Source organism: Artibeus jamaicensis, unplaced genomic scaffold (assembly GCF_021234435.1).
Source record: "Artibeus jamaicensis isolate MK-2021 breed Jamaican fruit bat unplaced genomic scaffold, CSHL_Jam_final contig_548, whole genome shotgun sequence".
In the NCBI taxonomy this organism is placed as follows: Eukaryota; Metazoa; Chordata; class Mammalia; order Chiroptera; family Phyllostomidae; genus Artibeus; species Artibeus jamaicensis.
The window spans coordinates 3,674,875-3,963,232 of NW_026521883.1; the positions used below are offsets into that span (position 1 = coordinate 3,674,875).

Sequence of the window (288,358 nt, forward strand, 5' to 3'; positions counted from 1 at the left end):
GACCATCGTGCTAATGCATGTGCCCAACGTTCCCCAAATTATCTTCCTGTTAGAACTACGTGGAGATCTTCAAAAAGTACCGATGTCTGTGTATGTGTCCCATGCCCTTGGACTGCAGTTTAATTCACCTGAAATGTAGCTTGGGCTTTGCAGTTTTTAGGAGATCTGCGGGTTATTCTATATACAGATAACTTTGGAGACTGCTGATATCAACACCTTCTCATCTCCCTTTCTCTTCTACTCATCCTAGAAGATGTGGTTACTCATCCAAACTATCCCTTCCACCTGCATATTCCCCTGTACCCTTGGGTCAGCCTCCTCCCCCAGGAAACCTCAAACCTGTGTCCATACATTTTCCCACTGTTCTTAAATACTGGCCACCAAGTGTTGCTGGAGAAAACCTCCTGGCCTTATCATCCTGTGACTCATCCTAGATGTGCTCATTTATTGATCTTCTAATTTATCTTTTGTTTTCTCCAGTCTCCCTCCTGGATAATCCCAACGAGTCACCATTCTAATCCCCCTGCTTGAACACTTCAGATGACCTCATCTTGTATTTCATCAAATAAAATTGATTCCACCAGGCACAGTCTTTTTCAGTTTTATACTCCCCCCAAAAAACCAAGTTTATGTGTATCTGCACCCTTTCCTCCTTTTATCCTTTCATCTCAGAGGGTGATGTATTTCCCCCAGTTCAAGGTCAATGCCTCCATCCTCCCACATGAATCGCCACACTTGGCTGGCACTTAGCATGATGAATTATGGGTTCTTTCCATACACCTTCAACCCTCCTCTCTCAGCTGGCTCTGCTGCAATGCTTCATCCCTCTAGACACTGACTCTTCCTCCTCCCCTGTTGCTCCCGTACACAACCACAGCTTCCATTTGTCAGCTCTTGCTCTCACTGATGGCTGGGTCAGGAGTAGGAGTAAATTCTTCCAGATGCCAACTAAAAAGATTTTTGAATTTGGGATTCAGAATTCTTTTTTTTTTTCTTTTTCCTTTCTCTTTCCTTTCTTTTTTTACTTCTTCCTGCATGAAAAGGGACTCTGCATGCATTGTGCATCCTGAACGTCTCTTTATTCTCAGAACCTGAATTCTCTGCTCGGTAATTGTTGGACACTAATGAAAACCTGCCTCAGAATCTTAACGCGTTGCATCAATGATAATTTGCTGCCACCGTGTACTTACTACTCAACAAAAGGCTGGCACATAGTTCCTGTCAGCACAATGAAGAACTAACAAACCCAAATCCAACAACTCATTGGGGAAAACAGCTGCTGGGGGATTTAAGGATCTCCTAGTCACTTGGTGACAAGTCCAACCTGCAGAGGGGTGGAAATGAAGAAAAATGACGAGAACTCACAGGAAGCACCGTACAGGAAGGAAGTCAACAAGGCAGACAGAAGAGTGCCTGTGCAGTTTTGTTTGTTCAACTAAGACAATTAAATAAAGCGTGGTCTAGGAAGTATGCTTACATTTGTACTGTGGCCCAGGTGTCAGGTTGGGTGTCCCCAGTGCGAGGTGTTATGTGGTAGATTTCATTCATCGTGGCTTTGAAAAACCTTAACACCAATTTGTAACAGAGTACTACTGCTGCTTCCATTCAAAATACACAGTAGGTCAGGAGAACTAACAGGAGAAGGTTTGTACTAATTTTCCTCATAACATACATTTAGTACAATTTAAATGTTATATTTATATAAAATAATATATTATGCATAACCAATGTTAAATGCGTCTTTATAAAATTTCTTATATTGACAGTATAAAAATAGTTGATCTCAAGTATCAAAAGCGTGATACTTAGAAAAAATTGCTGGCCCTGGCCAGTAGTTCAGTTGGTTAGGGCATCATCCCAATACACCAAGGTTGCAGGTTCAGTCCCTAGTGAGGGCACATACGAGTAGCAACCAATGAATGCATAAATAGATAGAGCAACAAATCAATTCTCTCTTTCTCTCTCAAATCAATCAATAAAAATTCTATAAAAAAGAGAAAAATTGCTAAATTGGACCTTATCAAAATTAAATAAACTTTGTGCCTCAAAGACGCCATTTAAAAAAGAAAAGATAATCTTCTGGTCAAGCCGGAGATGTAGGTAGGCGTGATTTGCTTCATTGCACAACCATAAGAAGGAACACAACTAACTTAAATACAAAAAATACTCAGAACTGCCAGAAAAATACACAGAATTGTATGGAAGTCTGACAACCAAGGATTTAAAGAAGCCATACTCATCCAGATGGGTAGGAGGGGCAGATATGGGAAGTCCAGGCAGAGCGGACGCAGTGTGGCAGCGGCCAGCACAACGGGTGGTTATACATTTATGTTTGGTGGATAAAAATCAGGGGGACACCTTGTGAGCAAGTGATCACAGGCCCAGGCCAGACTGTGCAGCCCAGGGTTCCAGCATCAGGAAAAATAAAGCCTTATAACTTCTGACTGTAAACCCAGTGGGGATTGGGATGGTGAAAGAAATTGCCTATTTCTCAGATGAGCCCCAACATACACAAACCCACCCACTTTGGGAACCACGACAGGAAAGCAACTGAAGGGGAGCCAGTCACATAAGGAGGTGGGTGAAGTGGCTGGAAAATAAGCAAGTGCTAGGCAAGCCCTGAGAAGTCAGCCAGAAGTAGCACCGTCCTCTCATTGACCCCTCCCCCACAATGGAGCCACAAAGTGGCAAAGCAGATTGCTCTGCCCTGGCAAATATCCAAGTCTCCACTCCATATGACTTAACAGGTGTGCTAAGACAGGAAATCAAAGTGGCTCTACCTAGTACACAGACACAGGGAGGTTGTCAAAATGAGGAGACAAAGAAATATGGCTCAAATGAAGGAACAGAACAGAACCCCAGAAAAAGAACTATGCAATGTGGAGATGGCCAGCCTATCAGATGCAGAGTTCAAAACAGTGGTGGTCAGAATGCTCAAAGATCTCACTGACTACAGCAAAAGCATAAGGGGAGAAATGAAGGCTATACTAAGGGAAATAAAGAAAACTCCACAGCAAACCAACAGTGAGGGGAAGGAAGCCGAGAGTAAAATCAACAATTTGGAACATAAGGAAGAAATAAACATTTGACCAGAACAAAATGAAAAACAAGAATTCAAAAAGATAAGGAGAGTTTAAGAAGACTCCGTGACAACTTCAAGAGGTCCAACATTCTCATCATAGGGGTGCCAGAAGGAGAATAGGAAGAATAAGAAATTGAAAGCTTATTTGAAAAAATAATGAAAGAGAACTTCCCTAATTTGGTGAAGGAAATAGATACACAAGTCCAGGAAGCACAGAGTCCCAAACAAGTCGGACCCAGAGAGCACCACATCAAGACACATCATAATTAAAATAACAAAGGTTAAAGATAAAGAGAGAATCTTAAAAGCAGTAAGAGAAAGGTAGAGAGTTACCTACAAAGGTTAGTTTCCATTAAGACTATCAGTGGATTTCTCAAAAGAAACTTTGCAGGCAAGGAAGGACTGGGAAGAAGTATACAAAGTGATGAAAAGCAAGGACCTACAACCCAGATTACTATACCCAGCAAAGCTATCATTTAGAATGGAAGGGCAGATAAAGTGCTTCCCAGACAAGGTAAAGCTAAAGGAGTTCATCATCACCAGGCCCTTATTACATGAAATGCTAAAGGGACTTATCTAGGAAAAAGAAGAAGGTCAAAGCTGTGAACATTAAAATGACAAGAAATTTACAACTATCACAACTGAATCTAAAAAACAAAGGAAACAACTAGAACAGGAATAGAATCATGAATATAGAGATCATTGTGGAGGGTTACCAGCTGGGAGGGAGAAGGGGGACAAAGGGGAAAAAGATATAGGGATAGAAGTATAACTTGGTAGGTACAAAATAGACAGGGGGATGTTAAGAATGGTGTAGGCAATGGAGCAGCCAAAGAACTTATATGCATGACCCATGGACATGAGATAAAGGGGGAATCACTGGAGAGAATAGGGGTACTTGGAAGAGGGGGGCAAAGGGTGAAAATTGGGACAACTGTAATAGCATAATCAATAAAATATACTTTAAAAATGAAAAGATAAGCCATAGACTGGAAGAAAATACTTACAAAACAACCTTTATTTACAATTGTGAGATAATAGAAAGTAACATTGGTCACTGCCCCTAGGTCCTGACACAGCCGGAGCTCCTGAAACCCTTGTAATTTCCTGGGACCATCTTTTGTTCTAATGAGATGGCTCCTGGTGGCTCCAGGATGACTCCTGGATGGGGCTGCTCACCTGAAGTCAAAGCCATGATTAGAAACTCGGAATTTCCAGCCTCCCCCTGATTCTCTTGAGAAGGGAGAAGGGCTGAAAAAGGAATTAATGATCTGTCACTCCTATGCGGTGAAACCTCCATAAAACCCCAGAGGTGTGGGATGCACAGAGCATACAGATTGGCAAACACATCTGCACCAGGAGGTTGATACGCCCCAAACTCACGGGGGCAGAAATGCCTGCACTGGGGACCCACCCAGACCTCACCCTGTATATCCCTTCACCAGGCTGGTTCATCTGTATCTTTTATCATATCTTTTCATAAACTGTTAATTATAAGTGAGTGTTCCCCTGAGTTCTATTTTTCACTCTAGCAAATTAGTCTAACCTGAGAAGAAGGCGGCAGGAAGCTCTGATTTGTGGAAGTCGTGGGTAACCTGGGACCTGCTATTTGCAGTTGGCCTCTGAAGTAGGTAGGGAAGGGTCTTGTGGGACTGAGCCCTTACCCTGTGGAATCTGATACTATCTTAGGTAGAAAGTGTCAGAACTGGGTTGAACTGTAGGGCTCCCAGCTCCGGTTACTTATTGTTGTTGGCGGTGGGTGGGAGAAACCTCTATGCACTTGGTAACCAGAAGTATCAGAACTAAAGTGTTTTGTGCCGGCAGTAAAAGAAACACACAGGATATAGACCGAACTGAAGTTTTTCCTTACAACAGGGAAAAAGACTTTTTAAAAATTTCAGTAATATATAAAAACCTCTTAAAATTCAGTAAGGAGATAACCCAATACTTTTAAATGGGCAAAAGATTTGAGGAGACATTTCACCAAAGAAGATATATGAATGGAAATGACAACACGTAAAGTTATTCAACATCGTTGGCCATCAGACTGATGAGAGACCATCCCACGCCCATCAGAATGACTATACTCAAAACAGACAGAGAATATCTCACGTTTGCAAGGCAGGGAAAATTTAGAGCCTTTGTGCATTGCTGGAGGAATGTGAAGTGCTACAGCCACGTCGGAAGAGTTTGGCAGTTTCTTAAACATAAACTTACCATATGATCCAGCAATTCCCCTCCTAGGAATCTTTACAAGAGAAACAAAAATGTATGTATGTCCTCATGAAGATGCGGATATGAGTGCTCAGAAGAGCATTATTCATAATAGCTCAAACTGGAAACTTTTCAAATACCCATCATCTGGTGAGTAGATAAAATACAGTGAATCTAAACAACAGAATAATATTCAACAATTAAAGTGAAAGCACTACTGATTCATGCTGCAACATGGATGAACCCCCAAAACGTTATCCTAAATGAAGGAAGGCGGGTGCAGAAAACTGTATGTTGTATGTCTGATTATACTTAAATGTAGAAAGTCAAATTTAGAGAAATGGTTGCCAATGGCTGGGGGTGAGGTCTGTGATTAACTGTATATGGGCGTGAGGAAAATTTGAGGTAAAGAAGAAAACCGAATATTTTTATTATAACTTGATCAAACTATTAAAAAGATTACAGTTCGTAGTTCTTGATGTTACCAGTGAACCAAATTTCCATTTTTAATTGCTAGAAATAAAATGTGAGTAAAGACTTTCAGCCCTGGCTGGTGTGGCTCAGTGGATTGAGTGCTGGGCTGCGAACCAAAAGGTCTTTGGTTTGATTCCCTGTCACTACACCAGCCTGGGTTGCAGGCCAGGTCCCCAGTAGGGGGCCCATGGGAGGCAACCAATTGATGTTCTCACGGGGTTCCCTCTCTTTTTCTAAGACTAAATACATAAAATCTTTTTTTTAAGACTTTCAAATATGATATAAGAAATAACCACCCATCCCCCAAACCCAGGCCCAGTCATTTACTACACGGACGGAAAAGGCTGCAGGAAGCTTCAAGGAGTTCGTGAAGATGATCAAACCTGTGTTTGACCAGTTTGACATAAGAAGCTGGCATTGACACCCCGTCCGCATTCCCCTATCCTCACTTCCCCTTACACAGGAGAGAAAAGCCAGAGGCCTGGGCAATCCACAAGCTGGATCATTACTTTGAATAGCGAGGTAGCTAATTCATTTCCTGACAGACCCCAGTTATTTTCACCACCATCATATATGATCCATCGTTAAACTTGTTTTGTTCAAACAACATGGAGCAAACTCACCTGTGGTATTTTCTCACCTGGGATTGTACTAAAAGGTGTGACTGAAGCACCAGGACCAGCTACAATATTTACTGAGCATCTTTCAAGCATCAGGCACTTAGGCTCATGAGCCAGGCAACAAGGTTGATGCAGCCTCTACACTCAAGGAATTTGTAGGCTGGCCGGGAAAGAAAGACAAGAAATGGTTGTTGGTAAACAGGACATGGTAAAAAGCATTGTAAAATCCAGTTGAAAACCTCAACATGTAAGACAAGGGAATTGAGCTACAGTATGATTTGAGTCCCTTCCAGTGTGACTATTCTATCATTTTTAAGAGAAAAATCTGGATAGTTTGTACATAGGCTACATCTGGCTAACTTAGGGGTTTGCTATCTTTCTGTGGCAAGCACTTATTGAGTGATTTTTTTGGTCTTTTCTTAAATTGCATGAGTTACAAAATTGTTTCATTTCTAAGCCAAGAGCTCATCATAAAGCTGTGCCAAGCATGTGTGTGTGCGTGCAGCTGCAAATATTATTTCTCTTTTCTTTCTGATGCACTCAGTTCTGCAAAATGATAATGTTAATATTATGAGAAGTAGTCTCTCTATTATGATCATTGGAAAGGGCACAAGGCAAATTTCCCAGTGCTGTGCAAGAGCACATAAGCTGACCTTGGCCTACCAAATCAAGCAGAGATCCTTGGCAACTGGTGCTAGGTGCTGCACTCAAGTTCCCAAATAAATCCCAGATCTGTTAAGTGAAGGCCATATGTCCTGACACTCTTGGTCCACATCCATGCTGGAGGATGTGGTCTCATTAGTGATTCCTTTCCTATTGGAAAACCATCCCAACTTTAGAATAGACATGTGAATTGCACATGTTAGTGATAGCAGCCAAAATTTTTGCAAATTTGCATTCAGTTTATATACTGTGCCAATAGTTTGTAAAATATTCAGGAACTGATGGAGATAGGAGTCATTTTTTAACAGAGGGTCAGCATTGAGGTTGGGGTCTGAAGTGATGCAAATTAAAATAATGACTTCCCCATGTGCTCTCTCATTCCCATCTCACTGTATTTATAGGCCTCCATAGACGACATCCTACCTAGGATGTCATCCTTGCTGAAGGAATCCTTTGTGTGCATGAACACTCCCGGGGCTGAGGCTCCATAAGCACATTCTACTTTTTCTTTTGCACCTGCGCCAGCCCGAGTGTACGTCCAGAAATGGGACTTTCCTGCTTCCAAGGCATAAGTCATATTTAGCCACAATCTGGCCCTGCTTCCTGGAATGCCACACCCATTACTCATGTTCCAAATTACATTATGACCTATTATTTAATCAGAAGCATTATCCTGACTCCAGTTTAGCAGCCTTGTCTTGAAATGCAATACAATGCAGGAAATTATAATGTTATCATAAATGATGCTTACCCAACTACTTAACTCTGGAGACAAATAAATCACATTAGACCTTATTTCATGTGACATACCAAAATAAATACAAAGGGATAAAAGCCTTAAACATAACAATCTATCAAAACATAAAAATATTAGAAAAAAAGCTAAATATTTGTCTAAGTTCTGGATTGAAGAGCTGTTTCTAAGGTTACAGTCAATTGAGGAAATCTTAAAGGAAAATATTTAATTGACTACATAAACAACAAAATCTATATATAAATAAAATTATTAGTAAAGTCAAAGAGTAAACAATAAGCTAAGGTAAAATGTTTGTGAAAATACCAGTAAAAGTTATTCTGATTTTGAGAACTTATTTAAATCAATAAGAAAAACAGCAACACTTCTATGATATTAATGTCCCAAAGGCACAGACAAACAATTTATAAAAGAAGCCAGTTTATAAATATTGAAGGCTTGAACCTCGTTAACAATGAAAGTAATAAAAAGATGTCGGGTCTTTTTTTTTTTTTTTTAAAGATTTGACAGTCTGATAGACAATAGTGCCCCAAGGCTGGGGGAGAGTACAGCGAGAGATGCCTTCTCATGTGTCATAGAGGGACAACTTGGTAAAACCTTTCTGAAAGGCATTTTGACAATATATATTAACTGCTTTTAAATAGTCATCTTTTGACAAATTAATTCAACTACTAGGATTTTTAAAAGATTTTATTTATTTAATTTTAGAGAGAGGGGAAGGGAGGGAGAAGTAGAAGGAGACAAACATTGAACTGCGAGAGAAGCATCAATCAGTTGCCTCTTGTAGGCGCCCCTACCAGGGGATCGAACTGGCAATTCAGGCAGGTGCCCTGACTGGGAATCAAACCTGTGACGTTTTGCTTTGCAGAACAACGCCCAACCAACTGAGCCACACTGGTCAGGAATGACTACCAGGAATTTATATCATGAAGCACACACAAATGTATGTATAAAATGTCATGTTTACAATAATTTCTAACAATTTCTTTAAGTAGTCTTTAAGACTAACATTAGCGAAGTAGCTAAGTAAATTATGGAGCAACCATGGAATGGACTATTTTATGAAGTCATTAAAAATATTTGAGAAGTATTTCATATGACACAGGAAAATGTGTCTAATTTCATAATGACTAAAGGAATCTGCAACAGTATAAAATGTAGTTAAGCCCTGGCTGGTGTAGCTCAGTGGATTGAGCACGGGCCTGCAAACCAGAAAATCGAGGTTCGATTCCCGGTCAGAGCACATGCCTGGGTTGCAGGCCGGTTCCCTGCAGGCCAGTTCCCAGCAGGGGATGCACAGGAGGCAACCATACATTGATGTTTCTCTCCCTCTCTTCTTCCCTTCCCTTCTAAAGATAAATAAATAAAATCTTAAAAAAAAACTTAAGTAATTTTCAGATAAATAAATTTTTAAAAAATGTAGTTAAGCCATGGGAAAATTCACTTTTAGAACGTGTAGTAAAACATGTGAAATGTTAATAACTATAGGGCTATTATAGATCATTATTTATTCTTTATACTTTCTGTACTTATAACATTCTCTTCCAAGGTAGGCATCTGTTTGTAATAAGAAGCAAAAACACTTTTATGATACTATGAATATTTAACAATATGAAAAATTATGGTTTTCAATATTCTATGAAATGACCACCTCAAATTAAAAAGCTTTTGTACAGTAAAACAACTAATCGACCATGTGGAAAGGCAACCTACAGAATGGGAAAAAATATTTCCAAACCATATATCTGATAAGGAGTTAATATCTAAACTATACAAGAAAGTCATACCACTTAATTGCAAAACAAACAAACAAATAATCTGATTTAAAAAAATGGGCAGAGGACCTGACGAGACATTTTTCCAAAGAAGACATGCAAATGGTGAACAGGGACATGAAAAGGCACTCAACATCACCATGCATCAGGGAAATGCAATCAAAACCACAATGAGATACCATCCTACACCTGTTAGAATGGTTAGTTTCAAAAAGACAAGACATAAGTGCTGATGAGGATGTAGAGGAAAGGGAACCCCTGCACACTGTTGGTGGGAATGTCAATCAGTCCAGTCATTACACAAAACAATGTGGAGACTCCTCAAAAATTAAAAATAGAACTGCCATATGACCCAGCAATTCTACTTCTGGGTGCTTATCCAAAGGAAATTAAATCACTATTTTAAAGAGATACCTGCACCTCCATGTTCTTTATATTTATAATAAACAATGTGTGGAAACAATCTAAGTGTCTGTTGACAGCTGAATGGATAAAGGCAATGTGATAGATACGTAATACAATGAAATATCACTCAGCCATGAAAGAGAAGGAAACTCTGCCTTTGGCAACAACATGGGTGGACCTTGAGGATGTTATGCTAAGTGAAAATGAGTCAAACAGAGAAAGACATGTACTGTGTGATCTCATTTTTATGTAGAATCTAAAAAAGCCCAACTCATAGAAACAGACAGTAGAATGAATGGCTGGGGCTTGGGGAAATGGGAGGTGTTAGTCAAAGGGCACAAACTTCCAGTGAGAAGATAGATGAGTTCTGGGGACTTAATGCACAGCATGGTGACCATAGTTAACAAATCTGTGTTACGTACCAAAGTTCCTAAGAGAGGAGATCTTAAATGTTCTCAGCACACACAAGAAGAGTTCATTGTGATGGAGGTGGTAATTAACCTTATTATGGTAGTCATTTTTGCAGTATATACATAGCAAATCATCATGTTGTACACCTTAAACTTACACAAAGTTACATGTCAATCATATTTCAATAAAGTTAGAAAAACATTAAACAATGTGAAAAATTATGATATTCTTGGTGGAAAAACAGTATTCACATTACAAGCACAATGTGATTATGCTTAGGTAAAAGTAAATCTTATCCATGGAAGTGAAGATAGGAAAATATACCCAAATGTGAATATAAGATGGTTGGGTGGTGGGACTATAGGTGGCTTTTTTATCTTCGATGTAGATAAAAATATATTAGTGAATTCTTCTAGTATAAAATGTCAGCCATTTGTCAAATAATTCATGCAATAAATATTGATGTTTGTAATCACATGTGCCAGGTCCTGTGTACGCTTGTTGCTGGAGATTCCAAAGATTGCTAAGGCAGAATCCTTGCCCTGGAGGAAACCATAGTCTAGCGTAGATAATGAAGAGGAAACATATAATTAAAATATCGAATCACAAGCTCAGTAACAGAAGACGAGGCTAAGTGCTCTTGGTGCTATTTAGTCCCAGAGGCAGGGCAACTAATTCAGGCTGGTTTAGAGGGGAAGAGGCAGAAGGGGTGTGTTTCGCATGAGGGACACCCACACCCAATAATGACATGCTGTGAAGAGAGCTTTGAAGGCAGGGTGAAGGATGACCCATATTCAGGTGGCAATATCTTAATAAAGGTGACTATTTCATGAAATGCACATACACAGGAATGATTCTAGGGTGATTTGGATTAGAGATCTGGTGTCCTTTAAAAAGACAAATCCTGTTGGGGGACAGAGGTCATCTCCAGTCTTGGCTGTGCTGAGTTCAGTGTACCTGTGGGCTATCCCAGGGGAGACATGATACAGGAGTTTGGGAGAGAGATGGAGCCTGGAGACCGAAGCAGACGTTTTAGTTGTGAGTTCAGGTGAAGGATCCAGAGAAGACATAGAGAATGAGAAATAGAGCCAAGGGCCTGGGACAGGGCTCAGAGGAAAACAAACATTTAAAGAGGCACCTGAGAAGAATCTCTCAAGGAACAAAAGTCAGGAGAGCGAGGTCCAGAAGCGGAGGGAGAGAGGACTGCGATGAATGGTGCTGAGTACTGCGGAGAGTGCCGGAGAGTGAGAGCTGAGTCAGGCTTTCTATCCAATCTGTGTATGACGGGAAAGCGAGGTAGAAGAGAAGCTGGAGATGGGGGAGAAGGTGGGAATGGGGGAGGCTGGGTAGCGCAAAGTTACGATCCATTGTTAAGGTCCAGGAGTGTGTTACTAAAGTCAAGAGGAAACCCACATGTGTCAGAGGTTGGGGTAACGGTATAAAGGTAAGTAAGATACATGTACATTCCCTGCCCTTCCTGAAAGTAAAATGTTATGGGAGACAGGCAACACCCAAATGACTAGCTAAAAAAATAGCTCCTTTTCTTAAACTTCTTCCAAACTGAACTCATGCTCATAGGCTGTGGCATGCCCATTGGATGGCTGCAGCAATAGGTGGCTGGCCATCTGAAACGTGAGCCGGGAGCCTCCGCAGCTCAGATACCGTCATTGCCGAAGAGGGCCTTATCCGCTGTTCCATCCACTCACACTCAGCTGCTCTGCCGCCAGACCCATTAGATGCTCCCTATTCTCGGCTTCCCTGGACCCCTGCCAGGATCGTATTGTCATCCCAGAGCCTCTGATACATTTCTCTGTCTTCCTAACAGGAAAGCAGTATCCATTTAAAGGACAAGTAGACACAGATCTGCTCACTTCAGGGGTGCAGGCCAAGACTCGGGAAGCTAGCCTGGGACCGAAACAAGCCCAGTGACCCAGCCCAGTGATGGGGAGGGCAGGTAGACCCCATGCGGGGAAGGGCGTGGCGGGAAGCCATGAGGCCCATTCTATCGTTCATAGTTGTTTACATACCTCTCTTGGTCCTGACATTGTGTTGTGGTTCCTAGGGTGAATCTCGCCTGCCCCTGTAAACAGTGGACCCTTGTAAGACAGGGTGGTTGAATCTGCTTTTCCATCTGTGCCGCGGATTCCAGCACACAATGCTTTATACACCCTGAGCCCTTTCCCTTTCCTCCTGCTTTGAATCCAGACATGATGTGTGCAAGTTGAGTGGTCATTTCAGGACCAAGGAGTGACAAACGGGAGGGAAAGGTCAAGCACATCACCAAGTTTGTAACCATGACATCGTGAAGCTGCTAGATCAATGCAGGTAGCCAGCTAATGTAACATCTTATCTTATAAGAGAAAAATAACTTTTGGCCTAAGCCTCTTGTGAGCTGGGTTCTTTGTTTCCTGCAAGTAAATATAATTTACCCAACAATGATTCCCTCTCTTCTTCTCTAGAAGAACCCCGACTTTATTCAGTTATCCATCCTTCCCCCACATCCCCAGCAAGGTGTCTTGGGAGATGTTGGTTTCCTCTGCAGTTCTGGGGTGGCACGGAATGGGCGAGTGTAGTCCCATTACCTGTGCCAGTGTCGAGTTAGGCTGATGTCTGTTGGGGCTCCTGGGGGCATTCCCCTTGATGTAGCAGTAGGAAATGTCTGCCTTTCTCTCCTTCCTACAAATATTGTGTCCACGTTTGGTACTGGAACTGTTGCAGCCACCGTGTTACTCTGCTGAGGACGTTGCCAACACAAAACAGGGGGGTAAGGAGGAGAAACACAGCCTGGCTCCTTGCAGACACTGCTGCTCCTGGACCCACCCACAGGCTGCCTGAGCCTCCACTTCCCGCACTGCCACACAGAAATGCCTTTAGTCTTAAAGCAGTTTAAGTCGGGGGTTTTGTTACTTGCCTGTGAAAGCATCTTTACAGATACTAAGTGTATTTAAATTTTTTTTTTAATTTCTTTTTTTAGAGGGTGAAGGGAGAGAGAAAGAGAGAGAGAGAAACATCTATGTGTGGTTGCCCCTTGAGCATCCCCTACCAGGAACCTGGCCCGCAACAAGGCAAGTGCCCTGACCAGGAATTGAACCAGCAACGCTTTGGTTCACAGGCCAAAACCCAATCCACTGAGCCACACCAGCCAGGGCATGGGTATTTTTAAAAGTTTGATTGTGATTATCTAAATCAGTTTTTTAAAGGAAAAGATAAATCTTGCATCAGCTTGCACATTTGGCATTTTCAAATGCTGACTATTATTCTTTCCTACCTCTTATAGGCAGAAGCTTTAGATTCAGAAAATGGGTTAGCTTAAAATGTGTGCTGAAGCAAATGTTAATTTTGTCCTAATCAACCTGAACCAGGAAGAAGAATGCTCTGATTTATTCAACCTGTGTTCCTCAATCAGGTAGAGAAAATGAACCAATAATAACAGACTGTCTTGTCTCGGATAGGGCCGTAGGGGGAATGAGCCGCTGAGAATGAACTCACACTTCTGTTCAGGCCTGAAGAAGAGAGGCCAGTGATTCTTTGACATCAGCACTGGGGCTGCTGCAGCTGGCCTTTCCCTGGTGCCCGACCCTCTCCCAAACCCCTCTGGGACCATAAAGATGGGGACTCCTGAGAATGAGCTGTGGCTGGTGTGATTAATAATAACTAATTAATTAATGCTAATAATTAATACTGTATCTTGGAGTCATTTCATCCCAAAGAGAGGAATGCCTTAACACCTGCCAGGTTCCTATGCTGGCGCAATGCCTAGCACATCAAAGGCACCCGAATATGCGTTTAATGGATAAATGGTGGGCATCAGGCAAGTGGTACCATTTTCATATCTTTTCACCCCCACCATCTTTAGCTCAATAAATTGTCTCCTTTTTATTGTCCAAGTGTCCACTGCTGAATTTAGCTAAACTGTGGGGGTGGTTTGGAGACCCCTAGGGCAGCCTGGTAGGGTGGCAGGGCAACCTTGGCCCCAGGGGTGGAGCCACAGGCCCATCCTGATCCACAGATTATTCCCAGGATTGAAACCTAGTGGCATGTTCCTTACTGGATTTGAACACTATTTAGGACCTGTGACTCCCTTCTACCTTCAATGTCTTCCCTAATAGCAATGTCTGTAGCCATTACCCTCCGCCTGTCCCACCACTCTATTTTGGAAGCAGTATCTTTTCTAGTTTCACAGGTCCACATGGAGAGACATTTTATGCCAGGAAGGATCAGACCCAGAGTCCCCCCCAGCACTGGTTTAGATTGTATAGATGATGAAATATGGGACTTTTGAGCTGATAAAATTTAGATGAGATTTGGTCTTGAACTAATGCTCCAGTTGCTTGAGACTTCTGTGCATGTCAGTATGTGGTAGGCACATTTCACAGGTGGGAGGCACGTGGATCTTTGGGAGCCAGAGGGGGAATCGCAGTAGGTAAATATGCTCCCCCAAAGATATCCACATCCTAATTCCTGAAGCTGGCTAATTTTACTTCATTTGAAATTTGGGTCTTTGCATATGTGATGAAGTTAGGGCTACTGAAGTGGAAAGAGTATCTTGGATTATCTAGGCAAGCCCTATATCCAACTATAAATGTCTTTATAAGAGAGAGGAAGACTATGATTGCATATGGAAAACGAGGAGGCAGTGTGAGTACAGAGGCAGAGACTGGAGTGAATGTCACTGGAGTGACATTCCTCGGCCCCAAGTCGAGGAATGCCAGCAGTCCCTGAAGCTGTCAGGGGCAAGAAACCAACTCTCCTCTAGAATGTCTGGGTGACACACAGCCCTGCTGATGTCTTGATTTTGGCCTCGTCATACTGATTTCAGACATGTGGCCTCCAGATCTGTTTGAGAATAAATGTCTGTCGGTTTATGCCATCTAGTGTGTGGTCAGGAGCCACAGGAGATGAATTCGGGTGATCAGGGACGTTCCTTTTCACACAGTCGTACTTGAGAAGAAACCTAAGTGAGGAAGGGAGCCACAGTGCTCTCTGGGGCGGGGTTGGGGGGGGGGTGTGTTCTCGGAGGAGAGGTTAGCAAGTGCCCAAAAAGGACTATGCTTGGAGTAGTTAAGGAATAGCAAAGCAAACAGTGTGAATGATCAGAGTAAGAAAAGAGAAGGTTGGTAGCAGATGAAATCAGAGAGCTGAGGGCAAAGTCCTCCCAGACTGTGGGAGGCCCTGGGGAACTGTGGGCAGAGGAGAAACGTGATCTGACTGTGTAAGAATCCTTTCTGGTACTGTGTTGAGAAAAGACTATAAGGCACCAGGGTGGAAGCACAGAGGCTAGTTAAGAGGCTCTTGCTGATTAATGTCCAGGAATGAGAGAACAGTGACTTGAACAGGGAGAGAAAACAGTGGGAGTGGGAAGAAGTAATCAGGATTAGGGACTGTTTAAAAGATTTAGGATTTGCTGGTGGATTGTAGGTAAAGTTTGAGAAAAGAGGAGTCAGGAAAGACCTTGGCCTGAGCAACTAAAAGAAGAGAGTTGCCATTTCTTGAAATGTCAAGACTGCAAGAAGAGTACATTTTTGGGGTGAGACACGAAGACTCTAGTTCTGGAAATGTAAAGTCAGAGATGCCTATTTAGATAGTCAAGACATTTAGTGAGCAGCTTATTATCTAAGCCTGAACTTCAGGGGAGACTTCTAGCCTGGAGATACAAATTTGCAAGTCTTGAACAACAGAGAGATGGTATTTAACACCTTGGGATTTAGTGAGATCAGCTAAGTAGTAGATGTAGGTAGAGAGGAGAAGACGTCCAGGAATTTAACCCTAAGCCTTCTCTCACGTGACTAGGGCTCTGTGCTGTCAGGTGGGGCACCTGCATGTTCCACGTGGCCTCCCTCTAGGACATGTCTCCTCCTTTAGTCTCCTTCTTTCCAGCAGGACACTCTGCACTTCTGTACTTCAGAAACCAAGAGTACTTAGGACTTTAATTAGATTTAGTTTTAAATCCTAGCTGTAGAAATCTTCTTTTCCTCTCTTTCTCTCTCTACACACACACACACACACACACACACACACACACACACACACACACACAGAGATATCAAGACCTAGCCTTTTCCCTGCGTGATCAGCAATCCTTGAGGCAAGAGACAATAGCCCCGACCTGGACCTAATTGTCACGTGGTTGGACCTATGGTTGTCTAAAGATAACATCCTGACCTAAATTATGTTTTAGTTCCTGAGCCCTAAAGAAGAATGACTCCCTGGCTACTTTCCCATGAAACCGGACTGAGGGATGCAGGAACAGACCTCAGCGCTGTCCTCTAGACCTAAAGAAATGATTCATCCTCGTTACCTGACCTCTGACCAGTCAGCTTCCAGCAGGACTCTGAACCCCTAACACAGCGTCTTGTGATTTGCCCTATATAATCTGTAACCTACCTGCCATCAGGGAGTTTGAGCTTTTGAGTGTCAGCTTCCTATTCACCTGGGTGGCACCATTCATAATAAAATAGCCCATATTTCAACACTGCAATTCTCTGTGTTTAGTGTTTGGCTCTGGTAGCACCAAACTACCAGAGCCAGACTGGTAGTGGACAGACTTTCTGTTCTGTAGCACTTCCTTGCTCTGATTTCTCACGGAGAAAGGCGGACACTATGGTGCCTCTTAAAACTCAGGCCTAGAGCCCTGGCTGGTGTAGCTCAGTGGATTGAGAGCGGCCTGCGAACCAGACAATCGAGGTTCGATTCCCAGTCAGGGCACATACCTGGGTTGCAGGCCGGTTCCCTGCAGGCCAGTTCCCAGCAGGGGACGCATGAAAGGCAACCATACATTGATGTTTCTCTCCCTCTCTCCTTCCCTTCCCCTCTAAAGATAAATAAATAAAAATCTTTAAAAAAAAAAAAAAAACCAAACTCAGGCCTGTATCCTCCATCCTCCTGCACACTTCTGCATATCCCATAGGGTCGGAACAAGTCACAGAGCCAGCCCAGATATATTCCTCAAAGAGTGGCAAAGAACCTGTTGAACCTGTTGCCATCTTCGATTCTCGGTGCCACGGCATTCCCTGTACCTCCATTTTTTCAAACATTATTGGGCGGTAGAGGCATAAACCCTACATCATGGGGCTGTTGTGAGAATTCAGTAAGTGAATACGAAGCGCTGAAATGGTGCCTGGCTTTAGTAAGTGCGTCACCAATGTCACCTATCATTAGTATTTGGTGGATCTAGTGCCTAGTTGGTGCAGAACACAGAGGGGTCAGCCTGGGCCTCGAGTTTAGGCTCCGGGCAGCAGGTGTTAGAGGAAGCGAGACGTCCACTCCCTAAGGAGTCGGCCTCACATCAAAGCACCTCACCTGAGTGGGTGACACGAGGGATATTTTAGCAGAGGGTGTCTTCTTCGTCAGTTTCAGAAAGTGCCTCCCCTAAGACAGAACCGCTATTTCTGTAAAGTTGCAATTCCACATCCTATTTGCTAAAAGGTAATCTCAAAAATCACCTGAAGTTAGGTCTCTCCTGAATTTTTTGTGCTTCAACTTGGTCCTATCAAGCCTGGAACCCCCCAGTCCTTAAGCACCCTTCCTTACAAGGGCACTTTTCAGAGTCCAAGGCAAGGTCTACTGTGTAAGTTTTCTGCAGGATTCTAGATGTTGGCAGTTCCACTCATGGCACACAGGACACAGCCCTGAGCAGCCGTGACTTACGGCAGCAGAGTCTGGGCAGGAAATGCAGCGGCTCCTGGTACACACAACAGAACGCAAAGCCCTGAGCACACAGGGCCTGTGGCGAGGCGGGCGTGGGCAGAGCTGCAGGAATGAGCTGGGGGCCGAGGGCAGACCTCTGGGGATATTGCTGCTCTCTCTCTCTCTATTCATCATAGGCTGTGGCTGAGTCTTATTTTTCCAGTTCCATTCTTACACAAACAGGTTAATCATTGCTTTCACTAAGAGAGAGAGGAAAGAAAAAAATGATTTAAATTCACTCAGAGGCTACGAGTAATCATACTATTGCATTAGTTCAGATGTTACTTCAGGGCAAGGGTTCTAGTAGTCTGCTATAATTCATCTGAACATTCTGTAATAAGCCTCCCTGCCATTATTTATTATTTTTTTACAGCACAAAATATTCCAAGTGTAGTTTGAAAGATAAAAGCAGTATGTAGAGCTGATGCCTAAAATTCTGAAATAAACATGTGGTCTTATTGTCTTCAAGTAATATTTTCGTAGTATCAAGTACAGATACAGCTCTACACTAGGCACTGAGGAATGGGGGTGAGAGAGAGGAAGAGAGAATCAGATGTTTATTGAGCCCATTTGCTGGTCAAAGTGCCTTGACAATATTGGATTCAAAGAGGCTCTGAAAGTCACAGTCTGTCCTCAATGGCTTATAATACAGATGTGGAGATGACACAGACATAAATGGGTGACATTTTCATTTTACCCATATTCTCTTCCAGCTTTACTGATAAGTAATGAACAAACAAAAGTTGTATATATTTAAGGTGCACAATGCAATGTTTGACTTACATATACATTGTGACATGGTTATCCCAGTCAAGCTAATTAACATATTCATCACCTCACATACTTACTAAGGGAGGGGGTAAGAACAAGTAACATTTGCTGTCATAGCAAATTTCCAGTGTACAATACAGTATTATTCATTATCCTCACCCTGCTGTACACTGGACCTCCAGGACTTACTTGTCCTGTGTATGTGAAACGTGTACCCTTTGGCCAACGTTTGCTTCTTTTCTCCACCCTTTGCCCCTGCAAACCACCATTCCATTCTCTGCTGCTAAGAGTGAAACTTCGGAAGATGCTAGTTGTGACATGCAGTGTGTCTAGGCCTGGCTTATTTCACTTAGCATTATGTCCCCACCTTTATCCATGTTGTCACAAGTGACAAGATCTCCTTCTTTTTAAAGGCTGAATAATATTCACTATGTGTTTATGTGTGTGTGTTACATTTTCTTTACCCATTCATTTGATAATGGACACTTAGATTGTTCCTGTATCTTGACTGTGATGAATAATGTTGCAATGAAGTTGCTGGACCTTACAGTAGTTCTATTTTTTAAAATATTTTATTTATTTATTTTTAGAGGGGGGAAGGGAGGGAGAAAGAGAGGAAGAGAAACATCAGTGCGTGGTTGCCTCTCACGTGGCCCCCACTGGGGACCTGGCCGGAAATCCAAGCATGTGCATTGACCAAGAATCAAACCAGCAACCCTTTAATTTGCAGCCCAGGCTCAATCCACTGAGCTACACCAGCCAGGGCTCTATTTTTAATTTTTTGAGGAACTCCATGTTGTCTTTTCACAATGGCTATACCAATTTACATTCCCACAACGGTTCTCTTTCCTTCACACCCTCCACATGTATCTTTTGTCTTGTTCATAACAGCCATCCTAACAGTTATGAGGTGTTATCTCATTGTAGTTTTAATTTGCATTTTCCTGGTGATTCGTTCAGTACCTTTCATATATCTGGTGTTTATTTGTATGCTTTCTTTTGAGAAACATCTATTCATGTCCTTTAACCATTTCTAATATTTGTTTTCTTATTTTGAGTTATTTAAGTTTCTTACATATTTTGGATATTAACTCCTTATCGAATATATGATTTGCAACACTTACTCCTAGTCTATACATTTTATTTTTACTGCGTTGATTGCTCCCTTTGCTGTGAAGAAGCTTTTTGGTTTGATGCAATCCCATCTGTCTATTTTTACTTTAATTGCTTGTGCTTTTGTGGTCACATCCAGACCAATGTCAGGAAGCTTTTTCCCTGTGTTTTCTCCTAGTAGTTTTATGGGTTTAAGTCTTATGTTTCAGTCTTTAATCTGCTTGAATTGATTTTTGTATATGGTGCAAGATAAGGGTTTAATTTTATTCTTCTACATACAGAAACCCAGTTTTTCCAGTAGCATCTATTGGAGAGAACATTCTTTCCCAAATGCGAGTTCTTGGCACCTGTCCAAGACCAGCTGACTATATATGCATGGATTTAGTTCTAGGCTCTCTACTCTGTTCTATTGGTCTAAATACCTGCTTTCCTGCCGGCACTGTACTGTTCTAATTACTATAACTTTGAGTATACTTTGAAACTAGGCAGTATGATGCCCCCTGCTTCGCTCTTCTTAGTCAAGTTTGCTTTGGCTTAAGATAACATACTAAATGTTAAGAAATGCTTTGAGGCTAAGTGAGTGTTTGGACTATAACTGTCGGCTCCCGTTGCCATGGAAGCCTTTCCCGAGCAGCAGTGTCTCAGGTTATGAATATAATCTAGAGGTTAATGAGCACAGGCTCAGCAGCCAGACTGAGGTTCTGGCTCTACTGTGTGCCAGCTGTGTGACTCTGGCAAGCCACTTTACCCCTCGGTGCCTTGGTTTCTTCATCTGTAAAATGGACATGAGTTACGTCTCCTTCTCACACAGTGGTTATAAAAGTTACATAAAGATAAAATACTTAGATTAACCACATCATTAGTGTCATCCCAGTGCTGGACATTAACATTTTTATTGTTTTTATGAGCAGAGAGGAAGGAGGAGCAACAAAATTAAAGGCCTCTGGTAGGAGATGATACAAGCCATCTTTTACAGGACAAGCGTGATTAGCATAGGGTTGTCACGGTCTCTCCCCGTCTCCATCCTTTTGCCTAACTTGGCTCTTGGAGCCTGAGTGTGTGGGGGAAGTAGGGTAAATGGAGGGGGGGCACAGGATGCACTGTACTCAGTCTCTTGTACTCCCTCTGACATTCTTCAAGAGGTTCCAGTGGGGTTTGAATTTCTTTTTAATTAACCCTGTCCCCTAACTTTTCTTTATTTAAATGTGGAATGGGGGCAGAGACTTGCAAGAGGGACTTCTGATTATTTCCCTCTAATCTGGAGTGGATTAGAGGGAAATAACAGCCACCTCTGAACCCTCAAGGGACTTTGTCTGAACCAAGTGTTTGTTTTTGTTTTAACTCTCGACATGGTCTGTACCACAGTGTGTTCACATTGCACATCTCATCATCTAATGTGCCCCTGAAAACACATCAAGATAAAGACTGGGCCTCACTCACCGTGTATTCTGACCACAGGGCTTCGCACAGGGCAGTCTGCACCGATTATTGCTGAAATAAAGGAAAGGGCGTTTTCTAGGGTCAGTGATAAACCCAACCTTAACTAGTCTTAAGAAGTTTACAGTTCCCTCTTGAACAGGATTTCTGTTCCTTTCAGAAACTGGATGGGCATCTTCAATATGAAGGTGCAATGTGGTTTCAGATACTGGCATCGGGCAGATTTGAGAGACCTCGGCCCGCTCTGGGCTGGCCCTGGCGGCTCCACGCCGGTTTTCTCCTGAGGTGCAGCGCTTTGTTAAGAATGAGCTGGAGCTGGGACTGCAATACTGTGAAAGTAATTGGCTTCCGAGTCTGATAGCTGTGAGCATAATTTGAAGGCTGGAATAGATATTTTGAGATAAATTGCACTTTCAGCCTATGCTGCTAAGAAACCCCTTCACAGCACAGTATTAAAAAAGCAACTCATCCATACTGCAGTTTAGAAAATATCATAGGACCAGAAAATACCCAGATAAGTTTTGAATTTGTTATCTTTTCCAGTGTTATCATTGTATAAGAAATTCTTGTCATTCAAAATGGAAGTTTAGAGAAGTAGTTTTATAGCATTTAATTCCCTCCTTCCCACAACCCCCCAGGCCAGAGGGGATTAATACCTGGGAAGGCAGGTTTCAGTGGGGCCAAGAAGGGCTCCAGGGAAAGAGAGACAAGGTTGTCCTGTGGAGAAAGCATGGATGGTTTGTTAAATGCCGTTCAAAGCCAGAGACTGCAAAACACTGGTTTCAATCCTGTTAGAGACATTTTCCCCATTTGTTTTTACTTCTACTTTTTACTGAAAAATGACATATATTTAGTGAAGTGCACTAATCTTAAGTGTAAAGCTTGATGACTTTTACAAGGGCATCTATCCGTATGATATCGCATCCACATGCAAAACATTTCTAGATGACACGTGGGTTGCCACCACATTCTGGTCCCTTCTCTACAAGTCCTGGCTCATATTCACTCCATCTCATTGCTCAGAACTGGGTCACACACTCACCCCTGAGCTAATCACTGTGGCCAGAGAACAGGTATGACACTGATTGGCTTAAGCCAGAGTCCCCTAGAGCTGAAGATTAAGGCGTTTAGCTAAATAAGTATTTACAAATATGGGTGAATTTCCCAAAGGAAGATCAAGTGACAATGCTCCACAGAGTCCTAATGGCTAACATTTAATACCATTAAGGCAGTACCCCCAAGGATGTCAAAGACCCATTTCCCATAGCTGGTCACAGCCTTCTGCTCAGGGGAGGTTCTTCCAGCTAGTCTGACCTAAACACCAAAACTGGCTCACGATGTTTACTTTCTTATTTTCTTTCCCCTTATCTCACTGATAGGGGAATGGAGGCTGCTTGGGGACATAAATATGCATATATTTAACTTTAGTAGATAAGGCCAAACAGGTTTCCAAAATGTTTGTGCCAATTTACACACCCATCAGTAATGTAAAAGATTCTATTTTATCCACATTATCACCAACATTAGATATTTTCCATCTTTTTCTTTTTAGCCACATTGGTGGGTGCATAGTGGTATTAGAATATGGTTTCAACCTGCACTTTGCTTATGACGAATGCAACTGAACAGCACTTCATATTTTGCATGGCCATTTGGATATCATCTTTTTTGAGATATAACGTATCTCTCTCTTTCTTTCTTTAATCTTATGGTGTTTTCTTTCCTATTTTTTTTTCATCTCCCTTGCTGTGTAAAGACTTCCTCCTTCCATTGACATGACCCCTGGGGAGTCTTTGTAACATTTGAATTTTTAGGGTAACACTCCGTCATTTTACTTTGGCACTTGTACCAAATTACCCTTTGTTCCTCTTTTTAATGAGGATTATTTTATTTAATGATCAGTTGTTATGGCACTAAAAATATTAAACGAAGGACTCCATTTCTTCAGAAATGTTCAATGTAGAAGTATAATCCACTAGGCAATGCAAGTCTGCGCAAATTGTTTACTGACAGGTATTTCACCTTTAGACCAAGCCAGAGAGAAATTTTATTACTTTCATTTGATTAATTTGAAATGTGACTAAAATGTATATCAATGCTTATTACTAAAAGGTATATAAGATTATAAAATGCATACGTGATTACAAAATACAAGCTTACTTTCTTACTCAGAAACATCACCTAGAATTATTTCTATGAAGCTTTTACAATGTGGTCTGAATCCATAAATATATTCATTAAAAACAAATATGTAGCCCTGGCTGGAGTAGCTCAGTGGATTGAGGGCGGGCCTGGGAACCAAAGGATCATGGTTCAATTCCCAGTCAGGGCACATGCCTGGGTTGCAGGCCAGTTCCCATCAGGAGACATGTGAGAGGCAACCACACATTGATATTAGAGAAAAAAACATGTAGATGAATATGTAGATATGTAGAGCATATTTCAGTTAAAATTCCACATCCATGTTACATTCAATTTCTATAAAAACTTTTTGCACACAATTTTTACTCATATTTTTTAACAGTCTCAAGATATTTTGCATGGGTTTTAATCAAGAAAGTTAGGTTGCCATTGTTCTGATGCCAGTATCCACATTTTCTGCACTAGGATAATATGCTCTGCCTGCACCCCCATTTTGCATTCTGTGGGAATTGTACAACCAATACAACCAATACAACCAATTAGGCATTCCTAATTTCACATGGACTTATCTTAGAAAATCCATCATAGAGTGCCTAGAAATAAACACACACATATGTGGTCAATTTATGACAAAGGAGTGAAGAATATACAATGAGAAAACCATCCATTCAACAAATGGTATTGGAAAACCAGACAGCCACATTCAAAAGAATCACACTGGCCTTGTATCTTTCACCATCAATAAGAATCAACTGCAAATGGATTGAACACTTGAACATAAGACCTGAAACATAAACCCCCAGAAGAAAGCATAGGGATCAAACTTCTTGACATGGTCTCAGCAATAATCTTTTTGGATTTGGCACCAAAAGAAAAGGCAATAAAAGCAAAAATAACACACATGGGAGTACATCAAACTAAAAAGTTTCTGTACAGCAAGGGAAAACCATCAACAAGATGAGAAGGCAACCTAGGAAATGGTAGAAAATATTTGCAAATAATATATCTAAAAAGGTGTTAATATCCTAAACATATGTGATAACTCATAAACTAAATAGAAAAAATCTGATTTAAAAATGAGCAGAGGCTCTGGCTGGTGTAGCTCAGTGGATTGAGCGCAGGCCTGTGAACCAAAGGGTCACTGGTTCGATTCCCAGTCAGGGCACATGTCTGGGTTGCAGGCCAGGTCCCCAGTGGGGGCCGCATGAGTGGCAACCACACATTGACATTTCTCTCCCTCTCTTTCTTCCTCCTTTCCCCTCTCTCTAAAAATAAAATATTTAAAAAAATAATAAAAATGAGCAGAGGATCTGAATAGACATGTTTCTTGAAGAAGACGGACAAATAGCCAAATGATGCATGAAAAGATGCCTAACATTGTTAATCCTCAGGAAAATGCAAATCAGAGCCACAGTGAAATCACCTCACACCCGTTAGAATGGCTGTCACCCAATGACAGTGCAGAATAAGTGTTGGTGAAGGTGTGGAGAAAAGGAAACCCTTGTACCTTTTTGGTGGGAATGAAAATCGATGTAACCACTATAAAAAACAGTATGAAAATTCCTCAAACATTAAAAACAGAACTATCCCATGATCCAGCAATCCACTTCTGGGGCTATACTTGAAGAAAATGAAATCAGTATGTCAAGGAGATACCAGCATCACCATGTCCACAGCAGTGTTATTTAAAGTAACCAAGATGTGAAAACTACCTGAGTTTTATTGACAGAAAAATGGATTTAAACATGTGAGATCTAAAGATACACATATTCATATATACCTGATGAAATATAGTTCAGCCATAAAAAGAAGGAAATTCTGCCATTTGCAATGACATGGATGGTCAGACAGAGAAAAAAATTACATAATCTCACTTGTATGTGGAATTTAAACAAAACAAAACAAAATCCCAACTCACAGAAAGAGAATAGGCTGGTGGTCGCTGTAGGTTGGGGGCAAAGAGGGTGATGATGGTGGAAGGTATAACCTTCCAGTCGCAAGACAAAGAGATTCAGGGGAAGTGACATACAGCCTGGTGACTGTGTTCTACTGTATTGTATATTTTCAAGTTGCTAAGGGAATAAATCTTGAATGTTCTCATCATAAGAAAAGTTAATTTTGCAACTATGGGTGGTGATGAACGTTAACTGTACTTAGTGTGGTAATCATTTTGTAATATAGACACATACCAAATCATTATGCTGTACACTTAAAACTAATACAATGTTATATGCTAACTATATCTAAATTTTAAAAATATCAAAGAAAATCCTTCAACTGAAACATGCCAGGTTTTTAAATTCTGTTAGATTGTCTTTACTGTTCTTTAGTTTTTACTGCACTGAACACAATTCCTTTGTCACTACAGTCACGGAAAAAAGGGGTCACAGCTGCTCTTCTCCCCTGTTCACGTTAGAGTCCGGCAGGAAAACCACAGGCCAAAGGCCAAAATCGCAAAAATTTTCAATTAACTAATCATTGCTGCCATGTTTCCTTCCATTTAAAATATCTTTGCCTCATTATCTCTGGTGGATTTTCAAACCCTTAGGTCACTAAAGTCTGCTTTTGAGACCAAGACTATTCCTCCCCCGAAAGTCAGGGGAAATATAAAAAAATGAAATTAGTGATTAAGGATATAAGTTAATTAATACAATCATTTTGGCTTAATTATTTAAAGTCCAGTTTTTCTTTTCCTTCAGGACACCTGGAGATACACCATCCCCCCGCTGTCACAATTATACTGTGATCTGTCATTTCTCATTGCTGCATTTACGGCGCATACATACACAAGGAGATCTGCACAAAAATTATTATGCGAGGATGCATACACACAACTTGAAAGGAAAGAGGTTTTTTTACACTTGAAGTATCTGGGCTGACAGCCTTGCCTGTGTTTGGTTTGTAGAGCTGAGTATGTCCGAGAGAGTGGGGAGGAGGTGTTTGTAGCGCAGGGCTCGTTCCTCAAGCCGGGAGTGACTCTCTGGACTCAGGCACCAAGTTTATTCGAACCGATGCTGCCTGAGGACTCTCCTGCGGACCCTCCTCTGGCTTCCCCTACTACGCCTTCTGAAAGGTCCATCTTTCAAACAGAGCTGTGGCAAGATATGGGACTTAGCATCATAATTTACCATATTTTGCTGTGTACAATGCACACCCACATTTTTGTGCGCATTATACACAGGATTATTAGACACAGTATTATAGCCATGGCATGTAACCATCATACCCGTGTATAATGCACACTCTTATTTTTCCTTCAAAAATTTGGGTAAAACAGTACACATTATACACGGCAAAATACGGTATATGTTTCTCCTCTGCCCCCCCGACAGCTGCCGTGGGTCTTCCCTGCTGGATCCCCTTCCTCACAGCCTCTAGATACCGGGAGGCCTGGAATTCTGGTCTGTTTCCTCATCTGTCTGCATTCATTCCCTAGGGGATCTCTACCCGTCTCATGAATTAAATAAATGTGCTTGTTGGTAACTCCTAAATGTATATCTCCTTTCTTCTCTTCTTCCTAAGATGCTGAGTTCACTTTTCCAACTGACTATATAATATCTTAAATTAAAGTTTCAGGAAGGCTGTTCAACTGAACATATCTAAAACCAACATCTATATTTTTCCACCCAAATAAATTGTAACATTTTCTCTCTTGGGTCAGTAAGTGGCTCCACCGTCAATCCAATAGCTCAGGTCCGAATTCTTACTGTAATCTTTTGCTCCTTCTTCTCAACTGTTCCATCTGATTCAAACTGCAGGTGTTAGCACTTTTATCTTCAAAACACCTCCCGAAGCCTACCACTTCTCCCCTCCTCCTTCACTCTGACAATCGTCCCCTGTCACCACCAGCTCTTTCCTGCCACAGCCTCCGAACTCTCCTCTCTACAGTCTGATCTCCACAGGGTTCCCAAGATCGACTGTTAAAAATATTAATCATATCTCATCACCTCTGTTCTCATACCTCTAAGTGCTTCTCATATCATTTCCAGAATAAGGCTCAAAGCGTTTGTCACAACCAGGGGTCCCGCAAGGCTGCGTGTGATCTGCATCTGGCTGCCACTCTCATCTCCTCTCTCTCTGTTTTTTGTCCCTGTACCCCCGCTGTACCCACACTGGGCTTCTGCTCGTTCCTTACACACACCCAGCATTCCCTCCTCGAAGTCCTGAAACCTGAACATGCCTTCCACAGTTTTCACATGGCTCATTCCCTCACTGTGCCCAGGCCGCTGGTCACCAGCCATCTTCTCCAAAAGGCCTCGTCTCACTACTCGCGTCCAATCTCACCCTCCCCACAGCACAGCAGGTTGCAACATATGCAATTGCTGCTTTGGTAGGTCAACAATGGTAGACAATTATCAGTTTTAATTAGTTCCACACATGCATACGTGACATTGTGCTTACCTGTCATCCTTTACATACTTATGGGTTTATTGGTTTGTTATGGGTTGTACTGTCTGTCACCCCCAGATGACCCTGCAAGTATCCGCAGGGCAGCAGCCTGTACTGTTCATCTCTGGACAGTTCCTGAAACAGAGGCATCCCTAGGTCACGTGCTGTCACTTTTCCATCCTTTGCCTCGCCCTCTGATAAATGAAGCTCCTTGCACTGCTCTCTGTGTGGCTGCCCTGCATTTCTGTAGCCCAGTCCCTTCCACTCCTTACCAAGAGCTGTGCTCTGTGTCCTCAGAACTTTAGTTTTGAGATCCTGTGGTCCCTTATATTGGTTTCCTTTTCAGATTGTTTATAGGATTAGACTATAATTTCCTCTGAACGTCTGAAAGCTGCGCACACACTCACATTTAGGACCCACTCAGGCTCTGCAGAATGCTGCTTCTTTGTCATTTTAATCCCCCATATGATGGACGCTCCCAGATGCCCAGCCATTGGGTCCCCACACTTTTGCTTTAATAGCCAGTTTTTCCTGGAAGGTCAGAATTAAAACTAGGAGAGGGGTTCCTTTTATTTCTTCCTCTTCCTCTGCATAATGAAATTATCAGCAAGACAAGGTAAAAGATATATTATACGTTCTGCTTTTATTGTATGTTCTCCATCCAAACTCAGAGGGCCACTGAGTTTGCCGTAATACAATGACTTGCAAATATGTCAATTCTGTGACCTTTTCAGGAATATAAGCATCAAACCCTCATCTTACTTAGCTGAGGATGTTAGATTTGCTTATGTTATGACAGGTGCTTTCCAAACCCTTTAACAGGGGATGGAAACTTCAGCTATCAAGATGACAGTATTTAGGACTCTCCCCAAGAAAAGCATCAAAGACTGGAACTTGAGTTCTCAGTTCTAGTTGATTCAAAGTCTTGTTTGAGTGCCCGTGTTCAAGAAAAACAATCTAGTGACAGCGTTAAAGGCGGTAAGGCAGACAGTTCGGAACCACTGCGAAGGCCTGGGAACTGCAGGGTGGAGTTGGTCTGTGGGGAACAGAGCAGATTCAGCACGGACACGGGGGATGTGTAGCCAAGGACCAGGGTGGGGGGTCAGCAGGTGCAAACTTACTAAGAGGAAACATCAGGTGTAAGGGGCTGGGGGCAGGGGGTTCTGGCTAAACCCACCTAAGCAGATTCTTGCTGAAGGCAGGCCAGCGTGCTCAAACATCACCTGGGGGACAGAAGAGAAGGGACTTGATCAGATACTGAGGGTGAGGGTTAAACCGACTTAGCATGGTTCTCGCTGAAACTGGATTTTACAAGGCAGTGCACAGATGGACCCAGGAGAAGACTCTGGAGCTTGAGTAGAGTTTGGTCAAGCAGAGTCTTTGTCAGCAAGTTGTGAACAAAGTGGGGGAACCGCACAGAGTGGGAATCGGAGGTCTGGACTTGGAGGCAGACAGACTCATTTTTTAATCTTACTGCTCCTGTGTGTATGAGTCAGAAGCCAAACCAGTAATTTTAACAGAAAGCAATTAAATAGAGGGAATTGCAGTGTGTGTATTAGGACCAAAAAAGGTAAAAAAGGGTCACTGGGGGCACCAGGGAGATGGGAACTTTGGGAAGCAGCTACTGCCCCCGGGGCCAGTGGAGACAAAGACCAGAGGACAAGCTCAGAACGTGGACGTTCCGAGTGGGGCTTTTACACCTGGGACCCAGAGCTGTGGGCAGGGGGTGCTGGTCCACTGGCACTTGTACGTCGGAGGGGTCAGTTCTGGAATGAGGGAAATGACTGCTACTGAGGTGAAACAGTGTGACAGGGGTAATGGTGACAGTGTCAGGAAGCAAACAGGACAAGACATCTGACCTGGCCTTATCTGTCCAGCACACCAACAAAGACCCACTGACAAAGCAGAAATGTAGTTTGCACGCCCCAGTCTTAGAGGCACAGAGCAGGGCGTCATAGAAGAGCAGTTTCGAAACAGAAAGAAATTGCGTAATAACTAGTATAGTGGCCTTTCATGAATTACTTACCCTTTCTAAGCCTCAATGGCTCTGCCTGTGTAATGGGGAGAGGAGCTTCCTTTAAGGTTCTGGTGAGGCTTACATGAGTGGTGAATAGAGACTGCTGTTCCCTAAATTTCCTGACAGCAGCTTCAGATCTGCCTCTGTCCCGGTACCTCACTCAGCTCACTCCGCAGCCAGAGCGTGACAAGGAAAGGGAGAAGGGAAAAGCAGAGAAGAAAGATGAGAGAAAGGAGAAGGGGGAGGGGAGAACTGAAGGAGTGTGAGAGGTGCCCTGGGCACATGTAGCCGCTTCTAAGGGGAGACTTTTCGTTACCAGGGAGAAGGGCCAAAGTCCTGTGGACCATCCCTGGTCTCCATGGGAGGGCTTTTCCCACTTTAAACAAACTGCACGCTCCAAGTACTTTTTTTTGTTTTGTTTTAAAATAACCATTTTAATATAGTTCTTCCTTCCAATACATAGCATATTTTCCTTTGCTTTCATTCTCATATTAACCCTTTTGAGATTAACCCTCTTTATTTTATCGTGGTTTAGTAAACAAATGCATCTTCCAAAATTTTTCAGAGTTTCAAAATTGCTGTGTGTTTGTGTGTACTTTATGGTGTAAAGAATGAATTAAAAATGTAAAGTACTGGCTTAACATTTAAGGATATTGTGAATGGAAGTAAATTTGGTCAGCATGTTCTCATTTTTCTGTTCAGGAGAGAAATGAATGGTGATATTAAAAATCTTGAATAATTTCTGAAGCATATCACTTTCTCATTATTTTGTATCAAATACTTTTAAAATAAAGCTCCCTAAAAATGCACAGTATTTTATAGTTTACAAAATGCTAACGCACTCATTATTAATATTCACCTATATTTTAAAGTAGCAGTTAATATTGTTACTATTTTTATTTTACTATTTAATATACTAGAAAATGAAAGTTAAATAAGGTTAAAGGATCTGCTCACAACTGATCATCTAGAAGACAGGGGGCAAACACAAGGACCGTGGGTGGAACCCAGCCCTCCCCCTTGTTTTATCCAGCCTGGCACCTTGTTTCTACCCAGCGGCAGCGCTGAGCTCCTTGCCCCTAGTTAAGGAGCAGTTACATTTACACAGTCCTAACATAACATTTGGCCCTTTGAAGGCAATCGTGAGGCTGATGTGGCCTCCAGTGAAAATGACTTTGACACTCCTGATCTAGATTCATACGAATGCTAATTCAGGTCTCTATTTCACCTTCTCGTGTCATAATTTCATGTTCTTTTCCACTTTCTGACTCCTTATGGGGTAGGCTGGTTCTAAAATGGTTCCCAATGATTGATTCCTGATGTTTGGTATTTACACTGTTGTGTAATTTCTTCTGCTGCTTTGTGGACCACCTCTAGTGACTTGCTTCTAGTGAATAGAATATAGTAAAAGTGACAGGTCATTTCTGAGATAAGGCTATACAGATCCACTCTGTCTGTACTTTGAATGACTCCTAGTGGTTGTCAACGTTTTTGCAAAATAAAGGGAACTGATAAATGTAATGGTGATCATTCGCTAAAGCGTGAGGGCTCAGCGGCTCAGCAAAAGGCGACAGCAGGGGGTCTGGAAGAGTTAGACCACCTTCATCCTGCCTTCTCCTTTAACTGGTTTCCCCCTTTTTCATCTGCTGTGTCTGTAGCAGCTGTTCCGACTGTGTAATTAAGTCATTTCTAAGTGAGCCACGCAGCTGGGTCAGCACTGTATGTTCTAGTGATCACTGGCTGCCGGGATGAAACTTAAAGGAATATTCTGAGTAGTTAGCGAACTAATGGGACCCCATTTCAAGGAAGCCAGCAACCGAGATATTATATAGGTTCATCAACAATTTCAAGGAGGATTAAAAATTCAGAGCCAGCCTGATATCGCCAAACATATTTCTTTGACTGCTGATGTGAAAAATAAGTAAGACTAAGTTTAGTCCAAGAAATTGAAACTATACTGTCCACACCATGCTGAGTGGTGCCTTTAAGCCTCATTTCCTTCCCAGATAATAAACATAAATTTCCTGCAATGCAAAAACAGTTACTTTCTGGAAGTGTAAATTGAAATACTCTGGCTGTATAAACGTAAGAATTTAGTTCTGCAGGGGGAAGAAATCTTAATTAAATGGCTGCTTTGCAGTAAGGAATAGTCACAAAGCTTTCTTCATCATGTTTGCCTTGGTGCCAGCTATATTCGCTTTAATGATCTAACTTCTATTTTTCTTATTTAATACGTGACCTTAGATTAGCTTTCCCAACAAGTTCATTTCCAAAAATTTAATGAAGTCAAGATAAGTACACATGGTAGATATTAGGGTTTCTGCTTACAGCCACCAATTCCTCACAGTCCTGGAGTCTACTTTCTGTTTGGAGAGGAGATGAGATTTACCAGAAAAACTACATTTTCTTTTTATACTAAACAGCTATGTCTTCCATATTAAAAAATCACTTAACTATCAAAATGAGTAAATTTTACACAAAATCAGTTTTTTTAAACTTTCCATAATAAAAACTTGAACAAAAGTAATACATTTTATACATCAGAATCAAAACTTAGGGATTTAAAAGCTGATGTGTAGTAACCCAGTCTTCTCAGGGAGTGATGGAACAGGGTCTTAAGCATTTATTGAAGGCAGAAACAGAAGTAAAACTTAGTTTTTAATATATTTTAAGGGTTATACTCACCCTTTACTATATCAGGCTTCATCTGGAAAGAACAGAGGATTTTGGGTCAAAATCCTTGGTTTGTTGTTCTACCATTTCCAAAGAAGATGGAATAACAGGGACTGGGTTTATAAGTCCTGCCTAAAACAACCAAAGACCTAGAAAAAATGAGACAGTGGTTTTCAAAATATGAACATTAGGAAACTAAGGACTAATGATAAATAGTAAAAAAAAAGTGAGTGAGTCTTACAGTCTGTATACAGTCAATGAAATCCTAAATAAAATCTCAAAGTCTTTGTTTTTATAAATTGAAAATCAGTTTCTAAAATTGGTATGGAAATGCAAAGGACCAAAAATAGTTAAAACAATTTTGAAAAAGAACAAAACTGGAGGGTTTAAACAACCTGATTTCAATACTCATTGTAAAACCATAGTAATCAGGCAATGCAGCATTGGCATGAAGATAGCACACAGATCCACGTAACAGAAGAGATGATAGAATTACAGTTGCATAGATCTGGCCAATTGACATTCAACAAAGGCACAAAGGAAATTCAATGGAGAAAGAACAATCTTTTCAACAAATGGCGCGATATCCATTTGCAAAAAAGCAAGGAGAAAAACAGGTTAAAGAATAAAATCTTCAATACATAGATCACATCATTTTTGTTTTATATATATATATATATATATATATATATATGCAAAATGATTATAGACCTAAAAGTAAAACCCCAAACTATAAAGCCTCTAGAACCTTTCTGACCTTGGATTAGGCAGACTTCTTAGCTAAAAATCATGATCTACAGAAAAAGAAGTTGGGGGGGGGGTGTGGAGAGGAAAAGAGCAAGAAGAAGAAGAGGAAGAGAGAGAAGAAGAACAAAGAAAATTTTGATAAATTGGGCTTCCTCAAAATTTAAAACTTCTTTAAAACACATTAAGAGAATGAAAAGACAATTGAGAAAATATTTGAAAAATCATATAACTGATATTCATATCCAAAAATATATAAAGAACTGACAAAAATTAACAATAAGCAAACAACCTGATTTTTAAAATTAGCCATTAGCCATTAAGGGAACGCACCTTGAAACCACAATGAGATAGTATTACATACCCATGCGAATGTATAAATCGAAAAGACCGCCCATCTTGGCAAGGATGTGGAGAAACCGGAACTCTCATACACAGCTGTTATGTGAAATGCATGAGCACTTTGGGGGAGAGTTTTGCTGTTTCTAAAATAATTTAAACACATATCCTATCTTATACCTCTGATATTCCATTTCTAGGTATTTATCTAAAAAAAAAAAAGAAAGCCCATGAGCATTATGAGACTTGCATATCAATGTCCACAGCAGCTTTATTCATAATAGCTCCAAAATAGGAATAACTCAAATGTCCATCACCAGGGGATTAATTGTGGCATATCCATATGAAAGAATATTGCTCTAGAATAAAAGAGAAGGAACTGATACAGCAACATGAAGGAATCTGAAGATAAATATGCTGAATGGACAAAGCCAGACCAAAAAGATCGCACACTATATGTTTTCATTTGTACAAAATCGTATAAAATCACAGGAAACCTATAAAGGACACACGGACAAAATCAGGGAGGGGTGGAAGCAAGGGAGGGAGATGGGGATGGTTGGGGTAGAGGGGCAGTAGTGGGGGGGTAAATGCAGACAACTGCGATTGAACAACAATAAAATAATTAAAAAATTAACTTAAAATGGTATAAAATTAAAGTTATAGTCACAGAAAGCAGATCAGTGTCTGTATGGGGTGGCAGTGTGTGGGTGGAGAGAAAGCTGGGGGCAGGGAAGGCAGAAGGACCCCCAAGGGGACTGAGGAAATTTATGGGGATAATGGATGTGCCATTGTATTTTTTCCAGGTAATAGTTACTTATTCCTGGCCCAGATGAGATGCAAATGAGGAGGCTCCCAGCTCTGCTCTAGACGAGGGACCTCAATTCTGCCTGCCCCACCAGCCAGAGAGGAAACGCCAGGCCGCCTGGGCAGCCCTCAAAGCCCACCCCATCATGGCCACACTGCTGCCACTCACTGCATGGTCACCGAGCTCTTATATTAGTCGTTTACTGAGCACCTACTATGTGCCAGGCACTGTACACTTTACTGAACCATGGCAAAAAACAACCTTCTCAGAAAGAGATTCTTATTGTCCCATTGTATGATGTAAAACAGAAGCCACCAAGCTCAACAAACACAAATGTGATTCTGTTGGAGGCAAGACCAGTGAAGCCAGGCTAGACCTTGTTGCGGCAGCTTCAGTTTTTGAGTTCTGGCTAAGAAAGAATTCAAAGCCAAGACTCGAACTATATGAGAAAGTTTATTAGAAGGTCACAGAGGTAGAAGAAGTGAGCTGTTGAAGAAATGGGCTCAGGAAACAAGTTTAGAGGCCAAAAGGAAGGCCCTTGGATCTTAGGAGAAAGAGAGAGGCAAGAAAAACACACCTGGGAAAAAGGAGGAGGTGGGGGGAAGTGCAGGTGTGCTCCAGAGAGAGCCACACTCGTTCATGATCGTGATTGTAGTGATGGTGTCATGTTACACATGTCAAAACGTATCAGATTTTACTTTATGTGGTCTATTGTGTGTCAATCATACTTCAAAAAAGTTATTTTTAAAAAGGCCTGTGTTCAAGTCATCGTTGTAGGATCTTGAACAAGACTCTTAACCTCTCTGTACCTGAGTTCTCTCAGGGATCAAACAGCGACAATCACAATCAACATGTCACAAGGCGGCGCATCAGGTGAGACCCGGCAGCGACAGCCCTCTGGGAGGTACCGCATCAGGTGCAGGTAGGGCACCTTGTCCTCCCTGGGAAGGACTTCATGTCCCTCAGACAGGGCTCTCTCTAGGTTGTATCTTTTATCTTCAGAAATCAAAGGGCATGCTTTTTGAAGCCTGGGCACTTTAATCTTTTAAAATGCCTTTATAAGCAAAGTCGGATGAGGAAAAAATGGGAACACAGGGAATTACAAAGCAACAACACAGCACCTGTAGCTTTGCTGAGTGCTCGGGTGCAAACGGCTTGCCCGACCATCAAGTGACACAAGAAATTCAAGCCATCTGGCCTGCATGTGTACCCCCTATATACACACGCACACACTCAGGTGATAAAACATTATAAAATACATGGGTTTTAACAAAGAAAGACTGTATGCTTTCAAGTCAGATCTCGGATCTGACCCCGACTCATCATCACTCACTGGGTCTGTGACCATGGGCAGCCCACTCATCGGTGCTGAGCCTCGGTTTCTTCAGTTGTAGAACCACTGCCCAGTAGATTGGCTATGAAGAAGGAGCTGAAGAAACGTGAAAAGTACCTTGGACAGCACCTGGCACAAGGAAAGCTCAGTTTCCCTAAGGTAGCCTACTGCTACCTTGTAGTATCACTTGGGTAGGCACCTCCTGGCCCCAGGCCAATGCCCCTTCTACTGTATTCTGTTGCTAGCTCACCCATCTGTGGCAGAAGGGTGATTAGGCACCAGGTGTCGTAGCTCTCATTCTGTTGTTCTTGCCACTGTACAAGGCCTTTTGTTTTTAAGCCACTATAAATCAGAACTCATTAACTAGGGGAAAAGGGCACCTAGAGATGAAATCATCATACTGGTGAGAGACCAGAAAAAAATCCCTTTGGACTGTAACCCAATGTTATTAATTACTAGTTTAGCCCCTGGTGTCTTCCCACGGTGCATTGTCTAATTGCAACTGCCCCTGAACCAGAAGCCTTTCTAGGGCTTTACACTGAGTTACCCTGGTGGCTGGACTGGGCAGGATGCCATGGGTGCATAACTGTTGCAGTGGCAGCTATTAACCACGAGATGGCACACAACTCTTTTATTTTAGAAGAGAAACCCTAGCAAGGCAGTGGCAGTCTGAAAGCAGGCATGTTTCACATCAGATGAAAAGTACCTTCATGTTTTAAGAGTTGTCTTCCTCACTCTTAATCTGGTAAGAAAAAGACAAAGATTATGAAAGGACATTCCGTTGCGGCTCAGGAGATAGTGGGAGAAGGGGAGACTATTGTGGGGAGAATCTGGAGAATAGGTTACAAGTCCTAAGACTTGCCTTTTTGGTGTTTGTACTTGGCCTTGGTGCCTCCCCCTGTGGTCATATTCTTGTCAGAGTTCGTAAGGTTAAAATGGACTAGGCAAGCAGTCTCTGTTCCCAATCCTGGGTTTATTTGAACCTTAACTAAGCATTAAAAACTCCAATTTCCTCCTATAAAGATGTGAGAGTAATTCCATAACTCTTTTCTCATAACGGTGAGGGCACATTTTTCCCATTTTCCTCACGATCTCTGCTCCTATGTGTTCACCTCGGACGTTGTCATTGTTGCTGTTATACCCATGGAGGAATGTAGGAGTGGGTTTCAATCTCCATTTCACTTCAGACACACCCGTGCCGGGCTGCAGGCGCCCTGCCGGTTCTCAGGGCCAGGGTTCCATCAGTCCCTCTGCACACGGGGTGATCGTCTTCTCCTCACGTCCTTCCTCTCGTATACAAACTGAACAGCTTATGAAAGGCACATTGTGGAACCTAATGCATTTGTAATGCCTCCTCCGTAGCTCATACACCTCACTTTGTAAACAAGAGGATATCTTGATTGCCAAAGGTAATCAGAAGCCCTGCACTTGCCCTGGCTGGTGTGGCTCAGTGGATTGAGTGCCAGCCTGTGAACCAAAGGGTCACTGATTCAATTCCCAGTCAGGGCTCATGCCTGGGTTGCGGGCCAGGTCCCCAGTAGGAACACACAATAGACAATCACACATTGATGTTTCCCTCTCTCCTTCCCTTCCCCTCTCTAAAAATAAAGAAATAAAAAATCTTAAAAAAAAAAGAAGCCCTGTACTTTTTGCCATCATTTGCCATCATCACCTCTCCTATTAAGTCTTGAGGAAATGTGGTACAGAGACATAGGCAAACAACTGCAATATAAACCCGAGGGGGTGAGGAAGGAGGTTTAGAGATGATTCCCAGAGAATGAGTCGGGGTTAGCTCAGCCATCGGGGGTTGAGGAAAGGCATTCTCCTTGGACCGCACTGCGCCTGAGGGGTGGAAGGGAGGCAGAGCAAAATGCAGGCAACACCCGAGGCAGTTCCGTTGTGCCAGAGAGTGAGATGCAGCGAGTCCTCGAGAAAACAGCCCCTGCACTAGGCAGCTGCCAGTCCCAGGGCCCTCGTGTGCCGTGTTAGAACGCTGGGGCTCCTGTCCGAGTGGTGGACAACCACAGAAGAGTGGGATGAAGACGGTTCACATTGTAAAAAGAACCACGAAAGTGAGTGGCATTTTTAGGAAGGATATTCCTGTATGTCGGGAAATTAGCTCGGAGGTGGTTACAGTAATTCAGGCAAGAAGTGATGATGGCTTGACCAGGACAGTGACAAAGATCCAGAGAGGAGTACGTACAAGGCTCACTGAAGAGAACTTATTAACTGATTTCGAGGGGTCAAGGGTGACTCCTAACTTCCTAGCTTGTGTGGTAGGAGACGGTGGCATCAGAAGGAGGAGTGGATTTGGAAGGAAGGTGATAAAAATCGGATGTTGAGTCTGAACTGCTCAGAGGACATCCAGGTGGAGATGACCAGCGGTAGACACACACAGCCGAAGCTAGGGGGCATCTAGGCCAGCAGTGTTTATGTGGGAGACAGCCACCCACAGGTGCAGTCACAACCTGGAGAGTGCGTGGTGGGGTGGAGACCCCTGGTGTGGGGACTGGACGGGGCCAACCTGGATGGAGGGTAGAGGAAGTTTTCGTTTTGCTGTGTTTTATTTGTCTGCAGGTTTGTTTAGGAAAGAAGAGGCTGAGGAGAAAGAAGGAGTAGCAGCTGAGAACTAGAAGGTCCAGGAGAAGAGCAGTGAGTGGACGTGGCCCCGAGGGCTGGAGAAGTGTGGAGTGATGCATGAGCTTTGACAAGGGGTGTGTGCCTTATCTTCTGAGACGGGAGGGAAGGGAGGGGAAGTGGGCAGAGATAATTCGTAAGTGAGAGGGTGAGAAGCTGACTCTGAACAAGAGACCAGCAAAAACAAGATTAGAGGTGGAAGACTGTGGAGTCAGGGTCACCCGGTGGAGGGAGCATGGACTCTGGATCCCAGGCTGACCCCGTTCCAGTAGGAGCTCCATCACTTACCAGCAATTTGACCTTGGCACACTCTGACCTCCCTAAGGACTCAATTTTCTTGTTTACAAAATGGGCAATAATAGGACCTCCCCGATCATAGAATTATTGTGAGGATTATGTATGCTTCTATACACTCTACGAATGAAAGTGATGATCATGATCATGCAGCAAATTAAAAAGCTACGCATGCCACATAGATTTATAGCCTAAGTAGTTTGATCATTTTTGTTTTCAATGTCTTTTCCACCGCTTCCCACAAGACTGACAATAACCTGAGGGCAGGAGCCACAGGTCTTGCTTTTCTGTGCCTTCCCCGGCATCCAGCACAACGCCTGCCTCAGGGAGGGCTCCTGGAAAGGGTGTCCAGGGACCGAGTAGGTGGACTGCACCCCCGTCAGCCCGACAGCAGTACAGGCTCCTGACTCTCAGGCGGCACTTCCCTTCCCCCTCCCCGTCTCTCCTGTCAAGCTCTCCCTTCTCTGTTTGTCACCCTGTGACACTAACTAATCTTTCTTTGTGGCAAAAGAATAATAACTTCCTGATTTTGGTGCCACATGGGCATACATCACTTCGTTGCACTTCACTTTATTGCGTCTCACGGATGTTGTTGGGCTTTTTTTAAAAAAAACAGATGTTGGGTTTTTACAAATTGGAGTCAAAACACCCCACCAGCAAAGAGATACAACTGTCTATTGTGATATTCGCTTTACTGTGGTGGTCTGGAAAGGAACCCTCTGTATCTCTGAGGTATATCTGTATTTCAGTTCTGGGAATACAGAATATATTATTATTCATCAGTAAAGTCAAGTGATCTGTTTCAGTTGGTTATAAATTCCCAAGAATTAAAAGGGAAAAAAATTAGGATGTTATATTACTGGGAGACATCTTTAAATGACCTGTTTCTATGACCACTTGCATCCTGGCAGGGACTGAGCTGCAGGAAGTCGAGCAGCTAGCATCCCTACGTGGAGACCCAGACCCAGAGGGGCAGAGAAAGGGCTGCAGCAGCAGGGCAGCCCGCTCATTCCAGCCCCAGGTGTGCCAGCGGGGGAGGGGGGGAGGGCACAGCAGGGCTGGATCTAGACTAATGAGCAAAGGCGTCAATCAGCGTGCAGAGCAGAAGCCGCAGCCTCCCTGTGTCTGGTTGCCAGTTTTCTCACCTTGGCCACCACTTTTACAAACACTCACCTGCTCCTTGTTCTCTCCCTTGGCCCCCTCGGATGAGATGCAGAAATGCAGGTAGAGTGCTGCCTGCAGACACTCAGGGGTAGTGTGCCAACAAGATGAATACGTAATGGAATTCGGGAAATCCATGACCTGCCTATCACCCCCTCCTCAAATCATCCCGGACGTGGCAACTGAGCTGCTGCAAAGCACAGGTGGAGTTTATAAGGGTCTCACTTTCCCCCAGAATACTGAAAAGCCCAAGGCTCTGGGTTCTTCCTACCAAACCACTCGTTGCCCACCAGGGGTCAGTCTGCAGCTAAGAATAGGCAGTGGACATCCCAAAGCAGAGCTCTGTCCTTGTTCCCCCCAGGCCCTACCCCTTGTGCCTGAGAGCTCACCCACACTTGGCCAGGCTGACCCAGCAGTGGCCTGTGGGACCCCTTTCCCATTTGTAATAGAGTTGTCAGGAGCTGGGTTAGTCCCCAAGTGAATCATTCCCTCCTATCCATTTGTTAAACTTGAGAGCTACTCACCTCAGAAATAAGAAGGGTGAGGGGGGAAGCTTATTAAAAAGCAGACTCTGAGCCCTGCTTGTGGAGGCCAATTCTGGGGTGGAGGAATTGAATAAAATAATCTGCATTTTCTGCAGACTCTTAAGTGGTTCCAATGCAGGTGGTGCAGGGCCACACTTTGACAGACAATGCTTTAGGCAGCTGTTCAAACCCAGGGCAGTCCCAGAGCAGAGGCTTTGACTTTGTGCAGTGTCCAGGACTCCAGCACGCAGAGTCCTCAGGGCTGCAGACCATCAGAAATATGACCTCTGGCACACCTGAGGTGACAGGTGTGATCTCTAGCATACTGGAGGTGATCCGGCTACTTCTGGCCATGTGGATAAATGTGGGATGAAGAGGCTAGAGATGGAGGAGAGTTCTGAATGCCCGGGGCAGGATGAAGACCACAGCAAGCTGGCCCTGCCTGCATCCAATGCTTTTCATGCTCCTGTTCTGGGCACTGGTTTCCTTATTTCCCCCTGTGAGGTGCCCCCCTCCTCCTCATTGCTCAGAAAAAGCATCCTGGATTTAGAGGCAGCTACGCTCTCTGCCCAAGATAATCCTGGTTTGTCCTTGTTGGTGCTAAGAGCCATCTACAACATGAGCAGCCTGATGTACTAACAGCTTTTCAGGGAGAAGAGAAGCAACATGTAACATCAGATATGCACATCCACTTGTAAGGTGTAGCCCAATTCCAGAATCATTGAAAAGGATGCTTTAGAATTGAGAAAAATTCTCTCTCACTAGATTCATTCAACTCAAATTCATTGAGTTCCTGCTGACCATGAACTTGATCTAGGTGCTGTGGGAGGGTTAAGCAAGATTCATGAGGTCACTGGCCTCACAGTGCTGACTTTATGGTGTAGGAGGCAGATAATCAAAGAATAACATCTAAATGAAACGGTGAATCAGGGAGTTGGAGGTTGTGACCAGTGCTGTTAAAGAAACAAATAGGGTTATGTAGGAGAGCCGCAGTGAAAAAGTCAACAGCAGATGGAGTGTTCAGGGAAGAACTTTCTGAGGTGGGGCCGTGGAGTGCAATGAAGAGAAAGACCAGAGGAAGAGTATTCCGGGGAGAGAGGACCTGCGTGTGTTTTTACCAAGCCTACCTGGCACCTTGGCCCATGGCTACAGAACTTTCACTCATTGCTTAATTCAACATTTACTGAGTACCTTTTCTATGCTGGCATGATGCTAGTTCCTCAGGACACAGCTGTGAGCAAGAAGTAGTTTCTGTTCTCATGTGCAATTTTTAGAGCTAAGACTCTGCTATCCCTCGATTTCTAAGTTTACCATTTATCTTCATCATAGAAAATCTATTGGCCTTGGTGGGGAAACCTTTGGGTTTACAAATACCAAACGTCAAGGGGAAGATTATCTATGGAGGTCTCAATAATCTAGATACAGTGTCTAGAAACTCAGATTTTTAAAAATTCCAGCTCCTACTTCATGTCCAGTCTTTTGGGGAAAGAGCTTCTTTCTGTTCATTGTCCGGAAATCCCTTGGCTCTCTAGAATTCCTTTTGTACTATCCCAAGGCTGAGCAAGAAGAAGAAATGTGTTCTCAGAGCAGAGCTCATGTCTTCCACAACCAAATGCGGCCCATGCAGCCATTGTCATCTGGGGGTACCATCTCTTGCTGCTGGGCAAAAGCCCAGCAGCCTGGCCAGCCCTGAATGGTCCCCTGCCCACCTCTCAGACCTCGAGTGCTGTCGAAGAGGAGTAAATATTTGTCTTTGAACCTCCTCGTCTCCTTTCAGAGGTTCTCACTGAAGATGGACAATGAGAATAAAAATGATAACAATCTATAGAAGAGCTTTGCTTCCACTCCTCCTGGAAAGCACCTGCTTTGCCTGCAGCACAGATCCATAACAGACGGATGCTGCACAACCACTGGCCAAAAGCAGACTTTTACCCCTAAGCTTCAGAAAGTTCTTTCTGCATCTGAACTGCTTATAAAGTGGGAAGAAGAAAAACCGTTCGCACAGAGAGAAGATTGACTGACTTAGGGCCAAACGCAGGAGTGGTCTGGAGCTGACCCACGGAGCTTCCGGGAGTAGGTAGAAGAATGAGCGGGTTCATCAGAAGTCCTGGGCCTTACCCTTAGCAGTTCTGATCAGTAAACATGTTGCGAGGCCCAGAAATTATCTTTTTTAAAAGCTTCTTTGGAACTTTAAAAAAAACAATTAATTAATTAATTAATTTTTAGGGTATGGGGAAGGGAAGGAAAAAGAGAAGGAGAGAAATATCAATGAATGGTTGCTTCTCATGTGTCCCCTGCTGGGGACCCGGCCTGCAAACCAGGCATGTGCCCTGACTGGGAATTGAACTAGCAATAGAACCTTTTGGTTCATAGCCCATGCTCAATCCACGAAGCTACACCAGCCAGGCTGGAACTTCTGGTAATCATTTGGGCTTGTGAACCCTTGAACTAGGTAGGGATAGACCGATCAACAATCTCCTAGTTAGCTATCCTTCCATCCTGACATCCTCTGTGTCTCTAACCCCGACTCCAATACCAGGCATCAGGTTCAGTCTCCTGCCCCACAGTTTGTCCGTCAGTCCCTAGAGACCCGTGGCTGAAACCTAAGTCAGCTCCAGCCTCACGCCAGGTGGAACAATCAGCTTGGGCGGATTCAATAAAGGCTTTGGGTTACCAGACACTCATCTGCTGGCTGTTCTCACCAGGGAAACGGGAGCCAGATCACTTTCACTGGGCATCAACTCCACGCTTCCCAGTGTGCAGGGAGGCAGGAAGATCCTCCCTACCTTCTGGCGCTTTCACTACAAACAACTCCCTTGTGGCTTTCCAAAGCCCTTTTCATTAATATCTCAACACCTCCCAGAATAGCCTGCCTGCGCTGTCAGGAAGAGCCCACATCCAAAGGAACAACGGCTTCACTCTTCCACTCTATCTCCTGGGCTTGGCGCCCACGTGCCCTGCTCCCTGGAGACACATTTACCAGCCCGCTGCTCAAAACACCTTGCTTCCCTTTGCTGGTCCTTTTCTCCTTACAGCCTCTGGGAACTCAGGGTTCTATGCTAGTAACTGAAACAATTTTTATCATCCTAAAAATAAATTTAAAATCATTTTTAAAGTAATGCACCTACGTAATTCAAAAGTCAAATGTACTGCAAAGCCTCTAACCCCAAAACAAAGCAATTTCTTTTTCCTTCCCTCCCCAGATGCTAACACTTTCAACTCTTGAGGTAGTCTTAGAAGACGAATATTTACCTCTGTATTTCTAAGTCACAGTCTTATTATATGTGTGTCCTGCGTTTTCAGTTTGGGATGTTATCTCTCAACTTCCTATTGAAGATAAAAAGTTAGTACTCATACACTCATTGGCTCTCTCTCACCACCCCACCCAGAATTATTCCCCTCTCCTTCCCATAGTTATGGCATATATTTTATTAAATCAATATTATAACATCATTTATACTATGATTGGACATGTTAATTGTTGAGCCAATTGTAGATGCTATGATTGTTTTTCTTCAATTTTTTGTTCTCAGTGCTAATAATTTCCTCCTTTAGTTCAGTTATTCTATGTATATATCATCATTTCTCATGTTCTTCACAGAACTCCAAGAGCCCTCTCAGTACCATGTTCTGCTTGGTCAAACGCATTGAGTGATTTATCAGTTCTATGCTCCCACCCCCAACCCCACCCCAAAGACACTCCTCTTGGGAACCTCCATTTCCCTGCTCCTATGTGGACTGACTGTTCGGCTTTAAACCCACGTCTTCCCATTGCTTCTTCCTGCACTGGGGCTGCTGTTTCCTAGATCTCATATCTATCTTCCTTTTAAACTTACTCCCCCATTTTCTGGGAACATTACTTCAGTAGCTTTCTGAGAAAAAAAACTATTAGAGATAATTTTTAAAAACTGCAATGTCTTGGGGGACTTCTGGTCAAGAAGGTAGGGCAGGCAGATGTAGCTCACTGCTTCACACAACCACATCAAAATTTCAACTAAAATATAGAACAACCATCACTCAGAACCATCAGAAATCAAGTCGAATGAAAGTCTGACAACTACAGAATTAAAGAAACCACATCCGCCTGGACTGAGAGGAGGGGCACAGACATGGAACAGACTGGTCCCTCACCCACATGTGGTGGATAAAAATTCAGGACGGATATCTCAGGAGTGAGAAGTGCCAGTCCCACACCAGGCTCCCCAGCCCAGGGTTTGGCTGCCAACTTCTGCCAAAGGGTTGACAGCTTCTGGCTGCTGCCAAAGCCAGCAGGGAATGAGTTGGTAAAAGAAATTGCTGGAATCCCAAGCAGTTCCTCTTTAAAAAACCCACATATGGACTCACCTACTGGCATTTACTCCCTCTGAGCTCCAGCACTGGTGTAGCTGTTTGAAAGGCATCAGTGGCATCAGGGAGAAACTGAGGTGTCTGGCACTAAGGTGAGCTTAGGCTGTTGTCCATTTTTTAAACCCTCCCCCAATAGAGCCAGCAAGCCAATGACATACCAGAGACTCCATCAACCTGGCTAACACTGTTTTATCTGCCTTGGAGATCCCCAGAGATTCTGCCCCACCCAACTTACAGGCCCACCCAAGCTGCTTTTCTATGTGAATGGCTGGTCTTGGCTCCTGCTGTACAATTTCCTAAATTCTATCAAACAAGCAACAGCTGGCCTCAGTGAGCCCCCAGGCCCAGCTCTAGCAGCAGCCAGCCTAGATTCACTGCTTGGCTTCACCTGGAAATCTCCAGGCCCAGCACAAGTAGCAGCCATCTCAGACTGCTTTATAGCTCAGGCAGGGTGGCCCCTGGCAGAACACAGGTGGGGGCTGACCTTCACCTGTACCACCTGGGAAACCCCAAGGTCAGTGCACCCAGTGCACAGCTACAGACTACATCAGAGCACCACCACCCGGTCCCTGCCCAGCCGGTCCTCCACGGGTGGTGGAGGTTGGTGGTCAACAGTCATAACCAGTCCTTGCAGCTGACTAGCCTGAGTAAATCCCTTCCACTGACATGCCAACAGTAACCAAGGCTCAACTACAAGAGGAGGGTGTACTCAGCCCCAAAAAGGGCATACCTCAAGTACTCAGCTTGGGTGATAGGGGAGGCTGTGCCACTGGACCCTACAGGATACCTACTACATTAGGCCACACTACCAAGACACAGAGTCAAAGCAGCTCTACCTAATACATAGAAACAAACACAGGGGGGCCAAAATAAGGAGGCAAAGAAAAAAGGCCTAAATGAAAGAACAGATTAAAAGTATGGAAAAAGATCTAAACAAAATGGAGATAAGAAATCTATCAGATGCAAGTTGACTTCCGCCAAGATGGAGGCATAGGTGGATGAGCCGTGCCTTCTCACACAACCAAGTTTAGAGACAACTAAATATTAGCAACAGAAAACACAGCCAGAACACAGAAAATTGAACTTTTTGGAAGTCTGTTAACAACAAATTCTTCAGTCTGACCGGTAAGGGGCGAAACCAGCAGCTGGTGGAGCGGGGTTGCACAGGAAAACTCGGTCAGACGGACTCAGGCTCGTGGAATTCAGGTGCAGGGTTGGACCTAGTGAGCGACTGAGCCAGCCACCAAGCGAGCAACCATGGGGAAACAGCGAGGGAGCAGGGCTGCGGGTTGACTGTGGTCGTGCATTGGTGCGCGGATAGACAAGCGAGGGAGTGGGCGATTGGACTGGGACCCAGCCGGTCCCCACAGCAAGCGGCAGGGAGAGCGCCGCCATTTCCCTGCTCTGACCCACATAGAGCGTCATAACCCAGCGACTCTGAGTGGCCCGGCCCAGGTGAACCACCTGAGCCTCTGCTCCTCACCTAGTGTCGTGAAACAGCAGAGGGTGCCGCCATTTCCCCGCTCTGACCACGCCCCCACATACAGTGTCACAACCCAGCAACCTGGGAGTCCAAGGCACTACTTCTCACACTTAAAGGGCCAGAACAGACCAAAAATGGCTCAAGAAGATCTCAAAGCCCCAGAGCCTATAAATCTAAGCGATGAAGAAATAGCAAAACTCTCAGACGCACAGTTTAAAACACTGGTCATCAGGATCCTCACAGAACTGCTTGATTATAGCCACAAATTAGACAAATATATGAAGGCGAAACTAATAGAAATGAATGGAATTGCACAGGAAACCAATAGCAATGAAAAGGAAACTGGGACTCAAATCAATGGAGTGGACCAGAAGAAAGCAAATAATGGCCAAACAGAAAAGAGTCAAGAAGCAAGAATTCAAAGAAATGAGAGTCTTAGGAACCTCCAGGACATCTTTAAATGCTCCAACATCCGAATTATAGGGGTACCAAAAGGGGGAAAGGCACAGCCACCAGTGGAAAACTTATTTGAACAAATAATAAAGAAGAATTTCCCCAATCTGGCAAAGGAAATAGACTTCCAGGAAATCCAGGAAGCTCAGAGAGTACCAAAGAAGTTGGACCCAAGAAGGAACATACTAAGACACATCATAATTACATTAGCCAAAATGAAAATGAAGGAGAGAATCCTAGAAGCAGCAAGAGCTAAGGGGACAGTCACCTACAAAGGAGTCCCCATCAGACTGTCAGCAGATTTCTCAAAAGAGACCTTACAGGCAAGAAGGGGCTGGAAAGAGGTATTCCAAGTCATGAAATCCAAAGACCTACAATCAAGATTGCTCTATCCAGCAAAGCTTTCATTTTGAATGGAAGGACAGATAAAGTGCTTCTCAGATAAGATCAAATTCAAGGAATTCATCATCACCAAGCCCTTATTATATGAAATGCTAAAGGGACTTATCTAAGAAAAAGAAGTTAAAGAAACATGAACAGTGAAAAGACAGCAAACTCACAGTTATTAACAACCACACCTAAAACAAAAGCAAACTAAAAGGACAGCTAGAGCAGGAGTGGAAACATAGAAATGAAGATCTCAAGGAGGGTTAGCAACAGGGGAGTGGAAGGAGGAGAAGGGGGGAGAAGGTACAGAAAATAAGTAGCATAGACAATAGATAGAAAATAGATGGGGGGCAAGAATAGCATGGGAAATATAGAATCTAAAGAACTTGAGACACATGGACATAAACTAAACGGGGTAATGGTGGGGATGGGGGGTAGGGTGGAGGGGAATGAAGGGGGGGAATAGAACAACTGTAACAGCATAATCAATAAAAAAATTTAAAAAAAAGAAATCTATCAGATGCAGAGTTCAAGTCACTGGTTATAAGGCTGCTCAAGGAACTTAGTGAGGACCTTAACAGCATAAAAAACATCCAGTCAGAAATGAAGGATTCACTAATTGAAATAAAGAACAATTTATGGAGAAACAACAGCAGAGTGGATGAAACTGAGAATCAAATAAATGATTCAGAACATAAGGAAGCAAAAAACAACCAATTAGAACTACAAGAATAAAAAAGAATAAAAAAATGAGGATAGTATAAGCAGCCTCTGGGACAACTTAAAGAGATCCAACATTCTCATCACAGGGGTGCCAGAAGGCAAAGAGAAAGAACAAGAAATTGGAAATCTATCTGAAAAAATAATGAAAGAAAACTTCTCTGATTGGGTGAAGGAAATAGACATGCATGTCCAGGAAGCACAGAGAGTCCCAGACAAGATGGATGCAAAGAGGCCCAATCCTAAACACATCATAATTAAAATGCTAAAGGTTAAAGATAAAGAGAGAACCTTAAAAGCAGCAAGCAAAAAGCAGTTAGTTACCCACAGGGGAGTTCTCATAAGACTTCTAGCTGATTTCTGAAAAGAAACTCTGCAGGCTAGAAGGGATTCAACAGAAATATTCAAAGTCATGAAAAGCAGGGACCTGCAGCCAAGACTGTTCTACCCAGCAAAGATATCATTTAGAATCGGAGGGTAGATAAAGAACTTCCCAGACAAGAAAAAACTAAAGGAGTTCATTGTCACCCAACCATTATTATACAAAATGTTAAAGGGACTTATTTAAGAAAAAGAAGATCAAAGCTGTGAAGAATAAAATGTCAATAAACACAAATGTATCAACAATTGAATCTAAAAAAAACAAACTAAGCAAACAAGAAGAACAGAGACAGAAGCATTGATACAGAGAGCATTTTGATAGTTGCCAGATGGGAGGGAGGGCATTGGGGAATGGGTGAGGAGGTGAGGGGATTCAGGAGTGCAGCTAGGTAGTTGCAGAAGAGCTGTGGGGATGTACAGTATAGGAAATGGAGTGGCCAAAGAACATATACACATGGCCAATGGACATGGACAATGGTGGAGGGATTGCTTGAGGGAGTGGAGGGGGCAAAGGGGGAAAATCAGTTCAACCGTAATAGCATAATAAATAAAATACAATAAAAAATAAAATAAATAGAAACTTCAATGTCTTTATTGTACTTTTATACTTGATTAATTCATTATATAATACAGGTTGAAAATAATTTTATTCAGGACTTTTAAATCAGTATTCATTTTCTCCATTTCCTGTATTACAGTGAACACACTGAGATTATGTTCTGTGTTCTGATTCTTGGTATATAACTAACTTTTCTTTTCTTCCTCCCTTCCTCCCTCCCTCCCTCTTTCTTTCTTTCTTTCTTTCTTTCTTTCTTTCTTTCTTTCTTTCTTTCTTTCTTTCTTTCTTTCTTTCTTTCTTCCTTCCTTCCTTCCTTCCTTCCTTCCTTCCTTCCTTCCTTCCTTCCTTCCTTCCTTCCTTTCTTTCTTTCTTTCTTTCTTTCTTTCTTTCTTTCTTTCTTTCTTTCTTTCTTTCTTTCTTTCTTTCTTTCTTTCTTTCTCTCCTTCTTTCTTTTCCTTCCCTCCTCCCTCCCTCTTTTCTTTCATCTAAAAATCCTGTGCTGTGTGGGGGCAAAGGGCATACAAGACATCTCCATACACAGGAAATCTTTGTACCTTCCCACCAGTTTTGCTGTGAATCTAACCCTGTCCTCAAAAAATAGTCTTAACACACACACACACACACACACACACACACACACACAATCGAGGAACAGAGGAACATATGAAAGCTTTCAGGATTTTTTTCTTTATTCTTAGTATTTAAAGTTTCATGGTGAAGTCTCTGGGTTGGTATTATTATTCATTTTCTAGGCATTCCTTTCATTTTTTTCAGCTTGGAAATGCATGTCTTCAAGTTCTGCATTTTTTTCCTCATAAGATCTCGTTTCATGTACACATGCAAATTAGCTGTCTGTTTGTAAGTATGCATGCATGCTAACATCTACCACTGGATGTCTTTGCTGTGCTTTCTGAGAGATTCACTTCATCTTCCAACTCTTCCATTGGAACATTTATTTTGGCTTCCTATTTTGAAGAGCTCTTACAGTCCTCTATATCTATATTCTTATAGCAGTGTTTCCCAATGTTCTGAGTGCAATATTTTTATCTCTCTGAGAATATTACTAGGTTGTTTTCTCCAAAGTATTTTTGCTCTCTGCATTGTCAGTTTGTTTCTCAGAGAAGACTATGGAGTTAAAACAAACAAAAAAAGCCAAGTGCCCCTTCCTCCCGTCTTTAATCACACCCATCTTCAGAGTTGCCCATACTTTAGTTTACGAGACATCCTTCAAGGTCATTTTCATGCCCTTATCCGCGTTAAAACACACGCATATAATTACATACCTTATCTTTTTTTGTAACTACAATAGTGTGCTGTGCCTCTTTTCATACTTAACAGCATGTGATAAAGATCCTTTAATGCCTGCATTTTTAAACCACTTATTTTTAACTGCTGCATGCTCTACCATGGTAAGATTGTGACAGCATCTATTTAACACAGATCATAGTACATGTATTTCTCTTTTCTGGCAAGTCTTTTTTTATTTTTAATATATATTTATTTTATTGATTATGCCATTACAGTTGTTCTATTTCCCCCCTTCATTCCCCTCCATTCTGCACACCCCTCCCCCACCATTCCCCTCCTTTAGTTCATTAACACGTGTCTCAAGTTCTTTAGATTCCGTATTTCCCCTACTATTCTTACCCTCCCCCTATCTATTTTCTATCTACTGTCTATGCTATTTATTTTCTGTACCTTCTCGCCCCTTCTCCTTCTCCCACTCCCCTGTTGCTAACCCTCCTTGAGATCTTCATTTCTATGTTTCCACTCCTGATCTAGCTGTCCTCTTAGTTTGCTTTTGTTTTAGGTGTGGTTCTTAATAACTGTGAGTTTGCTCTCCTTTCACTATTCATCTTTTTTATCTTCTTTTTCTTAGGTAAGTCCCTTTAATGTTTCATATAATAAAGGCTAGGTGATGATGAACTCCTTGAATTTGATCTTATCTGAGAAGCACTTTATCTGTCCTTCCATTCTAAATGAAAACTTTGCTGGATAGAGCAATCTTGGGTGTAGGTCCTTGCCTTTCATGACTTGGAATACTTCTTTCCAGCCCCTTCTTGCCTGTAAGGTCTCTTTTGAGAAATCTGCTGACAGTCTGATGGGGACTTCTTTGCAGATGATTGTCCCCTTATCTCTTGCTGCTTCTAGAATTCTCTCTTTCATTTTAATCTTGGCTAATGTAATTATGATGTGCCTTGGTGTGTTCCTTCTTGGGTCCAACTTCCTTGGGACTCTCTGAGCTTTCTGGATTTCCCAGAAGTCTATTTCCTTTGTCAGAATGGGGAAGTTCTCTTTTATTATTTGTTCAAATAATTTTTCCACTTGTGGCTGTTCCTCTTCCCCTTCTGGTACCCCTATAATTTGAATGTTGGAACGTTTAAAGATGTCCTGGAGGTTCCTAAGCCTCTCATTTTTTTGAATTCTTGTTTCTTCATATTTTTCTGTTCGGCCATTATTTGCTTCCTTCTGGTCCACTCCCTTGATTTGAGTCCCAGTTTCCTTTCCATCACTATTGGTTTCCTGTGCATTTTCATTCATTTCAATTAGTTTAGCCTTCCTATGTTCCTCTAATTTGTGACTAAAATGAACCACTTCTGTGAGCATCCTGATCACCAGTGTTTTGAACTGTGCATCTGAAAGTTTGGCTATTTCTTCATCACTTAGAATTATTGGCTCTGGGGCTCTGAGTTGTTCTTGAGCCATGTTTTGACATCTGAGAAGAGGCGCCTTGGTGTTTACCGGGGCGGGGCCACCCAGGTCGCTTGTTTGTGATGTTATATGTGGGGGCGGGGTCAGAGGGGGAGCAATGGCGGTCCTCTCTGCTCGCCAGGGCTTCTTCACCGCTCGCCCCCCCCTCCTGTTTATCTGAGCGCAAATTTGTGAGCCTGCCACCCTGCGCCAGGGCCGCACTCTGCTGCTGGCTTCACCCCTCTCACCAGTTTAGCTGAGCAGGTCATTATTTTCGGACTCCGTGTTGTTCAATTTTCTGCGGTTTGGTTGCATTTATTGTTGTTAAAACTTTATTGTTTTTAGATTTGGTTGTGCGAGGAAGCAAAGTGTTTCCACCTATGCCTCCATCTTGGCGGATAATTTATCCTTTTTTCTGGTAAGTCTTTTGTAAATTAATTCTGGTAAGTCTTTTGTATTTCTGTAGGATAAATATCTAGAAAAAAATGCTCAGGTGCAACTTAACTTTACTCAAAATTGTCTGACCAAATGCTGTACTAACTCATTTACACTCCAATAAAAGTTATCAAAGACTGTATTTCTTTACACTCTTACAAACTCTGGATATTATCAAATGCTTTAACTTCCGCTGATTCATTGGTCAGTTTGCCGATAGGCAAAAAATATCGGTGTGTTTTTTGGAGCAAGGTCGAACAGCCTTTCATGTATTTATCAGCTGTTTAAAAAATTTCTTCTGTGAATTGCCCAGGCCTATTTTCCCCATATTTTTCCTGTATTGTGATTGACAGAATCTTTTTATATACTATGATGGCAGTTGTTTGTTTGTTCGTTTAAAAAGTTGCAGATATTCTCTCCCTGACCCTTGCCTATCTTTAGGGACACTTACTTTTAGATACTGCACAGGATAGTTTAAAAAAATTTTGTACTCAAATTCATCAACTACGTTTTTTTGTGACTTATTTATTTTAGGAAAGTTTACCCACCCCAAGTTTATACATATATTTTTATTTATTGACCTACAATACTGTTAGTGTTTTAACTTTTTGTGTTTAGCTCTAACTTACATTTGTGAATGGTACAGAGTTGATATGTAATCTTATTTTTCAAAAGTACAGCTCACTTTTCTGGCACTAACTACTGAATAGTCCATCCTTCCCCTGTGATTTGAAGTGTTACCAATCTCATTCACTAAGTTCCCTTTTATAGACTGGTCTGCCCTGGTTTGTTACATTGCTCTAAAGCAAGAATTGGCAAACCACAACCTGTGGGCTAAATCTAGCCTCCTGTTCGGTAAATATGAACTTTTATTGAAACGCAGCCGTGGGACTGCTGTGCGGGGGGCCTGCGACCTGGTCTGAACTGCCAGCTTAGTTCCTGATCACCCTTTCGTGGTGGCAGAGCGGGGCTGAGCAGCGGGACTGTGGCCCAGAGTCTGGGTGAGCAGACACCAGAAGCACCCCTCACAGACTCCCGAGGTGGCAGAAATTGGCTCACAGTGTTTTTCATTTTGGCATGGCCTGTTTGAAGCTTCCCCCTCCCCTACTTTATTTACAGTTTGGCATGGGTGAACTCTGAGAAGTAAACCCTACAGACTGCAGTACTGGTCTATTGGGGGTCATGCCCTCTCTGATTGTGGGGTCCCTCCCTCTACCTCATCTGTACCCTGGGTCTCTGTGATAGATGGTTACTAACGCACAGGAAGAAAGAACTGCCTCTAATAACATTTCTGGGATAAACAGTCATTCATGAGCTAGTTAGGGAAGTTGGGGATACGTGTTCTAAATTGCAAACAAATTTAGAAGGAACATAATTCCTTCCTAAATTGGGAACTGTCTGTTGTTACAAAATCCATTTCTTGCTGTAATGACAGCAATAAACTGCGGAGACCTTAACTGACTACAATTCACACTAGGTGGGTAAACTCTCACGCAAAGCAATGAGTTGGTTAATTATAGCTGTGTCATTTCTGTAGATCTCCGATTAATCTCTTGAGCCACCCACAGTGGCTCATGGCTTCTGAGCAGAACTTTTTAGAGGTCAGCCTCCTCCATTAACTCAGAATACATGTCTTAAAAATCAAAGGGCAGGATGGAGTTTAGCTTGTTTTCATGATACCCCTGTGTGTGGCTCAACTTGTCTGAAGCATGAGAATAGTGATAAGGCAAATAAAACAGTGGCGGGGAGACTTTAAAGTACTTTACTATACTCACCTAACCCCTACCCTTTTACTTAGCCAAACAGCCATACGCATGGAACACTCAAGTCTCCAGGATGTGGGTGTATTCAAACTTTCTGAAACAGCCAGTTCGGTGCCTCACTTGAACTCTGATCCACTCTCTGACAGCTTTATCGGCAGGAAAATAATGTTACTCTCACAAGACGTAATAGACTCGGACACTCTGGAGTTGCAACCCACCCCAAGCGTGGATTGTGCTGGTTCAGGAGCAGGGAACTGGATTGTTCTGTATGGCCTGAGCTCACCTACAGACCGGAGGTGGCTTGCCACCCTGATGCATGCTAGTATCATTTGCAAAGATTTTATAGTACCATGCCCACCGCAGAACAAATGAATCAGAAGCTCTGTTCTGGGGCCCAGGCACTGCCATTTTCTCGTTCTCCAGGTTATTCTAGTATGTAGTGGGGGTGAGAACCACTGCTAGACCAGAATGCTGGTGGCCATTGTGCCAATATTCAAAGTATTCATGTGGGGTAGGCTTTCAATTTGTAATATAAAGCAGTAACTAGCTTTTTAGTCTGCCCAAGGATATTTCCGAGTATGGCAAAACTGCCTGCCTCCAGTATTTAGCACAGGTGACAACCGTGTTTGTGTGTGTGCGTGTGTGTGTGCGTTAGTACTACTATTCTGCTTCCTACATAGCTTCTGAATTTTTCCCTTTTCTCCGAGCTGCCTCATCTTCAGTTCATCTCTCTAGTCCAGCTGCCCCCTCCCCACCTTCAACTAGCACTGCTCCCATGATTTCTCTCAAACCTCAAACAAGTCTTTCCCCTGACACCCTCCTCAAAGGGTCCTCGCTGTCCAGAAAAATCTGTGTCCTCATCTGGGGCATCCAAGGCCTTTCATGATGAGGCTGGAGAGTCTCACCATGTTAAAGGTCCCTCGTGGGTCCTTGCAGGATCCTTAATGAGCAGTTGTTTGCAGCCTCTAAGCCTCGGCCTGGACAGCTTGTCCTCACCCCATCCTGCCAGAAGGCCTCATTCAAGGCTCTTCTTCCAAGTAAAAGCTTCTCCCATCTCCCCAGCTCAATCCCACCCCCTAGGTCTTCACTGCCTGTGCCAAAGCAACACATATGTCTCGCGTATGTCTGGCAGTGGGTGCTCAAAGAAAAAAAGTGTGTGAATAAATTTGTCTATCACACTATCAAAATTTTAAGTTTGTCTTTCCTATTAGATTCTGAGCTTTCTCTAAAGACAGTGGGTATCACAGTGTATGAAATACAAAAAGCAAAGCTTTTACAGAAGCAAAGGCCTTTGCAGTCTGGGTTTAAAACTCCCCTCTATCATTTACTAGCTGTAGGATCTTGGGCAAGTTGAAATTTCCTTAGCTACAAAATTAGGGTGACAATTCCTTGAAGGGTTGAGGGTCAGACATGATGTGTGTAATATCAGACAAGTAGCAGGCAAACAGGTATTTTTTCCCCTTGCCTCTAATTTACTTACGATTTACCAGATACTCTGCAAAATTCACGAGTTAACACCCAACTAGAAAGCTTGTTTCAAATTTTATGTGTCCAGATGACCAAATGGCTCAATTCTGTGAAAGTTCAATGTTTGTCAGACTTAAAAACCTTCCTTTTACCTTAGTCATCTGGGGCATGTTATACCTATTGTCTTATTTAATTCCCAAGGGTCCTTTGAATTATTACTCCCGTTTTTATAGCCAAGAAAACAGGAGCAAAGAGAAGGTCATGGATTTTCTTTCAGGAGAGCCGGGGCCTTTCGGGATCCTGTGTGTGGACCCGAAGGCCTGGGCTCTGTCCTCCTCACCCTGTCGGCCTCACGTTCGGTCTGTGAACGCGCGCTTTTAAACGGTGGGTAAAACACTTACCTGCTATTTTTTAAAAATTAAAACCAACAGTCCAATGATAATTGTGTCAAGGGCAAAATTTATAGTACAGTAGTTATTACTGAATTTTAAAAAGTAAAAAATATATTTAAACAAGTAGAGTCCTTTCAGCCCACAATCTGGAACGAACCGCTGTTCACTCCAGAGGCTGGTTGTCAACAACCTCTCAGAATGGACTTCGTCTCTCGGAGCCTTGGTTCCTTCATCTCTAACTCAAGGATAATACCGGTACCTGTTTTCCAGAAATATGAGGATGAAATGCGCTCACCAGTGAACTTTAACACACATGGAGCAGGGCCTGGCACATGGCAGGGCTGGGCATTCTGTCCCGCTGGGGCTTCAGGTTGTCCTTTAATGTGTTTTATTATAGGAAAGAACACAAAGAAAACATTCGCTCTTTAACACTCTTTGTTTGAGAATTCTGGTAACAAAAAAAGCACTCAAAGGCAAATAAAAAGTAACTTTATTGACTGTTAATCTTGCCATGAAATGCCTATAAGAATAATTACAAAATAATGAAGTTGTTTTTTTTTTTTTACACGTTTTTGGTATCATCCCCATATGACGATCCTTTCACAGAAAGGATTACTTAGAGTTTACGTAGATATAAAGCTCACTGCTGCAAATACAAATGTAGAAGTGGAAGCAATATACACCCAACTGGTATACTAACTAGCAATGGACATTAACAAATGCAGAATAAATAACAGCTTTAGACTTTTTATTTTTTTAAACAATTTTCAAATACAAAAATGTAGGTATTCAAAATGGATTTTCATATACATATATATAATTCTGCTGCAAACAGTGGATCAAAAAGCAAAATGTCCTTAGCATGTTTCATTTTTGAAAACCTACAAGACTGTTCATCAATCCAACTAGAAAGGTGTGCAAAACCACCAACAGTGCTGGCAAAACCCTGAAGACTGGACTCTGGTTAAAGTAAGGAGAAAATGAAGTAGAAAGCACTAGCTAGTCAATAAATGTTTTTTTTTTCCTTGATGTTTGCAAGAGACACTAAGAGCTAAGGAAACGTAGCACATTATGATTCGGACCCTTTAGAGTCAAAATTCACCAGGACTTGTCCTTTACACATCTATGAGAAATGGTGGATTATCTAACGACTTTTAAGTAAAAGTCACTAGATGATCTTCTCATACTTCATCCTTTCACATGGAGACTGAGATGCTTTTCTACATTCTGTATCTGAAACTTTGGTTCTTCCAGAACACTTAATATGAGTAAAACAAGTACAAGACTGCAGAATTCTATAGAACTCCTCTCCTTTTAAAGTGTCAAGTTGGACCGATCTGACAAGGCTGGTTGTGTGCACGCCGCCCGGCCACGTCTGCGCGGGGACATGCGGGGCACAGCGTGGGGGGAGCTTGTTCACGTTTTCTGTGTGTTTATAATACTGACTCCCATCCAGGGGTAACACTGCTGTACCCTAAATCTATTTCTTTGTTACCTGAAAACTTAATTTTGTATAAAAATATGACTGTTTCTTTAGAAAATAATATATAGTTCTTTTTAATAAAACCTGGTAGGTAGAAAAAATGGTGTATCAAAATATGGTAAACAAATGTTTTAAATACGAAATCATTAAAAACATCTCATAGAAAGACATTGTGCTAAAGTACTCCCTTGAAGTGTGAGTAACATCGCTATTGTACATCTGAAGGTTAACGAGTTCACTCTCCTGATTTGGTTTCATTATACATCCTAACAGTAGTGGCAGTAACTACCTTAACAATGGCCCTTTCTCAAGCACTAACATTCTCTATATGCTTTTACTTAAAAATTCATGAAAGACAGCCTCCTCATCAGTGGTTTTCAACTCTGCTGCATATCAGCTCCACTTGGAGTATCTCAAAAGTCCATTTCGGTCTCAACACAAGAGACTCATTTAATTCATTGAAGGTGGGACCCAGACTTTTTTTTTAAAACCTCCCAAAATAATTCTATGATGCAACCAGGGTTGAGAATCACAGCAAAAGACACATGAGAAAATAGTCATTTTTAACTACACATGTCAACTGATTGTCTGTAGGTGTCCATCGTTCAATGACACCTCCACATTAAACAAGCAAGACCACGTATACAAGACAGTCATGGAAGGTTTAAACACATATAAACACACACAACCTCATGTATTTATATATGTATAATAACATATGCATATAGTTAGGGTATTTTTGGTTAAGCAGAAACTAGCATTACCCTAATTTGTTCTTGATTTAAAAAACATTAAGCATAAACATTTTCTAAGACATTTTCATAGTTTTAACAAAAACCAGTGTTGGAAACTCCACAGAATACATCATGACGTGAGTACAACTGATCTGTCACTTGGATGAGGAACCTGACTGAGTCCCAGAGCTTTCTGGGAGAGTAGGAGGCGGCCAGGGCACTGGCCGTGGGGGAGCCAGTAACCGGCACTGCAGCACGCACTGTCTTCTGCTTATTGCTCAGTTAGCGGCCGTCTGACCCCGGGCTGCACTTCTGTCATGTCCATCTCTTTGGCTTGCTAGAAGCATGGGATTCTGACTGCTTCATCAGTGTTCTCTTTGGGACAGCCCCCGTGAGGTGGCAATGGCTAGGGACTAGGAGATGGTCTCTCCAGTAAAAGAAGAGAGATTTTTTTCTCTCTCCTCCCTCAAAACATGAACATTTCATGAGGGAGTAATAAAAAAAATTGATAGGCAAAAAAATCTAATATCGTTCACATGATAACAAAACGTGATGTTCTGTGTGACTGGACTAAAAAACAGAACAGTGAGCAAACACACCATGGTTCAACATTCTAAAGGCTTAGTGAGCAGTAAAGCACAATTCCTTCCAAAGGATCGTGAACTTCCAGGCACTTGTCTCGCTGTACATTCTCTTTGACCTCTGTGTAATACTTAAAGTGCAATTGTCTCAGGCTTTTACATCCATCGCAAATATCGTAAAGAGCTGTGTTCTGGGTGAAGAAGATATGGCACAAGAAATGAGAAAGAGCTCATGGTTTTCACAGCCTCTGGCCGACAGCAGGCTGCCGCACAGCTGCGCGCAGATACACTTTACACAACAAACTCTGGAACTTCATCATGAGTGAGATCCAGAGAAAAGTATTTGCTGGTTCTTTTGACTGGAAAAGCATCCTGGATGTTGACACACTGCTGAGCCAAGCAGCTGTTACAATAGAGGCCTTCTTCATCCAGTTCATGGCCACATCCAAAAGTGTAACTCTGAGCAGTGTCCTGACACAGACCAGCAATGCGCAAGAAGTCTTTCTGGTAAAGCCTGATGTCATCAAGGCTCAAGCTATGTCGATCAGTGGAAGTCTTTGGTTTTCGACATATAGTCTGCAAAACAAGGGAAGGTTAAAAAAAAAACAAACTTCAAGAGTATAGGCTACAGAGAAAGGTTAGCAATATTTGCTCTGTAAACGGAAGGCAGCAACATTTATAAAGGGTTAAGGATTCCTGTATGTCAGGAAGGTTTCCAATCTGAGGTACCTGAGCCTCAGAGAAGAAAAATATCAGCACCACCAATAACGATGAAAGCAGCTAATATTTACAGAGACTTTATTATGGTTTTGGCCCTGATACACACACACTATGGGTATTATCCACACATTTAATCTTCCTATTAGCCCTGTGAGGTGGGTGCTGTTATTCTCCCCATTTTATAGGTGACTGATCTAAGGCATAGAGGAGCAAATGTGACAGGAATCCATCTCAGAAATCAAGCAATTGTCTTAAAATAAGACTGTATATGTAAAGATACTGTTTCTTTGTTTTTTTTCCCCTAGGATATGGCAATTCAGTATGGCCAACACTTTATGCTGAGTTCTGTTATTATGTTAGTAAGAAATGGGAACACAAACCAATTATTACTCAAGAAACACAGAGTGAAGCACTATTTTTTAAAAAGCCAGAATTCTTGGGTGGAAGGATGATGTGAGGGGTTGCTGGTGCAGAGAAGGTTGGAGGCAAGTGAGTGCCAGGATTAAAGGCAGCTCTTGAACATCGCTCGAGGCCATGTTCTGCCAAATGCTTCGCACTGCAGGTAGCAGACTTTTGGAACTCATTATCCCAAGAGGTGGTACTGGCTGAACATATACAAACAGGTTGGAAACGGCTCCGATAATTACAGTAATAGAAGACACTAAATGGGTTATTTATGGAAATGAGGCATTCTATCTCTAACGTCTGCTGCTGAACGTCACATTAAGAGGCAAAAGGACTAGGAGGAGAGAACAGAGTCTGAGCCCAGCAATATTTTTCTAGGCAGTGTCACATCTGAGCACTCCCTGTAGATGACAGTATCTCATACTGATGTCGTCTTCCTAGGCACTGATGTGTTTTCACAGAGAATTCATTAGCTCGTCACCACAAGTCCTCAGGGCAGGTGCCCAGGTGCTTTCCCCACTTTGTAGGTGAGGACTGTGATCCTTAGCTGTACCCCACACACCACTGTGTACAAAAGCTCATGCTTAAGTGGCCCAGCAGTGGGGCAAACCCAGCCAGTGTGACCCTGGAGCTTGTTCAGTTAATCATCATGCTACACACACAGCTTTAAAAACCATTCACTTCCCTGGCTGGTGTGTCTCAATGGATTGAGTGCTGGCCTGGGAACCAAGGGATGGCCTGTTCGATTCCCAGTCAGGGCACGTGCCTGGGTTGCAGGCCAGGTCAGGTCCCCAGTAGGGGCTGTGTGAGAGGCAACCACGCACTGATGTTTCTGTTCCTTTCTTCCTCCCTCCATTCCCCTTTCTAAAAAATAAATAAAATGTTGCACTAGGAAGCGAAAGAAAAAAATCCCTGAGCTTTCTGTCTGTCTTTGTGGCAGCCCGGATTGAATAGGGGACTACATCTGTGGGGGACAAAAATAAAATAAAATGTTAAAAAAATAAAAACCACTCACTGGGGTTTTCAGAAAATATTTAATAAAATGTCATTTCACATTACTAGTTAAATGTTAGAGGAAAAAAGTGCAAATGGGAAAAAAGAGAGAAAAATGTAAGAGGCAAAGACTGCCAGAATGCAAGAGGACAAAAGAAGAAACACACAGAAGAGAGAGAAAGAGAGAGAGAGTCCAAGAAAAAGGACATAGGAGAGAGTACTCAGGAAATAGAGGCAAATATAAGTTGTACGTTCTATCCAAATGCTGCAACCATGAGCATTAGAGTATGTTAATTTATCTGTATCTTTGATATTTTGAGAGCCTAACCAGTGAACACAAGTTATTAAATGTTCCCCCCGAGTATACTTTGAAAGTCCACTCTGAGTGGAAGAATCAGACTTGAAGTCTGAATGTTAGAGGCTCCTCACCTACATGAAGTGTAAAATTAAGTACATAGTTTATCCCAAACCAAAATCAACTCAAAGATAAATGGAACTGGCAAATAAAATGAAAACGAGTTCAGAATAAAACTATAATGTAGGCATCTGGTATTTCTTCAGGATTTTTAATTTCACCTCTTCATATAATATAAATAAAAACATCACGTCCCTACTTAAAATTTTGAACCCCTTCCGTACCTGTGGAAGAGAATCGGTACTCTGGCCACGAAGTTTTACAACTGTTTCTGAGGAGCTAGAGGTGGAAGAACCGATTTCTTTCACAATCAACCCTAAACAAAACAGAAGAAAAAATGAAGACTTCACATTATTCATACCTCTTGCCACATGTCTACCACTACTAAAAAGAAAGATCAAATATTAACCATTATTGGGAAAATCTCACGATGACTCTGGTGGCGGGCAACCAGAACAGAACACATGTTACCTTGTATCTTACAGTACGTGGGGGTGGGGGTAAGAGGAATGTGGCGTTTGAGTAGAGAAAGGAGTTTCGAGCCTCAATTTTCTAGCATAAACTTCTAATTAAGCTATTTATGACGAGGTCAGCAGTACAAACAAAGGCCACAGGTGTAAAGCAGTCTCTTCATGATAGCTCCTGAAGTTTCCCCACTTTCCACCTAACGGTTGCTCTGAATTCAGCCCGCACCGGCACAGTGACGCGCCGTCCAGGTCCGGTGCCACGTGCACGTGCAGTGGGTGAGTGCGAGGGCGCCGGCCTCTGCGGTCACACAGATCTGGGCTGGAACGCGGCCCAGACAAGTAATTAGCTGAGTGCCAGCCAGTTACTTAACCACCCTCCGTCTCAGTCTCCTCCTCTTACACGAGGGAGCTGGTAAATGATGATTAAAGAGCACATGCGTGAAAAGCACAAGGCGCAGAGCCTGCTGTGGAGCATGGGTGATTCATGGGAGCTCTTCCGGGCCGATGGGGACACTGTGGCCCATCTCTGGGCCACAGTGACCAATTCATGACACGTGAGAGACACAGAAGTAACTGAGGTTTAAAAATGAAACCCATCTTGCTCCTATTTTTAAAGATCACATCTTTCATTTGATAGAAATACATATGTTATGTAATATAGAACCCTATAATAGGGTTATGGTGAATGCATGTTTTCCAGAATAATTAATCAAATGCAGAATTTAAAAGTGCCTTTTTATGCCAATCTTTTTTGATACATTCTCCTCCAGATCCCTGTACTAGTGCAACACTGGGGAAACAAAACAAACAAACCTGGAGTCGCAACTTCTCTTTCTAGCCATGTAGCATTTGTCTCTCTAACCTACAGGTTTTCTCAACTACAAAGAGGAGGAGGCTGGCCTAAAGGGTCTCAGAGGACCCTTGCAGATGTTGTATATAATTTTCTGAATATCATTTAAAATAGCAAAAGAGAGAAAGAAAACCCTATTTTACAACTTTGTCCAGAGCAACGGGTAGAAGAAGCCACTTCCCAACCCTGGGAGCCTCTCTCCTCTTTCTCTTTCCTCCGCAGAGGGCACTCGATCCTACAGCTAACACTGACTTGGAAAGGCTCCAACTCCAGTCCCACCCCTTCTATTTTCGGAGGCACCTGCTTCTCAGCCCAGAGCAACCCGCCAGCTAAGGAGAACTTCCCGCGAGCTCACCAGAGTGCCCGTTCAGCTTCCGTGACAGGAGCATGTCCTCCGTGATGTAGATGCACATGTCTGGGCTAACTTCCAGAGACTCGTCGTTCACCTGCTCCAGGTCCCTGGGGTCATCCACCAGCATCTCTATTTCTGACACAGAAAAAGGACATTTGTGACATGAAGGGAAATGGCCACCATAGTTCATAGCCACTTTCTGAGGGAGACCATGTAATCATTCATATTTTAAAATAAATTGGCTAATGAGACTCTACAACAGTCCACTATAGGGACAATCCTCAATTAGCTGCCACTTGTTCTCTTTCTCACAGGATGGACTGCTGTGTTATCTGCAAGTCTTCTAAATAACATGATCTGACTCAGTTACTGCTTCCTCTTTAAGGAAGAAGAAAAGCTGTACTGCCATGCTGCAAGGACAGGGCAAGCTGAGACCGATGGGCCGCTTGCCTAGTGCCAAAGCAGATCGCTGACACAGAGAACGAGGAGTTCATGAAGCTCCCCACTGCCCACGGCTGCCTACTCTCGAGGCTCAGTGACTCAGTGTGAGGTCCGCATGAATCCTACAGTAACCACATTCTGCTGATTTCCTTAACGCAGTCAGTATCTTTTCCCCAAACTTGAACGCTATAGCAATTGGGTGAGAAAGAAAAAGAATAAAAAAAGATGGACATAAATGCTAAGTTTGGCTGACACAGGCTGTAGGTCTCCTCTGACTTCCATAACAGAGTCGGGCAGCCAGGTGCTATGCTTCCTTTATACTCCTAGCATTCGGCAACATGAGCAGTGTTTAAGAAACCCTAATTAAGCAAACGACCTGGGCTCAAATATATTTCTTTCTTTTTTCTGGTATAAATTCAGCACATTTATGCCACTATCACTGAATCCAGTCTGTGTCTGAACCAATGCTTATTTCATCTGGAAATCAGAAATGAAGACCCAAAGGCTGCAGGACTAACTTCTACTCACTTCATATAAACCGCTGAAACTTAGAATCCACAACCATTTGGCCCTGTGGTGGCAAAGGATCATGACTAGAGGGATGTTTTGTTCACAGTAAAACACAAACACCTCAACCAACTTGTTGGGGAAGATGGCAAGAAGACTACTATGACATCTTAATTGTTCTCCAGATAATCAGTTCTATAGAACTAATACTTGAAAAAAAAACTATGCAAGAAAAAGAAGACAGCCAGTGAGGATGAGTCAGCACTGTTGGCTTGGGGGGCCTGAGGGAGGGGTTACCATCGTCCTGCGAGTCCTCCTCCAGCCGGTCCTTGCCACCGCTCTCCACCCCTGAGGTGTGGGAGCTGCCGTGGCTGGTCATTGAACTGCAGGTCTTCAGCTTGCGGTGGATGGCACTGCTGGAGTAGCTGTCTTCTGGCCCCACGTCCCGGGGCTTGGTGTCTGCCTCGATGCCCGAGGTGTGGGAACTGCTGTGGCTGGCGGTGGAGTGACGAGACAGGCGCTTATGCTTCATGCTGCCTGCACTGCTCCCGCTGGCCCGGGAGCGCTTTTCCAGCTGGTCCATGTCAAGGTCCAGGTTGTCGCTGATGTAAGATTCCCGGTACTGCTTCTTCTCTGTGTGGTAAGGAACATAGCTCGTCATTATATTCAGCCAAGACAGAAGGAGTGGTTGGTGAGCTTAAGTGAGTCATCAGGCCAAGAACAAGCACCATTTCACACTCAGAATCTAGTGCCCGGAAAGTGGTCCTAATTCTGATAGGCTCTCCACTTAAGAACACTGCAAAATGAATAAAAACCAGGACAACACATTTGAGGGGACTACTTAAACTACTTAAAGAGTTTTAAAGCTTCAAACACCGTTGAAGAGCGCTCCTTGACCGACCACCTCTTGTCAGCAATGTTGTTGGTCCACAGTGACATAAGTTCAGTAAGTGAGAATAAGCATTTAGAAAAGTTTTAGAGCAATGTGACATTGTCATCACAGCCAATGTGGTTTCTATTTTGCAAAAGTATCAGTCCACAGGAGATTAGAAATTTTAAAAGCCTGGTCCTTCCCTACAGACAATTTTAGAAGCACTGCTATAGGAGACTGTTTAATAAATATAATTATGCTAATTGCCATTCACTTTATTTTTTATTTGTTCAATTTGGTCCCTTGTTTGCTTAGCTCTAACCATCAAATACAATTTAGAGTAACAACTAGTCTTCTGAGAATTTCTTTCAAAGAATTCTAAAATTTAGATATTCATTAAAGAAGATCGCTTTTCTCCATTAGGCTGAATTAGTGAGGCTTTGCCATCTACTTAGAAGACATAGTAATCACCACTGGTTTGCCATGTGGCCTCTGATGGTAAAAATGTTCTTTAACAGGCCAGTGCTGCTCTTTAAGCAAACACGATACAGGAAAGCCCCTGTTACCAAATGCTAAACTAGCCATTATGATGCTAATGCACAAGGTTGCAGCTGAGGTGCAGGTGTACAACTGACACAAAAATACCATTTTGTGAGCTTCACGTCAGAAATTGAAAACAACAAAAAAGTTTAACTTCCTTATATTTTTAATACTGATGAAAATAACACATTAGAACAATGCTAAAAACGGAAAGTGCATTTGGAGAATGTTAAGTTGGTATCACCTCAGCAAATGCTAACTAGTAGACTAACTAGATTCTTAGGGGGTGATAATGGGTTTAATTGTCATGTTTCTTGTTTAAGTAAAAAACACTTCCACTGCTGATGTCTGAATCCAGCTCTGAAGCATAATCGCCACAGGCTCCCCAGAGAGGGAATGAGCATCAGAAGAAAGGCTGGCTATGTTTTCCAGGGTGCATAATAGAAAAGACGCTGGGAGCAGGCTAGGGGTACACTTCTGGGCTCTGGTCCATTCATGTCAATTCTAAGGAGTCAGGCTAAAGCACAAAGGCATGTGTGTGTGGCCACAGAGAGAGCAGACTGGAACTGGACCTCACAGCCCAACACACCCATCACTGAAATAAAAGAGCACCCCCCCATTTTTTAGGGCTAGACTGGATTCTAATGATTCCCATTTTCTGAAGGCAAGTGGGGTTGAGCTGAAGATGAGAGCTAAAAGTGTTTACAAAATTCTACAATTTCTACTTCCTGTAGTTTCAAATAATAGTCATATGACCCTTGGAAGGGTAGCAAGTGAAGAGGAAAAAAAGTAAAAAAAAAAAAAAAAGGAATTTTTATAGGGTGTTGTAGTTCTAAGACAATTGGGAATTGTAGATGTAATAATTTAAAAGCTTTTTTACCTCAGTCTTTTAACCCTAACTTGCTGAAAGGTTTGGAGCCAATCCTGGTTCTTCCGTATTCACTAGCACACCGGCTGGAACACAAGCCCTCCGTGGCTCTGCTCCCTTCAGAGTGAGCACTACACTACTTGCGTGTGTGCAATGCATGTGACTCAGGCCGGCTATGAATGCGGTCCAATGCAAAAACCGTACATTTACTTAAAACCTTTTTTTTTGCTCATCAGTTTTCATTAGTGTTTGTATATTTAATGTATGGTCCCAGACAACTCTTCTTCCAGTGTGGCCCAGAGACGCCAAAAGGCTGGACACCCCTGACTGACCCTCTGCAAACATTTAAGAAGTTTCACGCCATTCAGTTACAAACTGAGAAAAAAATGCTGAAATAATTCAGAAATTTAGTGTAAGAACTGCCAATCGCAGCCTACCAGTCACCGGTGTCAACAGTGCAGATGGTCGACATGCGGGTGTTCCTTTATTCCTTCCTCTGGGGTACAAGCCCATAGAATACAGTTTTCCACACATGATTTTAGAATGGAATGTAGTTGATATAATTGCTGGGTATACCACCTAAGAATAAGCTCCAGCTACTGAATAAAGTTGGGTTAAATTTTTTTTTAGAGACAAAGCATTTCTTTTCTTCTAAACATTGTGGAAGAATTCTTGTGATCATTTTCTACTATAAAGTGCTAAAAAAGTATTTCAGACGAGCTAACTCTAAATTAAATTTTTCTGTGCTGCTTTTTTGCTGAGCCAAAGTTGAGAAAGAGCTTTCTTAAAAAAAAGAAAAAAAAAAAAAAAGATGGCGTCCATACATGTGGGTGAGATAACTGGATTAGGCTCAAGGCTGGTCCAGAGAAACTTAATTTCAGGTTTTCTTCGGACCTGGAGGGATCTCTAAGTAGAAGAAATTAAGTACCATATGTTTGCTTTGGAAGAAAAAAAAAAAAGATGTTCCCTCCAAATTTGGGTAAGTACTTACCCAAATAAAAAATCCAATTTATAACTTTTTTCACTAATTCCTTCATTGCCCCATACACATAAGCCCCCAAATGAACTTGGTACTATGCTTGGTAGTTCACCTCAGACCTTATGGTTCATTATTTCTCATAGGCTCTAAAAAGCACCCCCTCAAGTCACCTAAACAAGAATTTACTAAAATGCTGCTGGCAAGAGAGCTGACAGAATAAATGAACTTCTCAAGGCACCAATTAGGAATGAGGCTGACTTGGCAAATGATGGGCTTTGCACCTAAATAAGACACCTACCTATTCTCCCAAGTTTCCCTGGCACTCTGTCCCATCCGAATTCTTTTAATATTCAAGTAAGCATCAGAGAGACGGATTTGTTACAACAATGAGTCATCGCAGGGAAGAACTGGCAGTCTGGCAGCGAGGAAGCCCAAACACCCGACAATTTCACCCATTTGCTCCAACGACACAGTTTGGTGGCAGACAGTGGGAAATGACTCATGTTCTAATCACTACTTAAATGACAATGACATCTCCAAACTGGGTCTCATTAGGTAGAGACAGTTTTTGAAAGGTATCAGTCAGATGTGAAAAACTGTAGGGATTTTGCCTTGTTATGAGAATCTGCCTTGTTTCTGTAGGAAAGGTGGGGACTGAGAGGTCAAAACTGCTTCAGACATTGACCTAAGGTATGAATCTGCATTCTAACGGTCATACAAATGCCTAAAATCTACTAATACAATTGAGTTACCCAGAATTAGCACCACATGAATTTGCAAAACAAATTGAAGGCATTAAAAAATAAACAAATATGCAAAGTAGTATTTTGGGGGATCAGAAGTTGGAGTGTTAAATGGAGAAGCTCCAACGTGCCATAACTCAAGGTGAAGGGCGGACCATGAGCTTATTAATATTGTAAAGCTGAAGCCTGCTGTTAGAGGCCCCATCCCTGCCTTCCTCTTCTCCATGTGTCCCCTTTTCAGGGCCCAGGATTCTGGGGCCCCAAATAGACCACTTGATTCTGTCTCTGTCTCAGCAAAGCCCCAAAGGACTGGCTGGTAAAATCCTCAAATAAAAATTTCTCTCTCCTTTGTTTGTCATTCTTGCTAAAGCAGCCTTGGGGTCCTCCCTGCAGTCAATTAGAGAGACAAGAGACATTCCTGTGACCCACCTGACTGGAAGGAATGTCAGACTGCCCACAGATAACAGATCCACGGTGGATCAGGGTGCACACAGAGCTCTGAGACGCAGCTAAGCTTGACATGAACCTTCACATGGTGGCTTTTTGCAAGGATTTGCAAGCTAAGTGTGGAATAAGAGATTTTAAAGAGACTGTACTCGAGGGTTAGCTAAGCGAGAGGGTAACCTCAGCTATTTGGGATAGGTATGGTTGGTGGCTATCCCTTGCCTTCTGAATGAAATAGAGCTGAGATGGGAATAGGAATGCTGCACTAAATCTGGAGGGGCCCAGTCCCCAAATCCCACTCCTCAGGAGCCCAAAGCCCCAGTTGATGGCAGCTATAGAGTGAGGGGTCGTGGGTGGCAAAAGCATCATTTGCTTCCCCATTCGAGACCCTGTGATACCTTCATTTTCCTCCAGCTTCCGGATGTGGCGCAGGACAGGCTGTAGATTCATGTAGAGGCGGTGGCTATTGCTCAGCAGCTGCAGGAGGTGTCTGGAGCGCATGGGGCACCCCGTGTAGTATATGAGCTTCCTGGCTGAGGGCAAGCCATCTGGCAAGATCTCAAATTTCTTTCCCTGTGAAAGGAAAGCATAAATCAGAATCGGGAAGAAAAACCTTTGAATTGCCAAGGTCCCCTTCATTTTCTATTTAGTAAGGAAAACTACAGATTCAGAAATAGAAGTGTAGCAGGTCCTCAAATAATGCTGCTTTGTTATAACGTTGATGAGCTGCTATAGGAACTTGACTCTTATTTATGTCAGTTAGCCTATGTAAAACAGGTTTCACGATCCATCCTTTTGCTTAAAGCCACAGGACCTCACCTTAAGTGAGGACTTAACCATATAATGCTCCATTCAAAATTTGCTAACATATAAATTACTATGTTCCTTATCAAACACACCATAAACAGAGGATTACCAAAAATTCAGGGAAGGGTCTCACAAGGGTCTTCTGGAAATCACTGAATGGGTTTCTCTGGCTGGTCAGGCCACTTATTGTACATGACAGAGAAGAAAAGGGTCCATCGTGACAGCAACCTCAAATGCAATTCCAGCACCTTAACTCAGCCAACAAATTCTGGAAGCGTAAGGCATTCAGATCCTTGTTAAACACTTACCACGTACCAAACACTGTGCTAGACACTGAGAAAACAGTGAACAGGACAGACAAGGCCCCTACCCTCTTGGAGACACATTCTAGTGGGACAGATGGTAAATTAACACGTAAAATAATTACAGTTTGTGATAAACTCTGGGAAGGAAATAAATAGAATTATGATAGTGAAAAATACAGGATGCCTCTTTAGGGTTTAGAAAAATACATAAAACTTCTCTAGCTGGATGAAAGAAGTTGGAAGCTAGAGGGACAGTGGGAGGGATGGGACAGGAAAGCGAAAGAAGAGAGATAAGCAGTGTAAGTATCTACCAACAGAGATATAAAGAATCTCATTCTTTAAGTCTAGGATCATTAACATGAAGTTGAAGGTGAGAGTTTGGCAGAGCTCCTTATAGTTACAGAATATTCTGAATTTCTTTCACTTTCCCATTAATGAATAGCACAGCAGAAATACAAAAAGGAATATTCCAGACACAATGCCTCTTCTCAGCCAGTGGGGAGAAGTAAAGCAAAGAGGGAGGCATATTCTGACTTGGTGTCAGTACAAAGCAATATGGATTTCTGTAACTCAGAAAGGGATGGAATTTTTTACCTCTGGACTTAAAAAACCAACCCACCAGCAGATCCCAATGCTAGAATGGTAATAACTGATACTTAATGAGTACGAAGGAGATATTAACTCATCTATCCTCACAATAAGTCTATGGAGGAAAGCTAATTATCCCCATTTTTAAATGAAGAATCTAAGGCACAGAGAGGTTAAGTAATTTGCTCAACATCAGGGCTGGCCTGGCTGCAAGAAGACTCATCTGAGAAGTCTGTCAAAGTAGATTCCCACTCCAACCCACAGCCACTGAATCAAAAATCTCCTAGGGTAGGAGAATGAGTCACAGAAATCTGTGTCTTCAAAAAGCTCCTCAGATGAGTCTGATGCAAAATTAGATTCAGGAACCTCTGAGTCTAGGACCTGCAAAATGCTCAATTTCATAAACGCATTTTATTACTACTTAATTTGGGATACGAAAGGGGCAAATATGGTAATAATTTTCTCATTTTCAAACAGCTCAGATCCTTTCACAAAAAGCTGGAACACAAGAGACCCCCTGAGGAGAAGGCAGGTCAGACCCCATTTACTGTATGAGTAAAGTGAAGCCAGATTGAGCTGTGCCCTGTAATTAAAGTGATGTAAAGTCAGGAGCAGGTCTTTTGACTCACAGAGCAGTGTGGAATCGGTACCCAAATTCTATTCGGCAATTTAGTCCTTTGTTTATATAGGCCACCTTCCACACGGGAGAGAAGTCCATGTGTACAAATCTTTATCTTCCTCCTTTGTCTATTTTTTCAATAATTTTTGAACAAATTATGTATTTTAATGACTACTAGATAAATGCACTATTAACTGTAATTCTTGGAACCCTACTAAAAAATGTATATAGCTGGCAAAGTAAAGAAACAGCTGGAAAAATCATAAATATGCTCTAGCCAACAAACAAGTATACTAGTCTCAATATTCTAAAAATAAAAGTATTTTTTCCTGTTAAGAACTCTAGACATTTCTGTACGATAATGAGTTTGAATGAATCAGGTATTAATAGAAACATCTTTTTATATCACTCTTTATCCTTTGTTCAAAAGAAGTAACTTCCAAAAGGACTGGCCAGCCCCCACACTAACAGCGACTCACCCTGTGATTATAGTTTTCTGTTTCTTAATCCTTCGGCTGTGCGCTTTTAAAGCAATTCTATTTGATGAACCAATCTTGCACTTTTCTCACCACGTTTCTGCTGCAAGTAGAATAACTCAGGGCAGCGTGGTGAAGAGCAGGCACGCAAATTAAAATTAGTAATTTATTTTGTTATAAGATGCTTTAATTTTAGGTTCACCACTGATGAGTGACAAGGATTATAGTATACGTATAAGAATACAAGAAAGTTATCTTCATTGTCAACTTTTAAAAAACATTAACTTTTGTGTCCGGGATAATACTGTTTCAAAAAACAAATGACAACAAAAATCCACAAAAACAAACAAGTGACTAATTGGTTTTAGTCAGTAATTTTAAACTTACCACAAACACCAACTTTCCAACATTTGTCCAGGGGAAATCGTAAAGTAACTGTTTCTCTTCATCTAAATTCTGCGGAAAGAATTATAATGCGTGTAGAGTTACTGATGAAACTGACAGACACCAAAATGGCTCTAATTTATCTTCCAGAAAACTAAAATACATTAATTAAAATCTGAAAGAGGTCCTCAACTCTCTTTGGAGATCTACAGACAGTAATTAAAAGATTAGTGATGAAATTCTGTAGCTTCTGGTTTGTGAGTGTCTGCATTACCTGGCCCCTTGAAGGCACCCTTTTCTCTTTTGGCCTATTCCTAACTTTAAACAAAAGTCCAAAAGAGAGATAAGGTTACTCAGACTTTCATATCTGGATATTTTGCCTACATCAAATATAAGATACCCTTATGTTCTCCCAGGCTCACAGATAGAGGTGGTTTTACCCCCTTGTTGATAGCTGTAGGATAACACCATCCCACCCACTTATTCCAGGGACGAGCTTTATCAGAAAAGTATAATGGAAGTTAAAAGATCTGGTCAGGTACTATATTAACATCATCTTTACACAGTTATAAATGCCCCAGGATAAAAGAGCAGATTTGAAGTCACACAAAATGTTTGGACATCAGTTACAAACGTGGGCCAATCTTTGGCTTTTGTTTTCTGTTCTAGAAGAGTGATTACTAACAAGGTTTAGACTGCATCACTTTGTCTATCCCACATCATCCACATCTGTGGTAGACAAACAGAAGTAATGAACAATCCATGGGCACAAATGGACTGGTGAACCCATCATAGGACCACACAGGCACAGTGTCAATTAAGACAGAGTAGATGGGAGAAAAGGTACAGGGAATAAGAAGCATAATTGGTAGGTACAAAATAGAGATGGGGAAGTTAAGAATAGTATGGGAGCCCTGGCTGGCATAGCTCAGTGGATTGAGGGCAGGCCTATGATCCAAAAAGCTGCCAGTTCGATTCCCACTCAGGGCACATGTCTGGGTTGTGGGCCAGGTCCCCAAGTAAGGGGGCAGGTGAGAAGCAACCACACACTGATGTTTCTCTCCCCCTCTTTCTCTCTCCCTTCCCCTCTCTAAAATAATATGGGAAATGGAGAAGCCAAAGAACTTATATATAAGTTCTTACATATAAGTTCATGGGCCATGTTCATGACCCATGGACATGAACTAAGGAGGGAGGAAATATGGGTGAGGGGGGGATGCAGGGCAGAGGGGAATAAAGAGGGGGGAAAATGGTGCAACTGTAATAGCATAATCAATAAAATATATTTTTTAAAAAATTTTAAAAATAAGAAAGAAAAAGAGTAGATACTTTTTGACACTTATTTCTCTCATTTACTAACCTGGAAAATCTGTATTCCCCGCATGGTCAATCCAAGGGTCAGAGAAGCTTCAATTTCCCTTTTATCCTGTAGGAATTTTATTTAAAAGTATTATTTTTTTCAATAAACAATTCAGCACCAAAGAAGAGAAATTTAAGAACTGGAAAGTTTTTGACTTGAAATAACTTCGCTTGTCCTTTGCATCCCTATTTTTCTACAAGCTTTAAGAAATCTATAAGCACATGGTAAATCAATAATGGCATATTCTATATTTTTAAATCCTTGGGATTTAAAAGCATTAGTGTTTTTCACTATGTTAAATACATTTTCATACTTGACAATATTCTAAATAATTATGTTTTCAAGGACTCCAGTAAATAAGCCTATTTTTACAGCTTTTGCATTTCTTTTTACTTTCCATCTTATACTTAACCTTTTCTTAGATATTAGAATCTTAAAAATAATGTCACAGTTAAATTCTGAGATGCACTAAACTTCATATGTTTCAATCTGGGTACACCTTCCAGCTCAGAAGTTAAAATTAGAGGCAAGCCTAAATATTTAAGGGTCCCTCATGACTACAGGTAATAAAAGCTGTAAAAACTTTATATTCCATTAGTTTTTTAAAAAGTACTTATTTTGAAAATGTTCAATTATTACTTGCCAAAATGATATACATTCTATCAGCTAAACTATAAACTGTAAAATATAATGTACAACTATCTAGGGAAAAAAATTCTGCAATTAAGAATGCACTCAGAAATTTGTCTGTCTTTTAAGTACTTATCTGTAATAAGTGGATATAAAACACAAAGTTTAAAATAAAAGATACATAAAATTACTAAGTGACTATTTTTGCTATGAGATTTCTCAGTACAAACAATAAGTGAACATGTACAGATATTTATTAACTTTAGTCAAGTTTTCCCATGAACATGGTTAAAAAATATTTTTGAAAAATGCATCCCCACCAGGCATAGAAAAGAGAAGACACAGCCTGGTTTTGCTTTTTGGGCTGTTTTTGCCCACCGATATTTTTACACCAACAAAAGCTCATATAGTAGGAGAAACCAATCCATCGCTGTGAGTTTAGGCCAATCACCCTTTCAAGGCTTCCTGCTGCTTCCTGAAATGAGCCTGTGCTCATGAAGATGCTGTCTGTGTAGGTACGAGCATGCGGTGCTGGGAAAGGAGCTCGGAGTTCTTTTTCTCAGAATGTTTCCTGCCCTTCATCTACCTTATTTCAATCTTATAACCAGGACTTAAATGAAGCAGTTTTAATGGCTGCCACTTGACTTCTCCAAAGAATGAAAACTCTGTGCATGAGGTAGCAATATCTATTTCCCCATTCCACTCAGTTACATTATTATTAATTACTTCCTTTTAAGAAGAGTAATTTTCTCCAGCAAGTAGAGGTATCATACTTTAAGTAAATTTGAAAGATTAATTTTTATACAGCAGATGAGGTGAGGATATCTACTTCACCAAATGATTCTTAATAGGAAATGTTTAAATACTAAACTTTCTTATCAAATAAGAATCACTACTGTACCAGGCACTCCACCTGGTTATCTCAGATTCATTATCTCACAGAATTTTCTCAGCTTTGGAAATGTATAGAGTCATTCCCACTTAATAGATGGCCCAGGATTACACTTGTTTGGGCCCAGTGATATCAGCAGTAATGCAGTTTCTAACTGATGTTTGATTCCAAAGCCACACTCTTTTCAATGCATCACTGATACTTCTCATACATTTTAAAATCGTAAACTAACTTATGTTAAAAGTGTATTTGCACTTTTTCCTATAAATTGAGTGTCACAAATAAAATATCTTAAGGAAAAAAATACCAACTCAGTCCTTGAGGAATTTAGCCAAGGAGAATTTATGGAATTCAATTACGCCCGTCAAGGATTGCAGGGCATTAACAGTGCATCCCTTAGGCATTAAAGAGAGAAAAAATACCATCCTTTGGTCCCTTAGTAAGTTTTCTGAACCAGCAGATATCCAAACTACAACCCCGTCTCCCACAGTCTAGTTATGCTGATCTCACCACGAGGGGTTATGTTGTTGCACCTGTACCCCTGTGGTGAGTGCAACCATCCCCATTTAACTACGGGGAGACTGAAGCAGAGATGCTCAATAACGTGCCTAAGGTCGCATGGTAAAAGGTGAAGCTGGGAGTCAGTCCCAGAAGTTAGGTGCAACAGACCACACTCTGAACCACTTCATCCTATTTGGTTTGAGAATATACCTCTGTATTTATAAGTGGAGATTTCAGAGTTCTTGCCAAAGATGTGACACTTAATGAAATAAGAGGGGAATGGGGAGGAGGAGGCGTAAGGGAAGAGAAGACAGATGATAATAAACAGTAGTGTGAGTGACTGGCCCCAATTGTTATTTGGGTGTGACCTCTGACCTCTGAAGACACAAGGCTAGGGATACACAGGACACAAAAGAGGGTAGCGAACATCAGAGGCTGAGGAAGCGCAGAGTTTGGTGGTGAAAAGTACGCAGGCTCTGTTTGCACACAGACCCTGGTTGAATCTTGGCTCTGCTAACTTACTCGGTTTGTGGTCTTCAGTCTCTTTCCTCGTCTGTAAAATTGAAGAGTATAGTTCCTATCTTACTGAGCTGTGAGGACTTTTTAAAAAAAGGATAAACATACAGTGTGCCCCACAAACACAGGACTCAATAAACACCAGATGTCACGGCGATGCTCTTGTCGGTAATGGATACGATGCAGGCGTGACTTCACTTTGAGGAACATTAAAAACTACAGATTGAACAAGCTGCCCATGTTACTCCCCTGGACAGAAATGCAGATTTGGAAAGGGGAAAAGGAACCATTTCTTATCACTGAAAAGCCAGATTCACAATTTGCAGCCAGTGTTATCTCAGCATTGAATCCATGGAAGCCTCTGTCCCAGGCCTGAGGAAAAGCGTCACCAACTCCAAGAATGACCCCCGATGACAAACAGTAGGCCCCATGAAGCTCTTGTACAAGCCCATTAAAAAGTGAAGTGAGAACTTTAAATACAAGCAGTTTGGAAAGGAGTTCTTCTCAGAAGCTGCAGATGCACTACAGCTTTGTACCTTATATAGTCTGTAGTAGTGAACGGCGACATCATCCAGTCGGACGGCCTCTTTGATATATTTAAGATGAGCCTCGGAAGCTGTCAGTGCAAACTGATCTTTGTGCATGTTTGGAATGTGCTTCAGGATGTAGTCCTTCCCTCTCTTGGAAACAACCTGTTGGAATACAATGGGTGTGCAATGCAGCCTTTGTTGGAGGGATGTTAGTACCCTCATCTTTGCACAAATGACGAAAGGACAAGGACATAAAATAAGCCGTATAAACTAGCTAATGTCTATTAGAAAATTCCCACTTTTACTCTGTTTTCACCATTGGTTATATTACTAGGCTGAATCAACTAATACTAAAAGCTACAAAGTCAGTTCAGCTATAGTACCACATATCTAAGAAGTCACAAGAAATGGGAAAAATATGTTCTCTTGGCTTTAACTCACCAAGAACTAAAAAAAAAAAAAAAAAAAAAAAAAAAAAAGCCAAAACAAAACCATGCAAACTTGCAAAATTTTTGTACATATCATTGCTTATACTTGCAAATTACTGGTACCATGAAATACATCTCCTGTCAGCACATCTTCAGGTTCTGGATCCTACTTAACTCTTCTAAAATTACAGCCACAGAGTGGGAGGTTCTAAATGTTAATCCAAAGAAAGCAGGAGACTGTGAGAAATTCTCTGAAATGTGTGGTTTTTGCATAACAGGCTGATACGAACAGTCTATTTGAATACTTAAGAAAAAACAATTTCTTTCATACATTCATTGCAATTCATTGTGCCTATATTTTCATCAGCCAGTAACTAGCCTGAGCTTTTAGATGTCAAAAACACATAGTAACTAGCAGCTGCAGGCTAAGAAAAAGGTGCTGATTAGTTAAAGGGCCTACCTGATTTCATAAAATAAAATGAGGAAAGAATTACACAAAATAAGAGTGGTGTTTAAAATCATCAGAATAAAAAAAATAGAGAATCTTTAGTTTTAAAATGTTTTTATAAATACTAACAATTTGTTTCTTTCTATTAAATCATACATGATAAATTACCAGCAAGTTATCAAGTTCTGCTGAGGATTCAAATTTCGGATTTTTCTTTCTAGATGCCTTTTACATGGAGATCATCTCTATCAGTGGTTGTCAACCTTTCTCAAGTCAAAGAACACAAGAAAATAATATCTGGAAGGGCAGTGAAGGAACGGCTTTGCAGAGCCACAGGGCTGAGGACACTGGCACCTGGGCATCCCGGGTGCCACGGCGCACTCTTTGGGAAGCCCTGATTTAGGTGAGCACGGTTCAGTGAGTCCCTGATGATGACTAGGGAATGCAGAAAGGGGCTAATTTTGGTCCAGCGTGACCTCTTTTGTAGTTTCCAATAACTGAAGTGCTGTCCAATGTCAGTCAACAGAAAGGTATATTGAGTACCATAATGGTAAATGCTGAAGAAACAGAAAAGCTTAAGTTTATTATGTCCATCCTTTGGAACATACCTAGAAATACCAAGTTTACTGAGGGTATGGGAGAGGGTGGGCAAAATAAGATGTAAAACACAGGGTCCTGTTGAGCCCAGAGGGGGGGTGCTGGGTACCTGGACAGTCAGTCCATCACAGAAAACCACGCCTGAACTGAGTTGTGGAAGGTGAACAGGAGTACTCGTGTGAAACAGGGAGAGGGGCTTCACAGGCTCAAAGGATCAGAGGAAGAAAAGTCAGACTGTGAACCACCACGGGTGTGGAGACACAGTAATTACTGGATGATGCTACAGCACAAAATTCAAGGAGCAAAATAAGAGAATGGAATCTGGGGAGGCTGGCAGAGGCCACATCCTGCAAAGACCCTCAGTCACGCTTGGGAGCCTGGGCTTCACTCTGCAGGTGGCAGAGAAGCCTCTGAAGGTTTGAGTCAGAAGCAGAATCAGTGCTGATGAGAGTCAGAACCCGGGAGATGGGAGGAACCATGGCGGGGAAAGGACGCAACAGACGTTTAGAAAGTTAACAAAAATACAAAGTAAGAAAACTTTACTTCTTACGCTGGGTGATGGGTTATCAAGTGTGTGCATGAGAGGATGCGCTGGTTGACTGGATGAGACGGGGAGAAAGAGGGATGATAAGGGACAATTCTGTAAGATTCTCTAGTTTCTGGGTGACAGGTGGGTGGCAGTGACACTAGCTGTGGTTAGGAACTCAGAGGTAGGGATACACAGAATTGAGGTGGTGGGAAGATGAATGTCACTTGGCACATTTTGAATTTGAGAAACCTTTGGGTAAACAGCTATCTCACGGACACAGAGGAGAGGTGGTTATTAAAAACATTACACTGGATGAAATCTCCCAAGGTTGGGAGGGGCTCAGTGTCAGATGCAGCTGAGAAATTCAGGAAAAGAAGTGAAAAGTGTTCACGGGTGACCTCAGGGACCTCACTACTAGTGGGGCGGTGGGGAAAGGCAGATGGAAGTGGGTTGAGGAGTACACGTGGGAAGTAAAGAAACTAGAAAATCAAGTATACATTACTTTTTCTAGAAGCCTTACTGAAAAGGGAAGGCCAGAGAGGTGGCATTTCTTTCCCTTCATTCTTGCCGGAGGACAGGGCAGTGAGAACCAAACATGTCGCGTGTGTTCTGACTGAAGGAGAGTTAGTCTGAGCAGAGGCTAAAGGTATAGACAAGAGAGACCTGGCAGAAGGATGGGAACAGGTACAGAAGGGGCGGGGTGGAGAAAGGACAGCTGAGACGGTTCATGCTGGAATAACCCTAATGTCCTTGTTGAAGTGAAGGAGGTGGTGGTCAGGACAAGCAGTTCACTTACACAGAGGGTCCCTGACTTACGACGGTTTGACTTACAACGGTGTGAAAGCCATACCCATCCAGCAGAAGCCATACATCAAATTTTGAATGATCGGTCCTCTCTCGTGATGCTGGGCAGTGGCAGGGAGCCACAGGACCATGAAGTTAAATAACTGATTTACCAGCAGTTTTTGTTTTAGTTCAATGCTTCAAACACTGATCTTCAGGCTGTTTTCAAGCTTTCCGCTGGGTTTGTCCCATGCTGGGCACCCAGACAACCATTCTGTTTTTCATTTTCAGTATAATATTCAATAACTTACATGAGACACTCAGCACTTGACTATAAAACAGGCTTTGTGTTGGATGATTCTGTCTAATTGTAGGCGAGTGTAAGTGTTCTGAGCATGGTTAAGGGAGGTGAAGCTAAGCTATGATGTTTGGTAGGTTAGGTGTATAGAATGTGTCTCAACTTATGATATATTTTCAAATTATAATGGGGTTTATTGGGGAGGAGGAAAATGCTGCAAATCAAGAGTAAGTAAGAAGATCAAAGCCGTGTAAATGCCAAAAGCAAGCTGGCAAATTCCAAGTTCCACCATCTTAGAATGAAGAATAATCATCTTCTGCATTAACTATCAGGTGAGAATACATGAAGAGATCATGGATACCATGCTCCCAAGTGTTAAATTTATATTTGGGCATCACAAAGGGTTTCACTAGCCATAAAACATCTGGGTTCTCATTTCTTGAACCAAGAAGAGTAGCAGCGTAATCCACGAGAAACATGCAAGAGAAAACACCAGAATCTGAAAACAGTGCCTACCCAAGCTGGGAAGTAAGCCTCCGGCTCGAAGTATTTTCCATAGTGTTTATTCCTTTTGAAGTTCCCAAGATCAGCCTGCAGGGCAAAGGCTGCCAGCAGGAAATAGGCCTCCTCTCGGAGCACACACTGAGAATGAAGAACTTGTTTTCTCAGGTGCCAGTAATAATAGTATCTTGCTGCTCTGTCACTAGGAAAATAAAAGAAAACAGAACGCACATTTTGATGGTTCAATCCAATGGCATGTAAACAGACCCAAAGCCTGCTCCGCATCTGCCGACAGGGGCTCTTCTGTTTCTGCTCCCTCCCCCGCCCTCCCTCCCCACTCACTGACAAAAGGGGAGGCTGTAGGGAACGCAGGATTCTAAGTCAGACTACCCCTACTGAGAGAGGTGACATTTCTTAAGGTCTGTAACATACGATTCGTTCAGAGACTAGAAAAAAGGTCTGAATCATTCCACTCTAAGATGGTACACGTTTCATGAAACAAGTATTCACAAGAGAAACCTAGGCATTTGTTCTATTAAAATAATTTTGTTACACTAATGCTGTACACATAACATAAAGACAAATCTGAGGGGACGATCTTGGCTTTAATGTTTTGCTACTCTTTTTTTGTTTTTCAGCCGAGTATATTACAAATACTCTAAGGTCCTTTTTTAAAAATATTTCTGTTTATATGATTGTCTAGAAAAAAATTAACTGTAAATGGTGCTTTTTTTTCCTCTCTCAGAATGAACAAACTGAAAAATGCTTACCTTAAATCTTTTTTTTTATTAAGTGTATGTTCCTTTATGGGTGTGTTTTAATAGGCACATGTTATGACAATCATGCTACTCCTCAAAAACGGAAAAACTACTAGTGTGCTCATTACCATCCGCTGAGGTCAGAAATAAATATAGTCCCCATTAAACATGCTGAGTAAGAAGTGCTGACTGGGGAAAACATGGCCAAGCTTCAAAAGATGTCATGGGCATACAGGACGCCTTTGTGATCAAAGTAAAAATGGAAAAAGAAATGTATGTGTCTACTTAACGCACTTATTTGCCTCCCTATTATTTAGGTTGAATGTTTACCTGACATTCATAGCTCGTTAGCTGATGATAATAATATGTGGGTTTACTTTAACCAAGACCATGTTTAAGTATAAAGAGTTTAAAAGTAAAGCATTTAACAGAAGCATGGCAAAAACAAACAATAAAAATAAAGCCTTTATGTAATTTTTCCCCCCTTGGGACAGGGTACTTTTCAAAGCAATTCTTTTTATAATGTTGACCAGTCAGTGCTTGGACTAGTTCATCTCAGGAAAAAAAGGGCAGAAATATTGGGATAAATTAAACATTCATTAGTCCTAGGGGGTTAATTAGTGGCTAAATAACATATTTTCTTTCTTTCTATTGCATTCCATACTTAGTAGGTAAGCTGAATAAAAACTTTATATAAACTGGGAATAGCTAAAAAGTTTCTCAGCTCTTTAAAAAATTCTGTATGGGCTAATATATTTTACATTTTAATATACAAGACAAAATATTTTAATATTTATACAAGATGATATAAATATTAAGAGCAAAGATTCTAGCCAAATGTATCTTTGTCTCTTATATGGGGTTTCTCAAAGTTTAATTATAAATAAGTAAAACACAGAGTTCACATTTTTAGTATTTTCTATCAGCCAACAAAATCACCTCTGAAAGTTTCAACTGATAAACCTGCATTTGAAATAAGTGAATTCTGAGTTTGTAACATGAGCAAAGTACTGTTCATGAAGCCAACTCCAAAAAAAAGAATCAATTACTCTCTCTCACTAAATTGCATCAATGATTCTCCCAGGATGACTCTACTGGGTGTAATCTTAGCTTTAAAGTTACTGCCAAGAACAGAGGCAAGACCCCCAAAGTGAAAAGAAAACCAGGCTGCGTAATGCCCGAGCACTTGTATGGGAGACAGTTCTCCCTGCCGACCCCACTGCCACCAGACGAGAAGTTAGTCCTGTTACCAATTTCTCCACACTACACAAAAGTGCTAGTTCCTTCTTGAATGAAGTATCCTTTCGGTGAATGAGGTGTTACTGAAAATGTGGAATACAGAAAATGTGAGCCAGCGATATTGCTAACATTTTCATCGACAGCCTAACATGGTCATTCACACACTTAATGAGTATTTACTGAGTGCACACTGTACCTCCGTTGTAGGGCCTGAGGATACGTGTACGTAAAAAGATTTTTAAAAAATCAAAAATTTCCATTCTCATAGAATTTATGGTCTAGCAGGCAGAGACGAACAAGCATGAGAACTTGACTCATAACCGCACTTCACTTGGTTTATTTATGTTGGAAGATGAGTGCTACGGGAGACACAGGTTTGGAATCCCTCCCTGTCCGCATACCTGATCAGTCTGCCATTCTCCACGTAGTACTGCACTCGGAAGTGGATGATCATAGGGGGCCCGAACTGGTCTATGCCCTGAAACAAGGACACAGAAGAACCCAGCTCCTGTTAGTTATGCCAACAATGGATTTCAAAAGTAGTAAAATGCCATTATTTACAAGGTACTTTTTAAACACTGAAAGGTTTTATTTACGTCTAACGAGTGTGGCCTTGCAGGGGAAAGACAGTTGTCCCGTACGGTTGCCAGGTTCATGCACAACCGGGAAGTTAAAAAGCATCATCGCTGTATTTGATACTCATTCACTATAAGGCCAATGACAGCATAAGGGAAGATAAAAATAAATGCCAGTGGAAATTTCTAGCTGCCTTCCAGCTCCTTTCTCAGCTCTGTCCCCTGTGGTGACCATTTGCTCCTCATTACAAATGTTCTCTTGTCCCTCTGACATTCCACATACCAAATTCTAATATGCTGTTTATTTAGACATTCATGTTCCTTACTCTGTAGTTAGCTTTGAAGTGGTCTTCCACTTTACTCCACAAATTCTTAAATACAAATTGGAGGGTTAGGGTTAGACACTGGGGATTTATTCTTGATTTACTAGGGTGATCCTGAAAACACTGGGTAAATCCCTGGGGAGTGCTCCCCTATGTAAACAGAATTGATGTTTACCGAAGGCAACCAGAACAATAAAATAACGAAGCATCAAACGTAAGGGTAGTAAATGCAGATTCAAAAATTGCCAATAATACTAATGTCGGTCTTGACAAATAGCATAGCCAAGGAAGAGGAACATGCAGTTCTTCCAGGCTTCTCATTTCCAAGCATTACCCCATGATTACTGAGAACTTACTATCCAACATTATGTGAACAGATATCCAAATCTAGTTATATGCCATAAGCTATTAATATTTCATTAAAGTGACATTTTAGAACTTAGAAAACTCATTTCCCTTTTCTATTTCCCCCTTTCTCTGCTGTATAAAATGTTTATGGTATTTTTAATATATAATAGCTAAAATAAACCTTTAAAAAATCAAGATAATTTTGCTCATAAACGTAATCTCACCCAAGTGACTTCGTATTGTCGTACCTTGCTGGCCTCTTTCTTCCATTCCTTTGGACAATATTTATAAAGCTTTTGTGACAACTCCATATACACATGTTCATTATCTGCACAGTAATTCAAAAAAGGAGACGAGATGATAAAAAAGGTTAGATTTTTTAAAAAAAGAATATATATAGGAACAGGTTTTTAAAAAGTCTCAAGATTTGTGGAATGTACTCTGAATTCACATACTACCAAGAAAATGCAACAAGATACTAGGACATAAGCTCTGTGGCCCAGACATGTAATAGTGAGAAGAAATACTAGATTCCTACTCTTCCTTTTACTTAAGTTTCCAGGGTCATTACAACTTATAGTCTAACTTCCAACACTGTGGGAGTTACTTGGGCTTTGTATCAACATGGGCTTTTGTTCGGCTCACAGAAGACTCTTCTCACAGGTACAAAATAATGAAGCAATGCAGAAACACCATCTCAACTGCTATTTAAGAAATTAGATAATATTGATGACAATAGCACATTTTCAAGGGAGGAGCCTGACCCATGCTTTGTGAAGAATAAATAGTCCTTAAGTGTTCATGTAAAATACAGCACGACAAAATGATAAGTCATTACTCATACTGCCTTTGGGATTGATTTTGTGGGAAGAGGAGAAGAATCTTATGCAAAACAAGAATGAATGCCAAAATAGTTCAAGATGAACAGAAAATAAGACTGCTAGAAACCCATATAAAAATGATCTACACGTGTGAAAATAAGCTAGTAAAAAACATTTAAAATTTTCAGACTTCCCAAAGAGAATCTTTTAAGATTTATTTCCCAAGAAAAACCTTCAGCATTCCTGTCTTGTACAAAGTTTTTAATGTTTTTTTTTTTAAGTTTATTCCTTTCCCTCTAACCCTCACTAAGGGGGCAGGCTCACGGACAGTGCTACATAAAAATGTACTCATTCTGGAAGGAAAGTCTGACCACCCTGAGGACAACATATTTGACCACACTGTGACTCCTGACTGAATGCTGGGGTTCGACTGGCAAAGTGCCATAAAAGAGGAAGGGTAAAGCCACTCTTTGTCTACAAATGGCAATGTTAAGTCAACCAATTTGAATGAAAGGGATAAGAAAAAGGTCCCAGAGGCGGAACGAAAAGAGGCTGCTTCAATCCACTCATCAGACCAATTAACACCACCTCCCACCTCTCATGTGCTACTGATCAAACATGAAATGCACAAGACCAGACAACCTTCCCCTTGAATCTGATGTGTGTTTGGCCTGAGTTCCCATCTGAAGAAGCAACATGATGAAGAGAACTGAGGCTGTTCACTGTAACAGAACATACATATTTTTAAAGTACCACTGTCTACCATCTGACAGTTTGACCACAGCTAGCTAGTTGTAGAGTCAGAATTAGAACCAGGTCACTGGATTTCTGTTCCAATATTCTTTTACCATATTATAATCTCTCTTTTAAAAAGAACATCTTAAAAACCCTTATTTTTAAATCTAAAGCCCTGGCTGGTGTGGCTCAATGGATTGAGTGCCGGCCTGTGAGCCAAAGGATAGTAGGTTCAATTTTCAGTCAGGGCATGAGCCTGGGTTGTGGGTTGGGGGCAACCACACACTGATGTTTCTCTCCCTCTCCTTCTCCCTCCCTTCTTCCCCTCTGTCTAAAAATAAACAAAATATCTTAAAAATTAAAAAAAATTAAAAAGAAACTTAAGCAAGCTGTAAACTAGTTTTATTAGACTAACTTGTTGAACAACAAAGATAAACAGTCTGGCTGTAGTTGTAGTAAGTATGAATTTCAAGTATGAAGTAAAAGTAAAGTTACTCAGAATCTATAGGGCAACTTATTTCCTCCCAGACCCTTTCTTGAAAGAACAACTGAGGTATGTGCTAATACAAGGATGAGCTAAGCATTTGTATTTTTACTGCCTTCCCAAAGGAAGAAACTTAAAAGCAAATGGTTGATTCACTGATTCCTGGTATGTGTTTCCTGGTCTGAGTGGTCTCACCTGAAAATACTACTACTGGAAACAGCTCACATTTTGGGGGAGAATGGCCTTGTTTACCAGTTGATTGTGATACACTTTCCTACCTGACAGATCTAAGCATTTTATGGTACTAACCAGAGTCAAGCTATCATAAGCCTTTAAATTTAAACCAATTCCAATAATAGAATATAACTCATATCCAAGTATAAAACATAAAAACATTTCATAAAAAAATTCTTCTTGAAAAACTGAACAAAGATATGAAAGGTTTTTGGCATCTAAATTAAATTAGAAAAAAATTTAAAATATAAATTGAAGGAAGAAAGCTTATAAGGAATGGCTACAGGTAAACCCTGGGAACTTAACTTTAACTAAAGTGTTAGAGGGAGATGAGTCCTTTACTTAAAAATCTTCCCTACATTAAGTATACAGAGGAAATGAACCTCACATCTCAGAGTCATTGGAAGAAAGAGAAGGGTAAGAAGGGAAAAACAGAAAATAAGCGTAAATTAATAGATCACTGAAATAGAGAACAAGGGGACAGTGACTGGAGGGGAGAGGGAAGGGAATTTAAGGGGAAAAAAGGGGAGGGATTTGGAGGAACAAATAGGAAGGACACAGGAACGAGAACTAAGGGGGGTGGAAATGGGAGGGAGGTGGAGAGCAAGGGGGGGGGGGGCTGGGATGGGAGAAATAGACAAAAAAACTGTACTTGAAAAATAACTAAATAAAATAAAAAAATAGATCACTGTTATATAGTCAACTGAATATAGTCAGTTCTATTATGCCTACATTTCTTTTCATGCCCAAAATTATAAAACAAATTGAATTACAAAACACCGAAGGTAATTTCCTACTAGCTCCAGCTGCTCCTTCTGTTCCAGAAAACAAAATTCAAGCTTGGTTCATTAAAACATGAAAGAAAAAACACATAAAATCCAGACTCCTAAAGAGGAAACAATTTTTAAGTTCAAACTATAATAAATACATGATCTAAGATTCTAAATCTTGTAAAAAATACACAAGAGTTAAGTTTAAAAAATGAATACTAGAATAAAAATAATGATTTCAGTTACAGCTATAAAATGTCATTTCCTTAGGAGAGTTGACTAAGTCCAGCAGAGATGAGCATAAGACTTACTCTGTATCACACTGAGTCCAAAGAGGTGGCAGTCCTTTAGCCTGAGCAGGTCACACACCTGGACCAGCAACTGGTGACACAGAATTTTAACCTGGAGGAGAGAAAAAAACACGACTTGAGATAGTAATTCAACCAAGTCCACACAACGAACCGCAATGGGCAACTGAATGCGTCCTAAAAGGAGGCCTTGAATGGACAGGCTGACAGCAGTAAACGATGGTTGGCTCACCGCAAGGGCTCATCCGAGGCTGCGTTTCAATGATGGTGATCACAGTACAGATTTTTACAACATGGTAACAGAGCACCAGGGCAGTCTGTCTTGTAGAAGACTCAAAAATCTCATGATACACGGGCAAGGCCTCAGTCTCAACCCAAAGTGCATGATAAATATTTCAGAAGAAAACACAAAACAGCCTATTCAGGTTATCAAAAGTTTTAATTTGGTAGTATCTTTATAAGGAATGTTTTCCTCTTGATGGTCTGAGCAAAATATTCACATACTGTCCAATATATGAACTCCTAGCTTTTACTTATCTTAATTAATCATTTTATTGTCTTATACCTTCTAGGTACCTAAACCAGGTTCCTTTTCTGAATTCTTATGTAATTCAAATACCATAAAACTACATTAATTTAAAACTCTGGGAATACATTATTCTGCAAAGTCACATGTTAAATGATAAAACAGTCCTTAAAAGATACTTTTTGGACTTATCAAATGTTTAATGAAGAGTTTTGGGGGACTGCAACTGTGCTGAGTCTACCCGTGTTGAATTCAGAATCACCAGAACTTGGAGTTGTAACTGACTTGAAGAGACCGAAGCAGCCAATTTCTTCATTTTGTAGAAGTAAAAAAATAAAACCCAGAAAGCTTAAAGTGCCAAAGGTGATAACTCACAACTTTGCCCATTTGTGTACTGTAACATTTTTATATGTGTATATTAAAACATGTGCAACACAGTTTATCATTTTATATATATATATAAAATGATATAATATGTGGTGTTTCACCTCTCATTTGTACTATCACTTGAAAATTCTATCTTCAATGATAGTGATGCCAATTTACAGTTTTAATAATTACAAAATCTAAATCAGTTAATTCTGAGTTAATGACTTTTTATCGTTCCTTAGTATGTAACTCAGGTTCAGAAAATAAAAACATGCTGAGATTTCTTGATAGCTAACAGGCGAAAATTCAGAATGGTGGGTGACAAGCAGAGTTCAGAACAATTGGTTTACTGCTCTTCTCCACATTCATTATTAAAGGGCAACTAAACTGAAGCACCTCATCTGCTGGAAAGTGCAGAAGATCTTCAGATAAGGCCAGAGTAGCACCAATTCAGCTTCCTAGAAGCACCAGGAACTCAGTGTAGCTGGAACGGTGTCTTATTTTATATTCAGGATGTATAGTAGGCACTCAGTAAATATTTGATGAATGAAAGCCAGGCGTCTGATTTCCCTGTGGGCTCCCTCTGCTCTGGCCACCACTCAGACTACTCTCATCTACAGAGCAAGGTCACTGTATAAAGGTGCCACGCATGAATACAGGGAAAATGTGCTCATGCAAACCCACCAACAGCACTGAGATTACACGTGCCAGCAGGAAATCATTATCTTTTTCGTTTATTAAAAAGACCTTGGATTTTGAGTTCTGTATTACCATAATTCTATTTTACAAATAAGCTTAAATAAACAAAATGATAAAGGAAAAAGTATCACATGTTATACAAAATTAAACTATATACTACAAATTTGAGGCTTAGAATGTGTCATACAGTTTAGGGCAGCACCTCTAATCCCTAGTTTTGACTGTATTTAAAAATGTTATATATAAAGCACTTGGGATACAATGTGATGAAAAGTTTTTAACATAAGAATTCTTAAACCACAAACTGTACATAAAAATAAGCTACGCTGTCTTGTGTAACTCTTGTTCAATTAATGCTGTACATTTCCTTCATACATAGCATGTAATTATTATTATTATTCTGTAAGTTAAAATCAAGTATTTGCAGCCTACTGATAAAGCTCTTTAACAACTACCAGGTAAGTACAGTGTTCTTATTTAAAAACTGCAATTAACTAAGGCTGTGTCTCTGAAGTCTTACCTGCTGTGAAAACAAGCCTGAGTTTTTTGTATCAGCATACTGTAAAGTCTTTTAAGGCTACATTTTAGCTGTTGTGCAATGTTTCATTCTTTAATCTTTGGGAGAAATAGGAACTTTAAAAAGTGCTATAGAGTATGAGGTATTGAATAAGAATTAAGGCATTATCTAAAAATATACTCTACATGGAAGTTTTTAACAAAAACAGGATTTGATCCTAAATATCAATGGGTTTCGGGGCACAGATATTTAAAATATGGTCCAAGGGGAAAAAACAAAACAATCCCCCCAAACAAAACAAAAAAACTGTTCATTCTAGTTTCAGTTAAGAGGTATAAGCTCTTAGTCACAATTTATGTCACTCATGAATTTTTGGCTCTTACATTTACCATGATTTTATTTCTAAAAATTTCCAAATTTCCACATTTGATATTTATCTGATGACTAAATCATTTAAAGCAGCCCCTATTAGTGAAACTCACAGAGAATTCACAATGACCAAAACACTAAATTTACCCCACATTCAGAAAGACAACATTCTATCAATACACTCTCAGAAAATAAACTGTCTTTGCTTAAAAACCAATTAAGAAATGATGAAAAAACAGGCCATGAATGAAATAGTTTTTGTTACAGTTATTTTTTTACACCACAACTCTACAGACAGCAGCTGTTTTTTCTGAATACAAAAATAACACAAATTCCAGAGGCATGAAGTTCAGAAACAAGCAAAACTACTCTCCAGTGACAGAGGTGGGAGAGTTGCTGCCCTTTGGGCGAGACTGTTAACTGGGAAGAGGGATAAAACATCACTCTGGGTGCTGGGAATGCCCTGAACCTCCGGTTGGACCACGACTACATGGATGTATGTATTTGTAAATCTTCGCTGAGCTGCACGCTTAAGATTCTTACATAATACTTTGCTGCATGTAAATTACAACTCAGTTTTAAAAGTTATAAAATTGTCATGTTCCTTAATATTCAGATGAGCTAGAGAGAATTAATGTTGACTCATGAAACTTAAGTAACAGATTAATGTTCAAAACACAGCCTATTCTTAAAATTGGCTAGACTTGGGCTACTATTAAACCAATGATCAAAACACACTAAAAAGCTAGTAATCACTACCATTTCACATGGGGAAGTACAAAAGTATTTAAAAAGCAAATTCATATTATATATCCGTAAAAATTATATTTTAATAAAAAAATTTAAAAAAGCAAAGTGTTTATTTTTCTATAATACAGTAACCAAAATTCTCTACTTTTACCCCCGGCAAGAGAATGTTGAAGGCAGCAGCACTTAAGCCATAACTCAAAGTTCATACCTGTGCAGACGACTTTAACACCGTAACCTCCAACAGTATTAATGGTCTCCTTCTGTAACAATTTCACCCTTAATGGACCAAGTCATAACTTGAATGTGGTCACTGGCAGGAACACAATTATTTAGACATTTCTTAAGTGGGATCTACTCACATTTATGATGATGTTCAGAGACTCATCATTGGGAAGGAAAATACACACACTCCGGCGGTCTTGCATGACTCTGTTGTTATGAAAGTTCAGTTTGTTCATTGTGTGTGGGCTCTCTAGTGGTCAGGACTGGGCTCTGAGTCCTCGGCAATTCCTCTGGTTCCGAGAACTCCAAAGCCAAACTCTGCTCCTCATCACAGGCTCTACAGGAGAAGCATCATGCGGTTCCACTATGTAGGTTTCATAGCTGTAACAACAACAAAGCAAGCCATGAATAAAGGTGGCAAGATGGGCGAGGAGAGACAGGGGGATGAGCAGCAACACCGGTGCTCTCGTTGGCACAGAGACAGCACGTCTCAAAGCCAGGGCTGCCTAGCAGAAGGGATGAGAACTCTCCGAAATTTGTTCTGTGCTTTGCCCACTAACAACCATTTAAAAAACTTTCATTCACTGCCGTGAACTACACATAAAGGTGAGTGCCCCTCACAACTGCGGTGGTATCGTACACTGCAGAGCTCACAGAAGCACAGCCTGCCTTGGAGGAGTGTCCAGCCTCGCATGAGAGAGAACAAACGGCTCTGAAAATCAGCAAAATGACAAAAGAGCAACTACAACAAAATTCTCAAACTCTTCCCCCTTCCATTACAAACTCAAATACATGTCTTGGCTCTCTCATTCCATTCCTTCTTCAGCCGCTATGGTCTGGCTCTCACTTCCTTCACGTCACCCCCGTGGCTTAGACAAAGGATGCCAGTGACCTCCAGACCATGAGCAGTGTCCGCAGGAGTCACTTTAATGGATGTCTCCATGACATTTACCATGGTTGTTAAACCCTCCTCACAACCTTTTTCTCCCTCAGTTTTTTGGAACTGATCTCTCTCCTGATTCTCTAATCTGACAGTGCAAACAATTTTTCTATGTTATTTCACCAACCAATAAAATAGGAATAACAAAAGACTGTATATATCAAACCATGTTTGTATACAAAAGAAATGTGGATTTTGAATACCTCTGATAGCTAATCAGTTTATTAAACATTTTAATTTTATTTTGTTTGCAAGAAATGAAAAGTTTGTCTCCAATTTCTAATGATTACACCTTTTATTTCTGTTTCATATCTTACTGCATGTCTCACTGCATTGGCAAGGCCTTGCTGAGTAATTTTGAAACAAATGGTGGATATTTGTTACTTTTGAGAAGTATATTTCATATCTTATTGCTAACACGACACTATTCAACCAAGATATAGTAAGACTCTTTGCCCCTTGAACCATTAACAATATTTATATAGTTCCATTATATTGTTATATTTATATCGATCCTATATTAGTGGGACCCAAAAGAGAATGTCCAGGAATATGGAACTATTTCACCAAGCAGAGAGTTGTAACCCTGTAGTTTTAATAGAAAAGCTCTTATCAGTGTTCACATAAATGAGATAGAATTTCGGCCTATTTGCTTCTTAAGGTTAAATGTCCATCTGTCAACAGTGGGAGGGTGAAAGAGAATATACTCTTAGATGACATCATGAATAAATATAACCTACTATTTCTTTTTAAAGTATTGAATATAAATAATATACTATCCACAAGGGAGCTGCGCAAACTAAGTAAAAACAAATGGTAATCTTATATACAGTATTTCCTCATCAGGAAGGGGACCAAAAACTCCCTTAGGAGTAAGCTGCTTTTCTTAAAAGATAATAACAATTGTTTCACAGTAGGTCACAGTCAGCAATTCACCCCAAAGGGTCACTGCAGGTCAGTGTTGCAGCTCTCTCCAGGCTGGGATGGCTGACCCGTGTGTTCTGTGACTATGAACTCACTGGGCCCCAGCCCACCCCATCTGAAACATGCACACTTTCAGTTCGACAGCTCCAAGCACCAACCACAGGGCCAGTGTTGACTGCACCAGAATCCCTTGGGCACCTGGAATAAATATGGGATCTTGAACACAGTGACATGTCTATTCGATCAGAATCTCCGGGGTCAGGGCCGGGGAACCTCAATCTTTTAAAAAAGCTCCTCAGCTATTTCTCATATGCAGTCACGTTTGGAATTCACACTTGAGTTAACAGAAGGAAGGTGCTAAGCACCAGTTAGGATATAATACCCCCACAGTACACACTGGGAAAACAAAGGTACGGAATCGGGGGAAGCAACATACGTAAAATGATATCACATCATAAAGGTAACTGGGAAAAAAGTCCTCAACATTTTTGAAGGTATAAATTCCTAAAAGAGGTTACATATATATACTCAGAACATTTTCCTGAAAGATGTTAGCAGGTGATCTAGGGATAAATACAATGGGGACATAGGGTACCCCAACTATACCCTCTCATAAAAATGCAGAAAATGCTAAAGGCTCTGAGTTTGTTAAACTTAAGATTTCCCAAGCTTTCTTGGGTGGAGAATACTGCCTCACCCAGCACATATTTATCAAGGTCTGGCAGAGCAAAGCTCTTAGGCGTACCATGTAAGAAACATGGTTCTAAAACGATTTCCTTGTCAAGGATTGTATTTCATGGCAAAATTTCCCCTATATATTGATATTTTCCAACACTCAGTTCTCCTCTCTGCTATTAAAATCTTACAAAAATGATAAGCTGTGCTCGAATGCATCTTATTTAAATTCAAACATTTAAGTGGTATCAATCCCAGTATGTTTTTTCTTACTTAAATCTACACTTCAAATTCAGTTACTCTTATAATTTTCCATTTCTAATTAAACCAATTAAAGAGGGGTATTTTTACTGACCTACTTTCTAGAATTAAAAAAAAAAACCTAGGGAAAAATATGTTCTGAGGTTTGGGATGTTTCCAAAGCTTCATTAATTTTAAAATTTCATTTGAGTATAATTTTTATTTATTTCATGGTTCAAATAATGCAGTAAAAAAAGACTAAAAGAGGATTACTGAAGAAAATTTAATAAAAGCAGAGTCTTTAAAAAGCAGTAATAGTTTATTGTTGCTTTTTCTAGAAAGCTTTGAATGTAGCAAACTAAAAAAGCCCTTAAAGAGCAATAGGATTAAATTTTTACTTTACCCAAGACTGCATTAAAACTGATTAAAAGGTTTAACTGAAATAGCAAATAACTCTTTCTCTCTAAAATATGCTCCAGTATAAAAATTAATCTTAAATTGGACAGTCCTGAGGAAAAGTATTAGACTAAATTGGTACCAATCTGAATTATAGAAATTAGCCTTGTATCCACTGGCTACTTATTCTGTGTCCTAAAGTAAATTTCAACTCAGTCCTAAGGGGGCGCACTTCCTATTCCAGGGCAGACTTTTTTCTGTCCAGTGATCTAGACTAGGTTATCTACAAAGAACAAACCATGTCTTAATATCATACTTTCCAGGCAACAACAACACGCTATCAATCAAACTCCACCTTGCCGTTTTTATTAATACCCAACTTGCACATGAAAAGTTAAGCTGTAATTCCCACACTTGGATTTTAAACCCATATTATTTTAAGTCCTTATTTCCTGATAAGCACTGATGGTTACAAAATTATTTCTTTTAAGGATCAAGAAACCATTACCTGGTGTGAACATTCTATACTGATTTTCATTTTTTAGAAATTACTGGAAAGAGCCCTGGCTGGTGTGGCTCAGTGGATTCAGCACCAGCCTATGAACCAAAAGGTCACTGGTTCGATTCCCTGTCAGGGCACATGCCTGGGTTGCAGGCCAGGTCCCCGGTTGGGGGGCATGCAAGAGGCAACCATGCATTGATATTTCTCTTCCTTTCCTTCTCCCTCCCTCCCCCCTCTCATAAACAAATAAATAAAATACTTAAAACATAATTTGGTGGGGTTTTTTTTGAAGAAATTATCGGAAATAACCTTTGAAATTGGGTCACCTTGAAATAAAAGCATGGACTCTGGTTCCATATACAGGGTATAAGAGAAGTATGTTTACGGTTTGAGTACACGACACACAGTGTATTCTTGCATTATTAATTAGTGGATTATTTTCCATACGAACAACGGTAAACCTACTTTTGCCCCACCTGTAATACAGCTATATTTGTCCACTAATTGTGACAAATGTACCACAGTTGTTTAAGAGTTAACAATAGGGGAAAGTGGGTACATGGGAACTCTTTGTACTATCTCTGCAACTCCTGTATACCTGAAAGTATTCTACAATAAAAAGTTTATTTAAAAAAAAAATGAAGTCACCCAAAATTTCCTACCAACATACTTTCAGTGGAGGCAAAGGGGAGGTTTCCGTTTTGCGAGTATCACCCTAAAAAGGTGAAAAGACAGGTGTTTGATAGGAAGATTAGTACAAGGCCCTGAAACACCCCGACGTGCCCACCCCGACAGTGCCCTGTGTTTCCTGGAGGCAAAGGCACCCACGGTTGTGAACCAACCCTCCAGCAGGGTGTCCACCCGCAGCCCAGGACGGTTATGAATGTGGCCCAACACAAAATGGTAAATTTGCTTAAAATCTCACATATTTTTTTTGCTCATCAGTTTTCATGTTTGTGTATTTAATGTGTGGCCAAGATAGCTCTTCTTCTTCCAGTGTGGCCCACAGATGCCAAGTGTTGGACACCCCTGCAGGTTTCTTTATACAGCCATTACGGCTACTTTTTTACCATTCAGCTCTTTTTTTAAGTACAGCTGATCCTCAAATAATGTTTCATTAGATGTTGTTTTGTTACCACACTGATGAGAGAAAAAAAATTCATTCCCAGGGGGTCAGTGCCTGTGTGGAATTTGGACATTCTCCCCAAGGGTTGTTTGCACAGGTTTTCTCTGAGTAATGTCACACACCCCAAAGATGTGCACTTGAGGTGAACGGCATTCTACACTGTCCCAGTCTGAGTGAGCGTGAGCGGCCGTGTCGGAAGGGCGTCCTGGGCATGGCCGGGGCCTGCCTGTGCCCTGGAGCTGCAGGGACAGGCTCCAAAAGCGGCTTGGAAAATAATGGTCTTACTTGTTTTTATTAACCTTTCTTAAATGTATTATAACTCACATTTATTTCAATGTTTAACATTAGAAGTGTTTTGGATCTTTATTTAGAAGTTTGGTGACGCTTTTATGACCAGAAATAAGCTGTAGGAATTTAACTCTTGTTTATATCAACTAGCCAATGCAAAAATGAGTTTCATTATACATCGTTTTGCTTAAAGTTGTGGTTTCCAAGAGTCTATTGATGATGTTAAGTGAGAACTTTATGTAACAGTACAACTGTTATTAAACACAAATTTCCCAAGTAAAAGTCATCAACTGAGTTCCAAACTCAGAAATCTGGCTTGAACCTTGAAGGTAAATTTTTTAATCTTTTGAATGTCTAATGGCCTCTGGCTTCAGAAAAGCTTTGAACATTAGCCTTCTTGAAACTTGAGTTTTTAATGTAGTGTACTGCCAAACTTTCCACATAAGTACGCATCTATTATTACCAGGTACTTGCTCCTAGAGAGCCCTATATTTTGATTCTAGCACTGGGAAATCAAAAAATTAACCTGGAAACAACTGATACTTGATTTCCATTTTGTCTGTATGCTTTGTATTATGAGAATTTCTTTTTCTTCTTAAGGGTCGTTTGATCACATGAGCTATTTTGGAACCACAAAATTATATTTCTCTAAAGTAAACTGAACACTTTCTACTTCATGGCCTGTTTTGCAGTTACTGTTTTGCCACCCCTCCCACCCCAAATAAAGTAATTGACATCTATGAACCTTCTGGAGAGAATATCAGACTGTTACTGTCTCATCTTACATTCCAACCATTGCTCTAGCAGGTAAACAAGGGATTGTTGAAAGCTAAAGATCACCTCCCCTTTGACTGAACCTCAGGTGTTTAGGGATAATATGAATAGGACATCAATCAAGAAGAAAAACTTAACCTCCCCAATCAGTCAAACCTGGGTTCTAATCTGGATTGTACAATACTTGCTATATATCCTTGGGCAAGTACCTAATCTCCGAGCCTGATTTGTCATCTGTAAAATCTATAATGTCGGCCTCCTAGGAATACTGGAAAGATTAAATGACATAATGGATATAAAATACTAGCTATCAGGTTGTCGAGGGAAGAGTCATTAAACTAACAGTCACAAGAAGGCACATCTACAAATAATGAACAAGAATACATATAACCTAGAGTTCTAGAACTGAGAGCCAGATGCAGCAACTGGACTAGACTTTGGGAGGTCTACTTTGGGGTCAGGAAGTAAAACGTATTGTTTGTTGTAAATGGAATAGTTGCATCATGTCAGGTGGTGAATCCTTTGAAATTTTATTTATGAAATTTATGAAGAAGAGAAAGTGTGTATGGGTGTACAGGTTCAAATGTGTGCTGGAATGTGGACATCTGTTTTAATCTACTTGGCACCATCTTTCCATTGAAGAGAGCTCCTCTCCATCTCCCAGGTTTCCAGATGGCTATCAATCACAGCATGTTCTCTACTCCGGACCAGTGGAAAGGGGATTAAAGGTAAGGATGTGACCCAGGGCTGGCCAAACAGGTACCCTATTCTCAAGTCACAGTGCTTGGTCTAAACGGCAGACATATAAGCCAAGCAAAGTCAGGATTCCTCCATGAAATTTGTTACACAAATGTTGAGATGGAGAGGGCTGCTCTTCTTTGTGGATTGGTATTTGAGCAAATTGGTATTTGAGCAAATGATGTGAACCTGGAGTTGCTGACCATCATCTTTACATGGTAAGAATTTGCCTGAAGAAGGAAGACAAAACAGAGGAAAGTGAAGCTCAGAAAGAATCCCAGTCACATCATTTTAACTGCTGTTTGTTTCTAGCTGTGTCTGAAGCCAGAAACCATTCCTGGGAATTCCCATATAGTGAGCCAATATATTTTTTCCATCTTAAGCTAATTCTGCCACTTGCAACTAAGTCCTCTCTAATACAGCCTATTCAAACAAAAAGCTGATTTACTGCTTGACACACTTATTCATTTATTCACTAAGTGTTTACTATCACTGGCCACAAAGATTGTATTTACTAGGGGAAAAAAAGCAATGCTCTAAGGTTTAAAATTTCTCTCAATTCTAAAACAAAGTAGAATATTCACTATGACGAATATATTTCATTACCAAAGACTTAGAAGGTAGAAAAAAATCTGCGTAACTGAAAAGTTTAGGTGGTTAAGTTGCTGATCAGACACCACCACTCTCGCACCACACACAGCAAACAATTTGTGGGAAAACACATAAATTCCTTTAATGCAAACAAAGTACAGGGCAATTATTCATAACAGAAAATCTCATCCTGAATACTAATTTGCTGGTGAACAGCCCTGTCTTATTAAAGACCACAATGTGCTATTACAGAGTTGTGCTGAATGTGCTTTACTGTGTTGTCCATTTGTAATAAATTACAACAGCTGCCAAAAAATGCTCATTTTTGCAAACAAAGTACTGCTAAGTACATTTGATATATATTTGGCCACTGGTCAGTTTAAAGGACTGTTGTAAACTAAAGCAACTTCAGTAAAAAATAGCTTTAATTCTGGGTCTCTTTTATAAATTGGGTAAGGGTAAATCATTAAGCTAATTACCGGATGCAAACCAGCACAGACTGTAACATCACGACACTCCACAACTGTAAATGGATGCGTATGCTACTTGAAATAGTTATTGTAACAGGCTGTTATATGTAATATAAGCAGAGAGCTATGTAAACATGTATGAACACGCCTATGAGTAAATCTGTAAATAATAGCCACACTTACAATGTCGTTACTGAATCTATGGAAAGCTGAGTTTGGCAAGATGGAAGACAGCGCCAGGAATGTGATGCGCTGCTTTGGGGCGCGCCCTCCAGAGCCAGACTGCCCAGAATGGAGCCCCAGCTGTGACACTTGCCACCTGGGTGCCCTGGGCAACTCTCTTCATCTCTGTGTCCATTTTTCTCACCTCTGAAGCGAGACTGTTAAGATTATTTAATAGGCTTCTCACTTTCTACCAAGTAACATTAACTTCATATCATGGAAAGCAAATGTTAAGAATTGCTTTTTGGTAATATGTGGTGGTCATAATCCATCTACCCTGTCATTAATCATATCTTGAGTTCTAAAAGAAATGGCATTTTTCTCCAGTTAGCAGCTAACTGATTGTTTCATTTCTGTATTTAACCAATGAGGTTTGCTACAGCTTGGGGCTGGGGTGGGAAGAAAACCTTATAATTAAAGTGGACTTGAGTTGGTGACAAATAATGCTTATTGCACTCTACTAAATAAAATTATACAGCTAGTCCTTGGCTATAGCAAAGGGGAAATATAAGAAAGACCGATAAAGGAGCTTTATATTGAGATGAGGAGAAAAACTAGTGAAATGGATGTGTGTACAAGCTGTAGTTAGCACTGAAATCACTGCAATCAATGTGACATGGCCTGTCGTAAGAATTATGAAGATGTTCATACCTTTTGATCCTACTGGATAGGATCAAATAGTCTGACTTCTAAGGAATATATGAGGAAATAATTCAACCAAAGCCAATCACACTTTTGAACAAAAGTACTCAGTGAATCATTATCCATCAGAGTAAAAACTGGGAAAAAAATCTAAGTAGTCTAACAACAAGAACAGATTAGTAAATCCGTGCATCAAAAATAACATCACATTGGCCAGTGTGGCTCAGTGGACTGAGTGCTGGCCTGCGAACCCAAATGTCCCTGGTTTGATCACCAGTCGGGGCACACGCCTGGGTCACGGGTCAGGTTTCTGGCTGGGGGCTTGCAAGAGGCAACGATCAATGTACCTCCTACCACATCAATGTTTGTCTCCCTGTTTCTCCTTCCCTTCCTTCTCTCTACAAAATAAATAAAATCTTAAAAGAAATAAGGCTGTCATTCCTCAGAGTAGGCACATCAAATGCAGTGTGGGGGCCAACAAGAGTACTGACACTCATCCCGACCGGGTGCCTTAGATCAAGCTGCCCATCTCTGGGGGGTGGGGGGAGTTAGATCAACTACAGGGCCACCTCCAGAGCCATAGCTGGACTTCAGATTAACTTCCCTGACGTACACGGACATCAAAACAAAAACCTGGGTACTTTTAAGAAGTTGGGAGATGAGGGGAGATGCTAGGTAGACAAGAAGAGCACGTGCAATGATAAAATTAATAAATTTTAAAGAAATTGCTTCTGGAGGACATACCATATTTTTGTACTATAAGATGCACCCCCCCAAACTTGGGAGGAATAATGGTTGTTAATGCTGCTGCTGAGTTCTGTTTACATTTACATTGGTGAAATATTATGGTATTTATGTTATTAAATATTTTACCACATTTTTTGCTTCAAATTTTTTTTCCTATTTTCCCCCTCTAAAACCCAGGTGCATCTTATGGTCTGAAAAAATATGGTATAGAGGGCCCATAGGCCTATGAAAGGATGCTCAGCATCACTAGTCATCAGAGAGATGTAGATTAAAACCACAAAGAGATACCACTTCACACCAGTCAGAATGGCCATCATTAACAAATCAACAAGTAAGTGCTGGAGAGGATGTGGAGAAAAGGAACCCTAGTGCACTACGGTGGGAAAGCAGACTGGTGTAGCCACTGTGGAAGACAGTATGGGATTTCCTCAGAAAACTAAAAATGGAACTGCCTTTTGATCCAGTGATCCCACTGCTGGGATTAGACCTTAAGAATCCTGAAATACCAATTCCAAAGAACCCTTGCACCCCAATGTTCATAGCAGCATTATTTACAACAGCCAAGTGCTGGAAACAGTCTAAGGGCCAGCAGTGAATGAGTGAATCAAAAAATAGTGGTTTCTTTACTCAATGGAATACAGCACAGCAGAAAGAAAGAACTCCTATCCTTTGGTACAGTATGGATGGAACTTGGAGAGTATCGTGCTAAGTGAAATAAGCCAGGCATAAGATCTCATCTAATCAACACAATAAACAAATGAAAAAATAGAACCAGAGACACGGAAATAAAGAATAAGCTCACAGTGACCAAAGGGGAAGAAGAAGGGGAAAGAAGAGGAAGGGGCAAGTCAAGGAACATGTATAAAGGACCCATGGGCATGAACAATGAGGTGAAGAATGACTATGGGAGCAGTGGGGTGGGCAGGGCTGGGGAGAGCAACAGGAAAAAAAGTGGGACATTGCTTTCAGTCAAGATGGCAGGTAGGTAAATGCGAAACTTGCCTCTTCCCACAATCACATCAAAATTACAACTATAGAACTACCATCATTCAGAACCACCTGAAATCTGGCTGAATGGAAGTCCTACAACCAGGGTATTATAGAACTAGCCACATCAAGACCGGTAGGGGGGTGGATACACCCAATGGGCTGCTCCCACACTCACGTGAGGTGGATAAACGTTGGAGGGATATCTCAGCTGCAGAGATCCCTCCTCAGGAGCCAGGGGTCCCAGTCCCATACTCGGCACTTCTAGCCCTGTATTCCAGTGCAGGAAGAGAAGTCCCCATAACTTCTGGCTACAAAAACCAGCAGGGATTGAGGCTGAGGGAGACAGAGGGTTCCTGGAGTCCTAGACAGGAACTCCTAAAGAGACTTCACACAGACTTACTTGGACTCCTCCCTCTGAGCTCCAGGGTTAGGGCAGCAGTAGCTTGAAAGGCACCAGAAGCATACAAAAAAGAACTGAAGTGTCTGGTATCAAGGTGAGAGCTGGGGGCGGGCAGCTTTCTTCCAAACAGAAATGCTGTCAGAGGCCATTATTCCTTTGATGAGCCCTCCCCTCCAAGAGCCACAGAGCTGGCAGGCAGGCAGGCATCGTATCTGAGACTCCATCAACTTGGCTCACACTACTTGCTCCACCCTGGTGATTCCCTGAGGCCCCACCCCACCCGACTTTCAGACCCACCCAAGCTGTTTCCAGTGGCTTTTCCATACAAATGGCTCTTGCTTCATATTTTCCCCACAAACTCCAACAGGCAGCTTTTGGCCTAAGCAATCCCCAGATCTCTTTCTCTTAGTGGCCCCACACCTGGCACTACGAACAGCTTGGCTTCACATGGGTCCCTCCAATCACAGGTAGCAGCCATCTGCAGATTGCTTTGTAGCTTACGCTGTGTGACCCTAAGCAGAACATAGGCAGTGACTGACCTCGGCCTGTACAACTTGAGAGACCCCAAAGCCAGTGTACCCAGTGGACAGCTACAGACCAACATTAGAGCCCCACCACCCAACTACCTCCACAAATGACACACTCAAGGGGCGAACTCAGCAAGCACCAGAACCCCACTGAAGTAAGTCCTGCTCTTTAAGGTGAGCCCCTGCACAGCTGATTCTCCCTGATGGTTCAAAGTCTGTGGCCAGAGGTCAGTGCTTGGTGGTATCAGCCAGTACTTGCAGCTGACAGGCCTGGGGGTGAATCCTTTCCATTGATGTGCCCATAGCAAACAAGGCTCAACTGCAAGGGGGTGTGCACAGCCCACACAGGGGTCCACTCTGAACACCCAGCTTGGGTGATGGCGGAGGCTGTGCCACCGAAACCTACAGAACATCTACTGTATTAGGCCATTCTACCAGGTCTGGGATATGTAGGAGCTCTACCTATTATATAGAAACAAACTCGGAAAGGCTACCGACTGAGAAGACAAAGAAACATGTCCAAATGAAAGAAAACTCCACAAAAAGAGCTAAACAAAATGGAGACAAACAATCTACTAGATACAGAGTTCAAAACACTATAAAGATGCTCCATAAACTGAGGGGGAAAGCAGACGAACTTAGTGAGAACTTCCACAAAGAAACAGGAAACAAAAACAAAAGGAGAAACCATAAAAAAAAACCTGACAGAAATGAAGACTACATCACAGAATCAACAGTGGAAAAGATGAAGGAGAGGAAATCAGAAAATTGGAAGACAAAAAACAGAAAACATCCAAGTAGAAGAGCAAAAAGAAAAAAAATCGAGAAAAAGGTGAGGAACAACTTAAAGAGTACCAACATTTGCATCGTGGGTGTGCAAGGAGAAGAGAGGGAGCAAGGAATTGAAAACCTATGTAAAAAATAATGACAGAAAACTTTCCTAATTTGGTGAAGGAAACAGACATACAAGTCCAGGAAGCACAGAGAGTCCCAAACAAGAAATGGGAAGGAGGTTGATAGGAATGGGTGAAAAAGATGAAAGGATTAAGAAGTCTAAATCGGTTGTTACAAAATAGTCAAGAGGATGTCAAGTACTGCATAGGGAATAGTGTCAATAATATTCTAATAACAATGTGTGGTGTCAGACGGGTGTGAGATTTATCAGGATGATCACTTAGTAAGTTACGTAATGTCTGATCACTGGGATGGACTCCTGAAACTAATATAATAGTGTATGTCAACTGTAATTAAAAAATAAAAACAATTATTTAAAAATAAAATAAAGAAATACAATTCATAGTATAGTTTTTAAATAAATAAAGGTACACCAGAAAAAGTATTTTTTTATAGGCATCTGTATTCCAAAGTCCTACTAGGTTTAGAAACCAGGCACAAAATCTCTTTCAACCACGATGAGTTTCTAGCACAACACTGCCAAAAAAAGTGCTGTTCTCAGGGCAAATTGCTGAACTTGGGAGCATCTGCTTCTAATTTCCACAATGAAATCTTTGATTCCTTCATTCATGGCACCTGCACTTAACTTTCTAACATAGAAACTCCGGTTTTCTAGATAATCATTTTGCTGTGAAGTTCTCATTATCTAGTAGTAATATCTAAAATACTAATAATTACTTATGTTTCCATGAAATATGTTTTTCCAAAGAGAGTATAATGCCTTTAACAAAGATTAAATTAGACATTTGGAAAGTTGCTAGCTTTCTTGTAACATCGCACAATGATTCTTCCACGTTATAAATGTTTCTTAACAACAACGATGAGATGTGATGTACAAACTGGAAATGTGAAAGTCCACTGACAGTAGAATATATAATTAAAATGTGGTACATTAACAAGCTACACATGAACAAGTATGCATCTCAATAACAATACTGAGCAAAGAAAGCAAGTTGCAGAAGAATATAGATACTGTATGATTCTTTTATATGAATAGGAAGTTAAAAACCAGGCAACTATAACCCATATGTCAATTAAGGATACACACACACACACACACACACACACACACACACCGCTCGGCACAAATAAGGCCCCCTTTTTATTACAAAATCCTAAGCATGCAATTCTGTAACATGCTCAAGCACACTGTGTGACATTTTAGGTGAAATGTTCAAATTAAAACCATAAAATTTTATACCCATATTATTACCCTACCAACCACACTCAGGAGGGCGTTACTTCTGTCGGACCCTGTATAGAAAGACTCTAAAGAAAGGCAAAGAAATGATTAACCTCAAACCTGTAGTAGTGGTGCTGGAGGGGCCGGCAGGGGGTTTGGGGTCTTAAGAAATGGGCAGGAGCATCAAACGTGCTAAAGAAACATTCTTTTTCTTAAGCTTGGTAGTGAATACAACGGTGTCCTTTTATTACTATTATTATTTAAAATGTATATAGACATTATAACATTCTTCTATGTGTGTGTATTTCACAATTTGAAAGAAGTAAAATAAATCAGAGTTACTGATGCTGAAAATGCTGTGATTAACCTCAGACTAGTGATTAAACTTTATCACTTAAGATAGGACAAATATGAAATCAACTACAACACATTAAAATAGTCTTTATAAAATATTATTTTGCCTATACAAAACTGTTTCTATGGCCCTGAAACCAGAAAAAAAGAAAAGGCAAGCAAGCAAGCCTTAGATATTCTGGTGGTGTTAATGAATTCTTACAGGAGCTTTTACTATTCAATGGCATGTGTGTATATTAATTTCTGGCTTCCTATCTACTACTAGACAGAAAAATAATGCAATAAAGTAATATCGAATGAAAACTTGACCACTGTATAAGATCTTAGAGGTGATCTAGTCCAACCACTTAATTTTATAGGTGAAGAAACTGACCCTTTGAGCAAATGACCTGGCAAGATGATACCAGTTCATTTTAGGCAGGTACCAAGTGCTATTTCTTCCTGAAATTTTCTTCTCTAAATTCTATTAAAAAATTCCCACAGGTAGGAAACAACTTTGTTGAATCTAGTCTCTTTTCAGAAAGTTCATGTTTTATGTATTTAAATAGAAAGTCAAGAAACATGCTAGCTCTGGCCAGTAGCTCAGATAATTAAAGCATCATCCCTGTACACAGACCAGGGCTGCAGGTTTGATCCTGGTCTAAGCACATATGAGAATCAACCAGTGAGATGTATAAAGAAATAGAACAATAAACCAATGTTTCTCCCTCCCCCTTCCTTTCTCTCTCTAAAATCAATTTTTAAAAGTGCTAAAATGATTTACTAAAGTAAACGTACCCAGATGCTAATAAAACCTGCCTCCTACTCCAGTAGTTGCAAAATTATATGTTAAAAAAAAGTTCATGAGTGCTCGCTTCGGCAGCACATACACTAAAATTGGAACGATACAGAGAAGATTAGCATGGCCCCTGCGCAAGGATGACACGCAAATTCATGAAGCATTCCAGATTTAGGAAAAAAAATGTTCATGAAACCAGGAATGGACTTTGAGATATAAGGAATCTAATTTTTACCCTTACACACATAAATTCTGGGCTGAAATTATTTTGTTAGCTGAACACACCCCAGAAAGTAGCATTTGCAGTGAGACACACCTTCGCGCGCGCACACACACAGTGCATGTGCCGAATGTGCAGAATGGGGTGAAGTGAAACGCATGGGTGCAGGCATTCTTTACAGTAAAACAACATCAAAAGCACAATCTATAAACTTCAAAGTAAAAGATTCCTCCAGACATTCTAACAAGGCTTTATATTGCCATAAAAGTACTTATTTACATGTTTGGGGGTGTTTGCTGCGAATAGGTACGTTAGAGACAAAGTTGTCAAATAAATAAAATCCAATACTGAGTCACCGAACAGCCCAGTCTAGTTGCCTCCTTTTGACCTGCCTGTTCGTTGGGTTTTCTGGTTCTCTGATGTACACCATCCCCTGCCCTCACACGATACAGCGCTAAAAGAGAGCATTCCTTCTTACAGTAATCATCTTCTAATGCTCTGAGAGAGACCTGAAGTCTAGTTTTTAAAGGGTGTGGAGGAAGGAAATCAGAATCACACCTTACCTTATGCTAACAGGGTTAATCCTCCATGAAAAATGAAACCACAGCTCGACCTTAAAGGTTAGAGCTAAAAGCAAACCAACCAATCAAACAAAAACCAGAAACTATCCTGCCTCTGCTCAGCACTGCTTTTTTAGATGGCTCTCATCATGCTAGAAAGGCACCTCGTCTAGAGGCTGACCTAGAGACTTTTATCCCGGGAAAAATCTGATGAGCAGCCTGATTCCAAGGTCGGCCATCCCTCCTGGCAAGAGCACCGCCCAAGGCCGATGGTGCGGCATTGCCACCTCCCTCCCTGACTCCCCCCACAAAGGCTACCTCCCGCTGACATCTGCCTTGCTATGCTATCATCGCAGATCCAAAGGCGAAACTCTTCAAGTGTTCAAACAGTACTCACTGAGAGGAGCGCCAATTTTCGTTCATGACTTTCACATTTGGAAGAGTAAATTAAGAAAACATGGTACTGAGTCTAGCCATGGACTTTCAAAGGAAAGCTGGGTAACAAGGTTTTTTCAGGTAAGAATTGGAAAGTTTTAAGTTTTCAAAACAGGTCTCGGTGATCAGGAGATAAATTTCTAAAATCACGTCTACAGAGTATTTCAAACACATCTTCCAATTGAAGTCATCTGTCTACAATTTGGAAATTATTTGCTCTAAGAGTACAGAAAGTCATGACAGTTCATGAAAAATGTTAAACTTAATGTTGAAAGACTGAATGGTTTTCCCGTTATGTAACAAGGCAAGGATGTCTGCTGTCACTACTCAAGTTCAAACTTGGAGGACTCACTGACTTTCAGACTTACCCTGAAGAGTACATACAGTAATCATAATAGTAACATGTTGTACTGAAGACAGATATCCAGCCCAGTGGAATAGAAAGTCCAGAGACAGAACCACACATATTCATTTGATTTTTGACAAAGGTGCCAAAGTAAAACAGAAAGGGAAAAATGTGCAACAAAAGGTACTGGAACAATTAGATATCCATATGAAAAAAACTGACCTCAACCCTAACATAAAAATTAACTTGAAATGAATTACAGATCTAAATGTAAAAATTAAAACTATAAAACTTAGAGAAAACCTCTAGGAGAAGACTTGTGTGATAGTGGGTTTCTCAGGGCACAGAAAACATTAAACATTAAAAAAAAACTTCAACTTCTTTAAAATTAAAAATTCTGCTCTTTGAAATTCACTTTAAAAATGATGATGCAATCCTCAGGCTGAGAACTTAATTTAAAAACATTTATCTGATTAAAGACTCCAACTCAGAATACACTGATAGCTCTTATGACCAACTAACAGAAGATAACTAACTCTCTTAAAAATATAAAGAAAAGATTTAAACAAATAGTCACTTCACTGAAGATATACAAATGGCAAATAATCATTTGAAATTATGCTCGACATTATTAGACATTAGGAAAATGCAAAACACTACATTGAGATGCCATTATATACCCACCACAGTGGTAAAAATAAAAAGGCTGGTAATAACAAGTCTTGGTGAGAGTCTGGAGCAACTAGAACTCTTCAGCACCACTGGTGGGAAAGTTGTACGGTACAGCCACTTTGCAAAACAATTTGACAGGGTCTTATGAAGTCAAACATTCATTTATCATATAATTCAGATATCTCATCCTTATGTATTTGCTCAGCATAAATGACAAGGTATGTCTACCAAAGACTAACACATGAATGTTCCTAGTAATTTCATTCATAGTAGCTTCAAACTCAAAACAATCCAAATATCCACTAATAATAGGTAAATGAGTAAATAATAGTGACAACTGAAGAATACCTGTTAATATAAAGGAACTACTGATATATGCCACAAAATACACAAATACGAAGAAAAAGAAAAGAAAGAAAAGCACTATGCTAAGCAAAAAAAGCCAGATACAAAAGCAAGGCACAAAAGACTACATGTCATATGATTCTATTTATATGAAATTCTGTAACAGGCAAAACTGAAGATCAGTGGTTGTCAGGGGTTGAGATGGGTGTAAGGGGGAAAGGAGAAAGCCAATGTGGAGAAGAGGTTTGTCCAAAAAGTGGCTGTAGAGAAATTTTTGATGTGACATGTTCTGTATCTTGACTATAACATGGCTTACACGATTATATGCATTTGTCAAAAGTCACCAAATTATCTACTTAAAATTTGTGAACTTTATATTGTATATAATTTATATAATAGAAAATTGATACAAAAAAGCTTTAATGAATCTACATGATCATTAAAGTGCCTTATATATTAATACATTGCCCGAAGTCCCCTTGCTGCATGTGCAGGGTGTGAACACAAGTGATAAATATCAGCTAAACTGATTAAATTCATGGCTTCAGAAAGTTTAAATGAGACCTAAGAATTAAAATGTAAGAATTCATGGCGATTTGGAAATAGACTATAATTTTAAAGGATACTACATAAGTAAAAACAAAGGTTGGCCTTTCATGTTTATCAAAGGTATCATCCCAGCAAGAATTCGGGAGAAAATTCCTATGCAAAAACAAAACAAAACAAAACATTGAACAGCAGAGTTTTAAATAAGTAGTACTGTACCTGTCCCACGGTATAATTGTTCATTTGTTTGTCTGTCTCCCCTCATCAACCCGGCTCTAACCTCGGGGGACAGGTCCATGCCTGGTTCAGCTGGGCCCACTGATGACTGTTGAATGAAAGAATGAATTGCAGACGTTCTCATGCTAAATTTGGTTTCATCTGCAAGATCCATATGTAGGTAAAACTTCCTACATAAAAGCCTCTGGTAGATATGCTTCCATAAAACACTACTATGGTTCATTACAGCTTCACAGCCTTCTTTATTCCCATTTAAAAATTATAAAGTTCTAAAGAGAAATCAAGGTAACTGTATTTAATGTTTCACCTTTAAATGTATAATGTGAAAGCATTCAAAACACCTTTATTTTAATTTCACTAACCAAGCCTACAAATTAAGAGGCTTTTCCAAGGTAACAGCTGCTCTGAACAAAAGACTGATAGTGTGAAATTTTACACATATCTTGCAGAGAAAATCTAATGATCTAGAATTTTGTGCCAAGTCAAATGCATCATCATGGGAGGGAGACTGTTTGAAAAGTTGATTTAGCATCTGTCAAAAACTACAATGGATTTAAAAAAGGCACTATTAAAAAAAAAAAAGAATTTAAAGTGTTGCACCGTATCGTGCAAATACTCTAGAAATATTTCACCAACAGGGCGACTGTGGCTGTGGTGCAAGGAAACACGCAGAGTCCTCAGAGTGAGAGGAGTGTCATGCTCTGGTTTTGTCACGGACTGTGTCAGGTGAAGGTGTCAAATCATACAAGTCATTTAACCTTCTCATCTGTAAAACAGACTATTACTCTGAGGATCAAATAAAAGTGTCTCTTAAATTCCCTTTAAAGTTACAAAATGTTATATACATATGAACTATTATGATGCTGGAAAATCCAATAGAGGGTAATAAATGCTCATCAGCTTTTTACAGAAAGATAATATATACAAATCATGGTTCTTAGATAATCTGATGAATATTCTGTATCCTTGTTTGACATTTATACAGCCATGCACACACACATTTACCTTGTTTTAGAGTCTGAGCCCCCCTCTCACAATCTGCAGCCCAGGTTAAGCGGCCTGGCTGGGCTGGCCTGTGCACACCAGGATTGTTTCTACACTCTTCTTTGTCCTGCTGACACTTGTCAGTGGTAATACTATCTAAATACGTGATAAGACCTTGAGGTGTGTCTGTACAGAGTATCACATTTACAAAAGCACTTTCAAATAACATTTCATCACAGTAGTATCTTTCATTTTCTAAAAAGACTTTAAGAGGTATGACCTCACTCCAGTATCAGCTATGATTCAACTTCTGAATGATTTTTTATAAAACCAAACTCTTAATGATGGTTAAAATTCTTAATCATACAGTATGGCTCTACTGCTACATTTAGGCAGAAAACCTCATTAATTAAGATGTATATAAATTTATGAAAACCTATTTCATTTTACCTTTTAGCATCTCAGAGAATTGAAAGAACACCATTTGGAATTACTATGGTTACCTAAATTATTCTCATTACCAAACATTTGAAAATATATGATTTTTAAAAAATGACCAAAGGACCCTAATCAATGACATCTTGATTTGTTTCTTTGAGGGGAATGTTTTATTTTATAAGCTACTGGTTATCTTCAAAATTCAATCTTTATTTACAGTTTCTGAAAATTTAAACAAAAAAATTTTAAAGTGCATCAGATTTTATTAAGTAGGGAGTGGAAAAGGTGAGGCAGAAATAGAAGTATGCAACACCCAATGGGAACCGAACCTGAGATTCCTGAAAAAAATCTGTCTGTTACTCAACTGGCCACTTCCTCCCCACTGACACAGGGGCTTGTGAGGGAAGATGAGGGAGTCACTCCAGTGGCAGAACAAGCGGTTGCTCCTGGGGCTGAGAAGGAGCTCCACAGAGGTTTCAAGGCCAGGCTGCAGGAGGGCTCGGGGCTGAGGATGCAGCCAGGCTGTGAAGAGACTGCTGCCACCACCTGGCAGAGATCCAGGTGCGCGAGGCTGGCTCTGACCCTGGTAAGGGTGGCTGCCGTGCCCGGTCAAGCAATGGATACCACTGGGTTTTTGCGCATATCCCATTGGACCGTTTCCTTAAAGCTTTCTCTTGTTCTCCATCACTCTCTCCCAGGGCCTTTCCGTCCAGCCCGGGCCATCACGCCTGGGCACCGGGTGTTCTGCCCCACTCCTCCGCTCACTGTCGCTCTCACCTAGGCCCAGGCACCTCAGAGGGGACAGAAAGCTGTCCTCTGAGGTCCAGCCTCAGGGTGATTCAGGCGGTAACTGAAGCTTATGACTTCGCCAACCCTAGGAGAACAGAGGAAACCTGCACCTTCATCTCACTAACCAAAAACTCATGGAAAAACAAGCAACCCTGTTCTTACGCGGGCCGGAAAGAACCCCAACAAACCAAGGCATTTCAAGAGATCCTGCCTTCCTGTATTAGGAAATCACAGATAATTTCTATTTCTGCATTCTATGTTATTATTTAAAACCCAATTTTTACTTAGGGTCTTTGGAAAGTTTCAGGAACAAAATTTGTTATTTTTCATAACCTTTTGAATATTTAAGTAGCAAAATATATTTTTATGCTAGCAAATCTGAATACATATTACTGTTATGGGAAGAGCTGTATTTCATTTATATGTTAGACTTGGAAGACAGGTATATAAGTTTTCATAAACACACTTCTGTTACTTTTTTATGGGTCAAATGCCTCTCTGACTTGCTCTAGGTTTAACTTTAGATGACAATTCTGTCACCTTAGACCAGAAAAGACAAAGCTGTAATACTGTGGGGCTCAGGTCAAGGCCAACAGTTTTCTAGGAGCTATGGAAGAAATGTAACATTTTGTGTGTCCTCAAACAGCTTACTGCTTACCTGGGAAGGTGTGACTGATCTCCATTAACATGGACAGAATAGCATCGCACCAGAAAAAGATATATAAACAAGAGTCGCCACTACAACACGTCAGATTCCAGCACTGGAAAATGGACCACTGACCAGCCTAACCAAGACCCAAACAAAATTTGAGACCCTGGCCCATTCCTTTGGCAATTGAGAATATATTTCAAATTCTCCTAAGTAGAAAATACATTATACAAAGTCCATCTAGAAGGTATCCAGCCATGCAATATGAAAAATAGACATTTATTGAAGAAAATAGAAGATACAAGAAACACTGTACGTATAACAAGGACACCTCAGTCCCCATCATTTGTAGGCACCTTAGGACCTCACACAGTTCTCCCAATTGCCATCAGCTGCCCCATCATATTTTCCTGAATCTCAAGACAGTCTGAAATCTCTTCCCTTTCAAAGGTGATTTTAGTTTTGGGAAAACTCAGAAGTTGCAGGGCACCAAATCTGAGCTATAGGGGGGCTGAGTCACCTGGGTGATCTGAAGTTTTAATTTACCTCTCTAGGAGATGTGATGCACGAGCAGGTATGTTGTGATGACGGACCTGCCAATCACCAGCTGCCCCCAGCTGCAGCCTTCTGAATCATCTGAATAGTTTCTGCAGAGGAATGTTCAAGCTTAACACAAAATTTGATGTAGATCATTGCTCCACCCTCTCGGTCATTTTGAATGTGATGGCTCCACAGTACACATGCCTACTCAATGGCATCTACCACCCCCACCAATTAGTACAGTGAAGTCGTCATTGTTCACTTATGTGCATTCCAGTCCACTCTCCTTGGCCACCAGGTTATATCAATGTCACTCAAACTGTTCTTGGTATATTAACAATGGCTAGACTTTTTCTAGATGGACCTTATACATTAAAATGCATTAATTTTAGATCCTAAATCTATAATAAGCTGATTACAAATTTCCTAAAAACTTCTTGGTCAGAATACAAGTCTAATCCAAGAATCCTGAAGGCAATTGTTTTATGTTATAAATGAAATAACTTCTACCAGCTTTCCCTGCTAGGTTTTATTCAACATCTGAAAGTCATGAAAATTTCCCTTTCCATTTCTTTAGCCATCAGTAAAACAATTTAGTACATTACAAATGATTAGTTCAGCATTTTTTGCAGATTTAAATCAACCTTTTTGCAAATTTAAAATGAATGTGGGCTCAGTGGAATAAATATTGGAGGTTAAAAAGACTCATTTTGGAATTTGTTTTAAATTCTACGTGACATTTGACATTTCTTAAAAACTGTTCTCTGATCTTATTTCCTTAAGATCGCATTTTGAAATCTTGAGTTTATTTGAAAACTTACTTGATAACGTTAATTTAAAAATTTTTCTTCTATAATCACAAGTAACATGAATTTCTCAACAGAGATCTCAGAAATGGCACCACCACAGCTGACCTGCATGTTTCAGTTTGACATTAAACTATGCAAAACATGAACTCTACCACTATCTTTACAGGGATTTAATTAAATATAAGTTCTACTTTCTTTGGAAAAACTACTGAAAGCATTTCTGCTTTGTTGTGATAAAATATATGTAACCACACAAAATTCTACTGTTTTTTGGTTCCCTCACATGTCACCAATTTTACTGCTAAGGTTTTCTTATGACATCATATTTACATCACTCCAAGACCAGCCTGGTGAACTATTAATCATTTTCAGCCATGGGCTTGGAAGTATAAAATAACAGTGCTATCCACTAGTTCCTCTTTAAGAAATAAATCAAACTTACTTTTTATAACCTATTTGAGAGCCGTAAAAAAATCCTACTGAAAACATCCTTGAAAAAATTAGTTTCATAAAATAGAAGTTGTTTTGCAAGTTAGCCATATCTGAAATTTGTAGCCCAATTTCCCCTTTGTTTACTTATTTAAACAGAGTGCAACTCAGGTACCAAGCAAATGACAGTAAACTCTGGAGCCCGGGTGGCAAACACAGGCCTGCAGGCCGAATCCGGCCCTCTACCTTGTTTTATCCGGCCCGCACCTTGTTTCCACCCAGGGGCAGTGTCTCGCTTAGCTGTTAAGGAGCAGTTACATTTACACAGTGCTAAACTTACATTCTGTCCTTGAAGGCAACCTCGAGGCTGACGTGGTGCTGATGAGAGTGAGTTTGACGCCCCTGCTCTAGAGCTATAAATTATAATAATTCTTTCTTTGTCATCACTGCAATGACTACAACCAATGGTAAATTATTAGGAAAAGTTTTACTTTTCAACTCTTATTTTGTTACAGAAATTACCTTGTAATTTATTTGTTGCTAAAATTCAGTTGTTACGTTCAGAATATTTTAAAAATTGCTGTGGAATTATAAGAAAGTCAAGGAGTTTGAAATTCAGTCATGTTATACTCCCTACTACAGCCCAGTCCCCCTGACCAGACTGCTCCTTTATAAGGTCTCAGAACACCACCCACTTTTTAGTAATCCTTCTTGAAATTGAATAATTATACACAGCGTTATTATCTGCCTTTCCAGCTGAATGTAACAGCTTCAGGAAAGCTGGTGCCATCCTGTCTATCAGGTTCATACTTTCTCCAGGGTCTTCTGTATGCACTATTTGTCAAATGAATGATAAAAAACATAAGCTATTTAAAACAGTATTAGTCATTAGAAAGAAGCATATCTAAAATACTAAAATGGCATGTAGTAGTGACTCATTTATTTGGAAATTCCACCCACCTACATAACGGAATCAGCGAATTGGCAATAAATGAGGTGTTTAGTGAATGAATACTCAAATATACTGATTTTCAACTGTTGCACTACAAGAAATTTTTTAAAAGATTTTATTTATTTATTCTTAGAGAGAAAGGAGGGAGGGAGAAAGTGAGGAAGAGAACATCAATGTGTGAGAAAAACATTGACTGGTTGCCCCCTGCAGGCTCCCAGCTGCGGACCTGGCCCACAAGCCAGGCATGTGCCCTGACTGGGAATCGAACCAGTGACTTTTTGGTTCTTGGGCTGATACTCAATCTACTGAGCCGCACCAGCCAGGGCTAAATGAGAATTTTTAAAATACGCAGTATCTGACTATTTAGTCAGGGAAACTGACCTCTTTTCTCTTACATTGTCAAATTAAAAAAAAAATGACAACAGTCAACACAACAATAGCTGTCTAGTGAATGAATCAAAATTATTGTTCTTTCTAAATCAGATCAGCAAAAAATACACTTTTTGGTGTGCCACAGAATTTTGTTAATTAGTTTATGTGTGCTATGAGATGAAAAAGGTTGAAAATCACTGCTCAAATAGATTACATAAATGTTACTACAAAGCTACAAAGGAACGGATACAGTAAATTAAGAAAGCCCTATCTGAGCCCTGGCTGGGTGGCTCAGGTGGCTGGAGCGTTACCCTGTACACCAAAAGGGTGCAGTTCAACTCCCAATCAGAGCACTTACCTAGGTCACCGGTTTGACTGCCAGTCGGGATACATATGGGAGTCAGCTGATCAGTGTTTCTCTCTCACATTGATGGTTTTTTTTCTTCCTTCCCTTTCTCTTTCTCTGCCCCTCCTTTCTCTTGAAAATCAATAAACATATCCTTGGGTAAGGATGAGGGAAAGAAGGAGAGAGGGAGGGAAAGAGGAGGCAGAAGTGGATTTTACACAAGATTTTGACTTTCCAAATCTTCTGTAATGATTTTCAAAGTCATTATAAGCACAGATCACCATCGACTGGAAGCTAATTCTAAACAATAGTCAATCTAGTAAGTTTAAAGTAAACTTTCTAGGCACTCATAAATTATAAGATATAGTCATTGCCCTCATGACATTTACAATACAGTTGGAAAGCTAGAAAAAATATACAAAAAGATGTGTATAAAGGAGCATGTGCCACGTTCCAATGAAGTGATACAGGCCATATGCAGCTCAGTTCTGTGGAAGGAGAGGAAGCATGATCCAGACGAAGTGTGTACATGCCTGATGGGACAATGGGGAGAGCAACTGGGCTAGATTCAGGAGCTTCGCAATGACACTGGAAAATAAGTCAAGTAGCTACAACACATGAGAGCAGGGGGAGGTAACAAAGGAGTGAAGCCTGCAGGGTAAAAAATGCCAACAGCCACTTGGTCTCAATGTTGGGGGCAAGAGGATCTCTGCTGGGGACTCCGGGGGCACCGGCAGAAGCCCCTGCCTATGAAGGAGGGGGCTAGTATATGCTGCTCCAAAAGATCGCTGTCACACCTTCCAGTTTTTCAAAAGAAGGTGTAAAGTCAAAAAATTTTAATGTCAACTTTTAAACGCTGGCAAATAAATGTCTTTAACACTATGTTGAAAACCAAAACATGTCAGCAGGCATCCTCCCGGGTGGACCACAGGCTTGGGACTCTGGTTTGGAGTGTTGAATTCCACGCTAAGAGATCTGGAGTTCATCCTCTAGTCACTGACTTAAGAGACTTAACATTTATTTCAAAATTTGCTTCATTTTGCACCTCTGCACACTTCAGTATTTACCGCGCAAAATGCTGGTAAATGCTCAGCATTTAAATGCTCAGTCCTGCCAAATTATTTCACCTTGGCCTTGCATATTTCTCTTATAAGCCAATTACATTCATTTAACTAACTGTAGAGTGACTTATAAGTTTCAGCTAAAAAAACATTCAAAGCGGTCTAATGAACAGTGTTGACAGAGCAGTACCTAAGAGATGCTGAGACAATTATACCACAACCCACTGGAAACACACATCACTGAAGCTCCACTTCTCACAAAACACACACCATACTCCACTGCAAATAAAAACCCTTGCTCTCTCCAGTACTTTCCCATAATTAGCAACTTTCTAAAAACTACCACTATGCTCTATTACCAAACAAAATTCAAACTCAAACTCATGTAACAAAGTTTTAATTCTACAATCACTGTAAGCTTTTAACTATCCAAAAACAATATTTAAGCATTAAAGGCCTATGTGTTAGCATTCTAATCAGCTTATGGAACGAAAAGGTAATTAGTTATCAGAGACTTGTTGCTTCGTTTTGATGACAGTATTATAGAAAGTTAGCATTATAATTCAAAGGTAATTCTCATAAGAGCAAATTCTTGGTGCATAATTATGACATAAAAAAGTACAGAGCTATGAAAACTGCTTGATCGCATACTTTGAAATAATATTCACAATGAAAGCCATCAACAAAGTGAAAAAGAAGTATTAAACAAGCAATGTTTCTATGACTTCATCAGTTCGGGCTCTGAGAACTCCAACCCTGAGCCATCCACTCTGTGAACAAAGGCTTCCAAGGCTGTGGGGCACCCCAATGTGTACGAGGGCCCCTCAGCTCAAACCTATCACCACTTCGGAAAAAGAAGCCAACTCAAACCACTCGTCTCACTGGGGCTCTGTTGTAGCCTTTTCAAATAAAAGATCAATGGGTGGAACTAGAAAACAAAACAAACAAAAAGTCTTAACAAAGTGACAGTGCTTCCGAGATAAAGTTCTTATCCAAAGGGAATAAAAAAAATAAACTGCATTAGAACCTTCTTCTATTTCAAAGAAACAGACTACAATCCACAGTCTAGAGCTTCACCAATAACTCGGGGGAAGCTCAAAGGCTCCTCATCCCTATCAGAGCCTGTGGAAGACCCTCAGGGCCCCCAGCATTCGAAAGACCCAACCCACATTCTATCAGACATATTAAGATGTACTCACATCCAATATTGAATATTTATAAGAAAATGAATTGAAAATCAAAACTATCTTTTATAAGCTTTTCATTCTATCTTGAGCCCATTCCAATCAGGTTTTGGTCCTAAAACCAATGAGCATCTCTCGGTCCTCATTCTACCTGACTTCTAAGCAACCCATGAAACCACTGATTCACTCTCCCCTCGCCGAGACTCTTTGACTTCAAGGACATTCTTATTTCCCTCCTATCCTTCTGGCTGCTCCTTCTCAGCCTCCTTTACTGGTTCCACCTTATCATCTCACCTCTAAAGCCTGAGGCACCTCAGGCTCAGCCCAAGTACTTCATCACAGAAAAAAAAAACTCATAGTTCCTTCCTCACATGGTGTGGGTCAACAGAATTAACATCATCTTCTAAAAATAACACTTAATTATGCCCACTATGGTAGAAACTTCGAATAATCCTTTAGCTTAAGATTTTACCTTATGAGATTTTGTCTCCAGAAACTGTAAATACTGATATGACCCGAAGCCTGATCTGTGGACTACAATCTCTGTATACACACATTCCCCAAGTCACCCAAATTCTGTTGGTGACTTCCAAATTTATATCTGCAGCCTTAGACCTATTCTTTAAACTCAAGATTCCTATATCCAACAATCTATTCAACTTCTCCACTTGGAAGGTGAACATAACATGATTAAAACAGCTGCTCAGTGAGATCCCTATCTCAGTTCATGGCAACTCCATAATTATGCAGAAAGCCTTGATGTTATCCTTACTCTGATCTCTTTCTCACACTCCTCAAACAGTTGGCCAGGAAATCCTATTGGTTCAATCTACAAAATAAGTTTTGGTCAGTTCTCACCCCCTCTTCCACTGCTATGAGCATCTCTCAACTGCATCACAGCAACAGCTGTATCCCTGCTTCCACCCTTGACCACCCTGCTCCATTTTTCTATCTCAACACAGCCAGTGATTCTATTAAAATGAAAGTCAAAGCATCTTAGCCCTCTGCTCAAAACTCTCCAGTGAGTCCACATTTCACTCAGAGTAACTGTCAAAGTTCTTAAAGTGGCTCACCATGCAGGCCCCACACGACATGCTGTCCAAACCTCACTGACCTCATCTACTACCACTTTGTGGGCTTTCTAACTGTTCCTGGAACACACCAAGCACGGTTTCACCTAAGGCCTTTGAAGTCCCTCTGCTGGAACACACTTTCCCAGGTGTCTCTGTATGTATGGCTACCTTCCTCCATTGAGTCATCTCAGTGACGCCGTCTTTGATCACACTACAGTAAGTCCTCATTTAACATCGTTGATAGGTTCTGTCTGTCCCTTTAAGCAGAAGACATAAAGAAACCAACTTTACCATAGGGTACGTGATGTAAATGAGTTAAGTTTTTATGGCATCTCATAAATGTTCTAACAAAATGACATTGAACAAAACGACATTATTCAAGGACCTGCTGTACTTCCAACTGCTGATGCTCCAGCTTCCCACCTCCTGGACTCCCACAGAATATTCATCATGTTGACTGTTTGTCTACTAATAGACTATAAGCTCCATGAAGGCAAAGCTCTATTTTGTTCACTGGTGTATCTCTGGGCCCTAGAACACTGCCTAGCACATAGTACATTACGGCATAGTACACACAGGCATATATTACGTTGAATAAATGAATTTAGTTAAACATTTAATAATCCCACTTTCATGGGTTTATTTTTCATATTTGAGACTTTTACCAAATCCTGAGCTTTGTTGTTCTTAAAAAAACTCATTTGTACTTGAAAGACAGAAAGTTCACAGCCTGATCCCATCGCTCAACACACATCCAGCAGCCCCAGGGAGGCCAGGAGCCTCCTCGCTGATTCTGCTGCCTGAACCCAGGACTCCAGTTAGTACTTACCTGAAACACCTAACGCCTTCCACACACATGCATCCTGTTCTCCCGCTGAGACCAAAATCACTTTGGTAGGACTTACGCAAAGTATCTGACATAGACATAGGTACTTCATAAAGATGTAAAACCTGTTTTTTCATGGACTTAGTGAACATTTTTAAAGCATTAAGTTTACTGAGTTCATTAGATTTACTGTGTGTTACACGACACACAACAGGGAGCAGGTTATCTGGGGTAAGTCCCCCTTTTAATGAACAGATCACGACGCCACATCATGATTACGCTGGAGGATCCCGTGCCTGTTGCGACTGGGCTTATAATTATACTGTTTAGATGTAAATGTGTCTTTCTAATGTGTTTATGTTTGTTTTTCTTAAAACTTCCTTTGAAACTTTCAGACTATTAATTTCCTTTGAAGGAATGACTTAAAATCTTAAGCTCTAGGTCCCGTAACAGAAAATTATAAAGGGGTCTGACCCACATTACATAAACTGTGCCCGTGGTGGGGGCTGGGGCTGGGGCTGGGAGGAATAAACAACAATTGCTTTATACTAATAATAGTGGCTGTTTTTAAAAGGACTCAAACTCTGCAGGGCATGGGAGCAAAAGGCACGGGCCACTGGTGCTCTTTAATTTTAAAACTACTTTGCACAACATTAATCATCATAAAGAGAATTTCTGTATCTGTAGATTTACTTTTTAGCCTCTGGAAAGAAATAACTATCCAGCAGGCAGAAGCTAGGGGACTGAGATAGCTAGGAATTAGAAGAGAATTAGGAAAAATAACTCAATCAATTAGTGATCAGTGAAATAGGCCAGCTGTTCTTGATGCAGCAATACAGACTGTTCATTATTTGTCACTGAGAAATACTAAGTTGTGTTGCCTACTTAATGCCATCAGTAAACAAATGTGGGGCAAGAGTAGGTCTACAGTTGGTCATATGGAAAATAACGCAATAATTAATAAATAATAATAAAAGAATAAACTGTGTTTTGTGTGCTCACAACTGTAAACCTACTTTTGTTCCATCCTATAGAATAAAATCTTGTGAACAACAGCTCATAAACAAAAGCTTAAGGGAAGTCCAGGGAAACTTTAAATCCTTCTATACGTCATTTCTGTCTGCCTCAAGCAGTAAAAGAGCTAACATTACTTTTCTCCTATGTGGCAGACCATGCTAGTTGCTTCACCTGTACTATTTCATGTAATTATCCAGACCACCTGTTGGGTCTCCATTTAACAGATGAGGAAAACAGGTTCAGAGAGGGTAAGTGACTTCCCCAACGTTCCACACTAGAGAGCTATGGCGCCTGGATGTGGACCCCAGACGACTGACCTGAAAGATCTCTCTTCCCCTTACACTGCACTGCCTCTCTTCTGCGAGGTCTTCGTAACATACCACTATTTTCGGTAGTAATTTCAGTGAGCAACTTGTCAGGACTGTGGCCCTATAGTAAGCACATTTTTTGTTTCCTAAGATTAAACACGGTAAGTTTTTGCTGTTATAAGCAGTATCTTATTGAAGCAGGATATATTTACTACCCATTTGTAAAACATGTGATTTTACCCGTTTTTTGCCTTTTTACCTTTCTAATGAGTCTAGGTTGAAATTCTGAGCCTTTTCTTGAACCATGTGAAAATCCTTTTTCTTGTTAGGGAAACATGAAAGACACTATCTATACCAATAGTTTACCTTTGTAAGCACATTGCTTCATCTATTAGCTTTCTCGGTGAAAACATAATCCTATGTTCTACAGTAAGTGCTTTCTGGGGGCTGCTTCAGACTTCAGCATCAGAACTCCACTGTTGTTTTAGGTAGACACTGGATGTTTCCAGGGATATTTAAGAATTAAAATAACTTGGGGAGAAGCTATGGGAGGAAGTGGGCTGTAAAGTGGGGGGGATAATGGCAGGAAGAGGCAAAAAATCTTTTTTTTGCAACATTTTCTTCAGAATGAACTATTTAAAAACTATTTAGAAAGCAGGCTTTTGAAATTAGTGTCCACATCCTAGATCATTTATCAGTCAATGAAACAATGAGTCAGGAGGAACCTCAAGATATTACCTACTTGGCACTCATAAACCAAGGTCGCACTGGAGAGCCCTATAAGAGAGGGAGAAGGGAGAAAAGAGGAGAAGAGATGCCCCAAGGGCTCTCTATAAAAGCAGAAGCAGAGCAGCCTTGAGAAGGTAAAACTGTGTCTCATTGGACTACACCTCCATTTTCTCTGGGCAGGTCTGAGTCTATCTGTCCACAGGACACCTTTGTGTGAATCAGAAAAGGGCACCCTGTCCTCCAGGTCAGTGGACTCGGGGGCACTGCCTAACTAAGCAAAGTCAGAAGCAGCTTCTACTCTCAGCACTCTCATCAGCTGTAAGACTCTGTAGGAGTCACTCGATCTCAAGGGACCTCAATTCCTCTACTTCTAAAAAGTGATGGGGCTAGCTATCACTGACGGTCCCTTCCTTCTTCCCAATTCTCAACTGAAATCTGGCCACATCAGGCTGGTATATTCCAAACCGTGTCCCTGAAACGCTAGGATTCTGTGGACTGAGTTGACCCTTTAGTGTTTTCATGATATTGCACTTTCTCCTCTCACACATTTCTGCAGTATATTTGCTCTTTTAATCTTAAGACTATACTCTTCTTTCAAATTCCAAAGTGCTTATTTTTTCTTCAGCCATCAAAAGTTCACATCCAAGTCATATCCAACTATATCATCCCCAAATTACCCAAATGCCCACCAACAGAATGGATAAATACACTGGGTACATTCATTCACAGAAATAAAAAAAGTAAAAAGGAACTACTGTTACCTGCATCACTTTGGACATGACAGTATGTTGAGACAAGGAAGACACAAAACAGAACTTAAAGTCAATATCTGACTTTATTTAAATGCAGTCTAAGAACAGGTTAAAACCAACCACTGGCAGTAAAGGAATAGTGGCTGCCCGTGGAGCAGGGATTCTGACTGTGCAGGGAGGCTCCTGGGGGCTGGCAACGTTCTGTTCCTTGGTTTGCATGCTGGCTCCCTGAGTGTGATCACTTTTTGCTATACATTTCTGATCTGTGCATTTTCCTGGTTGCATGTAATTATTCAACAAGTTCAAAGAAATTAAGCCACAGAGACCCCACTCTCCCTCTCAGAAAAGCAATCTACTAAAACTGGCCAGCACAAGTGGTGCCACATACGGGGAGAGAAATTGTTACATTTCATTTAATGTCACCTAGACAGAGAACCACACCTCAGAAGCTAAGCAATATGCTTCATTAATTTCTGAATATCTTAATACAGAATTGCTTGACTTTTATGATGATTTCCCCTTTCACACTAAACTGTGGCAGTAAGTTAATATAAAACATTGCTTTTCCCTGTCTTCATATACCAGTAAAACACTGCTGCTCAAAGTTCTATAATATATATGTACCAAGATAAAGATGTTTGAGATGTTTGAAACATCTCAAAATACCCCAGGATAATGAATACTGAGGTTCTAAATACATACTTTTGGCAAGAATTATCCCAATTATCACATTAATGAAATCACCTGATAATGCCCAAATCTCTGACTTGTTTCTTGCTTTATAAATCAAACTCCACTAGGTAAGGTCACACAGATAGGGAAAGGCATTCAAGAAAATGCTGTACTACAGACAACTTCAGGGAAGCACTGGCAAACCCTGCCTTCTCCTCTGGCCTGCATTTTCCATTCATCTGTGGATGTGTTTCAGCATTACCTTTTTCTCCTCCTCCGCTAATACAACCAGCTGTCTGTCAAATCTGTGATATCTCACCCCTTTCCAGTGTTCAATAATCCCTCCTTGATCAATGTGGCATACTGCATGATCACAACATTTGATACATAAAAAAGTGATAGTTCACAAACTTGCATTAGAAGTAATTATACCACTAATGCATATAGCATAAGTGGAAGTACAGCTTGCTTGTTTTCACTCAAAACTCTGATAACTTCAGCCACTACTTCTGTAGAGGTTCTCTGGTCCCAGTACATTGGGGTGAGCAGTTGTGGTTCTCCCAAAAGCTGTGAGACTAGTTAAGTATTTGTAGAATCATTAAAGCTAAGACAAAAAAAAATGTTTCCGGTCTTTGAAATGGTAACTGGGGTGGGCAGGGGGCACAATCATAAGCATCCAGTCCCTGAACACTATTTCAACACAAATGCAGGCAAGATATGCATGACAGACATTACTCAGCACTGCTTCGAGTTGTATACAGACCTTATAGGGCACCTTAATTCTAATCCTTTCTTCTCAGTTAAAAAGATCTATTCTTTAATTCCCACTTTAGCCTTGTTTTAAATAGTCATCCTTCTAAGTTTAGATTTTCCTTGCAATCCAATGCCAAGTATTCTACTTCTTCCTTCCTCTCAAATTACCCCTTTAACTTATTTCTACTTATTTTTACTGGTCCCCAAAGCCTCTTTCTCAGGATAATGTGCAATTCAAAAGCCTTCTCAAAACTACCCCTAAATCAAAGTTTAACTACAGAGACCAACAATACCATTTTTCCTGTTTGAGTTTTAGGAAAGATACATTTTAACTGAAATTTCACCATTCATAAAATTCCTTCAGTAAATGCTTCCTATCTCTCCCCAACACTTGATTGCTTTATACACAATCATAATGTAACCAAACTCCCAAAATGTATAATTATATAATGATACAAAAACTTTCTAAAATATGTATCATTTTAAGTGTGCAACACAGACCCTTTATAACTTTGGTGTTGGAAATAAAGGTTAAAAAAATACTGAAGTTTTGGTGAATACACAATATACAGATGATGTATAAAAGAATTACACACCTGCAACCTATGTGATTTTATTAATCAATGTTACCCCAATAAATTCAACTTAAAAAGTTATCAAGAAAAAAACAAAGAAAAAATACTGGAGTTTTCTGATAAGTTGTGTGTATTATTTCTTTTTGGTAGAAGAAAGAGGAGGTCAGAGGATCATCATACAAGTACCAAATGCTGTATCAGAAAACACAAATTGTGTTCCAACAGGATTCCACTAAAGACTATAAACACACTTAAAACTTGTTTTTTCTTTAAAAGAAGAGAGTTGGAATTGGCAATTGAAAGCCAAAGCTTCAATGCTTTGCCCATAAAGGTACACATATCTGAACACTTACGAAATAGGCTTCATCTACCAAACCAGGTCATTTATGAGGTCTGTATTAATGAGTAATCGGAAAAACCCATCTCTGCATAAATGCAGAAAACTTTCTGTTCTTTAGAAGGCCTGAAACAATATTAAAATGACCTTAGAAAAAGGCCTGTTAAATTTAGTTCTGAACTCAGAAAACCACCAAAAGGATAATTTGCGCATGCCATCTGCGATCCAGGCAGCCTCATCAACAAAAGGGAAAACTTGTTGAGATCATCCAAATCTAAAATTCACATACATTTTTACATCTGGACTGAATTAATCTTTTCTTGGTACTGGCTTTCATGTAATAAAATAATTGTTTGCAGGTTTTATGTTTTTTGTAAGCCCATAGCCTTAGGAATCAAAATGGGCAACATAGAAGTTGAAAACTACAAAGAATCCCTTATCAAAAAAGTTAGTTGTGAGGCAGGACTCATTTACACTAAACTCTGAACTTGACAGCTCAGTCAAAAGCAATTCTGTTTGAAACTTCCATTTCCAGCATCTGCCACAAAAGGCTACACAGTCTATTATGTCATTGGTTCAGAAAGCCAAAAACTTTGTAAGTGAAGTTGAAACAGGAAACAAAGTACAGAAACTAGAAAAGCTCTACAGCTACCCCCCAATGCAGCTTTTGAAGAACCTGTAGCTAAGAATTATTACCTATCACCAACATTTTGCTTTCAAACAGTCTTATCCTGCCCTGTATTGTTTTCCTGTAAAGCTAGGAGGAGCATCTTAAATCTTCCAGTTTGAATTATGTATTTGAAGCTAGTAGTTTACTCTGTTGCCCCCCTAAAAGGTGAGAGGGAAAACAGAGAAAGATTTCCTGTCTCAAAATGTTTTGAGCACTGCAAAAGCTGTTGATAACTGTGGTCCGTAAGTGCCCAATCTCAGGCATTCTTATAAGCAATTCAAAAAGGGGAAAATTAGTTCATATTACAGTCATTCTGTTTACTGGAGAAGACACCCTGCAGATAACTTGATGGTAGGTATCTCCTGGAGGATGCTTCTCACCTAATAACTCCAAAGGCCCATTTTATTATGAAATATAAATCCAGTATGTTTACAAACATACTGAAAGAAAACTCAAATGTCAGTTGTCTCATATTGTGGAGTATTTTCATTTTTAACATAATACTTTTATTTCTCAAAACCACATCCAGGGAAAATGATTAAGTGATAGAAGTTTTATACTACAAAGAACAGCAGCAAACGCATCTGTTTTCCTGCCTCTGGCTTCTCGCCTCCCCTCCCCCACTCTCCATCCTGCAGGCTGTTTGTAGGTCCTGGTGGTTGTTAAAATTACTCTCTACAATGGTCTAAAAATGCTATAGACTCTGAGAAACTTCTTATCCTTTAACCTTGCTGAACCTAAATTTATGTTTTGCTCTAAAGAAGAAAAAGTGAAAAGCCTTTTTAATGACAGATGTATTATGGAAAATTTTCCCCACAAAGTTTTGATGCTGTGAAATATCAACTCCCTGAAATCACAGAAAGGAAATGACTTACATTCTTGGAAAATGAAGCCACTAGCAGCTTTCTCCAGCAGTTATTTTCTAATCCGTAAACTACACCCTGTGGCAACGGGGAGTATTTCCTGCAAAAACTAAATTTAAATAGATGCTTATAAAACCAATAAACAAACATCGTCGGGTCCCAGAGACGAGACAGAATTATACACTGAAAATCCAGCAAGAGATACCTTTTCTGCACATTCTAAAATAAAAAAAAACTGGAGAGCACAGGCTTGAAGTCAAAAGCAACCCGAGAACATTGCTTAAGTTTTCTTTCCCTGCTGTGAGCAATACACAGCTCCTGAGGAAAATCCTGGCAAAACAGATTTGTGCTAAAAAATAAAAACAAAAAGGGTTAAAGAAACTAATATTTCTCTGGATACATAACTGCGTAGCCTGAAAAAATCTACCAGCTTTCCCTCAAACTTTAAAATATGCTTATCTTGACAGCTTTCCATTTAGTCAACCTTTTAAGAAAATGCCCTCACCATTTGGTTATACCGTCCCGGGACTCGAGGTGCTGCTACTATCCCTGTGGACTTCACACTGGTGGCCCCAAGCTGTCCACACCTGACAGTTCCTGGCCATCCTGGAGCAGAGACTGGTGGTCTCATCTGCCTGGGGCCGGGCCTGCGCGCTGCAAGCTCCTCCAGGAACCCAAATTCTGCAGTCTGCGCCCCCAACTCGGCATTCCTCCGAGGCCCCCTTCTGGCGCCGCGGAGCTCAAACTCAATCTCCGGCTCCCCCGACTAGGCACTTTCAGGGGCGATGGGGCAGACGCTACGCTCGGGTCCTTCCCGCAGCCTGGCAGCCCGGCAGCCCGGCTCCAAGGCGCACACAACAGGCGGCAGGCACCGCACCCAGGAATGCAGGGCTTAGGGGCTGGCCCTGGCGCCCAGGCACAGCAACGGGGCGCGACGGACAGGCGCCCCCAGAACAGGGCGCCAGGGACCACCAGAGAGCCTAGCGCGACACACCGAGCACAGGGGCGCAGCCAGCAGCCCGAGCGGCCTCCGGCCCTTGCCGCCGAGGCAGCCCCGAAGCTCCGCGTCTCCGGGCTGCCCGGCTGGGTTGCCCCGGGGCCCCGTCCTCCCGCCCCAGCGTGGGCGAGCTTCGACTCAGGGGAGGCAACCTACCAGCCCGGTGCCCGACGCCCGGGGCCGAGGGAGCGAGGAGAAGACGAAGAAAGACGGGGAGAAGGGATACAGCTTTCGCTGGAGCTCGCGACTTTCCTGAAACCACCCCCAAAGCCCGGTCCAGCCGCCGCCGTCGCCCGGCCGGCAGGGGGCACAGCGGGCGGCCGGGGCGGAGTGGCGGGCTAGGGGGCGGGCTGGAAGGCCCCAATACTCTGGGTTCCTGCTTCTACCTCGAAGTAAAGTCTGGAGCACCAGGCGTTGGACTCACATCTGCGATCCGTCCCTTCCTGCCCGCGCCGCGATCGCCGGGCTGCTCTCAGTCCTTCGGCCAGAACCGCCAAGGGAGCGCTCCGCGCCGGCCCCGCCCCCCGCCCACGCCTCCCGCCCAGCCCCCGGAGGCTCCGCCTTCTTCCCGGTCCGGACCCGGAGGGGGAGGCTACAGAGCCCCGGGAGCACGTGCGGCGCCTGCCGGGCCCGCCCCGGACTCAACCAAGCGTCCCTCGAAGGGGCGCCACGAGGTGGGGTCGAGAAAAAGCGAAGGGAACCTCTTCTCTGGGATCCAAAGAGAGGGAGGCGAGCCGCAGAAAGACGCTGTGTTTGGACCCCTGTGATCTAGGCCTTGCCTCGCGCGAAGGAGAGAGAGGCGGGAGGGGGCATTGCCAGCGCCTCTCCCTCCCAGCCCAACAGCCGTCTCCGATTCCTGGCCCTTGTTCCCCGGGAACGCTCCTTTCGGACTGGCTACGGGTGGTTGGTTGGCCAGAGCACCGTCTTACTAATTCGGAACGATGAAGGGGAGGCCACTTAGAGAGAAGGCGTTTCCAGCGGAGGAGGCTTCGTGACTCCTAGCTTCCTGCCTGTGCTCTTGTCCCGCACCCACCTGCCCACCCATTACTCGGGACGTCGCGCCCTCGAGTTTTATTCTGGGTGGAGAGGGCGCCTCCCCCGCTAGCTCTGCCTCTCCAGTTCTTCAGGTAGAAACAACCTCTGTCTGCTGTAGTTTAGTGCCTGTGACGCCCCCCCCCCCCCGAAATTATTATATTTGTCCGCTCCAGATGGTGTTTGGAGAGGAAGACGCCAGTGGAAGATGTGTTTATGGCACTGAAGTCGAGGATTTTTTTTTTGGCCATCTGTAGCTGTTTGGTCTGGGAAAGTGACGAGCTATGCCTCTCCCGTGAGGCTGCGGCATCTGTGACCTGCACCTAGGAACTGGAGACCAAGGGAGAGAGACTGACGTTCTTCCTGGCCTCTTGGCCCGTGACCCACAGAGCCCCACAGCGCTCCAACCTCCTGAGCTTTTCCCTCCGAGGTTTTAGGTTGACTCCAGAGCCTGGAATGCATGGCCAGAGCGGTGGGAGGCATTAAAGCACCACAGGGCCCCTCGCGAAAGGAGTGATGGGTTGTACGTTCAGGTTATGACGGTTGGGTGAGAAACAAGGCGGCAGAGGAGTAGCTGAGAAAGGACACCACCCAAAATCAAACGTGCTGATAGAAACCAACTTTAAACTGCCCCCCCCACTCTTTTGATCCAAACATAAATGTGTCAAGCTAGCGGTTATTGGTTTAAAGCAGCGATTTTTCAGCCCTTTTCATCTCATGGCACATATAAACTTACTAAAATTCTGCAGTACACCAAAGAAATCATTGTTTTGCTGCCCTGAACCCTCCCCCGCAAAAAAAGATGATAATTTTGATTCATTCATACCGGATAGCTGTTGGTGTGTTGGCTATTATTTTTTCACTCCACAATCTAAAGGAAAAATGATCAGTGCCCCTTACTGAATAGTGAGGTGTTGTATACTTTATAAAACTCGTGCAGCACACCAGTATGCCTCTTGTGACACACCAGTTGAAAATTGCTGGTTTAAAGCATGCCAGTCTGTGTGCCCTGTTTGCTTGGCAAAAGAAATTCAGTTTTGTGTTCATTATAACAGGAGCTCACTTGGAATAGTCTCATTCGCAGCTTTTGCATTTTGGGAACCATGACATTAGAACTGAGTCTCACGAACGGTGATCTTTTGTCTTTTCACAATTGACAATACATTCAGAGCTTGTTTCTGATAAAGTAGAGCAGTTTCTAGGGATGTTACACTTCTGATTTAGAATCCCGACTCCATTATGGAAAGGACAAGAACTGTTTTCATGACTGCTTTTTAAATTAGTTGTAATTAATAGAATAATTTAAAAATTGGTTAACAGTAGTTGATTATAATGCAGGTATTTAAAAGTGGAGGATTGAACTTTTTCTCGTTTTTGTCTGTTATATGCATTCAAAATGAGTACATATTGAACACTAGTTGGGAAGGTCTTAAATTAATTTGATGTCATGAGATAATCCAGTATATCATATGTAAATATAAATTAGAAAAATGACTAACATATTATCTTGGAAAACAGTTCCTAAATCTGATTTCTTTTCAGGTCCTGTGCATAACAATCTAGTGACTAAAGAGCAACATATTGTTAGATTGTGAAACATTGCTGCAGTATGAAATAATTGGGTAACCCAAGTAGCAAAATATTTTTAGACAGCTTTTTTAAACATATGTTTAAGATTGGGTTTATTGTCTAGAATTAGATTGTAGCAAAATTTACTGTGTGAATATTTTTTGAATCATAATGATTCTATGGAGGTGAGAAAGCAGAGGAGGACCTGAGAAAGACATTACCCGATTAATTGTAGAACAGTGTGAATGTTACAATAAACATAGGTTCTTACATAATATTTAGTAAATTAAGTACTTTAAAACTCTTAAAATTAGTTTTATGAACCCCTGAAGCATCATGAAACTCTGAAAGGACTGCTTTGGAAAACAGCACAAACTAGTACCTTGGCAGGTCCTCCCCCAGGCAGCGGGGCCAGGATTTGGTAGCTGGTGCTGAAAGAAAACCCTTGATTGCATCCTTGACCTGCGACTGTGCTCGTGGCAGCTGTCACTCAGTGGCAGAGAGGGAAGAGAAAAGACATAATCTATTTAAGATGAAAGTGGAGCTGAGAAAGAATGGATTATTTTGGATATTTATCATAGGAAATGTTTTTCTGTGCTTATTAGGGAAAGAATGTAATTTTGTAGGCAATCAAAGTTTTATGATGCTTTGTGATGTTGAGATAGTGTTTTATTTTCATTGGTATGAAATGTTTGCCTAAATATGAGACAATGCCCATCAGTGAAACATCATCCTAAACACATCTTAAACTATTACTTTTCCATGGCATATAAATATTATCATAATAATAATTTTGCTTTGGATTTTCTTAGGAAGAAGTTATTCATTCTATGAATTTAATAAATACACCCATACACTAGGCACAGAGTTAGACTCTGGGAGTCAGCCGTAAGAATATGCCGGAATCTTATAGTAGTTTGAGGGACCAGGCATGGAAGTAAACAGTCACAATACACTTCAATGCTGGGTATGGTACAGATATGCAGAAGTAGTGGGAAGGCTTAGGACTGTCAGGGAGGGTGTAGGACACCCCCTGTCAACTGGATGGGAAGGACAAACAGAAGAGTGCCTGGGACAAGTTGGTTGTACAGTGGAATCACCTGGGGACTTTCAAAAACTTGATGCCCGTATCCTAGGCATGTGAGTTAATTGGTCTGGGATGTGGCTTGGGTTTGGGTATATTTTCAAAACCCCTATCTAGGGGGTAATCTTATTCTAAGTGCAGACCCTAGTGGGAACTATGGGTTAAGGTATTTCAGGTAAAAGGCACAGAATGAGCAAGTGCACAGAGGCAATTTTAAAGTACAATGGCCATAAACTCATTTTGTAATTCAAGAGGCTTAACCTTTGGTGGCTGGTATGTAAGCATTTTGGTGTAAGGAACACAGTTATATAGGAAATGAAGAGATGTGAACTGCTATGATTCACATTCTTTTACAAGTATTTTTCCAAAGACTGGCACAATATATTGAGAATTAAAATTACTTCAGTGTATTAGAAGAAAAACTTTAGTTCTTTTTCATCTTTTCTATGTAATTCAAGGTTATTTGGATTATGTGTTAAAGCTGAAATATGAGTTCTAGTCAGAGAACTTAGTTATTTGACATACTGGTTTTTAAAGAGTACTTTCCCCAAATTAAATGTCATGCATCATTTTGGCTCAAGAACATAATAAAGAAATTAGGTTCATTTTTCTTTTTGGTAATTACTGAAATTCATTTAAAAAGCAAAGCAAAATGCATTTTAAAGCAATCAAAATAAGTTAAGTCCTATTCTAAGGTCTTAAATGTCCATGTAGCTAACGTATAGTAGTTTGAAAGACAGAGTAATCACATGTGGAAACTTAGTAGTGCAGTGATGAAGTCCTGGTTTTTCATTGCCTAACATCTAAGTGCTCTTTTTATTATTCTCAGTTGGTGTATTACAGTGTTCTGCAAAATGAAAACACAAAAAGGGATTTTAATGCTTCAGAAAAGTCCGGAGAATTGATTATCAGTCCTTTAATCCAGCTGTCTTATTATGGTGCAGCGCAAACCCCTAACCAGGAATACAAATAATTGTTTTGTAGAGCCAGCACGGCACAGGATTAATATTCTGTAGCAATCTAACTCCAGAATATTTATCTTTCCCCAAATTAGGGACACAAAGTTGAAAAAATGAAATTCTGCTCTCTTGCCATCAAATTTTGAGAAAATATTCAACAATGGGATCCAGGATAACTTGATTATCCGGGACAAGGTTTAGTTTTAATACAGCATGTAAAAGTTTACCAGACATCTTTGAAGAGCTACTTTATTTCCATTCTCTCATTTTAGTGTCTCCGCTGTCATCACATTCCAGTTCCCCGAGGGCTTGAGTACTTGAACACTCCAGACAAAAGGTTTGACAAGACTGGGTGGGCCGGGCCAGGCCCTTCACTTACGAAAAGGAGAGACAATTCCAAATGGCCCTGCTCAGGAGTTAGCTACACGAGGAGGGGTAATCCAGCACAGAGAAGCACACGGAGGTCTCTGGGCTACAAAGAGTGGTCTCAAAGGTAAGTGCCAGGGTGAGGAGTACTGCTGCTAAATAAAATGTAGTGAGGAATTTAGTGTGAAAATAGCACGGCTGCCTTTTGCATGCGACTTCACATTATAGGAAAGAAGATAGAGGACAGGTAGAAGGGTCCTCCTATAGGAAAATGGCTAGTAGAAGGGATGAGGCAAGTGGTAGAAAGCCGAAAGTATAGAACTTCAGAACATTTGCCCTTTGTGTGTTTATACAGTGGGCCGCAAAGGTCCCAGAGCAGTTTTTCCAGATCAGATTCCTTGCAGAGATAGACAGGAAAGGAAGGAGTAGGAATCTGGTGATAAACTGGTTAGTCTGAGTAATGCTTTAGGAACACTCTGATTGTCTTTATCTGATGCTAATGTTCTAGAAGGAGTCACTTTTTTCAAACAAATGATAACACGGATGTCGCTGAAATTCTCTTCAGTATTATATGACATCTTATCCATTTGTACCTGCGATATCCTGAACTAGAACAGGGAAAGATGTGAATGTCCGTCCTCCAGAATACAAGCTTACAGACTGGCAGTTAATGGCTTTCTTGAGAATAACAACAAAATTCCATTTATAAAGAGAGTTTATGAAAAGTGTTCATTCTGTTTTAATTTGGTTACCTTGAGTGAATTGTAAGCATAACAAACATGCACTTAAACTTCTTAGTTGCTTAAAAAAATGATGGATAAAGTACAAATAAGATGTGCTAGTTCTGGAATTCCACAGGAAGTTCACAGAGGCTATAGGACTCTGTTGGCAGGGTCTTAAGGGGACCCCCTACCCATCTCTGGTGGTTGGGGTTTTAGTTACAACACCAGGTCCCGTCGTGCTGGATATATTAACTGGTTGGATAAAAAGGAGAAATACGAACTCCTACATTAGATCCCTGTTTTCCTCTCACCTGATGCTATGTGAGAAGCACAATCTATATTTGCTCCTGTTTGACTTGATGTGGAACCAAACCCCAGAAAATCTTAAGAAATTCTTCTACAGGCAAGGCAGTGGTTACATTTTTCTTTTTTGAGGGTAGCCTAATGGATCATTCAGTGAGCCTAATATATTATTTGATTAGCCTAAGTAGAATTCTTATGCTCTACTTCTTTGAAGAAAGAACCCTGGTAATTGGACCATGGAGTCTGATTTAGAAATCAAGGACTGCAAGATTGCTGTCCAAGGACCTCCGCCCCAGATGCTTGTTTTCACAGGCCTGGAGAAGTGCTGGTGGGCGCCCTCTGCATCTCGCTTCGAGGATAAACAGGGGGCTGGTGGGAGGTGAGGCCTTCTTAAACCTGCTTGCTTTTAAAAATGTTGTTATTTGTGATTCGTATATGACTGAGCCAAACATCCTGTGTAATCTCTTAAGCAGAAATACAGAATCAGCAAATCCGTTATCTTCTGTTCAGTCAATAGTTCTACATTGGATTGGATGATAATTTTTGTCACTTACACCCTAATTTCTTAGAGGATAATAGAGACATATTCCTATATGATAACTTTATGTAGATATACACTTAATATAATATGTAAATCAGTATAAACTATGTTATTGCATGACTTATTTTTATAGCACTTTTCACTGTCTGAAATCGTTTTTGAATATGCTCACCTGTTTGTCAACTGTTTCTCCCTTTATTTATTTTTATATTTTTATTTTTTGAATATTTATAAGAGTTTATTTGAGCCAAACTGACAACCCATGCTAGGAAGCAGATCTCAAATGTTCCCTGTCTGTCCCTTTAGACTTTAGCTTCATGTGAACACGGACCTAATCTCTCTGACTGCCGTGTTCCCCAGCATCTAGGACAATGTCTGGTACATAGTTGTTAAACAAATTAATCCCATAAATTACATGTAGGGACGAGAGGTGTATGTGCACAGGTGCACTGAGGGTGGGATGGGGAAAAAAGAGAAGGCACCGAGGTGACAGTGGGAAAAGATGAACATTTTTTGAGGTGTTTCTTGGACAAACATCCAGGTAATGACGAGAAAGGATCTATCCCTTAAGAAGACTTTTGGTTCATTTGAATGGGGTACCATATATCAGCCAGTTCATATAATGTTTATATTTAAAGTATAAATATGTGATATAATTGTCAATAGCCTGTATCTATTGCTATTCCTTAATGTATATTTTATTTATTTTTTCAGCCTTTCCCCTCCTTTAACTACCCACCCTACAGCCTTTTGAGATACTAAGAAGATTGTTAGAGGGATTTTACTAGAACAATTAATCAACTATGGAATTCCTTGCCAACAAAACATTTTGATGAGATACCCTTGGGAACAGAGTGGTTTGAGTTGATCAAGAGGAAAATAAGTGGCCTTGCTCCCATTGTCCAGTTCCCCAGTGCCCACATGACGTGGAGTGACCCTTGTGCCCTCCGGAGCTGCCCTGCCTCAGAACACGTGGACTGGAGACTGGGCTGTCTACCCCATCTGGCCATTCTGCCTTTCCCTCCAGAGCTGTTTTTTTGACCTTGAGACTTCCAGTCACCAACCCCCTCTCACTTCTTTCAGTTTATTAGCTGTTTTTGGCTTCACTTATTTCCTTTTGCATTTAATACCTGGGCTCGTCATTTTGAATATATTCTTCTAGTAGTTTCTTAACAATCTCAAAATTCAGGTCAAAGCAATGGACATTTTATTGCACTTTGCTTTAAAGTCACTAATAACGACTAAAGAAAATCAAATAAACCAGTCGATTAGTCATATCTCCAAGGCAACAGTTGCCACAGCGGAGTACTCACTCACAGTTGCTCATTCATCGCAGGTTCGGTCTTGGTTGGCCCCCTTTCCCTTTCCCTGCAAAGACTGTCCAGACTTTCATGGCTCTCTTCAAGACCCTCCTCAGCTCCAACCCTGCCACTCTGAACCCTAGCTTCCTCTTCGGTGGTTGCTGGTCTACCGTTTATCAGTGTTACCCCTTTGAGTCCTCACCCCGGTCCTTTCAGGGAGGCACTGGCATTATTCCTGGTTTACAGATGCCCGAGATCTTCAGGAATGTAAGTGGTGGTGTGTGGATCTGATCTCAGGAAATCTGCCTTCAACCTCACTCTTTCTCCCTGCACTGTCTCTCCTGCAGTCCCTCTCACTAGGCCTCTAGTCCTCTCCATCTCTAAACTTCTGTGTGTCTTGCTATCAGACCTTTCTCTCCTGACGCTTCTCAGATGCCTCCTCCCAAAGCTCTGTATCCCAAACCCCACTGGCTGTTCCAGGGCCTTTTCTATTGTTCATTTATTCATTTAGCAAATGATTATTAAGTACCTATTGTGTCCCAGGTGTTGGGGACACAGAGGTAAATAAGACCTAATCCCTCATCCTGGAGCTTAAATTCTAATGATCCATCCTCCCTCTTAAATATCCAATATGTAGCCATCTCCTAGACCCTTCTTTCTAGCTACAGAATATCGAAGTCACCGTACATTTCACACTACCTCTAGCACCAGCCCCGAGAAGGTACCAGGTACGTGTTTGACAGATGGACAAATTATTTCCGGTAAGGTAATCACGGTTTGGAAGTTTGTCCTTAGTTCTCTTTGTGAAAAGTAGCTACTTCAGGTGGCTTTAGCTCTTATGCCTTTTTGTCTGAGCAGACCTGGGATGGTTCTGAAAACCAGCCCTTTGCCAGCCCTTTGCCCTATTGACCGACTAGTTCACTTTAGCTGAAATGTATTCCCAGCAAAGTTACCTCAAACTGGTACCTATACTTTGAACCTTGTAATCTATGATTTTAGAAAGGAAGACAGGATTGTTAAAGGAATTTCAGCATTTTTAAGGGGAAGGATATTTGTGAGACAAGGTACTTTTCAAATATATATTTTGCCACTTTTAACCTAGTGGTTCTCAAGGGGAGGGTGATTTTGTCCCCAAAGGAACAATTGACCCTGTCTGGAGACACGTTTGGTTGTCACAACTGGCTGGGGAAGAAGTGGGAGCCGCACAATGCCACTGATGTCTAGTGGATAGAGTCTTGGGATGCTGCTAAAAATTCTATTGTGCAGGACATCTCATAACAGAAAGTTATTGGCACTAGTTGAGAACCACTGGTCTAAAGGGAGAAATTAACTGGAACACTGAGGTGCCCTGTGAGTTGGGTTGAAGGAAGAATCTCATCTGGCGATGCTGGCTGAACCTGCCGAAGGTCAGGGATCTGTGGGACCTGTGAAGTGAGGTGACTGGGCTCACTTTCTCCATCTGCTCTTCCCTTAATTTTACGTGGATCTCTTTTTGGCCCCAAGATGCTTGATGCACAGTTTATGTCTTCCTGTGTGGTGGTGGGGGTGGGAATAAATAGAATAGTTCCTGTATCTGACAAAAGCATTTTTTGCATTAGTATAAGTCTGGCTGTAAAATTGCTAATGTGGTAGAACACACCTTCTCTGTCAACAGAGGTATGGCAACATTTATTTCAGTCTAAATTAAATGATAGTAAATTCAAAGAAAAAAGTTATAAACACTAAAGCTTCTCTCTAAGTCAGTGAAGAATCAACTATTGAACTAAGATTAGTCTTAAAGAAGAGTTATATTAATAAAGTATAAACTGTATAATTTAACCAGTCATTAGTTCTCACAATGAATAAGAATTGTAATTACTTAAAAATTTTGCTAAATTTTACTTTAAGTAGTGTAGTAGAAATGTATTTAACAGGTTAAACAATGTGTGTTTTAAGCAACTGGCAAACATAGAAATACATTTTGAAAGGATTGTTAGGCCTATCAAAATTATTTGCATAAATCATATTGATCACATTCATATTGACTAAAGACATTTCTTTATACTTTCATTATTCTTCATATCACTAGCACTTAAGATAAAGAATATATATGTATGTATTCAAATATATACAAGTTCTCAAGAAAGCAAAACCCAAGAACAGCTATAAAAAGTTTATCATTCAGGACCTTTTTCAAATATTGCCTGATTTCCACTTAGACTTATGAGCTGATTTACTTTAGATAGTGGCTTCCAAATATATAAATAGATCAGAACTATTTAAGAACAGGTGACAAAGAGGGGAATCTCAAATTGAAATAACAGAAACAAACTCTCCAAATGATTCTGATGCCCACTTATGACCTTATGGGTAGTTGCTCGATTAATGCTTATGCTAAAGTAAGATATAAATGAAGAGGCCACATTAAAGGTACTTCTGAAATGTTTAATTCAAGGCGCCCAGATGCTTTAGGTACTGTAACTCTACCATGTCCTCCCAATGAATAAAAATGGGGGCAGAATGTGTTAAGATGTGATTAGTGCTCTTTTTATCACAATAGGACATTGATGTCAGTACATCCCACTCCAATTAGGGAAGAGTTGCTTTTAATTTTCTGTGATATGAATGGAGTAACTAACACTGTGATTATTAACTTGGTCAATAGCCATTCAGCTAAATATAAAGCAATGGTGCCTACCAGCCTTAGTGAATAACATTATTGCATCTAGTCCTCAGAAACTGCCACATCCATCTAATAGTACATAAATGAATCACAGTCTTAACAGTCCCGTACATATGGGGAAGGGCAGCACCGAGGAAACAAAATATGGACCGAACAGGATATGTAAGCTCAATCCCAATTTTACTTCCCATTTCATAGCTTTGCCCTTCAGGTGCTGCCTAATAAACATCTGTGTCATCCCACTGCCCTGACCCATTCCGGGCTTTGGAAAGTGACGTCCGATAGGTAAATACAAGGTGGCGTGGATAGGCACTACTTTGTTCTATGAATGACAGGTGGCTTCAGAAGAGCGGTTTCCAGGAATACGGAGTGCTTAGCTTAAAGTCATGACAGTTGATTGTGTGTTGACTGTTAGCCACTGGGCCGTGTGTTTTCAGTGTAGTATCTTAATCATAGTAGCCCTCCTGTGAGGTAGGTTCCGTCATAATTCTTATTCTTACAAAGAAAGCATGGCAGAGGTAACAAACTAGAAAAGCCACATAAAAATAATGGAAACACCGAAATGTAATAAAGTTTGTTGTTTTTTTTTTATAAATCTGACACTAACGAGTCCACTTTTTTAGCAGAGTGTCTGGTTTTGATGCAGCAAGGTCTGGTATCAGAAGAGTACTCTGAGAAGTACCCACAATATGTGCCCATTCAAACTGATTCAAGCCTGTGTTTGTATGTGGGACAGGATGGGCTGGGAGCAAAATCCTCAGCCATTTCCAGTGGATAGATGTGTTTAAAAACAATGATAAAGAATTACATGAAGTTATTTGTCAAGAAGGTGTCAGTAGGGCAGTGCTTGATGCCACCCACTCCACTCTGATGGCTTAAGCTTGCCTGTGTTTTAAGTTGATCACACTCGAGGAAGAATGACCAACATGCTCAGGTAAGTTGCCACATCCCTCTGCATCTGTCAGTAAATCAGCTTTTTCCCTTCAAGTGTCTAGTTACTTCATTTGAGCCACACACATGGCATAAAGGAGAAAGTTGGACAGTTCAGGGTATTTATGGAAAGCTGACTGGCAGTCCCTGGAACCACCTTAGCCTTTAGTCTCTATGTTTTTGTTTATCATTGCTAGAGCCAAGTTGTAAAATCTAGCATGTGACAAGAGCCTCCTCTTATGTCAGTTTTGGCTCCCAGAGCAGTGGCTGTCAGCCCCAAGAGCCTCCACGAGGAATCCGAACAATGCAGAACCACCCACAGCTGGAGGCTCCCAGACTGAGTGGGGTGGTAGGGAGCTCACTGCTCCCACTGACACTGAAGACTGGGCACCACGCTGTCTCACTCAGCTACTCACCCAAGAAAGAATTTGGAAACTTTGTCTCAAAGAGTTCCTGAGTACTTTTCCAATTTAGAGAACCCTTAAATAAATGTCCTTGAGTTTCAGGGAAAGCCAGCCATTAACATATTTTAGGAGATTTGCAGAGAGATGAATTGAGTGATTTAAAAAAACTGTTAGCTGGATTTATGGATTATAGTCATGAAAATAAAGATATCAACCTGTCTTGTGAATTTAACCTTTACCCTCACCTGGGATTGCCTCCACTGTTAGTAATTCCTACTTCAAAATAAAACCCCTTAAGCTTTTGTGACTTGTTATGCTAATTAACATGAGCAAAATTGTCTTCCACGTTCTCCACTTCTCTTTTGGGAAGTTAGTTTTTTTAGACACACAGCCCTGCAAGTGTGTTGGTGGAGCAGAATGTTTCTCCTACTTGTGCTGTTCTGTGCTGATAACACGCCGTTTGCTTTATGTCAGTTTTTTCCCCCAGCAACTATTTCTAGCCAGTGGTATCAGTCTTACGTGTTACACTTCCCAAAAAAAATCTGCAAAAGTGTGTTTCTAAAATTAAGGAGTGACACATATATTTAACATAATTCATTTACATACTAAATGGGGACACATTAATTATAGAGTAAAAACAGTTTTTAATGGATCACGATTTCATGGCTGTTATTTAAAAGGTTATTATTGCCCTTAAATAGAAGAAATAGTCATATAAATAGAATTTCCTGCTAATCATCTTAAAAATAAATTTTTAATGTGAAATACAATTATATTTATTGAACACGCATATGAATGTGAGGAAATAGCTCTGACTGAGTCTGGCCTTGTTTGCCTACAGTTGCCTCCTTAGTCTTCTCAGCCCTGTTGGGAAAGGAAGGGGCTCTCCTTTTCCCCTCAGGCCATCCTTCTCTGGTGCAGAATCAGAACATAAAAGCTACAGTTGACCTTGACCAACTTGGGGGTTAATGGTGCCAACCCTCTGACATTTGAAAAGTCTGTGTACAGCTTATGACTCCCCTAAAACTTCAGTAAGGGACTTGAGCAGACATAGTATGTCACATCTGCAGGGTGGCCTAGGGCCAACCCCTGCGGGTCATGAGGAAGACGGTACATAAAGTGGTATAGGACAATTCATACTGCACTCCATGACCTACGGGAAATGAGCACTGTGTCTTGTAACGATGAGAGGCTTTCCAGGGGTCAAGTCCCACATTCTGGCCTTTTCCCTCTAGATTTTATCTTTAAATTGGACATTTGTATTTGAACCACATTTTTTTTGTGTGTGTGTGGTTTTTAGACCACAGCATTATCTCTTGTTCCTGACAAAAACAGTCCAGGGATTTCCTGAAATATCTTCAACACAAGTCAGCATTTCACATGGCTACTTCTTCATAGCTGCCCAGAACAGGCCAACGGCACATAGCTAGACAGAACAGTTAACTCTAGGCAAGTTTGATGAATTAAAGCAATTTAGTTAGCGGTAGAGCTGAATAGAACTCTGGGGAAGAAGTGAACAGGATCAGTCAGGTAATGACTGCTGCCTGCCTCTCTCACTTAACTCTGCAAATGTGAACGTAAATAGGTCAGAGCGAAGAGAGGTATATACCAAAGGAACTTTTTAATTGTGTTTTATAGTAGACAATATACTTGATTATATGTAGCTGCTTTATTAAGTAGTTAACCATGTTTGAGGCACTCTCCTAAATGCCTTGCAACTATTTTTTCATTAAATTTTTGTGCCTCCCACACACCTGTGAATTAGGCAGCATTATTAATTATTTTTTTGTAATCACTTAGAAAAGGTGAGGTGATTGAGTAATACAGAAAAGTTTCTTGTCCTAAGATCTTTTTTTACTCCCAATGTTATTGGGATATAATTGACAGATAACATTGTATAAGGTTAAGGTGTACTGTGTGTTGACTTGATACATATAGTGTCACCAAGATATGGAAGCAGCTCAAATGTCCATCAGTAGATGCGTGGATAAAACAACTATGGGACATTTACACAATGGAATACTACTCGGTCATAAAAAATTTAAAAAATTTAACCTGTGCAACAGTGCAGATGGACCTGCAGAACATTATGCAAAGTGAAATAAGCCAGTCAGAGAAAGACAAATACCATATGATTTCATTCATATGTCAATCTAATGCACAAACTGATATAGCAAACAAAACAGAGACAGACACATTGACAGAGAGCAGGATGACAGCTAAGGGTTGGGGGAAGTCGGGGGGTGGAGCGACTGAGGAAAAGGTACTCATGGACATGGAGGACAGTGTGGCGAGGGCAGGGGATATAAGCAGACTAAATTATAATGGAAACAATAACAAAAAATTAAAAGATATTATATATTTATTTATAGAAAAGGGAAGGAGAAGGAGAGGGAGAGAAATATCAATGTGTGGTTGCCCCTCACATGTCCCCAGTTGGGGTCCTGGCCCCCAACCCAGGCATGTGCCCTGACTGGGAATCGAACCGGCAGCCCTTTGGTTCATAGGCCTGTGCTTGAGCCACTGAGCTACACCAGAGAGAGCTAAATTTTTAAAAAATAATATAAAATGTCTACTACAATAAGATTAGTTAACATATCTATCTCTGTCTAAGTTCTATTAGGACTCAAAAGCTGTTTCCAGAGAATGCAGGGTGGAGCAAAACTTGGTTTATAGTTATGAGTACAACAGAGTTTATTCTTGTGTTGTTATTAATTACTGTATTATTTTCCATATGAACAACTACAACCCTGTGTTTGCACAACCCAAATGTTTTTGACAATGAAATACGATGCCTTGTGAAAAAGTTCACCAAAATATTAAAATGTGAGCATTTAAAATAAGTTTCTTTAATCGACTTCCAGCCAAGATGGAGGCATAGGTAAACACGCTGTGCCTCCTCAACCAAAATAAGGACAACAACAATTTAGAAACAAAATAACAATCAGAACTGACAGAAAATTGAACTGTATGGAAGTCAGACAACCAAGGAGTTAAAATAGACACATTCATTCAGACCAGTAGGCAGGGCGGAGTTGGGCAGCTGAGCGGACAGGGGTTGTGGCACAAAAAGCGGTGGCACCAGGCTTTCAAGGCACCCCAGGCGTGCAAGGCTGCCGTGGGTGGTCCCTGGGCAGAGGGTGGCAATGGACAGACCCAGCGAGGAGGCGATTGTGAAGCGAGGCGCTGTGTGCAAGGCAGCTGGCCAATCAGGCAGCCCCACATTCCCACGCAGATAAACCAGGTGAAACGGGAGCGAGACAGCCCACGCAACCCAGGGTCCCAGTGCTGGGAAATAAAGCCTCAAAACACCAATTGAAAGCACCTGTGGGGGTTGAGGCTCCAGGAGAGACTCCCAGCCTCACAGGACAGTTGGTTGGAGAAACCCACAGGGTCCTAAAACATACACAAGCCCACCCACCTGGGAATCAGCACCAGAAAGGCCCAGTTTGCTTGGGGAAAGCGACAGAAGAGACCGAAATCTGACAGCAGAGCAAATGCCATTGTCTCCTCTCAGACCTCACCCCCACATACAGCATCACAACCCAGACACTGGGTTGCCCCTCCCTGGTGAATACCTAAGGTGATGCCCCTCATACATAACAGGTGAGACAAGACAAAAAAAAAAAATATGGCCTAAATGGAAGAATGGATCAAAGTTCCACAGCAAATACAACTAAGTGATGAAGAGATGACCAGCCTATCAGATGCACAGTTCAAAGCACTGGTGATCAGGATGCTCACAGAATGGGTTGAATTTGATTGCAAATTAGAGGAAAAAATGAAGGTTACGATAAATGTAATGAAGGAAAATGCATAGGGAACCAATAGTGATGGGAAGAAAACTGGACTCAAATCAATGCGGTGGGTCAGAAGGAAGAAAGAAACAACCAAACAGAAAAGAAAGAAGAAACAAGAATTCAAAAATATGAGGAGAGGCTTAGGAACCTCCAGGACATCTTTAAACGTTCCAACATTCGAATTAAAGGGGTACCAGAAGGGGAAGAGGAACAGCCACAAGTGGAAAACTTATTTGAACAAATAATAAAGGAGAACGTCCCCATTCTGGCAAAGGAAATAGACTTCCAGGAAATCCAGGAAGCTCAGAGAGTCCCAAAGAAGTTGGACCCAAGAAGAAACACACCAAGGCACATCATCATTACATTAGCCAAGATTAAAATGAAGGAGAGAATCCTAGAAGCAGCAAGAGGTAAGGGGACAGTCACCTACGAAGGAGTTCCCATCAGACTGTCAGCAGATTTCTCAAAAGAGACCTTACAGGCAAGAAGGGGCTGGAAAGAAGTATTCCAAGTCATGAAAGGCAAGGACCTACACCCAAGATTGCTCTATCCAGCAAAGTTTTTATTTAGAATGGAAGGGCAGATAAAGTGCTTCTCAGATAAGGTCAAGTTAAAGGAGTTCATCATCACCAAGCCATTATTACATGAAATGTTAAAGGGACTCATTTAAGAAAAAGAAGATAAAAAGCATGTATGGTAAAATGACAACAAACTCACAATTATTAACAACCACACCTAAAACAAAAACAAAAACAAAAACAAAAACAAAAACAAACTAAGCAAATAACTAGAACAGGAGTAGAACCAAAGAAATGGAAATGACATGAAGGGTTATCAACAGGAGAGTGGGAGGAGGAGAGAGGGGGAAAAGGTACAGAGAATAAGTAGTGTCGATGATAGGTAGAAAATAGATGGGGAGGGCAAGAATAGTATGGGAAATGTAGAGGGTAAAGAACTTAAGACACATGGACATGAACTAAAGGGAGGAATGTGGGTGGGAGAGGGGTGTGCAGGGTGGAGGGGAATGAAGAGGGGAAATGGGACAACTCTAATTGCATAATCAATAAAATATATTAAAAAAACAAGTTTGTTTATAAAAGTTGAATAACCAAGAGGTTTTACTTATATGCCACAGATTTTGTTCACCAGTCCCTGAGCCCATGCAATTTGGACTGGCACTGGTTCCATGCACAGAGCTGTGCTAGATGCCAGCTAGGTACTGGAAAAGACCTGACCTTAACCCCAAACACTGCTCAGGAGCCTCTGGAGAATAATAATTGGAAACTAGACTCAGCATTTTAGAGCTGGAAGAAAACATATAATTTAAACTCACCATTTCATTTTCAATGAGGAAACTGAAGATCAGAGAATTCAGTGACTACCAGGCCACACAGAGCAGTCACAAGTAGTGGCAGAGCCAGAGTCGAGTCTAGGCTTTCTGGCTGCTTTCTTCCAGTCACACTAAGGGGTCTTCAAATTTATGACAGAGAATTTCCATTTACTTTTTCAGTGTTTTAAGAAATGTTAGAGCTAATACTCATGTATCTGAGTAAATTTACCTAAATTTATTCTTGCCTCTATTACAGACATTGGCAAATGAAAAAAATGTGTTTGGATTTCCCAAGAGTATTTGAGTTTCATGAGTTTTACATTTCCTACAGAGGGACCAGGCTCAGCAACTTAATTTTCCTGGCCTAAGAACTCTGATTAAAGCCTTTACATCAACAAATCATTGATTTTGAGAATAAGGGATAGAGATAATCCTGAGATAAGCATTTATCCGTTTATCAAAACAGAAGTAGATTGCTTGCCTACGGTGTTTTAGGCACCGTGCTAGGTATAGGTCATCTAAATACAATTATAGCATGCTTTAGGAATAATTTTCCCCTTTCTTTTCTATTAGCAAAGAATCTGATATATTCTTGCTGCTCTTAAATTAAGTTGTTTTCTTTCGAGACATATTAAGAGTACTGCTGTGGTACTCTGATTTTAGATGTATCATCCAAAGTACATGACTTTAGAGTACATGATTTTAGATGGTATCAGATAAGCATTTTTTAAAAATAGGTATGTGTTCTGTTTGATGCATTTTAGGAAAACCAGGACAACTCACAAGCCCACATTTAACAGACATTATAGCTTAAGATGTGCTGATCATGCTGGTGACCCACTTTATGCAGACCATATGAACTACAAGCATGATGCTCAGGCATGTTCTGTGAACCTTCCATTATTAAAAAAAAGGTTACAATAACATTTTTTAAAAAGATCCTGAAGTTTGGCAGTCATTTAGTATGTGAAGAATAATGCATAACTTTATTATGCTAAGCATGCATAATACTATTCAAAGTAATATGTGTTTGGTACACATCAGTTTTAGAAACTGATTAATGTTGTTATTGTTTACATTGTTTGTTTTTAAATGTTTGTGAAATGTAGTATTGCTTTTTTATTATAATTTTTAGTTACATTCTAATGGCAACTAATTATTTACTTTTCCATTTTTACTTCAAAGATGTGCAACAGTGTTTGTATCATAAGAGTAAATATCACAACTCATCAGTAAAAACAAGCCATGTTGAACTTCTCTGTTTAATGAGATGGTTGAACTTTTAGTTTGCCTCTGCAGCCTCAACCTCTATATCTGGTCAATAGATTTTTTGCTATATTAAAACTACTTCTCACACCTACATCAATGCTTTGTCAAGCCTTTAAAAAAAAACCAAATACCAGGCTATGAAGACTGGGCAAGGTGTAAAGGCTGTAACAAACAAGAGAAAGCTAGTACCTCAGTTTTCCCAGCTAAAATATTCCGGTAGTATGACTTTTAAAAAGAGAGAAAGAAGAGCAAGGGAGAGGAAGAGGGAAACAATGGCTGATTCCCAAGTCCAATCTCCAGAGAGTTTGATTTTGTGGATTTGGGACTGAAGAATGCATTTAAAAGAACTTCAGCATAAAAATACTCAAACCTATGGGAAAATATTTTTTAAATGCCCATATATCCCATTACTTAGACTGAACAGTTATTAATATTTTGCCATATTTGCTTCATCTATTTTTTGAAATACTTGAAGCAGATCCTAAACATCATGCTGTTTTACACTAAACACTTGATGTCCATCCTTAAATGAAAAGAGGCGTTTTGTGATATGACCAGATAGCATTGTCACACTTAACCCTATGAATAATAACCCCTTAGCCTTGGAACTCTCCTCTCGGTCTGAAATGATCTATTGGAATCCAGGCCCAAACACACTCTATACATTATACTTAGTTATTATACAAGTTAGTTTTTCAATATGCTTCTGTGCTGTATGGGTTTACCAGTCTGGGTCCTTACTGGGGACATGAGAAAGATGGAGTGTGGGTGAGATGGAAAGAGGTGCCTGGGTACATGAACTTTGGGTAAATGAAAAACCATCCTCCCAAAGCGACTGCAGATTTTCTCAGCATCTTTCCCCATAACATGTTACAAAACATCCCTGTAATCAAAAGTTTTTCTTTTCAATTAACTCTGGAAATATCCCATACAGCATCATCTTGGAAGCTCATAATACACGTTTAATAGTATTGAAGGCTCTTTGGTGTTGCACAAATTTCACTCTATTTCCCAAAGTTATGAAGTTGGGTTTTTTCCCCCATCGCACATCACATATTAGTATCTGTTGGGACATAGTTTGGGAAGCGAATTGATGCATGCTATTATTCTGATTTTAGTAGGTACACCAGTAAGAATTTGTTCTGGCAAATACCTTGTAATCACTTTTGCCATTTTTTATCACTCTTAGATCTGTGGTATAAAACTGGTATTTTTATTCCCATTCAAAAATAAGTGCTATTAAGTACATACTATGAGCTGAGTAAGAAGCTACTGCCAGAGATAGGATTTAACTTAAAGCCCTAAAATTTGAAGACTTAATTGGTAAAAATCCAAATAACCCCCAATTATCAGAATTTGTGTTGGCTGTTGTTAGAGAAAAAATAATTTCCCAGTATATTAATCATATTCTCATCACCTATCCGCCATCTCTCTTAACCACAACCTCTAACTTAATGCTTTAAGATATAAAAAGAACTAAAGGGAAATGGTGTCATTTTCCTTGAAACCAGATATCCTAAACATGAGTTATCACCTTTCTTTCATGATGACCATATAAACATTTGTGGGGGAAAATGGAATAAAAGACACAGATCAAATGTTCCTAAAGACAGAGGCTACAGAGGCCTCTACTCTGGGATCTACAAAGGCATTTTTTGTTGTTATTGTTTGTTTGTTTTTTGTTTTTATTGAGACAGTTCATCCAAATGTCCTTTAACTCTACAGACACTGTGCTCCATCTACACATTGCTGTTACCACTACCATGCAGGGACACTAGGTGGTGGTGGGTGGGATCACATCAGTAAAGATGCCACTTACCCGAGGGAAGCAGAATGATTACTAAAAAAATGTACCAGGTTAATTTTGGAACTTCTCCGTTGCTCACCCTGGGTGGTAAAAAAAAGTCTCTGGATTGTCTCTGCACTGTCTGGGCAAGTGCTCAGAAGGAACAATTTTTTCTCAGTTGAGAGAAAATCAAAATGCCATCTCAACAAACAGGAATATGACTCATCATTCCTTCTAATGCTGCCAGTCTGATTCTGAGTTCAGGGTTTGAGCTTTGTGTATGCATATGGCACTGAAGTGTGAAATAATAGAAGGCCTGACCATGATTTGGGTATAGTAATTGACCATTATAAAATCTTATTGTCATATTTTCTCATTAGTTAACATTTACATTAACTCTCCCCACCCTCTCCGTTCACTAGAATTTTCCCCCTTTGTTTATTTCTTCTCAGTTGGAATAGTGAAATAAAATTGGCTTAGGCCCTGGCTGGGTAGCTCAGTTGGTTAAAGCATCTTCCAATACACCAAGGTTGCAGGTTCGATCCCAGTCAGGGCACGTACAAGAATCAATCAATAAATGCATACATAAGTAGAACAACAAGTTGATGTCTGTCTGTCTGTCAGTATGTCTCTCCTCCCATCCCCCCTTCCCCTCTCTGTAAAATAAATTTTCAAAAAGATTGGCTTGGAACTAGATGATGTGGCCTTGAATCTCAGCTTCATTTATTGTCTACAGATGTTATGCAATTTTCCTAACCTCTCTGAGCCTTACTTCTTCACCTATGAAATGGTGACTTTAAAACTTTCTCAAGGATTATGGGAATTTTATGATATGAAAAACACGAAAGTGCTTATCTCATACCAAGGATGTGGAGAGTTGACAAAAGCTGTATTTTTCACCTTTTTTCTCTTCTCCTCTACCTGAATTACCTATCCCTCAATCTCATTGGTTTGAGAAGAAAATAAGAAATAGACAACTTCTTTGACCTTATTTGTTTTTTTTAAATAACCTCATGGGTCATGAGAGACTTTTCCCAAAGGGACCCACTTTAGTTTGCTGGAGTAGAGGAGGAACTGTACAGGAGAAGCAGCCGGCCAGCTACCTGGGGGGAGAAGACCAAGCCTCTACCCTTGCCTACATTAAGTACTAGGTAATTATTATTTATTCTTACTTATTCTGATAAACCAAAACAAGAAATAGCAGCCAAGCATTCCTTTTCTGCTTGTGCAGACCTCAAAGGAACTATTTCAGGTTGATAAGTGGACTCTGGTCAATGTAGAATTATTGAATGGGTATAATTAAAAAGACAATGGTAAGCACTGGCGAAGACCAGGAAAAACTGGAACCCTCTAACATTGCTTGTGGGGATATAAAATATTTTCCACTTTGAAAAATAATTGGGCAGTTGCTTAAGAAGTTAAATCTACCATCCACCCAGCAATTTTGCTCTTAGGAATCTACCCATGTGGAAATGAAAACATATCCACACAAAGATGTATGTGCATTTTCATAGCAGCGTTACTTATGATAGCCAAGATCGGAAACAATTCTGATGTCTATCAAGTGGTACATAGAAGGTGAAGTACTATTTAGCCATAATAAGGCCCAAACTATTGATGCAAGCTACAGCATGGGTGAAACTCAAACACGGTATGCTATGTGAAAGAAGCTACATGCAAAAGAGGTTGGATGGTTTTGTTCAGATGTACAAAATAGGCAAATCTACAGAGACAGTACATTGGTTGTCACTTGAGGCTGGGGATAGGGATGGGATTAACTAAAAATAAGCATAAGAGAACTTTTGGGGATATTGGTAATGTTCTCAAACTGGGTTATGGTAATGATTATAGAACTCGATAATAATTTATTTGAATATCATTAAATTGTATATTTAAATGGATAGATTTTATGGTATGTCAATTATACCTCAAGAAAGTTCTTCTAAACACATGCTTATTGTTATGCAGTTCATGATATGATCTCCATGTTGAAAGTAGCATTCAGAAATTGTGGAGGATATAATCAGGGTGTAGTCCTGGAATCAAGCCCCCATCTGTCTTTCAGTTCTGAAGTTCATTATTCTCTGACTGATGGTAAATAAACCCTGTGCTCCAACCTTCCAGTTGGGTAAAGCATGGAACAGTGAGTAAAGGGGAGGAGCAGGATTGGATGGTGGGAGCCACAGAAGAGAGAGCACAGAGAAAAGATGAGTGGGCCAAAAGCTACTTCTGTGCATCCACACCAGGAATGCAGATGGCAGGATACCTGCATGCCCTGATCCTTTGAGAGCCAGTACCCAGTACACTCATCCTGCCATTTCCTACTGTGGTCTAGCATCTCTCTTTGCCCCACCCTCTCCCATTCCTTCTTTTTCTGGATTTCCAGTTTCCTCTGGGCTGTACTTCTCCATCTATTAGCCCCTCAGTCATCTGTGCACCACGGAGTCCTAATCTGGCTTCACCTTCCTCTGAAAATATCTCTGTGTGCAACAGTTCAAACCAAGGAAAACCCTATATGGTACTTTAATCATTGTTTTTCAGTTATGTATAAAATTTTTTCTAGATCTCATTGACAATCATATACCTAAGGGGCTAAGTTGATTAATTTGCAATTTACCTTATTGAAGAAAATGAATGTGAGTGGGAATCTCAAAGAATAGTGTAATACAACTAGTTTAGGACTTGCTAATTCAATGACTTCTCCTTTCACTTCATACAGTCCCAGTATTTCAGACTAAAGTTTTAAAGAGAGAGGGAACACTGTTATCCTGCAGACAAATGTGATACATTACTAATACTAATGGTTACAGTTCTATAGGGAGTTACAGAAATTGTGTAAATCAACTAATTATCATATAACTTGGCGCACATTGCTCATTTAATGTAAAGCCTATCTAAAATACACTTAAAACTGAAAATGCCCTCCAAAACCTATCTGCAGTTGAATAATTTGAATTTTAAGTTATATGGTTTTTTTAAAAAATAAGAAGCTTGTAGTACTTTACAAATAATAGCTAGATTTTTTTAGTTCTTGTGATGTTCCAGGCAAATTATCTAATCTTCATAATGACCACATGAGATAGAACAATAATTATCCCCATTTTACAAATGAGGAAAGTAAGGCATAAAAAGGTTCTCTGCTCAAAGTGGCTGTTGATAAACAGCACAACCAGATTCAGGCCCAGATCTTTCTGACTCCAAACCCAGTGTCCTCAGTACTACATTATGCATTTAAATAGACCTCATGATAATGTAAAAATTGTCACTCTCATTTCTACAAATGGGGAAGCCAAAAGGGTTCAAGTGCAAATGACCATTCAAGAATAAGTTGGTTCTTTGTAGATTTCTGTCCTTGATCCATATGGGCCTCCTCTTCAGTGCTTCATAAAATAAATTGTTCCTAGGTTATTATAAGACTTGAAGAGAACTCTCTTCTTGTATAGGGCACTCACCCGAATTCTGGCTATAGGTCCTCCAGGCAGACAGAACATTTCAGACTCTTCATTTGCTCGAAATCGCTGGAGTAGCTGAAAATAAAAGGGTCATTTGTGTTTTGGTTAGAGCTAATTAACTAGCAACTTGGTTTGGTTTACATTTAATGCAAAAGTTTTGGCATTCGTTCCACTGAGGAAAAGACAGGAGAAGTTATGGATCAAGAACATTATCACATGGTGGACATAATAAGTATATTTTAAGTGACTAAAACTAGTCATTTGACTCAAGGTCAATCGTTATGTACCAAATTCCTTTACAAATTTATTCTTGGTATGTCTCAGAATTATTTATCTTCTTCATCTGACCTCAGGCCAGCAGAGTAGAGAACACCGACAAACCCTGCAGAATGAAATGAATGATTTGCAGAAGAATATGCTCTAAAACTTTTTGTTATGAAGGTGTGGCCGTTGCTATACTTACTGTGTAGAAAACCCCAGTCCTGATCCTGCTGATGATAAGCAAAGGCCAAGTCACACAACAAGCCTGTAACGTACTGCAACCCTCCCCATTTTCTCTCCAGAGTTATCTGATCAAATATAGTTTTATTTTCCTTCAACAAGAGAAATCTCAAAACCCTTTAATCTGTTTGACAATCAAATACAAAATAGAATAATCACTTCCCAGGCCTTGGTACATAACCAATAACAATGTCCATTTATTGACAGACTGCTATAGAGAAGGTGCTGTACTTGGTATTTCGCATTTATTGTTTCTAATCCTGACAGCTAGGCAAATCAGGCCTTTTTATTCCTATATACAGGAAGATCAAAAATAAAAATGGAACCAAGGGAGATTAGAAAATTCTGTCTGACTTGAAATTCACATAGTTTTCTTTCTCTTCATGCTATCTTTCTCTTCAAACCTCGGAGTAATCACGGAGAATTAGATGACGTTTTGGGGCAGCTTGAAGGAACATTCATCAGTTGCCTTATCTAATGCCTAACGTGAACTTAGGATGTGACAACTCCTCCAAGTAAGACACAAACCTTGTTCTTCAGGAGCTTATAACTCAGTAAAGAGGAAAGGAAGAATGAGTTAAATTCTAAGAATAATGATTGCCTTAAGAACTATAAGTACTAGGGGAACTTAGAGAAGGATGTGGTTATGGGCTATTGTTGAGACTTGGGGAAGCCTCTTCAAATGAAGTGAGGCCTGGGTGATGCTAATAGAAGGTACGGGTTGGGTAAGCAGGGAAGAGAGGGAAGCATTCTACACAGACCTGGAACTGGGAATGGACAAGTTGCATTGAAGACTGATGGACATGATGGGGTTTGTGTTAGGGAGCAAAAAGATTTGAGTGGCACCTCATCGTGACCATAAAGAGATTAAGGTCCTATCCAGGTACTGCTTCCTGTCATGGGTAGAAGAGTGTCTATTTTTACTATCATGAAGAAAAAAAAAGGTAAGGAGAATCCCAGAAGGGCTATTGGACAAATGTAGGCCTAGAAATCAGAATTTCTGGGTTTTCTTTTCAGTTTCAGTCACTTATTCTCTAAAAATGCAACAGTAGAAATTATCAAAGTTTTTCTGAATTAGTTTCTGCTATCAGGGATACTATATATATATATATATAATCACCCCCATACCCAACAGACACAAATTTATCCCATTCTAAATATGCAGAATGTTGGAAGTAAGATACCAAGAGTTCAAAATGCTGATTTTTTGCTACTGGAAGTGCCCTCAAACTGCCCAGTTTCACCCCCTTCTAGCTCATACTATGATGGAGACAGGATGCACGTAAGTGTTGTTAAATTTATGACACTGTTGGCCTCATTGGGTGTGACAGGAGAGGGTATGTTAACTGTCTTCATAGTATTCAAGCATGGCTTCTAGAGACATTGTAATTTTTAAATTACAATTTTCCTACTACCTGGAAAACTTGAAAATTTTTTCAATGTGTTTAATTATACACTTTTTAATTTGTGCAAGACTGGGGTGAGCAATTATTTTAGTGAGTTTTAAGAAGGCAAGTTAGCCTTCCAGAGGAATTTTCCCATGTTCCCTCAGTTCTAATTTAGACTTAAAAATCACTTTACTAACTGACTGAGCATAAAAGATTTAGCTATCTCAGTGCTACAGCTGAGAAGGACAAGTGAAAAACATCCCTCTGGGCTCCTGGGGCTGGACTGAAGTAGCAACCGCTGATACTTGCACCCACTGGCTGAGCAGAGCCTCCCGGAGGACCCCCGAGTACGGGGATTTATATTCCACCTGGGACAACATGCCCATACACACTTGACTTACAAATTCATCTTGCTTTCAGGAAGGCAGCAATAGGAAAAGCAAGGAGTGAAAGGGAGGGTTGAGAAATTAGAGAGTCCAATTTATCCTTTTGCCTATCAGTCAAGGGCCCCAGACCCTGAAATTTCTCTTATTTCGATCTGTGATTAGTATTGCCTGTATGGTGTTCCCAATGAGGGCTGCAGTTTCTATGCTGGCAAACACCAAAATAATGTTCATGTAAAAACTAACCCACATTCCTTGCCTCAGAAGTGCTCTGCAATGCCTTTTGCTTTCATTCATTTGTTCACTTACTCATCATTTATTGAATGTCTCCTACAACCATAACAAACACAGCCCTTACACTCAGATTGCTTACAGTCCAGTGGGGGAGACGGATAAGTGGATAAAACTTTACAGTGCAGAATACTATGACGTGGTCAGGAGTGCTGTGCTATAGTGATTAGCAAGGACAGCAGTCAGTGGTCAGGAAGTCTTTCAGGAAACTGAGAGCTGGGGAAACTTTGAAAGACGACAAAAAGTAGTCAGGGTGGAGAAGATGTAAAGAAGCATTTTAATCAGAGAACCAGCATGCCCAGAAGCAGGAGTAAATGTGTGTGACTTTTGCAAAAATATGAAAGGTCACAGAGCTGAAAGAGGGCAGAGCGATTTGCAGAAACAGAGCTTTCCGAGTAAGCAGCCAGGGCTCTAGTTTTCACAGTCTAATGAATGAGTGTTGGACCTGTGGAATTCAGGAGCCCGTTTCAAAGGGCATTTTCTTGATTGACAGTCAGGAACCATGACGGCAGACAGGTTGAAAATGTACTACTCCTTGAGGCAGAGATTCTGCAATGTATCCAGCTGGTGAGAAGAAAAGAGCCTCTCATTTCATTTCTTGGAGTATGATCAGGAATTCCACCAAGACCATTTTGGTGTTGTTTTGTTTTAACAAGCACCTATTCTTTCCTCACATTCCACATACCTAAGATGTTGCTTTCACAGGTGCGTAGAGGTGAGCTGATTTTAAAATTTGATCTCCTGGGGGTTTGGGTTTTTTTTTTGAGGTGTAGGTACTATTTATATTTTCATTGTATATCCAAGAAAACCAAGCATCAAATGACAAAGCCACAAAAAAATGAGTCAGTGCAGAGAAAGAATTAGATCGAAGGACTCCCAGAGCTTGGTGTGGATGAATCTTTAGGGTTCTCTGTTTAGGAGCAAACACCCTGGAACAGGAGCGGAGTGTGTGTGACTTGGAGGATGGGCAACAGCAGCAGAAGCTGGATCAGGGACTGACTCAGAGTGAAGCTCCAGGGCAGGAAATAACTCTGCTAGTGGAAACTATAAGAGGACTGAAGCTTACAAACATACAATGGACCATCTTCTGCTGCTTTTCCTCCTGTAACCAAGGTTGAGGGTCAGGACTGCTGCTGTCCTTTTTCTTTTACCTATGACCCTCAGCTCCAGCTAGGAGATTGACTTTCTTCTCTAGAGCTGTCCTTTGTGACCATTTTATCCTAATTTCCTTGATAGAAATGCAGTGAGGCTAAGAGTGGCCCGATTTGCACCCCGTTGGAATAACGTTGACCCTTGCTTCTCTCCTCAGGCTGTGCACCTAAGCAGGTGCCCTCAGAACAAGGTGTGGCATCTGAGGCTTAATTTGAGTGAGCGTTAGGGGATAAGGAGGGGGATGCTCTTTAAGAAAAAATAATAAAAAACTATGTATGGAAAATTAAATACAAAAATGAATAATTATTTAGGAGAGAAATCAATAGGTAACCGAAGCCTTGCAGATTTGGGACTTTACCTAAAAGGTCTTAAGGGGAGTTACCAGTGATTCTTACAAAAGAACCCCAATGCTTCCTGATTGCAATCTGGCTTTCGTTCCACACCTACAACACTCAAGTCCCAGCCACTCCCAGCACTTGCAGGGACCCGTGCAGGAGGGATGTGAAGCTTATGCTTCATTGGCCTCACGGTTCACGCTGATGTGCTGCCACTCCTGAAGCTGCAGGAGAATGACTTCCTGGTTTGCCAGAAAATTCCACGTTACACCTATTATTCTTGTTTAAATTTTAATAATTCCCTTTTCATTCTAAAAACAACAGTCCTCGTTTGCATGATAAATGATATGGTCACCCTATTTCTGTTGTTCACCTCTGCGACCACGCAGGCCGGTCCAGGTGGGAGGCTTTCCAGTCTCAGAATCTCCATTGCATTTCTGATCTGGCTGGACGCGGCAGACTCTCTGTTTCCCAGTCCCGAAGTGCGAGTTAGTCACACTGACCTACTTAGACTGGGTTGCAAGGAAGGCTCTTGTTGTGTGTTTTTCTATCTTTTGAAGCATCACTGTTTTGGTGTGGAAGTCTTCTTTCATTTAGAGATCCAAGAATCTATAAGTAATCCAGTAGATTTAGTCCTTTCTGTTAAGCTTTTATGAAGACCCACCCAGCTTAAACCACCTACAGGGTGGAGCAGCAGGGCATTCAGGCCTAATTAACATGATAACCTGAGTGCCTGTCCTTTGAATGAAACATCACATTTAAATGTGCTGTGAAGCCAAGGAAGTGTTGTTGGGCAATAGCCTGGCCTTGGTGGGTCACACTGTGTCAGTTCATTACTCTCAGAGAAAAACAAGGCAGGAAGCAAGGCAGAAGAGCTTCACCCCCACATGAAGCTGGTTACCAGGTGGGACCAGTGAGCACAAGACAGCTCCACTGAGGGCAGGCTACCGGATCCGACACACCACTTCAGAGCCTTTGAGTCATACAGCAAGCACAAATAACCAGGCTTATTTTCCCTGCCAAAGTCACATGCAATGTTGAGGCAACATCAAAAAGTTAGGGTTTAAAAGGCAGCTTCCTCTGAGTGCTGATTTGGGCGCATAAACAGTGGCGTGGTTACATGCCACTCTGTGTTTAAAGTAATTATACTTCAGCCCGGGAATGTGGTGATGTGAAAGCCCCGTTGCAGCAAACAAAGTTGATTCTATCAGCAAACTTGGGCAAGCCAGCTTCTCCCTGATTTACTACTTCCTACTTATAAACTGCCTCTAGAGAAGTCAGAGCTTGAGGACAGTTTTGAGTGCACTGCCTAGCTCTTTAAGGCTGGTGCCAGCTTGCAGCCAACAATATGCCTGTAAGATGGCTTGGGGACCTTGGCCCGTAGCAACTGTGGTCACTCATGTTCAATGGGAACCCTTGGAAAATAGCTGAGGCTCATGGGGGGTGGGCCGTAGCCTAGGCCTATGCATTACCCTGTCTTGCCTGAGCCTGCTGGGGTTGAACAGCCACTGCTCAGCAAAGCAGAGAAATCCAGCCAGAGAAAGGCTAGTGGAGTGGGTAAGGCTTCCTGGGAAAGTTGACATCCCAAGGAAGGAAGAGATGATGACTCAAGCTGCTGGTTCCAGAAGCCATGCCTTAATGGATCCAGGAAAATATCTGACCGGAAAATAGGAGTCTAACTTTGTCCTAAACAGAAGGACTCATTCATTTCCACTCAGGAATCACACCTTTCTCAGGGAAAAAGACCAGGTAATCAGCCCTCTGCCTTACACCCTGGCACCCTACTTACAACCATATGTCTGGGGAGAATCATTTTCCTTTATTCTTACAGAACTTCCTTCCTAAGTTACTGCTGGCAGCTCTATTCATGCTAATTGGCTGCCCGTGTTAGATTTATTTCATCTAGTTGTAAATTTTAGAGAAGCCGTTCCCAGGCCAACTTAAAAGTAGAGTTCACAGAACAAGCTGAGTAGAAATCAGGTTTGGATGACCTCCACAGAGCAGGTCAAGCCAATTCCCATGGGGTCTGAACACGCATTCCCAGGGAGGTGAGTCCAAATCGAATGAATGACAGACCTGGAAGTCTCAGGGAGACAATTTAGTTCAACCACTTCACTTTACAACTGGGGGACCCGGGGCCCATCAAGGTGCATTAACCTGCCTTCTCACACATCTATTTACTGGTCACCTGTGAAAGTGAAAAGGATTTGGCGACACTCTTGACTACAGGGGAAATCCCTGTGGGGACAACTTGAATAGAGTTGTCATAAGCAAAAGCCTTTCCTATTTCTCTCAAGTTCATCTTTCTTTTCACCTCCTAACTTTTTTCTCATGGAGTAATGTTAGATCCCTAAAGAAAACACATGGAAATCCAGCTGCCGAGATTATTTCAGATATTCCAAAAAGTATACAAAGTAGCTGACATAATTTTGGTAGGTGCAGCAGACCAGCTGTTGCAAAGTATGAAGTTCCCCAAACATCTGGACTGATCTTTGTCCTAGGTTCTAGTCATAAATTGTCCATTAGCTATAAACCTTTATGCTCTGAGTCTGGAATATTCTCTGATCTCCCATCTGTCTCTGGCACTTTAACAGTAGTTAGGGAAAGTTCTGTGAGGTGGTGATAGGAGGGAGGATTGTTTAATGGAGTATTTGGGAAGAAATCTTTCTTGTCATATTTATGATACCTCTCTCAAGTGGTACTTTTTTCTTTAAGTACTGGCCTCGAATTCAGGAGAAGTGAGAGTCAAGATTACCTTTTCTTTCTCCTTTCCTTTCTCCCTCCTTCCCCCCTCTCTCCTTCCTTCCTCTCTCCCTTATCTTTGCCCTCTTCTTTGCCCTTCTTGTCTTCGTTGTTCTCTTCTTTTCCTCCTCCTTCATACCTCAAAGCCCAGCTGTGCTATTTAATAAACAGATGCCCACAGTAACTGCCTGTGGAAGGGCTACTTAGCAGCTGGACTTCTATGCATTTCCTAAGAGTGCATGTTCCTTCATATTGCTCAACCTTCAAATTGATACCATGGATATTTGTGTTGTAACATAAAAACAACAAAACTCCTTGTTTTACAGAATCAAGACCAGGAAGTTTTAGTACAGAACTTCCGTCATGAGAACTTTCTGTCTTGTGCACAGAGGTATCACCTAACTTTTAAATGATATCAAAAAGGCAGTCCACCTGGCTGGTATAGCTCAGTGGATTGAGTGCGGGCCTGCGAACCAGAGTACTTCAGTTCGATTCCCAGTCAGGGCACATGCCTGGGTTGCAGGCCAGTTCCCATCAGGGGATAGACAGGAGGCAACCATACATTGATATTTCTCTCTCTCTCTCCTTCCCTTCCCCTCTAAAGATAAATAAATAAATAAAATTTTTTAAAAAAAGGCAGTCCAGGGGGTACTAAACCAGGGGATGATTGATTACATTTGTTTTGGCCTCACAGCCAATTGTTTAAAATTGTGTAAACATAGGGAGTCCAAAGGATCATCTGAACTTCCTGGACAATATAAATGTATTTATCTGCATCTGAGGAAACTTTCGTCAGTTCTTCAAAAAGTATACATTTATAATTGGAATATGATAATTACTTTACATTTCAATTGAATGATTTGGAAAACAAATGAGAAGTCATCATCTTCCCTATCAAACCTGTTCCTCCTACAGACTACATTGTTATCGGTGGCTACACCATTTCCCTGGCATCTCAGGCTAGAAATTTGGAAATTGTTCTGGACAACTCTCAACCCTCCTGCTTCACATTCAACCCATCACCAAGTCCTGTGAATTTCACTTCCACAGTAAATTTTGGCTCTGCCTATTTTGCTTCCCATCCCCATTTACCCCAGTCTTCCCAAGTCACCTTCATTTCTTTGCTGGACCACTCATTAATGACTTCTCATCTGGTCTCTCTTCTTGCACATTTGACTCTCTCCACTCTATTCTTCTTATAGTGACCTTTCAAAGAAGCAAATATGAGCATGTCCTGCTATTTTCCAAAACTCCTTAACATGGGTCAACATCTCCTGCCGCTTTTTCCTTAGCTCCCTAAACTCTGTCTTCTTCTTTTTGGCATGTAAAACCACCTGGGAGATTTCCTCCTTTTCCCCTCTACCTGCCCCCGTCCCCAGACATTGCCTTTTCATCCTCAGGCAGGTCTTAACAGAACATTAATTCTTGGAAAAGTGTTTTACCCAGACTAATGTAGTTCCCATTGTTATTCTCAAACATAACAACAGCTTCTTCCTTTTCAAAATCCTCACTACAATTGTGATTTTTAATATTTATTATAGTATAATAATCTATTAATGTGCTACATAAATGCCTCACTTCTGCAGAATGTAAGTTCTATGAGGACAGTATATCCTGGCTCAGTGCAGGCATATGATATACATTCAAAAAATACTCATGGATGAATGGGTCATCATTGTAATGCATTTGGACTTTGCATGTTTTATTTAGTTTAAAGGGCATGAGTGTTCTAATTCCTTTAAATTTATGTACCTACTGACCAGATGATTTTACCCTCCTTTTACAGACAGTAAAGCGGGTTAAAGCAGAAAAGTAAGTTAGAAAAGATAGTTTAAGTTCCTCAAGTTCAGAGCTGCCTAATATGAAAAATAATTCTATAAAAATAATCATAACAATTAACATTTATTGCTCTTATAAAGCACTAGGAGTGTTCCAACTGTATTAACTCATTTAGTTCCTATCACAAGTCTGTGAGGCAGGTAATAGTATTACCTCCCTTTTTAAGGACATAGAGGTTAGGTACCTTGCCCAAAGTATCAAACATACAACACATTACATATTAAATGGTTTTTTATATAATAAGTGTGTGTTCATGTTGGTGTTCTCCTTGAAATACTGTTCTGCCATACTGAGCTTTACCCAATCAGGATTCCCATATTGGGGAATATTGCAGGTGGGAGAAAGATTTTTGGTTCCTCTTGGTCACCATTCTCTTTCTTCTCTCTATATCCCCTGCCGCTGCTCTCCCCACCTTCCCTCTTTCCTTCCCTTCTCTTGTTCCTCACTTTCCCCCCAGCAGTTTGGTAGTAAAATCTCTGATGAAGCCACTTTTCTGCCAGCCGATCATAGACAAGGCCAGTGTTCCCACATTCCAAAGGCAGGTAAAAATGTGTGTGGAGAGCAGGTAATGCTGCCAGAACAATGACTCACTCTGAACCTGTAGCTGGTTCAATAATAAGTCACTACCCTAGCAAGAACAAAGCCTCCCACCCCATGGAAAATAAGGGGGCTAGCCCACAGCACTCCCGTGATTTGGGAGAAGCTTCCTATGACACATGGGAAAGCCATGCCCATCATAAACCTTGTCCTGGCTTTTTATTTCATGGGCATGAAAGGTGATTTTCAAAAAGGGGTAGGCACAAAATGAGTTCTTCAGATGCAATGCCATACGTATTTATAGCAAGCACATCCAGTCAACCCTATGCTATTCAGCAATTAGTTTCGTAAGTGTCAGAGTATGTGGTCCCCTTGCTTCTTGCAGTGGTTTGTTTACTTGTTTATTTTTTGGTCCATATAGAGGATTATGGTGGAATTGGACTGGGCTGCTCCCTGCCTCACTTCCTTCCAAACCCGGCCTAGACTGCATGGGAATGACTTCCTGCCCCAGTTTCTCTGATCCTGCGTAAATCCCACCTCAGGACTGGTCCCGCAGCCAGCCTCCTTCACTGGTAGAACACTGCGGTGGGGGGTGGGAGGGGGGAATCAGCCCTTTCAGACTTGGGCTGTCATAAATTTAGGATGTTAAGGCTCACCTGGTCTTTAAGATTGCCTAATATTATTTTGCTATCCTCAGCTGCCTTCTCCATTCCCCTCAGCAGCTATTCCAAACCTCTTCACTACTTTTTTCAGCCCCCTTACTCTAGTTTAAGCCAGTAGTTCTCAACCTCGGCAACCCGCTAAAATCACCTCAGGACCTTTAAAAAATTCCAGTGCCTGGGCTGCATCTCAGACCAATTATATTAGATTCTCTGGTAAGTGGATCCAAGTATTTCCCTAAAGCTCCCCAGATGATTCCAGTGTAAAGCCAAGGGTTACAACCATTGCTTTTAAGCTAATAACTTGACTCCTATCTCATTAGAAAATGGGAAGTGGTAAAGCACAAATCTCTCGAGTTCCTACCCACTCACAAGCTTCTCCCCATGCACACTTACCCTGTCGTCCCTGCCTCCAGGCTCAGAGGCTGAGGCATCCCTCTCCTCCAGGACGACGTATCAAACTCTGCCCCTCATCCCTATGTTTCCTGAGATCTTCCAAGACCTACTTTTATTTCTTATCTCTACTGGATCCTTCCCTTCAAACTATAAGCAAGATTAAGACTCCCCCATCTTTGAAAAGATGTCCCTGGAGCTTGTCTTCTCTGTTTCCAGACTCGTGCCCATCCACTCTCCACTTAGTTCTTTGTCTTCTGATAATACAAGTTTCTTGCCTTCATGAACGAGTTTTTCACGATTGGGCTCTGTTGCTACACTCTCTGTGGTTTGTTCCCAATCCACTGGCTGGACCAAGACTCATATATAGCATTTAGTATATTTGATTGATATTCTCTATTTGTTTTCCTTTTCTCTCAAATTTAAACTCCTCGAGGGCAGGAACTATGTCATTTCCATCTTCTTGACATTAATGCTCGTCCTTCTGTAGGCTTTCACCTGTGCTTGTTGAACTGAATTGCAAAACAATTTCCCACCTGGATTCTTGGGCAGAATGATGCAGTCTAATTTGCTGTAGGTGAATTTCATTTAACCAGTGCCCCGTGCTTTTATTCCCATGAATAATTGCCATAGACAGTATTTGGGGGCAATTACTGGGACATTCTTTTGGGTTTTATGTTATGCCACAGAGTAATGTCATGGTAATTTGTTTAGGATACATTTTTAAACAAATCCCATACAGGAATCTTCTCATCAGCATTTCCATAATTCCCAAGGCCATTGCCCCAACATAATGATCGTTACTAATCCAAACAACCAATCATGTGGCCTGTACTTTATATACAGTTTTAGAAGTTAAAATTAATACCCCAATGCAGCCCACTTTATTTTAGAATCTAGCACTATTTTTCTTGTTTTGTTTTTTTTTTTAGAGGCACAGATGCCTTAACTCTTCAAAGCAGCTAGAAGAAGCTGGGCCACTACACTGAGCTTTAGCAGCAGCAGCGGCTTACTCAAGTTTCTCTGTTTCCTTCTATTTTCTCTTAAACTCTCCTTCAAAAGTACAGGTTACTCCTCATACTCCCAATGCTAAACTCCCTTAAGAGAGTAGCCAAATCCCTACCCTACTTGATTAATTAACTGATAAATCTAAGAAAACCCTCAGCAGTACAGCCCTTCCTTCTGCCAAGTTTTGTATAATTCATACACTGCACGTATTCGTAAACATAGGAAAACACCTGTGAGCAATTAACCAAATGCCCTTGATTTAGAGGCCTTGCAATAGGCTGAGGGCCCTTAGACCGTTGGCACAAGTCTGTAATTACGTGAGGCCACAACCAAATCATCCCCACGGCCAATTACAGGAAGGGTCATTCTTTCAAATACAACATGATTCTGCCTCTAAAAATAATTCTGTCTGAGATTCAGAAAGAAGTATCCTTTATAAGGGTGATGCTTTAAAGCAACAACACATAGGCATTTGAAAAGGGACTAGTGCCTCAGGCTATGTCTTTGAAACAGGTATGTAACCGTGACAAGGGAAAAGAAAGCCACCAAAACCAATTTTAAAAATTTGTAAATAAATAAATAATATTTAAAAAATAAAAAGTTTGCTAAATTAATAACTGTGTTTAAAATTATCCCCCTGGAAAATATTGTGTAGGACTCTTTGTTTCTGTCTGACCTAGAAACAATGTCCACAGAGTTAATGAGCAAAGTCTGCGACCAACAAAGAACATAAAAATCCATCTCTTAGAGTAGACAGTTTACTGTAGAATTATAAAACAAGATTATTTAATTCTTTCTTCTATTTGCAAAAATAAATTCCTATCACTCTGCGGTGTATATTACTTCATATCCTATGTGACTAGAATATTTAAAACTAAACCTTATAATATTGAAGAAAGCCATCTATTTTCAGAATCAGTCTCAAAAACCCAAAGACCCTAAAAACAAGAGTTTTTAACCAAGTCTATATGCTTCAGGAGCTATGAGCATCCCCAGAAATTCTCAGGAAATTTCATGTGGAGGCGTGATTTTCAGGGCAGGGAAGTGACAGGCATCTATGGCCACACAGTCTGATGTGCATGATGTTGTTGTAAGTGTAAAAGTCCCCCTGGAGTTTGAAGACTTTGAGTGCTTAAAAGAATGAAAAATGCTGCATTTATAATTATTATGTTGATTAATTTTGAAATGGTAATATTTTGTATGATTAGACTAAGTAAAATATACTATTAAAATCAATCCCACTAGCCTCTTTTTACTTATTTTTTACATATTGCTAACTAGAAAAGCTAAAACTACAGTATAGGTCTATTAGATGGAAAAGAGCCTGCAGCTTTCGCCAGTTTTTCAAAGGGCTCTTTTTCTCAGGGCAGAGAGGGACTTGCTCATCTCTCACACGTTCAGATTCTGTCTCCGAGGGCCTTGGATAGAAGCCACCAACCACCAGGGGTCTGGTACAGGTAAGGCTGCCCTTGGCTCACATTTGGAGACATGCTGCCGTGGAAACCTCTGACATTCCTTGTGTTTTTGGAGACAAGCAGTGACCCACCCATCCCTTCACCCCGACACACATTCTGTAATCTCTTTCTTTCCAGACCTAGAGGTCCACATCTCCACGAATCTGCACTCTCTGCCTGGATGCTCCATCTAACCCCCAAGGGTATTAGCACTTCTTACGCCAGTCCTGCTCCTCCTGCATGTTCCATCTGGGTCATGAGCATCTTTGAGTTCCTCCTCCCCTCATTCCCTGCCCAGGCCAGCACACACCAATGGTCATTAAGGCCTATCAGTCTTTCTAACACGCCCTTTGTGTTTCTTTGTCACCACTGCCTGGATTATTGTCATAACCTCTCACCTTACCTCCTTCCAGATCATCTTCCTCTCTGCAGTTAGAGTTAACTTTAAAATTCAAATCTGATTGTATTACTCCCTGGTTCAAAGATTATATCATAAAATCTCATTATAGCTCAAACAGTCCTCCCTCCACTGTCTGGGTGCAGGTCTCATCTCCACTATACTCGCCCCAACCCCATACACCTCAGCCACACCGGACACACAGTCCTCTTTCTCACCTCCTAGTCTTTACACATGGGCTTCCCTCTGCCCCGAGTGCCTTTCCCTCCCTCCCTCCCGAGACCCACATCATCACCACCTCTACTACGTCCACTTTGGCACTTTCATAGCACTTCGTGTGTACATCTCCATTATGGCACATATCACACTTTATTGAATTATTTGACTGCCATCTCCTCTGAGTTTTTCAGTTATTGCCCTGGTTGCCTGGTACAATAGAACCTTATTTGATATCCAGAGAAATTCTAAGAAATCTTTCAAAAAGTACAGTTCTCTAACCTCACAAGTTAGAGTTTGAAGGCTTCTTAGAGATCTTCTAGACCAGCAGTCCCCAACCTTTTTGGCACCAGGGACTAGTTTTGTGGAAGACAAGTTTTCCATGGGCTGGGGTGGGAGATGATTTCAGCACCTTATACTCAAGCTCACGTCCTGCTGTGCAGTTCCCTTCCTAACTGCCCTGTGGCCCCGGAGGTTGGGGCCCTCTGTTCTAGACTACTCTCTAATTCCTTGATGAGCAAATCAAGACCTTTAGAGGTTACATGAGTTATCACAGGTTGAGTGCCTGCTATTTCATTTCATCTTCATGATGACCTATGAAGTAGGCATTTCTATTAATACCCATTTTACAAAAGAAGACTGAGACCTCAGAGAATTTAAGCAATGTGCCCAAGGTCACATAGTTAGTTCACTACCTGGCAAATTTAGACAAGAAGTCCAGTCTCCTTGTACTTGCCCTAACTGTCTTTCCCTTGTCTCCCATGACTGCTTACAATCTGAGATGCTCCCTGAGTTACTTAACACACACAAAGATGACATTTTTTTACCTTAAATAATTTTTAAATTACAGTTGACATAGAATATTATATTAAATTCAGATGTACAACTCAGTGAACAGACATTATATAACTTACTAAATGATCATCCAGATAAGTCTAGTACTCACACATATAGAGTCAATAACATTGTAATAACTACCCAAGGTCATTACAATATTATTGACTATATGCCCTATGCACGGGGTGTCAAACTCATTTCTACTGGGGGCCACATCAGCCTTGCAATTGCCTTCAAAGGGCCAAATGTGATTTTAGGACTGTGTAAATGTAACTGCTCCTTAGCTAGGGTCAAGGAGCTCAGCGCTGCCTCCGGGTAGAAACAAGGTGCTGGGCTGGATGAAAAAGGTGGAGGGCCGGGTTCCACCCTCGGGCCTAGCGTTTGCCATCTGTGCTTTGATTTCCAAGTCACGCTAAAGACTAAGACAGAATCTATAGGAGGGAGACCCATGAATCAATCTTTTACAACACTGCCCTCATGATTCCAATGTGCTCAAAAGCCACAATCGAAGGAACTGAGACCCTGCCGCAAGCTGATTAGATGTTTATACAGCCTTTCTCTCTAGTGCTGGACTTCTTTTTACAAAGTCATTGTATAAATGTCTATGAGAAAGTCTCATAAAATAAGACAAAGCAAAAGAAAAACAGAACAACAACAATGAAAACAAAATACGATCCAACAATGCTTTTAAGAAAATTTAAATTAAACATTTTCTTTAAATTTTCCATTTGCTTTTTCCTTTCTGCCCCTTCCGGACCTCCTTCCCCATTTCCCCTCTCTCCCAAGGTATTCCTGGCTGTGATGGTCTCTGGAGATGCTCAGAGACCACGAAGAGTAGGTTTCTTGTACACAGAGTCAAAAAGCAATAGAGAGAATACTAGATTTCTTCTCAATAATTTTATTTGTCTTGGCACATTCTCCCTACTTTCAAACCCCAAATTTAATTTCCCTTGTATGCCTGTATTTAAGCAAGTCCATGGATTTCAAAACCCTGGTTCTATCCATACAATGTCACAACCATAGGTTGACAGAGAAGCCAAAGTCATAGCCATGCACTGTTTTTCCTAAATTTTATTTCAATGAAGTAAGCACTCCATTAAAGGGTAAAAGGAGCCAATATGTGCTGATGGAAGATGATTTGACTTTGGGTGGTGGGAACACAGTGCATTATATACCATAGAAATCTACATGTCGAACCTATATAATCATATTAACCAAGGTCACCCCAATACATTTAACTTAAAAAAGAATTAACCACTTGAAAAATAAACACCCGAGTTAACTTGGAGGCCTTTGGTCTCCTAGTCCTGCAGAATGTCTAACCATTTTCAAACCTGGGGCCAGGAGGAGTCATACTTTTTCAAAAGTAGGACCTGACACTTGTTTCCCTTTTTTACATAAATGAGGGTCACAGCACATTCTCTGAATATTTTGACCTTTAGACATAAAGTTATAGTGGAGCCCTGGGCACATGGCATTACAGCTGATTAATTAAAAGTGATTTTTAAATTCTTTAATTTTTAATCCTAGCGTTAGGGACTTTAGCCATTCTGTTTCTAATTTCTTTCAATATTTTACCCCAATTTAATATTTGTTTTAAATTTTAAAATATTTTATTTTATTATGTTTAATTATAGGTAAACAATATTATGTTAGTTTCAGGTGTACAACATAGTGATTCAACATTTATGTACCTTCAAAATTATCACCACAATTAGTATAATAACTTAACATTTATTTCGAAAGTTTACATTTTAAACATTTTACTTGCCATACAAAAAATTTAAGCAGGTGTGTTGCTAGTAATTGCCAGCTAGTATAAGCACTTACCCCTTTTTCCTCTTGACAGCCACTTCAGATTAAAGATTAAAAAAAATAAATAATGATATATAAAAAAAGAATGGGATGGGGCCTATCAGCTTATGAGAGATTCTGAAATTTTCTAGAAGACAGAAAGTGGTTAGAGAAAGAGTGACCTGGAGAAGGGGAGGCTGGGGCACTTGTGCACTCACACCCTCTCCTCTGGGCCCGCAGGTGGGGGTCCACCCTGGCACTGAGCCTGTGAATTGTAAATGAAATTCACCTACAGCAAGTTAGACCGCATCATTGTGCCCAAGAAGAAGGCTCAGAGTGTGTGACTGCCAATGTGGGGCACGTCAGGGTGTGCACAGCCCTGTCCACCTCCACTGCCACCGAAATCCGGGGTGGGCTGTGGGGATGCAGAAGTGGCACCAGAGGTGACACTACAGCCACGTACATCAGGAGCCAGAGCTCAGTTCTCCACCTGAACGTGACACTCCTGCTTAAAACTCTCAGGGACCTCACCACTGCCTTGCCGGAGGAAGAGGAATGGGCTTCAGATCCTTTAAGCCCTAAACCTTTGCATGTTTGTGCATTCCGGGGGTGGGGGGGGTGGAGAAGGGCCGCCATGTTCATCATATTTTCAAAAGGGTCCATGTTAAGTGTTTAAGAATCACAAACATAAAGTCTTAATCCTCAACATGACAGGTGAGGCCCTGCGCCACCCAGACTAATCCGCCTCTCCAGAGCCCCACCTCCTGCCAGCACCCTCTCCCTGGCCGCCCCGCTCAGCCAACGCTAAGTTCCAGTCACAGAACTCCTCACCAGTCTCAAACGGGCAGTAAGCCCTTTAATACCTCTTTGATTTAATACTTGCCTTTCTCTCTGCCAGGAATGCTATTCCCTTTGCCACTTCCTTGGCCCCTTCTCTGCCTGGGAAATTACCTCTTACCCTTAAAGATTCAGTCATAAAATAGCCTTTTCCATGGTGCCATTTCCCCTTCTTCTTCCACATTTCTTCCTCAGTGGTTTCCTGATCACTCCATTACATCAGTGTTGTGGAGATTACTCCTTAGTGTTGTCATTCATCGTTCATGTGCTGGTCTCTCCCACGCATCAGTGAAATCTTGAACGTTCAGACCACACCCCTCACCACCCCAAACCATAACCTGTAACAGTATACAACATTAATACGGATGTCACAAGTGAGAGAATGAATGACTGTGTATTAGCTTGGCCTGTTGTCCCTAGATCTTACAGCGAATCTGCCCTTGAGAGCCTGGGATGTTCATATGTAGGTTTCCTGCTCAGGTTGTTACAATCTGTCCTGGTCCCGAGGTAGTACCTTCCTGGCTAATTTCTATATACTTTTTAAGAACCACTATAAAAAAAGAAGAATCAGAATCAGAATAAGAAAGGTGGCTTGGAAACTAAAAATGTAATTGATGGCATTAAAAAATCAATAGAAGGTTTGGAAGAGAGAGTTAGAGAAATCTAGGAAATAGAGAAACCACTGCCAGGCTGGTGTGCATGTCCCTTCTCGAGACATCCTGGACATGCTGTCTCACCAGCGCACATCTTTGTCACCCTGCATTGTAATAGCCAGGTCACCAATCTCTGGCATGCATCTGTAGTGAAAGAATGAATGATGAATACATGAATGACTGAAGGTAAGCTTCAGTTGAGCTTGGAGTAAAGAGGAATCTCTGTAATAACTAGCTCTGAGGTTCACTGAAAGGGGAGTGAGGGCAAATCCCAGGGAGAACCTGTTAGGGAAGAGACGGGCTGGGGGCAGCAGGCAGGCCCCTGTCTATTGCGAGCTTGCCTGAGCAGGGAAAGAGTGGCTCACTGGGTAGACACAAGGGGGTGGAGCCACCAAGAAGAATTCTTGGAGAAGGAAGGGGAGGGAAAAGCTCACCCAGAAGTTAGTATTTCTTCAGGAATTACTACATGCCAGGCACTGTGTCAAGAACTTTTCACGTATTCTCTCACTTGGACTTAACAAACGTTCCATAAAATAGCTATAATTTTTACCATGTCTATTTTCTAGATCAGTAGAGTAAGGTGTACAGATAATAAGTATCTGAACCAAAGTTCCAGAAATAGTAAGTGATGGAACTAGGATATGAGAAAAAAGTCTGATCACATCTGTGCTGTTTTAGTCACTGGGCAAAGGTTCCCACGTTCCTGGGTTGGCCCCGCTGGGAGCCTGGTGAGCTCTGTGCCCGTCAAGCTCTTGGACCGATCTGAGGATCGTGACCAACCCCTTCCCCAGGTTACCACAGTCTCCCTTTCCCAGAAAACACTGTGTGGGAGAGAGTAAATAGCTGGGTTTGGGGCACAATGGTTTTCCTCTGTTTTATGTTACTGGATGTGATGCACAGAAAAATGCCCAGAACCTCAAATAATTACAGTAAGACGACTCTGCTTCCTTCACGTGGCCACAGCAGACAGGCAGGAGCCCAGAGACACTGCCCAGTGAGTGCTGTAACTGTAAGAGGAGAAAAAGCAGGAGACTGTGACCAGGAATCTGACGGAACCGCAAGCACAGCGTGGCGCTTGGCAGAAATGGGAAGATTCCCTTGGAGGTCACTGACTTGTTTCTTATAAAAATCACTTAATAAGGAGACCATGAAGACATATGATAAAGAGAGGAACACGGCAAGTTGTAAGACAATTCACATAGTCAGTCTGTCGGGAAAAAATTCCACCAGACCATCTACAGTCTGGAAGAGTACACAAGCCCTGCTAACAGAGGCCATCTCTGATGGCCAGGCCCTGTTCAGGGGAGACGCTGTCTTAACCTATGTTTTTCACAATCCTATGATAGCCATCTACTATCAGGTGATCAAAAAGAGCAGAACAAATAAAAATAAATAGGTTAAAAAGAAAGTGAAGGAGGAACTCTGTTGTCTCTCTGTCAGGATTAGAATCAGCATTTCCGTGCTTATGCCAATTCCTTCTTCCATGGTTACAATCACGCCCCGGTTGGCCCCCTCCCCCATTTTAAATTGAATGCATAGTGCGCCTCCCACCACAAGGGGCCTACAAGACACTGATAGTTCCGTTTGTTTAGAGCCAGAAGAGACAAGAGACGATTTGGTCCAACAATTTTACAGATGAAGACAGGGAAGTCATTCCTTTCCTTTGCCCTCCCCAGTTCCTCCAACGGCAGCCTCCCTGGTTCCCATCACTCCTTTCAGAGACTCAATCCTAGAGCTGTTGGCATAGGAATAAGTCATGGACTGAGCCCAGGAGAGCCCGGGTCACTTAGATGTTAGCTGAAGACCAGCATATCATTAGGGCATAGTCAGTAGAAGAGGGCTGGGGGCTAGGGATGGTTCTTTGGAAAGGGTCTGCACAGTGTCCAGCTAGTGTGTGCATGTGTGTTTATATGTGTGCACATATGTACATTTTATGTGTATGTGTATACGGCTGCGTGTGCATGTATATATGTACACTTGTGAATGTTTATGTATGTGCATTACCGATTGGGTGAGAGTCTGCATGTATGAGTGTGAGTGTGGAATGGGAAGATCTTCTTTGTCCAAGTCAGGAACCCAAGGAGGTGTTGCCAGGTATTTGAACACCTGATGCCGCATTTCTGACTCTTCTGCAGAGAGAGGACTTCCAGCACCTCACTATAAATCAAGACTGTGGCAGAGGATGGTCCTTACGCTGCTACCCTGCAGGAAACACACTTTCCCTAGCCTGTGGCAACTGGCCCAATCTCACTTCTGGAGATAGTGACAATTTTCATTTACGACCAATTTCTCTGACTCTCTGCTGACAACAGCATAGAATTGGCTAATGGATGATCATCTTCGAGTACACAGCTTCAGCAAGGGGAAGAATACGAGTTCTGAGATTCGGAGCTCTAGCTCCTCCTGACCCACCCACTCGAATTCCCTTTATAGATGAATAAACTCTTTTGTGATTCTAGGTGCCTTCCCTTTTTAACAGGTCTCCAAAATTATAAATAAATCACATCACATTACTGATCATTGCCAGGTCCACATACCACCTCCAACTGCAGAGGGGCCCAGCTATAGAAAGAGCCCTGTCTCAGATCCTATAGACAGTAAATTCTATAGTCTTGGGCAACAGGGTGCCTTTCCTGCCAGCAGAAGTATGGCACCTCACTGGAGTGCTTTTTAAAAAAAGGATATTATTTATTTACAAATTTTAGAGAGAGGGGAAGGAAGGAGAAAGAGAGGGAGAGAAACACTGACTGTTGTCTCTTGCACACTCCCAACTGTGGACCTGGCCCACAACCCAGGCATGTGCTGTGACTGGGAAATGAACCAGCAAACTTTTAGTTCATAGGCCGATGCTCAATCCACAGAGCCACACCAGCCAGGGCTGGATTGCCTTTTATGACATTCTGTATACTCTCTCTGCATCCTGGAGATTCAGAAACATATATTTAAATAGAACATACATCTTTTGGGGTGAAACATGAGCAATGTTATCATACAGACTAAACATTTCAGGCATGAACACATTAAGAGCAATGATTTGCTTCTCTTGTTTGATGTAGCAAAGGCCTGCCTATGCAAATCTATTCTAAAATCAAAATAAATAACATGTGCAAATTGATGTAAAGAAACCAGCATAGAAATAAACAGCATAGAAAAAGTAATGACTGTGTAATGCATTAGATGGTGCCAAGGTGGGGCCAGGGTGGAGATATAATGAACTTCATGAGGACATGGTTGTGTTTTGGGTTGGTTTCTGTTTTATTTTACCCCTCGTCTGTTTTGAGATAGCAGCTCACACAGGCCATTGACATTTCAAGGACATAATCTCAAGCACTGAACCGTATTCACCACCAGTGTTAACAGTAAGCACGTCTAGGAGGTTGGGACTGTATGAACACGGAGAGGACCTAGGATAGTGTAAAGGTAAAGAACAAACTTTCAGAGCAGTGTTCCCTGGAAAACATGAAGGTTAAAGAGAATATGGCACATTGTAGTTTGTACCTAGCAATGTCCCACCCAAGGGCTACTCCTTGGTGTTTGTTGAAAAACATACAAAGAGCCATCAAATCTTTTCTTCCCCTATTCTTAAGCTCTTAGTTCCTAGTCCCCTAACTTATCTTCGGAATTTTTAATGGCTCTTTTTTATCCTGGCCCAATCATATCTAACCACTTCCTCAAAACATGATTATTTTAACAGTGTTTTAGTAATAATCTTCTTTCTCGCTAACCCTTCGTGTGCAAGCATTCTGTGGATGCCGATTACCTGAGCTGGAAAGCGTCACAGACACACACTGCCTCTCCCCAAAGGCGTCTCTCTAATTCCCTTGGGAGGGATGTAGCTCGCTCTGGAGCCAGGTATGTCTCGTGCAAGCTGGGATGCCCAGCACTTTTTATATAACAGGCACTCAAAACTCTTGAACTAAACTATGACCTGTTGAAACAACTTCCATCTAAGATCCGTGCCATCACAAATACATAGACATTCTGCCCAGCCTACCCACTGCCCCGCCTCAGCCATCTAGCCGTCCCCAGCCACTTCAGTAGTAATGGAAGTTTCCCAATCAAAGGACAAAAACAGTGAACAAACCACTCCGTTTCCCTGGCCTTCGGGGTGTCGGCATTCCCACCCCTCGTTGCCCTGCTGTTCACTCGCTCCTTTCTTCTGCTGCTCTCCCCACCCATTCCCACGTCTAGACTTTGTTTCCACAAGGGAAATTGCTATAGAAGACAGAACATCTTTATAGCAAGTATTCTTCATAAAATATGTTGGAAACTGGTAGTTTTTTTAGTGCTCATATGCCTGTCAGCACATGAGTTGTTAGTTGTTTTGCATGCATTACCTTATTTAATGCTTGAGACAGTCCTAAGAGGGTGTTCTTTCCTCACTTGAGAACTTGGAAAACGAGGCTCAGAGAGAGTAAGAAATTCACTCCAGGTGATATAACCAGTCCCTGGCGGGCTTGGTTTCTGACCCCAGTAAGCAGTTTCCTGCTGAGGCCTTTGTTCCACTGTCTCCCAGGGGAATTTCTTTTTTCTTCCCCTAGGGGAGGATGAAAACAACTCATGTATTACACTTTTGTTCTATTTCCCTATCCATGTCTAGCATCAGAGGAGCAACAGTTTTTCATTATATATATGTGTATATACACACACACACATATATGCACATATATATGTATATATATATATACACATATACATAATAAAATGGTATTTGTTCACTGAAAACCATTTAGGAAATAGAGAAAAACAAAAATAAGATAAAATTACTTGGAATCCCACCCCTCAGATAAACATGTCTAATTTTTTAAATGAATCTTTGAAGATATTTTTGATTAGGACATTTTTATGGGTTTATGCTATATAAAGAGCTCATATTAAAGACATACTTCTATGTCAATACATGGTTCTACAGAATCCAGTTAACACCTCATGGCATGTGTGCACACATGCGCATGTGTTTTAACAATTTTGAGACGAACACCTCTGTAAGTAACTCTATATGCTAATATTTTTCTAAAAGCAAGAAACAGTGTTTTCTAATTTTATGAATAGTAAAAAGCTGTTAGTCCAAAATTATGAAAGCTAAAAAGAAACAAACAAAAAAAAACCCCTTTACTCTAAATCAAGGGTCTACAGACTTTGCTTGTAAAGGGGCAGGAAATCAATGTTTGGCTTTGCAAGCCATATGGCCTCCACCGAAGCTGGTGCCCCCTGCCATCTTGGCGAAAAAGCAGCCGCTGCTGCTCTATAAATGAACCGGCACGCTGGTGTGTGTCAACAAAACTTTTTTATAGACACTGCAATTTCAATTTTATATTATTTCCATGTGTCAGAAAACAGTAATTTTCAATATACAGGCGATGTATTATAGAGCTGTACACCTGAAACCTATATAATTTTATTAATATGTCACCCCAATAAATTCAATTAAAAAACCAAATTCATATTTTTCTTTGGCCTTTTTTTCAATCATTTAAATATAAAAACTACCCTTTTCCTAAGAACCAAACAAAAACAGATGGCTGGCTATAGTTTGCCCACCCTTGCTCCAAATCATCCATTCACACTTAGAACACATCAGGAGAGCCACAAACCAAGTCACAGAGTCAGTGAGAATTCCCTTTCCAAGTCCTCCTTCTGCGGGCCACCCTCTCTCAGTATTCCACAGGCTCAAATACTACTTCCATCTCCCTCAGTTAATTCTCTTTCCCGGAGCATCTCTTATCTGACCAAAGTAATTCACATTAGGAGTGATTGGCAGAAACCAGTCTCCCCCGAGGGAATTTCCATGTAAAAGAATATGCACAGATGGAGCTAAATGGACATAGAGGAAGGCGTTTTTGAGTAGTGGGATAGCATAGTCTTCATTCAGGACGTTGATTTTGGTGTTATGAAGCTTAGCGGGAAGGCGGAGATGAGTTGTCTACAGGGTGCTTACTCTCTAACTGGGGAGGTGGGACAAAGGAAATTAAAGCTTCAAATCAGAAACTATCAACTGTCCAGAAAAGTGGTAAATAAATTAAATGGCTAAGCTATGTTGGAGACTATTAAAATTGCCCAGTGGTATCAAACCCAGGCACCTGGGGGCATTTCTCTGTATATTGGTGGACACAGGACCTTACCCTTTGCCTTTGGTAGAAAATGGCTTCATAACATCCCCAGGGGTCAGAGTCTCTACTTCATGGTTTTTTATGTGCTGTTGTCTGCATAAAGAAAATTTTTTAAGCATTTATTTTATTAAGCAGCAATCCAAGCTCGGAGGCCATTCTTAAACCTTTCATTAAATTTCCAAAATTTGTAAAACTCCAAACAAATGCATTCATGGATCCTTTAGTGACTGACCCTGGGAGTTTCACCACTAAATGTAAGGCCACCATTCAATAAGTAAAGGGAAATAGGTCAACATGTGTTGATGTGAAAGTAATTCCTACATAGGTCTCTTCTCACCAAAGAGGTGAAGGAAGGCAGGTTTCCCAGACTTAAGACACAAGAATGCTTTTTCCTGAAAGATGCTAAAAGACAAGCTTAGATGAGCCATAAGGCAGTGGTTTCCCCCTTGCGGTATTGTTTGATTGCCATCCACCCAACCCTAGCCACAGGCTCCACAAGCTGGAGCTCAGCTCGACCCAGGGCACAGGGGAGGCTAGTAAAGGGGTTTACCCAGGAAATGCCAGCAAAAGCCTCAGGGGTAGGAGAAGTAGCTTGAAGGTCAACATCTAGGCATCAGATCGCTTCTAGAAGTTACTTGTAAAAAATACACTTTCCTTTTAAGTTCTAAAAATTGCTGCCCAAATTAAAAAAAAATCACTCACTTTTTATTTCAATGACAAGTGTTAATTGGTCAAAATAATGTGCATTTTACTAATGCAAGTTATTGGCACTGCTGCTTGCTGCAAGCCCTGGTTTTGCCTTCCTGTATCTGACCACAGTTCGACTTGGTCTGGCTCCCTGCCTTTGACAATGGCCAGGGTTTGATGGTTCAGAGAAAGGCAAATGGCCTAGCTAGTTAAAATCTGTATTTTTAAAGACATGTTTCTTTTATATTGTCAGATAAAGTTAAATGGGTACAACTTTCTTTGAGAAAGCCAAATATAAGTTCTGGGCTTAGACATTATGGACAAAATCATTATCTTAAATTGTTAATTGCATAAAAATAAAGCTTATCATGGAAATTATTATTTAGCTGTACCTAGGGCTTGGGCTGTAGGCATGATGCTATTATTAACCTCCTTTACAAATGGATGTGTCAGGAACTGTGAAGAAAGACCCAGAGTTTGGTAACTAAATGCCAGTGTGGTTAAATATCCACAGCGAACTCTTCTCCCTTTGGTAATTGTAATTATACCTCTGTTGCTAGCCTCTCTCACCTTGGTTATAGTTCTCTGCAAGAGCCAAATGGATTTCGGATATCAACAAGTGAAGTCCAGACCCCTAATAATAAGTAAATGTCCCAATTACTGGTGTTCTTCCAAAATTCAGAGTGGGGCAAAAGGAGATTTACAGTTGTGAGTACATGAAACACAGAGTTTTTTCTCGTATTACTTTTTATTACTTATTTTATTGTTTTCCATACAAATGACCTTAAATGTACTTTTGCCTAGCTCCGTATGTTACTGAGTGAAGCAAAAAATCAAGCCCCTGAGCCTCAGATATTTTATTTTGCTATCCACTATAATAACTCTGTGTTCAAGTAACTCGCCCTTTTTGAAAATTCAAAGAAGAGCTCTGAATTGGTTAGAAAGGGGGAAAATTACAACCAAACTGTCTTGTTTATTATACCTGTCCTGGAGAAAAAGTGAGGGGGCTATAATTTTTACAAAATAGAACAGTAACAATATCACTTTGAATTTATGAAGTGCAGGGGTTTCAGATTTGGGATTTGAAGTTTTCTGACAACTTTTTTTAAAGTGAAAGTAGTTGGGAATCAGGGTGATGGCCGGAGATTAGGCTGCCCCACAGAGCCGAACTGGTCACCGGGACTGCTGACTCCCTCTCCCAAGCCTGGGGACCCAGGAGATGGAACGAGACTCCAAAGAACAACATGCACAGAGAAGTAAGAGGTTTTCAAGGGCATTGGTTTCAGATTTAATCATGGGTATTTTTAAGTGAAAGGTCATTTATCTTTCATAGATCTCTCACAGAGACCCAGAGGAAGCCTGTGCCAGCCTTCGAAGGGGAAAATGGGTGAAAGGGGTGAATTGTACAGTGATGCACTGTAACTAGACTTAGGGTGGCCATCACTATGTAGAATACACAAATAGTGAATTATAATGTTGTCCACTCAACATGTATACAACCTTGTATACCGATTTTCCCACAATAACAAAAAAAGTAAGGTGATGAGATATGGCTACAAGCCAGCGATGCTGACTTCCGCCGCACACCCGGGCAGCCCGCCCCATTAGTTCTCAGTCGGACTCTGTGCTTCTGAGGTCAGCACGGAGGGTCGGATGAAGGTTGGGCTCTTGGGCTCCCTTTCTTGGGTTACAGATTACTACACTGATTTCTGTTTGTTTTGGTTTATTTTTCTTTTTACTTTCTCTCCTCTCTACTGCAGAGCTACTTATTTTCTCCCTCTAAGTCCTGTATTTGCCAAAGAAGACACAGGAGAGTCGTAGGAAATTCAAAACAGGAAGTTTTTCACTGGGAGGGAAGGGAGTGACAAATGGGCTTCTTTCCTCTTCAAACTCCTTATCGCTATTAACAGCACAAGTTGGGAGCAGCAGCCGTCTGTGTTACAGAGCCATGTTTGTTTCCAGGCCTCTGTCTTCTCCCACACTGTTCTGCACAATAGTCCCCAGGTTCAGTGGCATGGGGGCTTTGGGAAGCTGGTGGGCTCCCTCAGAGACCACACACAACTCCCAGTAGCCTTGCATGCAGGGTCCTTAGAATTAGGAGGATCTTAGAGCTCATCTGGTCTTCAAGTCTCTTCCATTATTCCTTCCATTACTAATAACACAGATCTAACACTTATGCACATTTATTAGGTACCAAGGAATGTTCCAAGTATTTTACATATATTAACTCATTTGTTTCTCACACAGCCTTAGGAAGTAGGCACTATTATTCTCATTTCACAGATGAAGAAACAGAGGCCAAGAGGTTCAGTAACTCAGCCGAGATGGCCCTCAGGAAGGTGTCAGAGGGTGACATCCCTCTCTGCATATTCCACATTCTAGCTCATTTGCTGCCTATACTCTAGGTCTTGTTTCTCATGCCTCTGCTCTCCCCTATTCCCTTTGTCCGGAAGTCCACCCCACCTGGCCCTTTTCCCAAGCTTGGTATTACCTAAGTCCTACCAACCCCTCCTGGTGCAGGACACATGCATCTCCTCCAGAGAGCCTCTTCTCATTGCCTCCAGCTGGAGTCAATCTCCTCCTTTGGAAATGAGGTACTTTATTTGTGCTGTGTGGCACGTGCTATGCATGCTCTGCCCTGTCTTTAAAAATATAAGGTCAGCACTTTAAGGTATGACGCATGTCTGATTTCTCTCTGTGCTCCAGCATCACCTAGCACATGGCACACAGTAGGCAATATCTGTTGTCGGAAAAAAGCCTGCATGTGCACTATAAGTTAAGTTACTTCACAAACCAATGTCCCCTTTTATACAATGCAATTAGGCTCATTGGCCATAGTGAATGCATATTTTCAAAATGAATATTTACATGTCAGTCAAAGGCTGTGCAGTTTTTCCTGAGGTGGAAAGTGCCTCTGTAGCACACAAACCTGCAACAACAGAACGAGAAGTCTGAGGACCCCCATGAACACATGCAGGGTACAGTCTCGTTGCTTCTCTGCATTCTCTCCTGTGAAACAAACCATTTCTGTCTGGCCTCTACTCTGCCATCACCCTTTCTGGGCCCGTGAACTTTTGAACCCGGGCAGTGGGGCTCTGCTCAGGGTGACTCTCCCATCCTCCAACGTGCCCATGAGGCAAGTGGTGCTCACAGACCACAAAAGCGTCACTGCTTAACCATGAGCCTTGGGCTCAGCCACAGCTCAGGCCACCACCCTCAGGACGCAAAACAATTCCACCCTTGTATGAAGTAATGCATTTAAAAAGTCAGTATCGAGGAATCCACATCTCCTCCTCACTTCAGGCAGAGAGGAGCATGCATAAAGTGTTTTGGTCTGCTACATTGGCAGGATCTTACACATAGGAAGTGTCCATTTAAGTGGATGAAATCACCTCCCAACTCCAGACTTAAACTATTTGTAAATATTCCCTGAAGTTAAAAAAGTGAGAGTTTTTGATTCTGGCTATGCATCAGATTCTCTGTAGAATTTCTCTTTGTCTCTCTCTATTTCTCTCTCTCTCTCTCTCTCTCTCTCTCTCTCACACACACACACACACACACACACACACACACACACACACACACACAGGCTTTCTCCCTGAGAAGTCCACAATCTGAAAAAGCTGCATACTTCAGTCTGATGTGAAATGTGAAGTCTGGGTTGAAAATTACTGTGACAAAAGAAGGCATAAAAATAATGGGCAGCTCTCAGTCTCAAGCCCTGTCTTTTGCTGTTGCTGCCTTTTAATCAAAAGGTCGAGAAAGGAACGTCAGTAAGAACATTAGTTCTGCAAGCAACAAGACATAATATTTCATAGCTGCAGAAAACAGCGGGGGGCTCTGATTTCAACACCAGTGGAAGTAAAACATTTTTCACAAGTATAAACCAAAATACACATAAAATTGTGCAAACTCTAAAATAGGGGAATTATAAATTCAAGTTTGTGGACCTTATATTTCATTCACATTCGAGTGCCATTCATTAATTATTGGCAATATTTTAGTATTACAAAAACTCAGAATGGCAAGGACCCATGATTGCTTTCTACTGTAAGGAAAGCAAGGGGTTTATGGAAAAGTTTTTGTGAACCAGAGTCTAAACCCAATGGCAAAGTTAGTGCTTTCTCTTTTATAGCATGTAACCGATCTACAGTATTATCCCCAACTCACCCTGAGTAATTGCCTTTTCTACAGAACAGAGGGCCTCCCTCCTGTCGCCTTCGATTTGGCAGATGCAGCTGGATGGGGCGCTGTCGGGGCACAGCCCATGGCCTCCTCTCTAAACACTCTTTTTCTTTCTGACAGTTCACTCCAGGGGTGAATCTTGACACTCTTAAAGGTCTTTTCATTTTCCTGTTCACCCTGGAAGCAAGTTTTGTTCTCATCCTTTCTAATATCAAAATTTACCAGTCTCATGTGCCATTATTCTAGGCTATTCTATTCTCTAGTCTCTTGTAAGAGAAAGTTAAAGTATTCTATAAACTAATTTGGAGAAATGGGATCTAATAATATGCAGGACATTTCCAAAGAAGAAATTTGAGTTGTAAAGGACAGCACCTGAGCCTAAAGCTAGAACTCAAAAGGCAGAGTGTCAGGCATTCGGAGTGAGGGAACCCATGCAGCTTTGGCAAGCCAGGTCTTTTAGAACTCTCAGGTCATAGTTTGTAAGTATCTACCCACTCTGCCTATTCCAAGGATTACGGTTCACTGGCCCATGTGGACTCTGGAGAGAAAATGCGGATGGACAAACCAAGGCTGCAAGAATATCCCCAAACTCCCTCTGATGGTCCCCACGCAATCCCGCCCCCTTCCTCTTCTGTTGAGGCTGCATTGCTCACACTGAACCCAATGGTGTATCATGCAGCTCAGTTTCTCTGATGGCACTTTCTCCAAAGGAAGAAATGAAAATTCAAAGCAGTCCATTTTGCTCTGGCTTACAGTCCTGCCACATGTAAATAGCAGGGACCCTTCCTGCCCTATTTCCCAGTTTCAAGTGTTATGGGAAGTTGGATTCCTGCTGAGGAAGAGGGTTAAAACCTGGACTCATTTCCTGTTCTTGGTTAAGTCCTTGAAAGAGGTCCAAAAAATGTCCTGAGTTCACCTAGACCTCATCACCAGTGCACTCTGGTGTTTCCATTTCACAGGCCCTATTTCGCTCTCCCCCAATGCATATCTGTGTATACCAGGCCTTTTGGCCCAATCTTTAGTTCAGAAAAAATGAGGATTTGCTTCTCTGCAAGAAGGAATGTGAATTTCATACAGGTGGAGGGGTGGGTTTTATAAATGTACATGAAACATTTCAAGTTGCTGTCCTTAATTTTGTACTTAACATATCAAACAAGCGTGCTGGTACCCAGAAGTGGGAGCCAGGTTTTCCCTCGATTATTCTCATTGGGAATGAAGCCCAGGAGCCCCGGCAGGGCCGACGGAATCAGAACCACTGGATTAGACGTTAGAAAGCAGTAGTTGACCCTGTCTGGGACGTCTGTGTGCTGACTGCAGCCCCCCTGGCTGAGGGCAGGGGCCTGCAGAAAGACCTTTGAGAGGAACCTGAGTGTATGAGCAGCACCCAAGTGTCGGTGCTCACTGACACAATTCTGTACACAGTCATTCAATTCCCGGTTTGACAGGTACAATTTAGTAAGCTTGTAAGGAGGGCGATTTTTATTAAAAAGGCCAGGGGTAATGGTGGGGAGCTAAACATTCTAGGTATATTTTGAAATTATAATTTATGTGTCTTTACTTTCACTTGTTCACATTCTTCCAGGAAAGACAAGTGCTAAAGTCTCAGAAGGAAGACAGAGTTTTTCTTTGGCTGCCTTAATGGCTCCACTACAAAAACCTTCTCTCTGTCAAAAGGGAAAATCTAAAGCTGTTAGCTGGCAGCTTGAGTGAACCCCTCTGCCTGCTGTCCTCTGCCGGGGTCACCTCCCTCTGGAGGCTGGGCTGTGGTGACACAGGCCTCAGCTGTGTCCCCATAAGCTGATCACAATGCAGTGAAATGTAACGTATCAGTGTATCATGAAAAACAAGAGGGTGGTTTAGGTAAAAACTGCCAAAGGCAGTGGGTGCTGAACTAAGTGACAAAAATGACAATATACGCCTGCCATCTCTGCCTACATCCCTCAGCTCCCGCACGTCAGCCTAAGCTGATGTGGAGAGTGAACCTGGCAAAAGGTCCTGTGCTTCAACAAGGAAGGCACGGGCTTTGTCTTCCATTGCACTTCACATGTATTTAACAAATGACATTCATTTTTAAAATATTGTTTGTGAGGTATTGTTCATTTTTCACAAGCATTTAAAAATGTTTAGAAACTGTAGTTTTTCTATAACAACAACAACTTTGCCTTTATATGCATAGATTTTAAAAATTAACTTCATTTGTTGTAATCGAAAGAAATATGTTAAGACTCTAAGGTTGAATTATAGTTACTATGGAAACCAAAAATGTAACCATCACGACTGAGGGGCCTGTACATTCTTAACAATGTGTTGTTGGAACAAATTGAATTTTTAATGAAGTGAGTAGAGCACCTAAATAATTTTATTTGAAGTTTCTTCAAATGTGTTCAAATATCGTCTAATGTGATAATAGGTACTCCAGGGAATTGGGAGGCCTGACACATCAAATACACTATCTCTGCACGTAAGAAATTTCTATCGAGTTGGGATCATTAAAAAAAAAGCACAGCAAATAATCCAGAGGCCTTTACAGAATTATATACCAGCAATGAGGCACCTTAATTCTGTTTTGGTGGAGGGGCCCTGAGCCAAGAACAGAGAGGGCCTATCAAAGACGTCTTACACTCCCCGTGGAACGGAATTTTAAACCAGGGGATTTTGTTTTGGTAAATAATTTCCTCTCTGAATATAAATGTAATGTGTGCTAACTGCAGAATGATTTGAAAATATTGAAAATTTCAGAGGAAAGTATTAAAATCAGCTGTAACTCTAATAGCCATGTTAACTTTTCGGTGTATTTTTTTCCTACGGCGATATAGGGACCGGCAGTTGTCGCTCTGTGTAAGAGTGGGTGACTGTAGAGGTGACCAGGCATGTTGGAATCACACCAAGTTATTTGACTAACTGATGGTGAAAATTTGATTGTTCTGTGACCTTTGAAGTTTTTTGTCAAAACATTAAAAACTCTCCTACTATTGGTTATAAATATGTAGGGAAAAGAGGAATAATAAAATTAACATTTAGCACTCTGTAATTTAAAATATTGGGAACACTAAGAATTAAAGTGTTTCATTTTATTGTAAAATCTTAAAAGTATTTTGAATGATGTTTGTCTATTTGTCCTTGTGTACATTATAATCTAGAGCAATAATTTTCCTCTAGACCTTGGCAAACTATCACACTCCTTTCTAAATTTAAATCAGCTTCTGACATTTTATTCTTTGTACTTTCAACGATGCGCAATATCTTCAAGAGGTCATTTAATGTAAAGGTTTGTTCATTTGTTTGCTTGTTTTGCTAGAATCACTTCCTCTGGGACATTTCTATCCTTTTCATCATGACCACTTTCCTCATGTATGTCAGATTCACCTTTCCCAGATTCCCCCAGTTTTACATCTGGAGTCCCTCGAAGGGCAGCAATGTCAATATCTCATGGAAAACTATTTCTTCTACAATTATGTTTATATCAATTCAAGTCTTACTTCAACCATTATCACTTTTCACTTCTTTGCTGCACTTTAATTATCATCGACCAATTCCCTCTTTAAAATTTTTAAAAATGCCATGCGAGTGTGTCATTGGGAGACAAACAGGCAACACAATTACACACTTTTGCTATTTCTGACTAACATCTGTTACTGAGTTCAGTAACCAATGGCAGACAGACTTGGGAAGAAGTAATGTGATTGGCTACTGATCATCATATACATCTATCATTTACATAGTGATTTGTGGACTGAATTGCTAGCAATGAAGCTTTACTTGATGCAATTACTCACAGTTAATATATTAAGGTAATTGAAATTTGAACTGTTGTTGTTGAGTGACTTCTGTTGTTTAAATAACCCCTGGTAACTGAAATTCACACATATCAAGCCTGTGCAAAGCCTGGACTGACCGAACATACGTACTTTACAAATTATTTGTAAAGGCAACTAGGGAGGTGGACTGAATGTGGGAGGTGGGGGTGGGTAGGGCAGGGGAGAGTAATGAGGGAAAAATAGTGACAACTGTAATTGAACAACAATAAAAAAGAATAAAAAATTATTTATTTACAAAGCTGAGGTCATAAATATTCAATATATGTACCTTGCTTTTTAAAAAACTTAGCAGTTTTATTATAAGATATTAACTAGCCTCCAGTAATGTTATGGTATAATACATGTGATTGGAAAAAACACCAGGGGAATAGTAAAGTGAGAGCAACGGATTGGCAAAGAGCACGCTGCTTCCTCGTGAGAAGTAGCACAGGGAAAGCCACAGACATGCGCTGTTGTGTCAGGAAGATTAACTTGGCTGGAACATAGGATCTATGTTACAATAAAAATGGTACTAATGTAAAAATCCATTTCCATGCACTAAATATAATAATAATAACAGCTAACATTTATATTAGCCCTTACTATATTCTGGGTACTTTTCAGGCATTATCTCGCATAATCTTCAAACCTTAGTTGCTGTCATTCCCCTTTTCACAAGAGCACACTGGAGTTCAGAGAGGTCACTGAGTTTGGCCAGGTTGTACAGCTGTTGTGGCAGAAGCGGCAACAAAACCCAGATATACACGGTCCTGCCCCCGAATGCCCCACGACATGCTGCCTTATGAAACCACTTTTCAGTTCACATAGGTTTTTGTACTGATAGCAAATGTGCATCTGGGCAGGTGACACCAGGCTTCGGAAATGTCTGGCGCTGAAATCCAGCCTATGCCACTGGCGGAGCCTGAGCCAGCAGACTGCATGCACACGTACGGAGGGGACTGCCTGCTTCTAGTTAGCACAGAGGAGCAGCGTGGGCTGTGCATGGTCCTGGCCACAAAGATTAATTCTCACCACAGCCCTCAGAATTGACAGAGCAGTGAGGATTATTCCAATTTTATGCCAGAAATAAAACCCTGAGGCCCACATCGGTAAGCAATTGATCTAAGGTGAGAAATGCATTAGTGAGATAAAGATGCGGCTGAGGATGGGATTGGATTGCAGGCTGAGCAGCTTTGATTTGAGGCAAAAGGCAGATGAGGTTTGTGAGACGTTTATAAATCAGACTACACTTTTGACTTGGACAGAGTCAAGTGGTAAGTTACAGCTGTCCACCTGGAATAGATTGCCCTGGGCAGCTTGATGCCTTCCACCTGGCTTACTCATTCGTTCTCCAGAATTTTGGTTCTTTCCTGCATTTGGATTCTGCTTTGGAGACAACTCAACTTCCCTGCAGGGATAAATATATAACCATTAGCATTTAAAAAGAGTGCGTGTGAAAGCAAATTTTTCTTTATCTCACTGACTTTTGTCGTAATTGAACTTTATGGACCTTTTTGAATTAGAGAGTCGTAATTAATGTTATTATCTTGCCAGTATCCAGCCTGGGATTTTTCTGTGTTTCTGAGCCACACGGTCTGTGTGTACCTTTACCTTGCAGAGAAATGCTGCTGTGTAAACCAGATCCTTCAGAATTCAGCATTTCTCCTGGGATTTATAAGTTCATAAGAATTCTTGTAAGAAAAATGGCTGAGTAAAAACCAGCTCATCCTGCTACCGAGAATAGCCAAATGGTTAGTGGGCCCCTGAAATGTTATTTGAAATATGGGTCTCTGGTCAAATACTTGGAAAACTCTACTATGCCTCTTCTCTGGAGCGACATGGTACTCTCTGAGAGTCCTTCTTTATAGGTAAAAGAATGTTTTTAATTTTTACAAACCTATTGTTTTCTGCATATTTAGCTGAGGTGAGAAATTCGACATTAACAAAGCCTTTTTACTTTTCTCGTTTATCATTTATTGATATCCTGAGGAAATAGCATTTTATGGAACTTGTTTTAAGAAATGCTGGAGCATGGCCATGAACAAACTTGGCTATGAATAGTTAATTTTTTCATTTAAAATCAGAGCTACTTCCTGTCCCTGAGCCCAGGGCTAGAGGTGTAGTGATAGAAAATGGGGCTGGAATGGCAGACCCGTCTTACCGAGGGAAGCAAAAGCAGTTTTCAAACCTCAGTGGGGTTTTGCGTGTTGGAAATGAGGAGCGTGAGGCCGAGCAGATGAAGCTCTGTTCTCCCTTCCTCTTTAACCAGAGCACCTCTGCTTTGATCTGCCTGAGATTTTGAGGTTCCTTGTGAGGTTTCATTAGAAAAATAGAAGATTCCATTGCCAAAACAAAACAATGCTTTAAACCAACACTTAATTAGTAATGTTTTAAAACACATGCATAAAACAAAAATCTAGAAGTATTAAAATACTTTTTACTACCTTGTAGAATCACTTAATCTCTCTAAGACTTGGTGTTATGAATTTGAACGTTTGTTTCCCCTCCAAAATCTAAAAAACTAAAAAAAAAACCCAAAACCAAAACAGAAAATATATTTTAAGCCCTTCCCCACAGTGACGGTTTTTGGAGGCAGGGCCTCAGGAAGGTAATTAGGGTTAGGTGAGGTACAGAGGGAAGAGACCCCATGATGGGATTGGCACCCTTATCAGAAGATGGCACCAGAACTCTCTTGAGGATACAGCAAGAAGGTGGCCATCTGCAAACCAGGAAGCAGGCCCACACTAGACACTAAATCTGCTGGCACCTTGATCTTGGACTTCACACCCAGCCTTCAGAACTCTGAGAAATAAATGCCTGGTGCTTAAGTCACCTGGTCTATGGCATTTTGTTTCAGCCCAAACTGACTAAGACATTTGATTTCCCTACTTGTGAAATGGGAATAATAATATTATAAGGATTAAAAGAAATTTGTGGAAAACAAAACAAAATAAATTTAAGGTAGAATGGGAGCAAGGGGAGGATGGAAGCGAAAGTGACCTATGTCAGTGTTGGGCTACCCATTATCTGATACCCTCCCTGTGTTTGAGGACGTCACCACTGTGTGTTTAGTGGGAGCCCAACACGGTGGTCCCACTGGGAGCTTCAGTATTGGAATGAGTGACATAGAGAAGCCTGGACAGTTCAGGGCTCACTTTGGTGGCAGCAGCATCTACTGTTCAGTGGCAATGGTGCCAGCCATGGCATATAGTCCCCAGAGATGGCAGTGCTTGAGCCAAATTCTTTTTTTCAGCTTGAGAGCTGGGCTGTGGGTTTCCTTTGCTCCCTATTTGGGTTCTGCATCTGGTTCTCTGACCTTCCCCCAGAGTCTGTGAGCTTCACTATACCCTCCCATTTAATTCCTTACAGCTTAGGTTAGGCAGAATCTTTCAACAGAGACATGACAGGCACGGTCAGTGGCACATCAGAGTGTGGAAGTGGGGGCAGGCTGGGGTGCCAGACGTTGCAGGAAGTCCAAGGTGCCCCCTCAAATTGGACTTAAAGGGAACAGGAGAACTTTGATCTCTGTTTGGGTCTTACTCCTGCAGTCCTAGAAGACATTTCACCAGCAGGCAGGTTTTCTGCCCCTGTATTTATAACTTATAGTTTTTGTTACATAATCAAATAGCATTCTATAAATGCTTACTAAAATTTTTAAAATTTCTCCCCGTTTACATAGGATATGATAAAAATTCATCTTTCAAAATGTCCGAGACCAAATGAGAAGAGATGATATGAAATAGAAGAGTAATCTAGACAATAGTAATGCCAGAGAACATAATAAAAAGGAAGGAAACATGTATGAAAAATAGTCTGCTAGACTGTAACCCAAACAGCTCCTGACTGCTCGGGACCTAGGGGTTAATGTCCATCTTGCTGCAAACCTGAGCCTCTCTTTGTTCTGTTGCACGCACGGAGGGGGAACAAGAACGCCACTGTAGCTAAAATCAGCAGGAAGGACCCTCAAGGTTACCTTCATGGACAGGGACAGGCATGAATCTGATGCCATATATTGTACACAGGACTCCCTAGGGATTTGGAGGTGTAACTGCCACCCCAACCGGATTTCTAGAGAAGCCAACTCATTCTACTTTTAAGAATTAGCTTCAGATAAAACCAACAGCTGTACATGTTCATGCCCAGCTTATTCCCATACCTCAGGGAGCTATCAAAGAAGCCTAAAACTGCTAAGTAGCTGATGATATCTTTATCAAGAATATGGAAATATAAGGCAGACAGTAGCATCACATTATAGTATCAACTTGGGACCTTAGAATAGTGGAAGTCTCTTCAAAGAGCTCCTCTGGCAATAACTCAGCAACGCATGGCACGGATATCCTCAGGCCTTAAAGAAATGACTGAAATTTTCAGCTGGTGGCCCTGCCATTGGCATCTCCAGCCTAAGGAGCCAACATTCAAGATGAAATCAAAGCGAGGAGATTATGGTTTGGCCACTTCACTCTGGTAGCTTCTAATGTTGACCATCACCTGTCATCACCAGCAACAACTTGGATGATTTATTAAAACAAGATATCGCTTTGTTTAAAAACCTTTATACTTCAAACCTTAGGTATACTCATAATTGGGGCTGGCTTTGTAGTCATTTCCTTAATAATACAGAAATACATATATCTGTTATGGCTTGGAGGATGATGAAGTCATGTCAGTGATAATAACAGTCAGAATTTATTGAGCACTGTGCCAGGTACTATGCTTCCTAAAGGGTTATGACCTTTAATCCTCACAACAGGCATGACAGGTATCAATCTTGCTCTATATAAGTGAGGAAACTGAGACTCAGAGGTTCTATATGATCCAATGCCACATAGCCAGTAAATGTGAAGACTGGATTTGAATCTAAGTCCAGCTGCCTCTCAAGTATTTATTTTTAATCCCTTATCAGCCCTGCTTCAGAAGCAGAAAACTTACTTTTTGAATTTCTCTAGACAGACTCCAGAACAAGGTTATCTGCTTTCTCTGAGAGTTCTTGGGTAATGAAAGCTGGATGACCTTGGAGCAGTTTTATGTTGTAAGATTGCATGAAAACGGGGAAAGGAGTCATTTTGCACCCTGGGAACAAGCCAGGGTCGTGTGCGTATGTGTGTGAGGGTGATTGGTGGCTTACTGGGCAGGGATTCAGATGTGAGGAGCCCAGGGGGGCCCGGATGACCTCTGCGGAGAAGCAGAGTGGGCTTCCCAAGGTGAACAAAACACACACAAGTTACAACAGCAGCCACAGGGAACAGGGTGCTGGGGAGGAAGAACTCCGCCTCTCCAGGCTGCCACAGAGAAAAAACCCTGGAATCATGATGAAGCAGAGTGGAGTTGTGGAATAGCAACAGAGTTGCCATTTACTCTGTTTGCTGAGTATAAGTATTATTCTAAGCGCTTTCCACGTATTAGTTCATTTAATACTCATTGCTAGAAAGTAAGGACTGACCACAGTGTCATTTTATGGATGAGAAAGCTGAGTCACGGAGAAGTTAAGTGATTTGTCCAAATCACACAAGAGTTGTCGAATAGGATTCAAACTCAGGCATTTGCATTCAGAGGTTACACCCTTGGCCACCATTCCGTTCAGAGTCTGAGGGAGGAGGGCGCATGAGGCTGATTGGCAGTAGAAGGAACCACCAAACAAGAGCAGGGTGGAGGAGACAATGGATATCAAAGCAAATCTAAGTTGAGGTTCATCTCCCAGTCTTGGCAAAGACTTGTTCACACACTCATGATGGTGGCAACTGCTTCACGGAAAAACTGCAAAGGACCCTGGAATCTGAGCATCGTGTTACAGTACGTACCACATGGACTAAGTAAAATAACTCCCTCCACCTCTCATAGGTACTAAGCCTGAACTGATGCTCTCTATGCCCAAGAGGTACCTCCTGTCCAATTTCCCTCCTTCTATCAAAGCTGTGTCAACGTGGAGGCAGCCCGGCTCTTTCCTTTCCTTTGTTTTTGCTATCCAGTTAAGCGCTCTCAGTCCTTTCTTGGGAATTTTACTATTCCCACTGAGCCCAGGCCTCCAGTGCTGCACCTGGATTTCAGAGTAAAGCCTCATGGGTCATCCTGCCTCTGTTTCTGCCTTCCAAGCTGAACCAAGTGCCTCTGCCAGGTGAACCTTCGAGAGTGGCTGGGGACATTGGGAATAGCATCAGGGTACAAATCAGGAGAGTAACGTTCTCTTCTAGCTCTGCCACCAGGGAAGTGACACCGGGAGTTTCAACCCTCTGGACCGTTAGATTACACATGTATAAAACGAGTTGAAGTTGATGCTTTCTAAGGTTCCTGCCAGTGCTGTCAGGGTGGGGATGGGTGAATGAGTCGATTCTTCGTTTACACACTTGCTCACGGACTTCTGTTTGAACTCTTAAACCTGGTACTCAAGACCCTCGATAAAAATTTCTCACACCATTTTGCAAGACAGTCATTCCTCCTAACACACCATATTCATTTCCAAATCCTTCTTTTCTTTATGATATTCTTTGCTTCCCAGAAAGTCCAACTGCACCCTTTTCACAGTCTAAACCTTAGACCATCATTAAGGTTTTGCTCAGGAACCATGTCTTCTACTGACAGCTTCCCTGAGTGACTTCCGGTTGCAACGTTTAAATTCCTCATAAAATACACATACATGGTATGCAATGGCCAAAGAGTCTGGACCCCGGAACCAGACTGTCTGGATTCAAATCCGGGTTCTGCTGTTTCCTAGCTGCTAGTTAGTTAACTTCTCTGCCTCAGTTTTACCACATGTAAAGGGGGTCATAATAGTGGCTATTTGGTAAGATTGTTGTGAGGATTAATATATATGTTAATATATGTAAAACATGTAGAACAGTTTTGGGCACATAGTAAATGCTATGAAAATATCTGATCGTATTATTACAAATAAATTTTACATACTTTAAATAAATCTTAGTTGTTTTATGTATGTCTGCCCAAGTAATACCAAGGTTCTTCAGTATTTTATTTTTTTTATTTCCTGGCAAATAGTTGGTGCTTAATAAATGCTTTGAACAAATGTATGAATTAAGTAAATGAGTGAATAAATGCACGAGGTACCATCTAGCCTCAAAAGGAGGGAGAAGCAGACCAATCATATATAACCCTGGAGGGAAGAGGCCAAGCACACCTGATTTCCTCATGTATCCCATGGCAATTTGCTTCATTTCTCAGGGTATATATTGTACTATAACTTGTTTTTCAGGAGGGTACTGGACCAGGAAAAACAAAATGAGCACAAAAATCAGTCCAATATTGACCCACATCTATGGGAATTTTCCACTTTCAGGAAGAATTTTTTCACAGGAGGTGTCTAACCATGACTCTCAGAATGGATAGTACATTTCTCTAGCTCTTCAGAAAGAAGAACCACACTTACTGCGATCAACCAAAAGACAGGAAAAGAACAACAATGCACAGCAGGAGTTTTAAAATTACTTCTCTTGGCCATCTGATATAGTTCAACAACATACATTAAAAAAAAATGCTTTTCTTACCCTGGCCAGGTGGCTCAGTTGGTTGGAGCCTCATCTCATACACCAACAGGCTGTGGGTTCATTTTCTGGTCCAGCCATGTACCTAGGTTGCAGGTTTGATCCGCGATTGGGGCACGCAGGGGAGGCAACAGTTCAATGTTTCTCTCTCAAATCAATGTTTCTTTCTGTCTCTCTCTCTCTCTCAAATTAATAAACATTTCCTTTGGTCAGGATTTTTAAAAAGTGATTCTCTTTACCATCAGATGCCTAACTTTAAAATCCAGAAGTCTGTTTCAGATCAGTAAGGGCCCCTTTATCACTGTGGGTAACAGGAGGGTAAAACACAGAGGGTCTGGTACTGGGATGGGGTGGAACTCAATGCCACGACACCACAGCTCTTCTTCCAAACGAATGCCTGAAGGCAGGCAGCGGGGAGGCAACGCCTAGGTTTGAACCTCTTGGTTTGGCGAAGAACTTCAGAACATAAACAAATGTAATAAAGACCCTGCGGCTGCAGCCACTGCCTTCTCCTTAATTCCTTGGTTCCTTTCTGAATCTTTATAACCAAATTTTATGAGTTTAGAATGAGGATTTCTAATCAATTTACTGACACTGGACAATTCAACACATAATAAAAATGAAGTTCTCTGAAAATGTATGAGACCCATTATGTTGAGGGGAAATTATTACAAGAAAGGGAGAAAGTAAAGAATATGCATAGAATAAAATGTTTAAAAAATCCTATTTCATCAACTTGTCTTTTTTATTCCTTTTTATTGTGATTTCTAAATATGGTCAAGATAAATGTGTTTATTTTGCTTTGAACCTTCTTACTAATGTAACAAAGGGGCATTTCAAACTTGCTAGGAATACAAATTTCCTGTAGAGCAACCAGGACTCCTTAAGAGGTGCTCTGGAAGGAAATTTTCTCATAGTATTTTTACATTTCTCACCACCAAGTCAAATAGAATGCTAATGCCAAGTTGAGCAAGAAGAAGGTTGTGACATTAAATATTACATTACATGACACATATATTGTGTTTTTCAGACCAGGCATGGCTTCATAAGCCCTTCCTGTTTGTAAGCTGATCTTACAGGTGACCCAGAGTAGACTTCAGCAGCAGTGTGGGGTGATGGGAAGGCCTGTGGCTTCCTACGGCCTTAGACGGCCTCTGGAAGAGATATGAGGTCTAGAGCCACAGAATGCCCTGGTTACAATTCCTGAGATGAAAATGTAGCAAAACTTCAAAGCAACAAGTGTACTAAAGCTGGGAATACAATTATTTTCTTAAGTGCTGATCACAGGGACGATGAAATCATCTAATTAGATTCTAATAGCTCTAGTCATCAAGTGGGATGATCAGTGGGTCAGTAGCTAAACTCTCCTGATAAACAAAATAGTTGATTTCATCATGGTCTCTACTGGATTAAGACATATCTCAGAAACAAAGCAAATCAATTCCCTTCTGCTCCCCACCCAAACAAACAAAGAAACAAAACAAAACAGAAATGAGCTCTAATGCCCCGCTCTCCAGAACATTAGGAAGTATGACAAGCCATTGGAGAGGGATGCAGACTTCCACTTTGATCAGCCCCATCTCATACTCATGAATACACATTGAGCTCTTTGCAGAGTGTTTGGGCTAGACAAATAAATCAGACACAGCTCCTGTGGTAAGGGAGCGTATGTACAGTGTAAGCAAGGCCTTCCTTCATGTCTCAAATGGAACACCAATGGCCAGCGGGGACTTGATATTTAAACCAGAAAATTGTTCTCTTTTTTACAGAGAATTTTTTTCAAAAGTCTTTCACCTTCTGTGATTTCCATGAGATAATTTGTTACTTGATGTCTCCGGGAGAAAATTATTTTTGTGCTATGCATAGCTGTCTTATTCAAGCCTCACACACTTAATGAAAAAAATCAGTTCCAGTAGAATGGAGTACAAGTTCCTTTTTGCTCAACTGAATTTTTCACAAGCACTGTGTAGACTCTCTGAATCCTAGAAACACAGTAGAATGTAATGTCTGGAACCTGGATATATTGACGGCAAGTATTTGGAAAAAATCATCTGAGCTTCAACTTAGCACTTTATTGCCTCCTCACAAAATGAACCCTGAAGAGATAGACATATAAACTTACTGATTTACCGCATTCAAAATATTTTCTATGTTTCTCTACAATGTTTTTGTTTTGTTAAGGACATGCACTATAAATGCTTCCAAAATATAAGAATTCCTCTAGCTGGGGAAAATTAAAAAAAAAGAATGATTGCAAAACTTCCTGAAGAGGACTCACTTTGTTTGTTTAATTCCCCCTTTAGACCACGAGCAACTTGAGGTGGGGGGTGCCCGACTCATCTTCGTCACTTTGCATCTACCTCAGGGCCTGGGATGCGGAAGGTGCTCCAGAAAGTTTTGTTGAATGAATGTATGAATGAGAATGGATGAATGTTGAGGTCTCAGAAGAGGAAATAGCAGGAAAAAAGAAAGAGGTGAGGAAGACAGAGAGGCATTTATACAGTCTGGGAAGTATAGGAGGCCGTGTGCGCAAGGACTGGCGGCAAGTTCAGTGCTGCTGGGAGAGCGGCATGGGGAAGGTGTGGGGCAGAGGAGGCTTCACCGAGACCGCAGCCACCATGGGAAAGACAGCGCTCTCCAGGGTACCTTGACGGCCAATTTATCACGTGCGCATTTTCTTTCACTTGGTTTTAAAAGGCCACACTAGTTTGAACCCCATTAATAGGTCAGTATTTGGCACCTATGTTAATTTATGCATGTAAAAAGCTTGCTTTTTGGGCCACCGTGTGAGGCTGGGTGCTGCTGGATGCTGCACAGTTCTGGGGAGCACTCCCATCCGCAGCGTAGGGAGTGCAACCCTGGCTGCCCTTGATCTCCCTGTGGGTAGTGATGGGATACATTCATACATGTATAATCACGCTGAGAAATGCAACATGTTGGAAGATACTTTTAACTATCTTTCCTCTTTACCCATTACATATTTTTAAGGTCTAATGATTCTTCCATTTTCTTTAGTTGTCAGAATTACATTGTAAAAACAAATGTGGGTTGTGTGTGCTTTGCTTCCACATTCTAATTCTCAGTTATCTACTTTGGTTACCTACTTTGACCCATACCAAGCTGAATGAGGTTCTGATGTGGGAATGCAGGGGTTCCTGGCTCCATCACTGTGTGATTTTGTGCAAGCTACTTAGCTTCTCTGTGCCTCAGTTTCCTGAAACAAGAGTAATGTGAACTCTCATCTTAGAGGGTTAATGTAAGGGATCATTGAAATAACCTATGTAAAGTGCTTAGCACAGTGATGGGAACAGAGGGAGTGCTTATAGGTGGTACCAATTAGACAGGGAAAATAATTATTAGGCTAGTACTGGACTTCCAGGTTTGTCCTGCTAAGCAGAACTCCTCCTGAGCCCCTGCAGCTGGGCAGGCCCATCCAGGGCCCACCCCTTTCCACTGAGCAGGCAGATATCCACATTCTTCGCAGGCTGTTCGTTCCATGAGAGTTAGCTAGACTACCCGCATCTGTAGGATGATATACCACAAACACACACACACAAACTACATGCACACACACACTTCCCTTTATTCCAGGAATCATCAACAACATGCTACAAACATAAGATGTTGGTAGGGCTCCCCACTGCGTATCTTTTTCTAGTCAAGTCCATTCAAATGCACCTGTAGGATATGAGAGGGAAATGGAAGTCGTAAGATCTAGGAACATTCTATGGGTCATAGCAACATAACTCTGGCAAGTAACAATGGTTTTTGTAAATGCTGACAAGAAAGGAGGGAGGAGACACATTTTGTTGTTGTTTTTGGTGGTTGTGGGTGTGTGCATGTGTCAGATTGTGAGTGGCGTGGGGAACATGTTAGGTTTGGAAAAGGACATGAATGGAAATCAATGACCAGGTTGGGGGTGGGAGTCTAGAATCAGGTGGGCATTGGGGAAAACCCACTGGCAAGTGGAAGACCAGGGTCCAATGAGTAAATGCATTTAATCATTTACACATTAATTTAAAAATTGTTATTGAGCAGGTGCTGGGATGTGTTAGATGCAAGGGATCAGTGGAGAACAATGGTCCCTACTGTCATGAAGCTTATGGTCTAATGTAGACAAAACAGCGTTCTCAGTGAAAGGTTGAACCTCAGAGGTAAATACAAAGCATTATTGAGGTTACAGGGTGTGTGCAGTCTGATGAAGTATTTTGGAGAAAATCTGGTGCTTTTTGGGAAGAGCAATCATGTCAAAATGGCTGAGGTGCATCGTGGGAGTGCAGAGGGATGAGGCTGGAGAGGTAAACAGGGACAATATCATGAAGTGCTTAAGATCAGAGATTAAGAAATTTGTTCTTTACTCTGAGGGCACTCTGTAGTGAAAGACTTAAAAATTATTTATCTCAAGGACTGGAATCCAGGGAGAGAAACTAGGTGACCATTTTCTTGACAACAATACTATATATATGAAGAAAACTTAGCTGAGAACATTTATTGGATGGTCACTCCTCCCTTATGTTGTCACGAGAGATGAAGGGCTGTCCTTGCCTATAGCTGAGCATTCTCTGAAGAGAAGTGAACATCTTCAGCCCTACCTAGCACCTCTTACTTTTCAGAGTAAATTTCGTGACAGTTTACTATCACAGAGTGACATATATAGCTTGTTGTGAGTGAATTTTCATGAAGCTGTAAAGAAGAGAAGGAAACCTATCATTTATTAGCTTCCTGTAGCCATGTCCAAATTCCTAAGCCTGGCCTTTAAGGTCCTCTAAGCTCTTCAACCTGAACTCCTACTACTCCCCTCATGGGTCCTCCCTTCTGGTCAAACAAGTCTCGGAACATGTCACAGTAATCCTGGCTTTGGTGCCTCTGCTCTTGTCCTTCTTTAAAGGCTTAACCTTTCTCAGACTCAGTTTTCTCATTCATCAATTGGGGATAATAATACCTTATTCAAGATGTCATGTGGATGAAGTGTCTGAAAGTAATTAGCGCAGTGCCTGACATAAAAACTTCACTTAACAAATGTGAGCAGCTGCCAGACTCAAGTTCTAGATCCTCCATATGTTACAGACTTCAAGACTCCACTGTTTTCAGGGCCGGATATGAGATGAGTGGTGGGAACAGGAGCCAGTTGGAAAGGACATACCATACCTTGCTCTGAAGCAAGGAATTTGCAAAGAAACAAAACTGGAAGCTAAAGAAACAAAAAACAAAACTGAAAACAAACACAAACAAAAAACCCATGTCTGGGGCCTCATTTAGCTTAAGTCCATCACTTTGAAATTGCTTCTTTTGCTGGTGGGGCTGACTTTTGCTTCTTTCCTTCAGGTTGTACATATCCTTCCATGAGAAATTCTTTCACCCACATCTCTGCTACTTTTTTTCACTTACATCACATTCTTTGTGGCATTCTGGACATTTCAATGTAAAGTTTTGGATTTTCAGAATTGTTACGATAATTAAGTTACATCCATATATAAATTGTCTAGTACCTGGCAGAGTACTAGGTCTCTAAGAATTCCAGGAATCTCTTTCCTGTTTGTTGACCGAGTGAAGAAGAACAACGACGATAACGGTGACTACTACTCATTGAGTGATTAGCCACATGACAGAATTTGTTCATGATGGCCCTTGAGGTAGACTCTAATAGTGTCATCTGTGTTGTGGAGATGAGGAAACTGAGGCAACAAAAAATAAATAAGTATCCAAGTTACACAGTTGGGAAGTAGCAGAATCAGGATTTGAAGCAGTTGGGCTGGCACCACAGCTCTTGTACTGAACACTGGACTCACCCTCCAACCAACTTCTATTCATGCTTTCGGGGGCCCGATTCACACATTGCCTCCTCCTCCACTCTCCACACAGAGTCAGTCAATTTACTCCACCTTCTGTGCCCTCACAGCACTTCGGATCTACCTCCCCTATAGTGATGATTACATTGAACACATTTTTTTTACATGTGTATTTATCTGTACGTGAGTTTCTTAAGGAAGAGTCTGTAAATTACTCATTGTTGTATACTTAGCATAGGGCTTGGCACATATCTGTTAGGCAAAAATATATGTTTAGATTTAATTGGTGGCTACAAGGGTTGGAACATGGATGTTTGTACTATGGATTTTGTAATATCTTTGTTTTTGTTGTTCTTTTCTGAGTTGAAGTATCTAAAATGAAACTACCTGAGATGTCTCATTTAATCAGAGCCCCTGAGTCCTTCCTTTTTGGATACTTGTCTTTCCACCCTCTCCCTTCTAAGAAGTGTCAGTTCAGGCAGATATGACAACCCTGTGAAAGCCACTGAAGAGGCAAAGGATGTGCTGACACCTATGCCACTTAGCGATAATGATGAATATTTCACCAGACCAGACTCAAACAAGCTGAAAGAGTGAATGAAGGAATTTCAGCCCCACCTCAACATGAGACAAGGATCCATATTTTATTACAACAATGTCTTCCATATGTATACTGCTTTAACTTGTAATCCTCTCCCTTCCAGTATTTCATCTGATTCTTATTCAACAGCTCAGTGGAGTAAGCAGGAGAAGCTCAAGGAGAGGAAGAGATTTGGCCAACATACATGCCAGCGAGATTTCCACACATTTACATAACATGCCATACAGGATGATCAGAATAACTAATTTGATGCTGGCAGCGTCCTGTTCCCAGAAGACACAGATCTGGATTCGTAAGGCTGTGAAAACGGGGAAGATTTTGCAGGGGGTGGAAATGGAAACACTGAGGACTGAACCAAGGGACAACATGCTGAGGGAAAAAAAGATGGAGGACATGAGTTTAGGGGTGATGCTCATCTATGGAGACCCAAAAAGAAGCTCTATCATAGGAGGTCAGGTATTACATTTTATAGGATAACAAAATTTAAAATGCATTCTGCTTCAAAGAAGAGATCAGATAAACATTGTTGAGGCTATAGGATTTTTCAGGCTGAGTGAATTGACTTGGCAAACTATATTACATTTAATGTCCATGTGTGCTTTTAAAAACCTCTTCTTTTTTTTCAGTGTCTTTATGATCTCACTAAGAGGCACCTCAGATCCCTTGGGCCTGTGCTCTTTCTCTCTAGGTTTCCTGTTCCCTGTTCCCACCCACACTGGGCTTACTCTCTGCACTACAGGAATGCGGACCAACCCAGAGGCGGGAAGTAATTAGAATGGCTTCTTTGATGTTGCCGCAAAAGCTTGCCATGTGCTTCCTCATGCACAGTCCCTCTGGTTCCTGAAGACTGTGGGTCCTGGTCTTAGATACTCTTCCTGTGGACCATTCTCCTGGTCTCAGTGGCCAGGCCTGCTCTGATTCTTGGCTTGTTCTGACTCCCTTTTGTCTGTTGGCTCCTCCTCTCCCCACTGCTGACCACCAGGCTGAAGCTACCCTGCTCTGGCTCATAGCCCATCTATCTGCTGCCAGCTGACGTGATGACAGGGGTCTCCAGTGTACATGTACTTTCTCAAGAATATGCGACCACAACAGAAAGTGTCTGAAATAAGGTGGCATCTGCTCTATTTGGTAACATCTACTGATAGGTTCATGTTCATAAACATGCAGCTCATGTTCATGAGCTCTTGTTGGTGTGACAGAGGAGGAACGTTGGGGAGGGCAAGAGAGAGAGAGAGAGAGAGAGAGAGAGGACAGAGAGAGAGAATGAGTTAGTTCCAGGCTTCTGCAAATGAAAAACAAGGCAGGGACAGGGAATTCCAAAGTACAGCTGAAGGCGCTGCACTTTGGGCAGCTGAATCCCATTAAAAATCATGAGAAAGTTCTGTATTCCTGCCATTGTGATGAAGAGGAAAAGCAACCCTTTGAGGGTTTCACAAAGGAAACATTTTGTAACCAGAAGGCATAAAATTCTGTAAAATCTCATGCAAATAGAAATGGTTTGATAGGCACCCAGAAGGTCCATGAAGGACACTTTAGTATAGCTCTCACCTAGGGAGGCCCCCAGGGGGCAATTCCACTTCCCTCAGCAAGGGAGCAGCTGCAGGAGGAGTCAGCCAGGTGCGAGCCCCCCAACCCACCAGCTGATGTAAGACCAAAAGGCTTGATGTGCAAGGAGGGCAGAGAAAGCTGTCTTCATAGTTACAGCCTGTCACTTAAAAAATCATTTTAATCATGTCCGTAGATAAGATAGAATCACTTATTGGCCTTAATTCTTTTCCTCTAAATTTTTACTTTAGACTGTCTTTGGATCTTAACATTAAATTAATCTTAAAATTTGAGTCATTCTCAGCATTAAAAAATAATTAATAAAAACATTCCTAGTAGCTGTTTGGAGTGACTGATGAGGCATCATCTCTTGAGGCACAATAGAGACATTTTCTTGGGCTTTACAGCGTGATTAAAGAGGCCAAATTTATCTCACATAAAAGCAACAGGTTCATACTTTATTTTCATAATGCAAAATGCACGTGGATCTCAAAAAAGAGATCTCTTTCTACAGTAGTTTTAAGGGCTCTGTGAATATTTATATTTAATTTTTGCATGTATCCTGTTCTATGTTTAGAATACTTGAGGCCAATAAACTCCAGGGAATATCCAGAAGATAGAAAGACTGAGCAATAAGGGGAAACCTATAGCACCATCAGTCTGAAGAGGAAGGCTGATGGCAGACAGAACCGATGTTTATAAACCAGAAATGATAGGGCAAGGTGAACATCCTCAGAGATTAATCAGAAGTAGCTTTCACATAAACAAAAGAAAGCATGAAGTCATACCACGGCTAGTAATTCTATGGAAACTTTTACTCAAAGATGTTTCCATTAGAACATAAAAATATAGGTTGAAGAGGATGATGAATTTAATAATAAGTAATTAATGTGGGATTCTGGGAATGCCTCACAGAAAGCAACCTTGTCTTCCAAACTATTAATCCTAGTTGTCATTTTAGGGTCAGGTTACTTGGTTAGAGAGACAGCCAGGTTTGAGGTCTGAGCCAGCAATGGTGATTCTTTGGCTTATGAGAATTTATGAGACTGATGGTCTTGGCAAGCAGCCATCTGCCCTCCACTTTGCCTCCTGTAAGGTATGGGGGTCCACACTCCTGAACTGAATAATCTGAGCATAAAAATACAAGACACAGGTCTTTCTTCTTTATCATAACTTGAATACAAAAGGCCAGTGTGAGGCGGCTGAGCAGTAGCATGATGGGAATTCAGCACGCCACCAGAATTTCACTAATGCAGTTTGTGCATAACGTTCAATTTCATTTTGTGGTTTCCCTGAGGTCTGGCTTCTCACAATACTTACTTTCTTATGAAGTACTTAAGGTGACTAGCAAATTGCTGATGGGGGAGAGTATTCCTGGAATACCTATTTTACCTCAAGACATTTCCTCTGTCCCTTTGCACCATTCCTTCCTCCCCACCCTACCTCCCTCCTTCGCTCTTGCCTCACACAGGCATAGGGATGATAAAGGGTGCAGGTCCCCTCAGATTTCCAATGCTGAGTCACCTCACTGGCCTCTAACATGGGTTTTCTTTCTAGTGACTGGTTATGGGCCCCAGAAAGGGCATGTGAAAGCACCAACCAAGAACACAGCGGGGTTTAAGTAGTGCATAACTCCTCTCTGTAGTCAGCAGTCCCTCTTGGCTAGAAGCCTATCCTTTGAACTACAAAGGACAACTGAATGTTCCTCAGAAATAAAAAAGGGAAATAACCTCATCTGAATATCCCAGTTGTATCCATTACAAAAGTAAGGGCTGGCATCTTGTTTTTTTGGGGGGCGGGGTGAGGTTGACTATAGAAGAACCATGTAAAATAACTTAAAATTAAGAAAATCAGTTTTCTCTCTCTCTCTCCCCAATTTTACTATTAAATTTCAAATGTATATAAGTCTTTGTCTCTACAAGTATGTACTGAAATAAAACAAAAGGACCTGCGTGAGGAGACGGCATTAAGCTCAGTGGAGAGAGAATAAAACACTTTGAAATGGTTCCTTCAGAGGCCGTGAATTCAAAGAAGGTCTCTCTCAGCCACCTTAGGCATTTGTTTTTATTAAGTTTTTACAAAGTAAACAATTCAACAAAGGCCCTCAAGAACTGTGTTTCTGACCAGCAAAATAAGTACAGATTCCAGATGGTTTTCATTTTTCCATGTCACTAATTCAAACTCAGAAACCTCTTGTTTATTGGACATGTATTTAATCCTAATGTTTTTCATACCTCTATTCCAAGAATCTCCTTTCCCATCTCTCCATCCCTTCGTTCGCCAAAGCCGTCTATGGGGTAATTTGTCATAGATGGAACTGGACCTAAGAGAGCTTAGTCTCTTGCAGAAGTATTTAAACTTCATGCCAAAGTGAGATTTCGTAATGATGTACAACTTTTATCTATTTGTATTAGTGTTAATATAAGAAGGTACGGAAATTCCCTTCTTCTGAAATCTTTAAAAATTGAATACATGCTTTTTTTTGTAAACTGAATAGAGGTTAAAGAGATAAATCACCTGTCAAGGTCCTTTTCAGGTCCTGCAGATGTCTACACTTGGGTCACAGAGCTGGCCTTTTGGATTTTGCTCCTCAGGCTGATGGGTATTAGAGGAACTACTAACAGAACTATTCTATGCTCTCCTAGCACTAGAGATGGGCTATAGATGGTGGATTTACATACTTCATCATGTCCCTTTTTCTGCCTGACCTCATTATGGAGTCCCAGCAGTGACCAAGGAACCAGGAGAGCAGAGAGCAGGGAACCAACAACAATGACAAGTCTTCATGGAAAATACAATGTAATAGTGGTGGGCAGTGCAGGACAAGAGACTTGATCTCTTCTCTATGTGCTTGTTTTTAATGGGATGAGGTCTAATATGGTATTTTTGAATTCACAATTATACTAATAAAATTATCTTTAACCATGGTGAATATTTATTGAGATAGGCACTGTGTTAGGTGCTCCTGGATGTTCTTTATTATTTCTTACAATACTAACAAGTAGATTCTATTATCTCCATTTTAAAAATGAGGGGACTGAGTCTTAGAGACCCTGATACCTACTTGCTCGAGAAACATGCATGCTATATAGAAAAATAAATCAATGGATTGAGTGCAGGCCTATGAACCAAAGGGTCACTGGTTCCATTCCCAGTTGGGGGCACATGCCTGGGTTTCTGGCCAAATCAGGTACCCAGTAGGGGGCGCACAAGAGGCAACCACACATTGATGTTTCTCTCCCTTTCTTTCTCCTTCCCTTGCCCTCTCTCTAAATATAAAATAAATAAAATCTAAAAAAGGACAGAAAAGAAATCATGCATATCTTAGCAAATGAAAGGCATCTTGTGCAAAGGCATTTTGTAGGCAGCATTTAGCAATTATTTTTAGAATGACAGCATCCTCATATATATCCTTTTTATAGGTTTAGCAGGTATTTCACAAGTATTCTCAGGGTTACACCAAATCATAATAAGGTTGGAGGTGAAAGGGCAGGTAGAATGGCTTCCAGAACTGGAAATACTAGATACTGTAGAGACCTCAAACATAGTTAAACACTATAGGAATATAAGGGCTCCTTTTGGACGACATTTTTTTTTTTTGCAAAGGACTTCATAGGGACAGTTCAATGCTGCCAGACTACATAAAAATATTAAGTTCACTTGTGAAGAAAATAATCTACAGATATTTGGTTTAAAAGGCAACCATTTTAGAAATTGGACACCCTTTTATAGGTGTGTCCTCTGTACCTACGGAAGACTTCCTTCTCAAAGCTAAAAAGATATTCAAATGAGTTAATTAATTGACACCTTCTACTGAACACCCAGTTTTGATAAAGTCCCATATTAAGTAGCATTTAAATTGTCATAAAGACAGTATGTTTGTAATGAAGTAAGATTTTGTGAGGCAAACTTTAGCTTGGTAACTGAGGAATGGATGAACCTGCAGGGAGGAGAAAAAGGGCAAGGAAGAAGAGAAAGGAAGAAGAAACATCAAATAATCCATCAGATTCCGTCAATCCCTATGAGACATTTTCTGTTCCTCTGGTCCATGAAGACTATTTAAAATAGTGTTTCTCATATTAGTGTGTGCATCAGAATCATCTGGAAGGTTTATTAGAGCACAAGGGAGGGCCTGAGAATTTGCATTTTTAACAAGTTCCTAGGTGGTGCTGATGCTGTTGGCCAGTGGACCACACTTTCAGAGCAACTTCTCAAAATAAATTGGAGATTCTGTTGGACCTTTCCCAGTTTACACTCTAAATATTTGCCCCAAACTGACACCATCTTTGGATTTTCTAAACTTGTGTTCTTTTGAAAAAGGTTTACAGGTTCACAATTAGTACTTCTTACCTGAGGAAATTTAGTAAGTTTCCAACCAGATGAAGCTTCATGAGAAAAAAAATTGGTGGTAACACTGTTAAGAGAAAGATAAGAGGCAATCAAGAAAGGAAATAGAAATTACTCTCTCATAATTGTTAATCCTTGGACAGACTAAACACCTTTATCCCAACAATGTATGAGTTAAATTACCTACATCACTTTTATTAGTAACTTAAATTTGTAGATGAAGAAGATGCAATTGGATAAGCATAGGGATTGGTGAAAAAGGAAATTTCACAATTTAGCAAGAAATTCTATAGAAAGTAACAATATCAGAGTTACAAGTAAATATTCTAAACAATGTTAATTAATGTTTATTTTGACACAAGAATTATTTGCCAAAGTTAAGACACTATTTTGAGTAACCAAAGCATTAAAAATTTTTGTTTGCATTCCAAAGTCTGCCTCCTAATGCAATGAAGTAGTTTGTTTATTTGATGATTTGTTTCTTTTTTTGAATTACCAAATAATGTGGGGGGAATTATGAGTATAGTAAAGAAGTATCTGATGGGGTGTTTGTGAGTATAAGGAGCATGGAGACAGTGCTTTTTCAGTAAAACTGCTTTTAGTATTTTATCAGTATTTCCAAGTAAGGAAGTGAATACACTGTTTTTCTTTGGTTAGGGAGTCAGTTCATATCAGAGCTAGTCCCTTCACCTCCGTCTTCAGATTCCCCATCACATCAAGCTCAGTAGGGTTAGGGATCCATAGAGGCAATGTTTTCATACTTCTTCACCTTCAACTGGTGCTGACCACTTCACACCAGATGCTAGGCTCCTGCTCAGACACGTTCATGGGCAGCCTGGCACACATGCCCAGCTGCTCTGCCTTTACAACCTGTACTTGGTGGTGTAGAGATTGTTTCTGGTGTGTGCCATTTCTCGGCCACCCCATTCTTATCTCCATATAGGCACAAAGATAGTGGCTAGTCATTTCTGGAGCTTCAACACTTGCTCCATTTCTCCTGCCTCCACAACCATTTCTGGATTCAAACTAATTACAGCCCATACTTCTGCTCCTCCAAATCTCTCTAATATGCCCCAGAGAGTTCTGACTTATAAATGCAAAAATTTGAGCTTGACCTTTAAGCCTACCATACTCTTAATGCCTGAATCAGTGGAGGGTTTCCTACAGACACAAGTTGGCTTAGAGAATTTCTCAAAGTCAAGACTACTGAAGAACCACATCACCTTCATTGACTAAATGCATCCTATAATATTTTCATTCCAGAAAAGTCATGATGAACTCATAGCTTTTTGCCAAGTGCTTTCTTCTTAAGTTTTTATGGCAAGTCAGTGCTTCTCAACTCAACAGGGCAAGGTGCCCACAGACTTGAACTTGTGAGCTTGTCTGGGCTGGAAATTCAGGAACTTCAAGACACTGAACTCATTTCTAGTATGACTATATATCTGTATGTCAGCAAAGGCCATTCTCTTTTCCCTGTACTGAAAAAAAAATCAACTTCAAACACTGAGTTTTGAGGCTGGCATAAAAGAAGTAATAGATAGGGTTCTTGCCCTAGAAGTGTTTATTTACAATAAAGTCTAAATACAAGACCAGAACATATGAAATAATTAGAAACATAAAAAAATGAATCAAATTAAGCATGAACTATGCAATACAGACCATACAGAGAATTGGGGACAACTTTAGGAAAGAAAGGATTAAGGTAAAGATTAAAAGATATATATGATTTATATAAAAAGATAGATGGTCTTTCTCTGCATATTACTGAGAAAGTGAATGTACTAGTTTATATTTAATACCACTCACTAAATATCATTGTACAATAAGTGTATAAGTGTCTCAAACTGGTAACCAGTGGATCAAATAACTTTTTTATTCTACCATCACATTCAATGTTTTAAAACAAATTTGAATTAGTTGCCAACAAGTTCAAAGATTTTACATTAAAGATATGATTTACTGTATATTTTCTGTTAAAACCTAGCCTACATTTCTGCATTACAGTGGAGCTGAGTAAAACCACACCTGTTGGATGGAGCATTGACTTTCCAGTCTCTACCACCTACACCAAGAGCCTCTCTCACACAACCTGCTTTGCTCACGTACGCCTTCTATCTGGCCCCTGTGGGCATTTGAACTTGTAATCCCTGCTGCTCACTCACAGGTCATCCTGCACCAGGTGGGGTGGGGGGTGGGGGGCTGACAAATGTTCCACTCCAACTAATTTAATCAAAACAGACGATTTATGTCCTCTCGACCTCCCTTTTGAAAGATAAAGCTACTTACACACAGGAGGGTACTTTAGAAAATACTGTTCTCAGCCTAGAGGGAAAAATATCATGGAACACACAAGCAGAGTTGCGCTTTGATTCTGAAAGCGCGCGGATGATCACGACACAAAATGCACGAGGTAGCGTGGGGTTTGGCAGGCTGTGTGTGTGCGGATGGGTGTTTCAGTGATTCCTCTGAATTTTGGATGATATAGCAAGTAATTTGAGGTTAATAATTCTATTTTTCATAAAATTTACCTACTTTACAAAGATTTCTATTTTAACAGAGTTGTTCTCAAAAATTCAAAGTATAGTCCAATCTACCTGTAAAGTAGTCATGTGTACCCTATAAAGTATGAGTATTTACTGTGCATCATCAATTCCTTATGGTCTGTTCTGAGGAAATGCATGGCACATCCAGCCCATTGGCGGTACAAGCCACATGTGTCAGCTTTGAAATGAGTTTCTGCTCATGTTGGAAGAGTCATTCATTTGTTCATTCAGCCATCCCACATGTATGTATTTAGTCCAGAGGAAGTCATATTGAATTTTCACTAACTTCCCTTGCAACATGACACGTTTTCAGACAAAAGTGCCAGAAATAAAGAGAGCTGGCTTAGGAATTGATTTGCAATACTTTATTTTACTCTTTAAAATATTTTATTTACTTATTTGTTAGAGAAAGGGGAAAGGAGGGAGGAAGAGAGAGGGAGAAACATCTATTAGTTGCCTTTCAGACACCCACAACTGGGACCCTGGCCTGTAACCCAGGCCTGTGCCCTTCCTGGGAATAGAACCAGCAACCTTTCACTTAGCAGGCTGGTGCTCAGTCTACTGCGCCACACCAGCCAGGGCTGCAGTACTTTGGCTTCAGATATCTCTGTCCAGCCTGTTCTGTGTGCAGGCCGGGTGCAGGGCTGATACTTAGCTTGCAGGCGCCAGTAACACTACTATGGTGTTTAATGTCTGGCTTCCCTTTAGAATGAATGGGTCCTGCAATTCATTAGTAGATTCCCAGGGCTTTCTAGCTGTTCATACTTCATCCCCACTGCTCATGAAGTGTTTTTTTCTCTTTTTAGTTCTAATCTCCTCTTCCTGGTTTACCAGGTGAGATGTTACCCTCTCTGCTCAGGGTCCTTGGAAGAGAAGAGGGGCCTATTTGTGTCACATTTTAAGATGGAACAGTTGTAGAAAACATTACATAAAATATTTGAGTTTTCACTTTTCTTCTTTTCAAAGCTTATCTTAACAGAGCACAGAGGGAGATTCTATTGTAAAACAGTGTTGAGAAAGAGAACGTGAGAGGAGAGGGTGTTTTTATTGAATAGGAACCTGGGGATGGGGCAGCCGATTGTAACTGAATCAGCCTATTATTTAGAGCAGGAGGCAGGCTGGTCGGCCCTGGTCAGGCTGAGGGAGGTGTGGGCAGGGCTATGCCGCCTGGTCCCACGGGCCTTTTCTTTTACGCTTTTGCTTTCCCCAACAGTAATGGATTCTAATATATTCAAAATATAAATGATAACATATTCAATAATAATTATAATGTATTCAAAACATAGGTAAATCCTCCACATTTCCCTCAACCAGAGAATTATACCATTAAAATTTTTATGTAAATACTTTCAGCCAATATAAACATGTATATTATGTAGTTTTTAAAATGGGATTGTACAATAAATATTCATATATATGCATATATGTCAACATACATTCTATATATGTATAAGTGTCATATGCCTTCTACATATACTGTATACATATATTCTATGTACTACACATGAATACTGTATAGGTACATATGTACATATGTATACATATTGTCAGTACACATACATATATGTGCTTATTTGTAAACTATTTCATGTAGTATAATAAAAGTTTTTCTACTCCAGTAAATATACAACTTCAGATAATTTGTAATGACTGTATAATTCTCCATTATATTGGCATATAATTTTCTTAACCAGTACCCTATAATTGAACATTTTAACTTTTTTTCCCATTACCAGTATAATGTGCTTGGGGAAAAAGATTTTTTAAAGCTTCTGGCAGAATTCCATAAGGCAGAAGTGATAAAAATGGACTGCCTTCCATGCTAAAGGAGCAGCCATTCTGAGGTTCTGGGGACAGTCAGAAAAGATGGGGTGCTGGGGAGGATCTGTGTTACAGGGGCCCAAGATAAGGCGGGCATCTGCATGTTAGAAGAAAGTAAGTTTCCAAGAAATTCCCAAGGGGATTTAAAACCAGGGCATGTCTACTACTCACCCATCTATTGTGCTATGCTGTGACGTGACTAGACACAAAACTGAAAGATGAGCTATGAGAGTAAAATATGTGGTTCTGTGCCATCAGGCACCAGAGTAAGAGGTCTAGAGTAGATGTTGCACCTCCAAGAATCCTGGGAGTGAGGAATGCTGAGCTTCCCTCTATACATGGGGAGGAGGACTGAAGTTGTTTCATTTAAATACTAAAGTTAGAATGTCCGTGTCAACCTGGAGTGTTTGGATATACCTAGACAGCAAACACAACACTAAAATGAAAATCTTTGCGTGTTTGTTGACTAAATTCGAATTTAGAAGTGACTTTTGAATTTCCAGTTTAGAAGTCAAATTCATGTACTTTTCTAGATCCTTCTCCCTCATACTTTATCTTTTGGTCATTTTCTCTTCTTTTTTGTTTTCTCTTTTCTTTCAACAAAAATCAAATAACTTGTCATTAGATGGTACAAAATTCAAAAGTTACAGAAGGACATGGAGACTAGAGTAATTCATGCTCACTCAAATCTACCAGTGACCATTTGCTCTTAGAGTCAGTGAAAGTTATTTAGTTGTACCTCTTCTAGGTGTTCAAAGCATACACAGCAGGTGTGAATAAAGAGCCCGTCCCCTTTGTTTCCACAAATGGTAGCATACCCTGCGAAGAGTTTGCCACTGCTTTTCTCACTTAGCATACCTCAGCAACAGTTGTTTCACAGTAGTAAACATAGAACTGTACAATGACCGTGTATATCACCTAGTGCAAATGAATATACATCATTTATTCAGCCAGATCCTTTTCAATGGACATTAAGGTTGTTTCCTCTTTTCTTTGAAACACACAATTTTACAATCATTTTGGACATAAGTCTCTTGATTATGTGCAAATATAGCTATCTGATAAGATAACTAGAAGTAGAATTTCTGAGTCTCATTGTATATTTTTAATTTTGATATTGTTAAGTTACCATCCATAGAGATTGTACCAATTTGCACACCCACTACAAATGAATGAGAGGACTGCCTTCCTTACATCTTAGTAAAAAAAAAATTTTACATAAGCTGGTGATGTTATTTTTTTTTAGGATTTTATTTATTTATCTTTAGAGATGAAGGGAAGGAGAGAAGGAGAGAAATATCAATGTATGGTTGCCTCTTGTGAGTCCTCCGCTGGGAACTGGCCCACAACCCAGGCATGTGGCCTGACTGGGAATCAAACTGAGATCGTGTGGTTCGCAGGCCTGTGCTCAATCCACTGAGCTACACCAGCCAGGGCTTAGTAAAAATTTTTAATCTTCAGTTAACCAATCTGATAACTGAAAATCTCTATCCATTTTAATATGTGTTTTCTTATTTTAAGTGAAATATAGTATATTTGAAACACTAATTCCCACTTATTTGTTCTTTTGTCAATTTTTATATTGAATTATTGTTTCTTTCCTTTTGATTCATAGGAGTTCTTTATATTGTATAGAAATTAGTCCCTTTACTGTATAATGTCTAGCAGACATTTCTCCTAGCTTGCTTTTTAACATTTTTTAGGCATATTTAATTTAGGTAGAAATTTTTATTTTTGAGTAGTTGAATTTACTGAACTTTTATGACTTTTCATTATGACTTATTTTTTACAGGGGTCATTATTTTTACCTTTCAAGAATTTTTACAGGAAAAAAAAACCTATTCACATTTTTTCCCAGTACATTTGTGGTTACACCTTTTATATTTACCTCTTTGGATCCATCTGGAACTATTTTGGTATACACCTCTGCCTTTCTTCACGTTTCCCTTCTTTTTTAGGCTTAGGCGAGTTGCCAGGAGTTGTAACAGGCGAGGCACAGCCTCTCCCCTGGGCAGTCCTCTTCCCTGGGAGGCCTACGTGCAGAACTAGCTGCCCCACGCCTGGTTTGAGAGGCAGCATGGGGCGCAGGGATTGGAGGGAACGGACTGGGAATGGGAGACTTCCAAGAGTCCCCATGTAGCTCCTCGCAGAAAAGTTCAAAGGTTGCTGGTTTGAAGTGTGAAATGAAATTTCTGCATTCTTGAGTCTATTCTTCAAGCACTGTTGCTTAACAATTTTCTCTATGAATTCCTTCTGTATCTCAACAAATGAGAGCACATGTTGAGAAATAAGATGAGATTCAAAGAAAAAAATAATTTGGACAAACTATTGGAAAGCTGTGTGTCTTGAAAGATGAGTTGAAGAATTGTGCTGGAATAGGTGCCCCTAAAGACCTTTATTTTATGGTTTTACCAGTTTTTCCATCAGAAAATGAACAATTTTAATACCAGCCTTGCTACTTCCAAATCTGTCAGGGCTCCCTGAGACTCCCCTCCCTTCACTGTTGACACAGGGGTTGGGCTAGGTCCTCAGGGTCCCTTCCTGCCATGGCATCCTCTGGCTGTTGGTGACATTCAGACAAAACAAGGACAGTCTTTACCACTACCACCCCCACAACCACCACCAAAAACAACAACAAAAAAGGAAACCTCCGACTCTGTCCATTTCTGAAGACTGAAAATAAGAAGGTTTGTTTCTTTCTAAATATTACAATAAACCCCCAATTACCTTTGAGCAGAAAGCCTACAAGAGTATACCTCACCTCATGCCATTCATTCTTGGGCCCAGTAGGCTCACATGACATGGTTCCAGATGCACAGTGATGCCCAATAGAGTCCAACTACAGCTGCTCCCCAATGGGTTACAACTGTATTTGGCAAGTTTACACCAAGTATAACTACCTCAGATGAAGAAGTCATTTCAGTTTGGGAAAAATGTGTAATTTGGCCACTTAATTTGTATTGTTCTGAAAGTTGCCAGACTTGTCCTGGCAGGCGTTAGTGTCAAGAACTTGCATCTTCCTGGGCTCCACCCCCTCTCCTCCCTGCAGAGCCGAACAAAGGGAGGAGGCCCCAAGGCAATGACATCCAAGCAGCCAAACAGAGGTCCCAGTCTTGAAAGAATGATGACTTTTGAATTATAAAAGCTCTTCCACGGAAGCTTTCACTCCAGACTTTTATTGACTTTACAAATAGAAATGAGCCTGAGCTGTGTACTATACCATTGGAACTCAGTGACGACAACTCATCTGTAGTGGTTCCTCCCAGGAAAGACAACTTCCGTGTGTTTTTAATTCTTCACAAATACACACATAGGGAACACGCCCATAATTTCCCCCTGTGTTCTTAATTTGTAAGATATCACTTGTATTACTTAATATGTTTCTGTAAGTGACATAGTACCTGATTTTAGCAAACAGAAACTCTACATGTAAGTGAAATCTCTCTGTAACTAATAGGTGAACTGGTTAGGTCAATATTTGCTTTCCCTTCTGCTTGGAAGGTTGTTGCCCTCGGGCTTTTTAAATAGGGCCCTTGACCCTTTTTTCTAAGGCTGTTGTTTTGCTCTTCAGAGGGAGGTTGTCAATTATATCCTTTAAAACACCTATTATTTTGAGCTGCTGCTGTTCCTGATCTCTCTGACGCAGTTTCTCCTGGTCAACTCTCTTGGACCCCAAAACTCCATGCTCAAAAGGCAAGCTGATTAGTCTCCTTGGATCCTGGCAGGTCATTCTAATATTTTACCTCCTCTCTTCTCAAAGGGGACAGTTGTTTTTTCAGTTCATCATCTGATCATTTAAAAACCACAGAAGTTTTGGTTTACAACAAGGTTATACATGTCCCTTCCCAAACCCACTATTGTAGAGCAGAAACTGAGGAGCCAAGACCAACTGAAATCGTGTAGTTCCTCAGAAATCAAGGACACCAACAAGAGTACATTTCTCTAATGAGAAGACTGTGTAGGCTTAGGAATTTAAATATTTCAAAGTGATGATGAATATAAGCACAGAGAGACTCAACAAAATAGAGTGTCAAACTTGAAGGAGGCTGGCAGAGAAATTGGAGTGTAAAGTAATAGTGAAGTAAGTGGCATAAAATAATTGTTTTCAAGAAGCAAAGGCTGTTAGCGCCTAGAAAGTTTCCAACTTGCAGCTGCAAGTTACTTATCTTGTAGGAATTCTGAAAATAGAGCTGTTTTTCAATATTTCTAAGTATACAATTATATAACCTGAATATTGGTGAACAAACCTGGACTTTTCCCAGCTTGACCATGCCAAGAATTTTCAAATGTCCTCAGTATCATCACAGACCTTCTCATGTACTTTCTTCATTTCCCTGACCTATTGTCACTGTGATGCACATTTAATCCGTTTTCTGCAACCACTATAGTCTTTTATACAGTGCCCAAGTTCTCTTTGTAAAAAAGATTTTATTTATTTATCTTTAGAGGGGAAGGAGAGATGGAGAGAAACATCAATGTATGGTTGCCTCTAGTGCTTCCCCTGCTGGGAAATAGCCTGCAGGGAACTGGCCTGCAACCCAGGCATGTGCCCTGACTGGGAATCGAACCTCGATCCGCTGGTTCGCAGACCTGCACTCAATCCACTGAGCTACACCAGCCAGGGCTATACAGTGCCCAAGTTCTTGATAGTTATGATTTTATATAAATGAGGTGATTTTTAAACATATTTGAAGAATATGGAGAAATTCTTTGACACATTGAAAGGTGGGGTCTTTGACTCCTCCCATTGAGTCTGGGCCATAAGCAACTATTCTATTCCTGTGGAAATGATATTGTATAAAGCAAGATCAGAAAGACCATTCTTCTTGGTTCTTGTGGGAGCTAGCCATCATATGAGAATTCTGGCTATTCTGAGGCTGTCATGCTGGAGGGGCTACTTGTTGGCACTTTAGTCAGCAGCCCTACTAAGCTCTCAGCCTATAGTCAGTATCAACTACTAGATGAGCCAGAAAGAAGCCTCAGGGTCATTTCAGCCCCAAGTCATCAAGTCATCCCCAGCTCTTGAGTCTGCCTAGCTGAAGTTCCAGACAATGTGGAAAGAGGTGAGATATCTGTACCATACTCTGTCTGAATTCCTGACCCATAGAATCCAATAAATGGTTGTTTATTCCTCTAAGTTTTAGGTGGATTTTTTATGCAGCAATAGTAATCAGAACAATTCATACTCACTATAATTCAAATTGCATTGCTTAATAATCTGGCATATTTAATTCAACTCAGGTCATAAACTCTTATGCTAAAGAAAACCCTGTACTGATTTAAGTCTTCTTGGTTGTATATTTTCCCAACCTATTATGATTTAGCCACTGCATAGATGTTATATTTGGGTTGGAGAGGGTGGTGGGAGAGAATGATTTGGATGTCCTGTTATAAGAAGTAAAATGGAGAAGCTTTATCTAGGCTAACACTCCAGGGGTCTAACTTAGTCACCATGTATGATTGGCTTGTACTCCTACTTATTACGAACTACTCTGGCACCAGGGTTTTTATATGTTGTAAACCACTGGTGCTTAGAGAGTGCATATACCTGGACCAGCTCAAATGTCCTAGACTGCCAGGTGGCCTGAACAATGCCCCTGCTATCTTCCACTGCCTGATGAATGCCATCATGCATCGCACCAGGACAGAAATGTATTTGTCCACCTGGGAGTGATCTGTATCTAATCTCCTGAACTATTTCCCTTAGTCCCAGATCCGGGCAATCTCTGATCTAGAAAGCAAGGTACTCATTTTTAAGTCATGGAACCCACACATGTGGACATGGAGCAGGATCATAGATGTGAAGGTGAGTGATGGATATGTACTTCACAGTGGTTTGTGCTTCTCCACTGCTGTTTCTCATCTTGAAATTGAAGGAGGAATTGGTGCCAGACGTAGGCCCTGAAGGGCCAATAAAACAGATCAAAGTGGGAAGCTTTGATTTTGGCCAAATTGTAAAGAATTAAAAAAATAAAGTAAGTTGGAAAAGCTGGAAACATAGTTTCATAAAACTGTTTAACAGCTAAATTTTTCTCTAGGATCAGATTTCCTAGAAAATATGAATTAAACATATTACCAATTTTTTCAGTTGGAATAAGGCTAGTTTCTTCCTTTTTCTTTCCAATGAATCATGATAGTGAAAAGCTTAATTAAAATAGCCCGAAAGGATCATTGGCATCATTCAGAAGCCTTTGACCTTATTTTAACTGAATACATTTGGCATATCCATTAACATGGAGACCTCACCTTCTGGGAAGTGATTGCTCTTCAGTGAAAGTCTATTTTTCTGAAGGAAGGCACTATTAGGTTGAAGTCATTAAGAAGCTACCCGAGCCTGTTGTCAAATTCAATATAATCTTTGTTTACAAGTCTACTGCTTTTTGCATATAGCTCTGTTACTTAAATGCATGATTCACAGCTTCAGACTCTGTTGCCTACAAAAGATATTCTCTTTTCCCCTATTCTCTAAGCACTGGTGGTTTACAACACAATCTCAGTGCTGGGCCACAGCAGGCCAGCACAAAGGATGTTCTCTCCAATATTGAAGGGATCTTCAAATTGAATTATTTGCTTTCATTCAATTTTACATGGTAGCCCTCAATGATTAAACATGACTTTCTTGTAATAGGGTTAGGGTTAGAGGCCACAAGAAAGACCATATTGATAGCCTGAGAAATTAATGTTGACATTGACACAAAAGAATCATGGCCACAGTAATTTCTCTCCTCTGTAGTCATGCATGCGAAGATTCATCTGAACTCTCCTGACCCACTCTTGGAAGGAAGCTGGTGTGTATGGTTCTTGCAAAAGAATAGCATCTGAAAAGTTATCTAGATTTAAAGGGCAAATACTCTGTACTTAGAACATAGCTTAGTCTTCCCCCAAACTGTGGCCTTTCCTAGTGGGATAGAAAGTTGCTAACCCATAGTCTTTTGGTGGTGGAGAATGGTACTTAAGAATATGGTCTTCAAAGCTGTCAACAATCCAAGATTGCTTTCACTCAATAAACTTTGTTTTCAAAGCGCAAACATCGGATTACTTTTTCTCTCCTACTGAGAAGATGAATTGAAAGTTTTTATTAAGGAGGAACCAAGAGTGAATTCGGAGTGTGGAGGAATTTATGGGAGTACAAATCAGGGTGGAGCCTCAATATAGGAAAGACCCTCGAAGGGGCCCTAAAAAGAAGAGGGATCAGTGCAAAGCAGTGGGATTCTTCAGTGATCACCTGACCACTTGGCCAGTACACCAAGCCTGTCAGAACTGGAAACTCTCTCCCATACTGCTTCTGACACACTGCCTACCCAAATGTCACTATGTTTCTGACTATCACCACTCCATTCAAGGTGTAGTTTGCTATATAAATATATAAGGCACTAATAAGGAATCTTTTTAAGTGTTTTTTTATCAAAGAATATTTTTTGTTGGATCTGGTTCAAGTGCTGTGTATGCTATAAAGAAGGTAACAAGTCCTGGCTGATGTGGCTCAGCTGGTTGGAGTGTTGGCCCATAAACTGAAGGGTCATGGGGTAGATCCCTGGTCAGGGCACATGCCTGAGTTGCAGGTTCAATCCTAGTCAGGGTGCAGGTGAGAGGCAACTGATCAATGTTTCTCTCCCCTTCTCTCCTTCCATCCCTTTCTCTCTCTCTCTAAAATAGATAACCATGTGTTTGGTTAAGGATTTTTAAAAAAGAAACAAACAAATGAGCAAATGAATAACTAAATATATAATATGGAAAACCAAAGCTCTTTTAAGAGTTAAAAATTTTAGTCACTTAAAATGGGAAATTTTTGATTAAGAAGTAGTAATTTGTTGTTACAGAACAGTCATGGGGATGTAAAGTATAGCATAGGAATATAGTCAGTAATATCTAATAGCTTTGTATGGTGTCACATGGGTGCACGATTTAATGGGATGGTCACTTAGTAAGTTATGTAATGTCTAATCACTGGGGTATACACCTGAAATAGTATAATAATGTTTGTCAGCTGTAATTGAAAAATAAAAATGATTAAATAAATAAACAGGAACTCTTTTTAAATGTTATAATCGCTGCCTTTCAAAACAAAAGAGACTCAACATAATTTAATCATTTTTTAAAATTTATTTTTAACCCTAACCTGAGGACATGTTCACTGATTTTTAGAGAGAGAGAAACATTGATCAGCTGCCTCTCATACCTGCCCCAACTGGGGACTAAACCCACAATCTAGGTATGCTCCCTGATTGGGAATCCAACCAACCATCTTTTTGGTGCATGGGATAACACACCAACTGAGACACCTGCCAGGCCAACCCTTTTCTTCACTTAGAGATCACCATTATAAGTATCAGTTTCTATAACATATAGTAACACCATAGGCCTCAAGTGTTATTAATCATTTGAGAAAATTTGCCCCTCCTCTAAATGAGTTCCTTTGTCTGTTTTTCATCTTCATCACTATCAGGATGTCAGCTGTCATTCTTGCTGCCACCAGTATCTGTGACTCCAGCCTCAGTCCCCAACCCCTGAATCCTCTACTGCATCTCTCCTTAAAAAATATTATGAGTTTAAATCCTAGGAGTTAGGAAAACCAATAGCTATGTTTTTAGACATTAAAAAAATTAGCTTAAAGTAAAGCCCTGGGGAGTTTTTTATGAGAACTGTGTGGATTTGTCTAAGTCAGTTTTGTCTACACTGAGGTACTGTTTATCTGAATGTCTTATGTAACAGTGTTCTACATAAGTGAGTTTGCTAGCTTAGAGCAAGCCGCACATAAACATGGCATAGAAAACTGCACTTCATTTAGCTTGCTGCCTGCTGTACTCTGATCCCAGAGAGTATACCAACTACCACTCTGAAAAAAAAAAAAAAGAGATCTGTAAATTCACTAGGAAAATATTATTTATTCCCCTATCTCTTTCTATTTAAAGGCTATAATTTTGCCCTCTTCTGTAAGACTTCAACAATCATCCTTTACAGTGTTTCTAAAAGTGTGGTCTTTGGACCTCCTGTACCAGACACACTGGAATGAAATGTCATCATGCAGAATCTTGAGCCCTAGTCCTGACAATCCATTCAGAATCATGTGGTAGTGGGTTCCAAGTATTTGCTTAAAGAAAAAAATCCTCCCCAGGTGACTGATTCTAAGACATACTAAATTCTACTTCCCTAGGCAATTTACTCTCCCCTGGCCCGCTTTACGTTCCTCCCCCAACAACCTTCCTCCCGCCTCTGCGAGTTCCTGGTCCATGCATTTTGCTTACCCACGTTGCCTTGAATTTTCTGCTCTTCAGAACCTCTGCTGTCGTGTCCCTCAACTATCTTCCACTGAACATTTTCTGTCTCCTCGATTGATCTTCTTCTGACCAAGAATGAATAACGTAACCATTTTCTTTTGCACATGCAATTCCTGCCATCTGCTTGACCACTTTCCTGAGTCTGAATGTATAAATGGGTCACACAAAGGGATGAAAACACCTTTTGTGGAAGTTTTTACAAAGTGAGTTTAAGCACATTTATGTTTATAGGTAAAAAGTACTAGATGACTTACAAAGCCACTTCCAGGGTTAGCTAAAGTCTTCACATTGTAAATAGCAATCTATTATTTCTCTGTTCTCTCTTCACTATGACATTTCTGTTAGTGTTCTATCTATTGTAGAACTAGGACAGGACTATGTTTTATTACCACTTTGCAGCTCCCATTATAGTAGACACTGGCAACCTGTGCCACGTTTATTAATGTGGAACAAATACATGATCTATATTTTGAATCATTGTTATCTCTATCCCAATCTAAGTATAAGGAAACAGAGACTCATCTATTATAAGTGTGTGGAGAAAATAATAGGGTACCTCAAAAATCAAAATATGAGAGTCTTAAAGTTCATGTGTCTGGAGTTTAGAATAAAGGTCAGAGGTCTACATCCGAATCTGAGGAGTGACTTGTGTAGCAGCTTCAGTTGTGAGTACAGTGCAGAGGGTAGAGAAGGAGAAAGTTCAGGATGAAAATAGGCGATGGCCTCAATCTCCAGTGATGAATATGGCATTCCTATATTACATAGAAGATGCATATTAAACTTCTTAACAAGTAGGATGGATTATGATTTGGGAAACTGGGACATAATTAGGGTCTAACTCTCCTTTGGAACAGAAACCATGTCTAATGTTCCTCCTCACCTTCCTGTCCACCAAGGACATGATCTAAATGCACAATAGCATTAAAAAAAGTTGCTGAGAAAGACAAGCTTTATTGAGCCTCCGTCTGGTAAAGCAATTAAGCAAATGTCACCACAGAGCAAATTTCAGCACTTAATGTTTGACTAATCATTAAGGCATTTACCTACTCACAATGCAAATCCCGCAAAATAAGCTGGTGCTATGAAATGTTTTGGCCCATGTTAAGAAAAAGAAATACCTTCTAATTACTCAGTGGCTGGTATGAAAAATGAATAAAAATGTATTACAAGACAATGTATAATGTATTAAAATACATCAATCTGTTAAGCTGAGCAAACAAAAGCTTTTCTAAATTTTATCCTTGATGTTTGTCGATAGGAAGAAAGTGGAGATCAAGATGGTATATTCTGAGTTTGCTGTGATTTCCTATCACAGCAGAGGTAAACTTTTTCAATTCATTCAACAAAATGTATGTAACATCTACTATGTGCAAGTCCCTTTGGTATTTATGTGGGAGATCAAAGGTGGGTAATGTTTAGTCTTGGCTTTGAAGGAGCTTATGAGTAGCTGATGTACTTACAAATGACTACATCAGAAGGCAGGGGTGATTATGAAGTGGCTCTGCATATCTCTTGTTTTAACCTTTGAACACATCATCCAAAGAATTTCAGACCTTACAGAGAAGGTAAAATGAACCCAACATGCAATTAAGTTAACAGCAAGTCTCATCTATTGTCTTTTCTTTTTTTTTTTTTTAAATATTTTATTTATTTATCTTTAGAGGGGAAGGGAAGGAGAGAGGGAGAGAAACATCAATGTATGGTTGCCTTTTGTGCGTCCCCTGCTGGGAACTGGCCTGCAGGGAACTGGTCTGCAACCCAGGCATGTGCCCTGACTGGGAATTGAACCGTGATTGTCTGGTTCGCAGGCCCACGCTCAATCCACTGAGCTACACCAGCCAGGGCTATTGTCTTTTCAATAGATGTCTTTACTATTGTCTAACAATAGTAAAATATTGTTACTATTTATTAGTTGTTTATGTAACCAAGAGCAGACTACATCAGTATCCCATTAAAACTACAAATTTATAAGTACTTAGAATTAATCAGTTCCAAAGGCAATTTCTACCTGGCCTAGTTGTAAAAATCAGAGACATAGTATATATACATATACACACACACACAATACATATATTATATAGAGATACATAAAATGTGAAAATATAGATGATTTATTTTTAAATTTTATGTATTTATACTTATTTATATATTTGTTTATATATAATAATGTAATAAATGCATATTTATAAGTATACTTATTTATATATGTAAATCTAAAATATAAATTTATAATAATACATAAATATTGCCTGGTACATAAGAGGCAATCACTATTTTCTTGTTGAATGAATACTGGCTAGAACAAACATTGGTTTACATTTGCTATGAAATGTTATACATTTATGATGTGCACTAATTGCCATCCCTTGAAACTGTTAAATTTATCACACTATTTAGATAGACATAATCACATCATCAGCAGTATTGTTTGTTGAAAGTTAAACACTCCCCAACATGTATCTGAAGATCACGTATTCAGCGAGGCAGTCAGAGTAGCCCGGTCCTTGCCCTTGACAGCCATTCAGTGGCCCTTCGTTAAAACGAGACCCAAGTGTTCACATCACTGCCCCTTTAACTAGGAAAGCTATTTGAGAAAACTTGCCCTAGAGAAGGGTCCACAGTATGTGGACTATTAGTGTTAGTGTTTCCCAGTGCAGACGTGGGTGCTTTTAAAATAAATTTTATTTTTTAGAACAGTTTTAGATCTACAGAAAAATTGTGAAAATAGTTCAGAGACATCCCATATACCCCATGTCCGGCTTCCCCTATTATTAACATCCAACACTAGTATGATATATTTATCATAACTAATGAACCAATGCTGATGTATTATTATTAACTAAAGGCCATGTTTTATTCACATTTCCTTAGTTTCCTACCTAACGTTCTTTTGCTGTTCCAGTACCCTGTGCAGGATGGCACACCAGACTTGGTTATCATGCCTCCTCAGGCTCCTCTTGGCTATGGCAGTTCCTCAGACTTTCCTTGGTTTTAATGACACTGACAGTCATTTTGTCCCTTTATTGGGTCTTGTCTGGTGTTATTGGTTTTTGACAAGAATGCCACAGATATGGTGCCATTTTCATCATATGACATCAAGGATACATATGGAAACTATCAACATGATCCATCACTGTTGATGTTGATCCTGATCAGTTCGCTGAGGTCGTGTCTGCAACTCCCCTGTGAAGTTACTCTTGCCCCCTCTTTCCATAGTGTACTCTTTTTAAGAGTCATTACTCACAGAGCCCATCTAAGGAATGGAAAGTTATGATTCACCTCCTTGAGGCTGGTATATAAACCACATGGAATTTTTCAGTACAGGAATTTGTTTCTCCTCTCTTAGTTACTTATTCAATCATTTATTTATTTATTTATTTATTTATTTATATCAGTATGGATTCATGGGTATTTATATTTTGTGTTATAATCTAAATAGTCCTTTATTTTGATGCTCTCATTATTCCAGCTTTCAGTTACTTCCTTTGACATCCCCTCAGCATTGCAAGGTTTTCGGTTGGTTTTGTTTATTTTAGCACTACCTTACTTTTTGGCTCTATAAGAGGCTCCAGGCTAATCTTCTTTATTTTTGTCCCAGTCTTAAAATCATCTATTATTGCAAGGATCTCTTTATTGAATAATGGTTAGAAACCTACATCTGGGCACCAGATAAGCTCATTGCTAATGGGGTATTAGAATACTATTTTGATGTTCAGGCAAAGCTTGACTTCATCTTCCTAGAGGTTCTTATAGTCCTCCCTCTCTGTTCCCACTATCTAGGGTCAGAGCCACCTCCTGTTCCCCTGGCAAAACCTCACTCCTTTTCTTCTTTTAGCTGGCCATTATCAGCTAGTCAATCTTTCAGGGCCAAAGCAGCATTAGAAACAACGACCAGGAACAGAGACTGTATCTCTTTGAACTAGTGGTAACTATCTCCAGAGAAAATCTTACCCATTCTTCTACCATTAGGCAGGTGTTTTGGTTCTGATACTTTTGGCTGTAGCATTAGATATCTACCCCTTAGGGAAGATAACTTTCTCTTACAAACAGTAAAGTAGCTAAGCTACTTACCAACTCACGTCAAAGTAGCTAAACAATAGCTAAAGTAAGGCAATTGTTAGCTAGGACACCGTTCCAGCAAGGTCATTAAAAACCCAAGATTTTCTGAGCTTTTAGCATGCTTAGTCCTTGTCCTTAGGCTAGATACCCTCATCTCAATAAGATGCTTGACACAGGTCTAGGTGTCACACCCAGATACAGAGAAAGTCTACTTCTCCCTTTTGGAATATGAGAAAAAATTTCTCAGCGCTCTCAGCAGACCCCTCCTTATGTTTCACAGGGCCAAGCTGGGTCACGTGTTCATCCCTAGACCAATCACTGGTAATGTAAATAGGATTATTTGGTTTAGACCAAATAGAGTATATCCTTCTGCTTCCCTGAGGGGCAGTAACCTGAATAAAATCAGAGTTTTATTAGCAGAGAAAAAAGAGGAAGATGACTATTTGGCCATTAAAAACGTGTAGTAGAGCAGGTAAAGGATTATTACATTCCCTTATAATCCAAACTAAGTTGGGTTATTTTACTACACACACACAAACACACAGAGTCTTTATACAGTATGGGGCAAAAGTAGGTTTAAAATTGTGAGTACGCAAAACAGAGTTTATTTTTGTATTATTATTAATTATTGTATTTTTTACCACATGAACAACTGTAACCCATTTTTACCCCACCCTGTACTTCTTCATAGCACACCTTAACCTTGAAAGCAATGCTGGAGAAAAGTTTACATGAAGATAGTTTATCTCCCCAGATAAACTCAGAAACAGAAAACACAAGTGATGGACTAGAAGAATGAGAGAGAGAAGGAGAAAAAACAGTACAAGGATATAACAGTATGGACTTGGCCACTGCTGTGGCCAACTGATGCTTGATCCTTCTGATACATTTTGAGAAGCTCCGTGAAAAATATCTTAGAACTGCCTATTCATGGAATAAAAATGGGAGGCATTAATTTATTTACCTCAGTCTCCCAGTGATTAAAGGTGGCTCCATGGGTGTTAACTGATCACCCACCTCCAGGCTGGATAATTGTGAGTTCTGAGCCACCAGTTTCCACACCTTAACACCAGAGAAGCCCTTGGGCAAGAAGCATCCATGGGTTGAGGACAGGCACCAACAAATTATACCTCTGTGAAGCTGTCAGAGGCTGCCTTGTACTTGTTACCACAGCAGTGGTTGGATAAGAGGTAGGGCTGGGAGAATGTGAAAAAAGTGCAAAAGAAGTGTTCAATGCATAGCATTTATACTGATTATAATTATTCATCATTTGTGGGAATATTTAATATAAACTCCTCCACCAGACAATAAGCTCTATAAGGACAAGAATTGTGTGTCTGGGTTACTTTTTCTATCCCTGTCACCTATCACAGTGCCTGGTACATTGCAGCCATTCACTAAAAATATAACGGATGAATGGATGGATAGATGGGTGGATGGATGAATGGGTAGATGAATGGATGGAAGAATAGATGGATGGATGTAACAAAAAGAAGAAGAAAGGAACCCAATTTCCAGACCCATCATTTCAAAGGGCAAATTGCTAATAATAAACTAAAAATCAATCCAACTGGGCCCAACTAAGGAACCAAATCATCTGGGTCTCTGTTGGTTTTGAAGGGTTGGCTTAGGAATAAGCTAGGTGAGATCCTAACTACCGACTGGTTTGGAGACTACCTACCTAAGGGAAGGCATCTCTTCCTGCCTCATTCCAGCATGCAGTTGGTATAGGTCTGCAGGATACACAGGAGTTCTCATTCAGGCACATTTTCTGTAAAGTAACTCCTAGCATCTCCTAGGTATGTGGGAGGTCAGTTCCTGAGGTTTCCTCAGTCAGTCTTGTGGGATCGATCTAGTGTTGACCTGGCCCACCAAGGAGCCATAGATTAGGTGCATAAGGTGGCTACCTAGTCTGACTTGAACCCCAATAACCTCAGAGCCCCCATCCACTTCAAGATGAGGAGCAGAGGCAAGTGTGCTCAGTGCCCCCAAAGTGACCATTTCATTGAATATCCCTCTACTTGGGTGTGTGTCTTTCCTATGGTTTTGGATTTATGACCCTTTGTCCTTTGAAATTAAATTCACAATTGCAAGGGTAGCAACTGTGTCAACCTTCATTTTTTAATCAACTCTAATACATGTAGATGCTAAATAATAAAGATGACTATCCACTTCCCTTCATAAAACACTTTAACTATAAAAGGTTCTAAATTTCTTTCCCATGTTATCAGAGAGCATATAATCCCATGTTTGTATCTTGATGTAACCTGATCGGAGAACCTGTCTGATGAAAGCCAGGTCTCCATACTGCAGAGTTAAGGGCATTTATAGAATAGCATACCTTTTAACGAGCATTGTGCAAATGCTATTAAGGCTATTATTTTGAATGATATTTCCCATCGCTTGGCTGGGATTTGTCTGTTTTTGACGTTTGCTTCCTTTTAAAAATACTGTATAGACTTTTAACTCCAGTAGACCTCCGAGAGAAGGTAAACCTGAGAGGTTTTTATAATTTAGTTCCAGAGATCTTTTCAGAAACAAGAAGAGCTTATTCACAATACATTAAGAACTTTCTCTGATCTACTTGCCAACTCACTGAGCCAGGTCAACGATGTTGGCAGCCTCCTCTATTCGGACTGACATTACCTACCGTAATTGCCCGGCAGAACTGTCATCTCTGGATCCCTTCCAGCCACTTACGACTTCCTGCAGGAGCCACTGAGAATCTAGGTCTGGTTTACGGGAAAGACACGTCGCGCCCCTTGTTGATGGCAGGCACAGCCAGTCTTTGTATCTGAGACCTTTCAGGCAATTTAAACACCTTCCTAGCCTAATGCAGGGGCTTACAGTTTCTAGGTGGGTATTGTCTGACTTGTATATGTTAAATGTTATCACACAGAAACAAAGTAAGAAAAAGAAATATGGAGGGTGGGGAGTAAACTTTTGGAGATGATGGATATCTTTATGGCATAATTTTGTAAGGGTTTCACGAATATATATTTTATTTATCTTCAAACTCACAAATTGCATATATTAAATTTGTATAGTTTTTATGTGTCAGTCATACATCAATGAAGTGCTTTAAAATTATAAGTAAATCAAATGAGTTGCCATTATTTTGCAATTAGAAATTCCCATAAATATTTAAGTGTTGGCTTCTTTTGAAAAAAATCAGAAGATCTGGCACTACTAGACCCCATATTGGCACATGAATGGGGTTCAGTGGTGACCATCCTTTGGAAGAGAGTGGATAGTCCAGTTTGGCAGAGTGACTATGGTAGGTTTATATCTGCAGCATACCAGTCCACTTCTCATGTAAAATCACAAGCTGGCTGAGCTCAGAGAGGTGAAGGAAGTTAGCATTTGGTGAACACTCCCTTCCTGCCAGGCATTGTATCATGTCCAAGGTCACACCAGTAGTAGTGGGAGAGCTGAAATTCAAACCCAACTTTTCCACTTTCATGTCCAGTGCTGTGTCTCCTTACTTCATCCCTGGTTCTACCTCCACATCCTGAAGCATCATCTCAGAAATTCATTTGAGCTCAGAGTCATGGACAGTCTCCTCCCAAGCTCCTCTCTGTTGAGGTTGGCACTAGTGATGCAGCTCAGAGAGAACACCCTCCTGAGTGTAGGGCAGACATACAGGCACAAATGCCATTTACGTCATATGTCAGAAAAACAGGAGCCAGCCACTACGTACACCATGTGGCTCTAATTTCCAACAATTTTGAATGAAATAAAATGTACCAATAACCAAAAGGACATCATTCCTACTTCCAAAGGAAATGATACTGGTGAAGAGGTAAGGAAGGTAAATTTAAGGAAGAGAGAGGGAGAATTCCTTCATGTTATTGGATGGCTCTCACCGTTAGCAGACATGGCATGAACACTATTCTGTTGGTGGTTCAGATGGGTGGACATGTGCTGGGTACAGAGGAGTCTGTGTTTAAGGCATGGTCCCTGTCTCGAAAAGGTTTATACTCCAGCTGTGGGCAAAGGGCATAGCCAGGAGAAAAGGGTGACAGCAACTGACCACACAAATTCAGACTGTCAGATGAGTCTGAAAGAAGGGAAGATCGTCTTCTCTGCAGGGAGATACCCTTCCACACCCAAACCCAGCTCCACGGGCTGTTGGAGGCCTAGAAATGTCCAATCAATTCTTAAAATAAGGCTTTATTGGGCTGACACGTGATACTGTACTGTGAGCATAATATTAAGTAAGACTTTCCTGAGTCAGTAATAACTAAAACCAGATTTTTCTTCAAGTTGATTTTCTATGTTGACTTCTTCTAGTTTTTTGGGGGGAGGGGATGGGAGGGATACCATACTCCTTACTTTCCATCTCCCTATTTATCCACCTATCCACCCACCCACCTCAATATGTCATATACTGACTGGGTGCCAAGAATCCAAAGACCAGGGGAACGCAGTGCCTGCCTTCAGAGCATGCTCTGCCAGGGAACAGCATTGCACCTGCTACCTCGGGGTTGCTTGGCAATAATACCTGGGATATAATTGTCTCCTAGACAGAATAATAAGCTCACTAAATGGATTAAGCATCACAGGCATGTACTACAGTAGTGGTTCTCACATGATAATGTCAATACAAATCACCTGGCATTCTTGATAAACTGCAGTCCTGATTCAGGCCTGGTGTGGCCAGATTTCACATGTCTTTTTGGTTCCCAGATGATGCTGATGTTGCTGGTCCTTGTACCACTCTTTGAAGGGCAAGATTTTATTGCACATCAAAGTGACATTGATGAGTCTGGACTTTTGAACACCAGAAAGAGTCACACTTCATAAATTAAAGAGTAAATATACTACCAGCAAATTCACTTTTTCAGACTCAGGAAACAGGGTTACAGGAGTGCTGTAGGTTTTAACTCCTGTCTCCCCTATCTTCCCCCATACTTCCTATTCCAAAAATTAAGAATTCCGTCCAATTTATTCTATTTCACAGAGCGTCTTCAATTTTTCTCTCAAAAATGGCTAACTGTGTCTTTAGAAATCCACCGAGGACGTAGCAGTGCAGAATGAGGTGAGATGGTGCAGAGCTAATTACCCCACGCCTGCCAGGTTGTGTTAGGAATCCATCATGATCGCACTTACCTGGCGTTGCAGACCAGCAGTGGCACCTGCAATTAATCCTGATGGCTACCAGCCACAGGGCACCTAGGAACTTGTGGGTGATTAAGAATGAATTACTGATCTTTCATCTAAAAGGTCCCAGAAAAAAATGGGGACAGATGCCAGATATGTTTACATTACTTGTAGAGCTTAGCAATCATGAACACTCTCATTTATTTTCTGGCGATGTCTCTTAATTTTTTCTACATTTTTAAGTGGCACTTGTTCTTTGGTGCGACTGTTGCACAGCCTTAATGATACTTTTGTAAATAATGGAAATCGCTTTCTTTCTAAGACCCATAAATCTTTGGGTATTATTTGTTTGTAAGAGAAAAGAAATTGATAATTACCCCCACTGTTTCATGTGGGGCACACTGTTTTATAGTGAAAGATGGTTTCATGGCAACGCCCCATGAACATTTCTGCATATATTTTATGCTATTGTTTACAAACTCTGGATTGCTTGAGTTTCAGTTAAAAAAGACCCACAATATTTTTTCAGGGCCACACAGATTGCCAATATCCATCCACCCTGGAAGACTTTGGGGGATATGTCCACCCCCCAGAACTCTTACAGATGCACCTCTTTTTGATAAAACGCTCTTCTTACATGTGGTGTGCTCTTGGCACCTTCACAAGTATGTCATATTTAATGGTGAAGATAAAGGTGAACACCATAATGGCTAAAAACAAATCACATTAGGCTAGAACACCCTAGAAAGAGAGATTTCAGGGGACAGAAAACTGGTTCCCTTAATCGGCTTCGTACTAACAGGCACTACTGGGCTCTCAGTGCGCATCGCCAGAAGATGTGTTGGATCAGGCCACACCGGGCTAGGATATGAATCATGGAAAGCCACTCCAAGACTATTACAGAATGGTATATGATATAAACCAGAAAGAGCTGCAGTTTAACCTCTGTGATTCATCTGGTACAGCCTGTGGCTTCAAGAGAGGGTTAGGAGGGACGATGACACCAGGCACAGGCAGAGCACACTTGCAGCCAAGAGCAACAGAAGCATTGCCTTCTCAGCAGAGACCACAAAGCACTGAGCCTCATACGTTACCTAAGGTAGAATTATGTAACCTGTCAGTGGGATATACACACTAGGGGAAGATGGTTTTATGCTTTCTTCCCCTGGTGTAAATATTTAAACTCCCCCATAACATTAGAGTTATGACCTACTTTTCTGGAATAAGGTTCTAAAACAAATTGACAGCCAAACGCATGGTGGAATTTCTACATGCCAACAGGTTTGTTTCCATTACAGAACACACAAAGGCTTTATCTCACTCAGTTTTCACTGTATTACTGCTTCCCAAATCCTTAAGATCCAGCTTAGCGAGGTTTGCATGCCAACTCCAGAATATTCACCTATTAGCCAAACTTTCATTTAAAATCTGCCTGGCCAATGGTATTATAAATGGTTTTTTCCAGCATTTGCTTTTGAAGTCTCTTTTACCTGGGTTTCTCAAAATCAGTTCCCTGTAAAGATACCATCTCTACTTATACTTCTTCTTACATAAAGTCATTAAAGGCAACAGGAGTGCTCAGGGCTGAAACCCACCTTACAAAGTTATTGTCAAGCTGTGGGCTTATGCTGTATATACGCACATGAGTTGTCATCAGTATCTATTAAATTAGGGTGAAGATGGTTTATAGTAGACAATTATTTTTTGGTTGCCTAACTTCCATCTCATAGCACCCCGATATTTTAGAAGGTGCATTATCCTCACCCCATTAGTCTGTTAGTGCTCTGAAACTAGATGCGGGCATGCAACAATTCAATCAAAGTGAACTTCAGGGGTTTTGTGGGAATGCTAAGAGGAGCCGTTTTCTCTTCATGGTAGATGTGATTTTGAAAAGACTTCTCTGCCCTCCGAGGTGGAGTTCGGAGCTGCTGGGGCTGCCACATGGCATCTGGGAACGGGCTAACACAGTGGAAGGCAGAGAAACTGAACACTTGGGACTAAGTGAGCCTGTAGCAACCAGTGTTCCAAACGAGACGTATCCTTGGATTTTTATTTCCGGATCCAATAATTTGCCTTTTGAGTTAAGACAATTTAGGTCAGGGATTCTACTATTTGTTACAGACATCCAGAATTGTCAGATTAAAAAAAAAACAAGTATTAGTATTGTTTATTATTTTATCATCTGGTATTTATAATAAAATTTCAATGAACTATCTCAAAACAAAAGTAGGGTGAATATTTTTAATTTAGATGTAATCTGCTGTTTTCGTTTTTCTCCACAACTTCCATCCTTTTCTTTCTTTCATCAAACGTTTTGTGAAGATAAAGGATGAAATGTTAATAAGCACCACAATGAGTTGATTACGTTTTTTTTTCTGTGTCTGAGCATATTCCCTGGTGTGCTGCTGGTGGTAAATCATTGGTGATTTACCAGTTTGACAAGTCAACAAATGAGAGTTGGTTGCATTCGTTTTTAATAGAATAGTGGTGGTAGTATTCATAGTAGCAGTTAGCATTTATTAAATGCTTTCTGTATGGGAAACACTAGGCAAAGTGCTCGAGAGAAACTCCCTTAATCCTTAAAACTGCCTGATAGGCAGTGGTGTTCTGGCAAGACCGCTCAGAGAAATGGGGAGGGAACCCTCATTTACAGAGTTCACCAATTCCTGTGGTATAAATACTACCACCAGGACTAATTTCAAGCAGCCAATGGTCTGAACACTGGCTGGGAAAACCTTTGCCTATCTAACAGACTCCAGCACATCAGCGGAGGAACCTGAGTCGTAGAGTTACTGGAATGCAGCCCTTCGTAAACCAGGCTTGTCCTGCTTTGGGGCCCACACTCTTCATTTCTCACTCCTTTCTAATCACGGGCAGTTTTTCACCACCTATTTGAAAAACACATGTGGGAAGGTAAATGTATCTCAAATATCCTTTGCATTCAGAGAAATTCTATATACTGAGAGTATTTAAAGAGCACTTGAACTTTCTGTATGTTATGGCTAAGGATCACACATCTATATTAAATATGACACTTGTTTCAATATCTTTGATGAACACTCACGAGGTCTTCTGCTACAGAGTGTTTGGGAGATAATCTTTCTATGTCTGGTATGTCTGGGAATGTTAATGAAAATTGAAAAATGATTAAAAAGAATGGAGCACCAATTAAGGGTGATCTCTCAGCATATTTCAGCCCTAAATCCTGTTCTAATTCCATGTTTCTTAACCTTACTATAAGCCTTCCCAAGAAGTCACCAGAAATTTATGTGTGGGTTTTGAGTCCATAAAAATACTAAATTATGACCAAGAATATAAAATCATTGCCTGTGTGCATTAATACCAAATATTTTCATGCTGCACAAAATTAACTAAATTATAACTGACAAGATGTTGATCATAATTATTTCCTTTCATTGCCTGTGCAGGCTTGACTACAAAGTCTTTCTTGGCCCACAAATAAAGGGTTTTGAATACATTGTTTATTACTTCAAACTAAGTCTAAAAGCAACAACAAAGTAAAATTGATAATGATTATAAACATTAGATAATAGACATCTTTGCAAAGCAGGCCTCTCAGAGTTTACTAGATAATGGGCATAAAAATACTTTGGAAAATTCAAGGCATTACACAAATGTGAGGAATTACTTTGGGGTAAAAAAATCTCAAGGGTAAATTTTTCTCAAAAGTTCAATTTATACACATTATTTTCAAACTACATATTTATAACAAAGTAGAAACTTTCATACTAAATACACATAATAAAAGACCTAATAACTAATATGGCTCTTGAGCTATATGTTTCATGTGTAGTTTAAGAAGCATCATTTTAGTTTTTAGGAAAGTTGATTACCTCCTTCCATCCCCTACCAAACACATTAAATAAAAAAATTGTGTGTAGAAAAAATTGTGTATAGATAGAATCGTATACATAGATGTTTATGTAAATTCTAGAGTTTAAAACCTTATACCACTAAGAAAGTAACTTCATTTTGGTAGAATAATTCTACTGAGATTGCACTTTAAAAAGAGGTATTATCTGTTGGAGTTACATCATAAATTATTTATGGATGAAATAACATAGTGTGAGATTTGGTTCAAAATATCTGGGAAAGGAGAATTGGGTAGAAGAGATAGGCTATGTTGATAATAGCTGAATCTGCGCTGATGGGTACACGGAGCTTGTTTACTAGTCAAAAAGAGTTTTTATGTGCTTGACGCTTTCCATAATCAAAGTTTAAGAAAACCCATCTCACCTCAATTAAAACTTTGTGGAGCATTTCTAAGGCCTGCCTAAAAGGATATGAGGAGAATTCACTACCTGAACACCCATTGTTGATCTTGCCGTTTTCGTTCACTCCAGTCCAGTCCACTTTCGCAGCGCTACCAAATTATGTTTCTAAAAATTAAATTAGTTCATGGAATTCCCTTGCTCACAGAACCTCTTTTGAGACCCCATTGCCTACAGGTTAGAGTTAGTGACTCTTCCTCTTGTAACCCTACAGCACTTTGGTCTTACTCTTCTACAGAAAACTCCCCTATGCTATGATCTTTTTTGGGTCCCATGTTTTTATCTCCTGCAAGACTATGAGACCCACAAAGACAGAGAACATAGTTTTTCATCTTTCTATCTTTGAGATATGGTAGATGCTCAATAAAATTTTTGGTGAATAAAATGAAAGTGAAATGCAAACTGATCATATAAAAGCAAATGTTTAGAACAATGGAACCAAAACAGTTAATGATGACTAGACAGTTGTTTGTTATTGTTTTGGCTCTAACCTTTCTAAATAATGCATGGAAGTTATTTATAATCAAAAGTAAGGTGAAACAGTATTTATGCAAAAGATACTTAATTATCTTTTAATTGAAAAAGGCACAGGTTAATAAAACAGATATAACTTCTTTGCTACTTTTAGATGTACCCAGCTAAAGAAAATCTAACCATTAGGAATATACTATGCTCAACATGTAGTAAGTACCCTGGTAATATTCTCCATACAAGGTTGTATCGCTTTATATATAATGGTAATGATAAAAGTAATATTCAACTTGAGTGCTTTCTGACAAACAACAAAAGAAAGAAATAGATAATTGGAATTCATCATAATTAAAAAATTTTTGCTCATTAAAAAATGCTATCTGGGGAGTAAAAAGACAACTCGTAGAGTGGGAGACTATTTGCAAATCACATTTGTGACAAGTGTTGAGTGTATAGAACATACAAAGAACATCTACAATTCAACAACAGTAAGTCAAACAACCCAATCAGAAAATGAGCACAGGACCTGAATGGACTTCTCCAAAGAAGATATATGAATGGCCAGCAAGTACATGAAAAGATGCCCAATTACATTAGTCAGGGAAATGTGTAGGAGACCATTCTGTGTAGCATGGGCCCAGCTCCCAGTGGAAAGCAAGGTCTGATGTACAGGACCCATGCCCATGGATAGGTTATCCCATGGGGAATCAGGTCTGCAGTGAACCTAGGCCACTTTGAGACTTGCTTTTGCTAAAACTCCCTCACCCTGAATTGAGGCAGAAAACATTTACTGCAAAGTAACTTCCTAAAATCCATGCTAAACCTTCTGAGGGTGAGTGTAACCAGTTAAACCCCTTTTCCCTTTTCATTTGCAAGTATCCTTCTTCTGTGATGTGATTAGTGACATCAGCTCCTTTGTTTTCTGTAAAAAGTAACCACCTAAAGCGAACCACTGCATAGTAAATGAGGACCATCATGTAATGTGCCCAGAAAAGAAATAAAGGTCTGTCATGGCAGAGGCCGAAGTTTTTCTTTCCCCTTGGGAGAGAAACCATGCCATCCCTTTTCCTCCACAGGACACAGTAGTCTGTGTGAATTTCTTATATCTCATCCACACTGTGGTGGACCCCACAAGCTGGGGTCTGCATCAGAAATGCAAATTAAAACCACAGTGAAACACCACTTCACACCTGCTAGTATGGCTATAATAGTTGTTAATGATAATGATGATGATGATGATAATACAGAACAAAATATGCGTTGATGAGGACGTGGAGAAATTAGAACATGCATATGTTGTTAGTAAGAATGTAGAATAGTTCAACCACTGTGCACAACAGTTTGGCATTTCCTTAAAAAGTTAACACAGAATTCCCACATGATGCAGTAATTCTACACCCAAAAGAATTATAAACAAGTGCTCAAATACATATGTACACAAATGTTTATACAGACACTGTGCCAATGGAGGAAACAACCCAAATGGCTATCAGCTGATGTCTGGATAAACAAATGTGGTGTATTGTACAACAGAACATTATTCAACCATAAAAAGAATTTAAGTACTGATATGTGCTACAACTTTAAAACATTATGCTAAGTGAAAGAAGCCAGACGCCAAAGGTCACATATTATATACTTCCACTCATAGGATTTATCCAGAATAAGCAAATTCATAGAAACAGAAAGCAGATTAGTGGTTGTTAGGAGCTGGACAGAGGGAGGAATGTGGAATGACTGCCTAATGGATGCAGGATTTCCTTTTGGAGTGATGAAAATGCCTCCGAACTAGATAGTGGATACAGTTGCACAACATTGTGAATGTCCTAAACATTGCTGCATTTACACTTCGAAATGGTCAAAATGGTAAGTTTTTTGTTATATGTATTTTGCAAAATAAAAAAAAATGATGTTGTCCAAGTCCAACTTTCAGAGATTCTACTGTGAGGCACCTGGTATAGGACCCAGGAGTATGCAGTTTTAACAACTAACTACCTAGATGATTTGATGCTGGTGGCCTTGGAAAAGATACTTTGCGAAACACTGATATACTGTTTCTACAGGTATTTAAATTACTTTCATGATAAAAGCCTCTGACATTGTAATTCAGCAAGGAAAATGTCTCAGAGGCATCACACATACCCTTCCAAGTTCCTATGACCTCTTAAGATGGAAATCTGTTAACAACTTCAATGATAATTCTCCAGGGCCTGGTTCATAAACATATATACAGTCTTCTCAGTTAATACTTCTCCCCAAGACATCTGGAGTCACAATCCTGTTACTTGACCAAGGCTCATCTGTCTTATATCCTTGAAATCATTCTTTTCCTTTTGCTCCTGTTTTCAATGTGTTTTCTTTCTGCTACTTCTTTCCTTGCAGGTTAAAACCATGCACACATTTCTGCATCCTAAAAAAGGGCCTCCTTTGACCTCTGCTCAAATCCATACAAGGCCAAGACTCTTGAAAAGCCAGTGGGTATTTTCTCTCAACTTCTCTGTGGCTTCTACCTTCCACTCCAATTCCAATTTAACCCTCAGAATGAGCCTAGGAGATACATACTATTTTTATTCCATTCTACTGTGAAGAAAAGGAGTCTTACTTAGAGTGGTTAAGTGACTTGTTCCAGGTCATTCAAGTAGTAAATGTTAAAGAAAAATAATCAAACTCAATCTCTAGATCACAAGCTCTTAGCTAGATGGAGATTATAATAAGCTATAACAAAATATAAGTTCCATGAGAACAGGAGTGATGTGCCTTGAATGAAACAAACAAACAAAAAACAGTGAATACTGTTCTTTCTCCTGAATCTAGAGGAGTATCTTAGTGAGTGCTCCATGAATATTTATGGAATCAAAACAGCATATAAATGATAGGCAAAGCGTTAAGAGTAGGGAAAATCTAAATAAGAATATGCAAGTTCAATGATCTCCACCTATTTAGAGATGTAACAGTTTGCAAATTATAGACTCAACTAAAGTCATCTTAATTTGGAGATCTGCCACCACTTTGTCCCAGGGAATTTCATTAGGCAGCAACTAGAAACTTGCCCATGAGCACTTAGAAACCTTTGGTCCAAGATACCTCACATCTACATCCCTGACAGAGATTGGAAGTGTTCAAAAGGAAGGGCTCCAGGTTGTGATTTTGTTCTTTTATTAGAGAGGCATTTTGAAATAGCAGGGAACATAAGAGAGGGTAGCTTTTGCATGGTGTTTACCTTAACATATCTGTCTAACAAAGCAACACGTTTGAGTGTCGTGTTTGTATAAAGTTCCTCTGCCATTCTTGTTTCAATCAAAGGCCTAGTATTTTAAAATATCCTCTGAGAATATATTTAAAAACCATAGCTAGTAAGATATATTTTTCACTTTTGAATACATTTTTGTAAACTTTACTTTAGAGACAGTAAAACAATGATTTATTTACTCATAGAATTTCATCATAATGAATTACCTATCCTAAATAAGTAAAAATTAAATACTCCACCTATTTGCACTCTGTGGCATAGGAGACAGAATGGAGGGATCAGCATCAGGATGAAACAAAAATCATAGGAAATCAGCTTAGTTCACCAGACTGCAAAATCTAATTGGCAAAATTAGTTTGGCTTGCATCATCTTCTGTAAGATGTTCTGTCCAGTTTTCATTGAACCTGTATTTTGGGCCAGGCACTGTGCTAGATGATGGAGACTCACAGACAAACCAGATGGCTCCCTACTGTGACAGTCTTGTAGCATCATAATGTAATGTTTCACTATATCTAAAAGATCTTAAAATCCCATTTCAGATGCCTCAGGATCATCTAAAATATAGCTTACTGGGAAAACTCTACTTCCCAACCTTCTTTCACCACATGCAAACAGTTAGCTTCTGTCTGGCCTGACAAATGAAACGTGGATTCCAATTACAGAACAAGAAGTTGAGTATACACCAACAAAGCTGCAGATCCATCTCATCTTTGCTGCATCTTTCCAGACCCCTGGAAAATGTTCTCTACCACTCTTAACCTTAATACTTCCACCTGAAGCATCAGAATTGAACCCAGACATTTAAGAGAATTCCAATTAAGGAAAAAAAACCAAAAAGCAAAACCTGTTATATTAACACAGATATATGAAGTATTCAAGAGTGGGCAATAATTGAAAGGTTCTAGAGAACTCTTTCAGGAGATCCAGCACATGAAACTTGTTTTCTGTTGCAGTGTTCCAAAGAAATAGTTTTCTTTCTAGTCACTGGAACAGCTGGTTGGGGATTTCCCTATTTTCGTTGGAGTGAATTAATTTGGCAAAAAAAAAAAAAAAGATGAATCTTTTCAACTCCTCTCCTCCCCCCAGCACACAAGTCAGCTGTACCTCAGGAAAGGTAAGAAGCAAAAAAAGAAGTCAGACTGTGGTTATTCATCTATAAATGACTCAGATGGCTAGGCCTTCCTTTCTGGGTTTCCCACCACCAAGTAAGGAAATTTAATTGGAAGAAGGAAAAAAAACATGTTAGCGTTTACAGACTCAATGCTTCTGCTTTCCCAAGACAACCACACTCCATTTCAGAATTTAATTCCCCAGAAGGAGGCCAGATCAGTTGTACAGACAGTATACACCCCACCTTCATTTCATTCTTCCACTACACCCACCCCCTGCCCAAGTTCTTAGTGATGGCCATATTTCTCCAATGCTAACCATTTATTCAGTCTTTCATTCAACAAGTACTCATTAAGCCATTCACAGTGTGCCAGGCATAGTGATGAGAATTATACTCAAAAGAAAGATCAAACATGGGTTTGATAGTCTGCTGGGGAAGAATGGCATAGTCAAGATGTAACACAAATGAGAACATAAGCTAGGATAAATGTTGAGAAAAAACACAACATTATGGTGGCCTGCAGAAAGGACTGAACATAGTCTGAGCTGGAAGCAGCTCAAGGAAAATGCAGGAGAAAGGTGAGGCCGAGGGAACAGCATGTGCCAAGGTCCTGTGACAAGAGGACACTTGGTATGTTAGAGGGTGGAATTCAGAGAACAAGAGAGAGCAAAGTGCAAAGTGGAAGTAGATCCACCAAAAAACAAAAGAAAAGAAAAAGAGAAGAGAGAGAAAACTATTGGAATTAATAAGTGAGTTTGGTTAGGTTTTAGGATATAAAATCAATGTATAAAGGTTGATTGTATTTCTACACACTAGTAATGAACAATCTCAAAGTGAAATGAAGAAAATCATTTATAACATTATCAAAAAGAATAAAATACTTAGGAATAAATTTAACAAAAGAAGTTTAAGTCTTGTATATTGAAAACTACAAAAACTATTGAAAGAAATTAAAGAAGGCCCAGGTAAATGAAAAGTATCTCATGTTAACAAACTGGAAGATTTAATATTGTTAGGATCCAAAGCAATCTAGAGATTCATTAAAAAATGGTCTATATTGAAAAAAACTCACCCAAATAGATAAGATTCACCATTACCTATAACACTCCACCATGGCAAAGTTTTAGGGAGAATAGGCAAAATATTCTCTCTAAAACTGCCAGTCTAGTTTACAAGTGACCAAAACTAGAAACTAAATATTTATTTATTTATTTATTTATTTATTTATTTAGAAAATCAAAATAGTTTCCAAAAACATAAAAAAATATGAGCAAGAATAAAAATAAACATTTCTTCTAAGATGATATACTAATGGGCAATAAACACATGAAAAGACGCTTGACAAAGGAAAGCAAATTAAAACCACAATGTGAAACCACTTCACATTGACCCGAATGGCTAAAATGTAAAAGGACAGGTAATAAGTGTTGACAGGGATGTGGAGGAATTAGAGCCCCTATACCTTGCTGGTAGGATTTTTAAATGATACCATCTCTTTGGAAAACACTTTGGTGCCTCCTTGAAAAGTAAAACATAGAGTTACCAGCAACTTCACTCCAAGAGAAATGAAAACTTATACTCACATAAAGACATGTACAGCAACAATGATGTTCATAACAACATTATTCACAATAGACAAACATTGAAAACAGCTAAAATGTCCATCACCTGATGAATGAATAAACAAAATGCACGTGTCCACACAGTGGAATGTCATTTGGCCTAAGAAGGAATGAACTACTGACACATGCTATAGTATCGATGACCCTTGAAAACATCATGCTAAATGAAAGAAGTTAGTCACAGAAGACAGTCGTAATCGTATAACCACAAATTATATAATTCCACTTATATGAAGTGGAATTATATAATTCCACTCCAGAATAAGCAATTCCATTGGTAGGTTGGTGGTTGCTTGGAGCCGAGGGCTGCGGTGGAGGAGGAGGGTTGTGATAGCCAACAACCAGAATGGGGTTATTTTGAGGTGATGAAATTGTTCTAAAATCAAGTATAGTGGTGGCTGAAAGTATCTGCAAATATTCTAAAAACTACTGTATCACATACTTTAAAGCAATGACTTTTATATACAAAAATTGTACCTTGGTTTTGTGGGGGGGTTTTAAAGTGGGGTTAGAAAGGTGGAGAGCAGACACCAAACCTTTTTAGGCTTTATGAGCCACAGAGGTACCCAGATTCCCAACCTCAACCAAAAGATGACTGAACAGGTTTAAAATGTCCTTTTAGCCCCTTGAGCCTTGGAAGAAAAAACTTCTCAGAATATCTAACTGCATAGATCATGTCTGGTGGAGACGGCTGGGTTGCCACTGCCTGTGGGTGAACAGCCTGCTGCTCTTCCCTTCCCCGGAAGCAGGACCTTTATTTCCTCTGGGGACTGTCCTGGGTTGGCTGTATTGCACCGGGCTGGATGACTACTCCAGGGCTGTGCCCTCCACTGGAGAGTACCTGGCACGTGCTTCTCATCTTATGTTTGTTCCTGTATCCGGCTCATCAGTTTTTGGTAAAACAAGCAGGAAAGCATAAGCTTTTGGGTCACGCAAATGACCTTGCCACTCAGATGAAGTGCAGATCTTTGTCCATTTGCTCCCTGACCTATATCCTGTAGTGGTGGATGCTAATTTTTCTCATGAAAAAGCAAGAATTCACCCATTCTGGAAGGTTGAGAATTGTAATCCTCAGTTTTAGGGAAAGGATAGTGACACTGATAAAACCTTTAAGCAGAATATTATACACAGGAGAGATAAAGTGACTGCTCTCTGGGCAGAGGAGAGACAGTAATATTTATGTGGATCTGACAGGGATTTGAAATAGGAAAGGTAGAGAGAAAGTTTTTAAAAGCAAGCATCTCAGATTGTCCCCCAGGGAAGAAATTCCCTGTAGCCAGGCTCGAGGTACTTTTCCAATAAAAATCCAAGCAGCCCAATCCAAGAGCTCACTCTCCAACCATCCAGTGCTGCTGTGACTAAGATTTGCATCCTGGTGACTAAACATATACAGCCATGGGTAGAGTGAGATAATCCTTCCTTTCTTCAGCAGCAAGATGGAATGGGTTATGGCTGCCTACATAAAGGAAGTTGGTTTAAGCATGTAGTTTGGGAACAAACAACTAGTTAGCAGCCTTTGGAATGAACTGGTCTACAGCCATGAGCACTGTGTGAACAAGTCCCTGCAGGCAGACAGGAACGGGATGCATTCTTTGTGTGCCCCCACCCTCCACTAACTCGCCTCCTTGGTTGTGCAAGGAGTTGGCAGAATTGCCTCATTCGAGCACAATACCAGTCAATCCACTGCTGCCAATTAGGTTTTTTCCCTACCCATCTGGAAATAGTAATCCTGTTGTTCCTCATAACACTCTACTCATGCTGGTCTCATGACACTCGACAGAGATAAAGGGATCAGCATTGAGGGAGTTGTGCCAGTGTGTAATGACATGGACTCATGGGACACGACCTCGGTGAGGACCCAGAGCTGTTCTCCAAACATCAAGGAGAGGAGGTAGATGGCTTCCTAGGAAAGAGCAGGAAACCTGGACCTGGGGACCTAGTAATGCCATTCTGAGACCATAACATTTATTGATAGAGTTCAAGGGGATGTTCCTTTTTTAAAAAGATGGAATAGTAGGTATGACAAACTGGGTAGAAATAATCTGACAAGGATTATGTCCAAGTCTCCCATCTGGTGAATGGGTTGAAGATCACCAACATTTGGTGGGACTCAGGAGCAAGTCAGGCATCACACAGGACAGAGAGGCAGCCATAAAATATCAGTGTCTTACTCAGTCACTCTGAGCCAGTAGCCTCCAGAAAAATAATTCGTGCCATTCAGGGCAACTCATACAAACATAGTGTGGAATCTGTTTTTATCCAGCTTCTTTTTTAAGGCAACTTTTATATAAATCAAGCCACCCTAAGAAATAAATCCTATAAACACTGCTGAGTAATTGGCCTAAGTAGAGCAGTTCTCCATCATTAACCTGCCCTTTCCCAGAAAGAACTTCTGGCTTTGTTTGTTTATTTGTTTTAATTTTTATTGTATTTTTTCCATTACTATTTAACACCATGATACCTCCTGCCCCCTGCAATCACCACACTGTTGTCCATGTCCATGAGTCCTTTTTCCTTTTTGCTCAATTCCTCCACCCTGCCACACCCCATCTCCAACAGCTGTCATCCTGCTCTCCATCTATGAATCTCTGTATTTTGCTTGTTAGTCCAGTTTGTTCATTAGATTCCACATGTAAGTGAAATCACATTCTATTTGTCTTTCTCTGACTGGCTTATTTTACTTAACATAATACTCTCCAGGTCCTTCCATGCTGTTACAAAGGGTAAACTTTTCTTCTTCTTCTTCTTCTTTTTTTTTTACGGCCGAGTAGTATTCCCTTGTGTACATGTCCCATTGTTGTTTTATCCACTCATCTACTGATGTGCACTTGGGCTGCTTCCACATCAAAATCTAAGTGGGTCTTGTCTTTGCTCACCTGATATTGTGATTTCTGTAAATGTATAACTCCATCATTGGTTATACTGAGATAAATGAGACAGAGCTGCAAAAGGTGCACCCAAGCATTTTGTAGACACAAAAGATGCAGAAACATTTACTGTTGGTAAGACATAGCAGTTTCCAAACTGTCCTAAGGAAACATTCTTCAGAGTGACCTAATGGCTGTGCTTTTGCCCTCAAAAGGCTGAGAAATAGTTTTGACATTTACTTAGGGCTATGGGCCAGGCAGTGTGCAAGGCACTGGGTTGGTGAAGATTTACAACATGAGGTTGAGTGGATTTTATACAACCTAGTGCTGAACTCTTGTCTTCTTACTGCTGTCAGAAGTTGATTGTGGTTTTCAGCACTGAAACCAATGGATGACAGGCTCTATGCAAATATGGACTATAATGATGTCAATGCTTCTATATGGAAGACTCAGTAGTAAAGAGTTCCCAGAGATAAGTAATTTGCTTAAAGATTAAAGGTTAATGTTGAAGAAAGTAAGAAAACCTAGAACTTTGATTGTGGTATCTATTTGTTTTTTTAAGTCAACAAATATTTATTCAATATACTAAGGTTCTAGAAAGATTTCTAGAAGCATAGGAAGCATACTCTGATGTTAGGGGCTTAAAGTCATGTTGGAGAATAACACATACACATAAATGAACACAAAAAAACCCCCAACAATCTATTGGATCATGAAATCTCCAAATAAGTGGTACTGTAGGGAGTAATTTGTATAGGAAGTAATATGGAATAAATAGCAATCACAAAGTAGCTGGAACAAAGAGCACAGATATCTTCATAGAGCACTTCATGTAGGAGGGAGAAAGAACCGACATAGTGTCTGGTAAAGAGGCAAGATTTATTTGAGAACAGAATGGAGAAGTTAGTTCAAATAGGAGTATAGTGATGGCCAGGCATAAAAGGCAAGAAGGTCACAGAGTGGGTCCTGGCAAATATGTATCCAGCAGACTAGCTATGGCAAAGCAGGAGGGAATGCAAATGGTGGTCCCTATGCCTGGAAAAGTAGCCTGGATCCAACTGACAACATCAAAGGGTAAATGAGGTTCAATATCTTATTATTGATAATATTAACCTTGGTCTCTTTGTTAAGGTGGTGTTCACCAGACCTCAACACTACAGGGTTGGAAAAATTAATAAATATCTTGAGGTACATGTAACACACTTTTAAATTTAATCCAAATTATTATCATGGTTCCATTACTAAGTCTACATAATCAACAAAACAATAAGTCAAACCCTGACATGTAGTGTCTGCCCATATCTGTGGTGTAAATACTCCCACCTTGGCTGTGTGAAGCTCCCAATATGACACCACTGAGGATGGAGTTGGGAAGAGATACACGGTGCAGGGGTATTAGTATGCCCATTATCCAGATACAATAAATGTATGTAACCTCAAGAGCATAGATACTAGTAAAACCTCGTAAAATTATTAAGAAGTGATGAGTTTAATATTTTTATATTTGTTTAGAATATAACTTAATTGTAAGTTTATATAATTTAATGTTTAATAGTAACTGTATTTAACAGCTGCCTCACAAAATCCCTGAAAATATAGCAGTCGGCTCTGAAGAGCTGGTAGGAGGTGAACGCAGCACCTCCCTGCAGGCACTACTGCCTGTTACCAGGTGGCTATTCAGGGCATCTTGTCACAAAGCTGGAAATAAGCAGCTGAGTCTCTTAGATCCTTTTGGTCTGGCATTTGCCCCAATCACAGGAAATGTGTATTTCAGCTATAGGAAAGAGCAAAAGTTGTTGTGTGGGTTCTTCATTACATGATGTGGCTGCCAGGAGCCTTTGCTGGGTGAGATGTTTAAGTGAGCATCTCTCAGTGCAGAGCAATCGTGGTGAGAGGTTGGGACCAGGAAACAAAACCCCCACTTTTATACCTACTACTTTCTTGGGGAGAAAGTTCAGTCCTTTTTTCTCATCCATAAGGTGAGATAGTGATTATAGAATCACTATATAAACACAAACGATATTGATAAAATGCATGGCCTAGTACCTGGACATCAGTAAGTTCTATGTGTATATGTGTGTTTATATATTAAATGTTTTATATATATTATATATACTGACACACAAATATGTATGTATCTGTATGTGTATTAATACATTTCATATAAAAATTTATATAATTTATATAATATAAAAAGTTATATACTGTATATATTATATATAATGACACACATATAGGTTGTATATGTATGTTGGTATGCATTTATATTTTTTTACTTAGCAAATACTTTGGTGTTGATTCTTAAATGGCAGGTACTTTATATGCATTAACATATATTAACTCATTTAATTGTCATAAATTGTTATTCTTTTGTGTAAACTAACATAGGGAAATTAAGTAACTTGCCCAAGGCCAAAAAACTAATAAGAATTATAGTAGCTAGCATATAAGCCCAAGATATCTAGCATTATAATTGATATGTGCTTTTGGACACTATAAAGTATCAGCTTTCTTTCTCATTTAGGGCGAAGGCATGAAATAGAAACACAATACACCCTGTTTCTAGGTCTATGGGCTGTTCTGCCAGCATGTCCTGCAAGGCAGACCATTAATTCTGTGCACCTCAGGAAGAATGACTGTGATCTATCATCACAGTAGTTTCTGGATTTGAGAGAAGGCAAGGGGACTGTGAACAGGGAGAACCTTCACAAAGAAGGTCACAGGCGAGCTCGAGAACCACGCTCCTTTTGCTGGGAAAGCTCTTCTGAGCCCTCTGTGGAGAATGGGGCCTGGTGGTGCTTGGCGGGTTTATTCTACACAGCTTCTCGGTTTCTGTTGACTGACTAGTTTTGTGGAAGGTCTCTCTGCACTGGTGTATGATTCAGTTCCAGTCTGCTCTGATATAAGAGAATCATAGGACATCAGGAAAATCAAATGATACCCTTTCTGTTTTCAAAGTTAGGCAAAGCAGGTATCAGAAGCAGTAATCTTCATATGCCTTTTTTGGAGCAATAAGAAAGCTTTTTCCAAAGGCAATCTTACCCTCACACAATACAGGACAGACAAAAGTTGTTTGTAATATAATTAATAAATAGTAATACAAGAATAAACTGTTCTCCATACTTAAACTATAAATCTACCTTTGCCCCACCTTGTATATAAAAGACAAAAAAAGTGAGGTGCCTGAGTTGAGGCCCTTAGTGTCCTGTCTTTTGGGACCTTTAGTGACTCCTGAGTAATATTCTAAAATGCAGGGGTTTTGTGGTACAGATGGAAAATTACAGGTCTGGCTAGAACTCCCTGTCTTACAGCTTTGGACCTAGACTATCTTATAGCAGGTACCACCAGGGCCAAGTGTCTCCCACTTCCTCTTGTTCCTAGTACTTTGTGCATCACATTGTATTGCTATTGATTTTGGCACTCTCTGGGGACCAGCCGGGGAGAGAGGACACTGGTGTCTTTGAGCCACAAAGTCACTCATACCTCTTATCTGTGACCCACTAGGCAAAGTGGGAAGTGACTCATCAATACCAGGGAATAAGCAAGAGAAACTGGCAATGGCCAACCAAGTGGGTCTGCCCCCCGAGTCTTGATGTAATGTTCCAGCTATGTTTGCAGAACAGATGCCGAGACAGAGGGATCATATTTTACTGTAATGAAAGCCGTTTTAATGTATGCCTCACCCATCTGTCTTCCATAAAGGTGCTGTGCCTTCTATCTTTATCTGGCTGAAAGATACAATTATTTTTATTGTCAGGAGCATAAAATATATAGGGCCACCTGAATGGGCTTCTTTGGAATGCACAGAGGCTAGCTGCTCAGTACAAAGCAACCGTTAAATATTTTGTAGGGTTTTCATAATTCATGAAACTTGTTTTTTCAGTGGAGGTTTTATTAGAGACCCCATTGTGAACCCAGACTGCTTCCACGAGGAGCAGAGAAAAAAGAGAGTGCTACTTTTATTTTGGGTCTGCCTATCTGATCCGTTTGTCTCATCTACCCAAATATTTACATAGGCTATCTGTCGATTACCGGCTCCTCTAGTAGGAACCTGCTTCCTGGCCTGGGTCTGGCTATTTTAGAACAAGCTGTTTAGCCATCTCAGGCCCCAGTTCATTAATTCACGTAAAGGGCCAGGCTGGATGTTGTCAGGAGGACTTCATTGGGCTAAAGTTTATAAACCATGATGATGTTCTCAGACAAAAGATGTTCAGTGGATATAAAAATATTCTGATGTGATGATTAATGCATGCTCCTTGCCAATGAGATTATTTAAATGATGGAGCAGTGGCTACTATTTTAATTATATAGAGTCTCGCTGAAGTTTCAAAGCATTTTTCCGACACTAAATCATGGTGAGTGTTATTTAATCCTCACTGTAGAGACAGAGAAGTTGAAGCACACTAATGCATGTGCTTTACCCATGGACAGGGGTGGGTAAATTTTTACTGTGGAAAATTTATCAGAGTTGCTTCTCTTCTGGGACATCATTCCCCAGACTCATCTTCCTGGTACCTCTTGCTGGGCATTTTGTAAAATATTGTTAGCTGAGGCATTCTCCCTGGAGGATGACAGAGCCCATAGGAAATCTAGTTATCAAGTATCTATTGAAGTCCTGGAGATACCAAGGTTAAAGACATGCCCTCAAAGACCTTTCAATTCAAGACGAGGCTGAGCAGTGAGCCAGAGGTGAACTGAGTGTTGTGATGGATCCAAACATGTGGACAGGGAGAGTAGCCAGACGAAGAGGGTAGGGAGTGATGCTTGGTATGTGTGTTTGCAAAGGTGTTTTATTCATGAGCCTTAATTTGGGTTCCCCAAGAAGTACATTGGCATCTCCAATTTACAACAGAAGGAACTGAGGCACAGAGAAGTATAGTCACTTGCCCAAAGTGAAATGCCAGGTTAGAGGGGAAGGCAAGATTTGAACTCAAGATGTCTGAATTTGGAGTCCAGGATCTTAACCACTAGACTATTATGCAAATCACATGCATTGATGTATATGTTTTAGTAGAGAACTGGGAATGTAAGTACAAAAATAGGCAACTATAAAATCACAAAAACACGTAGGTTCTTTGAATTCTCTATTTCCTATGGGGGGGGGGAATGCTGGAGGGTTGAGGGGGTGCAGGGCAGAGGGAGAATAAAGGGGGGGAATTGGAGAAACTGTAATAGCATAATCAATAAAATATACTTAAAACAACTAAAATAAAATAAAATAACAAAACCGCACATGGTCTAAGTAGCTGAGCCCTCTCCCTGGCTCCGCATCTTTCTGGAGACTGATCTCTGACCCTGCCAGCACCAAAGAACTTGCAAAGTCCATTTCTATCAGATCTGGAACAAACATCTGCTTCCCATTACACACATTTTATTGTGCACGACCCAGGCAACAACATTGTTACATAACACACTTCCAGAATGCAAACACTGAACACAGGAAACTTGAGCTGAGTCTGCTGTTAGATTTATGTAAAGCCTAAATTGGAGGTGCGCATGTGTTCTGTGGTTCGATGCTTAAGCAAGACTTAAGGCTCTCCATATCTCCTCGATTCACGGAGGAGTTACCAGGTGCTAACGAAGTTCCCAAGCAAAGCATTTTGGAAGGGCCTTGAAGTCATCATTATACTCTGCGCCACAACAATCAAATGGCCAATGAAAATAAGCTGGCCAGGAGCCCTGCAATAAACGTTTATTGAGGACAAACCACGTCTAGAATACTGTGGTAGATGAGGAGGCACCAGCTGTGCAAGTTGCTGTCTCTGAGAGTTAATCACCTAGTCCACCATCCACAGCCCCAGACAATGGTTTCCAAGCTGTAGGCTGGAGTGCCCCAGGTCAGTGCAGGTGCTTTCCCAGCCACGCTGGCCCCTTGCTTCTACCCTGCCCAACCAGAGCAGTTCCTCCCCTGCCTTGTTTTATGTGCTGGGAGTTGGCATGACATTTTTTAAAAATTTTTTAAATTGTTGTTCAAGTACAGTTTTCTTCCTTTCCCCCCACCCCTGCCCAACACCCCAGCCCTCCCTACCACCTTCTCCTGTTCCCTGCCCACCCCCACGTTTTTGTCCATGTGACCTTTATAATTGTTTCCACAAACCCTTCGCCCTTTTCCCCTGAAATTCCCTCCCCTCTTCCCTCTGGTCACTGTCAGCCTGTCCTTAATTTCAGTGTCTTTGGTTATATTTTGCTTGTTTGTTTGTTTTGTTGATTAGGTTCCTGGATAACATTTTATATTTATAAAGCCTTTCACTGCTCAGAATAGCTTAAAAATAATTTCCCTGAGATTTTAGGGCTTAAAGTAAAAACATTTTTTTAATCACTATGTCAATTCTGCTTTTGTCTGTAGGTTGTCAAATAGCTTGAATAAATCATCATTCATTTTACATTATTTTCCATTTTGAAGTGATAAATGAAAACATCATTTTATACTTAAATGCTTGTTTTATTTTTTCTGATTATGAATTGTTATAGCCCCACTCTTGAAAATTAAAAAAATACAGAGGTTTAAAAATTGCAGTCACATTCCCCAAGATAATTACTGTTTATATGGTATTATATTCTGCATAGTCTTTACCCTACCCCAGATCATGTCAATAACGCTCATTTTTGTAAAATGAGAAGCACACAAGAATCTGCACATGGTCCCTGCACAGGTGCTGTGCTCATTTCCCCGTATTGTTTTAATTTGAGTAAATAGGCTGCTGAATACATAAAATTTTATGTGTTGCATTTTCAATTTCTATTATATTTTTAACTTTGCCCAAAGCAGGCTATCTTTTGAGTCTGAGTCCTCCAGGCCATATCGAACTTGCTGTAGTTGTGGGAGAAATTTCCGACACTGACAGTAGTTTCCATCCACGGGGAAGCCCACCGTTCCCTCTCCCAGTTCCCAAACGGGCACACTTGAGCAAATTGGTCAAACCCATGTCTTGATGATAATGCTGAGGTGCAGATACATGTGGCTGGATTTTAAATTCAGGCTTCATTTCCTAGAGCCCTTTCTAAAAAAGTAGATGGGAAAACAGCCATCCTCATTATGATGCTACTCCTCCCTGGTGCTGCGGGCTTTCACGACAGCAGTATGATGGACAGAAACCCTAGCAACAAAGCTGATTGAAAGCTCTAAAGTCTACTTGCAAAGGCTAAGTTTACTGGTAAGTTACCCTCATTTTGTTATTTCACTCCTTTCCCTGCTCTCTAAATTTATGTCTTTGTATAAAAATAACCACATGTACAATATGCAACTAAAAGTGATACTGTTTGCATGTCACTCATAACCTAAAAATTTGGGGGTTAAGGCCAGATTATTTTCTGGAATTTAGAAATAAGACATTTTATATAAGTATCCACTTTTGATATGAAGGGTGGTCGTGGATAAATTGGTATAAAGTGCCTTTAAGCCATTTTAAAAATTCTGTTAAAAACAAACCTAGGGAAGGAACAGCTAAATTAAGAATGTCATCTTTTCACTTTGTATTTCCACAAATGAGTCATTCAAATGGCCTTTAGTTCTGGTACAGCTAAAATGATTGCTACACCAAAAAGTAGTCATTCTCTACTCCACACTTTCAATTGCATGTTAAGTGAGTTCTCTGCACTGCTCAGGGAAAAGTCTACGTAAATAAGTGGGCTTCAACCAGAGGCAACCAAAAATATCATCTGTATGAAGATAAAGATTATGGCATATAAATATCACTTTGGCTCTTCACAAATTTATCTTGATGAGTTAAAGAAAAATAGAAAAACAGAATTTTAGGGTTAAAATAGACCCAATCATTTCACAAGATATGTTAAGCTTCCCATGTGCCAGTGACAATGCCAGGGTCCCAGGGTGGCAGGTGGATGATCCATGGGCTTCTAGTTTGGACTAGCTAATGACTGAATGGAGGAGTCCCGATGCCTTCTACAGAAGAGAAATGAGAATGGAGCCAAGATGTATTGCTGGGAAAAGAAAAGGAGTAGGTGGGACCAAGACCATTTGTAGATGCAAATGGTATTTGCATCTACAAAATACTCAGAGATATTCATTGAGTTTTGGCATTCCTGAGAGACCAATCCCTTATATCACAGCATCTCTTCAGTGAAAATTTATAGTTTCAAAACAGACGGCCCCTGCAAGGTTTCCCCACACCTCTGCTTTCTCCTCCTCCTTCTTTTCCTTCTTCTTTCTCCTCCTTCTCCCTCCTTTTCCTCTTTCTTCTTCTTCTCCTGCCTCTCCTCCTCCTCCTTCTCTTTCTTCTTGAGCTTAAGACTTACTTCGTAGCTAGGATTTTCACATTTAGTTTCTTAATCTGTCTACCCCTATCAACAAAGCAATCTTCTTTTCCACAAATTTAATTTAAAATGACACCAGTTCTAATTGCTATAGATTCTCTATTGGAAGATAAAAGACATAAATATGTAAATGTTTATTGAAGATTCCAGTATATTGTGGTTCATCTTCTCTGAGATATACACAGTATGACTTTTAAAAGAATATATAGGTAACATCTTAATTTATGTACTCCAATCTCATTTTAGTTGTTTACTTTCCACTATGTTAAAAATATTGACTTGGCCACAAACTACATGTAATAAGAATATGTTTTATCATAGTTTTACTCTAGTACATTTTACATATGCTGTTCTTTATGTTGGTTTTTAAAATCAACCTTATGGAACCATAACTTACACAGAAAAAATGCACCTATGTCAGTGTAGTTTTGTCGAATGTATACATCTCTGTAACCATCTCCTCAGTCAAGATACAGAGTATTTCCATCACCTCAAAAAGTCCCCTCAAGCCCCTTTGTAACACCATCTCCTCACTGCCAGCCTTAGACGACCACTGATCTGCTTTCTGTTACTATGGGTTAGCTCTGCTTTTCTTGGCACCATAAAATGTGCCTTCTTTTGTGTCTATCTTTTTTTGATCAGCATAATGTTTTTGCAATTTGTCAACACTGTTGTACATATGAATAATTCACTCATTTAAAAAGTTGAGTTTAATTCCATTGTATGAATGCATCACATATCGTGTATCTATTTACCTCCTGACAGACATAACTGGGTTTTTTCCAGTTTGGGGCTATGAAGAATAAAGCTGCTGTGGACACTCATGAGCGAGTATCTGTGTAGAAATATGCTTTCATTTATATTGAGTAAAATACCTAAGAGCGGACTCGCTGGGTCACAGAGTGCTGTTTGCCTATTATATGAGGAACTGCCTAACTCTGCTCCAAAGTGGCTGTGCCGTGTGGGTCCCTGTCAGCAGTGCAGGAGAGCACAGGCTGCTTCACCTCTTTCCTGGTTTTAGCCATTCCAGTGGGTAAACAAGGCTGCTTCATCTTGGCATGTAATTTGTATTCCCCTGATGACTAAGGAGGTTGAGCTTTTTTTTTCACGTGTTTATCAGTCATTCATACATCTTCTTTAACAAAGCATTGATTCATTAGGTTGTTTGCCTTTTTATTACTTAGTTATAAAACTTCTTTCTGTATGTGGAAGCAAACCTTTTGGCAGATATATGTATTGTGAATATTTTTCCCCATTCTGTGGTTTGCCTTTTTATTTTCTTAATGCTGTCTTTCATAGAGTAGAAGTTTTGGACATTCCTTAGGACAGAATGGGCACATATATTTACAAAAAAAAAAACCCTTTGCTAATGAGCACAGTCAATATCTCTTAGAATGCAGGGCTAAGGTGAATCATGTCACCTGTTTCTCAGTGATTACTAATGTACCTGTGGCAGAGTCCCAGAGCTTGCTTATCAAGCACAAGACTCACCAGTGATGTATCTCCCTCAAGTCAGTGCTACCCAGAGCTTCTGCCTCAGTGCCCACCTTCCTTCCTTTCTCCCCATCTTTCTCCCTGACAGAAGGTCTTCCTCAATGCACAGGAGATGTCATCAATGAGTGCAAAAACTATTTTCTTACAGTGTAAGGGTCACCATGACCTCCCTGTTGCATTAGAAAGTAATTTATTTTTCAATTTTAGAACATTTTTATTTCAAAAAAAACTAAAAAAAAATGTAATTTAAAAGTTAGGTTTGTTCTAGATTTAAGAAAGAACAGAAATCTCTGATATATTTGATTTAATACTCAAGCCTCTCCTTGACTCTCAAAATCAGAACCCTGTGAGTTTGTCTTTTCTTCTAGGAAAACTGGTGGCTTACATTCTGCTTGTTTCTTATTTGCAGCAAATAGCAAATACTTGTTAAAATGTACCATATTCCAAAAATTGTGTCAAAAAAGAAGAAATATGTATGGTACCATGTGTCAGACCTTTTAGTTTATTATTACTGAAACAGTAAATAGCTTGAGAGCAGGACTCTTGGATGTATTTCCTTGTGTTGAGTGTTGGCACACAGGAATTTACTAAATGTAGTTAATTGTATGCATGTGTGTATGAATGAAGTGTCAGAGTGAGTTCGCTGCCTTGAGTTTTCCGTTTTTTCAGAGACAGATATTTTCTGTGATGGGAGAGCTATAACCTAATAGCCATAGCCACTCTAGGTAAAACCATGCTATGCTACCAATAAGATCTCTTAGCAACATCTCAGCCAGGAAGTCAGTTAATACTTGGAACAGGCTTGTGCCATTTTGATTCCTAATACTTAAGATTTCCCAAACTAAGATAAAATGCACTAAATATCAGAAATGAGGAGGGTCATCAGAAAATTACCTTCTTCTTAGATTATATCAGAGAGAAGATTAATGATGAAAAGGTTGACTATTACCAATACTATTTAGTACAGTTTGTAAAACAGTTTTATATGCTTTTTCTCACTAAATCCTTATAATACCCCTGGGAAGTAGCCATAGAGTATTGGTATACTTGTCTTCATTATATAGAGCTGGAAATGAGCCTCAGAGAATGTAAATATTTTTGCTCAAGCTTTTACAGATACTTAACAGCACAGTGGACTAGTATTCTTTTTTGCCTCCCTAAAAGGGTGACCCTCTTACTGATGGGTACCATGGATGGTAGTCTACAACAAGTCTACCTTTCTCTCTTCCCCTTGATTTTAAATAATATCCCTTTGTTGTGCCATGAGAAGAGATAAGCCATTCTTACTATAGTGTATCTTTGTGGTGCACTAGGCATACCATTAAAGAAAACTTAGTTTTCAAATAAAGCTTTGACACAATGCTTCATCTAACTCCACAGGGGAGAGCCCCACAGAATCCATGACTCTGTGAACCCTCAAATTTCTTTTGCTTTGAGAACCCTATTTTATAAGTTGTTAATTAGAACATGCTGAAGTGACCTTTTCTCTTGAACAGACAAAATGGCATTGTTTTATGTTATACTCGTCCAGGAGGAAGTTCTTAGCTTAGACACATTTACTCAGGAACTTCATTGCCTTGGTATGCTTGGAAGAACAATAGGGCTTGATAGTTGTAGACTGGAATTTGGGAGAAAAGACTGGAGAGCTACTTATTGCCCCTATTTGACTCTCAAAGGGGCAGTATGATCTGTGAGCTATCACATCAGAATGTTATGGAAACAAGCTTGGATTTGGAGGATGGTCTTCAATGGCAGACATGGCCATGACTCTGAAATAACAGATTCACATTAATCTTGTAGCAGGATTACATTTCAGAGCACTGTTTTCCAAAAGATGAAGTGTGTTCACCTCTGCCTCGGTGACCATGGTGTAACACTAGGCTCTGTAACTGGGTCAGCTTTGTTCAGGATCAGCACTGCGTAATTCAGCAAATCTGAGATTCTACATTCCCACAACAGTTGAAACTAAGGCAGAGAAAAATACAGCTTACTCTCTCTCAAGCAGCTATATTTCTACATCCGTACTGGCCTCTATAATAACTACATGAGGGATAAACAGCTCTCTTTATTAATGCTTCATTACAAATTTTCATATCTTTGTGACAAGTGGCGCATTCTTTACACAGAGTAAAGTACTTGCAGCTTTGAATCCAGCTGGTCTGGATTGGAAAACTCATTACTGTGCCTGTTCTGACTGCCAGCAAACTCCTCAGGGGACAGATATGGCCTGATAATGTATAGAAACAGTCAGACTGGATTGGCCAACTTGTCTAAATAAACCATTGGAAAATGTAATTTAGAAGGAGGAGTATATCAATTACAGATCGTTTCCCTAATTGTCTGTCATTTCCCGGTTTCAAATTTTAGGCATTTTTCATAACAAAATTAATAATTATAGTATACAACAAAGCTCATTGTTCAGTCTTTTATAACACACCGTCTATCTATAACAACAAAGAGAATTGCAAATGACGTTACAATTTGAAGAGAAAATTACAAGATCATTTATAGTTAAGGCAATTGATTAGCTATCTTGACCAAATTCTAGATTGAAATCACCATCTTTTGACTCAGAGATTGGCATCGGATTGAAATAAACAAAGAATTGTTTCCAGTGGAGAAGATTAAAATGCAATTATAAATCCATTTATCTTCCTTTGCCTAGGGACTCTCCATCCCATAATATCATTTGCATAATGGGTTATTTTGTTCCTCTTTAAAGGTTAAATTTGGAATATTTTATTCTAAGTGCCATCAAAAATAAATACACAGAGTTCTAAGCCTACAGCCTTTCACATTTATCTGAGATAAAGAATCAGTCCATTGTTCCTGTATTTAGAGAAGCACTTTCTCATCTGTGACTATAGACAAATGTACATTAGTATTTCAGTTTGTTTATCCCACTTTAAAAGACACACACACCACACACACACGCATGCACACCCTCGCTTTGCCCCCATCCGAAGGTGTCTAGAGATGCCATTTTGTTTGTGACTGCTCGGCTCTGGCTCCCTGTTGGTCTCTCATGTCTTCTACTCCAGAGCTGTATTCCCCAGTGGACACTTAAATTAATGCATACCTGCACTCCTTTTTCCTACTGGTCCCCATTGCAAACGGACCTGACTAAAGTCTAATTGCCTGGATGGACCTAAAAACAGTCTCTGTACACGGAGAATCCATTATTACCTCAAGTGGAACACATTTTGCCTTTTAAGAGAGTGTCTTGGGATAGATGGGGTTAGTGCTTTGTGGAGAGAATTCAAGGCACAAGACTGACTAGGGCAAATTCTGGCGGGGGGGGGGGGGAGGAAACGCCCAGGTTCCTCCATGCTCCCCTCTCCCCAGCACAGCACTACACAGAAGATAAAGATGCTGTTTAGGAGCCGTGATTAGAACAGTAACCTCCCAGGGGGTTAGAAACTGCCCCCTTCCCACCTGCATCCCTTTGCCTTATAAGAGTAACTGCTTTGCCGCATCTCAGCTGTCTGATGCTTAAAGCTCTGCTTTTCTAAAGCTTCTCACAGTCTATTGCATCAGCAACTGGCTTTTGTTCAGACTCAAACTTTATTGGATAGAGTCTAGGTAAAGAGATTTTATGCTATTTAGTAATAAAAATTCAGCCTCTTGAAAGGTTTTCTTCAACATGGCTATTCAAGTAGCCAGTGGATGGGTCTCCTTGGAAACATCAGTAGCAACTCAGTTGTCCTGTGTCCTGCTAACAATCTTTCTGTGTCATTGGGGAGCTTGTTAAAATGCAGAATCCTTACTTCAAGTGGTTGGTGTCCTGATTAGAGCTGGACACTATGAAGGCCATGTAGTAAGGAAGAGTAAATATATTGTCAAGGGACAGGACAGTGGCGGGAGGTAGGCCCAGGTGACAGTGAAGGTTCTGCCAGACCAAGACACTGACCAGGGAATATGGAGAGCTCCCTACAGGGCCCTACTCAATGGGGACACCTGTTGTTCTATAAGTGGGTGTCCAACAGGTAGGTGGAGTCCAGCTGTGGGGAATTTGGGCAGCAGATATGTTGCAGTTCAGGCCATGGTGCATTGAAAGGTGGAGAATAGAGGTCCTGCTTCTGGGCAAAGAACCTACTCAGAGACAGGCAGGTCTGAGTGGTAGAAGGGGACTGAGGCATGCCCTGAAACCAACACTCAGAAACAGGGACAAAGGCAGGGCTAAGATCTGGGTGATGGAAACAGGGGTGCAATGGGATGCCTTGGAATTTGGGGCCAAAGGGCAGAGTTTCACCACCAGAATGAGACCACTGGACCACATGAAGAGAATGAGGGGGAATGTGTAGTGTGGCTCTATTTCAAATTGTAGCACAATCTAGAAAACGAGGCATAAGGAGGTGCTTGGATGGGGGTAGGCAAAAAACTGTGGTTATAGTAGAGGGCTGGGGACAGAGGACATGCGAATATTCTGCTATTGGTTGATGAGAGAGAACACAAGTTTTTAAAAAAGTTACACCTTTTCTACCTATATTGGGTGTCAGATTGCTTCCTTTCTCCTCTTGTCATCATAGTCTTATAACTTTTCTTATTAACATATTATCTTAAAAATTGTTGAGAGGGCTCACTTTTGAAAAATATGCTAGAAAAGGGGTGAGCTTTGAGAACTATTCCCATCTGTACCCATTTACCTTCTGCTTGTCAGTACTGGCTGCATCCAGGGAGAGATGAGCAGGGAGAGACAGGTGCAGGAGGTGACCCAAGAGCCCAAAGATGACAATAGCAACATTATGTCACGTACTGAGCACATTCTACACACCAGGTACAAGGTAGAACACAGTATACATCATCTAACTTAATCACGGCAAGCTAAGACTTATATTCACAAATAAAGCTATTGCGGCAAAAGAGGCTGTATAACTTTCCTGATACTGCACAGTTGGTTAGTGCTCCATCAGCCTAAGCTCCCCCCTGACATGGTAGCTGAGAAAGCTTAAATACCTCTTGCCTCCAAACAGGATTACAGAGAAGAGACCAGCCTCAGCTGGGACGATGCCAGGGCCCGAATGTGAATAAATGAGAATGGAAAGAGATGAACCAAAGGGTAGCAACATAGAGCTTCACATAGGCTGAGCCCCAATAAAAGACTAAGCTATTTTAACTGACTGGTACTCAGATCTGACTGTGGGTCATTAGTGAAGCTCTTAATGATAGACAAATTATCCTTTATTTAAAACTACAAATTCAGGAAGTAGCTAAGAACATTGATTAAATGAGGACCAGTTTCCCTCTGGATGTAAGAACTTTTGCCAGAGCCTCTGACATCCAGACTTTGTGTTGTAAAGCCAAAGCAGATAGCAGGTGCTGGTTATTTATCCTATAAATGAGGATTTTGGCTGAGAGGAGTGCCCTGATCAGTTCCTCCATGTTCTGTGATTAGTAATTTATATATTTTCTCAAAAGGCGTGGCAGCTCCCCAATGGGCCAGCTGATAGGGCGCCTCCTCTCGTCTCAGAAAATCAGAATATACGACCTGTTTGGGTCACCGGGATCAAACTTTCAGTCAAGACTGGTCTCGATAAAAAGTAGGGGTCAGGGAATCGTGCCAGTTCAAAGAAACTTGTGGAGCTTGTTAAAAATGCAGAGTCCCAGGCCCCCAAATTCAGGACATCCTTCAGATGATTCTGGTACATATGATCCTGTAGAGACATTTTGGGAAACTCCTGCAAAGAGATTCCCCCACCCACCCAGTGTTTGTTGAAGCCGAACCAGACTATACACTCCCGACTCTGAGAGGGTGCAGGCAGAGGGCCTCCCTATCAGCCTGTGAATGGCCACCTTTCCTATACACACGAGCTCCCAGTCCTGAGGAGGAGTAGGTCCTTGTGGTGCCTCAGTGGTCAGCACCACTGTGGTCAGTCCCAGAAGACACTGTGGCCACAAGGAGAGAGGCCCTCTCAACATCGGCTACAGCTGCCCCATCCCTGAGCCCAGTCTTTGCTTTTCTTCTGGTCACATGACTGGAGCTGGGTAGGTTCCAGAAATGAGGGACAGAGAGGGGAGACATAAAGGCTTTTCTTTCTCCCAATATCTCTCCTCTGTGGCTACTAGAATGAACCAATTTGTGCTGCATCCTGAAGGGTTTAGTGCTTTTTAACCATTGGAAGCTGGTTGTGACTTCCTTGCGTGGGCCAGCTTTGAGGACAAGGATTTGCTGAGGCAGAAAATTCCCCCATGACAGGCTTGATGGATGATAAGACATTGTCTCCTGGGGACACAGTGATTTGCAGCAGCATTTCAGCGACCCAAAATAAACCATCACTCGTACAAGGGGTGACAAGCTTAATGTCTACACTCTTCATCATAATCTGGTGGCAGAGCTTCCCAGACTCTAGGTTAACCCCTTTCACTTTGGCCCAAAAATCTGGAGCAGGAACGTGGGCGGGACTGTATAAAAATTGTTCTTTAGCTGATCACCATTCATCTGAGGCTCTCAAGTGCTTTATAAATGTTAATTAAATTGCTACGGCACCTTAGTATGTTTAATTATTATCCATCCATCACCCCAGCCCCATGCCAACTCCTTAAAAATGTGGAACTTGAAGGATAGCAGGGCTAGACTTCAGTGGCTGAGTTTATCATAGAAAAAAAACCCAAATTCAATGTTTTTTTACTTCTAGTCTTGTACTGAAGAAGAATAAAGTGTTGGAAAAGCTCATACAATTCCTACGTATATATACACTATGAAGTACTATTAGGAGAGTTAGAAAAAAGAAGAATAAAATATGTATATTGGATTATCATTTAATTATAAGAACTACTATAGTAATCCTACCTTTTAACCAATCTTTTCCTTTCTAGAAATGGAAACTTCTGTTTTAGTCTTCCCATCTACAAACCGTGTCAGAATGGGGTTCCCTAATCTCTTACATTACCTCGATGTAAGCACTGATGGCTGCCAAGTGGTGTCTTCTACAACCTAGAAAAGGTGTTCATTTTTTCCTGTAACAACCGATATCCTTGCAACTTGAAATGGATTACCTCAATATATCACCTAACCCTGAAAAGTTTTCATGATCAAAGCTGTTATTCATGTTATCAGAATTTTCTTCCTCTTCATGTTAGTTCAAGGCCATTGGCCTGGGTGATACTTATCTGAGTCAGTCACACCCTTCTTTTTTTTTTTTTTCAGAAATCGGCTGCTAGAAATACCAGGTTATAAGTGAAAAACTGTAGTTAAGACCAGACATTGTTAGTGATTCTAAAAACTGTCTCTGCCTCCATTCTGTTTGAGGAGCATCAGCTTCTCGTTTCATATGCGTGCATAGAAGTGGTCACCTGAGAGTAGGTTGGAAAATAGGGGGGCTACTAAGAGGGACTGAAGACAAAGTTTCAGTTTAACAAAGCAGCTAAGTTAAGTCTTTGTCCCCAACCCTCCAGGCTCACTGTGGGTGGTGGAACATAGAGGAGACTAAAGAAAGAGGAGGTCCAGTCATGACCTCAGGAGGATGCAGGGCAGAGAGGGGAAGAGGCTAGCAGAGCAGGGTGTGAACACAAAAAGGTCAGAGGTGATACTGTCACCCCAGAGGCCTGTGGGAAAGGGGGACATAAGGAAGGCAGTGAATGGGTTCTTCAGGTGTCAGCCAGGGAGGTACGCCCCCTAAAGGAAAGGCAGATTTCTAAATTCTGGATGAAACCAGTTACCAGGCACATTTGTTGGAACTGACGAACACATGCTATGTTTGTTGAGATTACTTACATGGTTTACAAGAAAGTTATATATTCTGCTTGTGGTATGTCCATGATGAATGTTTCTACAGAGGCTCTTTTATGAGGCAAGTGAGAGACACCTATAAAGGAAGTCTTTGGCTAGAGCAAAAATCTGTATCGCTAAAATATTGTTGGATTTTTTTTTTTTTTAGAAATCGACAATATTCCAGGAAAAATAGGGTAACAAGTGCCTGGGGGTGGGGGGAATAGTGAGAGATAAAGGGAAACAACCACACAGAGAAAGGCAGGAGCACCCACAGTTCAGTGCTGAGCAGTCCACGTGCCTCCGTGCAGTGTCTTATCTGATACCCTGAACAACTGGATGTGTTAGGAGGGCAAAGAAAACAAGTGACCTGCTTCAGGCTGGTGAGTTGCTGAACGGGTCCAGGGGTGAGCAAAACAGGTCCAAATCCTGAGTCGCCCACTCCTTAGCTAGGTGATCTCGGTCAGTCACCCGCCTTTCAAAGCTGCAGCTTTCTCACAGCGTCGTTGGAGAATTAGAGACACTGCACAATGAGTGTTCAGCACGGAGCCCAGCACAACACAGAACACATTCAATAAATGCTAATGCTCATCACACGTCACCACAGCCTCCCGACACAGCAGCACGGCTGATTGAAAATGCAGAACATCCTCCTTCTCTGAATGGACGTAACCACCTGAAGCATTCGCTTCCAAAGTGGCCCCTCTGTGTGCTGTGCCTGATGCTGACATCGCTGTTTCCTCATGGTGGTTTTGGACCATCCCCATTGGGCATGTCCTCGGGGCTTATTTAAAACATATACACAACTGTGTATTGTTGGTGGCAAATCTTGGTCCTTCTAGATCGATTTTTTTTTAATTGGGAATTTGTCATTTAGAGCCAAATCTGTTGAAAAAGGAACATAATTAAGAGGGACGTTCCTAGAAGGATGTCCCACATCTAAGCTTGACTTTTTGAATATGATTTTTTATACAAACAAGCCTCATTCTTTCATAGTCATATTTGAACTGTTGGCCTCAATTCACTTTTAGGGTGGGAAACACTGGGAAAAGAAAGAAGAAGAGACGAGGAGGAGAAGAAAGGGAATGAGAGGACAGAGAAAGGCTCCAAGTGAAAGGACAAGTCGAGGCAGAGAAAAATCAAACCAGCTTAGAAACATCACAGAGAAATCAACTTTGTAGGCAAGAGATGTTAATTATAGTTTGCTCTTTAAGACATAACTCATCCTACTATTTGTTTTGCGAGGGGTGGGGGGGTGCTTGTAATGAGCTGCAATAAACTTTCCAGTCGAGGCTCGATTGGTTTTTCCTTCTGCTCTGAGAAAATATGTTTAGTGAAATATTTTAACCCTTCGAAAAGCTGAACTGTTTTTAGGACATTTATTTTACTGTTTCTTTCATATTTTGGACAATCGTACACCACCTGTTCACTCCTTTGCTCTTGTCTCCTAAAGCTCCCGGACAAGCAGGGGCTTGAGGACGGGACCTGTGGGAAAGGAAGGAAACCCAGAGCTCTCTATATGAATAACGTGATTAGCAGAGAGTATGGTATAAAAGAAGCTTCTTCTCCTGTTCAGAAAGCAGATTTTCTTCAGAAACTGGCAGAGCTCCCGGACAATTTGCTCTGGGAACAGACTCGGGCTAAGCTGCTGCCAGTGCTGGCCATGGGGAGCCCCAGATTGATGAGTTTGGGCAGCCATGGAGAGAGCACTCAAGAGACAGGAGGGGGTGACACCTCTGGGGGGAGCGCCAGGCAGGGCTGACTTGGGTCACACGACACAGGAGATGCAGCTGTGAGCAGAGAGCAGGCTGGGTGCTCTCCCATCCGCCTCCCTGCCCAGGCCTTCTGGCCTCTGGAAGAGCTACAGGAAGGGCAGAGGGGCTGAAGAAGAGAGCAGCTGGCTCCAGGGTCCAAGATGGAAGAGGCTGAGTGGTCACCATGTAGGGTTAGAACTAGGAAGGATGAGGGGGTCTTCATGGCTTGGCCAAGGGCTCAGGATGTTTGAAGCTACACAAAGCAGCAGCGTGGAGGGCAGAGTAACCTTGTCCTCCAATACCAATCAAGTAGTGTCTCCTGACTTCCTGCTCAGCCCAGAGGACAGACCAAGCCATCTTGAAGGTTTAGGAAATGATCCAGAAGCAAATGTTGCCACCAGACCCCCCTGGATGCCGCATTCAGCACTGTCACCACAGCAGTGCCCAGACTACCCTCTTCAGCTTCCCCTGGGTGGTGTTTTCGACAAACACTCACCCTGGAGTACTTCTGATTGAACTGGAAATCAGCAGGCACTCTATGAACTGAAATGTGCTGGTGGGGAAAGGAGGTGGGAAGAGGGCCAAGGCCGTCAGCTTTCAAAGCCACTGCCAACTTCCCTGCTAGGTTTTAGCTCAGCCAGACTGGGATTCCTGATAGGGAGACATTTACAAATTATTTACCCCTACAGCAGAATTTTGAAAAGGTCTATAGCCATGAATTATTCAGGGCCACTAACTGATTTAAGCCCCCAGTATTTTCCAGATATCCTTAAAGGGATTCTTGGCTACCTTGGGTATTAACAGAAAAGGTAACAGGATACCTTTGCCTCTCTGTTGCCTTAAACATCCACTGGCCAGGCTGCCCTGAGGCTACTGTGAAGTCAGGAACTGGTAGTCGGGGTGAGCGGGCTGGCCCACTGCTTTCTGCTTGCTCTGCTCTTTCCCCTAATGAAACATCCTTTGTGTGCTTGTGCGTCTCATTACACAACTAATTCCTGATCAGCTCAAAAAATTCAGAAAATGCAGAATATAGTAAAGAATATCACCAACTGGGAATAACCACAAAGTAAGTACACATTCCTCATTCTTTCTATGCTAACATTTTAAAGTGAGATTATAGTATGCATATATTTTTAGAACTGACTTTTTCATTCTATAATAGATCACAGATTATACTTCCATGTTTAAGTATAGATCAGATAATCATTTATCTTAGTAAGTAAAACTATTTTCCTCTTCTATGGGCTCCAAAGATAGGACAACCACACTGTAAACAAAATGAGAAACAAAAAACTTCACTTGCAAAAATCTTGGAAACAGATTATCATCTTTAATGGTTGTTTAATAAGCCAGAATAAAAATGTGCTGTGGTTTACTTAATCAATTGCCTGTAGATAGATACTTCAGATATCACCACTAGGTTATTGCTTATAGAAACACAGATCTTTAAATAAACATCACTGAATCTTGTAAGATCATTCCCTTAAGATGAATTCTTCAAAATGGAATTTCTGGGTCAAATCTCATTATTTTTTTTTTTAGCAAGACAAGATAACCAAGGTAAATACATACATATATAAAATTCCATCATGTTTTTAAAGGCTTTGATGCATTCTGTCAAAATCTGCCTCCATCAGTTCTTTGCCAATACTCCATCTTCCCAGTTAAACAAACTACCCATCTTCTGCCCTGGTTCTCAATACTGGGCACTGTGAGTCTTTTTCAACTTTTCCAATCCAATGGTTGTAAACGAGATCTCTCATTTGCTGTTTTAATTTGGTATTCAGTGTTCTCCCTCTCTCCCACACCTTCTGTCATTTCTTTTTCCACCAGCATCCCCCTCATTCGACAATAAACATTAACGGAGCACTTCCTGTGTGGGCATTTCCTGGGCACTAAACTTCAGTGCTACAGGAGCAGCTCTGTCTGCAGCCCTTGGGGGCGGCCCGGGGGAGCTGGAGACAGTTTAGCAGAGGAGGTGATATTCACGCTAGGTTTGATGGAATGGTGAAGATACCGAGCGTCGGAAAGAAGTCAGGCACAGCAGAGACGTGGCCCAGAGAAATGGGTGAGTAGGCATTTTCAGGACTGGTGACAGGGTAGGGGAAGCGGGAGAGAAGTTCAGTAAGACTGGAGCAGAAGGCAAAGTGTGAGTGCGGGCAGAAAAGAAGAAAAGATGCTGCCCTGGCTGGTGTGGCTCAGTTGGTTGGAGTGTCACCCCCTAAACTGAAAGGCTGTGGGTTGGATTTCTAGTCAGGAAATACGCCTGGCCTGCAGGTTCAGTCCCCTGGTGGGGGTGCCTAGGAGAGGCGCCCGACCAATGTTTCTCTCTCACATTAATGTTTCTCTCCCTCTCTTCCCTCTGACCATGTCTTAGAGGATAAACAAACAAACAAACAAACAAAGTGCTGATTGGACTTCAGATAGAAATATCATGCAAAGGGAAATTGCAAATAATTTTGGGACTCTGGAGAGAGGCTGTGGCTGTGGGTACAGATTTGGGGATCAATGACACTCAGAATCCACACACTGATTGCCAGGAGTCGTTCCTTTATCAGCACCCAGGCCTGACACCCTGTATTCTTGACAACTCCTGTGTCCTTACTCTTGACTTGTGACCCCTTTTCCCTGCTCTCAAAGGTGCCCCATTTGTTATGAAAAAGAAAAAACTTTATGTAGCCAATTCATGTGAAAACTGAAAGAATAAGCTATTTGTCTTATAGTGCAAACAATAAGCATTTAAAAAACATATTTATTAACACAAAGAAATAACTCCTTAATGGTATGGCAAATTATGCAGAAAAAGCCTTTCTGAACTCTCTCAAGATATACCCAATAAAGTGCCGTCCGACCCTGTCTCTGCGCAGGGGTCTCTGTGTCTCTGGTAGAGATTTGAAACACAGAGGCTCTGTCAGCTATTGAAGAAATTATTCATAGCTGAGTTTGCCTTAAGATAGAGCTCAGCCTGAGACCTGCTCCCAGGAGCCAGGTTCGAGCCCAAGGACCAGAAGAGGCAACAGGGGTGTGGCACCTTGCCATCGGCTGGTTGGCTTCTCAGCTATGACTTGAAACAATTCAATTAAAAGAGCAGGCAGCTGCTGTTTAAATTTAAATAGAAACATCCTAAAACAAATACGGGTAATTTTAGCCTGTTCTGTGCTCTTCAGCATCTTAATCTTTTAGAAAAACAGCAAGTACTTTTGAGAGTCACGCTGAGAAGGAAGCGTGAGTGTGTGCCACTCTCAGCTTCATTTTTCAGCAGCCCACATTCCATCCAGCTCAGGAAAACCTGACTCTGACCCGGCTGGAAACTGCCCACTTTTCCTATTAACCCTGTCTACTCTTCTCACTGGCTCCCTCCTTCCCTGGTGTGCCGAGTCAGAGCCTGGTATCTGGTAACACGCCTCTGGCTGGGCCCGCAGGATCAGACAGGTACCGTCAACCACACGCCACTTCAAAACAGCCGCATTCCATTTGGTGGTACATCAGGAATGAGTTTGCAACGGAGGCACCTCACTGACCAAAGCCAAGGAATGAACAAACAGAACCTCTCCTATTTCAGTCATAAAAACTTGCCTGGAAAGGAGGTCATTGAATTAAAAACAGTATTTTGCTCATGATAAGTATCGCTTTCTCAGGCTGCATGACTTTCCCCTTTACAAACATGGACATAGTTATCTAGAAGTCGAAAAAATGAAAGGTTTCTTAGGTGCACTGGGAATCTGAGGTGTAGAAAGACAGCACAGAAAACACCCTAGTCTTGTGTGCACCATCACAGAACCGATAATGCAGGATGTGGGAATAAGCGGCTCCTATCAAGTGCAAGTGCTGAAATTACACAAGATAAATCATAGTGAGTGCTCTAGAATGTTTCCGGCTGGAGATGTCCAAAAGGCTGCTTATGTAAAACGATGCAAACATCCCAAATAAGGAGGCAAGGCTGAAGGGAACAAGGTATAGAGAGATTCTGGATTTGTTTCCAATTTCTTTTTAGTACATAGCATGATTCTAAGCCCAAATGGTTAAGTGTTTCTGAGCAGGGGAAATAATTTATACTATGAAGGAGGAAGCTCTCTGGAGCACCAGCTTCCTTAGTAACAAACCACCCTGATAAGCTTGCAAGTTTTCCATGAAGATTTGTGGCAAAAACACCTGCAACCTCAAATATCAAAATGTCCTCCTAATTTAGGCTAACACCCTGAACGACTGACACCTGCAAAAGAAATTAACCCAGGAACAGTTCACCACTCACTGAGCGGGCTTCCAGCTCAGGGGACTGAAGCTGTGTGACTCACACCTGTCTACATAGAGGCAGGACCTTCTACCGCCTCCACATTTCTTCAACCTCAGAAATCTTTTCCTCTGTTCACTGAAGACACATTAATTACCTAGGTGTTTTTGTGTTCACACAAACAAAAACTAATCTAAAACCAGCTGAGTAGCATGGATCTTCCTCCAGTCAAAACTTTCCTCTTTCTATGCACACTACCTTAGACTGCTTCTATCTTAGGTTCTATCTTTAACATTTCCCCATCGCTTCCCAAAACATGTACCTGCCAAAACCCTTTAGAGGACAGATTTTAAAAGACAGGGTTGTGAATATGAGCTGCCTCTTCTTCTCACCCTGCAAAGCTGGCACCTTCTCATATCAAAATCTCCATGTAGCCGCAGCAGAACCAGAGTGACTGTTTTCTGATGGGACCTGTGCGTGCACTGCCAGTGTGGCAGGAGCCCTGCTGAGGTCTTTCTGAGGCACAGTGTGCTCTCTGGCCAGCATTCAGGGCCACCAAGCCTTATTTCCACAACACATCAGAACATATTCAATTTAATAAGCTCAGTTCACGTATGAGAGTCAAGTGAGATTAACTGAAAATTAAATGCCTCACCACACATCTACCCTGATTAGGAAAGCTGGTCACCAGAAAAGGGGTTCTGGAAGGACAATTTATACAGAAACCCGAAGGACCATGCCCCTGAACAAAGCATACACAGACTCTGGAATGCTTCCCTGCCTTCACTGTCTCTCTGGACTTTGCTGTGTGTAGAAAGCTGTGGGACGGTGATTATGGACACTACCTGGGCTCAAACCCTGGCTCCACCTCTTATTTGCTGCATGACCTTGGGCCATTAGCTAGTTTCTCTGATTGGGTTGAAGATTAAATGAGATAACATAGCTGAGGCTTTTTTTTACAATTTCTGACACCCAGCATAACCTGTTCCATCTGCTCAACTCTTTGTTCCTTGTTTGACCATGACTAGAAAAAGCATGGATAGATCTTTCTAAATGTAAAGTAAAATCAATTCTAGAATTGAATTTCAGTAACTGCTGGTGGGACTTAGGGCAGATTTGGAGCAGTATTACTAAAAATTGGTTTATGTAAAAATCACTTCATATAATCCATAAGACGCTTATAAGAGATATGGTAATAGATTTATACTAGTTATTCTTCAACCAATTATACCTCCTAGGGTCCATGTCCTTGTGTGGTTTCCTCCCATACTGACTCTAGGCTTGGCCATGTTTCTTTCTTTGACCAGTGGGATCAGCAAATGTGAGATTAGTAGAGGATTCATAAGTGCTTGCACGACAAAGCTTGTGCCCTTAGATTGCTACCGTCACCATGCAAGAAAGCCTAGGCCCCTTAAAGATGAAAGAGCACATGGACAGAGAGGGGAAGCAGCATGAATGAGCCCAGGCAATACCAGCAATATAACAGTCTGTCAACTCACAGAATCATGAGATATAATAAATTGTTTTATGCCATGAAGTATGAGGGTATCTGTTAGTCTATAATGAGTAACTTAAAGAAACTGGTGAGAAGGTGCTTCCATAACAAAAATTTAACACATGTGGCATTGCCTTCGGGCACAGATGGCGGGTAGAGGCTGGAAGGGCAGTAAGGACATTGTTCTTGGAGGCTAGAAAAAGGTCAGCATGTTGCCAAAACAATAAGCAAAACTGTCATCTGTAGTAACTTGTCAGGTAAAAAATATATCTAATCAATTTGTGGGTCTGGTTAAAGAGAATTTCGAGGCAGAATGCTAAAAGCTCCAATGGACTTTTTTTTTGCTTTGTATAGTAAGGTGCAAGAAGATAAATTAACGCAGGAACCATTGACTTTGCAAGTAGAACTTGGAGGAAATAAAGAGGGCTCAGGATTTGCTGGGTGGTAAAGTAAAACTCTTCCTCATAGCCATTCTCTCCAACTGGCAAAGGATTCTTAAGGTAAAAGATGGTCTCAGGGTGCAGATTAATCAAGGATGTGGGTGTAAGATGCTGTATCAAGACTAAAAGACTTTAGCAAGTGCTGAGTAGACAGACCCTTTCAACCGGACAAAAGGGCTTCTAAGATTCACAGAAGCCTAACCAAAACAGGTCTTAGTCATGAGCTGGGCTGCCCAATGTGGTATCACTAGGCATGTGTAGCTCTCAGGGACTTGAAAAGTGACTAGTCTGAATGGAGATATACACTAGGTTTCAAACGCCTAGTATGAAAAAATTAAAATACCTTATTAATAACTATATTGATTACATGTTGAAATGATAAGATTTTGGATATATTGAATTAAACAAAATATATTACTGAAATTACTTTCACCTGTTTCTTTTTACTATTGTTTAAATTGTGGCTCTTAGAATTTAAGAAAAATACATATGTGATTCACATTTGTGCCTTGTTTTGTATTTCTATTAGAAGGTAATAGTGTAGAGAGAGGCCAGTCCAGAAAAAGAATTGTGGGTATAGATTTTGTCTAATGAAGTGAAGAATAATGAATAGACAGAAACCCCATATAGTTTTTAAAGAAATTTTATCAGATTGAAGTGACAGTTTAAAATGATAGAAGATCTTTAGGCCTCCAATTTTCTGATAAAGCTACTTAGCTACAAACATAGGTCATTTATTTTCAAAAAGAAAAGACATCTCAGAAGATGGACCAAGAACCAAGAGGGTTGAATCAAGAGTAGAACAAGACCCTGAGAAAAGAACCTTGTTTGCATGAGTAGAACCAGATAGTAAGTGCCCAGATAGATTTCAGAATTACTGCTGTTACCTCTTATTTTTCTATTTTTGACTAGAGATATCTATTGGGGTTACCATGTTGCTATTTCAACATTGTACATTTGGTTTTAGTTTACAAGCAGAATTTGAGGGCAATAAATAGACCCCAGGACTTTCCAGGTGGAGGAAGGAGCTGTACACTAGAAACCCAATCTATGTCTGAGCCAGAGTCAGATCACAAGATCGAAGACCTCCAGCCTGATTTGGTCATTGGATGAGACTCCAGGGGTCTTGGGAGGGAAGAGTGTGTTGTACATATGGAAGAAATTTAAATAATTATGGCCAGAAGTTAGATTGATAAATTAGAAATGACCACACATTATTTTAAAATCTTTTCTTTAAAAGGTAGAACTTATTTCTCTCACCCTTTGGATCTAGGCTAGCCTTTTCACTTGCTTCATTCAATAGAATGGCAGTAGTGTTTTGCAACGTTCAAGGCCAGACCTCGAGCAGCCTTATTGCTTCTATTCTTGTTCTCCTGGTACTCTGAGAACACTACGCTGTGATAAAGCCCATATGACAAGTTCTAGCCATTCAGGCTGTTGCATCCATTCCTGTCGAGGTCCCAGACATGAGAGTGTCACCCTCTTAAATCTGCAGCTGACAGCGGTCACATGAGTTGGCTCAGGAAAAACCAGTGTTAAGAACTACTCAGCCCAAATGACTGTGATAAATAATAAGTCATTGTCATTTTCAGCCACTGGTTTTGGAGTGGTTTATTCTGCAGTGATAGATAACTGACATCTATCCATAATCTAATAGGGAACAAGACGGGCTGGAGGTGTGACTTGAGATTCTACGGCAGCTGGAACACTGATACCACCGTGTTCTTCACTATGGGTCTCTCAGGTGCTACCACGTGGCAGCAGGTTTCACCCAGAGCAAGGGATCCAAGAGAGGGAGAAAGTGAACAAAATGGAAGCCATCACGCCTGTTATAAGCTAATTATCAGAAGCAACATACAAAAACCATTACTTTTCTTGTATTCACCTGGACACACAGACCAACACTGATAGAATATGGGAGAGGACACACTAAGATGTGTAACCCCAGAACTTTGGAGAGGAGAATCCTACGTGAATTCGGCTCAGTAAAGAGCAGGCCTTCCTGAATTATAGGAGATAAGTCCTTGCGTTTGTCGCTGGTGACGATGTGAGGTTTCTGAGGAAAGCAATCTGAAAATTTGTTGTAAGAGCTTTAAAATGTGTTATACTATTTGACTCAGGGATTTCCTCTTTGGAGACTATTCCCTCAAATAAAAACCAAAAAGAAAAATGAAGCTGTATTCTTTGAACTATTTCAAATTCTCAATAATAAGGAATTGGCCTGAGTAACAGGTCCAAAAACTGTATCGGCATAATTGGTAAGTATATTATTTTATTGACAGAGACCTGTGTCTATAAAATAAAATTACATGGCACATATATATATTTATTTTCTTATGCATGCTTAATGCATTTTCATCCTGAGAAAAGTGTTTTGTACAGAAACTACCTGTGTGTAAAAAGAAGATTGGCTTAAAAGGGCTACTGTGGTAGGAAGGGCATCTTAGGGAGATGCAGCCTGGACGTGAGGTGAACTGAGCACTTTACACACTGTGGTTTAGAGCTTGTTCTAATGACATTGTAGATAAAAGGACCCTTGATTGCTGTAATTTTGTATTATGGTTTGCTCACTAAAAAAATTAATGTACACTGAATAATATTCAAAAAATAAAATAAAATAAAATTATATGAGATACATTAAGTAGGGCATATGTAAATAAACACGTGTTGTCAGATCAGGGTTTAAAGAATCAGAAATTATACCAGTGGATTACTCTTGATTATAAATTAGGATTTGGGGGGTTCATTTTTTTCATCACTTCTCCAGGAAGTCAGCTGTCTTTGAGATGAGTAGGAAACTATCAAGACTTCGTAAGAGCTGATTTCATGAGTCCAAGCAGCACTCCATGAATCTCGGTTTCCTCACCCATCAAATAGGTGTCATGTAGCCAAATCCCAGGATTGTGAAGATTAAATGAAAGGAACCACTGAAGCCACTCTGTCCACCGGGAAGAGATTTATAACCAAGGTGACGTAGTGAGGGCAGCGTGGAGTGAGGGAAGCAACCTATGCTTTGAATTCTGTCCCATGTTTGCATTCCACCTTCACCACACTTCACAGTTGAACTTTTTCTGAACCTCAGCTTCTTCAGCTATAAATGGGTCCTTCTACCTTGCCAGGTTCTGCCAGGATTAAATGTGGCATCTATGTAAAGAGGCTAGTAGACCATCCATCACACAGCAGCTGCTCAGATAATATTAGCCCCTTTCCATTTAGTTGCCTCAAACCTACAACTTTTTTATTCTCTCTAAATAAAATGCAAAATAAGAGAAAGCTTTTAAAACTAGAAATAAGCAGGTTAAGGCCAAATTTCAAAGAAGGTGATACTTCACTCATTTGTTGCCAAGTCACACAATAAAATTATATTCTAAGCCTATAAGTCTAAGGGGATAGGCCTTAATGCATTGCTTGAGTTAACCAAAGGAGCATCCAAAGGTCTTAATACGGGGGCTGATCTGAGGCCTTGCTTAGTCTTGTGAGACAAGATCCACATTACAGAAGAGTTTGCCTATAGGTTGAAAACAGGAAGGCATTCAAGATGTGAGAGTGCCCCTCAGAAATGAACCTATGACATGAAGTATGAATTGTGGAACCCAAGGGTAAACAGCCTGGAGACTTTATAAACTCTTCCTCAGAGTGGTTTCAAACAGGTACTAGGAGTGGCGATTGATGAAATAGAGACCATCTCTAAAGGGGAACTCCTTTGTGTTTCCAGGTCGGCTCTGAGATTAGCTGAAAGTCACAGAAAAGCGAAGAACAGGTTACAGATGCTCCCCGACTCCTCTGCGGGCTAGAGTCTGTCTCCAAAACACCAGCACAGTGGAAGTAGAACATAAGCTTTTTTAGAGTTAAAGCCAGCCCAAACAGCAAGGAAAGAACAGGATGCATGACCCTTATTTGTAAACAAAGACCAGTATAAACTTCCACTGCCAGACCTCAAAGGGAGATATGAAAGGCCACTTGTGGAGAGAATCCACAGGCAGCAGGGCCAGCCCTTTGGTCTCCCTGGTGGTCTCTGGCAGACATTCCAGAAGCAGCACAGAGAGCTAGGAAGGCCAGAAGGGCATCCCTCTGACCACGCGCCTCATAGGTCCATACTGTCTTCTAGCCAGCATTCAAGCTAAACTTGATGCCACTCTCATCACAGGCTGTGGTTGAATTCTCTGTCATCAGGCACTTTGATATGAATCGCCAGCAGCAGGTAAATGGCCAAGACTCAGTTTCTTTGTATAGTTAGAGTACTAGTAGTCCCTACCTCATAGGCGTCTTTAAACGGTAAACAAGATCATGTACGTAAAGCCTTTAGCACAGAGCCTGGCACATAGCCAGTTGTCACAAATGCTAGGGGCTGTTATTATATCTGTGAGAGTGTTGTATCTTTCATCTTCCACTTTGTTCTTTTACCCATTTGGGAGGCATGCAGAACGAGGGGACCATCGTGACAAACTCAGGCATTTTTGCAGCGTGGAGAATGGTATTATTTATAGAAACCAGAAGAAGAAGCGGTTGTAGGGGAAAAGTGAAAAGGAAGAGTGTGTGCTGGAAATGAGGTGATGTTTCTATTAACCTTGCAGCTGGTCTACCTCAAATCAGATGAAGAGCCAGTCTCTAAAGGCAGGAGAGGGCCCAGGGCTAGCCTGTGAGGAGGTCTGATCATGTTTGCTGACAGCCCATTCACATCTGATACAAAATGAACAAGAAGCCCTGGCTAGTGCGGCTCAGTGGTTTGAGTACCAGCTTATAACCCGAAAGGTCACTGGTTTGATTCCCAGTCAGGGCGCATGCCTGGGCTGCAGGCAAAGTCCCCAGTGGGGGGCGTGCAAGAAGTAACTGATTGTTTTGTTTCATCATGTTTCTCCTTCTTTCTCCTTCTCTTCTCCTCTCCAAAAACAAATAAATACAATCTTAAAAAACAACAGCAAAACGCAGAAGTTCCCTGGAAGACACCTAGAGAAGAGTCTTCCAAAGAGGAGAGGCTCCCACCGCTCCCACCCCAACCTGCACTCCCGCAGGGCTTTGGGGACACAACCAGCAAAGAAGGCATTGCGCCTGTCTGAGAGCCTGGAGACTCCCAGCCAAGCTTCCGGTCCGTGACCAGGGCCTCACTGCCCAGGGAACTCAGGACCCACAAACAGGACCCAAAAGGACCAAACCATTCTTTGGCCTCAGAGAACTGGATTTTAAGAAAGTTTGGGAGGTACTATTTATTTTCAACAGGGTAACACTAATAAGAGGTAGGCAAATGTTTCTGAAGAGGAAATTCAGCATGAAAACTGTCTAGGGCCTAGCACAGTGCCTGGAACACAGAAGGGACCTCTCTGTCTGTCTGTCTGTCTCTCCCTCTCATACACACATACACAATACACACAGATATACACAGCAAACAATAGATAACCTCACTATATAGTCATTTTTAAAAAGTAATATAGTGACACAATTCACAAATACTTTCTCTGAGAATTGACTCCCTGGTTCACAAACTTAGTTTGCCTTAAAAAGTAGACCTAAAATTTTTCATAAAACTTCATTTTGTTCTTTTCCGTATTCTCTTTATTACTTTCTTGTATCATGTATGCATCATACTTTACATATTTTACTTATTTTTATAACACTTGGGACCTGGCGATAACAAATTCTAACAGCTCATCCTATTCATTTTATGATTTCTTATGTCATCGCACTAAGTTATATCTCTTACAAAGAAGCACATGACCCCCAAACACATAAAAGCGCCCTTCGCAACCCAGACACTGCACATGTAACTGATGCTAACTTAACAGACATCGACTCAATATTTGTCAGACTCCTAGTAACTTACCTTTAGAAAGCTTGTGGTGAATATATTGGAATGACCTTGATTAATAAAATTTTATAGGTTTCAGGTGTACAACTCTGTAATACATCATCTGGATATTATATTGTGTGTTCACCACCCAAAGTCACATCTCCTGTGGTATAAGAAGTCAGTTGATGGGCTCTTGAAATATAAACTAAAACAATGCCTCAAAGGGGGCCTCTCTTCTGGTCAGATCATCATCTCTGTTTCTGTGTTCTTAACAATAGTGATTGTGAGTCTGGAGTATGAGGCATATACATGGGTAAACATACACACTACAAGCGAAAATCCAGAGAACACAGACGCTGTCTAATTCATCAAGATATGCATTTCTTCCTGGCTCTGGGAGCAATGGCTGTTATGCAGTGCAACACAAGGCATACCCCTCCCCCCAAAAGAAATCGTGGGGCAGGTTTTGCAACATGGAACCAATTCTCTCATCTGTCCGGGTGGTTTATAGACAGAATCATACTATTTAAATAGTTTGGTGATTCTACTGTGTCCAATATACTTACATTCATGTGAAATTTGCCTTCAAATTATATTTTATGAAAAACAAAAGGAAGAACAGTCATTCTTTTCCTACCTGCTGCTACAGCCACCAGAAGCCAGGCTACTGCTCTCCGAATGGGGCCGACTCCAGCATCTAATCTTCGGCTCCCTCCCCCGGAACCAGAACACCAAAAGAAAGCTCTCAGTTGCTACAAGCAAGCAGACTGTTTACTCCCAGCCAACGATTTCGCATTCCCTTGGCTTGCTGAGTGCCTGAGTAGGGTGCTTACGAAAGGGGGCCTGGGGAGAAAGGAATTGAGTTTGGAGGGAAAGAAAAGGAAGAGTTCCCAAGGCAAGAGTTAGTTCCTCCAATACCCTGACTTCGAGGAGAGGAAAGCCCTCTTCCAGCTTTCATTTCCCATAGAAGGTTTGTCACTGCATTACTCACAAGTAATTACTACATTGTCCCTTTGAAAACAGCAAACATAATTTTTGGGCGAGCCTCCAGATTTCTGATGCATGCCTCTACCTGTCCACAGAGATATTGCTGAGCCTGGGAAAATTGGGAGGGCAACAAGCCCGCCCAAAGGGAGGACCTAGTCTAGGCTTTTAATCAAGGTCTTGGGATAAAATATGCCACAAAGAAGATCAGAGGCTTCTGTGAGCCACTCTGTTCATCAGGCATCCACCTCACTACTGGGATCACCTGGTTAGGGCTTGAACCTCTTCCAAGGAGATCAGCAGCTACACTTAGTTAAGCTCCAACCTGTCTCCCCCAAAGAGGAAAGGAGTAGCAAGGATTACTATCACAGAAGGAATGTGGTTTTCTTACTCTGGGCAGTCAAGGTAGGAGTGTCAAAGATGATAAATGTACGATTTTAATTCCTTTAAGTTTAATATCATGAAATAAAGTGTTTAAGAAGACATTTCCATGATAAGCAGGTTATAGAGGCTTCATGTTTGATTCATTGCTGGTTTCCAAGAAGGTGGAGATAACATAGTAGAGAGAATAAAGAAATAGGACAGAAATTGGGAGACCCTGGCTCTGCTGTTTATTATTGTGTCCTTGCATAAATGACTTAACCTGTTTCCAAATAAGTAAAATAAGAAGATTGAGTTGGAACATCTGTACACCGTTTCTCACTTTTATGATGTCTGTCCGGAAAAAGTCCAGCCGTTGTTAATATAACATGAATGGCTTGTGCCATATCGATGTAACCTGGCAGCCAAGGAGAGTGGACTAGAATGCGAATGTATGAACAATGACAACTTCCCTGTACTAATCAATAGGAGCAGTAAATGCCATTGAGTGAGCATGTGTACTGTGTGGCCATTGCATTTAAAATGACTGAGCAAGTAGAGCAACAGATCTGCATCAAATTTTGCATTAAGCTTGAACATTCTCCTTGGAAACTATTTGGATGATTCAGAAGGACACAGCTATGGGCAACTGGTGATTGGCAGCTTCATCACAACAATGCCCCTGCTCACACATCACACATAGTGCAGTTTTTTTGCAAAACATCAAATCACCCAGGTGACTGACAGACCATCAGGAAGAGATCACAGACCATCGATGAGATTCAGGAAAACATGATGGGGCAGCTGATAACAATTGGGAGAACTGTGTGAGGTCCCAAGGTGCCTACTTGGAAAGGGACTGAGGCATCATTGTCCTGTATACAATGTTTCTTGTATCTTGTATCTTCTTCAATAAATGTCTCTATCTTTTATAGTACATGGCTCGATACCTTCTGGAGAGACCTTGCACATCTAGTCTACCTTGTTCTTTTATCAACAATTTGGTTTCCTTGTGAGGAGGCAACACTGTCTCAGCTCATTTCATTGCGATTGATACCACCCTCAGCCTTCTTCAGAAGTGCGTATGTGGCCGAGTCCAGTCAATGGAAGTGACTAATAGACTCAGAGATGAGTTCAAGCCAACAGGAGTCATTCCCAGGACTTTTGTTATGGCAAGGCAATCTCATCTTGCTGTGGTGGCTAATCTGATGGAAGAGAGCCTAGTGCTTCTGTAGAATAGCTGGTGGCTATTCTAGGGGAAGAGGACTGCCTGGCAATAAAGCCACTGCAGAGGAAAGCAAAGCTTAGAAACCAATTCCTAAGAATATCATTAGAAGACTTAGGTTCACCTATGGTTGAAATAGCATTTCCCTTAGATTTTTTTAAACATTTCCTTCAGCCCCTTAAACCCGTTTTATTTAGCTTTCTGATGCTTGCTACTGAAAAAGTTCTAGCTCATATGAATCCCTTCCAACTGTCCTCTACACCAAACACTACTCCTGCTATTTAACATTCATATCTACAATAATATGGATGAAATGAGAATGCATAAGGCCAAAAAATTGGTTTCTTTTTGATACACTCTTAGAAAAAAAATGAAAGGCTAAGCCTACATTGCAGAGAGATATGAAAGTAAGTCAAATTCTGCTGAAAGATTTTAAAATTCTTTACTCTTCACTGTGACTACACCTTTCATTAAAAAATTCAAATAATGCATAAAGGTGAAGTGTACAAAGTAAAAATTCCCCATCATTTTGCCTTCCAGAAATAGCCATGGATAACACTGTAGGGGCTTGCTGTTCACGGCCCAGCAGCCTTGGCCTGGAGCTGATGAGAAATGCAGAACCTCGGGTTTCAGCCTAGTCTTGCATTTTAACAAGGAACCCAAGTAATCTGTGCTAAAGTCTGGATCTAAGTCTGAAAAGAGCTAATTAAAATTATAGTCCTCCAGAGATTATTTTTTATATAGTCACCAGAATTATTTTGTACCTGTGTTTTTTGGCTTTTCATTTTACTGATTTTGTAAAGAAAAGTCATATATGAATACAACAAATCCAAAACCACATAATCAAAATCCTTCACAAAACATAAATAATTCCTTTTCTAGGACAATACACAAATTCTAAAGGTGTTACAAACCCCACTACACCCCAGGACACTACATGCTGCCCTGGTGGTGGGGTTGGAAGCAGAGGTTCTCCAACCTGAAAGCGCGTCCAAACCACCTGCAGGGCACGCTGCGGCCCCACACCCAGAGCTTCTGATTGGGCAGGTCGGGGCGAGGCCTAAAAATGTTCATTTCTAACAAGTTCTTGGGTAATGCTGATGCTTCTGGTCCCAGAATAAAATTTCACCACTATTTCAAAATTAAAATGATTTTATACTGTATGTACATATTATGTGCACTATTCTGAAACTTGCTTTTTTCACTTAATACTGCATATGGGACATTGCTCTATGTCATCCCTCTGGCATTATATCCACCTTCTTTTTTATCCTCACTCAAAGATACCTTTTTACTGATTTTAGGGAGAAAAGAAGGGAGAGAGAGAGAGAGAAACATCTATGTGAGAGAGAAACACTGACCGGTTTCCTCCCATATGCACCCCAACCAGGGATCGAACTCGTGACCTAGGTAAGTGCCCTGACTGGGAATCAAATCCACAGCCTTTTAGTGTATGAGACCACACTCCAACCAGCTGAGCCACCCAGCCAGGGTTAATATATATATATATATATATATATATATTTTTAAGATTTTATTTATTTATTTTTAGAGGGGAAGGGAAGGACAGAGGGAGAGAAACGTCAATGTATGGTTGCCTTTCATGCATCCCCTGCTGGGAACTGGCCTGCAGGGAACCAGCCTGCAACCCGGGTATGTGCCCTGACTGGGAATCGAACCGTGATTTTCTGGTTCGCAGGCCCGCGCTCAATCCACTGAGCTACACCAGCCAGGGTATAATGTGTGTGTGTGTGTGTGTGTGTGTGTGTGTGTGTGTGTGTGTGTGTGTGTGTGTGTGTGTGTGTATATATATATATATATTTAAGGGCTGCAAGTTCAGAGATTTGGGGCTGATATAATATGTGTTAAATGACAAAAAATAAAAAATAAAAATAAAACAGGGAATCACTGGCATCTTCAACATAAGAATGAGCAGAAGCATCCCCAACAGTGGAATCATCACTTTCAACACTAAATGAACATCCTGTGCCTGAATCTACGGGTAAGCAAAGTTCTGGACTGACCACCAGGAAAGTGAGAAGGGTTGTGGAAGCGCCACGGTAGAGTCCGTGAATGGAAGTGCCGGTCCCCCGACTGCACGTGGTGACTCCACGTGAGAAAGCCTGGCACAGAGCTGCCGTACCACGCTGCATACTGCGCCCTCCCGAGTCCGTCCGCACCCCCATAAAGTAAGTGAGACGTCTGCAACGACACGGACGGAGGGCATGATGCTAAGCGAAACAACTCAGACAGAAAATAAATATTGTGTGAGGTCACTGATATAGGGAATATAAAAAAGTAAAAAAGAAAAAACCCTAAAAATCAAGCCTGTGGACAGAGAGAACAGACTGGTGGTTGCAATGAACACATCATGGATATGTAAGGTACAGCATGCAGCCGTAGTTAAATACTGTATTGCCTATTTCAAAGTAGCTAGAAGGGTGGACTTGAAAGTTGTTCTCAGAAGAAAAAAATGTTATAACCATTATGGTGATGGAGGTCAGCTGGACCTATTGCGATGATCGTTTTGAAATACGTATGTACAAACACTGAACCATTATGTCGTACACCTGAAACTAACACAATGTGAGTTCAATTATACCTCAACAAAAAGAAAAGAAAGTGACCCAGTTTGCAAATATGTCTGGAACTTCAAGAGGTCAGTGCAGCAAAAATCAAATCTAGAATTTTGAGGCAATTTCTGAGAATTACACCGACTTGTTCTCAGCAATCCCTCTGCTCCGTTGGAGGTGCTTTCTAGAGGGCCCGCATTGTTAAAACACTCTGGGCTCTGATTTCTTTCCTTGGGAAATTCAAAAAGGTTTTCTCTTAGTTAAAAAAAGTACAGCTATAAAAATAAAAAGATTTTGAGTAATGCTTATACTTCTGTAACTACATATATAATCATTGTCAAACAAAAGGATGACATAATTTCAATATACCCTGAAGAATCACATGTTCAATATTATAATGTAGAAATTAAAAACCTCAAAGAGCCACCATACATTGACCTTAATTTGGTCAATTACTAGTCTTAAACTCTGTTGGGAAAACCTTGTTTCACTCATTCAACAAACAATACACCTACTATTTGCCCGGTATTGTGTTGATGTCTAGGATGTAGGTATCTGGGACATGGAGAAAAAGATGCATACCATGGAGGAACCTAGTGTGAGAGACAGACAAGGAAATCAAGGGTTAAGTCACCTGTGCTTACAGATGAAGAGGATAAGGTGTGTACAGGAGAAGAGAATGTCTAATCCAGCTTGGGAGTCAGCAGAGATGGCTTCAAAAATAAAAGTGAACTTGAGATAATTCTGCCAGGATGATCAGGTGTGAGCCAGACAGGCTTAATGGAGCATGTTGTGCCAGAGTGGAGGTGAGGAAGAACCTGGTGAGCTCAGGGCTCCACAAGAGTTAGTATGGCTGGAGTGAGGCATATGTGTGAGGATATGAGAGGGGATGAGGTGGCAGTCAGCTGACAGGTCAGATGGAGCCCCTGAGGGGTAGTTAGCAAGGAGGTGAGTTGACCAGATCTGGAGCGACGTGGAGATGAGAACAGGGGAGCAAGACCAGCACCGGAAGCCTAGCTTTGATGCTCACACAGTGTCTAAGGCAGACGTGCAGGAGCCGGCACTTGCTGTGGCAGCCTAAGACCTGGGGAGAGCTTCAACTGGGACTCAGGAGGGAGAAGAGCTGGTTGAAATGAGGGTTTGGAGGTGACCATGAGGGCACAGAATGAGTCCAGGGCACAACCAGAGTTATGGTCAGGGCAGACAGACACCACAGGAACAAAGAATATTGAACAGGATTGAATTAGGAAGTAAGAAGGGGGTGGGAAAATGGTGACATGTACTGGACCTAAGGTCTATTTTACCAAAAAAGCATGTATTTGCCCACGCAGTCCACAATTTAAAGAGTCCCCATGGCAGTATGAATAGTGTCTTCCCAAAATACATGTCTACACAGAATATGACCTTATTTGGAAACCAGATCTTATGGATGTAGTTAAGGTGGGGTCATAGTGGGTTAGGGTGAGCCCTAAATCCAAAGACTGCTGTTCTTTTGAGAAAAAAGAGAGGACACACAGAGGCACAGAGAAGAAGCCTGTTTGAAGATATCTGCATAGAATGGAGTGATGTGGCTGTAAGCAAAGGATTGCCATAAGCCACCAACAGCCAGGAAGGGGCAAGGAAAGACAGTTCCCTAGAGCTTTCAGAGAGAGCACAGCTCACCTACATCTTGATTTCAGACTTCTGGCCTCCACATCTGTCAGAAAACAAATTTCTGTTGTTTTAAGCCACTTGGTTTGTAGTCCTTTGTTGTAGCAGCTCTAGAAAACTAATAAACACCCCCAACCCCCTTTGGCTCAAATTTTCCTGAAATTTTACTATTATTCAATTTTCTGAGTAGGTTTAGATCTGTTTAATTGGGAGGGATCCTGTAGCAAGCCAGGAAAATTTACACATATTTTACATTTCACTCTGTTGCATAGCAAGGCCTTGTGGGATTGGAACATGGGTTAAGTCAGGTCTAAAGAAGGGGGGCTGTTCTTGGGGAAACAGGCCAAGATAAAGTCTCTGAGCAGGGTCATTCGAGAGTAGGGATGCGAGGTGCTACTGACACTCAGCAGGGTTCTCGGAAACAGGCAAAATGGGTATTTTTCTCTCTGTCTTACAGATGAAGAAACTGAATTTACAGACATTCAGTAATTGTGTGAAGGCCACAGAGTTAATAAACGTTGGAGGCAAATACAGAAACCAGATTTTCCAACGCTTAGTCTAGGCGTGTTCCACTGGGCCAGGCAGACTCTGCCCTGCTGTCTCTAAGGCATCATCTTAGACTGAAGACAAGGAAGAATAAAGGCAGCACCAGCTATTGTCACAGAGAAGTTCTTCCTTATTAGCATCATAAATCTCCCATACGGCTAAAAGAGTTCCTGAAAATATTAGTTTCTTTACCTTAACTATTTCATGTGAAAGTATTTCCTGCCTCCTAAAACAAATTGCACTAAATGATTCAATCTCCTCTCCATGGTATGGACATTCATCATTACTGATTAAATTGTTAAATTGCCTCAATTCCTTAAAAGAAATGGACAGAAAGGTGCAGGCACAGATTGAGGCAGCATATGGGGTGGCCACACAGATCTGCCCACCACAGATTCCATCCATAGGAGAATCATGTGGCTAAGTGGTCATGGCTTCCATTTACGGAGTGCTAAATACATGCCCGGGAAAGGGGCCGACTGCTTTAATGCCTGCTCTCATGCACTCTTCCAATTCCCTGCGACATGACTATTTTTAAACCCCACACTGCAGACAAGGAATCTGTGGCTGAGAGACCTTCTGGCCCTCATCCTTATTCCAGAAACACGAGGATGCCAGATTGGTGATGACCACATACCTGAAATACTTGTTGAATAAGAATAAATTAATAAACATCCATGTTTAAAGCCACAAGTCAAGCCAGTCTTTCTGTGAGGATTCAGGGAGAAGGGTTGTGTCCTTAGCTGGCATGAAAACTCTCAAATTTCTCCACTCAAACGTTTTAAGAATCAATTAGGACCCGCATGGTGCTTGGCTTATCTAAGTTTCATGTCAAGTCAATTCTGCAAATAAACTTCTCGTGTAAATAAGATGTGATGCTCAGGAAAAGCCCTGGAGCATCTTCCACTCTCTCAAAGCCATGGCCAGTGGTTAGTGAGAGACTGGCTAAGACCCACAATCTCAGGCTTCTTAAAAGCCCACTGTCCACAGAGGCTTGCAAACTTGATTAAACATTGGGCAAGATTATCAAGAAATCATGGGAGCTGAAATCACACTGTGTTCTTGTGAGGACCTCCCAGGGAATAATCTAAGTCCTCAGTTCTTTTCTTTCTGAGGACAGAAGCATCCTGGGACAAACATAGGCCTGAGAAGACTCTCCCACAGGAAGCGGCTAATGCAGCCCTTCATCACTCAGAGGGTCACTACATCTCACTAGTTCCAACTAAAACCTCCACCTCATTGGCTGCATTTCTCAGTTTTGAAACTGCTTTGCGAAGTGGCAGACATTGCATTTGGGTAGGAAGGGGAAGACCACATGGGTATGAGAAATTGGCATCCAGCATCTACTCCACTTTCCTTCTAATGTATAGAGGCTGGAAGGCTAAAAACTATGTTTCCTGGGCTCTTTGCAGGCATGGTTTGGTTTGCATGTCAGTCTTCCCAATGATCGGCATGTGTGGGAGGTTTGGAAGATGGATGTGAGGGAGGGACTGTTTCTCCTGCTGCTTCTACAGCTGCTGTTGGCCAACAGGTTAGTGGGGCAGGAGCTTCTCTGCAGCAGCATTTCAGGGTCCAGTTCTCTGAGCAATGTTTCAGGGTCCAGTCAGTGGTGTCACTGCTCAGGGGCTCTTCTGGTGGTGAGTTTCCCTGATTGTTTCTTTACAGCAAAGGTGACGTGTTCTTGAAGTCAACGGTGCAATCAGTGAACTCCTGCTGTGCATCTGTTCTTGCCTGTAATGGGGGAGGCAGAGGGGACCTCTCTGGGCAGGTCTGGTGAGCAATTCATTCTGGATGTCATCCTACACCCCCAACCTAGTACCCCCTTTGCCAGCCTTCCTAACAATTTCAAGATCTTCACAAAGATGTCATGTCTATGGAGAGTTGCTGGCTGCTCTTTCAAGAGGGAATCTGGAGTCAGGAACCACCCTGTTCCCTGTTATGCAGTCACGCTCCAGAAACTTCTCAGATAACTCGGGCACCATGGCTCCTGGTACTTCAGTCACAACGCTCAAGAGGTCAGTTTTACTCTCTAAAAGTTGTGAATGTGTCCGAGTTTCTCTATTAAATTTCCTTCTGCTTCAGAAAGCTGAGTAGAGTATGTTCCCCATGATCAAACCCTGACCTTTGTTCAAACACGAGTGCTGAGTTTTTCAGCTTGTTCCTCAAAGTTTTCAGACCCTCCTTACAGGAGTCTGAAATTGCTATTGTTTTTATTTACCTTTTACCCTAGGTCATCCTTTAGGAATTTGGTGTTATAAAGACAAAAAAAATTAATGGAAATATTTACTTTTTTCATACATTTAACAAAAATTTATTGAACACCTTTTATGTTCAAGGTACTATGCTAGGTACCCAAGTGCTAAGACAACGAGGTATAATGGAAATAGCACTTGCTTTTCATAAGGACTTGATTTCTGACTTTGTCCTACTCATGTGACTTTGGACAACTTGCTTAATCTCTCCAAACCTATTTTATCATCAGACTGAATAGAGATACTAAGAATAGTTACCTCCAGAATTGCTCTAAAAGTTACATGAAAAGTACAGGAAGTGTCCAAGGCAATATACAAGTGAGGGCCCCAAAAACACAAATTTATTTATTAAAAATTGTGTATTTATTCTTACATGTTTGAACTTCAGTCACCTTTGATGTACTCTCCATTAGATCTAATACACTTGTTGAGACATTTTTTTCCACTGCTCAAAACAGTTTCTGAACCTGTCGGTTCTGATGTGTTTTAGAGTTTCTTCTGTTTTTTCATTTTACCATTTCCACATCATCAAAAGGTTTCCCTTTGAGGACTTTTTTCATTCAGGGAAACCAAATCACAGGGTGAGATCAGGTGAACAGGGAGAGTAGGGCGTAGGGGTTATGCCATTTTTGGTCAAAAATTGCTGAACACTCAGCATGGTGTGGGCAGGTGTGCCCATCATGAAATGGGCAAACACATCAAAAGTCTTCAAAAAAAATTCACTGAAGCTGAATGCAGCCTCTCACAACAACACCAGCCGCTACATGGATACAGGTAGGTTCCTAGAACACTCACCTAGTAGGGGAAGCCTGTCCCACAAGGGGCCTGCCTCCCAGAAAATAATCCCAGCTTTTCAGGGTATCCCCTCATATAACACATAAAAGGTGCTGAATAAATGTTAAACCCCTTCCTTTTTCCTGAAACACATGAAAATGAAATGCTATTGATTAAAAAATGTATATGTTTTCTGTAATCTTCAATGGTATATGCTGGTCATTTCCAAATCAGATTTTCTCACCTCCCTGATTAAAATTCTCTGAAGGTTTCTTATGGTGCTCAGAATAAAACTCAAACTCTCTACAAGCTGACAAGCTCTTATCAAGCCCCTACTGAGCTTTCCAACTTCCCCTGTACGACACCGTGGCCATCTCTCCGTGGGCACCTTGCTAAACTCATTCCATCCTTAGAGACTCAGCACCAGCTGTTCCTGTGCCCAGAACAGCCTTCCTCCAGATCTTTTCAGGTCTGCCTCTGTTCATTCTGTTCTCTGAATGCGAGTACAATGTACAAGGGGAGCCCTGCTGTCTTGTCCACTGCTACCTCTCCCACGTTCAGAACAGTGTCCAACAAATAAAAACACGCAATAAGTATTTAATGAACCAATGAATCCTTTGATCTAAAAATTCCTGAAAATTATGGTATAAAGAAAAACACTATAAAACCAAGCAGTTTTGGATAGTGACAGTAGTATTCCAGTGTGTAACTAAACCAAAACATACTTAGCTTAATTTTTTTAAAAAACCAGAACAGGAGGAAAGATCACATTAAAATTCAACCATGTAAACACAGAATAACTTTTCAGAATTCTTTCCTCAACTGGATCTCCCTGTTTCCCAGATACAGTTGTTTTATGCCTATTTCTGCTCCTCCAATTTTTCTACTTTGTAAGATTTTTTTGTGGCATTCTTAAAGTTTGCTATTCCCAGTGATTCTCAAAGGCCAAAGATGTAGTAAAAGATACGGTTGTGGCTTCCTGGTAAATAAATACAAGCCATGGAACACCTCCAGAGCCCTTTTCCAGCCTGTTCTGCTGTAGTTCAAGCTTCGTTCTAGAAATAGGCTTCAAGGAGCCTCTCCACTGGCCCTGGAGGAAGCACGTGGCCTTCAGCCAAGCCTGGGTGTGGGCTTCTGTAGTCTCCAGGGCACCAAGCTCAGGGGCTGGCTCCAGAAAGAAGGCCTGCATCCTGCCCGTGATCCGCCACATAAGCCCCAGTCAACATTTCAGGCGGTCAGCAAATAGCTCTAGGGAACATCTGGATTTGAGCCCAAAGTAGGTAAAGCCAAATAATTCTACTGGAGACAGCATCTCTTTTATGTCGTGGAAAGCTCCAATCAAATTCAGATTGTCATCCTTTGCTGGACATGTTTTTCTTTTCTATGCTGAAATAAATCACCATTCTCCCATCTCTGAAACTTCCAACGCTTTAAAAATGGCAAGAGCTGAGATACCCATCACCATACTGCTTTGCCTTCTGGTACACCCAGGGGAAAATGCAATTAAAAAGCATGATTTAAACAAACAGAATAAAGCATTGTGAAAATTAGGGCCAGTTCCTGGAAAAACAAAAGGGCCTTTGCTGCCTATGTCCCAATCTCTATTACTGATTTATTGGCAGAATGGCCCACTCCAGAGAGCATTTGGAGCAGCCCACATGCCAGAAAGCACTCCAATGCCTCCAGTTTCCAGTCCAGTGATGGGGAGTTTCCTCTGACAGTACATACTTACAGTAAGCTGGCCACTTCTCAGGCCCTAGGATCTAACTCTTCTGCGATGTAAGATCTTTAATAAAGCCAACTTGTACAATCAAAATACATGGCTGAAGGGACAAAGGGAGCTCAACCAGGAACCCAAATGATATTAACAGTGATATGAACATGGCGTCCTGGTCCTTTATCTTTTTTTACAAAGAGTAGGCACCTAGTATTTTCACTCTCACCTTTCACGTGCCCTATCTATAATAATGCAACCTGCATAGCATTGTTTTAATGCTATAAGACATTGTTTAAAACAAAGCTATTGTTTTAAATAATCATTGCATAAATGTTGAACCAAGGGTCATGAAACCTCATAGATAACTAATAGGTACTCCCCCAGACAGTTTCTTTTTACTTTTAGTATTGTACTTGTGGTTGCACAGGAATTGCCTTTGACAACCATGCTTTTAACTGATTGGTTGGAGCCCCACTTCCTGAGCAGTGGATTATAATGTTTGTGTTTCCTGGTGGAAAGTGAACTACTGCCCTCACCAGTACAGCATGACCCGCCACCACTACCACTACAACTTCCCGCCTTGACATTTAGCACCCGCCAGGTACCTCTCCTGAGTCTCACCATGTCATCGTGAAGTGATACTATTATTATCCCATTTTTGTCACAAGAGAGCTAAAGCATAGAGAGGTTTAGAAACTTATTCAGGGGAATACAGCTAGACTGGTGGAGTCAGGATTTAAATGTAGGTAGGACACCAGACAAGCCAAAATGAGATATGGATATATAGAAGATATATAAATATATAGAGATTGATATAGATATATAGAGATAGATAGATATTGATATATCTATGTATATATAGATACATCAATCTTACCATCAAGCACCACATAGACCAATGGAGGATATACATATGCAAATAGATCATTATAGTCCTGGATTGTTAAACCAATATATGTATTCTAGGTCTTAGTTTTCTATACAAATACAGAACAGGTATAAGCTAAAAGAATATAGAGAGAACACTCTTCTCTTCATATTCTTTTCCTATTTATTATCAGTCTTTGTTCTCTGCCTGGCCATATACTTATGGTCCCCACAGTCTCATTTTCAGCGACCCCTCTCAATTATCCAGCCTCAACTTTTCTATAAATACACATGTATGTGTCAACTGCCTGGTGTTGGGCTCAGAAAACGTAGCACCAGATCTTGAAACATAGTCCTGTCTCTCACTGCTCTGCTGTTTTTCCCCTGCTTGTCATTTCCCCCAGCTCCTTGGCTCTGCCTCAGACTCTGTGTTTTGCCAGCCAAGCCCTGATTACAGCTCACTGGAGCTGTTATAACAGCCTTTTCTCTGGCCTCCCTGACTTCAGTGATCCACTCCTTCTGATCATCCTGACTCCTGCTGCCAGACTGTTTTTCTCATATCACTCCTTTCACCTAAGTGTAAATGATTCATTGCTGGTCATATCAAAACCCAAACTCCTTTGCCTGACTTGTAAAATCTCCATAATTTCACCCCACCCTCTCTATTCAGTTTTCTTTCTCACAAAGTCCAATACACGCTCACAGAGGCAGTTAGGCCATTACCTTAACTGTAGGGGCAGCAACCCGCAGGCCTCTACCACTGCTATTTTCCTCCTCCCGTGACCTCCCGCTGCTCAGGTCACACGCCAGCTAAGTTTTACCCATCATTCAAAGGTCCAGCTCAAGTCTCCATGGTTTAATTAAACTTTCTTTATTGCTGCAGGACACACACTGGTCGTGTCTTTCTCCTAGCTTCTAAAAATTCAATTTAAATAACAGTAATAATGGGCTAACCTCTATTGAGCCCTTACTGTGTACCAGGCCCTGTTGGGATAAGTAGTTTCATTGCTCCTGGTTTAAAAACACAGGCACTGGAAGACAATACAATAAGATTACTACCTGGTTGTTTGCTAATCATTTCATTTGTGTTGCACTATTCTCTCTAACTCACTTTCCACTGCTGAGACTAAGATTCATATTTATTTTGTGTCTTCAGCACAACTATTGGGGTTTGCATGCACTGTAAGTTATCATTACTATTGGTTGGCTGGTTGTATATCTTCTAAAATCTCTACCCTGTGTGAGTTGTACCATGTTTGTACAATGTGCAAATAAGTGCTATACAAACCCTTTACAGCACAATGATGAATAATTTTGGAAAATTCATAGTCCATAAATGGCCTTATGTGATTCTGTTGCTCTCACTGCATTCATCCTGCACATGCTTGAAACATATTAAATTTGGGGAAACATAGGTGAGCCGTCAGTAGGGCAGAGGAAGTTGCTAAATCTTTCCTGGCCAAGAATTGGGCCTTCTGCTTTTATTAAATATCAGGTAGCAGCAAGATTTCCCGCAAGTAACCAAATATGTGCACCACAGTATTATGGATTTTATCCAAATCTTCTCCAGTGCTTCTTTTTTCCTCTTTTAACAACTCTTTAATATAGACATAAATTCAGCAAAGATAAATATCACAGGAAAGATGGAGAAAGATTATGATTTACACTAAAGCTTTAGTATTTTTAAAAGTCACAATTATTTCTTATATTCATCATAGACATAATTTCCAGTTTCTCACTCCCACACCCATTCTGTGAAGAACAAACATCACATGTAAAAATTCATAAGATTCCTCTCCCTTCTAACTTAAAATCACAGCTTCATAAAGGCCAAAACTGCGGAGAAAAAAATTTATTTCAAAATTCTTACACTGGCTCAACTGCAACTCATGAATTCCTCAGCAAACTCTCATAAGCAATAACAACCAATTTTTTTAACCAACTTATCAAATGAGAAAAACTTATCAAAGTCAACGAAGCCTGAGTTTCCACTGACTACTGCTCACTCTTGATGCCAGCATCTTTCTTTACTTGAAAAAAAGTTACATGAAAAGAAAGAAAATCATTTATATACCTTGTCTCTTTATGTAGTTTCTTAAAGCTGCAGCTTACCAGGATTTCCTTCATTGCCAACTGAAGCCAGATACACGGCTCATCTGATCCTACAATAATTTCAGTGTTACAGATAAGCTGCCTTGAAAAGCATTCTCTTGGAGAAGTCAGTTTTCAAACAAAAACCAGCCAGTCAGAGAAAACATCATTTCACGTTAAATGATAATATTTTTATCTTTCCCCCTAATTATAAAAAAAAAATCTCACTGTGGAAGATTTAGAATATATTCTTCCTATTTTATCGGTCTTTGCTTATCCAATTTAAAGTTTGTAGACCTTTTTAAAACATCAGCATTAGCTTTGCATGCAGTTTTGTAGTTATTCAAAACTTTTTTTTTTTTTGTATTTTTAATGCTCACCACAAGTCATACTGAACCTCTGTGTGTGTGTTGTCAGGCCGTTCATCTACAGATCAATGGACGGCAAATTCAGATATTTATTTTTCAAGATGAGAACATGTAAGATATATTTCCTGCCTCCTTGTAAATCTGAAAATGAATCCCTGAGCCTTTGTACAGGAGCATTGCTTTGGGTGAATATGGAATTCTTGAGACACAACTTTGTCTTTTAGATCAGTGATTTTTTCAACTGCTGTGCTGCAAAAACTTTTTATTACTATTTAGTCAGGGGCACTGACCTCTCTTCCCTTAGATTGTTAAATTAAAAAAATGACAACGGTCAACACAACAATAGCCATCTGGTTTAAATGAGTCAAAATTATACCAATTTTCTTTGTCAGATTGGCAAAAAATATATATTTTGGTGTGCTACAGAATTTTAGTAATTAATTTACATGTGCCCTGGGATGAAAAAGGTTGAAAATTACAGTTCTAGTATAATCTTTTAGCTTTTGAGGCTAAGAAGTCTCAGCCCAGCTTGATGTCTGTTGTATTAGCAACCTCTTTATTTTTCTCTGAATGCCTGAAAGATTCCTTAACCTGGAAACTCAAACACTTTAAAAAATATGTCTCTGAATGTGTCTGGTAATTTTATCTCAGATTTTCTCCAGCTCAAGAGAGTTTTCTTCTGCCATATGCTTAAGCATCATTTCCAGTATTTTGTTCCACTTCTTCACTGGAAATCATGTGGTTCCTAGATTAGGTTTGTGTTTTCTGTCCTCTCTCAAGATTTCCATCTTGGTCCATTGGTTCCTTACTTTGTCTTCTACTTTACTGCTTTGATTTCTGCAGAGACTTCTCTGTATTTACTCTCTTCAGGATGGGATTTAATTCTGCTATTATATCTTTGGCATGCCTGCCCCCATTTCTTCTTTCAGCCTTTGCACACTTTCCTTCATCCTGTTGCTTCATGAGGGCCCCTGACTCCTATTCATAGTGGCTTTGCTTTCTTGCATCTTTTGGAGAATACAAAAAATACATCTGCTAAAATGTTTTCCTCTTTCCTGGAGAAATTTATTTTAAGATATATGGAATCTTTCTTCAACTTTTAATGAAAAAGCTTTCTTTCTCTTATCTAACAGTATTCTTTTCTTAGGCCCCCTTTAGCATTTTTCTGTTTATTTGTACTGGAAAAGGGAACGATATGTTCAAATCTGGCACTTGACAACAGAGTGTGGGTGACAAGGCTTCCTACTTCCTCACTTTCCTCTCGGGCACAAGCAAAGCAGATCTGGAGGGCAAACTGACTCACACAGTGCCTACCTCAATTCTTTGGGTCTACCAGATATTTTGCTGTTTCAGGTTTCTTGGCATTAGGTTGGGGCTTCTCCTACTCTAACTACTGTGATTTCTGACTAGGAAGCAAGAGACTGAGAGGCGATCTATTGTTCTGTTTTATAGAACAGCACACAAAAATCGATATGCCCTCCCAACATGCATTTCCCCTGCCTCCCTCTTGCCTCTCTCCCTATTATGGTAGTTTTTATTACCAATGGCTAGGCATTTCAGGACACAGCACGCCTCTGCTTATCTGCATCTAGCTTCTGCCTGACTGTGGTCTGGGAGCCACACACTCTGAATGGATGTGGAAAGAGAGAAACTGATGATTTGGACAGGTGTCATGGCTCTGGATTTGACTCAGGCTGCCTCAGAAGATAGTTTATTCCCAATTGGACCATTTGCTTTTCCAGCCAGTAGAGCTTCAAGGTCCTGGAATAACTGAGAACAAATGATATGGGCAAGATACATTCTTCTTCTATTCTCTTTCAACACCAGCTGGACTTCTCTGGTTTAGCGGGTGGGACATGTAGTTTGTAATCTCAAGAACAGGTTTCTGAAACCATCCCATTGACAATTAGTAGACAGCCCTTGCGGACCTCAGCATATGGCCATTCTATCTCCTAAATTCACAGGGTGTTTTCCTTTATGTTTTCACTCTTTTGTGTAGTTTATTGGGTATTTTGGTGAAAAGTTTGGAAGGAGGCCTCCTGGATACTGCTTGTCCCCTCCTATGATGACCTGGGAAGTTTATAAAGAAAAAAACTTAAGTATTTCCAGCTAGAACAATACATGTAATCTGTAATATGGCAAATGTATCAGGTTTTGAATGCAACACAAGGGAAAACAGAGGTTTTCTCATGTTGCTCACAGATTCAAAGAACAGAGAAATCGTGAATTATGGGAACAGCACCACAACGGCTCATGCTTTATGTAGAGAGGTGAAGAAAACGAAGAGAATCAAAGTGGCCACATCCCTCCCAGAACTGAGGGATAAGGATATTCTCTGAGATTAAAAGTACTATGGTTTTAGAAAGGGTGAAATCAGCCCCCAGAAAAAGTTACTCCTGAGATTATAGTATTTCCCAACTCTACAGCAAGGGGAGCAGCTTGTTCATCCAACTGAACCAAGACAAACAAAGTGTGTCTATTATCAAAGAAAGAGCCTGGTTGACCTGCATCCATCCTTGGGATTTGGATGTTGTTAATGTAAATTAAGTTATAACCAAGTAAACTATATAGTCTCCTGACTGAGCAAATAATGAAAAAATACAGTCTGCTTAGAATCTAGGAATATGAGAAGCAGAGAACAGGAACTTGTCAGTGAGCCTCCGTGACATTGTCTAAGAGAGACAGCATGTTCCGGCTAGCTGGAACATCCCTGTCATTCTCTTGGCAGGTACATGCCTATTTGGAAGTAGGGGTGATTATAACTGATGAGTCTATTGCTAAGATCATCTAGCTCCTTTACTTTGAACCAGTGAGCAAGCTCTCACTTTCTACATAAGGATTTCTCTCCTTTTAGAGAAAAATTTGGGATGGAAGAGTGTGGCTTTAATGCTGAATGGATCACAGAACTTAATTCTGGAGCTGAGTGTTAGCATCTTGACTACAGCCACAGTCATTTGATATGGGGAAATGACCTATGCTATGAAGAAAAATTCCACGTGAATATTTTGCCTATCTTTGTATATAGCCTAATGCCTTCTGTGACTCCCCACTGCTGTCAAACTTAATTCCAAACTCTCAAATATGGCTTTCGAAATCCTTCTCAGATTTATCCTCCACCATCCCCCAACCTGGCTGCTCTCCAGTCTAGCCCATCACGATGCCTTCCCAAATGCCCACTCATTTCCTCTTCTCTGCTTTTAACCATGCTCTCTCTTCTTTGAAATGTTCTCCTTCTTTTCCAGTAACCAAACTCTTATTGGTTTAAAGGCAAGTTCAGTCCCACCACACTCCATAAAAACATCTCTAACTAGACCCACTGATTTCTGTATTTCAGATGTCCTGTCTAGCACCTGAGGTTTAACTCTTCTCTGCCAGTCCTACAATTGCCATTGTAGATTCCTGTTGACTTTGTCACTACTCCATTCTCTTCTGTGTTATTGAAGCTTCATGGAATTTTATTATGTACTATTTAACTGCTCATTAAATTTCTAGGGGCAGAGAAATTTCTCAACTCCCTTGTCTAACTCCACTGTGCTAACCACAGTGGTAATAACAAATAAACAACGATGAATTTTCTTAATTATAATGAAATTCAAATCAATCCACAATGTTGAAATCCAGAACTGGATGTGGTCTGCTATGCGTCTCTTTGCAGTGAGGTAGCTGGTATTCAAGGTTCTTCCCATGTGAGACCAAATAGTACAGTGGTTAAGTATGGGCTCTGGGCTGAGAGAGACCTAGGTTCAAATACCTGCTTGGCTATTTTCCCTACAAACTTAGGGCAAGTTTCTTAGATTCCCTAAGCCAGAATTTTCTTATCTGTAAAATGGGGAGTTCATGGGGTTTTGATGAAGATTAAATGAAATCATGTTAAGTGATGTGTTTACCACAGTGCCTCACACATGTTAGGTACAGAATAAATGTTAATTATGATTAGCAAGAAGAGTTCCAACAAATGCCTTCATCTGTATCATTCTCTTGAGAACTCTGGGATAGCTCATAGGAAGAGAAATCTTATTGCATAAGATCTTAAGGCTCATTGGGATTTTTTTTAAAAGGTAATGAAAGCATCAAAATTAGCTCCAAGATCAGGACTCTGAGGCCTTATTGATAAGTGGGAGAAAAAGATGTTTCTGCCTCAGATGTGTGTGGTTAGAAGCAAGAGAAAAGGATAAGGGGAGGGAGTACCACTTTTAGAAGGCAGAAAACTCCCTCGGATAGAGCCAAAGCCTGTGTCCTAACCTGGGTCATCAGTTCAGTACCAGCAAGGAATGTACTTGGTGAAACTCCAGGTAGTGTTGTTAAATGAAATGCATACTAGTTCCGATCTCTCCCAATTTCCCCAACTGAGGGTGTGTAAAACAGGAAGAACAAGACTACCTCTGGAAGTAGGAAGAGCTGTGCGCACTTACTGGCCAGGCTCTGCTAGGTGGTCGGAAGCTCTGATCACTGGACAACCCCCCTGTCTTGTTCAGAGTCAGATGGAGCAGTGGAGGAACAGCAGTGACGGTGGCCCCATGGGTTAGAGTCGGAAACAGCAGCGGAAATTGAACACTAGCTGGGTAAAGCTACCCCTTTACTGGAAGCCTTTTAAAATGAGATGGGGTATAGACTCAAACCAAAATAAAACTGGGAGGTGGATGAGAGACTCATAAAGCATGATTTAAGGCTAAGTCTGGTTGTAAATAATTATCCTAGGGTTGGAGGGCATAACAGCAACAGGATTGGTAAACACATATTCCTGGCCCT

The 288,358-nt window shown here is 40.9% G+C and overlaps 1 protein-coding gene, 1 long non-coding RNA gene, 2 other non-coding genes and 1 pseudogene across 9 annotated transcripts; 4 read left to right on the forward strand and 1 right to left on the reverse strand.

Moving 5' to 3' along the window:
- Positions 1-56,016: 56,016 nt before the first annotated feature.
- On the reverse strand, positions 56,017-148,708 carry FRMD6 (FERM domain containing 6). 5 transcript variants are annotated; one of them, XM_037155618.2, is made up of 14 exons: positions 148,634-148,708; positions 89,314-89,557; positions 85,728-85,818; positions 82,597-82,700; positions 81,528-81,604; positions 79,145-79,331; positions 75,552-75,707; positions 72,477-72,542; positions 71,120-71,188; positions 68,336-68,510; positions 63,790-64,125; positions 62,548-62,679; positions 61,100-61,191; positions 56,017-58,918 (listed from the first exon to the last, which is right to left on the reverse strand). In XM_037155618.2, the coding sequence occupies exons 2-14, from the start codon at positions 89,410-89,412 to the stop codon at positions 58,634-58,636; spliced, it is 1,869 nt and encodes a 622-aa protein (XP_037011513.2). In that variant the 5' UTR covers positions 89,413-89,557; positions 148,634-148,708; the 3' UTR covers positions 56,017-58,633. The 5 variants fall into 5 exon arrangements, with proteins under 5 accessions (XP_037011513.2, XP_037011512.2, XP_037011510.2 ...); XM_037155617.2 differs by lacking the exon at positions 148,634-148,708 and adding an exon at positions 125,548-125,638; XM_037155615.2 differs by lacking the exon at positions 148,634-148,708 and adding an exon at positions 125,510-125,615.
- On the forward strand, positions 60,314-60,433 carry LOC119057150 (uncharacterized; annotated as a pseudogene).
- On the forward strand, positions 103,706-103,812 carry LOC119057136 (U6 spliceosomal RNA). The gene has a single exon (XR_005084004.2). It is a non-coding gene; the product is annotated as a U6 spliceosomal RNA (small nuclear RNA).
- LOC128628138 (uncharacterized) lies at positions 125,977-133,335 on the forward strand. 2 transcript variants are annotated; one of them, XR_008392464.1, is made up of 3 exons: positions 125,977-126,250; positions 130,040-130,260; positions 132,414-133,335. It is a non-coding gene; the product is annotated as an uncharacterized LOC128628138 (long non-coding RNA). The 2 variants fall into 2 exon arrangements; XR_008392463.1 differs by lacking the exon at positions 132,414-133,335 and adding an exon at positions 131,373-131,530.
- On the forward strand, positions 128,100-128,228 carry LOC119057152 (small nucleolar RNA SNORA30/SNORA37 family). Its single transcript, XR_005084017.1, has one exon. It is a non-coding gene; the product is annotated as a small nucleolar RNA SNORA30/SNORA37 family (small nucleolar RNA).
- Positions 148,709-288,358: the final 139,650 nt, after the last annotated feature.

Coding starts and splice junctions, on each gene's coding strand:
- FRMD6 (XM_037155618.2), bottom strand. CDS start 89,412: ATGAACAAACTGAACTTTCATAACAACAGAGTCATGCAAGACCGCCGG. Junction 85,819..89,313: donor CTCTGAACATCATCATAAAT/GTGAGTAGATCC, acceptor TCTCTCCTCCAG/GTTAAAATTCTGTGTCACCA. Junction 61,192..62,547: donor GAAGCTGAACGGGCACTCTG/GTGAGCTCGCGG, acceptor TGTTTTGTTTAG/GGTTGATTGTGAAAGAAATC.